Source organism: Tachyglossus aculeatus, chromosome 16 (genome assembly GCF_015852505.1).
Source record: "Tachyglossus aculeatus isolate mTacAcu1 chromosome 16, mTacAcu1.pri, whole genome shotgun sequence".
NCBI classification, from domain to species: domain Eukaryota; kingdom Metazoa; phylum Chordata; class Mammalia; order Monotremata; family Tachyglossidae; genus Tachyglossus; species Tachyglossus aculeatus.
The window spans coordinates 48,754,092-48,979,608 of NC_052081.1; the positions used below are offsets into that span (position 1 = coordinate 48,754,092).

A 225,517-nucleotide genomic window follows, 5' to 3' on the forward strand; every position below is an offset into this window, starting at 1 on the left:
TTTATTTTGTTAGTACGTTTGGTTTTGTTCTCTGCCTCCCCCCTTTTAGACTGTGAGCCCACTGTTGGGTAGGGACTGTCTATGTTGCCAACTTGGACTTCCCAAGCGCTTAGTACAGTGCTCTGCACACAGTAAGCGCTCAATAAATACGATTGATGATGATGATTCAATTAATCGTATTTATTGAGTACTCTTTATTTTTCTTGTACATATCTATTCTATTTATTTTATTTTGTTAGTACGTTTGGTTTTGTTCTCTGCCTCCCCCCTTTTAGACTGTGAGCCCACTGTTGGGTAGGGACTGTCTCTAGATGTTGCCAACTTGGACTTCCCAAGCGCTTAGTCCAGTGCTCTGCACACAGTAAGCGCTCAATAAATACGATTGATGATGATGATGATTCAATTAATCGTATTTATTGAGTACTCTACTTTTCTTGTACATATCTGTTCTATTTATTTTATTTTGTTAGTACGTTTGGTTTTGTTCTCTGCCTCCCCCCTTTTAGACTGTGAGCCCACTGTTGGGTAGGGACTGTCTCTAGATGTTGCCAATTTGTACTTCCCAAGCGCTTAGTACAGTGCTCTGCACATAGTAAACGCTCAATAAATACGATTGATGATGTTGGGTAGGGACTGTCTCTAGATGTTGCCAACTTGGAGTTCCCAAGCGCTTAGTCCAGTGCTCTGCACACAGTAAGCGCTCAATAAATACGATTGATGATGATGATGATTCAATTAATCGTATTTATTGAGTATTCTATTTATTTACTTTTCTTGTACATATCTATTCATTTTATTTTGTTAGTATGTTCGGTTTTGTTCTCTGTCTCCCCCCTTTTAGACTGTGAGCCCACTGTTGGGGAGGGACTGTCTCTATATGTTGCCAACTTGGACTGCCCAAGCGCTTAGTCCAGTGCTCTGCACACAGTAAGCGCTCAATAAATACGATTGATTGATTGATTAATTCCCATTTTACAGATGCGGTAAAGGTCACACAGTGGAGAAGTGGTGGAGCCGGGATTGGAATCCACATCCTCTGACTCCCGAGCCCGGGCTCTTTCCACTAAGCCACGCTGCTTCTGAGCAGCTTCGCTCCCAGCCCTGCAGGGAGGAGAAAATTCCCACTTCCAGAATCCAGGCCAGCTGCTCCCTGCATCGTAGACGAGCAGTGTGGTCTAGTGGAAAGGGAATCAGGTCTGGGAATCGGAAGACCCGGCTTCTAATCCTGCCTCTGGCCTTCCCAGACTGAGCCCCTTCCTTCCTCTCCCCCTCGTCCCCCTCTCCATGCCCCCATCTTACCTCCTTCCCCTCCCCACAGCACCTGTATATATGGATATATGTTTGTACATATTTGTTACTCTATTTTACTTGTACATATCTATTCTATTTATTTTATTTTGTTAGTATGTTTGGTTTTGTTCTCTGTTTCCCCCTTTTAGACTGTGAGCCCACTGTTGGGTAGGGACTGTCTCTATATGTTGCCAATTTGTACTTCCCAAGCGCTTAGTCCAGTGCTCTGCACATAGTAAGCACTCAATAAATACGATTGATGATGATGATATGTATATGTTTGTACATATTTGTTACTCTATTTATTTATTTATTTTACTTGTCCATATCTATTCTATTTATTTTATTTTGTTAGTATGTTTGGTTTTGTTCTCTGTCTCCCCCTTTTAGACTGTGAGCCCACTGTTGCGCAGGGACTGTCTCTATATGTTGCCAATTTGTACTTCCCAAGCGCTTAGTACAGTGCTCTGCACATAGTAAGCGCTCAATAAATACGATTGATGATGATATGTATATATGTTTGTACATATTTGTTACTCTATATTTATTTATTTTACTTGTACATATCTATTCTATTTATTTTATTTTGTATGTTTGGTTTTGTTCTCTGTCTCCCCCCTTTAGACTGTGAGCCCACTGTTGGGTAGGGACCGTCTCTAGATGTTGCCCACTTGTACTTCCCAAGCGCTTAGTCCAGTGCTCTGCACACAGTAAGCGCTCAATAAATACGATTGATGATGCCACCTCTTCACAGCAGCCTGGAGGGGTTCGCTCCCCGCCTTCTCCCTCCGGTTGAGTCACGGCTTCAGGGCTTCAGGCTTGGATCCCACCCTGCTCATGCTTAGTACAGTGCTCTGCACATAGTAAGCGCTCAATAAATACGATTGATGATGATGATGATGACTTCTCTGGGGTCAGAGTGTGGGGCCACCAAAGGGCACGTTCCCCTCCTAGACTGTGAGCCCGCTGTTGGGTAGGGACCGTCTATGTTGCCAACTTGGACTTCCCAAGCGCTTAGTACAGTGCTCTGCACACAGTAAGTGCTCAATAAATCTGATTGAATTGAATGAAACATTCCCGGGCCCACCCCCGGGCTCTGTGCTGGCTCCCCTCCGGAATAGGGACTGCTGCTAGGACAGTGCTTTGCACATAGTAAGCGCTTAATAAATGCCATTATTATTATGATGATGTCCCTATTATGTTTATTATTATATTATTATAATAATATAATATCATCATCAGTCGTATTTATTGAGCGCTTACTGTGTGCAGAGCACTGTACTAAGCGCTTGGGAAGTACAAACTGGCAACATATACAGTCCCTACCCAACAGTGGGCTCACAGTCTAAAAGATAATATTATAATAATATAATATTGTGGCATTAATAGCAGCTGACTCTATATAATAATTACCATTATAATATTATTATCATAACATAAATACTGTTATTACAATACAATAATTATTATTACAATATAAATATATTATATATTATAAATATCATATATTATATTATATATTATATAACATATATTATATCATATTATAATATAAACATTATATTATTGTAAAATAACAATAAAATTATATTATATTATATAACATATTACATTATCATTATATTATTATAATATAAACATATCATTGTAAAATAATAATAAAATTATATAATATATTATAGTATCATTATATTATTATAATATAAATATTATATTATTATAAAATAATAGTAAAATTGTTATGTTATAAAATTATTATTATATAGAGTCAGCTGCTATTAATGCCACGAGTCCACAAGCGTCAGGGGACGGAGCACGAATCCCAGCTCTGCCACGCGTCTGCTGTGTGACCTTGGACACGTCCTTCGCCTTCTCTGTGCCTGTTACCTCGGGTGTAAAGTGAAGATTAAAACTGTGGGGAAATCCGATTACCTTGTATCTACCCCAGCGCTTTCAACAGGGCTTGGCACATAGTAAGAGCTTAATAATATGATTATTAAAGATTTCGCAGGGGAGTTAGGAGGTGTAGGCCCCGGCCTTCTCGCTTACCAAATCCCCTACTTTGACTTTGAAACCCCTCTCCCAAGCCTGGTCCAGTCCGGGGGCTACTGGGTGGCAGCCCCTGCCCCGACCTTTCGGGGCTCAGGGTGGGCACCCTTGGCCCGATTTGGGCACCCGACCACCTTCTGCCCACCTCTGCCTTGCCTGAAACTCCAATCGGGGTCCCGGGGCTCAAGAGGCCCGGCTACTTCTGGATTTCCAGAACCACCCAGTTTGATCCAGTGATAATCCACTACTTTTATCCCAAACGCTTAGTCCAGTGCTCTGCACACAGTAAGCGCTCAATAAATACAATTGATTGATTCAAAGCCCTACTGAGACCTCACCTCCTCCAGGAGGCCTTTCCAGATTGACCCATCCCCCCATCTTACCTCCTTCCCTTCCCCACAGCACCTGTATATGTTTGTACGTACTTATTACTCTATTTATTTATTTTACTTGTACATATCTATTCTATTTATTTTATTTTGTTAGTATGTTTGGTTTTGTTCTCTGTCTCCCCCCTTTTAGACTGTGAGCCCACTGTTGGGGAGGGACCATCTCTAGATGTTGCCCACTTGTACTTCCCAAGCGCTTAGTACAGTGCTCTGCACACAGCGAGCGCTCAATAAATACGATTGATTCAAAGCCCTACTGAGACCTCACCTCCTCCAGGAGGCCTTCCCATCCCCAGACTTCTCCATCCCCCCATCTTACCTCCTTCCCTTCCCCACAGCACCTGTATATGTTTGTACGTACTTATTACTCTATTTATTTATTTTACTTGTACATATCTATTCTATTTATTTCATTTTGTTAGTATGTTTGGTTTTGTTCTCCGTCTCCCCCCTTTTAGACTGTGAGCCCACTGTTGGGGAGGGACCGTCTCTAGATGTTGCCCACTTGGACTTCCCAAGCGCTTAGTACAGTGCTCTGCACACAGTAAGCGCTCAATAAGTACGATTGATTGATTGATTATCCGGCAGCGGGGCCCCACAGGAGGAGACAGAGGTAGTGTGGCCTGGTGGATGGAGCCCAATCCTGGGAGTCGGGACTTGGATTCGAATCCCTGCTCGGCCACTCGTCTGTGTGTGACTTTACCCTCTTAATCCCCACTGAGGGACAAAGAAGGAAAACCCCAGGTGGGAAAGGGACTCTGTCCAACCCCATTTGCTTGTTGTAATAATTGCCGTATTCGTTAAGCGCTGACTATGTGCCACATACTATAGTAAGTGCTGGGGCAGAATCAAGCAAATTGGGTTGGACAGTCCCTGACATAGGGCTCAGTCTTAATCCCCACTTTACAGATGAGGTAACTGAGGCCGGAGAAGCGAATTCCCTTGCCCAGGGTCACAGAGCAGACAAGAGGCAGAGCCAGGATTAGAACCCACGACCTGAGCCCCAGGCCCGTGCTCTATTCACTATGCCATGCTGCTTAGTTCATCAATCGTGTTTACTGAGCACTTACTGTGTGCAGAGCACTGTACTAAGCGCTTGGGAAGTACAAGTTGGCAACATAATTCCACTGCAACACTTCAGTACGGTGCCTGGCACATAGTAAACACATATCGCATTAGGTCCTTCAGCGTGGCTCAGTGGAAAGAGCCCGGACTTTGGAGTCAGAGGTCATGGGTTCAAATTCCGGCTCCGCCAACTGTCAGCTGGGTGACCTCGGGCAAGTCACTTCACTTCTCTGGGCCTCAGTTACCTCATCTGGAAAATGGGGATTAAGACTGTGAACCCCCCGTGGGCCAACCTGATCACCTTGTAACCTCCCCAGCGCTCAGAACAGTGCTTTGCACATAGTAAGCGCTTAATAAATGTTATTATTATTTTAAATGTGTCTCTCCCGACTCCACTTTATTGTACTCGTGGCTCAGTGGAAAGAGCCCGGGCTTTGGAGTCAAGAGGTCGTGGGTTCAAATCCCGGCTCCACCACTTGTCAGCTGGGTGACTTTGGGCAAGTCACTTAACTTCTCTGGGCCTCAGTTCCCCCATCTGTAAAATGGGGATGAAGACTGTGAGCCCCATGTGGGACAACCTGATTACCTTGTATCTACCCCAGCGCTTAGAACAGTGTTTTGCACATAGTAAGCGCTTAACAAACACCAACATTATTAGAGAAGCAGCGTGGCTCAGTGGAAAGAGCACGGGCTTTGGAGTCAGAGGTCATGGGTTCGAATCCCGGCTCCGCCACCTGTCTGCTGTGTGACCTTGGGCAAGTCACTTAACTTCTCTGAGCCTCAGTTACCTCATCTGTAAAATGGGGATTAAGACTGTGAGCCCCACGTGGGACAACCTGATCACTTTGTATCCCCCCAAGCACTTAGAACAGTGCTTTGCACATAGTAAGCGCTTAACAAATGCCAACATTATTATTATTACATTGCAACTATTCTCATCTACTGAATCATCTCCCTCCAAGCCTAAGCTCCATCCTGGTCAACCCAGATACCCCCAACCATGCTCCATTCATTCAGTCGTATTTATTGAGCACTTACTGTGCAGAGCACTGTACTAAGCGCTTGGGAAGTACAAGTTGGCAACATCTAGAGACGGTCCCTACCCAACAGTGGGCTCATTCCAAGCCAGGAGGGGAGGAAGCTGGGCCCAGACTTTGAGCCCACTGTTGGGTAGGGACCGTCTCTATATGTTGCCAACTTGTACTTCCCAAGCGCTTAGTACAGTGCTCCGCCCACAGTAAGCGCTCAATAAATACAATTGATTGATTGATCCCAATCAAATGGGGCCCCACCAAAGGGGGAAGCAGCGTGGCTCAGTGGAACGAGCCCGGCCTTGGGAGTCAGAGGTCATGGGTTCTAATCCCTGCTCCGCCAATTGTCGGCTGGGTGACTTTGGGCAAGTCACTTCACTTCTCTGGGCCTCGGTTCCCTCATCTGTCAAATGGGGAGGAAGACTGTGAGCCCCGAGTGGGACAACCCGATCACCTGTAGAACAGTGCTCCGCACATAGTAAGCGCTTAACAAAATGCCATCGTTATTATCGAACACGGCATCGTTTTCTCTTGCGGACCCGGGCATCCTCACAGTCCCCCCGCCAACACACGGCAATCAATCAATCAATCGTATTTATTGAGCGCTTACTATGTGCAGAGCACTGTACTAAGCGCTTGGGAAGTACAACCCAAGGGGGCAGGAGAAGCAGAGGGTCTTCACCCCGGAGCTGACCGCCGGCCACCCATCCACCCACCAACCCACCTCCCCAGCGGGCACGGGGGTACGGGTTGGCATGGTCAGGACCGGACGACACAGCAGCCCCGTTCCCCGGCCAAGGACGGGGCACCGACCCCGGCCCCTTCCACACCCCCGCTGATGGGCCAGAGAGGTTTAGATGAGACTCCGCTTTAAATTGTTGGAAGTGTTTATACACAGGCATTGGGGTACTGCCAACTGGCATGATTCCAGAGTACAGGCATTGGGGGAGGCGGGAACTCGGGAGAAGGGGCAGGTGAGTGTGGTTTTGGGCACACATGTGACTCTCTGTGGGGCATCAAGGAGGGGCCGGGCTCCACTAACCCACTTCCCCCTCACTGCTGGACAATGCGGCAGCCCGAAGCGCTGGCTCGTGGGGGGCTCTTTGTGCCGACTCCACCCCTGCCATCCACTACGGTTACCCGTGCCCTCGCCCTCTGGCCCAGGGAAGCAAGTGGCACCTCCAGACCAGGGCCCCTCTGAACCCTTCCCTCGACAGCCTTGCCCCCTACCCCGCCCCTCGACTCCCTGCCTGCTCCGTGGCTGGGATCCTGTGTTTCTATCAGAGAATAAGGCACTTCGGGAGCACTTTGGCTGGTTCGGTCTTCGCTAGTCTAGATGGGGAAAGAGCTGGTTAGTTTTTTTCAAGTTAACTGAATGAAGCTGAATTCAGCTTCCAGGCTAGGGGATGGGGGGCGGGCGGGGAGCACGCGGGGTGCCCCAAGGCCACAGGGATCAAGCGTCGGGTGGATGGGTGGAAAAGCCCGGGCACCCAAAACCAAGCACCACGCTGGTCCATCCCATCTGCCCCACGGTCCCCAGGACCAGTGATTAATCGCATTAAGCCCGTCCGTGAAGGACCGGGGCTCTACAAAGCAAGAGGAGTGGCACAGAGGCTGGTGTGGGGGGGGTGCCCGGCCCCTGAGGTCCGGGAGTAGAGATGGGGAGGCCAGCTGGAGGTGGAAGATGGACAGGGCCAGTATACCACGGCCCAGCCATTTGCAAGGGAGGCCACCCCAGCGCGGTTCCCAGGCTGCCCGGGACCTCAGCGGGAACAGGCCGGGTGAGGGTTTGGGGGTCGGGGAGGAGAAGGGCAGAAAAGGCACAAATCTTTTCCTGCCTGGATGTAGACATCCAGGCGGGCCGGGGCCAGGGGTCCTCCGGCAACAGTCGCGGCCCCTGATGCCTCCAGTCGCCCCTATGCAGTTTTAGAGGCCCCGTCCGGGACAGGTCAGCTCCGAAACAGGGAGAAGCAACTGCGGCCTGGGTTTGGGGCATCATCAGCTACATGGCTGCGGGCACGAGAGCGAGGGATCCAAGGGAGCTGGAGACAACTCAAGGGCAGCCCTCGGCCCTGCTCGCCACCCTGCAAGGTGGCTCCGACCCATTTCAGGGCACCCCTTTAGCGGGGCGGAGGGCAAATCGGTCCAGTGACCGACTGGGCAACCCCGAGGCTTGGCGGACGGTGGCAGCGGGGAGGGGGGGAGGGGGCTGAGCGCTCGGCTGCTGTTCAATGGGGCAGCCCATTTGCTTCCCCACCCGGGGAGGCGGACCCCCACCACGGCCTTCTGGGCTTGACGGGTGGCAGAAGAGGAGTCGCCCGCCAGGTGGGCTAAGTGGTGAGTCCCCAGCCGAGCGGGAGGTGGTAGGGATGCTGGGGGTGGGGGTGGGGGGCGGAGGAGGGGCAGGCGCCCCTCAAGGGGCCTCTAGTCGGACCAGTCATCCTCGTCAAACTCGGAAGAGTCGTCCTCCGAGTCGCTGTACTCCACCGCGATGCGGCGCGAGAGGATGGTGGCCACGTCGTTGCCCACGACGTCGCGCTTCTCCTGCTCGCGCAGCTCCTCCACCTTGCGCAGCTGGAAGCCTGGCAGGGAGAGAGGGCCGGGCGGCCGGGCGGGCAGGTGGGCGAGGGGGCTGCTCATCGGGGGCCTCGGGGAGACCCACATCTCTCCTCACGGCCCAGGCTCTCACCCGTGGGTGACGGCTTGCGGACAGGGGCCCCGCCAAGCATCCTGGCATGCAGGATTTCTTGCTCCTATCTCCTTAGGTGGGCGGCCTCCCCCATCAAGATGGCATTTCCTAGAGGGCACACTTTGACAGACTGAAGCTGTGGGCCCGGGTTGGGTGGGGGGCTGGGGTCCCACCAAACACGGCCAAATAGAAAGGACAAGAAGAGCGCTCGCACCGCATCTCAGCAGGGGCGCCTCGTATTAGGCCTCGGGGCCACCCTAGACCCCGGGGGAGCGCAGGCCTGCCAGAGGGGCTCAACTAGGAGAAGCCCAGGCCCTCTGAGGGGGTGAGACAGGAAGGTTTCTGGCCGAGGAGAAGCCGGGAAGGGACTGACCTTGGCGGATGGCGGACAGTAAGTCGCTGCGCGCGTCGCTCACGGGAGGCAGGCTGGACTTCTGCTTCGAGGCGGGCGTGTCCGAGGGGGGCGGCGGGGGCGGCGGCTGACCGTCCGGGCCTCCGAAAGGCGGGGGAGGCGGGCCGGGCGGGGGCGGAGGGGGGGGGGGTGGGGGGGGAGCACCGCCCGCCGGTTGGGAGGCGGGCGGGGGCGGAAGAGACGGATAATCTACCGCCGGGGGTGGCGGCGGAGGAGGGGGTGGAGGAGCGGCAAAGTCAGGGTGGGGCGGGAAGGCCGGGGGGGAGGGCGGCGGAGGGGTGGTTGGGGGGGGCATAGCCGGTGGGCGGCGGCGGGGGCACCCCGCCGGTCGGGGGCGGCGGCGGCGGGGGCGCGAAGCCCGGCCGGGGGCCCGGCGGGGAGCCGAGCGGCGGGGCGGGAGGCGGGTGGCTCGGGCTGACCAGGCTGGACCTCTTGGGGCCCGCGGAGCCGGAACCCCTGCGGTCGTCCACCGGGTAGCTGCCGGGAACAGGCGGGAGGGCGGGGTGGCGGTGAGGGGGAGCCGGGGGATCTCCCGCCCGACCCGCGACTGCACAGGGCCCCAGAGGGGGGGGGGGGGGGGGGCTCCGGGGCCCACAGCCTCCCCACTGGGTCTCCCTCGGAGCGGGCCGGGGCCGAGCCCGCCGCCCGCCTCGGAGGTGGGGGGCCAAGAGCAGGCTCACCTGAACTCCAGGGGCGGGGGCGGCAGCAGGCTGTCATCGGGGAAAGACGGGGACGGCGGGGAGTTGGAGTCGGACGTCGGGGGCAGGGGGTAGCCACCGCCCGTGTCCATGCTGTCGCTGGAGCCGATGCTGCCGTTCTGGTACACCAGGTTGGGCGGGTACCTGCGAGAAGCCCACCGGCTAGGAGCCCGGCCCGCGCCCTGGCGGCCCGAGGAGCCGGCCGCCCCCAGGAATGGCGATGCCCCGCGGGCTGCGTCTTAGGACCCCACCACCCTCCCCGGCATCTGATCAGTAATAATAATCAGGGTACTTGTTAAGCGCCTGCTCCGTTGCAAGCACCGTTCTACGCGCTGGGGTACGTTGGACCCAGTCCCTGTCTCACCCGGGGCTCATACTCTTAATTTCCACTTCACAGATGAGGTAACTGAGGCCTATGGAAGCGACCTGCCCAAGGTCACACGGCGGACAAGTGACGGAGCCGGAATTAGAGGAGAAGCGTGGCTCAGTGGAAGGAGCTCGGGCTTTGGAGTCAGAGGTCACGAGTTCAAATCCCGGCTCCGCCACTTGTCAGCTGGGTGACTTTGGGCAAGTCACTTCACTTCTCTGGGCCTCAGTTACCTCATCTGTAGAATGGGGATTAAGACTGTGAGCCCCACGTGGGACAACCTGATCACCTTGTAACCTCCCCAGCGCTTAGAACAGTGCTTTGCACATAGTAAGCGCTTAATAAATGCCATCATCATCATCATCAATTAGAAGCCACGTCCGTCTCCCAGGTCGAGGATCTATTCACGGAGCCACGCCACCAGGACGCGTGACCGCGCGGTCAGATGGCGGCCCCCTCCGCCCGTCCCTCCCGGGACCCCTCCCCACATCCCCTCGAGCCCGGCGCTCCGCCTACCCCGCCGGCCCCAGCTTCTCTTTGGACTCCACGAACTCCTGCCCCATCTTCAGCTTCTCCCACTCTTCCTTGCGCGTCTTGATCTTCCGCGGGTTCACGTTCCCACGGTTCGGATTGTCCTTCTTCTCTTTCTGGAACGGCAAGGCGGCGGGGGAGCCCATTTACGACGTGCCCGGGACGCCCCGCGGTAGTCCCCCACCGGCCCACCCATCTCCGCCCCTCACCCGGTGCTTTCGCTTCTCTTTCATGATGTCTTTAGTGTCCTGAAGCATCTTCTCCTTCCAGAGATCAAAGAAGTACGACGGGTCCGTGTAGAATTTGAGCGCCTCCTTGCCATCATCCCTGCGGAGAGGAGACGGTCCGTAGTCAGGCGGCGAGCCGCAAACCGCCCCCCAACACGGTACTTGTGCCCTGGGCACGGGGACCCCTGGGCAGAGTGACCCCCTAAAAGCGCCTGGGCCGCACTTCCTCGCCCCCAGCCCCCTAACGAGGCAACCCCTCTGCTTCTCCTACCCGTTGCGGCACCTGTTCAGGGCTCACTATGCGCTAAGCGTTGTGCTAAGCGTCGGGGGTGAGACCATCACTTCGGCCACAGTCCCCGTTCCTCGTCAGGCTCACGGTCTAAGTAGGAATCGCCTTTTTACAGGCAAGGAAACCGAGGCGCGGAGAGGCGGCTTGCCCAAGGTCACGGAGCAGGAGAGCGGCAGGGCTGGGATGAGAAGTCGAGTCTCCTCTGACTGCCAGGACTGGGCTCTTCCGTAATAATCAATCAATCAATCAATCATATTTATTGAGTGCTTACTGTGTGCAGAGCACTGTACTAAGCGCTTGGGAAGTACAAATTGGCAACATATAGAGACGGTCCCTACCCAACAGTGGGCTCACAGTCTAGAAGGGGGAGACAGAGAACAAAACAAAACATATTAACAAAATAAATAGAATAGATATGTGCAAGTAAAATAAATAAATAAATAGAGTAAGAAATACATACAAACATATACATATATACAGGTGCTGTGGGGAAGGGAAGGAAGTAAGACGGGGGGATGGAGAGTGGGAGGAGGGGGAGAGGAAGGAGGGGGCTCAGTCTGGGAAGGCCTCCTGGAGGAGGATCACCATCTTGTAATAATAATGATGATGGCATTTATTAAGCGCTTACTACGTGCAAAGCACTGTTCTAAGCGCTGGGGAGGTTACACTGCTTCGCCCCTACTTCAGGTCTGTCAGAGGCCCCCAGGGGCCCGATGGCTCCTGTCCAAGGGCTTCTGAGGCCCTACGTTTGACCCTTCCCTCAAGGTCAGGGGAAAGGGATTTCTACGGAATAGGGGACAGTAGGAAAACGACTGGATGGCCCTGAGGAGCAGAGAGCTCGCCCAGCCCGGGGGCAACACCAACCATCTCCTTCCCCTCCCCTCCCTACGACGGAGAGTCAGTCGCTGCGCGCATCGCTCACGGGAGGCAGGGAAGTTCGACGACCACGACCACCTGGCACCGTTCGGTGCCAGGAGTCCCTCAAATTGGCCGCGGACCACCCAGTTCTGGATCTATCCTATTTATTTTATTCTGTTAGTATGTTTGGTTTTGTTCTCTGTCTCCCCCTTTTAGACTGTGAGCCCACTGTTGGGTAGGGACTGTCTCTATATGTTGCCAATTTGTACTTCCCAAGCGCTTAGTACAGTGCTCTGCACATAGTAAGCGCTCAATCTATTCTATTTATTTTATTTTGTTAGTATGTTTGGTTTTGTTCTCTGTCTCCCCCTTTTAGACTGTGAGCCCACTGTTGGGTAGGGACTGTCTCTCTATGTTGCCAACTTGTACTTCCCAAGCGCTTAGTACAGTGCTCTGCACATAGTAAGCGCTCAATAAATACAATTGATGATGATGATGATGATGAGGGGTCAGAGGAGCCCAGGGCCCAGGGCGGCGCTTACCTGTACGGGGAGAGGTTGTTGAGGGGCGGAGGGGTGTTGCAGACGTTGTACGTCTCCAAGACCGGCACCGGGAGGGAATTTCGGTCAAAGAGCTTCTGGTCCTGGGCGGTGGAGCTCCGGAAGGCCTTGCGGGTGTTGATGCCCTGGAGTGATACTGGCAGGGGGGGGCAGGAGTCAGACGTGAGCCCTGTGCCCGGCTCGGGCGGCTCCCGAGGAGGCCCTGGCACGCTCTCTACGACGGAGAATCGTGGGGCACCTGCGGCTGAACGGGGATGACCACCCTGCCCAAATCCTCTCCCGACCCCCCGGCAGCTTCCTCACCTTCCTCTTCCTTGGGGTCCAGCTGAGTGACCTTCACCTGTAGACGGTCAACCCTCTCGGCCAGAGAGCTGACCCGGAAGGCGAAGGTGTTGGCCTGGGTGAAGAGCTCCCCGAATATGTCCTCGGCAAACTTGCCTGCCACGAACAAAGGGCCCAGGTGAGGGGCGATCCCATGAGGTGGAGGGTGACGGCGGCTCGCCGACCCAGGGGACCGAGGTGTCCAGGACGCCCAGCAAAGACCAGAAGAGTCAAAGGTTCCCCCACTGCCGCGTGAGAATCGTATGTACTGAGCACTGACTGTGTGCGGAGCACCGTACCAAGCACTGGGAGTGGCCATGGGGCACAGAGGCCCGTCAGCCTGCTGTCCATAATAATACTAATAATGATGGCATTTATTAAGCGCTTACTACGTGCCAAGCACTGTTCTAAGTGCGGGGGAGATTACAAGGCGATCAGGTTGTCCCTCGTGGGGCTCACAGCCTTAATCCCCGTTTTCCAGAGGAGGTAACTGAGGCCCAGAGAAGTTGCGAGCGCAAGGGCTTCCCCGAGGGTGTGAGGGACAGGCCTCAGCGGGGCGAGCTGGCCATCAAGGGGGCTACGAGCCCTTTCCCCCCGTCCTGGTGCCGCACACGGTGGGCAGGTAAGTACCAGGTTCTCTGAGGCACCTCTTCTGGCTGCCATGTTGGGTCTTCCTCCCTATTTTGGCACCTAGATATTCAATTAATCATATTTATCGAGTACTCTATTTTACTTGTACATATCTACTCTATTAATTTTATTTTGTGAATATGTTTGGTTTTGTTCTCTGTCTCCCTCCTTCTAGACTGTGAGCCCACTGTTGGGTAGGGACTGTCTCTATATCATCATCATCATCAATCGTATTTATTGAGCGCTTACTATGTGCAGAGCACTGTACTAAGCGCTTGGGAAGTACAAATTGGCAACACATACAGACAGTCCCTACCCAACAGTGGGCTCCCAGTCTAAAAGTCTATATCATCATCATCATCATCAATCGTATTTATTGAGCGCTTACTGTGTGCAGAGCACCGTACTAAGCGCTTGGGAAGTACAAATTGGCAACATATAGAGACAGTCCCTACCCAACAGTGGGCTCCCAGTCTAAAAGTCTATATCATCATCATCAATCGCATTTATTGAGCGCTTACTATGTGCAGAGCACTGTACTAAGCGCTTGGGAAGTACAAATTGGCAACATATAGAGACAGTCCCTACCCAACAGTGGGCTCCCAGTCTAAAAGTCTACATGTTGCCAACTTGTACTTCCCAAGCGCTTAGTCCAGTGCTCTGCACACAGTAAGCGCTCAATCATCATCAATCGTACTTATTGAGCGCTTACCATGTGCAGAGCACTGTACTAAGCGCTTGGGAAGTACAAATTGGCGACATATAGAGACAGTCCCTACCCAACAGTGGGCTCCCAGTCTTAAAGTCTATATGTTGCCAACCTGTACTTCCCAAGCGCTCTGCACACAGTAAGCGCTCAATAAATACGATTGATTGATTGATTAAGTGACTTGCCCGAAGTCCCACAGCTGACGGTTGGCAGGGCCGGGATCTGAACCCACGAGCTCTGCCTCCAAAGCCCGGGCTCTTTCCACAGAGCCCCGCTGAAGCGTGGCGGGAGGGGAGGGTCGGGAGGCAGGGAGAGAGGGACGGGAAGGGGAAGCGGGAATGGGGCCCCACTCACTGAGGCTGCCCAGCTGGCGGATGACATTGGCCAGGGTGATGTTGGTCACGCACTCCAGCTCGCTGCGCACGCTGGGCAGCGTTTTGCGGCACAGGTGCCGCGGCTCGATGTTCCTCGTGACCAGCGGCATGGTGGCCCGTGGCGGTCGGCGCCGCCGCCCCGCTCCGCGGCCCCGGTCTCGCCGGCTGACGCGCGCTCAGCTCCTCATCTCCGGCCCGCCCGGGGCGGTGGCTTCTGGCTCCCGGGTCTGGGGATGAGAAAGCGGCGGGGCTCAGTGGGAAGAGCCCGGGCTTGGGAGTCGGAGGTCGTGGGTTCGAATCCCGGCTCCGCCACAAGACTGCTGGGTCTGTCTTCACCTCGCCCCCTCCTACCTCACCTCCCTTCTGTCCTTCTCCAGCCCAGCCCGCACCCTCCGCTCCTCCACCGCTAATCTCCTCACTGTACCTCGTTCTCGCCTGTCCCGCCGTCGACCCCCGGCCCACGTCATCCCCCGGGCCTGGAATGCCCCCAATCCCTCTGCCCCTCCGCCAAGCTAGCTCTCTTCCTCCCTTCAAGGCCCTGCTGAAAGCTCACCTCCTCCAGGAGGCCTTCCCAGACTGAGCCCCTTCCCTCCTCTCCCCCTCGTCCCCCTCTCCATCCCCCCATCTTACCTCCTTCCCTTCCCCACAGCACCTGTATATATGTATATATGGTTGTACATATTTATTACTCTATTTATTTATTTTACTTGTACATTTCTATCCTATTTATTTTATTTTGTTGGTATGTTTGGTTCTGTTCTCTGTCTCCCCCTTTTAGACTGTGAGCCCACTGTTGGGTAGGGACTGTCTCTATGTGTTGCCAATTTGTACTTCCCAAGCGCTTAGTACAGTGCTCTGCCCATAGTAAGTGCTCAATAAATACGATTGATTGATTGATTGATTGGGTGACCTTGGGCAAGTCACTTCACTTCTCTGAGCCTCAGTTCCCCCACCTGTGAAAATGGGGATTAAGACTGTGAGCCCCGCGTGGGACAACTTGATCACACTGTATCCCCCCCCCCAGCGCTTAGAACAGTGCTTTGCACATAGTGAGCACTTAACAAATGCCATCATTATAGAAAGAGCTTTCACTGAGGGGGTCATTCACTCAATGGGATTTATTGAGCGCTTACTGTGTGCAGAGCACTGCACTAAGCGCTTGGGAAGTACAAGTTGGCAACATAATTTTAGGACGGTTAGGACGACGGGGAGGTGGAAGTCTCCCCACAGCCCTCAAGGGGCTGGCCAGGCCCCATGGGTTAATAATAATAATAATGGCATTTATTAAGCACTTACTATGTGCAAAGCACTGTTCTAAGCGCTGGATTCCAGGACACGGTCACCAGATACCCCCAGCTGATCCACCTCGAGGCTTGGCTCCTTTCCTGACCTGCCCCGGGACCCCCACAAGCCAGAACAGGTCAGGGGGTGGGAGAGCACTCCGTCGGTCAGACAGTTATATTTATTTAGCGCTTATTGTGTGCCGAGCACTGTACTAAACACTTTGGAGAGTACACCAGAATAATAAACGGACATTCCCCGACCACATGAGCTTACAGTCTAGAAGGGGAGACAGACATTAACGCAATGAAATAAACGACGGATATGGACGTAAAGTGCTGCGGAGCTGGGAGGGGGGACGAATAAAAGGAGCAAGTCAGGGTGGAAGAGAAGCAGCGTGGCTCAGTGGAAAGAGCCCGGGCTTTGGAGTCAGAGGTCACGGGTTCGAATCCCCGCTCCGCCACTTGTCAGCTGGGTGACTTTGGGCAAGTCACTTCACTTCTCTGGGCCTCAGTGACCTCATCTGTAAAACGGGGATGAAGACTGTGAGCCCCCCTTGGGACAACCTGATCACCTTGTAACCTCCCCGGCGCTTAGAACAGTGCTTTGCACATAGTAAGCGCTTAATAAATGCCATTATTATTATTATTTTGCAGGAAGGGGTGAGAGAAGCAGAAAGAATGGCCTCTTGGAGGAGATTGGTAGTTCCCAAATGCTTAGTACAGTGCTCTGCACACACTAAGTGCTCAATAACTACGATTGAATGAATGGAGAAGTGCCTTTAAAACTGCTTTGAAGGGGGAGTCAATCAATCAATTGTATTTATTGAGTGCTTACTGTGTGCAGAGCACTGTACTAAGCGCTTGGGAAGTACAAGTTGGCAACATAAAGAGACGGTCCCTACCCAACAGTGGGCTCACAGTCTAGAAGAGTCACTGTCTGTCAGATTTGAGGGGGGTGGGGGGTCTTGCTCAACCCCAAACGAGGCCCCCCACCCCCAACAGCTCCTTTCCTAAGCCCACTTGCCCCAGGCAGGGCTCCCCAAACCAAGAGGGCAGGGATGAGGAGGAGACAATGGTTCCATAGGGGAAAGGGGAGCTGTTTTCTGAATCAATCAATCGCATTTATTGAGCGCTTACTGTGTGCAGAGCACTGTACTAAGCGCTTGGGAAGTACAAGTGGGCAACATATAGAGACAGTCCCTCCCCAACAGTGGGCTCACAGTCTAAAAGGGGGGAGAAAGAGAACAAAACCAAACATACTAACAAAATAAAATAAATAGATATGTACAAGTAAAATAGAGTAATATGTACAAACATATATACATATATCAATCAATCGTGTTTATTGAGCGCTTACTGTGTGCAGAGCACTGTACTAAGCGCTTGGGAAGTACAAGTGGGCAACATACAGAGACAGTCCCTACCCAACAGTGGGCTCACAGTCTAAAAGGGGGGAAGACAGAGAACAAAACCAAACATACTAACAAAATAAAATAAATAGAATAGATATGTACAAGTAAAATAGAGTAATATGTACAAACATATATACATATATCAATCAATCAATCAATCGTGTTTATTGAGCGCTTACTGTGTGCAGAGCACTGTACTAAGCGCTCGGGAAGTACAAGTGGGCAACATATAGAGACAGTCCCTCCCCAACAGTGGGCTCACAGTCTAAACGGGGGGAAGACAGAGAACAAAACCAAACATACTAACAAAATAAAATAAATAGAATAGATATGTACAAACATATATACATATATCAATCAATCAATCAATCAATCGTGTTTATTGAGCGCTTACTGTGTGCAGAGCACTGTACTAAGCGCTTGGGAAGTACAAGTGGGCAACATCTAGAGACAGTCCCTACCCAACAGTGGGCTCACAGTCTAAAAGGGGGGGAGACAGAGAACAAAACCAAACATACTAACAAAATAAAATAAATAGAATAGATATGTACAAGTAAAATAAATAGAGAGTAATATGTACAAACATATATACATATATACAGGTGCTGTGGGGAAGGGAAGGAGGTAAGATGGGGGGATGGGTCAGTCTGGGAAGGCCTCCTGGAGGAGGTGAGCTCTCAGTAGGGCTTTGAATCAACCAATCAATCGTATTTATTGATCGCTTACTGAGCAGGGCCTGGCGGAAGGAAGGAGGTGGGGGGCGGACAGGGGGTCCGCGCACCACTTGGAGCAGGCTGCCCGATCTGAGAACCCAGCCCGGCCGCTGCGGCAGCCCGGACTCCAATTCCAAGGCGGAGTGACCTCAGTTTCCCAACAGGAAGGATGCAGCCTGCCGGAGCCCAAGGTCGCCTCTCCCGGGCCCCTTCCCGCTGTTCCTCGCCCAGCGGGGAGCTCGGGTCCCTAGCGACCCGGACACCGCGCCCCACCATCCCCACCCGGTCAGCCCCCCCAAAACCTGCTTAGCCCAGGCCAGGGGAGGGCTGGGCGGCGGTGAAAGGAGAGAATCAATCAATCAATCGCATTTATTGAGCGCTTACTATGTGCAGAGCACTGTACTAAGCGCTTGGGAAGTACAAATTGGCATCACATAGAGACAGTCCCTACCCAACAGTGCGCTCACAGTCTAAAAGGGGAGAGAAGAGAGAAGAGCTTAGTACAGTGCTCTGCACATAATAAATACGATTGATGATGAAGAGGGAGGAGGAGAGGCTGTTCGGAGACAGCCGGGACTTCTGCTTCCACTTCCCGATTTTGCTGAGCCTCGCGGGGGTGGGGGAAGGAAGAAAGGAGACCCGCGTTAGCCTTTTCCCTACCCACCGTCCACCCTGGGCCTGTCCCGGCATTGAGAAGCTCCAACGGATACACGCGGGGGACCGCGGGACAACTCCACCACATCATGGAAGACTGTGGAAGACTTTTCGACTGTGAGCCCACTGTTGGGTAGGGACTGTCTCTATATGTTGCCAATTTGTACTTCCCAAGCGCTCAGTACAGTGCTCTGCACATAGTAAGCGCTCAATAAATACGACTGATGATGATCGTGGAAAGCTCCACTTCCCATGCTGGGTGTGGCACAGCACAGCTGTGCACAGTGGACGCGGCCCGTCCATCCCCGCCCCCCTGGGCCCGAAGCGCACAACCGAGAGCGGCCAACAAACTGGGGTGAGCTGCGACTCCATCATCATCATCAATCAGATTTATTGAGCGCTTACCGTGTGCAGAGCACTGTAGTAAGCGCTTGGGAAGTACAAGTTGGCAACATATAGAGGCGGGCCCTACCTAACGGTGGGCTCACGGTCTAAAAGGGGGGAGACAGAGAACAAAACCGAACATACTAACAAAATAAAATAAATAGAATAGATGTGTACAAGTAAAATAGAGTAATAAATATGTACGAACATATATACAGGTGCTGTGGGGAAGGGAAGGAGGTAAGATGGGGGGGGATGGAGAGGGGGACCCCACCCCCCCAAACTGGCCCAGCCCTCAGGGAACCCCCCCTGGGAACGGCGGGAGCAAGTAGCGGAACCGGCAGAGGCGGCCATACTACTGACCAGACTGCCCACTTCAACTCGGCGCTTGAGAAATAAAGGATTAAAAAGGGTCAAGTTCCCTGTCCGTGAGGCGGTTCCACTCTAAAATGGGAGAGGGATAAAAGATGAGTCACAATTAGAGCAGCCCAACACCAGAATAAGCTTCCTATGGGCAGGGTACGTGTCCGCGAATTCTGCTGTATTGTACCATCCCAAGCGCTTAGTACAGTGCTCTGTATGTAGTAAGCGCTCAATAAATATTGACTGACTGAATAGGCATGTAGACAAGAACTCTGAGGACAGGATGTGCCAAGGATGGTAGTAGGGAAGCAGCGTGGCTCAGTGGAAAGAGCCCGGGCTTTGGAGTCCGAGGTCAGGGGTTCAAATCCCGGCTCCGCCACTTGTCAGCTGGGTGGCTTTGGGCAAGTCACTTCACTTCTCTGGGCCTCAGTTCCCTCATCTGGAAAATGGGGATTAAGACTGTGAGCCCCACGTGGGACAACCCGATTACCTTGTAGCTACCCCAGCGCTTAGGACAGTGCTCGGCACATAGTAAGCGCTTAACAAATACCAACATTATTAGTAGTAGTAATAAGAATTGTGGCATTTATTAAGCGCTTACTATGTGCCAGGTGCTGTTCTAAATGGTCGGGTAGATCAGGTTGGACACAGTCCCTGTCCCACACAGAGCTCACTGTCCTAAGCCCCATTTTACAGATTGGGGAACAGAGGCCCAGAGAAGTGAAGTGACTTGCCCAAGGTCACACAGCAGACAAGTGGCAGGGCCAGGATTAGAAGCCAGGTCCTTCTGACTCCCAGGCATGTACTCGATCCATTAGGCCACGCTGCTTCTCAGTATCCATCCATCGATGGCATTTATTTATTTTTTTTAATGGCATTTATTAAGCACTTACTATGTGCAAAGCGCTGGGGAAGTTACAAGGCGATCAGGTTGTCCCTCAGGGGGCTCACAGTCTTAATCCCCATTAAGCAGCGTGGCTCAGTGGAAAGAGCCCGGGCTTTGGAGTCAGAGGTCATGGGTTCAAATCCCGGCTCCGCCAACTGTCAGCTGTGTGACTTTGGGCAAGTCACTTAACTTCTCTGTGCCTCAGTTACCTCATCTGTAAAATGGGGATGAAGACTGTGAGCCCCCCGTGGGACAACCTGATCACCTTGTATCCTCCCCAGCGCTTAGAACAGTGCTTTGCACATAGTAAGCGCTTAATAAATGCCATTATAAAAAAAAAAAAAAAATCCCCAATTTACAGATGAGGTAACTGAGGCCCAGAGAAGTGAAGTGACTTGCCCAAAGTCACACAGCTGACAAGCTGGGTACAGTTGGAGAAGCAGCGTGGCTCATTGGAAAGAGCCCAGGCTTAGGAATCAGAGGTCGTGGGTTCAAATCCCGGCTCCGCCACTTGTCAGCTGTGTGACTTTGGGCAAGTCACTTAACTTCTCTGTGCTTCAGTGACCTCATCTATAAAACGGGGATTAAGACGGTGAGCCCCCCGTGGTACAACCTGATCACACTGTAACCTCCCCAGTGCTTAGAACATAGTACGTGCTTAATAAATGCCATTATTATTAGAGAAGCAGCGTGGCTCAGTGGAAAAGAGCCCGGGCTTTGGAGCCAGAGGTCATGGGTTCAAATCCCGGCTCCGCCACCTGTCAGCTGGGTGACTTTGGGCCAGTCGCATAACTTCTCTGTGCCTCAGTTCCCTCATCTGTAAAATGGGGATTAAGACTGTGAGCCCCCCGTGGGCCAACCTGATCACCTTGTAACCTTCTCAGCGCTTTGCACATAGTAAGCGCTTAATAAATGCCATTATTATTATTAAGTGGCAGAGCCAGGACTTGAACCCATGACCTCTGACTCCAAAGCCCGGGCTCTTTCCACCGAGCCACGCTGCTTCTCTAATTTATTGATCACTTCCTACGTTTGGGGGCCGGCACGGTGTGCGATGGGCGCAGTGCCGCGGCTGACCAGGCCCCCGGCCGAGCCCCCCGCCATGGCAGGCCAGGTACCGTGCCGGGTCTGGAGAGAACTGGGGGCGGAAAGTGATGATCGGAGCTGAAATTCCCATCGGATCTCAACACATTCGACCAGGGGCTACCAGGGGAACAAAATGAAATAAAGGAAACTGAGCAAAAGGGCCTGCTGACCGCGCAGGCCGACACCAGGCTGTTGGCAGGCGTGGGGCAAGCAGCCACAAGCTGTCCGGCAAGAGGACCACCCATTTCCTCCCCCGGACCTCAGAGACCCAGCATTCCCCTCCATCATCATCATCATCGATCGTATTTATTGAGCGCTTACTATGTGCAGAGCACTGGACTAAGCGCTTGGGAAGTCCAAATTGGCAACATATAGAGACAGTCCCTACCCAACAGCGGGCTCACAGTCTAAAAGGGGGAGACAGAGAACAAAACCAGACTAACAAAATAAAATAAATAGGATAGATATGTACAAGTAAAATAAATAGAGTAATAAATCTCCATCATCATCAATCGTATTTATTGAGCGCTTACTATGTGCAGAGCACTGGACTAAGCGCTTGGGAAGTCCAAATTGGCGACATATAGAGACAGTCCCTATCCAACAGTGGGCTCACAGTCTAAAAGGGGGAGACAGAGAACAAAACCTAACAGACTAACAAAATAAAATAAATAGGATAGATATGTACAAGTAAAATAAATAGAGTAATAAATCTCCATCATCATCATCATCAATTGTATTTATTGAGCGCTTACTATGTGCAGAGCACTGGACTAAGCGCTTGGGAAGTCCAAATTGGCAACATATAGAGACAGTCCCTACCCAACAGCGGGCTCACAGTCTAAAAGGGGTAGACAGAGAACAAAACCAGACTAACAAAATAAAATAAATAGGATAGATATGTACAAGTAAAATAAATAGAGTAATAAATCTCCATCATCATCAATCGTATTTATTGAGCACTTACTATGTGCAGAGCACTGGACTAAGCGCTTGGGAAGTCCAAATTGGCGACATATAGAGACAGTCCCTATCCAACAGTGGGCTCACAGTCTAAAAGGGGGAGACAGAGAACAAAACCTAACAGACTAACAAAATAAAATAAATAGGATAGATATGTACAAGTAAAATAAATAGAGTAATAAATCTCCATCATCATCATCATCAATTGTATTTATTGAGCGCTTACTATGTGCAGAGCACTGGACTAAGCGCTTGGGAAGTCCAAATTGGCAACATATACAGACAGTCCCTACCCAACAGTGGGCTCACAGTCTAGAAGGGGGAGACAGAGAACAAAACCAGACTAACAAAATAAAATAAATAGGATAGATATGTACAAGTAAAATAGAGTAATAAATATGTACAAACATATATACATATATACAGGTGCTGTGGGGAAGGGAAGGAGGTAAGAAGGGGGGGATGGAGAGGGGGACGAGGGGGAGAGGAAGGAAGGGGCTCAGTCTGGGAAGGCCTCCTGGAGGAGGTGAGCTCTCAGGCCCCGGTGAGGGGCTGGGTCCCCCGCCCGAGATCACGTCCCGAGCCCTCCTCCTGGTCCCTCAGCGTCCCCCCACTTCAGCGCCTCAGCGTCTAAGATGGAGGGAGAGCAGGTCTCTTGGCCCTATTTTTCGGATGAGGAGAAACTGAGGCTCACAGAGGTGACGCGACCTGTCCCACGACCAGCCGGGGCAGAGCTGGGACTGCCGGACCCCCAGCTCCCCACTCTCCTCCCTGTCTCCATCCTCCTCGCCCCGACTCGGGGGTCGGCAGCCCCGACTGAGGAACCACTGGAGAGGTTGGGGTCTCCTCGGGGGGCCGTAAGAGCCCGGCGCTCGGGATTTCAGGATGCGCGCCCGTGCGGAAGCCGGCCCGGAGCCGGCGGGGGTACGTGGGTGACGGGCGCTAGTTCAAATCTACCTGGAGTCTGCTTGGGCGCGGCATCTCTCCACCTCCCCCCCCCGACAGCTCCCGAGACGGTGGCACGGCCCCCCGGGCACAGTAGGGCCAGGTAATCTCCCTGCCTGGAACCCCACGTTTGGCCGTCATCATCATCATCAATCGTATTTACTGAGCGCTTACTATGTGCGGAGCACTGTACTAAGCGCTTGGGAAGTACAGGTTGGCAACACATAGAGACGGTCCCTACCCAACAGTGGGCTCACAGTCTAAGCCGTCAGACCCCTCCCCCCTCGGCCCTCCCGGACGTGCTGAGACCGTGAGCCCACTGTTGGGTAGGGACTGTCTCTCTATGTTGCCAACTTGTACTTCCCAAGCGCTTAGTCCAGTGCTCTGCACACAGTAAGCGCTCAATAAATACGATTGATGATGATGATGATGATGCTGGGGCATTGGGTCTGTACCCCTTAAACGTTTAATACTCACCCCACCCGCCCGGACCTTCTCTACAGGCCCTTATACACTGCCATTTCCCCTCTAACTGAATTCAATGTCTGTCTGTCCTCTGGACCGTTGAGCTCCTTGAGGGAGGGGATCGTGCCTACCAACTCTCGTCGCGTACTCTCCCGAGTGCTTAGAACAGTGCTCCGCGCGCAAGTGCTCAATAAAAGCCACCGATTGATTGGGGCGAGACCACCTGACCGCCTACAGCCCCTCAACCTCCCCACCCTTCCAGGAGCGGGCGTCCCCTTGGATCAATCAATCAATCGTATTTATTGAGCACTTACTGTGTGCAGAGCACTGTACTAAGCGCTTATGGATGCTCTTGGATGCCACTCCAATACCCCCGGCTGGTCCTCCCAACCTAGGGGGCTCTTTTTTCCAAAACGAACTGTATCATTAAAATTCTTATTAACAAATGAATAACAATGATAATATATGTATATATGTTTGTACATATTTATTACTCTATTTATTTATCTTACTTGTACATATCTATCCTATTTATTTTATTTTGTTAGTATGTTTGGTTTTGTTCTCTGTCTCCCCCTTTTAGACTTGTGAGCCCAATGTTGGGTAGGGACTGTCTCTATGTTGCCAATTTGTACTTCCCAAGCGCTTAGTACAGTGCTCTGCACACGGTAAGCGCTCAATAAATATGATCGATTGATTGATAATAATAATAGTAGTATTTGTTAAACACTTACTAGGTACCAGTCGCTGTACTAAGCGTTGGAGTAGACTTTTAGACTGTGAGCCCACTGTTGGGTAGGGACTGTCTCTATATGTTGCCAATTTGTACTTCCCAAGCGCTTAGTACAGTGCTCTGCACATATAAATACGATTGATGATGATGATGATGGAGTAGGTCCAAACTAATCAGCTTGGACAGCATCCCTGTCCCACCTAGGGCTCACAGTCTTAACCCCCGTTTTACAGATGAGGAAACCGGGGCCCAGAGACGCCAAGCGACTTGCCCAAGGTCGCGCAGCAGACGAGCGACGGAGCCTGAATTAGAACCCAGGTCCCGTGACACCCGGGCCCGCGCTTTTTCCACTAGGCCCAGCTGCCGCTCTTCGAGGTCATCCTCCCACTGTGATCTCCTAAGGCGTCATCCTGCGTGGACCCCAGTCACGAGGGCCCAAGCGGTCCTTAACGGGAGCCGAGATCATCGCCCCGGCCCTCCCCTCCCATCCTCCGCGGCAAGGCACGCGGGGAATACCGGCAAGATAAGCCTTTTTTTAATTATTAAATGTAAATAGCTCATTAAATATAATCCAATTACTTTAATTGTAAAAAAAAAAAGGGGGAAGTAATTACAATATGTACATGTATTCTTGCCTGAGCAGATTTAATATCTTAAATGAATCTTTTCAGCATTAATATTTTAAATTAACCTCTGACTCCGGGAAAGGGGGGGGTGGGGTACGGGTGTCTTTTGTGAGCTGAGCAGTGTTGTCGATTTGTTGCAGTGGCGTCACCCCCTGCCCCCCTCTTTGCCCCCGGCAGCGGTGGACGTGGGCGTGAAACGGCCGCCCAGTTGGCTACTAGTTGGTGAAAGGGCGGCCCCCAAGGAAACCACTTCCCGCACCCTCCAGTCACCCTCACCACAAGCGGAATATTCCTAAACCTTTATCAATAGTATCTGTTAAACGCTATGCGCACTGTACTAAGCGCTGGGGTAGATACAAGGTTGCCAGTTTGGACCCAGTCCCGGACCCACATAGCGTTACTGGTCTTAATGTCCTTTATTTCTCCTGCCCGCCCCCTCCTCTGCAACTATAATAATAATATTTATTAAGCGCTTACTATGTGCAAAGCACCGTTCTAAGCGCTGGGGAGGTTACGAGGTGATCAGGTTGTCCCCCGGGGGGCTCACAGTCTTTATCCCCATTTTACAGTGGAGGTAACTGAGGCCCACAGAAGTGAAGTGACTTGCCCAAAGTCACCCAGCTGACAAGTGGCGGAGCCGGGATTTGAACCCATGACCTTTGACTCCAAAGCCCGGGCTCTTTCCACTGAGCCACGCGGTTTCTCTATGCACTTTGACCCTAACCCCAGCCCCGTAGTCTTATCCGCCCCCATTACCAGTTGATTTTAACACACGCCTCCCCTTCCCAGGCGATTATTGTTGTATTGTTCTTTCCCAAGCGCTTACTACAGTGCTCTGCACATAGTACGCGCTTAGTACAGTACTCTGTACGTAGTAAGTGCTTAATAAATACCACTGATTATCTGTTAGGTGCTTACTATATACCAAGAACTACATGCTAAACCCTGGGGTAGATACAAGATCATTAGGTTGGACACAGTTCCTGTCCCACGTGAGGCTCCCAGAGAAGCGGTGTGGAGTAATGGACAGAGCACAGGCCTGGGGGCCGGAAGGACCTGGGTTCTAATCCTGCCTCCGCCACTTGTTTGCTGTGTGACCCTGGGCAAGTCACTTCGCTGTGTCTCAGTTACCCCATCTGTAAAAATAGGGATTTTAGACTGTGAGCCCACTGTTGGGTAGGGGACTGTCTCTACATGTGGCCAATTTGTACTTCCCAAGCGCTTAGTACAGTGCTCTGCACATAGTAAGCGCTCAATAAATACGATTGATGATGATGAATAGGGATTACGACCGTGAGCCTCACGTCGGACCGGGGCTGCGTCCAACCTGATAACCTGGTATCTACACCAGTGCTTATAACAGTGCTTGGCACGTAGTAAAGATGTGCAGCGTGGCTCAGTGGGAAGAGCACGGGATTTGGAATCAGAGGTCATGGGTTCGAACCCCGGCTCTGCCAACTGTCAGCTGTGTGACTTGGGGCAAGTCACTTCGCTTCTCCGGGCCTCAGTTCCCTCATCTGTAAAATGAGGATGAAGACTGTGAGCCCCCCGTGGGACCACCTGATCACCTTGTAACCTCCCCAGCGCTTAGAACAGTGCTTTGCACATAGTAAGCGCTTAATAATAAATGCCATCATTATGAACAAACACCATCATTATTATTATTCGGAGGGAGAGAAAAGAGTTACTGAGTCCCCATTTTACAGAATCCCCACTCATATCTATTCTATTTATTTTATTTTGTTAGTATGTTTGGTTTTGTTCTCTATCGCCCCCCGTTTGGACTGTGAGCCCACTGTTGGGTAGGGACTGTCTCTATATGTTGCCCACTTGGACTTCCCAAGCGCTTAGTCCAGTGCTCTGCATACAGTAAGCGCTCAATAAATACGATCGATTGATTGATTGCTCTAGTGTCAACCTACTCAGCATACCTCCATCTCATCTAGCTTGCCGTCAAGGCTTTGCCCTCGGCCTCTCTCTGGTGGGGGACCCTCCCCCCCATCACATCCGACGGACCCCTCCCCACTTTCTAAGCCTTATTAAATATCCCATCTTCCCCAAGGGGCCTTCCCAGATTAAGCCCCCCATTTCCCTGACTCCCTCTCCCTTCCGCACGGTCTATGAACCTGGATCTGTCCCCCTTTAAGCGCTTGATATTTACTTCACCCTCACCCCCACACCACTTAAGTCCCTCTCCATGATGTATTTTTATTTCTGTCTCCCTCTGGCCTGTAAGCTCCTTGTGGGCAGGGAACATGTCAACCAACTCTGCCGCATTGTACCCCCCAAAAGCTTTTAGTACAGAACTGTAATTCTACAACTGAGGCCCACAAAAGTGAAACGACTCACCCAAGGTCACACGGCAGGTAGGCGGCGGGACTGGGATTAGAACCCAGGCCCTTTCCCCTAGGACACACGGCTTCAGTTGTCCCCTTTTTGTCACTGGTTGTAAAGACCTCTACGCCTGCTTCCTCCGTTTGAGTGGAAGCTCGCTGTGGGTAGGAGCACATCGCTTCTCTACCTAGGGCGTCCCAGGCAGCTGGCCTGCGGTCGACGTGGGAGGAGGGGGGTCTATGGGGGTACTTCCCAAGCGCTTAGTACAGTGCTCTGCACACAGTAAGCGCTCAATAAATACGATTGATTGATTGAAAGATGAGTTCTGTTTTAGACACGCTGTGTTTGAGGTGCTGGTGGGGCAACCGGCGAGAGACGTCCTGGCGGCGAGAGGATATGGGGGATTACGGGTCAGAAGAGAGGACGGGGCTGGAGAGAGTGATTTGGGAGCCTTTGAGCGAGTGTGGAATCCATCAATCGTATTTACTGAGCGCTTACTGTGTGCAGAGCACCGTACTAAGCGCTTGGGAAGTACAAGTGGGCAACATATAGAGACGGTCCCTACCCAACAGTGGGCTCACAGTCTAAAAGGAATAAGGAGGAAGGGGCCATGGGGGCTGCCCGCAGTCCACGAGGATGACAGGATGAGAAGGAGGGTGGAGGGGAAGCAGTGGGAGAGGAAGGAGGAGGAGAAAAGCCATCATCATCATCATCAATCGTATTTATTGAGCACTTACTATGTGCAGAGCACTGTACTAAGCACTTGGGAAGTACAAGTTGGCAACATCTAGAGACAGTCCCTACCCAACAGTGGGCTCACAGTCTAAAAGGGGGGAGACAGAGAACAAAACCAAACATACTAACAAAATAAAATAAATAGAATAGATATCATCATAATCATCAATTGTATTTATTGAGCGCTTACTATGTGCAGAGCACTGTACTAAGCGCTTGGGAAGTACAAGTTGGCAACATAGAGAGACAGTCCCTACCCAACAGTGGGCTTACAGTCTAAAAGGGGGGAGACAGAGAACAAAACCAAACATACTAACAAAATAAAATAAATAGAATAGATATCATCATCATCATCAATCGTATTTATTGAGCGCTTACTATGTGCAGAGCACTGGACTAAGCGCTTGGGAAGTACAAGTTGGCAACATATAGAGACAATCCCTACCCAACAGTGGGCTCACAGTCTAAAAGGGGGAGACAGAGAACAAAACCATACTAACAAAACAAAATAAATAGGATAGATATGTCCAAGTAAAATAGAGTAACAAATATGTACAAACATATATCCATATATACAGGTGCTGTGGGGAAGGGAAGGAGGTAAGATGGGGGGGTGGAGAGGGGGACGAGGGGGAGAGGAAGGAAGGGGCTCAGTGTGGGAAGGCCTCCTGGAGGAGGTGAGCTCTCAGTAGGGCCTTGAAGGGAGGAAGAGAGCGAGCTTGGCGGATGGATCCCCCTTTTAGACCGTGAGCCCACTGTTGGGTAGGGACTGTCTCTATGTGTTGCCAATTTGTACTTCCCAAGCGCTTAGTACAGTGCTCTGCACATAGTAAGCGCTCAATAAATACGATTGATTGATTGATTGATGGGCAGAGGGAGGGCATTCCAGGCAGGCGAGAACGAGGTACGGTGAGGAAGCCTAGCCCTACTCTGCCCATCTGGAAAATAATTCTCCCCAGTGGACCTCGGGGAGGCCGATGGGGGGTGGAAAAGCCAGGCCGGAGAGACCACGGCCCGGCCCCAGCTCCAGACCCAACTGGCCACAGCCAGCTGGTGAGCGCCCCAGGCAAGCTCCCGCCACATCCCCCTGTTCCCTCCGTGAAGCAGCTGTCCCTGGGGCCACGGGCAGGCCTGGGCAGGCTCACCCCCACAGAAGGCGGGGAGGCGGGGAGGCCGGGGCCCTGCCCCGTGAAAGAGGGGGAGGGAAGGGGCCTCAAGCTCAGCCCCACCAGTTGGCGAGTGCCTTTAGGGACCGACGGAAGGGTCACTCTGGCCTCCCTGGAGCACCGGTGCCCAGCTGTCCGACCACAAGGCCCCAGATCTCGCCTTGGGGGAGAGGCAGAGTTGGGGCGGGGGCTGCCTGGGCCTGGAAGGGGGTGCGGAGGGCGAGCACACTGCATTCCAGCTTCCCTTCTTCCTCCTGACGGAGACTCAGGCCTCCAGCCCCTGCCAGACTTGCCCGACTCTTTGAGGGCTCGGATCGTGCCCGCTAACTCCGCTGCCCACCCCAATGCTTACAGTGCTCGGCACACAGTGAGCGCTCAATACGATTGATTGATTAGTAGCCTGGGAGTCCAAGAACGTGGGCTCTCTCACTTGCCTGCTGCGCGACCGTGGGCAAGCCACTTAACTTCTCTACGCCTCAGCTACCTCATCTGAAAAACGGGGGTGAGGACTGTGGGCCCCACGTGGGACCACCTGATTCCCTCGCCTCCACCCTAGCGCTGAGAACAGTTGCTTGGCACGTAGTAAACGCGTAACAAATACCATCATTATTAATTATCAGTGCTAACACAGTGCTCCGCACTCAGTAGGCACTCGGTGAGCACTGTTGATTTGCTGACTGGCTGGAGTTTAAAAAACTGGCATAGTGGGGAAACCCGGAGGTAATCCCTCCGGCAGAGACGGCACAAGAGGGGGATTTCTTGGAAGCAACAGCTGCTGCCACCTCCCCGACGCCCGCCCAGTTGGAGCAGGTCATCCTCTTGGGCAGGCCCACCGTTTTGGGGGTTCTCTCTGCCCGGGTAGAAGGCCGACGGGACTGGCACAATTCCCTGTTCTCCTTCACCCCTCCCTGAGGAAATCAGGGAATTGGAGCAGGGAGGGGGGCGGGAAGGGGAGCTCAGTGGGGGCCCAGCTCTGAGTCCCAAGTCCCCCGGGCTGGTCAACCTGCAGGCTGGCCCTCCCTCTGCCCAGCCGCCAAGCTCGCTCTCTTCCTCCCTTCAAGGCCCTGCTGAGAGCTCACCTCCTCCAGGAGGCCTTCCCAGACTGAGCCCCTTCCTTCCTCTCCCCCTCGTCCCCCTCTCCATCCCCCCCATCTTACCTCCTTCCCTTCCCCACAGCACCTGTATATATGTATATCAATCAATCAATCGTATTTATTGAGCGCCTACTATGTGCAGAGCACTGTACTAAGCGCTTGGGAAGTACAAATTGGCATCACATAGAGACAGTCCCTACCCAACAGTGGGCTCACAGTCTAAAAGGGGGGAGACAGAGAACAGAACCAAACATACCAACAAAATAAAATAAGTAGGATAGAAAGGTACAAGTAAAATAAATAAATAGAGTAATAAATATGTACAACCATATATACATATATACAGGTGCTGTGGGGAAGGGAAGGAGGTAAGACGGGGGGATGGAGAGGGGGACGAGGGGGAGAGGATATTTGTACATATTTATTACTCTATTTTACTTGTACATACCTATCCTATTTATTTTATTTTGTTAGTATGTTTGGTTTTGTTCTCCGTCTCCCCCTTTTAGACTGTGAGCCCGCTGTTGGGTAGGGACTGTCTCTCTATGTTGCCAATTTGTACTTCCCAAGCGCTTAGTACAGTGCTCTGCACATAGTAAGCGCTCAATAAATACGATTGATGATGATGATGGCCCTCCGATGCCCTGCAAAGGGTCCGCACTGCGGTCGCTCCCCTTTCCTCGGGTCTCTGCTCTTCCCACCTCGCCGTGCAGCTCCAACACGCCCCGGTTTTCCCGGTTCGGCGGTTTTCCCGGTTTGGCGCTCCCCGACCCGGCCCGCCAACCGGGTTGGCTTCCTGTGCCCCGGGGCCCGGCCCCTCCCTGCCTTGCAATGGCAGGAAGCTGGGGGCCTCCATTCCACACCGCGCGGCCTCCCTGCCGAGCTGGGGAAATGGAGTCAGCGTTGGGGGGGGGTTGTGAGCGTCACCCCTTAATAATAATAATGGTGGCATTTATTAAGCGCTTACTATGTGCAAAGCACTGTTCTAAGCGCTGGGGAGGTAACAAGGCGATCAGGTTGTCCCACGGGGCGCTCACAGTCTTCATCCCCATTTGACAGAGGAGGGAACTGAGGCACAGAGAAGTGAAGTGACTTGCCCAAAGTCACACAGCTAAGTGGCGGAGCCGGGATTTGAACCCATGGCCTCTAACTCCAAAGCCCAGGCTCTTTCCACTTGAGCCACGCTGCACCCCTTCTTCAAAGACAATCCCCAGCCCTAGTGTCTTTCCCTCTCAAACTCTATACGTATATATGTTTGTACATATTTATTACTCTATTTATTTATTTATTTTTCTTGTAAATATCTATTCTATTTATTTTATTTTGTTAGTCTGTTTGGTTTGGTTCTCTGTCTCCCCCTTTTAGACTGTGAGCCCACTGTTGGGTAGGGACTGTCTCTAGATGTTGCCCACTTGGACTTCCCAAGCGCTTAGTACAGTGCTCTACACACAGTAAGCGCTCAATAAATACAATTGATGATGATGATGTTGCCAACTTGGACTTCCCTAGCACTTTAGTACAGTGCTCTGCACACAGTAAGCGCTCAATAAATACAATTGATGATGATGATTATTATTTATTTATTTTTCTTGTAAATATCTATTCTATTTATTTTATTTTGTTAGTCTGTTTGGTTTTGTTCTCTGTCTCCCCCTTTTAGACTGTGAGCCCACTGTTGGGTAGGGACTGTCTCTAGATGTTGCCCACTTGGACTTCCCAAGCGCTTAGTACAGTGCTCTGCACACAGTAAGCGCTCAATAAATACGATCGATGATGATGATGATGATGTTGCCAACTTGGACTTCCCAAGCACTTTAGTACAGTGCTCTGCACACAGTAAGCGCTCAATAAATACAATTGATGATGATGATCATGTTGCCAACTTGGACTTCCCAAGCGCTTAGTACAGTGCTCTGCACACAGTAAGCGCTCAATAAATACGATTGATGATGATGATGATGATGTTGCCAACTTGGACTTCCCAAGCACTTTAGTACAGTGCTCTGCACACGGTAAGCGCTCAATAAATACGACTGATGATGATGATGATGTTGCCAACTTGGACTTCCCAAGCACTTTAGTACAGTGCTCTGCACACAGTAAGCGCTCAATAAATACGATTGATGATGATGATGATGCCAACTTGGACTTCCCAAGCACTTTAGTACAGTGCTCTGCACACAGTAAGCGCTCAATAAATACGATTGATGATGATGATGATGATGATGTTGCCAACTTGGACTTCCCAAGCACTTTAGTACAGTGCTCTGCACACAGTAAGCGCTCAATAAATACGATTGATGATGATGTTGCCAACTTGGACTTCCCAGGCACTTAGTCCAGTGCTCTGCACACCGTAAGCGCTCAATAAATACGACTGAATGAATGAATGAATCTCTGCCCGGCTTCCACTGGCACAAACAGGGCGTTGTGGGCGAGCTGGTTTCTACCACTTCCCCACCCCGCCTCCCTGCCGCCGAGGGCCGGTCACTCTGGGGCACCCCAAGGTGGGTGAGGCGGCGATGAGTGAGATCCTCATTCCTCACGGCGGCTGGGAGGGACCCGACAGGCCTTCCAGCCCAAACCCACCCGGGATCAGAATTCCGAATGCCTCCCGATCCGAGGGGAAGGCGTTCCACGGAGCTGCCTAATGCCTTCCTACTGGCCCCTCCCAGACCGAGGACTCCAGATCACGGGCAACCTTCAGCCCAGGCAGGCTCCTCTGTGCCCCCGCCTGTGCCCGCGGGAAGCAGCTGAGTTTGTTCTCCTTTTTATTTTGTGAATACGATGATGATGATGATGGCATTTATTAAGCGCTTACTATGTGCAAAGCACTGTTCTAAGTGCTGGGGAGGTTACAAGGTGATCAGGGAGTCCCACGGGGGGCTCACAGTCTTCATCCCCATTTTACAGATGAGGCCCAGAGAAGTTAAGTGACTTGCCCAAAGTCACACAGCTGACAGTTGTGTGACAGGTGAGAGCTCACCTCCTCCAGGAGGCCTTCCCAGACTGAGCCCCTTCCTTCCTCTCCCCCTCATCCCCCTCTCCATTCCCCCACCTTACCTCCTTCCCTTCCCTACAGCACCTGTATAGATGTATATATGTTTGTACATATTTATTACTCTATTTTACTTGTACATATCTATCCTATTTATTTTATTTTGTTAGTATGTTTGGCTTTGTTCTCTGTCTCCCCCTTTTAGACTGTGAGCCCACTGTTGGGTAGGGACTGTCTCTAGATGTTGCCAATTTGTACTTCCCAAGCGCTTAGCACAGTGCTCTGCACATAGTAAGCGCTCAATAAATACGATTGATGATTAAAAACAAGTCTGTCCTAAGGGGCCACCGGATTTCGTCAGGGGCCATGGGCTCGGGCGCCAAAGACATCCGGAAGGGAACCTCCGTCTCCCAAGCAGGAAGTCTCCCCTTCCTTCCTCCTGGGACTGGCGGCTTCCTTTCCGGGTTTCGGTCTCTCAAGAGTGCCGAGGCCCGGCCGCACTCGGCTGTCCGATGCCTCCCTGGGTCTCTAACCGCCCCCCGCCGCCCCTGGCCCGCCCACGGGTCAATCAATCAATCCATCAATCGTATTTATTGAGCGCTTACTATGTGCCGAGCACCGTACTAAGCGCTTGGGAAGTACAAATTGGCAACAGAGAGAGACAGTCCCTACCCAACAGTGGGCTCACCGTCTAAAAGGGGGAGACAGAGAACAAAACCAAACAGACTAACAAAATAGAATAGATATGCACAAGTTAGAGTAATAAATATGAACAAACATATATACAGGTGCTGTGGGGAAGGGAAGGAGGTAAGATGGGGGGGATGGAGAGGGGGACGAGGGGGAGAGGAAGGAAGGGGCTCAGTCTGGGAAGGCCTCCTGGAGGAGGTGAGCTCTCAGCAGGGCCTTGAAGGGAGGAAGAGAGCTAGCTTGGCGGGTGGGCAGAGGGATTGGGGGCATTCCAGGCCCGGGGGTCGATGGCGGGTCCAGTGTGGTCACTCCAGTTGCCAAGGCCACTCGCCCAGCAACGTGGCTGAGGTGCCCTTCCCCACAATGGACGGCCACAAGCCCCCCCGAAAAACATCCGGACAGGGTGACCCCACCTCAGCCGGGAAGCTAAGCCACACCAGCCGGACCTTCTGCTCTCTCGGGTCTCGGCCCCGCCAACCCGTCGGACAAGCAGATCAACCCGAAACTGAACGGGGCGGAGGCCGCCCCGGAGACACCCAACGGCACCCAATGGTGGCTTGCCGGCTCTGAACCTTACACACCCAGAGGCCCCCCAAGCAGGAAAGGCGGTCACTCCTACAGAAGGAAGCGGGAAGTTCCCGAGAAAATTGCTCCCTTGAGGGAGAGGCAAAGAGTGGTTGATGGTTTTTTATTTTGTTACTATGCTTCGTTTTGTTCTCTGTCTCCCCCTTTTAGACTGTGAGCCCACTGTTGGGTAGGGACTGTCTCTGTATGTTGCCAATTTGGACTTCCCAAGCGCTTAGCACAGTGCTCTGCACATAGTAAGTGCTCAATAAATACGATTGATGATGATGATGATGATGATGATGAGAGACCCCCACCCTGGAACAATTACTGAGGTACAAACTCTATTCTCTGGCTCTTCCAGGCTGAGTCCCACCTGATTAGCTTGTATCTACCCCAGGGCTTAGGACGGTGCTTGACATGTAGTAAGAGCTTAATAAAAATCATTATTATTAATGATATCAGGGGTTCAAATCCCGGCTCCGCCACTTGTCAGCTGTGTGACTTTGGGCAAGTCACTTAACTTCTCTGTGCCCCAGTTACCTCATCTGTAAAATGGGGATTAATCAATCAATCAATCAATTGTATTTGAGCGCTTACTGTGTGCAGAGCACTGTACTAAGCGCTTGGGAAGTACAAGTTGGCAACATCTAGAGACAGTCCCTATCCAACAGTGGGCTCACAGTCTAAAAGGGGGAGACAGAGAACAAAACCAAACATACTAACAAAATAAAATAGAATAGATATGTACAAGTAAAATAAACAGAGTAATAAATATGTACAAACATATATACATGTGCTGTGGGGAAGGGAAGGAGGTAAGATGGGGGGATGGAGTGGGGGCGAGGGGGAGAGGAAGGAAGGGGCTCAGTCTGGGAAGGCCTACTGGAGGAGGTGATTAAGACTGTAAGCCCCACGTGGGACAACCTGTTCACCCTGTATCCTCCTCAGCGTTTAGAACAGTGCTTTGCACATAGTAAGCGCTTAATAAATGCCATTATTATTATTAAGAGGAAAAGGTCTGGGGGGACTGGGAGGGTGGGCTCCCCTCCTCTCCAGCTGTAGGACTGGAACTCAGCCCTCATACAGCTCTATGGATCAACAGTGTAGGCAAGCCACCGTACTGAACGCTGAAGAGAGTATCAGAGAGTTAGTGGCCTTCAAAAGCTCACAATCTAGCAGGGGAGACGAACACAAAAGCATATTAATAAGAAGAGGAAGTGATAAAGTAAAGCAGCGATGAACACAGGTGTTACTCATCTCAGCTGGGTGGGGACTGCATGCCAGTAATAACAATAACTACTGTGGTATTTGTTAAGTGCTTAATGTGTAGCAAGCATTGTGCAAAACACTGGGATAGATCCAGGATAATGAGATGGGTCACAGTCCATACCCTTTAAGCACTTTGATAGCCTAACTTCTAGCCCCCCCCACCCGCTGCTTCTCCTATTCATAATTTATTTTATTATTAACAATAATAATGGCATTTATTAAGCACTTACTATGCGCAAAGCACTATTCTAAGCGCTGGGGAGGTTACAAGGTGATCAGGTTGTCCCACGGGGGAGCTCACAGTCTTAATCCCCATTTTCCAGATGAGCGAACTGAGGCACGGAGAAGTTGGGTGACTTGCCCAAAGTCACACAGCTGGCAATCGGCGGAGCCGGGATTTGAACCCATGACCTCGGACTCCAAAGCCCGGGCTCTTTCCACTGAGCCACGCTGCTTCTCTATAGGCTTTTAATGATTGTCTCCCCCATAGGCTAGGCTGTAGAGTTTACAGTCCTCTAGACTGTACACTCATTGGGGGTGGGGAACGTGTCTTTATTGTTATTATTATTATTATTGTTATAATGTACTCTCCCAGGCGCTTAGTACAGTGCTCTGCACACAGTAAGGGCTCAAATATGACTGAATATTCATATATTCATGTGAATAGAATATTCATATTTCTAGACTGTGAGCCCGCTGTTGGGTAGGGACCGTCTCTATATGTTGCCAACTTGTCATCATCATCAATCGTATTTATTGAGCGCTTACTTTGTGCAGAGCACTGTACTAAGCGCTTGGGAAGTACAAATTGGCAACATATAGAGACAGTCCCTACCCAACAGTGGGCTCACAAGCCCACTGAGCGCTTACTGTGTGCTTCCCAAGCTCTTAGTACAGCGCTCTGCACACAGTAAGCGCTCAATAAATCTGATTGATTGATTAAATCCGATTGAATGAACAGGTTGATGCCCCTTGAGGACAGGGATCATACCTATAATCCTACTGTACTCTCCCAAGTGCTTAGTACAGTGTTCTACATACAAATGCTTAAGAAATACAATTAATTGGAGCTGAGGTGCAGAAAAGTTATAGATGACTTTCCCAAGGTGCCACAACAAGTGGCGAAGCCAGGGTTAGAAATGGGGTGCCACTTTTGGCCAACAAGTCATCAATCGTATTTATTGAGCGCTTATTGTGTGCAGAGCACTGTACTAAGCGCTTGTCCAAGCCTGCTTGATGGTGTCCTGCCAGGCTTGCCCTATGGCACCAAAGCTGCCCCATCCCCCAGGGGCCCAGAGGGAGCAGGGAGAAGGGAAGGGTGTGGACCAGCCTGGGCCTCAATCCCAACACTCATCATCAATCGTATTTATTGAGCGCTTCCTGTGTGCACAGCACTGTACTAAGCGCTTGCACTGGTACAAGCCCATGCAACACTTTACTGTGCAACCTTTATTCATCCCGCACGCCGCAACACTCCACTACATAGCCATGTATGGATTTATATTAATGCCTGTCTCCCCCTCTACACTGTAAACTCACTGTGGGCAGGGAATATATAGAATAATAATAATAATGGTATTTGTTAAGCACTTACTATGTGCCAGACACTGTTGTTGGTGCTGCGGTAGATACAGCTTAATCAGGTTGGATGCAGTCCCTGTCCCACACAAGGCTCACAGTCTTAATCCCCATTTTCTAGACGAGGGAATTGAAGCACAGCAAAGTGACTTGCCCAAAGTCAATCAATCAATCGCATTTATTGAGCGCTTACTGTGTGCAGAGCACTGTACTAAGCGCTTGGGAAGTACAAGTTGGCAACATCTAGAGACAGTCCCTACCCAACAGTGGGCTCACAGTCTAGGAGGGGGAGACAGAGAACAAAACCAAACATATTAACAAAATAAAATAGACTAGATACGTACAAGTAAAATAAATAAATAAATAAATAGATATTTATTTAGAAATAAATAAAAAGTCACAGCAGACAGGAGGCAGAACTGGGATTAGAGTCTGGGTCCTTTTGAGTCCCAGGCCTGTGCTCTATCCATTAGGCCACGCTGCTTCTCAACTATTTATTTATACATATATTTATACATATTTATTCTATTTGTTTTATTTTGTTCATATGTTTGGTTTTGTTGTCTGTCCTCCCCCTTCTAGACTGCGAGCCCGCCGTTGGGTAGGGCTCGTCTCTACGTGTTGCCAACTTGTACTTCCCAAGCGCTCAGTACAGTGCTGTGCACACAGTAAGTGCTCAATAAATCATCATCATCATCAATCGTATTTATTGAGCGCTATGTGCAGAGCACTGTACTAAGCGCTTGGGAAGTGCAAATTGGCAACATATAGAGACAGTCCCTACCCAACAGTGGGCTCAATAAATACGATTGAATGAATGAATGAATGTGTTGCCAACTTGTACTTCCCAAGCGCTTAGTACAGAGCTCTGCACGCAGTAAGTGCTCAATAAATATGATTGAATGAATGAATGAATGAATGAACTAACTCCATTGCACTGTACTTTATTAAGGGCTTAACGCAGTGATCTCTACGCAGTAGGTACAACGGATTGTGCGGCTGGAGAAATCTAGGAAAACTCCCATTCTTCACCTGAGACCTTCCGAGCTTCCATAGGAAGTGGTCCGAGATCCCACTCCGTCTGGGGTCCGGCGGAGGGGTGACCATTAGTGACCATCAGTAGTCACTTTTAGACTGTGAGCCCACTGTTGGGTAGGGACTGTCTCTATATGTTGCCAACTTGGACTTCCCAAGCGCTTAGTACAGTGCTCAATAAATACGATTGATGATGATTATTTTATTTGTACACATCTATTCTATTTATTTTATTTTGTTAGTATGTTTGGTTTTGTTCTCTGTCTCCCCCTTTTAGACTGTGAGCCCACTGTTGGGTAGGGACTGTCTCTATATGTTGCCAACTTGGACTTCCCCAGCGCTTAGTCCAGTGCTCTGCATACAGCAAGCGCTCAATAAATACGATCGATGATGATGATTGATGATGGCCACAGAGCGAGCTAAGGGAGAATGGAGAAGCGTGGGGATACACCCCGTGACTCCCCTCTGTAATCAATCGTATTTATTGAGCGCTTACTGTGTGCAGAGCACTGTACTAAGCGCTGGTCCCCCCTCCATCAGTCCCCAAACCACCTCTGCTCACCTGGATGCAAAGAATCTTTCCATAAATCCCGGCGGGAGGGGCACCCTCTTCAAAGTCCGAAAAAGACCAACAGACCCAAGCTGGTGTGGTCCTGACCCAAGGGGTCATCGGGCCCAGCTGCCGCCACTTGGAGTCTATTGAGCGCTTACTATGTGCAGCACACTGTACTGAGCGCTTGGGAGAGTACAATATAACAATAAGCAGGCACACTCTCTGCTCCCGAGCTTAGAGAAGCAGCGTGGCTCAGTGGAAATAATAAGAATCATCAATCGTATTTATTGAGCGCTTACTATGTGCAGAGCACTGTACTAAGCGCTTGGGAAGTACAAACTGGCAACACACAGAGACAGTCCCTACCCAACAGTGGGCTCACAGTCTAAGAATAATAATGATGGTATTTGTTAAGCGCTTGCTATGTGCAAAGCCCTGTTCTAAGCGCTGGGGAGGTTACAAGGTGATCAGGTTGTCCCTCTGGGGGCTCACAGTCTTAATCCCATTTTACAGATGAGGTAACTGAGGCCCAGAGAAGTGAAGCGACTTGCCCAAAGTCACACAGCTGACAATTGGCGGAGCCGGGGTTTGAACCCATGACCTCTGACTCCAAAGCCCGGGCTCTTTCCACTGAGCCACGCTGCTTCTCCCGGAAAGAGCCCGGGCTTGGAAGTCAGAGGACGTGGGTTCTAATCCCGCCTTCGCCACTTGTCTGCTGCATGACCTTGGGCAAGCCACTTCACTTCTCTGTGCCTCAGTTCCCTCATCTGTAAAGAGGGGATGAAGACTGGGAGCCCCACGTGGGACAAACTTGCATGTCCCTCAGCGCTTAGAACAGTGGTTGGCACATAGTAAGTGCTTAACAAATGCGATCATTATTATTATTTATTAAAATGAGGATTAAGGCTGAGCCCCACGTGGGACAACCTGATTACCTTGCATCTCCCCCAGTGCTTAGAACAGTGCTTGGCATACAGAAAGCGCTTAAACAGCATCATTATTATTACTATATCTATAAGGGGAGATGGATCATCATCAATCGTACTTATTGAGCGCTTACTGTGTGCAGAGCACTGTACTAAGTGCTTGGGAAGTACAAGTTGGCAACATATAGAGACAATCCCTACCCAACAGTGGGCTCACAGTCTAAAAGGGGCTCACAGTCTGTGGCCCTCCTCACAGTCATGAGGAAACCGTGCCCTCGGCAACTCCCTAGGGCCGAGGCCTTCTTCGCTTCCTCTTCCACCCCGGGCACCCTCGCCAACCCCCGGGGGCGGCTTTTGGGGGGCAACTAACCTAGTCCGGTCCTTCTTCCACTCTGCGGCGCTGCTCGGCCTGGGCAACCCCGCCCCTGCCCTCCTCGCTGTGGGCACAGCTCTGGCCCTTGCCCACCCTCCCCATGGGCTCCTCCGTGGGCGATAATAATAATAATAACGGCATTTATTAAACGCTTACTATGTGCAAAGCACTGTTCTAAGCGCTTGGGGAGGTAACACGGTGATCAGGTTGTCCTACGGGGGCTCACAGTCTTCATCCCCATTTTACAGATGAGGTAACTAGGGCACAGAGAAGTGAAGTGACTTGCCCTGAGTCACCCGACAAGTGGCGGAGCCGGGATTTGAACCCACGACCTCTGACTCCCAAGCCTGGGCTCTTTCCACTGAGCCCCGCTGCTTCTTTTAAGGACGGTAGGCCTCGCCCTCCTTCATTCGTTCATTCAATCGTATTTATTGGGCGCTTACTATGTGCCCCGGGTCTCCTTATAGCGCCGTCCCCCATGGGGCTGCCCCTCCACCTCGTGCCTCAATGGGCAGCCTCCCCCTCCCCAGGTCCTGAGCATTTAGCACATTGCTCTGCACATTGTAAGCGCACTCATTCCTTCAATCGTATTTATTGAGCGCTTACTGAGTGCAGAGCACTGTACTAAACGCTTGGGAAGTCCAAGTCGGCAACAGATAGAGACGGTCCCTACCCAACAGTGGGCTCACAGTCTAGAAGGGGGAAACAGACAACAAAACAAAGAGACAGGTGTCAAGTGGTCAGAACAAACAGAATTATGGCTATATGCACGTGGGACAACCTGATCACCTTGTATCCCCCCCCAGTGCTTAGAACAGTGCTTTTTGCACATAGTAAGCGCTTAATAAACACTATCATTATTATTATCATTCACAAAATAAGTAGAATAAATAGAGTAATAAATCTGTACAAGTGCTGTGGGGAGGGGAAGGAGGTAGGGCAGAGGGGAAGGGGAGGAGAGGAAAAAGGGGGCTCAGTCTGGAGGAAGTGAGCTCTCAGTAGGGCTTTACCACTGCCTGATAATAATAATGATGGTACTTGTTAAGCGCTTACTATGTGCAAAGCACTGTTCTAAGCGCTGGATTGATCCGTGTGCCCCCACAGGGCTTCTCCGTGGGGTTAGTCCCCCCTCCGTGTCTCTTGGTGGGGTCGTCCTCGCCATGGGCCACTGTGTGGGCACCCCACCCTCATTCACTCAATCGTATTTATTCATTCATTCAATTAATTCAATCAATCAGTTGTATTTATTGAGCGCTTACTGTGTGCAGAGCACTGTACTAAGCGCTTGGGAAGTCCAAGTTGGCAACATATAGAGACGGTCCCTACCCAACAGCGGGCTCGCAGTCTAGAAGGGGGAGACAGACAACAAAATATATTAATAATAATAATAATAATGACATTTGTTAAGCGCTCACTATGTGCAAAGCACTGTTCTAAGCGCTGGGGAGGATACAAGGTGATCAGGTTGTCCCACGGGGGGCGCACAGTCTTAAACCCCATTTTCCAGATGAGGGAACTGAGGCTCAGAGAAGTGAAGTGACTAGCCGTGGCTCAGTGGAAAGAGCACGGGCTTTGGAGTCAGGGGTCATGGATTCAAATCCCAGCTCCGCCAATTGTAAGCTGTGTGACTTTGGGCAAGTCACTTAACTTCTCTGTGCCTCAGTTGACTCATCTGTAAAATGGGGATTAAAACTATGAGTCCCCTGTGGGGCAACCTGATCACCTTGTAACCTCACCAGTGCTTAGAACAGTGATTTGCACATAGTAAGCACTTAACAAATACCATCATCATCATTACCCAAAGTCCCACAGCTGACAATTGGAGGAGCCGGGACTTGAATCCATGACCTCTGACTCCAAAGCCCGGGCTCTTGTCCACTGAGCCACGCTGCTTCTCTGTTATATTTGCTATATTCTTTGTTATATTCACAAAATAGAGTCAATTTGTACAAATAAAATAAGTAAATAGAGTAATAAATACGTACAGACATATATACAGGTGCTGTGGGGAGGGGAAGGAGGTAAGGCGGGGGGATGGGGAGGAGAGGAAGGAGGAGGGTCAGTCTGGGAAGGCCTCCTGGAGGAGGTGAGGTCTCAGTAGGGCTTTGAATCAATCAATCGTATTCATTGGGCGCTTACTGTGTGCAGAGGACTGTACTAAGCGCTTGGGAAGTAAAGTTGGCAACATATAGAGACAGTCCCCACCCAACAGTGGGCTCGCAGTCTAAAAGGGGGGAGACAGAGAACAAAACCAAACATACTAACAAAATAAAATAAATAGAATAGATATGTACAAGTAAAATAAATAGAGTAATAAGTATGTACAAACATATATACAGGTGCTGTGGGGAAGGGAAGGAGGTAAGATGGGGGGATGGAGAAGGCTGGGGACGGGTCAGTCTGGGAAGGCCTCCTGGAGGAGGTGAGCTCTCAGTAGGGCTTTGAATCAATCAATCGTATTTATTGAGCGCTTACTGTGTGCAGGGCACTGTACTACGCGCTTGGGAAGTACAAGTCGGCAACATATAGAGACAGTCCCTACCCAACAGTGGGCTTACAGTCTAAAAGGGGGGAGACAGAGAACAAAACCAAACATATTCACAGAGTAAAATAAATAGAATAGATATGTACAAGGAAAGTAGAGTGCTCAATAAATACGATTAATTGACTATCTAATTAACTGAATTAGATTAATCTAATTGAATTAGATTAATTGAATATTCCTCCCTTAAAATAGGGAGGAAGACCCAACATGGCAGCCAGAAGAGGTGCCTCAGAGAACCTGGTACTTACCCGCCCACCGTGTGCGGCACCAGGACGGGGGGGAAAGGGCTAGTAGCCCCCTCGACGGCCAACTCGCCCCACTGAGGCCTGTCCCTCACGCCCTCAGGGAAGCCCTCGCGCTCACAACGGCCGCCATTACGCGACTCCTCACCCTCAGGCACCGCCCCGCCCTCCTATTGGCCGGCAGGGGGCCTAGCCCCGCCCCTCACGGGGATTCCCGGACTCTCATTGGCCGCCCTGCCTGCTCGTCAAACACCTTCCACCCCAAAAAAAAAAACGACAAGGGAGGCACCATCCCGGGAACTCCACCCGAGCCACTTCCGCAAATAGAGAAGCAGGGAGAGACCAACTCAAAGAGGGGGGGGACGACGACGAAGAGGGGTGAATTTGCACGTGAAGAGGAAAGGAAGCTCAGCCCCGTCAGGAAGGAAAGAAATATAATAAATTGAAAATGCGTTTGAGGAAAATGTGGAGAAGTGGGTGTTTTTAAGAGACCAGATCGGAGACACTCACTACATCAACACCCCCCACTGTCCGTAGTTGGTTTCGCCTGGACGCGTTGTGGGGGTTGAGGAAGTTGGGTGGGGAAGGAAGAGTCAATCAATAAGGCTGACATTGAGGGTGGAATGGAGTCGGGGCGGGCCGAGAAGGAGAAACTAGGGTCAAAGGCCACAGTGACCATTTGGAAAGGACTTTTCCAGGCCGTGGCCACAGCAGGGAGAAAATGGCTGCTCAGTTCCCCATCTGGGTGGCTGTTTTCTTCAGGGCAATGGCCTCCCCCAACCAGAGCCAAGTTGTCCCCCCATACCCCCAGAAAAATCTGGGCGAGCTTCCAGGGCTGGGCCCCTCCCATTCATTCATTCAATCGTATTTATTGAGCGCCTACTGTGTGCAGAGCACTGTACTAAGCGCTTGGGAAGTACAAGTCGACAACTCACAGAGACAGTCCCTACCCAACAGCAGGCTCACAGTCTAGAAGGGGGAGACAGAGGACAAAACCAAACAGACTGACAAAATAAAATAAATAGATATGTACAAGTAAAATAAATAAATAAATGGAGTAATAAATCATCAGCATCAATCGTATTTATTGAGCGCCTACTGTGCGCAGAGCACTGTACTAAGCGCTTGGGAAGTACAAGTCGACAACTCACGGAGACGGTCCCTACCCAACAGCAGGCTCACAGTCTAGAAGGGGGAGACAGAGGACAAAACCAAACAGACAAAATGAAATAAATAGATATGTACAAGTAAAATAAATAAATAAATAAATGGAGTAATAAATCATCATCATCAATCGTATTTATTGAGCGCCTACTGTGTGCAGAGCACTGTACTAAGCGCTTGGGAAGTACAAGTCGACAACTCACAGAGACGGTCCCTACCCAACAGCAGGCTCACAGTCTAGAAGGGGGAGACAGAGGACAAAACCAAACAGACCGACAAAATAAAATAAATAGATATGTACAAGTAAAATAAACAAATAAATGGAGTAATAAATATGTACAGACATATATACATATTACAGGTGCTGTGGGGAAAGGAAGGAGGTAAGATGGGGGGGATGGAGAGGGGGACGAGGGGGAGAGGAAGAAAGGGGCTCAGTCTGGGAAGGCCTCCTGGAGGAGGTGAGCTCTCAAAAATGCCAAATGACCCTCCGCCTGATTCGAGTCTTTCTTCCTCGTAGCATTTCCTGCCTGCCCGCTCGAAGACCCGTTTCTCTTTAGAGCCCAAACTCCCACCGGGTCAGGCCTGCAACCCGTACTCACTTTTTTGGTGGCGACATAGAAATACCGCTTGTAGGGGAGCACCGCCTTAAATCTGCTCCCACGCCCCCAGAAAAATCTGGGCGAGCCTCCAGGGCTGGGCCCCTCAGATTCATTCATTCAATCGTATTTATTGAGCGCTTACTGTGTGCAGAGCACTGTACTAAGCGTTTGGGAAGTACAAGTCGGCAAACCCCCCCATCTTACCTCCTTCCCTTCCCCACAGCACCTGTATATATGTATATATGTTTGTACATATTTATTACTCTATTTATTTATTTATTTTACTTGTACATATCTATTCTGTTTATTTTATTTTGTTAGTATGTTTGGTTTTGTTCTCTGTCTCCCCCTTTTAGTCTGTGAGCCCACTGTTGGGTAGGGACTGTCTCTACATGTTGCCAATTTGGACTTCCCAAGCGCTTAGTACAGTGCTCTGCACATAGTAAGCGCTCAATAAATACGATTGATGATGGGCAGAGCCAAGGGCAAACGTGGTAACTGCAGTAGAGTGTCTATCATTCATTCATATTTATTGAGCGCTTACTGGGTGCAGAGCCCTCAGATTCATTCATTCAATCGTATTTATTGAGCGCTTACTGTGTGCAGAGCACTGTACTAAGCGCTTGGGAAGTACAAGTCGGCAACATATGGATTGCCCATGGGCAGAGCCAAGGGCAAACATGGTAACTGCAGTAGAGTGTCTATCATTCATTCATATTTATTGAGCGCTTACTGTGTGCAGAGCATTGTACTAAGCGCTTGGGAAGTCCAAGTTGGCAACATATAGAGACGGGCCCTACCCAACAACGGGCTCACAGTCTAGAAGGGGCTGCTCACTCCCTTCTAATTCATTCAATCGTATTGAGCACTTACCGTGTGCAGAACACTGTACTAAGCGCTTGGGAAGTCCAAGTTGGCAACATATAGAGACGGGCCCTACCCAACAACGGGCTCACAGTCTAGAAGGGGCTGCTCTCTCCCTTCTAATTCATTCATGCAATCGTATTGAGCGCTTACCGTGTGCAGACCACTGTACTAAGCACTTGGGAAGTACAAGTTGGCAATATATAGAGATGGACCCTACCCAACAGTGGGCTCACAGTCTAGAAGGGGGAGACCAAGAACAAAACAAAACATATAAACAAAATAAATAAATAGAATAAATATGCACAAATAAATAAATACGGTTGATTGATTGATTGATTGATTGATTATCTCTCCCACCAGGTCCTTGCCAGCCTACCTCTGATTCCAAAGCCCGTACTCTTTCCACTGAGCCACACTGCTTCTCATCTATTTCATCATTCATTCAATCATATTTATTGAGCACTTACTGTGTGCAGAGCACTGTACTAAGCGCTTGGGAACTACAAGTCGGCAACATGTCGGCATCATCACCTACCCCTTGCCTCTGTTCTCCCTCTGACCTGAAACTTCCTCCCCCTTCATGTCCAACAGACCACCACTGTCCCCCCCCCACCTTATTCATTCATTCAATCGTATTTATTGAGCACTTACTGTGTGCAGAGCACTGTACTAAGCGCTTGGGAAGTACAAGTCGGCAACATATAGAAATGGTCCCTACCCAACAACGGGCTCACAGTCTAGAAGGGGGGAGACAGACAACAAAACAAAACATGTAGACAGGTGTCAAAACCATCAGAATAGAATTACAGCTATATGCACATCATTAACAAAATAAATAGAATAGTAAATATGTACAAGTAAAATAAATAGAGTAATAAATCTATACAAATATATACAAGTGCTGTGGGGAGCGGAAGGAGGTAGGGCAGGGGGAAGGATGGGGAGGAGGAGAGGAAAAAGGGGGCTCAGTCCTATTCTATTATTTATTTTATTTTATTAATATGTTTGGTTTTGTTCTCTGTCTCCCCCTTCTAGACTGTGAGCCCACTGTTGGGTAGGGACTGTCTCTATATGTTGCCAACTTGTACTTCCCAAGTGCTTAGTACAGTGCTCTGCACACAGTAAGCGCTCAATAAATACGATTGATTGATTGATTGATTGATTGGGAAGGCCTCCTGAAGGAAGTGAGCTCTCAGTAGGGCTTTGAAGGGAGGAAGAGAGCTAGCTTGGTGGATGTGTGGAGGGAGGGCATTTCGGGCCAGGGGAAGGACGTGGACCAGGGGTCGATGGCGGGACAGATGAGAACGAGGCACAATTATTGAAAGCCCATCTCCTCCAAGAGGCCTTCCCCAACTAACCCCCTAATTTCCCTTATTCCCTCTCCCTTCTGCATTGCCTAACCACTTGGAACTGTTCCTTTTAAGCATTTGATATTCACCCTATCATCAATCGTATTTATTGAGCGCTTACTATGTGCAGAGCACTGAACTAAGCGCTTGGGAAGTACAAATTGGCAACATCTAGAGACAGTCCCTACCCAACAGTGGGCTCACAGTCTAAAAGGGGGAGACAGAGAACAAAACCAAACATACTAACAAAATAAAATAAATAGGATAGATATGTACAAGTAAAATAAATAAATAAATAAATAGAGTAATAAATATGTACAACCATATATACATATATACAGGTGCTGTGGGGAAGGGAAGGAGGTAAGACGGGGGGGGATGGAGAGGTGGACGAGGGGGAGAGGAAGGAAGGGGCTCAGTCTGGGAAGGCCTCCTGGAGGAGGTGAGCTCTCAGCAGGGCCTTGAAGGGAGGAAGAGAGCTAGCTTGGCGGATGGGCAGAGGGAGGGCATTCCAGACCCTACCCTCAACCCCACAACACTAATCATCATCATCAATCGTATTTATTGAGCGCTTACTGTGACTAATACGTATCCCTAATTTATTAGTCTGGGACCGCCCGTTGGGCAGGGAACATGCCTACTAACTCTGCTGCACTATACTCTCCCAAGCTCTTCACACAGCAAACGCTCAATAAATACCGTTGATTAATTGATCCTACCCCACTCCAGATGCCTCCAGGTAGGAAGGTGAGAAGCAGACTGACATAGTGGATAGAGGATGGGCCTGGGAATCAGAAGGACCTGGGTTCTAATCCATGCTAATAATAATAACGGCGTTGTTAAACGCCTTACTATGTGTCAAGCCCTGCTCTAAGCATTGGGGCAGCTACAAGCTAATCAGGTTGGACACAGTCCCTGTCCCCCATGGGGCTCTCAGTCTTAATCCCCATTTTATTGATGAGGTAACTGAGGCACAGAGAAATGAAATGAGTTGCCCAAGGTCACCCAGCAGACAGGTGGGACTGGGTCCAACCTGATTAGCTGTGCCAGCTGGGCCACTTGTCTGCTTTATGACCTTGGACGATGAATTAAGTTGGGAGGCTGGCTTGATGGCTGGAACTCCTTGAACGCTGCTTTCCCTCAGTCATCTTGAGCGAATTAGTTCTCCCTGGGCAGGGAATGGGGATTTGGGGTATTCCCTACTCCTTCAGAGGGGTGTTGCCAGGCCAAGGGTGGGTCCCAGGGATGCTGGCACAAATCCAGGACGTTTTAGAGAACCAGCATGGCCCAGTGGAAAGAATTTGGGCCTGGAAGTCAAAGGACCTGGGTTCTATGCCCGGTTTCCCCACTTCATCATCAATCGTATTTATTGAGTGCTTACTATGTGCAGAGCACTGTACTAAGCGCTTGGGAAGTACAAATTGGCAACATATAGAGACAGTCCCTACCCAACAGTGGGCTCACAGTCTAAAAGACTGTCTGCAGTATGATCTTGGACGAGCCATGTAACTTCTCTGTGCCTCAGTTTCCTCATCTGTAAAATGGGGGTAAATGCCTGTTCTTTCTCCCTTTTAAGCGGTGAGTCCCATGGGACACGAACTGCATCCAACCTGATCATCTCTGTATATATCCCTGTATATATCTGTATATATATCCCTGTATATATATATATATGTTTGTACATATTTATTACTCTATTTATTTATTTATCTTACTTGTACCTATCTATTCTATTTATTTTATTTTGTTAGTATGTTTGGTTTTGTTCTCTGTCTCCCCCTTCTAGACTGTGAGCCCACTGTTGGGTAGGGACTGTCTCTGTATGCTGCCAACTTGTACTTCCCAAGCACTTAGTACAGTGCTCTGCACACAGTAAGCGCTCAATAAATACGATTGATTGATTGATTTCCTCATCTGTAAAATGGGGGTAAATGCCTGTTCTTTCTCCCCTTTAAGCGATAAGTCCCATGGGACACGAACTGCGTCCAACCTGATCATTTCTGTATATATCCCTGTATATATATATATATCTCTGTATATATATCCCTGTATATAAGTTTGTACATATTTATTACTCTTTATTTATTTATCTTACTTGTACATATCTATTCTATTTATTTTATTTTGTTAGTATGTTTGGTTTTGTTCTCTGTCTCCCCCTTCTAGACTGTGAGCCCACCGTTGGGTCGGGACCGTCTCTATATGCTGCCAACTTGTACTTCCCAAGCGCTTAGTACAGTGCTCTGCACACAGTAAGCACTCAATAAATATGATTGATTGATTGATTGATTTACTCATCTGTAAAATGGGGGTAAATGCCTGTTTTTTCTCCCTTTTAAGCGGTGAGTCCCATGGGACACGAACTGCATCCAACCTGGTCATCTCTGTATATATGCCTGTATATATCTGTATACATATATATATATCTGTATAGATATCCCTATATATATGTTTGTATATATTTATTACTCTATTTATCTTACTTGTACATATCTATTCTATTTATTTTATTTTGTTAGTATGTTTGGTTTCGTTCTCTGTCTCCCCCTTCTAGACTGTGTGCCCACCGTTGGGTCGGGACCGTCTCTATATGTTGCCAACTTGTACTTCCCAAGCGCTTAGTACAGTGCTCTGCACACAGTAAGCGCTCAATAAATACGATTGATTGATTTCCTCATCTGTAAAATGGGGGTAAATGCCTGTTCTTTCTCCCTTTTAAGCGGTGAGTCCCATGGGACACGAACTGCGTCCAGCCTGATCATCTCAGTAGAGCGCTTGGCACAGAAAGTGTGCATAAATACGACGATTAAATTATTAAGATTGGTTTTCACGGTCTGAGGGAGGGGGGGACCCACACACAGGATTGGGGGGGGGGGATTCCTTGATCCATCTAGTGACCTGGCCTCCCTCTCTACCCTGGTTGACTCTCCTCCGAAAGGCCAAGAGAAATCCCCAAATCCTTTTATCCCTTGGCTCGCCACGGCCTTCGCGGTTTTCTCCGTTTTCCCTTGCGCTTCTTCCTGCCCGGTGTTCAGCCCCCTTGCTGTTGAAAAGCCCCAGTGACAGGATAGTGTCTCTGGAGGGGACATTTTCCTTCCAGGAGCCAAGCGGGAGTCTCTTCCCGAGGAACAGAAGGGGTTTAACCTTGTCGCCAGGAGAGCGGGAGCTGACCAGAGGTCAGGATGAATAACATCGATGCCGCCAAGGCTGGTTGGGGCCGCTTCTAGGGCTCTTCCCCAGTCACTTCCGAGACAGATCCTGGAGGGGATTTGAACCAGGGTTGTGGATTCCGGCTCAGCTCCATCTCTCCATCCCTCCATCCCTCCGGCAGGCCGAGTCAGCTAACCTCTGGGACCCAGAACCAGGCTCTCAAGCCCCAGACTGATGCAATAGCGGTGATTAGTGCCTTTCACTGGTTCGAGCCAAACTGTGGGTGCGTTTCTTTATCTTCTCTCTGCCAGTTCCCAGAAGCTCTGCAGAAGGGGCACATTTAGCAGGGAAAAAAAAAAAAAAAAGGGAATGAGGCAGTGCGGAGCGAAAGAAAGGAAAAAAAAAAAAGGGAAGGAAACCTCTGTAAGTGGACAAATTCCCTGAATCCGGTTTGATCTGGGAGTCTTCTCCGGGTGAAACAGGGGAGGGGTAGATGAAAAGCAGCGGCTGCTTCCTGCTGGGAGAGCTATTCCTGGGCCTTGCTTCCCGATACCGGCAAGAGGCAAAAAAAAGCTTCTTCTGGTGGCTGCCCTTGTCTCTGAGGGACCTTCAGGGGCCTTTCAAGGGGACGGGTGGTAGTGTGGTTCGGTGGTAGCTATAATAATAATAATAATGGCATTTATTAAGCGCTTACTATGTGCAAAGCACCGTTCTAAGCGCTGGGGAGGTTACAAAGTGAGCAGGTTGTCCCACGGAGTCTCACAGTCCCCGTTTTCCAGATGAGGGAACTGAGGCCCAGAGAAGTGAAGTGACTTGCCCCAAGTCACACAGCCGACAGTTGGCGGAGCTGAAATTTGAACCCATGACCTATAGAGAAGCAGCGCGGCTCAGTGGAAAGAGCCCAGGCTTTGGAGTCGGGCGTTGCGGGTCCAAATCCCGGCTCCGCCACTTGCCAGCTGTGTGACTTTGGGCAAGTCACTTCACTTCTCTGGGCCTCAGTTACCTCATCTGGAAAACGGGGATAAGGGCTGTGAGCCCCATGTGGGGCAAACTGGTCGCCTTGTAACCTCCCCAGCGCTTAGGACAGTGCTTTGCACATAGTAAGTGCTTCATAAATGCCATCATAAAGCGCTTAGTACAGTGCTCTGCACACAGTAAGCGCTCAATAAATACGATTGATGATGATGATGACCTCTGACCTCTGACTAATAATGTTGGTATTTGTTAAGTGCTTACTGTGTGCAAAACACTGTTCTAAGCACTGGGGAGTGTTACAATAATAATAATAATGGTGGCATTTATTAAGCGATTGCTATGTGCAAAGCACCGTTTTAAGCACTGCGGGGGATACAAGGTGATCAGGTTGTCCCACATGGGGCGCACAGTCTTCATCCCCATTTTGCAGCTGAGGGAACTGAGGCACAGAGAGTAATAATAATAATGTTGGTATTTGTTAAGCGCTTACTATGTGCAAAGCACTCTTCTAAGCGCTTGGGGGAGTATCCAAGGTGATCAGGTTGTCCCACATGGGGCTCACAGTCTTCATCCCCATTTTACAGATGAGGGAACTGAGGCCCAGAGAAGTGGAGTGACTTGCCCAAAGTCACACAGCTGACAGTACTGTTTATTTTATGTTGTGAATATGTTTTGTCATCCGTCTCCCCCTTCTAGACTGTGAGCCCATTGTTGGGTAGGGACCGTCTATATGTTGCCGACTTGTACTTCCCAAGCGCTTGGTCCAGTGCTCTGCACACAGTAAGCGCTCAATAAATACGATTGAATGAATGAATGAATGACTCCAAAGCCCGGGCTCTTTCCACTGAGCCACGCTGCTTCTCTATGCATGGGTGGGGTTGGAGTTGCAGGGGTGAGTGGGTGTGGGGGCAATTACTGTGGGGTAAATCAGAGAAGATCTCTCTCTCTCTCTCTTTCTCCCTCTCTCTCTCTTTCATGGCAGGCTGGAGCCTGTTCGTGGGTCCAAAGGAATGCTTTCAGCCCCAACCTCTCTTTCCCTGCCTTTTAAATGTCAGCGACCCACCCCGGCTAGGTGACCGGGTATATCTCCACCATTCCTTTATTCATTCAATCGTATTTATTGAGCGCCTACCGTGTGCGGAGCACTGGACTACGCGCTTGGGAAGTACAAGTCGGCAACAGATAGAGACGGTCCCTACCCACCGACGGGCTCACGGTCTAGAAGGGGGAGACAGACAACAAAACGTGGACAGGCGTCATCAGAATAAATAGAAATAAAGGTAGATGCACGTCATTAACTTTTTATTTATTTATTTATTTTTCTTGTACATATCTATTCTATTTATTTTATTTTGTTGGTATGTTTGGTTTTGTTCTCTGTCTTCCCCTTTCAGACTGTGGGCCCACTGTCGGGTAGGGACTGTCTCTAGATGTTGCCAATTTGTACTTCCCAAGCGCTTAGTACAGTGCTCTGCACATAGTAAGCGCTCAATAAATACGATTGATGATGATGATGAACAAAATAAATAGCATAGTAAATATGTACAAGTAAAGTAAATAGCGTAATAAATCTGCACAAATATATATGCAGGTGTTGTGGGGAGGGGAAGGAGGTAGGGCTAGGGGGATGGGGAGGAGGAGAGGAGAAAGGGGGCTCCGTCTGGGAAGGCCTCCTGGAGGAGGTGAGCTCTCAGTAGGGCTTTGAAGGGAGGAAGCAGGAACAGGGCTTGGGAATTAAATCTCCCAGCCGATTTCCTCCCTTCCTCCCTGGGTCGCTCCTTGTGGGCAGGGTACGCGTCCGTTTATTGTCGTATCGTACTCTCCCAAGCGCTTTGTACAGTGCTCTGCACACAGCAAGCGCTCAATAAAAGCTATTGAATGGGTTTTGTGTGGTATTTGTTAAATGCTTACTTTGTGCGAGGCACTGTACTAAGTGCTAGGGTGGATACAAGATAGGACACAGTCCCTGTCCCACCTGGGGCTCACAGTCAATCCCCATTTTACAGATGAAGGAACTGAGGCACGGAGAAGTTAAGTGACTTGCCCAAGGTCACACAGCAGACAAGTGGCAGAGCCGGGATTAGAATCAATCAATCAATCAATCTTATTTATTGAGCGCTTACTGTGTGCAGAGCACTGGACTAAGCGCTTGGGAGGTACAAGTGGGCAACATATAGAGACAGTCCCTACTCAACAGTGGGCTCACAGTCTAGAAGGGGGAGACAGAGAACAAAACAAAACATATTCACAAAATGAAATAAATAGAATAGATATGTACAAGTAAAATAATAAATAAATAGAGTAATAAGTATGTACAAACATATATACATATATACAGGTGCTGTGGGGAAGGGAAGGAGGTAAGATGGGGGGATGGAGAAGTCTGGGGATGGGTCAGTCCGGGAAGGCCTCCTGGAGGAGGTGAGCTCTCAGTAGGGCTTTGAATCAATCAATCGTATTTATTGAGCGCTTACTGTGTGCAGGGCACTGGACTAAGCGCTTGGGAAGTACAAGTGGGTAACATATAGAGACAGTCCCTACCCAACAGTGGGCTCACAGTCTAGAAGGGGGAGACAGAGAACAAAACCAAACATGGTCACAAAATAAAATAAATAGAATAGATATGTACAAGTAAAATAGAGTACTCAATAAATACGATTGATTGAATATCTAATTAACTGAATTAATTGAATTAGATTAATCTAATTGAATTAGATTAATTGAATATTTCTCCCTCAAAATAGGGAGGAAGACCCAACATGGCAGCCAGAAGAGGTGCCTCAGAGAACCTGGGACTTACCTGCCCACCGGGTGCGGCACCAGGACGGGGGGAAAGGGCTCGTAGCCCCCTCGACGGCCAACTCGCCCCGCTGAGGCCTGTCCCTCACGCCCTCAGGGAAGCCCTCGCGCTCACAACTTCTCTGGGCCTCAGTTACCTCATCTGGAAAATGGGGATTAAGGCTGTGAGCCCCACGAGGGACAACCTGATCACCTTGTAATCTCCCCAGGGAGATTTGGGAGGGAAGCAGGGAGCGGTCTGCAAAACCAGCACCTCAGGGAGGGCCCAAGCCCCCTGCTCCCCAATCTCTCTCCCCAGGGAAACTGGGGCTCGGGTCAGTCCGGCTAGCTCAATCAATCAATCAATCAATCGTATTTATTGAGCGCTTACCGTGTGCAGAGCACTGTACTAAGCACTTGGGAAGTACAAGTTGGCAACAACTTGTTGGCAACAAGCTCAGCAACTTGAGCTTTTTTAGACTTTTAGACTGTGAGCCCAATGTCGGGTAGGGACTGTCTCTAGATGTTGCCAATTTGTACTTCCCAAGCGCTTAGTACAGTGCTCTGCACATAGTAAGCGCTCAATAAATAGGATTGATTGATTGATTGATTGAGCTCCAGTGGACAGGGAACTTCCCCAAGTGCTTAGTACAGTGAGTACTCAATAATACATCATTTCCCCCACTACTCAGCAAAATACCTAATATCACTAATACTAATATTTAAGCACTAACTATGTGCCAGGCGCTATACTAAGTCAGGGGTAGATACAAGAATCAAATCAGACACAGTCTCTGTCCCACATAGGGCTTGCGGTCTTGGTAGGAGAACAGGTATTTCATCCCCATTTTACACCTGAGGAAACCGAGGTACAGAGAAGCGATGTTCCCAAGTTCAAACTGCAGGCGACTGGTAGAGCCGGGATTAGAATCCAGGTCCTCTGACCCCCAGGCTTGTGATCTTTCAAATAGGACCTCAATCAATCAGTCGTATTCATTGAGCACTTACGGTTTGCAGAGCACTGTACTAAATAATAAAATAATAATAATAATAATAATAATAATAATGATGATGATGATGGTATTTGTTCACTCATTCATTCAATTGTATTTATTGAGCGCTTACTGTGTGCAGAGCACTGTACTGAGCTCTTGGGAAGTCCAAGTTGGCAACATATAGAGACGGTCCCTACCCAACAGTGGGCTCACAGTCTAGAAGGGGGAGACAGAGAACAAAACCAAACATGTTAACAAAATAAAATAAATAGAATAAATATGTACAAGTAAAATAAATAGAGTAATAAATACATACAAACATATATACATATATACAGGTGCTGTGGGGAAGGGAAGGAGGTAAGGCAGGGGGATGGAAAGGGGGAGGAGGGGTAGAGGAAGGAGGGGGCTCAGTCAGTTTGTTAAACGCTTACTATGTGCAAAGCACTGTTCTCAGTGCTGGGGGGGATACAAGGTGATCAGGTTGTCCCACGTGGGGCTTACAGTCTCCATTCCCATTTTACAGAGGAGGGAACTGAGGCACAGAGACGTGAAGTGACTTGCCCAAAATCACACAGCTGACAATTGGAGGAGTCGGGATTCGAATCCATGACCTCTGACTCCAAAGCCCGGGCTCTTTCCACTGAGCCACGCTGCTTCTCCAAACGCTTGGGAGAGTACAATATAGCACGTTCCCTGCCACAATGAGCTTACAGTCTAGAGGGGGGAGACAGACATTAATAGAGAAGCTGTGTGGCTCAGCGGAAAGAGCCCAGGCTTTGGAGTCGGGCGTCGTGGGTTCAAATCCCGGCTCCGCCACTTGCCAGCTGTGTGACTTTGGGCAAGTCACTTAACTTCTCTGTGCCTCAGTTACCTCATCCTCCGATAGGCCTTCCCTGACTAGGCACTCATTTCCTCTTCTCCCACTCCCTTCTGCATCGCCCTTGCGCTTGGATTTGCCTCCTTCATTCAACCCTCAATCAATCAATCAATCAATCGTATTTATTGAGCGCTTACTGTGTGCAGAGCACTGTACTAAGCGCTTGGGAAGTACAAGTTGGCAACATATAAAGACAGTCCTTACCCAACAGTGGGCTCACACACCCCTCCCTCAGCCCCATAGCACTTAGGGCACATATCCATGATTTATTTATTTATATTAATAATAATAATAATTATAATGATGGCATTTACAAGCGCTTACTGTGTGCAAAGCACTGTTTTAAGTGCTGGGGAGGTTACAAGGTGACCAGTTTGTCCCACACGGGGCTCACAGTCCTTATCCCCATTTTACAGATGAGGTAACTGAGGCACAGAGAAGTTAAGTGACATGCCCAAGGCCACACAGCAGACAAGTGGAGGATCCGGGATTAGGATCCATGACCTTCTGATTCCCAGGCCCATGCTCTATCCACACCATGCTGCTTCTCTGGGAGCCTCGTGTGGGACAGCTGAGGGAACTGAGGCTCGGAGAATAATAATGACGATGGTATTTGTTGAGCGCTTCCTTTGTGCCAAGGCACCGTACTAAGCGCTGGAGTGGATCCAAGCAAATCAAGTTGGACACGGTCCCTGTTCCACGTGGGGCTCACAGTTTCAATCCCCATTTGACAGATGAGGTAACTGAGGTCCGGAGAATCAATCAATCAATCGTATTTATTGAGCGCTTACTGTGTGCAGAGCACTGTACTAAGTGCTTGGGAAGTCCAAGTTGGCAACATATAGAGACGGTCCCTACCCAACAACGGGCTCACAGTCTAAAAGAAGTAAAGGGACTTGAGAGACTAGAAGTAAAGGGACTAGAGAAGCAGTGTGGCTCAGTGGAAGGGGCCCGGGCTTTGGAGTCAGAGGTCATGGGTTCGAATCCCAGCTCTGCCACGTCTGCTGTGTGACCTTGGGCAAGTCACTTACCTTCTCTGAGCCTCAGTTACCTCATCTGTGAAATGGGGATTAAGACTGTGAGCCCCACATGGGACAACCTCATCACCTTGTATCCCCCCCAGCGCTTAGAACAGTGCTTTGCACATTGGGAAGCAGCGTGGCTCAGTGGAAAAGAGCCCGGGCTTTGGAGTCAGAGGTCATGGGTTCAAACCCCGGCTCTGCCAATTGTCAGCTGTGTGACTTTGGGCAAGTCACTTCACTTCTCTGGGCCTCAGTTCCCTCATCTGGAAAATGGGGATTAAGACTGTGAGCCCCACGTGGGACAACCTGATGACCTTGTAACCTCCCCAGCGCTTAGAACGGTGCTTTGCACATAGTAAGTGCTTAATAAATGCCATTATTATTATTATTATTATAGTAAGAGCTTAACAAATGCCATTATTATTATTATTATTATTATTATAGTAAGAGCTTAACAAATGCCATCATCATTATTATTACTATTATTATTATTATTATTATTGCCCAAGGTCACACAGCAGACAAGCAGCCGAGCCACGATTTGAACCCACGACCTTCTGACACTCCCAGGCCTGTGCTCTATCCACTAAGCCATGCTGAACTGACTTGCCCAAGGTCACACCCCAGCCAAGTGGCAGACCCAGAATTAGAACCCAGATCCTTCCGACTCCCAACCGGTGCTCTAGCCAGTAGGCCACACTGTGGGACAGGAAACCGTGTCCAACCCTCTTGAGAAGCAGCGTGGCTCAGTGCAAAAGAGCCCGGGCTTTGGAGTCCGAGGTCATGGGTTCAAATCCCGGCTCCGCCAGCTGTGTGACTTTGGGCAAGTCACTTCACTTCTCTGGGCCTCAGTTCCCTCATCTGGAAAATGGGGATGCCCCCCGTGGGACAACCTGATCACCTTGTAACCTCCCCTGCGCTTAGAACAGTGCTTTTCAAATGCCATCATCATCATCAACCCTCTTGGTTTGTAATAATAGTAATAATGATGGCATTTGTTAAGCACTTACTATGTGCAAAGCACTGTTCTAAGCGCTGGGGGGGTACAGGGTAATAATAATAATAATGATGGCATTTGTTGAGCGCTTACTATGTGCAAAGTCTTTTAGACTGTGAGCCCACTGTTGGGTAGGGACTGTCTCTATATGTTGCCAATTTGTACTTCCCAAGCGCTTAGTACAGTGCTCTGCACATAGTGAGCGCTCAATAAACACGATTGATGATGATGAAAGCATGTTCTAAGCACTGGGGGGATACAAGGTGATCAAGTTGTCCCACATGGGGCTCACAGTCTTAATCCCCATTTTACAGATGAGGGAACTGAGGCTCAGAGAAGTTAAGTAGCGTGGCTCAGTGGAAAGAGCCCGGGCTCTGGAGTCAGAGGTCATGGGTTCAAATCCCGGCTCTGCCACTTATCAGCTGTGGGACTTTGGGCAAGTCACTTCACCCCTCTGGGCCTCAGTTACCTCATCTGTAAAATGGGGATGAGGACTGTGAGCCCCACGTGGGACAACCTGATCACCTTGTAACCTCCCCAGCGCTTAGAACAGTGCTTTGCACACAGTAAGCACTTAATAAATGCCATCATTATTATTATCATTATTAAGTGACTTGCCCAAGGTCACACAGCAGACATCAGGTTGTCCCACGGAGGGCTCACGCTCTTAATCCCCATTTTCCAGATGAGTGAACTGAGGCCCAGAGAAGTGAAGTGACTTGGCCAAAGTCACCCAGCTGACAATTGGCGGAGCTGGGATTTGAACCCATGACCTCTGACTCCAAAGCCCGGGCTCTTTCCACTGAGCCACGCTGCTTCTCTACCCACCCCGGCGCTTAGTACAGTGCCTGGCGCTTAACGAAAACCCCCAGTAGGATTATTCTCCATTCAAGCATATTTATGGAACGCTTACTGTGTTAAGAGAAGCAGTGTGGCTCAGTGGGAAAGAGCACGGGCTTTGGAGTCAGAGGTCATGGGTTCAAATCCCGGCTCCGCCACTTGTCAGCTGCTTAGTCCAGTGCTCTGCACACAGTAAGCGCTCAATAAATACGATTGATTGATTCAAAGCCCTACTGAGAGCTCACCTCCTCCAGGAGGCCTTCCCAGACTGACCCATCCCCAGCCTTCTCCATCCCCCCATTTTACCTCCTTCCCTTCCCCACAGCACCTGTATATATGTTTGTACATACTTATTATTCTATTTATTGATTTATTTTACTTGTCCATATCTATTCTATTTATTTTATTTTGTTAGTATGTTTGGTTTTGTTCTCTGTCTCCTCCCTTTTAGACTGTGAGCCCGCTGTTGGGTAGGGGCCGTCTCTATATGTTGCCCACTTGTACTTCCCAAGCGCTTAGTACAGTGCTCAGCACACAGTAAGTGCTCAATAAATACGATTGATTGATTGACTTTGGGCAAGTCACTTCACTTCTCTGGGCCTCAGTTCCCTCATCTGTAAAATGGGGATGAAGACTGTGAGCCCCACGTGGGACAACCTCATCACTTTGTATCCCCCCAGCGCTTAGAACAGTGCTTTGCACATAGTAAGTGCTTAATAAATGCCATCACCATCAACAGAGCACTGTACTAGGCGCTGCGGAGAGGACAATGCAAGAGGAGGGGCAGACACGTCAGCTCTTCCACTTCCGGCCTCTCCTCAAGCAGCTGAGGGGGCGTGGCCTGCGGGGCTCCCGCGGCGTCCCATTGGCTGGCGGGCGGGGAGCCGAAGGCGCGCGCAAGGGGGCGTGGCCTGCGGGGCTCCCGCGCTGTCCCATTGGCTGGCGGGTGGGGAGCCGAAGGCGCGCGCTAGGGGGTGGGGCTCGCGCGACGTCCCATTGGCTTGCGGGCGGGGAGCCGAAGGCGCGCGCGAGGGGGCGTGGCCTGCGGGGCTCCCGCGCTGTCCCATTGGCTGGCGGGTGGGGAGCCGAAGGCGCGCGCGAGAGGGCGTGGCCTGAGGGGCTCCCGCGGCATCCCATTGGCTGGAGGGAGGGGAGCCGGCGGCGCGTGCGAGGGGCGTGGCCAGGACGGGGTGCGGTTAGGGGCGTGGCCTGAGGGGCTCCCGCGGCGTCCCATTGGCTGGAGGGCGGGGAGCCGAAGGCGCGCGCGAGGGGGTGGGGCTCGCGCGACGTCCCATTGGCTGGCGAGCGGGGAGCCGACGGCGCGCGCGAGGGGGCGTGGCCTGCGGGGCTCCCGCGGCGTCCCATTGGTTGGCGGGAGGGGAGCCGAAGGCGCGCGCGAGGGGGCGTGGCCTGCGGGGCTCCCGCGGCGTCCCATTGGCTGGAGGGAGGGGAGCCGAAGGCACGCGCGAGGGGGCGTGGCCTACGTGCTCCCGCGGCGTCCCATTGGCTGGCGGGGAGCCGGAGGCGCGCAAGAGGGGCGTGGCCAGAACGGGGGTGGGGTTAGGGGCGTGGCCTGAGGGGCTCCCGCGGCGTCCCATTGGCTGGAGGGCGGGGAGCCGAAGGCGCGCGAGAGGGGGCGTGGCCTGAGGGGCTCCCGCGGCGTCCCATTGGCTGGCGGGGAGCAGGCGGTGCGTGAGAGGGGCGTGGCCCGGATGGGGGCGCGGCCTGCGGGGCTCTTTTGGCGTCCCGTTGGCAGGCGGAGGTGCGCGCGCAGGGGTGGGCACCTCGGCCACTTCCGGTGTCGCGGGGGCACCATGGGAAACATTCAGTCAGTCAGTCATTCAGTCATTCATTCATTCAGTCATTCATTCAGTCATTCATTTAATCATTCATTCAATCGTATTTATTGAGCACTTACTGTGTGCAGAGCACTGTACTAAGCGCTTGGGAAGTCCAAGTTGGCAACATCTAGAGACAGTCTAGAAGGGGGAGACAGACAGCGAAACAAAAACGTATTAACAAAATAAAATAAATACAGTAGTAAATATGTACAAATAAAATAAATAAATTCATTCATTCAATCGTAGTTATTGAGTGCTTACTGTGATCAGAGAGCACTGTACTAAGCGCTTGGGAAACACAAGTTGGCAACCTATAGAGACAGTCCCTACCCAACAGCGGGCTCACAGTCTAGAAAGGGGAGACAGACAACGAAAATAAACATATTAACAAAGTAACATAAATAGGATAAATCTATACAAATGAAATAAATAAATTCATTCATTCAGTCGTAGTTATTGAGCGCTTACTGTGTGCAGAGCACTGTACTAACCGCTTGGGAAGTCCAAGTTGGCAACATATAGAGGCAGTCTAGAAGGGGGAGACAACGGAACAAAATGTTAAAAAAATAAAATAAATAGAATAAATATTGAGCGCTTACTGTGTGCAGAGCACTGGACTAAGCGCTTGGGAAGTACAAGTCGGCAACATATAGAGACGGCCCCTACGCAACAGCGGGCTCGCAGTCTAGAAGGAGGAGGCAGACAACAAAACATATTAACAAAATAAATAGAATAGTAAATATGTACAAGTAAATTAAAACAGTAATCAAGGTGTGATAGGAAAAATGCTCGGATTAACATGGTAGCATTCAGTCAGTCGTATTTATTGAGCACTTACTGTGTGCAGAGCACTGGACTAAGCGCTTGGGAAGTCCAAGTTGGCAACATATTCATTCATTCATTCATTCAATCGTATTTAACAATAATAATAATAATAACGATCGCATTTATTAAGTGCTTACTATGTGCAAAGCACTGTTCTAAGCGCTGGGGAGGTTACAAGGTGATCAGGTTGTCCCACGGGGGGCTCACAGCCTTAATCCCCATTTTACAGATGAGGTAACTGAGGCACAGAGAAGTTACGTGACTTGCCCAAAGTCACACAGCTGACAATTGGCGGAGCCGGGATTTGAACCCATGACCTCTGACTCCAAAGCCCCTGCTATTTCCACTGAGCCACGCTCCTTCTCTATAATGATGTGTATATGTCTATAATTCTATTTATTCTGATGGCACTGACACCTGTTTACTTGTAGTGTTTTGCTGTCTGTCTCCCCCTTGTAGACTGTGACCCCATTGTTGGGTAGGGACTGTATATGTTGCCGAATTGTACTTCCCAAGCGCTTAGTCATTCATTCACTCATTCAATCGTATTTATTGAGCGCTTACTGTGTGCAGAACACTGTACTAAGCGCTTGGGAAGTACAAGTCGGCAACGTATAGAGACGGTCCCTACCCGACAGAGGGATCACAGTCTAGAAGGGGGAGACAGACAACAAAACAAAACCTGTGGACAGGTGTCAATACCATCAGAATAAATAGAAGTAAAACTAGATGCACATCATTAACAAAATAAATAGAATAGTAAATATGTACAAGTAAAATAGAGTAATAAATCTGTACAAACATATATACAGGTGCTGTTGGGAGGGGAAGGAGATATGGCGAGGGGTGGGGGGGATATTCATTCATTCAATCGTATTTATTTATTCATTCATTCAATCGTAGTCCAGTGCTCTGCGCTCAAACAGCGTGGCTCGGTGGAAAGAACACGGGCTTTGGAGTCATTCATTCATTCAATCGTATTTATTGAGCGCTTACTGTGTGCAGAGCACTGTACAAAGCGCTTGGGAAGTCCAAGTTGGCAACATCTAGAGACGGTCCCTACCCAACAGTGGGCTCACACGGAGGTCATTCATCCATTCAATCATATTTATTGAGCGCTTACTGTGTGCGGAGCACTATACTAAGCGCTTGGGAAGTCCAAGTTGGCAACATCTAGAGATGGTCCCTACCCAACAGTGGGCTCACACGGAGGTCATTCATCCATTCAATCAAATTATTGAGCGCTTACTGTGTGCAGAGCACTGTACTAAGCGCTTGGGAAGTCCAAGTTGGCAACATCTAGAGACGGTCCCTACCCAACAGTGGGCTCACACGGAGGTCATTCATCCATTCAATCGTATTTATTGAGCGCTTACTGTGTGCAGAGCACTGTACTAAGCGCTTGGGAAGTCCAAGTTGGCAACATCTAGAGACGGTCCCTACCCAACAATGGGCTCACAGCCTAGAAGGGGGAGACAGACAACAAAACAAAACATATTAACAGAATAAAATAAATACGTGCGAGTAAAACAGAGTAATAAATATGTACAAACGTACATATGTTTGGTCATGGGTCACGACCACGTTTGGTCCGGTCGTGGGTTCGAATCCCCGCTCTGCCAACTGTCAGCTGTGTGGCTTTGGGCAAGTCACCTCACTTCTCTGGGCCCCAGTTCCCTCGTCTGTCAAATGGGGATGAAGATTGTGAGCGGCCCGTGGGACAACCTGATCACCTCGTCACCTCCCCAGCGCGTAGAACAGTGCTTGGCACGGCGTAAGCGCTTAGCAAATGCCATCATCAATAGATACGACTGAATGAATGATGCATTTAACCCCCACCCTTCCTCCTCCTCCTCCTCCTCCGGTGATCCCGGCCGCCTGGCATCTCCAGGCTGGCTCCCGGCGATGCCAGCGCGGGGCAGCGAGCGAGCGCGCCGGTGCCGCTGACATTTACTAATCACAGCTCTCACCCGAGATCCCCACGCTCACCGTCTGGTCTCCATGGAGACACGGCAACCTTTGCCCATTTGTTGATGGCGGGAGCCCAGCAAAGAAGAGCGGCCCCCATCGCCTCCCTTCCCCGGGCCTGGAGGGGCACGCGGGGCCTCCCCTCCCGCTCCACTGAAAGGCCTGCATCATCATCAATCGCATTTATTGAGCGCTCTCTGTGTGCAGAGCACTGGACTAAGCGCTTGGGAAGTCCAAGTTGGCAACATATAGAGGCGGTCCCTACCCAACAGTGGGCTCACAGTCGGGGGAGACGGAGAACAAAACCAAACGTGCTAACAAAATAAAATAAATAGAATAGATACGTACAAGTAAAATAAATAAATAAATAGAGTAATCATCAATCGTATTTATTGAGCGCTTGCTATGTGCAGAGCACTGTACTAAGCGCTTGGGAAGTACAAATTGGCAACATATGGAGACAGTCCCTACCCAACAGTGGGCTCACAGTCTAAAAGTCTAAAAGTCACGGTCTAAAATAAATATGTACAAGCATCTGTACATGTATACAGGTGCTGTGGGGAAGGGAAGGAGGTAAGATGGGGGGATGGAGAGGGGGAGGAGGGGGAGAGGAAGGAAGGGGCTCAATCAATCAATCAATCAATCGTATTTATTGAGCGCTTACTGTGTGCAGAGCACTGTACTAAGCGCTTGGGAAGTACAGGTTGACAACATATAGAGACAGTCCCTACCCAACAGTGGGCTCACAGTCTAAAAGGGGGAGACAGAGACTCACTCACTCACTCCGCTCTTTCACCAAGAACAACGGCTTCTCAGCATTCCATGTTTTTGGGGAAATCAATCCATCAATCATATTTATTGAGCGCTTACTATGTGCAGAGCACTGTACTAAGCGCTTGGAAGGTTAAGGCCCCAAAAGCCGGACTAGCCAGAAGATTTCATTTTATTATTCTGCTCAGATTTATCCTGGGATTCCTTTCCCATCCCAGCCAGGCCCACTCCCTCCCCATCTCCAGTCCAGAGAACAGAAGTATTGGCTTGCAATACGTACACTCGGAGATATTTCAGTATCACTCATTCCCTTGGAAGCTTTCCCAAAAGGTAACAACAAGAAGGGCTTTTTCCTTTCCCTGGAGTTCCAGGCCCAGGGATTGATGGCCCCAATAGTGGGAAAGATCACTGGATCATCATCATCATCATCATCAATCGCATTTATTGAGCGCTTACTATGTGCAGAGCACTGGACTAAGCGCTTGGGAAGTACAAATTGGCAACATATAGAGACAGTCCCTACCCAACAGTGGGCTCACAGTCTAAAAGGGGGAGACAGAGAACAAAACCAAACATACTAACAAAATAAAATAAATAGGATATATATGTACAAGTAAAATAAATAAATAGAGTAATAAATATGTACAACCATATATACATATATACAGGTGCTGTGGGGAAGGGAAGGTGGTAAGATGGGGGGGATGGAGAGGGGGTCGAGGGGGAGAGGAAGGAGGGGGCTCAGTGTGGGAAGGCCTCCTGGAGGAGGTGAGCTCTCAGCAGGGCCTTGAAGGGAGGAATCAATCAATCAATCAATTAATCGTATTTATTGAGCGCTTACTATGTGCAGAGCACTGTACTAAGCACTTGGGAAGTACAAATTGGCAACACATAGAGACAGTCCCTACCCAACAGTGGGCTCACAGTCTAAAAGGGGGAGACAGAGAACAGAACCAAACATACCAACAAAATAAAATAAATAGGATAGATATGTACAAGTAAAATAAATAGAGTAACAAATATGTACAACCATATATACATCTATACAGGTGCTGTGGGGAAGGGAGGGAGGTAAGATGGGGGGGATGGAGAGGGGGACAAGGGGGAGAGGAAGGAAGGGGCTCAGTGTGGGAAGGCCTCCTGGAGGAGGTGAGCTCTCAGCAGGGCCTTGAAGGGAGGAAGAGAGCTAGCTTGGCGGATGGGCAGAGGGATTGGGGGCATTCCAGGCCCGGGGGATGGCAAGTCGGGAGACGGGGTGAATGCCTAGAGGCCCAAGCGCTTCCCACTGCCATCTTCACGCCTGGGAAGGCAGGTGGTGATGGGCACTGGGGGAGGGTGATGTCAGACGGCCTGGCAGACTGCGGATACCTCCCTGCAACACTCCCCTCCTGGGGACGTGGCTGCCGGAGAGCCGGGCTCGGGCAGGCGGGCCCGGCGCACAGGCAACCGACGAGGGTTGGTTCCAGGGAAGCAGGTGGCTCGGCTCCCAGCCCCTTCCCGTCCCATCCTCTTCCCTTCCCACGCCAGGCCGTGCCAAGCGACTCCGCACCAACGCTCCCCCGAGGGCCCGGCCTCCGCTCCGGTCGCCCCTCTTCTGAGCCCACTGTTGGGTAGGGACTGTCCCTATATGTTGCCAATTTGTACTTCCCAAGCGCTTAGTACAGTGCTCTGCCCATAGTAAGCGCTCAATAAATACGATTGATGATGGTGATGCTCTGGCGACTCAATCAATCAATCAATCGCATTTTTTTGGGATTGGGAAAGCGCTTGGGAAGTCCAAGTTTTTTTTTTTTATTTGTTAAGCGCTTGCTATGTGCAAAGCACTGTTCTAAGCGCTGGGGAGGTTACAAGGTGATCAGGTTGTCCCACGGGGCTCACAGTTTTAATCCCCATTTTACAGATGAGGGAACTGAGGCCCAGAGAAGTGAAGTGACTTGGCCAAAGTCACACAGCGGATAGTTGGCGGAGCCGGGATTTGAACCCAAGTTGGCAACATCTAGAGACAGTCCCTACCCAACAGCGGGCTCACAGTCTAGAAGGGGGGGACAGAGAACAAAACCAAACATATTAACAAAATATAATAAATACAATAGGCAAGTACAGGTAAAATAAATACATAAATAGAATAATCAATCAATCGTATTCATTGAGCACTCACTGTGTGCACAGCACTGTACTAAGCGCTTGGGAAGGACAAGTTGGCAACCTATAGAGACGGTCCTCATCATCAATCGTATTTATTGAGCGCTTACTGTGTGCAGAGCACTGTACTAAGCGCTTGGGAAAGACAAGTTGGCAACATCTAGAGACGGTCCCTACCCAACAGTGGGCTCACAGTCTAGAAGGGGGAGACAGAGAACAAAACCAAGCATATTATCAATCAATCAATCAATCAATCATATTTATTGAGCGCTTACTGGGTGCAGAGCACTGTACTAAGCGCTTGGGAAGTACAAGCCCCCTCCTACCCTCACAGTGGACCCAATAGCCAATTGGGAGGGAAAACGCAGGTGTAGCAGACCCCCGGGTTCTGCCCATCCAGCCCTCCTCATCCCACCGACACTCATCCATTCATCCGTTCAACCGTATTTATTGAGCGCTTACTGGGTGCAGAGCACTGGACTAAGCGCCCGGGAGAGGACAACAATAAGCAGACACTTCGGGCCCTGCCGACCACAGATGCTCCTGGGCTCTAGGCCCCGGGCTGGGCTCGGAGCCTGGGCTCTTGCTGATAATAATAATGACGGCATTTGTTAAGCGCTTACTATGTGCCAAGCGCTGTTCTAAGCGCTGGGGGGGAATACAAGGTGATCAGGTTGTCCCACGTGAGGCTCACAGTCTTCATCCCCAATTTACAGATGAGGGAACTGAGGTTCTGAGAAGTGAAGTGACTTGCCCGAGGTCACACAGCAGACATGTGGCGGAGCTGGGATTCGAACCCATGACCTGTGACTCCAAAGCCCGGGCTCTTTCCACTGAGCCATGCTGCTTCTCTATAGGGCAGGTTATATTGTAGTCAGTCGATCGTTTTTATTGAGCGCTTACTGTGTGCAGAGCACTGTATTAAGCGTTTGGGAGAGTACAATATAACAACAGACACCTTCCCTGCCCACAGTGAGCTTACTGTCTAGAGGACTTTGACCTTATTGTTATACCGTACTGTTTATTGTTCTGTGGCCTAGGGTTCCAATCCCGGCTCCACCACATGTCTGCTGTGTGACCTTGGGCAAGTCACTTAACTTCTCTGAGCTTCAGTGACCTCATCTGTAAAATGGGGATTAAGACTGTGAGCCCCCCGTGGGACAACCTGATCACCTTGTATCCCCCCCCCCAGCGCTTAGAACAGTGCTTTGCACGTAGTAAGCGCTTAACAAATGCCATCATTATTATTATTATTAGTGGATAGCGTACAGGCCCCGGGGTCAGAAGGACCTGGGTTCTAATCCTGACTCTGCCACTTGTCTGCTGGGCGAGCTTCGGCAAGTCGCTTCACTTCTCTGTGCCTCGGTTACCTCATCTGTAAAATGGAGATTAAGACGGGGAGCCCCACGTGGGACAGGGACTGTGTCCAACCCGATTTACTTGCAACCACCCCAGTGCTTAATGCAGTGCTTGGGACATAGGAAGTGCTCAACAAATACCACAGTTATTATACTGTACTCTCCCAAGCGCTTAGTACAGTGCTCTGCACACAGTAAGAGCTCAAAAAATGCGATTAACTTACCGACTTTAGGATGGGGTACCTCCAGGAGCTGCTTCAGAGCATGCGAAGCTCTCTTAGCTAGTGTTAGAGACCCCAATTTGCACCAGCTGAGGGTGACTAATTGGGGGAGAGCCCCCACCTGCCATTTCATTCATTCAATCGTATTTATTGAGCGCTTACTGTGTGCAGAGCACTGGACTAAGCGCTTGGGAAGTCCGAGTCGGCAACGTATAGAGACCCAACAGTGGGCTCACGGTCTAGAAGGGGGAGATGGGAGAACAAAACAAAACAGATTAACAAAATAAAATAAGTAGAATAAATATGTACAAGTAAAATAAATAAATAATCAATCAATCGGATTTATTGAGCGCTTACTGTGTGCAGAGCACTGGACTAAGTGCTTGGGAAGTACAAGTCGGCAACATCTAGAGACAGTCCCTACCCAACAGTGGGCTCACAGTCTAAAAGGGGGAGACAGAGAACAAAACCAAACGTACTAACAAAATAAAATAAATAGAATAGATATGGACAAGTAAAATAAATAAATAGAGTAAAAAATATGTACAAACATATATACATATATACAGGTGTTGTGGGGAAGGGAAGGAGGTAAGGCGGGGGGGATGGAGAGGGCCTCTGCCCGCTCCCCAGCCTCCCCACTCCAGCCCGCCACCAAGAGAAGGTCTTGGATTCTAATCCCGTCTCTGCCACTCGCCTGCTGGAAGACCTTGGACAAGTCACTTCACTTCTCTGGGCCTCAGTTACCTCATCTGTAAAATGGGGATGGAGATCGCAAGGCCCAGGTGGGACAGGGACTGTGTTCAACCCAGTTTGCTTGTCTCCAACCCAGTGCTTATTACAGAGCCTGACACATCTGTCTCCCCCTTCTAGACTGTGAGCCCGCTGTTGGGTAGAGACCGTCTCTATGTGTTGCCGACTTGTACTTCCCAAGCGCTTAGTACAGTGCTCTGCACACAGTAAGCGCTCAATAAATACGATTGATTGATTGATCAAATACCACGATGAGAATAATGAGTGGTAGAGAAGAATTAGAGAAGCGGCGTGGCTCAGTGGAAAGAGCCCGGGCTTTGGAGTCAGAGGTCCTGGGTTCGAACCCCGGCTCCGCCCCATGTCCGCTGTGTGACCTTGGGCAAGTCACTTCACTTCTCTGAGCTTCAGGTAACTCATCTGTAAAATGGGGATTAACTGTGAGCCCCCCGTGGGACAGCCTGATCATGTTGTATTCCCCCCAGCGCTTAGAACAGTGTGTTGCACATAGTCAGCGCTTAACAAATGGCATTAAAAAAAAAAAGTGGTGTCATCGGACCAGGGAGATGCCCGGCTGCTCCGCCTAGAAGCAGCAGTCGCCCAGACCAGAGGCCCTGGTGAAACAATGCCAGGAAGAAGAAGGAGATCATGCCCAGTGGGGGCTACATGGGGGGATTCCCCTGGAGAGTCCCCAGAGAGACCACCCTCTCTTCTAGACTGTAAGCCCACTGTTGGGTAGGGACCGCCTCTATAAGTTGCCAACTTGGACTTCCCAAGCGCTTAGTCCAGTGCTCTGCACGCAGTAAGTGCTCAAGAAATACGATTGAATGAATGAATGAATGAATGAACACCCCTCTTATAAGGGATCTGGGGTGTGGGTGGGCAGGGCTCTCAATCAATCAATCAATTGTATTTATTGAGCGCTTACTGTGTGCAGAGCACTGGACTAAGCGCTTGGGAAGTACAAGTTGGCAACATATAGAGACTGTCCCTACCGAACAGTGGGCTCTCCCTGCCGAGGCTGCTGCATCGCCCTGATCTGCTCCCTTCACTCATCCTCCCTCCCAGCCCCACAGCCCATATCAATCAATCAATCAATCGTATTTATTGAGAGCTTTCTGTGTGCAATGCACTGTACTAAGCGCTTGGGAAGTACAAGTGGGCAACATATAGAGACAGTCCCTCCCCAACAGTGGGCTCACAGTCTAGAAGGGGGAGACAGGGAACAAAACCAAACATACTAACAAAATAAAATAAATAGAACAGATATGTACAAGTAAAATAAATAAATAAATAGAGTAATAAATATGTATATATCTGTCACATTCATTTATTTATGTTTATTAATATCTGTCTCCCTCTCTAGACTGTGAGCTTGTCGTGGTCAGGGGATCATCATCATCATCAATCGTATTTATTGAGGGCTTACTATGTGCAGAGCACTGTACTAAGCGCTTGGGAAGTACAAATTGGCAACATATAGAGACAGTCCCTACCCAACAGTGGGCTCACAGATGTCTCTGTTGTTCAGTCAATCAATCGTATTTATTGAGCGCTTACTGTGTTGTTGTAATGCATTCTCCCAGGCGCTTAGTATAGTGCTTTGCACACAGTAAGCGCTCAATACATGCGACTGACTGAATGAATAACCCACAGCCGGGCGGGGACGGCCACCTCTGAAGCTGTCCCCGTTGCAGTGGCCGGCTCCTCCCTGCCCCAACCCCGGGCTCTGGGCCACCGAGGACGGGGGAGGAGGTCACAGAGAGGCTGGGGAGAGGAGGGTGGGAGGACCAGCGCTTAGGATTTCATTCATTCGTTCATTCAATCGTATTTATTGAGCGCTTACTGTGTGCAGAGCGCTGGACTAAGCGCTTGGGAAGTCCAAGTTGGCAACATAGGGGGACGGTCCCTACCCAACAGTGGGCTCACACGGAGGTCATTCATCCATTCAATCGTATTTATTGAGCGCTTACTGTGTGCAGAGCGCCGGACTAAGCGCTTGGGAAGTCCAAGTTGGCAACATATAGGGACGGTCCCTACCCAACAGTGGGCTCACACGGAGGTCATTCATCCATTCAATCGTATTTATTGAGCGCTTACTGTGTGCAGAGCACCGGACTAAGCGCTTGGGAAGTCCAAGTTGGCAACATATAGGGACGGTCCCTACCCAACAGTGGGCTCACACGGAGGTCATTCATCCATTCAATCGTATTTATTGAGCGCTTCCTGTGTGCAGAGCGCCGGACTAAGCGCTCGGGAAGTCCAAGTTGGCAACATCTAGAGACGGTCCCTACCCAACAGTGGGCTCACAGTCTCGAAGGGGGAGACAGACAACAGAACAAAACATATTAACAGAATAAAATAAATAGAATAAATATGTACGAGTAAAATAGAGTGGGCTCCCAGGATCCCAGCCCGGGAGGCCCCACCCAGGACCGCACCAGCCAAGTCCACACGGGCCGGTGGGCGGAAGGGGAGGTCCGGCTTTCCACTCCCTTCCAGGCTCCCTGCCCGTTCCCCGGCCCCCCCACCCCTTCCAGGAGATTCCTTCCTTCCCCTCCCCACTCCATTTAACTCCCAGACAGCACTTCCTTGGCCTCTAGAGCATCTTTCTTCCAGAGCTCAAAGCATTCCCCATCTGTTGTCTCGTTTGCCTTCCCGACATCCCCGGGAGACAGGGAGGGAGGGGAGGGGAGGGGGAGATGAATGTCCCTCATTGTGCCAGGCCCAGAGAGGGTGAGGGATTCGCCCAAGTTCACCCAGCGGGCGGTCCGGCCGGGCCTGGCAGGTCACCGGAGGTCGCCGACGTCCTCCCCCAAAAGTGGGCCGAGGCCTGTGCCCGGCGCTGGGCCTTTCCTGGCTCCCGGATGGAGTGAGTGGCAGTGCCAGGTGGGAATGGGTGGGGGCCGCCGCTGACTCATTCGGCATCCTCTCCTCAGGCATCTCGGGAGAGGAGGGGCAGGCCGAGCAGCGCGGCTCAGTGGAAAGAGCCCGGGCTCGGGAGGCGGAGGTCGCGGGTTCTAATTCCGACCCCGCCGCCTAGCAGCTGGGCGACTTTGGGTGAGTCGCTTCGCTTCCCTGGCCGCCGTTACCTCACCCGTAAAATGGGGCTTGAGACCGTGAGCCCCACGTGGAACAACCTGATTAACCTTGTAGCCGCCCCAGTGCTTAGAACAGTGCTTGGCACATAGTAAGAGCTTAACAAGTACTGTTATTATTACTAGTGGAGTCGAAGCCTGGGGCTTTTCAAGTTTTAACCATGGGCAGCGCTGGCCACCGTCTTCTCTGATTCCCCTTCTAGACTGTGAGCCCACCGTTGGGTAGGGACCGTCTCTATATGTTGCCAACTTGGACTTCCCAAGCGCTTAGGACAGTGCTCTGCACACAGTAAGCGCTCAATAAATACGATTGAATGGATTCCTGGGCCAGGGGCGGGGGTGGACTTGGGGCTATCAGCTTCACACTTGAGGGGTATGAGGAGCCCTCCCCCGACCCGACACACCGCTCCTGAGGAAGAGGAAGGTTTTCCTCTCAGGGCTGCTGGCCGGTCCCGTCCATTCGCCCATCTGTGCGCCCACCCTTCCGTCCGGCCTTCGAAGGGAGTGGCGGTTGCGGGGGGCCGGGGTTAATCATGGGGAAAGTGAGTCCCGGGCCCCACCCCGGGCCCGAGGGACAAGTCTGCTGACTCAGGGACCTGGGCAGGGGCAGGCCGGGATGGGGGCAGACAGAGAGAGCGGGAGGGAGGGAAGAGCAGGAAGTTGAGAGAGACGGAGAGAAAGAGGCAGAAGGGGTTGGAGGGGTGATGGCAGCACCTCGTGGCCCAACTCCTGGAGCCCCAAGCTGGGCTTGGGCATCCTAGGCTATCCAGGATGCCACCTCGATCTCCGCTATCTCGCCGCCGACCTCTCTCACCCACATCCTGCCTCTGGCCTGGAACGCCCTTCTTCCTGGATTCCAGGAATTGCCATTATTATTATTGCCATTATTATTATCCAGCGCTTAGAACAGTGCTTGCACATAGTAAGCGCTTAATAAATGCCATTATTATTATTATTATTCCGCCTGACAATGACTCTCCCCTGCCTTCAAGGCCTTATTGAAGGCCCATCTCCTCCAAGAGGCCTTCCCTGACTAAGCCCTCCTTTCTTCTTCTCCCACTGCGTCGCCCTGACTTGCTCCCTCTATTCATCCCCCCTCCCAGCCCCTCGGCACTTAGGTCCGTGTCTGTAATTTTATTAATAATAATGATAATAATAATGTTGGTATTTGTTAAGTGCTTACTACGTGCCAAGCACTGTTCTAAGCGCTGGCAAGGTAATCAGGTTGTCCCACGTGGGGCTCCCAGCCTTCATCCCCATTTTCCAGATGAGGGAACCGAGGCCCAGAGAAGTTAAGTGACTTGCCCAAGGTCACACAGCTGACAAGTGGTGGAACGGGGATTAGAACCCACGGCCTCCGGCCCCCCAACCCGTGCTCTTTCCACTGAGCCACACTGCTTCTATTGATTTATATTTACTTATTTCAACGGCCGTCTCCCCCTCTAGACCGTAACTTCATTGCGGGCAGGGAACGTGTCTGTTTATTGTTCTATTGTACCCTCCCAAGCGCTTAGTACAGTGCTCCGCTCACAGTGAGAGCTCGATAAATACAACTGAATGAATGAATGAGCCCTGTTGGCCTCCCTACCTCTCGATGCCAGGAGGCCCCAGACCCAAGGCAGCACCTATAAGGACTTCCTTCCTCTCCCCGTCGTCCCCCTCTCCACCCCCCATCTTACCTCCTTCCCTTCCCCACAGCACCTGTATATATGTATATATGTTTGTACATATTTGTTTGTTTATTTATTTATTTATTTTACTTGTACATATCTATTCTATTTATTTTATTTTGTTAGTATGTTCTCTGTCTCCCCCCTTTTAGACTGTGAGCCCACTGTCGGGTAGGACTGTCTCTATATGTTGCCAACTTGTACTTCCCAAGCGCTTAGTCCAGTGCTCTGCACACAGTAAGCGCTCAATAAATACGATTGATGATGATGACTGGGCTGAAGGAGCCAGAAGTCTGGCCCTTGCTCCTTGGGTCTGCATCTTTTGCAGGGGCTGAGAACGCCCTTCTTCCTTCGCTCTGCCAACGGCTCTCTCCCCAACCTGGCCTCCTAGGGCCTGCCGGGGCCGAGTCTCTCCGAGTCACCTTGGCCCAGAAACTTGGTACCAGTTTGAGGTGGACCAAGGGGAGGGGAAGCCCTGGAGGCCCTGTGGCTTAGAGGAAGCCTTTTACTTCCCCCTCTTCTCTACCTCGGAGGCGGGAAGGTGGGACCCAGAGAGGGGAGAGTGTCCCCCCCCCCCCCCCCACCAACCTTCCCCTGGGCCACCCGTTGCTAAATGTCACTGACGGGGAAGCTAAAAATATCTGCTCTTTCTTCCCACTCCCAGAGACCCTGGGGGCAGCTCCATCTTGGTCCTCTTCGGCTGGGCGGAGGAGCAGGACCCATCTCACGCTGCCGGGCTGCCGGGGCCGGGACCCGAGGTGCCGGGGAGGGAGCCACGGGCAAAGCCAGGGCACCGGGACCTTGGTCCCCAGCCACCCCCACATCCCCGCTGTCCTGAAGGACATTCCTGAGTCCGGTCAACCGGTTCCAGCACCTCCCACTCCTGCTCGGGCCCTCCCTCCGTCTAACCCCAGTCCTTCCTGCTGCAGCACGAGGTCTCTTTCCCGTCGGGAGCGCTGCACCTCAGGCGCCTGGGCCTGGTGCGGCCACGACACTCCTCCGGTCGCCCACGCGTCCCAGGCGAGAGGCAGGATGCCGCTGGCTCCCTCAGGCGCCAGCAGAACGAGCGCTTTCTCCCTCATCCTGCGCGCTCCTTCCTCCTCTCCCGGCCTCGAAGCCCCCTCCCCACACCAGGCCCCATCCTCCCCTCAGACCTTCAGATCTCTCTGGCAGCAATTCAGGGGCTCTGGCTGGGCCCACGTCCGTCCACCCTCCCCCCTCCGCCTGGGCCTGGTCTCTCCCCTGACCTCCCTGGGAGGAGGCTGCAGCTGAGACAGCAGATCTAGCCCGGCGGGGTGGCCCCCAGGACCCCTCTCCATCTCCTCGAGCGGAGGACGGTGGCCCCTGCCTTGCACTCCACGCTGCTAATGGGGTCCCCGCTGCCCCCTCCCACGCTGAAGCCTCTCTGCCCTCGTCCTCCGGCTCCAGGGGAGCGTCTCCAAGGCTGCTGGCAGAGGCTCGGCCCTGAAGCAGCAGCCAATCCCTCCCTCCCTCTCCTGAGCCCTTCCCCTCTTTATCTCTGACCTTCAGCTCTCCTGCTGCTTTGTGCCACGCGCTCCCCCTCCGCCACCTCCCCTCCTGGCAAGGGCAGGGTGAGGGCAGTGAACCCCTGCCAGGCCCCTCCTGCCACCCATATGCTCCCCTGATAACTGCCCATGAAGCTGAACACCAGGCCCCAAAGCAGGGCAGTTGAAGCTCGGGGTGTGAGTGGGTTGCGGCAGGCGGGCACAGGGCGACAGCTCTGCCAGCTCCCTCGGATGCAGCCATCTCCGAAGGGGCACTCAACAGACAGACTGCGTCTCTGAGCAGAGACTACGGTCACCTCGTGCCGGGGAGGGAGTGGGCCCATTGTTTCCCGGACACCTTGTGAGTGTGTGCGTCTGTGTGTGCGCGTTGTGGGGAGTTGCGGGCATGCGTGTGCATGTGGGCACCATGTGTGTGCCTGTGGGGGGGCTGCGCTGGCTGCAAGAGTGTGCAATTGTGTGAGCCTGGAGGTCTGTGTCTGTTTGTGCGCGGCTGCGATGAGGGGCGCCTGCCCACGTCCGTCCATGGGCGTGTGCGCCCCTGTCTGCGGGCACGTGTGTTCCGCCATCCCGCCGCCACTGCCTCCTTCGCTGATCCCCTTCCTGCTCTCCCTCCCTCCCTTCCCTGGGTCCCGTCCAGAGCGGTGGAGCCCTGGGCAACCGGCCTAGGCTTCTGCGGTGAGGAGAGCGGCAGGGGCCAGTGAGCCGAAGCCAGCCTCCCCCAAGCCTCCCCACCAGCCTCCTCGCCAACCTCCCGGCTACTCTCCCCACCGGCCTCCCCTCCAGCCTCCACACCAGCCTGCTCATCAGCCAGCCTCCCCATCAACTCCTCGCCCTTTCCCGGCCAACCACGCTTCCAGCCTCCCACCGTGTCCCCCGAGGGACCGAGCTCTGTGCCTCCATTCCCAAAGCCCAGAGGGTTGGGGATAAGGGTGGGAGAGGAGGGGATGGGCATCCTCCCACCACCCCCCTGGCCTCAGCGGAGCCCTCGGAGGGGCGGGAGCCGGAGAGCGAGGAAGGGAGCCGCAGAGACGGAGGCCGCGGTGGCGGCGGCTCCCTGCAAACATGAAGAAGAAGAGCCTTGGTTACACGTAAACACCAGCTGTGTCAAGAGCGAACAGTTTCTTCTAGGTCAACAGACAGCTGTGGGGTTGCCGGGCAACCGCTCAGCTCGGCCTCCCTCCCCCTTACACCCTTTCCCCTCTCACCCCTCTCCCCGTGCCCCTCGCCCAGTCCTCCCTGGCAGCGGCTCCCCTGTGGGCATGGATGAGATGCCAGGTGGGCCCGCGTACGACTCTCGGAGTGAGCCCGGAAGTGGTGTCTTTTTTTAAACGATATTTGTTAAGCGTTTACGATGGGCCAGGCACTGTCCTAAGCGCCGGGGTAGATACAAGCTAATCGGGCCGGCTGCCGTCCCCGCCCCGCAACGGGTGCGCCGTCTCCACCTCCATCTTACAGGTTAGACTGTGAGCCCACTGTTGGGTAGGGACCGTCTCTATATGTTGCCAATTTGTACTTCCCAAGCGCTTAGTACAGTGCTCTGCACATAGTAAGCGCTCAATAAATACGATTGATGATGATGATTAGACTGTGAGCCCACTGTTGGGTAGGGCCCGTCTCTATATGTTGCCAATTTGTACTTCCCAAGCGCTTAGTACAGTGCTCTGCACATAGTAAGCACTCAATAAATACGATTGATGATGATGATGATGATGATGAGGTAACTGAGGCCCGGAGAAGTGAAGGGACTTGCCCGGGGTCACACAGCGGACAAGTTAAGCGCTTAGGTATAGATCTGTAATTGTATTTATTTATATTGATGGTTTTTTTTTATGGTATTTGTTAAGCGCTTACTATGTGCAAAGCACTGTTCTAAGCGCTGGGAGGGGATACAAGGTGATAAGGTTGTCCCATGTTGGGCTCACAGTCTTAATCCCCATTTTACAGATGAGGTAACTGAGGCTCAGAGAAGTTAAGTGACTTGCCCAAGGTCACACAGCAGACATGTGGCAGAGCCGGGATTCGAACCCATGACCTCTGACTCCAAAGCCCGGGCTCTTTCCACTGAGCCACGCTGATGTCTGTTTATTTGTATCGATGTCTGTCTCCCCGCCTCTCGATTGTGAGCTCGTTGTGGGCAGGGATAGAGCACAGGCCCGGGAGTCAGGAGGTCATGGGTTCTAGTCCCAGCTCCGCCACTTGTCCGCTGTGTGACCTCGGGCAAGTCACTTCGCTTCTCTGGGCCTCAGTCACCTCATCTGTAAAATGGGGTTTGAGACCGTGAGCCCCACGTGGGTCAGGGATTGCGTCCGGCTCGATTTGCTTTTCTCCCCTTCAGCCCTCAGTGCCTGACACATAGTAAGCACCCGAAAACCAGAGGGACCCCCGCTCGGGGTCACTGCCATCCACACCGGGCCACCCCCGTGACCCCTGGCCAGGCCTCAGAAAGCCTCCGGGCTACAGCCGGGCTGGGCTGGACCAGGCCAGGCCTCCAAGGAGGGTGGAGAGGAGGGTTTTTTTTACCCCTTTTAGACTGTAAGCCCACTGTTGGGTAGGGACTGTCTCTATATGTTGCCAACTTGCACTTCCCAAGCGCTTAGTCCAGTGCTCTGCACACAGTAAGCGCTCAATAAATACGGTTGATTGATTGATTGATTGAGTTCGTGCCAAGGCGATGCTGACGGTGCCACCCTGCCCGAGACCCCGCTGGAGACCCCGCCTGCCTCCATCCAGCTGGACACGCGGCTTGTGGGAGGGCGGTCTGGAGGCGTCGGGCAGCGACATATCTATTCTATTTATTTTATTTTGTTAGTATGTTTGGTTTCGTTCTCCGTCTCCCCCTTTTAGACTGGGAGCCCACTGTTGGGTAGGGACTGTCTCTACGTGTTGCCAACTCGTACTTCCCAAGCGCTTAGTACAGTGCTCTGCCCATAGTAAGCGCTCAATAAGCACGAGAAGCAGTGTGGCTCAGTGGAAAGAGCACGGGTTTCGAAGTCAAAGGTCAGGGCTTCAAATCTCGGCTCCGCCACCTGTCAGCTGTGTGACTTTGGGCAAGTCACTTAACTTCTCTGTCCCTCAGTTATCTCATCTGTAAAATGGGGATTGAGACTGTGAGCCCCGCGAGGGACAACCTGATCACCTTGTAAACTCCCCAGCGCTTAGAACAGTGCTTTGCATGTAGTAAGCGCTTAATAAATGCTATAAAAAATAAATAAATCGATTGATGATGATGATGATGATGATGAGAGCCACAGTGCCCGCTCCACTGGCCCTGACGGAGAGGTTCCGCTGAATCGGAGGAGAAATCCAGACGAGCGGGGTGTGGGAGCTGAACAGACTCGCTCCCCTCCACCCCTTCCTCACCCGCGCCTCCCATCCCCGGTTCTCCGGCCCCCACCCTCTTGGTGGGTCCTCGGCCTCTCCCGGCCCCGCTGCGGGGGTCCGATGGTCGGTGGGTACCCAGGACTCTTCCTGACAATGGGTCCTCCTCCTCCCCTCTCCCTGGCATCCCTCCTTTCCCGAGGCAGGGTCCCCTCCTCCTCCTCCTCCTCCTCCTCCGGATCCTGCCCCCTCCACCCTCCAGCCTGCTGTGGGAGCCCAGGCTGAGAACAGATTGCGGGCTGGGCCTCGGGGGGTGTTGGGCTTTGGCTGGGGGGAGGAGGGGTGCGTGCACATGGGCGGGCCCGTCTGGGCATATGCCCCCCGCGCCATGTGTGCGTGCATGGCTCTGCGAGACTTTGCATGCGGGTTTGCGTGTCCGTGTGCAAGGGCACACTTGTTTGCGTGCCCAGGCATGGGGGACTGCTTGAAGGCCTAAAAACCGTGTGGGGCGGCGTACGCATCCGTGTGGGAATGGGGGCGTTTACATTCTATAGGTGGGCACGCATCTCTTTGGACGTGATTGTATCTTTGCGTGTCCATCAGAGTGGGTCTGCCCCTTGGGTGTGAACAGCTGGGTGTGTGTGGCTTTGAGTGGGTGTGTTTCATTGTGGGGCTTTCTGTCGCTGTGGATCGGTTTGCGTATGTGACTGCTTGTGAGCGGGTCTTCCCCTGTACTAAGTTAAGCGCTTACTACAGTGCTCTGCACGCAGTAAGTGCTCAATAAATACGATTGATTGATTCCCCTCTGCTGGATCCATCGGTGTCTGTCGGCAATCACTCACGGGCCTGAAGAATTATATAGCGTGGGGCGTTTCTTTGGGTTAGTTGACGGTGGTAATAATAATAAGGATGGCGTTTATCTGTCTCCCCCTCCTAGACTGTGAGCCCACTGTTGAGTAGGGACCGTCTCTATATGTTGCCAACTTGTACTTCCCAAGCGCTTAGTACAGTGCTCTGCACACAGTAAGCGCTCAATAAATACGATTGATGATGATGATGATCTGTCTCCCCCTTCTAGACTGTGAGCCCACTGTTGACTAGGGACCGTCTCTATATGTTGCCAACTTGTACTTCCCGAGTGCTTAGTCCAGTGCTCTGCACACAGTAAGCGCTCAATAAATACGATTGAATGAATGAATTTAGCAGTTACTATGTGCAAAGCGCTGGGGAGGTTACAAAGGTGATCAGGTTGTCCCACGGGGGGCTCACAGTCTTAATCCCCCTTTTCCAGATGAGGGAACTGAGGCCCAGAGAAGTGAAGTGACTTGCCCAAAGTCACACAGCTGACAGTTGGTGGAGGCGGAATTTGAACCCATGACCTCTGACTCCAAAGGCCGGGCTCTTTTCAGTGAATCTCATGTATGTGAGTGTATATATGTGTGTATGTGCTCCTAGGAGGGGTGCAGACTGGGTGGGGCGTCTTCAGAGAAGTGGGGTTGGTGGCTGCGTGTAGAATAAAATAATAATAATAATAATAATAATAATGACATTTGTTAAGTGCTTACTGCATGCCAAGCACTCTTTTAAGCACCAGAGGGTATAAGGTAGTCAGGTTGTCCCATGGGGGGCTCACACTTTTAATCCCCATTTTACAGATGAGGTAACTGAGGCACAAAGAAGTGAAGTGACTTGCCCAAAGTCACCCAGTTGACAAGTGGCGGGGCTGAGATTAGAACCCATGACCTCTGACTCCCAAGCCCGGGCTCTTCTCACTGAGCCACGCTGCTTCTCTAAGGGGAGTGTTGTGACTGAGAGCTCACCTCCTCCAAGGGGCCTTCCCAGACTGAGCCCCCTTTTTCCTCTCCTCCTCCCCATCCCCCCCCACCCTACCTCCTTTCCCTCCCCACAGCACCTGTATATATGTTTGTACAGATTTATTATTCTATTTAGTTTACTTGTACATATATACTATTCTATTTATTTTGTTAATAATGTGTAGTTAGCTTTAATTCTATTTGTTCTGACGACTTGACACCTGTCCACATGTTTTGTCGTCTGACTCCCCCTTCTAGACTGTGAGCCCATTGTCGGGTAGGGACCGTCTCTATCCGTTGCCAACTTGTACTTCCCAAGTGCTTAGTACAGTGCTCTGCACACAGTAAGTGCTCAAGAAATGCGATTGAATGAATGAATGTGTGTGTGCCGCACACGGGGGGCAGATGAGGTAACTGAGGCCCAGAGAAGTGAAGTGACTTGCCCAAAGTCACACAGCTGACAAGTGGCAGGACCGGGATTTGAACTCATGACCTCTGACTCCAAAGCCTGGGCTCTTTCCACTGAGCCACACTACTTCGAATGAATGTATATAGGTTTGTACGTATTTATTACTCTATTTACTTATTTTATTTGTACAAATTTACTCTATTTTATTTTGTTAATATGTTTTGTTGTCTGTCTCCCCCTTCTAGACTGCGAGCCCGCTGTTGGGTAGGGACCGTCTCTAGACGTTGCCGACTTGGACTTCCCAAGCGCTTAGTACAGTGCTCTGCACACAGTCAGCGCTCAATAAATACGATTGAATGAATGAATGAATGAATGAATGTGTGTGTTCCTAGGAGGGGTTGCTGACTGCGTGGGTGGGAGGGGCTTTGGAGAATCAATCAATCAATCAATCATATTTATTGAGCGCTTACTATGTGCAGAGCACTGTACTAAGTGCTTGGGAAGTACAAATTGGCAACATATAGAGACAGTCCCTACCCAACATTGGGCTCACAGTCTAAAAGGGGGAGATAGAGAAAAAAAAAACCAAACATACAAAATAAAATAAATAGAATAGATATGTACAAGTAAAATAAATAAATAAATAAATAGAGTAATAAATGTGTACAAACATATATACATATATACAGGTGCTGTGGGGAAGGGAAGGAGGTAAGATGGGGGGGGAGAAGGTGCTATGTGAGTGTGTGTTTGGAGGAGTGGAGGTGGTGGCTGTGTGAATAATAATAATAATAATAATAATAATGGCATTTGTTAAGTGCTTACTATGTGCAGAGCACTGTTCTAAGCACTGGGGGGGGGATACAAGGTGATCAAGTTGTCCCACGTGGGGCTTACAGTCTTCATCCCCATTTTCCAGATGAGGGAACTGAGGCTCAGAGAAGTGAAGTGACTTCCCCAAGGTCACACAGCAGACGTGTGGCGGAGTCGGGATTCGAACCCATGACCTCTGACTCCAAAGCCCGGGCTCTTTCCACGGAGCCACGCTGCTTCTCTAGGGAGAGCTGTGTAGGTGTGTATGTGTGGGGGGAGTGGGGGGATGCCCTCCGCCCCATCCCGCAGCCATCGCTGGTGGTCACGGCCTGAGGAAGCCTGACACCTGCTCCTTGGGCAGAGAGACCAGGCCAGCAGCTCCTGCTCCCCGAGGCAAGGACAGGGAAGGACAGCGTGGCTCAGTGGAAAGAGCCCGGGCTTTGGAGTCAGAGGTCATGGGTTCAAATCCCGGCTCTGCCGATTGTCAGCTGTATGTGACTTTGGGTAAGTCACTTCTTTGTGCCTTAGTTCCGTCATCTGTAAAATGGGGATTAAGACTGTAAGCCCCACGTGGGACAACCTCATCTCCTTGTGTTCCCCCCAGCGCTTAGAACAGTGCTTTGCACATAGTGAGCGCTTAACAAATACCAACATTATTATTATTGTGCCTCAGTTCCCTCATCTGTGAAATGGGGATTAAGACTGTGAGCCCCCCGTGGGACAAGCTGACCACCTTGTAACCTCCCCAGTGCTTAGAACAGTGCTTTGCACATAGTAAGCACTTAATAAATGCCATTATTATTATTATGCCAACCCCTCTGAGGGACCGGAGGGGAGGGGAGAGAAGGGGAGCCCAGGGCACTGGAAAGGCAGAGGAGAGGAGGCAGAGGAAAAGGGAGAAGAGCAGAGCAGAGGAGGGAGACGGAGGAAAACCCGTCGTTGGGTAGGGGCCATCTCTATACGTTGCCAACTTGTACTTCCCAAGCGCTTAGTCCAGTGCTCAGCGCATCGTAAGCGCTCAACAACTACGACTGAATGAATGAAAAGGGAGGAGAGCAGAGAGAGAGAAACTGGAGGAGAGGAGCGGAGCAGAGGGAGAGGACAAGAGAGGGAGAGGAGCGGCAGGAGCTCTTTGGCCCAGACCCCATTTCCAGCTCTGGCTCGTAAAGGAGACATCCATCATCATCATCATCAATCGTATTTATTGAGCGCTTACTGTGTGCAGAGCACTGGACTAAGCGCTTGGGAAGTACATCCGACAGGCGCCCCCTCCCTCTGGCCCTGGCCCTGGAGTGTAGGGGAGGAGGACTCGGGTTCAGGCCAGGGGAGGAGGGAGTGTGACAGGAAGGCCCAGAGCGGGTCAAGAGCAGGCCAAGGGCAGGCCCAGAGCAGGCTGGCCCAAGGAGGTTTGGGGCATAGGGGTAAACCTAGCCCCAGGGCCAGTCCCCAGCCCCTAATAATAATAATGGCATTTATTAAGCGCTTACTATGTGCAAAGCACTGTTCTAAGCGCTGGGGAGGTTACAAGGTGATCAAGTTGTCCCACGGGGGGCTCACAGTCTTAATCCCCATTTTACAGATGAGGTATCTGAGGCACAGAGAAGTGAAGTGATTTGCCCAAAGTCACCCAGCTGACAATTGGCAGATCCAGGATTCGAACCCCTGACCTCTGACTCCAAAGCCCGTGCTCTTTCCACTGAGCCACGCTGCTTCTCCCTAGACCGTGAGCCCACTGTTGGGCAGGGACCCTCTCTATATGTTGCCAACTTGTACTTCCCAAGCGCTTAGTACAGTGCTCTGCACAAAGTAAGCGCTCAATAAATACAATTGAATGAATGAATGAATGAATAATAATAATGATGGCATTTATTAAGCTCTTGCTATGTGCAAAGCACTGTTCTAAGCGCTGGGGAGGTTACAAGGTGATCAGGTTGTCCCACGTGGGGCTCACAGTCTTCATCCCCATTTTACAGATGAGGTAACTGAGGCCCAGAGAAGTGAAGTGACTTGCCCGAAGTCACCCAGCTGACAATTGGCAGAGCCGGGATTCGAACCCCTAGACCTCTGACTCCAAAGCCACTGAGCCACGCTGCTTCTCCCTAGACTGTGAGCCCACTGTTGGGTAGGGACCGTCTCTACATGTTGCCAACTTGTACTTCCCAAGAGCTTAGTACGGTGCCCTGCACACAGTAAGCGTTCAATAAATACGATTGAATGAATGAATAATAATAATAATGATGGCAGTTACTAAGCTCTTGCTATGTGCAAAGCACTGTTCTAAGCGCTGGGGAGGTTACAAGGTGATCAAGTTGTCCCACGTGGGGCTCACAGTCTTCATCCCCATTTTACAGATGAGGTAACTGAGGCCCAGAGAAGTGAAGTGACTTGCCCGAAGTCACCCAGCTGACAATTGGCAGAGCCGGGATTCGAACCCCTAGACCTCTGACTCCAAAGCCACTGAGCCACACTGCTTCTCCCTAGACTGTGAGCCCACTGTTGGGTACGGACCGTCTCTATATATTGCCAACTTGTACTTCCCAAGCACTTAGTACAGTGCTCTGCACACAGTAAGCGCTCAATAAATACAATTGGCCTTGGGAAAGTTGCTTAAGTTCTCTGTGCTTCACTTACCTCATCTGTAAAAAGGGGATCAAGACTGTGAGCCCCATGTGGGACAGGGACTGTGTCCAAACTGATTACCCCTTATGTATATATGTTTGTACTTATTTATTACTCTATTTATTTATTTTACTTGTACATATCTATTCTATTTATTTTATTTTGTGAGTATGTTTGGTTTTGTTCTCTGTCTCCCCCTTTTAGACTGTGAGCCCGCTGTTGGGTAGGGACTGTCTCTATATGTTGCCAATTTGTACTTCCCAAGCGTTTAGTCCAGTGCTCTGCACATAGTAAGCGCTCAATAAATATGATTGATGATGATGATGATGATGATGATGATTACCTTGTATCTACCCCGGTGCTTAGAAGACTGCTGAACAAATAGCACAATTATTAGTCAGTTCTGGAGGGGAGAGGCAGGGAGCGAGGGCCTGGGGAGCACAGAGGAGAGGCGGGAAGTGCAGGGCGGCACACAGACAATCAATCAATCGTATTTATTGAGCGCTTACTATGTGCAGAGCACTGCAGACGCTGGACAGAGTGGACGGCTGGAACAGATGGACGGACAGACAGGCAGAGAGCAGGGCCACTTAATCAGCCCCTCGTGTTACAGACGACCGAGGGAGTCCTGAAGCCGGCAGCGAGAGGAAACCAGGGGGGAGCAGGTGGGGGGACCACCCTGGCTGTCTGGCCTTTGTAGGGGGTCTGGGAATGGGCAGGGGCTGGACCTGGAGGAGAAGCTGCCACTCTGCCCACTCCCAGGCAGTCCACGGGATGGGCACTCAGCCTGGGGGCCTGCGGCCAAGGAGGCTGTGAAGGGGACTGGGGAAGGGAAAGGAAGCTGGGGGTAGAGGCTGGAGAAGGGAGACTGGGGGTGAAGGCTGGAGAGGGGAGGCTGGGGAAAGGAGACTGGAGAGGAGAGGCTGGGGAGGAAGGCTGGAGAAAGGAGGCTGGGGAAGGGAGGCTGGGGAAAGGAGACTGGAGAGGAAGGCTGGAGAAAGGAGGCTGGGGAAGGGAGAGTGGGGAAAGGAGACTGGAGAGGAGAGGCTGGGGAGGAAGGCTGGAGAAAGGAGGCTGGGGAAGGGAGGCTGGGGAGGGAGGCTGGGGAGGGAGGCTGGAGAAAGGAGGCTGGGGAAGGGATACTGGGGAAAGGAGACTGGAGAGGAGAGGCTGGGGAGGAAGGCTGGAGAAAGAAGGCTGGGGAAGGGAGGCTGGGGAAAGGAGACTGGAGAGGAGAGGCTGGGGAGGAAGGCTGGAGAGGGGAGTCTGGGGAAGGGAGACTGGAGAGGAGAGGCTGGGGAGGAAGGCTGGAGAGGGGAGGCTGGGGAAAGGAAACTGGAGAGGAGAGGCTGGGGAGGAAGGCCGGAGAAAAGAGGCTGGGGAAGGGAGACTGGAGAGGAGAGGCTGGGGAGGAAGGCTGGAGAGGGGAGGCTGGGGAAAGGAAACTGGAGAGGAGAGGCTGGGGAGGAAGGCCGGAGAAAAGAGGCTGGGGAAGGGAGACTGGAGAGGAGAGGCTGGGGAGGAAGGCTGGAGAAAAGAGGCTGGGGAAGGGAGACTGGAGAGGAGAGGCTGGGAAGGAAGGCTGGAGAAAGGAAGCTGGGGAAGGGAGACTGGGGAAAGGAGACTGGAGAGGAGAGGCTGGGGAGGAAGGCCGGAGAAAGGAGGCTGGGGAAGGGAGACTGGAGAAAGGAAACTGGAGAGGAGAGGCTGGGGAGGAAGGCCGGAGAAAAGAGGCTGGGGAAGGGAGACTGGAGAGGAGAGGCTGGGGAGGAAGGCTGGAGAGGGGAGGCTGGGGAAAGGAAACTGGAGAGGAGAGGCTGGGGAGGAAGGCCGGAGAAAAGAGGCTGGGGAAGGGAGACTGGAGAGGAGAGGCTGGGGAGGAAGGCTGGAGAAAAGAGGCTGGGGAAGGGAGACTGGAGAGGAGAGGCTGGGGAGGAAGGCTGGAGAAAGGAAGCTGGGGAAGGGAGACTGGGGAAAGGAGACTGGAGAGGAGAGGCTGGGGAGGAAGGCCGGAGAAAGGAGGCTGGGGAAGGGAGACTGGAGAAGAGAGGCTGGGGAGGGAGGCTGAGGAAGGCTTCTGAAGATTTGGGCAGGTTTTGCCCCTGGGACCTCCCTTGTATGGGGAGAACCAGAATAATGTCTCAGCCCGGCCCCAGCCCCCGGCCCCAACAGGAGGGGTTGCAGTTTCTGGGGTTTGTATATATGTATATATGTACAACATATATTTATTTTATTTGTACATATTTATTCTATTTATTTTATTTTGTTAATACGTTTTGTTTTGATCTCTGTCTCCCCCTTCTAGCCTGTGAGCCCACTGTTGGGTAGGGACCGTCTCTATACGTTGCCAACTTGGACTTCCCAAGCGCTTAGTACAGTGCCCTGCACACAGTAAGCGCTCAATAAATACGGCTGAATGAACGAGTGAACGAATGGCGTTGGAGAGGGCAACCTGGGGGTGTGGGAGTGTGGGGGTCCCAGCCTCCCCACTGCCCCATCTCCAGCTGAACAGACACAAAGAAGAAACCTCAATCAATATATAGGTTTGCTTTTAATATAAAAGTGCCTATGAAAAAAATCACTTCCTAAATACACAAAAGGTCCCCCCCACCCCACCCCGCCATCCCCGTCCAAGCAGAAAGGAGGCCGGGGAAGGGGGCTGGGGAGGAGGCTGGGGAGGGGAGCAGGGCTGCAGAGGGGGGTCCCCCACCCCGGCCGGGGCGGGGGAAGGAGGAGAGGAGGGGGCAGGCCCAGGCCCGGGCCCCAAGGAGAGGCCCCGACGGGGCCTGGCCTCCCACCATGGCCACAGCGCGGAAGGTGAGAAACGGACACACAGATTGGCTTGGTTTTCTTTTTTTTTTTCTTTTTTCTTTTTTCTTTTCACAATCCACAAAGCTGTACATAGACCCAGACCCTGGGAGGCGGGGAGGGGGGTGCGTGTGCTGAGATGGAGGGGGGCAGGGGTAGGACAGAGAAAGCAAGACTGCGGGGACCCCCTCTCCCCCGTCCCCCGCCCCCCGGCACACACGCACCCCGCGTTCAGCCTGGGTGCGTCCCTCTTCCCCCACCTCCCCACCCCCAGATGGGGGGCAAAGGAAGGGGGGTGTCCGGGGAGAAGCTCGCCGGAAACTCCAGGGTGCCCACCCAGCACCCCCCGTGGGGTCCCCCGCCCTCGCCTCCCCGACCACGCAAGAAGTTTTTTTCTTTTTTCTCTTTTTTAATACAAATGTGGATCTTTGGGTGTGTCCTGCGAGAAAAACCAACCCAAGAAGGAGAGTGGAAAAAAGAAAGCCAAAAGCTGGGAACGGAATCGTCCAACCCAACAAAACCATGCAAATTTGCACGTCACAAAACCACAGCAGATGTACAGAATGCAATATACAGTCCACGATTTATAATAAAACATTATATACAATAAATAGGGTATTGTTCATTCTGCCCAACGGCCTGTAAATAAATTTCTCAGTGCACACCGGAGGGAGCGACTCGGACCTCGCGCTGGCTCTCGCCCTCGCCCTCGCTCCCGCTCCGTTTTTTTGTGTTTTTTTTTTTTAAACATTTTTAAAAAGTATTTACAATGCTGGTTTTGTGCAGAACGGGTCTTGTTCGACTTCTGCATGGAGGGGCCGGGCCGGGGCGGCGGGTTGGGGGGTGAGGGGTCTGTCCTCTGCGCTGCTCACCGGTGCCCGGGCAGGCCGGCCCGGCCCCCGGGGGCAGGTCTCCAGGCCACGGGGAGTGGGGAGACGGGCGGACGGCGCTGGTCCTGGGCCGACGGGATGAGGGTGGGGAGCCAGTGGGCCGGTGGGCTCTTTGTTTCTCTGGGGAAGCTGCGGAGGAAACACAAGGCAGGAGTCTTAGCAAAGGCAGGGCTCGGCCTCCGTCTGGATGCCAAAAAGGGTGCTGACGGCTTCAGGGCCCCCGGTTTAGGCTGTTGGGGTAACCCCTGGGGAAACGGAAACTCGGGGGGGAGACTGGGGTAGAGCTGGCCCACCCCATCCACTGGTGAACCCCGCTCTTTGGGGTCCCCCAAGGTCTGCCAACCATCTAACAACCCTGCACGAGGGACCCAGCACGGACCATCCAACACTTCTGCCTCTCCTCTCTCAATCAATCGTATCTATCTATCTATCTATCTATCTATCTATCTATCTATCTATCTATCTATCTATCTATCTCCTCTCTCCATCCCTGCCTCTCCCCAGTGATTCAGCGTGGGCTATTCAACAACCCTAACTCTCCCATCTCCAACCCTGACTCTCCTCAGTGACCCAGCATGGACCATCCAACACTTCTGCCTCTCCCCAGTGATTCAGCATGGGCTATTCAACAACCCTAACTCTCCCATCTCCATCCCTGACTCTCCTCAGTGACCCAGCATGGACCATCCAACACTTTTGCCTCTCCTCTCTCCATCCCTGCCTCTCCCCAGTGATTCAGCGTAGGCTATTCAACAACCCTAACTCTCCCATCTCCATCCCTGACTCTCCTCAGTGACCCAGCATGGACCATCCAACACTTTTGCCTCTCCTCTCTCCATCCCTGCCTCTCCCCAGTGATTCAGCATGGGCAATTCAACAACCCTAACTCTCCCATCTCCATCCCTGACTCTCCTCAGTGACCCAGCATGGACCATCCAACACTTTTGCCTCTCCTCTCTCCATCCCTGCCTCTCCCCAGTGATTCAGCATGGGCTATTCAACAACCCTAACTCTCCCATCTCCATCCCTGACTCTCCTCAGTGACCCAGCATGGACCATCCAACACTTTTGCCTCCTCTCTCCATCCCTGCCTCTCCCCAGTGATTCAGCATGGGCTATTCAACAACCTGAACTCTCCCATCTTCATCCCTGACTCTCCTCAGTGACCCAGCACGGACCATCCAACACTTCTGCCTCTACTCTCTCCATCCCTGCCTCTCCCCAGTGATTCGGCATGGACCATCCAATACCCCTGACTCTCCCCTCTCCAACCCTGACTCTCCTCAGTGACTCAGCACAGACCATCCAACACCCCTGACCCTCCCCTGTCCATCCCTAACTCTCCCCAGGGACTCAGCAGGGACCATCCCACACCCTGACTCTCTCCCCACTCCATTCCTCACTCTCCGAGTGATCCAGAATGGACCATCCAACCCCCTGACTCTCCCCAGTGACCTAGCATGAACCATCCCATAACCCCTGAATCTCCCCTCTCTGTTCCCATCTCCAGCAGAGACTCAACATGGATCCAAACCCTGCGGCTTTGGGGTTCTGTCGGCAACATTCAGGACTTAGTGGTCACTTCTTCATCATGGCAGTGCCAGCCTCAGGGGCTGGTCCAGGGCAGATCTGGCCCCAGGTCAGTACCACTGCAATATCCACCTCCTTGTTACCAGTCAGCATGACCTCAACACCTCCCAGCTGTTCAGCAAAGCGCCCAAAGTGGTGGTTCCAGAGCTCTCCAGGCTCAACGGGCACCGTTCCCTTCGGCTGGGCTGGACATTCCTAATCCTTAGGGCTCTCATCCCCCAGTCCTATTTTCAATCAATCAATTCATGGTGGAGCTCTTCCTGTGTGCAGAACGTTGTACTAAGCGCTTCACACAGTAAGCGCTCAATAAATACGATTGATTGATTGATTGAGCGCTTCCCCCCCACCTTACCTCCTTCCCTTCCCCACAGCACCTGTATATACGTATATACGTTTGTACATATTTATTACTCTATTCATTTATCTTACTTGTACATATCTATTCTGTTTATTTTATTTTGTTAATGTGTTTGGTTTTGTTGTCTGTCTCCCCCTTCTAGACTGTGAGCCCACTGTTGGGTAGGGACTGTCTCTACATGTTGCCAACTTGTATTTCCCAAGCGCCTAGTACAGTGCTCTGCACACAGTAAGCGCTCAATAAATACGACTGATTGATTGATTGATTGATTGATTGGGAGTGGTCCTTGCCTTCCTCCCTGCCTCCTGTCTCTTCCCACTCAAGTCCTTACCTTGCTTTGCAGTCCGGTTCATCTTTCTAAAACAATGTTCTGTCCACACCTCCCCACTCCCCAAAAACTTCCAATGGTTGCCCACCCACCTCCGCATCACACAGAAACTCCTCACCATCGGCTTTAAAGCGCACAATCTCCTTGTCCCATCCTACTTTACCTCACCGATTTTCTACGATAACGAAGCTTCACTAGTGCCAATTTGCTCAGTTGACCCCTTTCCCACATCCTCCTCCTTGCCTGGAATTCTCTCCCGCTCCATCTACAGCAGAGCACCCATCTCCCCAACTTCAAAACCTTATTAAGGTCGCACCTCCTCCAAGAGGCCTTCCTTGATTGATTAAGTCCTCTTTTCCCCGGCTCCTTCTCCCTTCTGGTCATCTATGAACTTGGATCTGTCCCCTTTGGGCATTTTGAATTTGTCCCACCCTCAGCTCCACGGCACCTATGTACATATCTATAAATTATTCCTTTACATTAATGAAAAGCCTGTGAAAAGACTTTTAGACTGTGAGCCCATTGTTGGGTAGGGACTGTCTCTATATGTTGCCAATTTGTACTTCCCAAGCGCTTAGTACAGTGCTCTGCACATAGTAAGCGCTCAATAAATGCGATTGATGATGATGATTAATGTCTGTTTCCCCCTCTAAACCGCAGGCTCCTTGTGAGCAAGGAACGTGTCAACCGCCTCTGTTGCATTATATTATACACGAAGCCACGAAGCAGCGTGGCTCAGTGAAAAGAGCACGGGCTTTGGAGTCAGAGGTCACGGGTTCGAATCCCAACTCCACCACATGTCTGCTGTGTGACCTTGGGCATGTCACTTAACTTCTCTGAGCCTCAGTTACCTCATTTGTAAAATGGGGAAGAAGACTGTGAGCCCCACGTGGGACAACTTGATCACCTTGTATCCCCCCAGCACTTAGAACAGTGCTCTGCACACAGTAAGCGCTTAACAAATGCTATTATTATTATTATTATATTCCCCCAAGCGCTTGACACACAGTAAGTGGTCAATAAGTGTTCAATGATTGCTCTGCACACAGTAAGCACTCAATCGATACCAGTGATCGATTGATTGGGCAGTCAACAAGGACAAAGGATCCATTCCTGCCCCCAACTCTTGGCATCTCCCCAAGCTCTGGGTCCCAGGCCCTGCTGGGAGAGCACCGCGTGCCTACTGAGGACCAATCAATCAGTCGTATTTATTGAGCACTTACTACGTTCAGGGCAATGGATCAATCTATAAGTGGTACTTAATGAGTGCTTACTGAAGGCAGAGCACTCTACTAAGTGCTTGGGAGAGTAATTATTATTATGATACTTGTTAAGCGCTTAGTACAGTGCTCTGCACATAGTAAGCGCTCAATAAATACGATTGATGATGATGATGATGATAAGAGTTGGCAGACACATCCCCTGCCCACATTGAACGTACAGTCTAGAGGACTGTACTAAGCGCTGGGGAGAGTACAGTGTAACTGAGTTAGTAGACACGTTTCCTGCCCACAAGGAAGCTACAGAGAAGCAGCGTGGCTCAGTGGAAAGAGCCCGGGCTTGGGAGTCAGAGGTCATGGGTTCGAATCCCGGCTCTGCCACCTCTGCTGTGTGACCACAGGCAAGTCACTTAACTTCTCTGCGCCTCAGTTACCTCGTCTGTAAAATGGGGATGAAGATTGTGAGCCCCCCGTGGGACAACCTGACCGCCTCGTAACCCCCCCAGTGCTTAGAACAGTGCTTCGCACATAGTAAGGGCTTAACAAATGCCGTCATTATTATTATTTTTACAGTCTGTCATGTCCACCCCATCCCACCCCCGCCTCCCAGACAGCCCGGCTGGGACCCCGAAGGACCCAGACTTTGAGCCCACTGTTGGGTAGGGACCGTCTCTATATGTTGCCAACTTGTACTTCCCAAGCATTTAGCGCTCAATAAATACGATTGATTGATTGATTGATTGACCGACCGAGGCCCGGGCTGGGGAAGAGTGTGGGGATGGTCAATAATAACAATAATGGCATTTATTAAACACTTACTATGTGCAAAGCACTGTTCTAATAAGCCAGTGCAGCCCGGCTCCCCGTTTCCTCTGGTCCCAGACATGGGCCCCGCTCAGCCCACAGGTTGCGGGTCTGTGTGGGGGACACATGTCTTGTGCGGGTGTCTGTGTTTGTGTGTCCGCGTAGGGGAAGGCTGTCGTGCCACCGGCTTCAGGCCCCTTCCCGCAGCGGGGGCCCTTCTCCGCAGAGGAGAATCTCCTCCCCTCATCCCTGCCTCAGATCTCTCCCCTGTGCCCCCAGGCCTCCCGATCCCCCCAGCCCCTCGGCGAGCAGCTGCCCGCCTGTGCCAACAGCTGGTCCTGGGTGGCCCGTCCGGCCCCTTCCCAGAGGCTCCGGGCACGCGCTAATCTGCAGCGAAGGGGAGCGCAAGATGAAGCGATTCTCCAGCCTTACAGAGGGGAGGGGGGGGAAGTGGAAAACGGCAGGGATTCTCTCCATTTTGGAAAAACTCTTACACAAAATGGGGGAACCGGTTGGAGCACTGGTTAGGGAACCAGTTAGGGAACGAACTAGGGAACGAGGAAGGGACGAGGGAAGCCAGGAGTGTGGGCTGCTACCTCACTCACTCATTCGTTCAATCGTACTTACCAAGTCCTTACTGTGCGCAGAGCGAGCTTGGGAAAGTATGATACAGCAATAAGCAGTGACATTCCCTGCCCACACCGAGCTCACGGTCTCGGGGAACGGTTCCTCGCAAGCAGGAGTTGGGAAGGGTGGGATGGGCAGCGGGGTAGAGGGGGGCGGGAAGGGAGGGGAAAATGAGGCCGGGAAGGGTACAGCGATCCAACCCGGTCAGACCTTCAGCTGGGCCGGGCCCGAGGCAGTGTGGCCTAGTGGAAGAAGTATGAGTCTGGGAATCAGGGCACCTGGGTTCTAATTCCAGTACTGCCCCTTGTCCACGTGTGATCTCAGGCCTCGGTTTCCTCAATGGGAAAACGGGGAGTCAATAATAATAATAATAATTATGATGGCATTTATTAAGCGCTTACTATGTGCAAAGTACCGTTCTAAGCGCTGAGGAGGTTACAAGGGAATCAGGTTGTCCCACGGGGGGCTCCCAGTCTTAATCCCCATTTTACAGATGAGGTAACTGAGGCCCAGAGAGGTTAAGTGACTTGCCCAGCATCACACAGCAGACACGTGGCAGAGCCGGGATTCGAACCCCTGACCTCTGACTCCAAAGCCCGGGCTCTTTCCACTGAGCCGTGCTGCTTCTCTGTGGGTCAATGTGGGTCGGGGACTGGGTCTGACCCGATGATCTCGTATCTACCTCAGTGCTTAGCACGTAATAAGCGCTTAACAGATACACTTATTACTGCTGTTATTACAGGAAAGCATCCACTTACCACTTACGTACATATCTTTAAATTATATATTATAAATGACTTACTTATTCATATTACTATCTGTCTCCCCCTCTAGACTCTCAGTGCATTACGGGCAGGGAATGCGTCTGCTAATTCTGCTGGACCGTACTCTCCCAAGCTCTTAGTACAGTGCTCTGCCCACAGTAAGTGCTCAATAAATACCATCGATCGACTGATCCGATGGGTAACCCGGCCGGGTTCCAGGGGAGGAGTCCAAGGAACGGCACTGGTGCGCCGGAGTAGAGTCAGGAAAGCCAGCACTAAAAGTGGAGAGAGTGGGAAGGCCGGTGTGGAGATTGACCAGGCCAAAGACTCGTGCGCCAAGAACTGGTTAAGGAAGAGGAGAGTGGGCAGCCCAGGACCTCACGGGCAGAGGCCTCACAGCTGTTCTCCTTTTTGGCCAAAAAGGTCCCATGTAACCAGACAGGCGGTGAGCGACTCCGGGGAGCGGAGTCTGGCAGTCCAACCGGGAGGAACCGGTTGGAGATTAATAATACTACTAATAATAATGATGATGACAGCATTTATCAAGCGCTTACTATGGGCAAAGCACTGTTCTAAACCCTGGGGAGGTTACAAGGTGATCAGGTTGTCCCACGGGGGGCTCACGGTCTTAATCTTCATTTTACAGACGAGGTAACTGAGGCCCGGAGAAGTGAAGTTTTATTTTGTTAGTATGTTTGGTTTTGTTCTCTGTCTCCCCCTTTTAGACTGCGAGCCCACTGTTGGGTGGGGACTGTCTCTATATGTTGCCAATTTGTACTTCCCAAGCGCTTAGTACAGTGCTCTGCACACAGTAAGCGCTCAATAAATACGATTGATGATGAGGATGATGAAGTGACTTGCCCAGAGTCACACAGCGGACAATCGGCGGAGCCGGGATTTGAACCCCTGACCTCTGACTCCGGAGCCCGGGCTCTTTCCACCGAGCCACGCTGCTTACACTAAGTCGCTGTGGTACCTGAAAATCAGGAGGACCAACGGCAGCCCTCTCTGCTACCCCGGGGTGGGCTGCTTCCCCGCTCCAGCTTAGTTGCTGAACCAGCGGGACCCGGACCGAGACCGGAGATGAGGTGGGGGTCCCCTCCACTCCTCACCTGAGCGGGGGGTGGGGGGGACTCCCTCCGTCAGCAGCAGAGTGGGTGCGAAGAGAGAGGGAGGTTCTCACTCCCAGCTACTTGCAGAAGCCCCGGCTGTTCTAAGAAACTTAATGAATCGGAGATCCCAGTGGTGGTGGTCTTGTATCCGCACCCTTTCTAACCGTCTCCCCGCTGGAGTTCAGCAGAGCGGGCCTGGGACCCGGCACAATCAATCAATCGTATTTATTGAGCGCTTACTGTGTGCAGAGCACTGTACTAAGCGCTCGGGAAGTCCAAGTTGGCAACATATAGAGACGGTCCCTACCCAACAGCGGGCTCACGGTCTAAAAGGTGACAGAGTTGGGGCCGGGGCCAGGCGGGAACGGGGCATTTGGGAGCCCCTCGTGTACGTCCCGGACTGGGCTCGGCTTTCGTCTCGGGCTGATTTTTGGACCCAGCGGTTCTTCGGGGCTATTTCCTTTTCACCTTTTTACTAAGCACCCCCCGCCCCGCCCCACCTGAAAAACGACGGCAGAGACCCTCCCCACCCGGCTGGCCCGAGTCCCCGTTCGCGGAGAAGGCCGGACACCGAACTCAGCGGGTCCGGGAGCGTCAGCCGGCGTCGCGGGCTGCGGGAGAGGCGGGGCCGGGGGTCCCCGGAGAGCCCTGTGCCCCCCTCACTCTCCAGCCACGGAGCCCCCCCACCCAACCCCGCTCTGTGCCCGCCACCAGGCCCACCCTCCACTCACTCTGTATCAAAACCTGGCGGTCCGGGCGGCGCATCCGGCGGCACTACAGGGAGGTGACGGTGAAAGTATCCTCGGGGTGCGGCTGCTCCCCCATGGGCCCCAGGAACCCGCTCTTCTGGGGGCCGGCCAGGCCGGGGTGCCCCTGCCCCGCCGCGGCGAAGCCGGGGTACCGGTATCCGTCCTGGAGCAGCAGCACAGAGTCCCTCGGCACCGGAGACAGGTTCAAGTCACTCATGAGGGGGCAGGCGTAGGCCCCCCGCGGGGGGTGGGCCCGGGCCAGCTCCAGGGGCTCCTTGTCGCACTTGGGCGTGGCCGAGGGGCTGGCCAGGTGGGGGTTGAGGCACGAGGAGTCCACCCGGCCCATGAAGTCGGCCAGCAGGCCGGGGCCCGCCTTGCCCTCGTAGGGAGGGCTGCGGGGGGCCGAGGTGGTGGAGGAGAACCAGTAACTGGTGTTCTTGCAGCTGGGGGAGTCGTAGTGGGGCTGGCTCAGGGGCAGGTCCCGGCAGCTCAGGAGAGCGGGATGGGGCAGGCCGGGCCCCTGCAGGCCCGGCCCCTGCAGGCCCCCGGCCCCCTGCAGCCCGTGCTTCAGGGAGTCACAGGCGGGCAGCTTGGAGGGCCGCAGGTCCTCCTTGAAGGCCAGCGGGGGGGGAGCAGTTGGGGGAGAAGGGTTTCTGCAGGCCGGCCTCGAACACGGCCGGGGGGCCCGGGGTGCCCAGCGGGTGCGGGAGCCCGGCGAAGGCCTTGGCCTCCAGGTCGGCGGGGCCCAGGCCGGGCGAGTCGCAGTGGAAGCCCTGGCCGAAGGTGCCGTCGGACGGCGTGGAGGGGTTCATGGAGTAGGGGCCGGCGAAGTCGCAGGCCTCGCGCTCGCCCAGCCCGAAGGGCCGCGGCTGGGAGGGCAGCGGGGACATGCTGCTGTCGCCGCTGTAGTAGTCCAGGCCCAGGTCCGTGGCCTCGGGGAACAGCGGGTTGACAGGCTGCGGCTTGGGGAGGAACTTGGCCTTGGCCCCGCCGCCCCGCTCCTTCTTGGCGGCCGCGCAGGCGCCCCGGGCCCCCCGGCCCCCCCCGGGGGCCGGCGCTGCGCTTGGACGGGGCGTAGGCGGCGGGCGAGGCCGAAGAGGAGGTGGCGGCGGGGAAACCCAGGTGGGCGGCGGCGGCCGCGGCGGCGGCGGCCGCGGCCGCGGCCGCGTCGAACACGTCGACCTTCTTCCGCCGGCCCCGGCCCGGCTTGCCGCTGCTCTGGAAGAGGACGCTCTGGTTCCAGTTGTAGCCCGGGGCGGCCGAGGCCTCGTTCCAGTCCATCATCAGCTTCTCCAGGCTGGACAGGCTCGACTGGCCCTCGCTGGACGAGGCCTCGCTGTTGGCCCGCCGGTAGCCGCCGGCCGGCTGGCCGAACTGGGTGCTGTCGGAGGACGACTCGGAGAAGGTCTCGGAGGCCGGGGCCTGCTGCTTGGCCTTCTGGGGCGTGTAGTTGGAGATGTCCAGGATGACGTTGGGCTCGCTCAGGTGGCACTCGGGGAAGCCGGGGTTGTACAGCTGCCCGAAGGCCTCGGCGCCCCAGTCCAGCCCGCCGTAGCCCTGCCGGAAAGGCCACTGGGCCGCCGCGCCGGGGAACGGCCGGCAGCTCTCGGGCGAGGGCTGGAAGGCGGCCCCGGGGCCGCCCTTGGGGCCCAGGTAGCCCCCGCCGGGGGAGGCGGTGCTGGCCCGGCTGTCGCAGCGCAGGGGCGTGTGGCCGGCGCCGGGGAAGGGGCCCGGGGCCTCCGAGCCGCCGAAGAAGGCGGCCGCGGCGGCGGCGGCGGCGGCCGCGGCGGCGGCGGCGGCCGAAGAGGAGGAGGACGAGGAGGAGGACGAGGAGGACGAGGCCTTGGCCTGGGGCAGGCCGGGCCCGGCCGGGGCGGCGGAGGCCTGGCCGTAGCCGCCGGCGCTGTGGGCGCTGCTCGGGGAGGCGGGGAGGCTGCTGCCGCTGCCGTAGGCGAAGCTGCAGTCCTTGCTGTTGGCGCAGTCCTGGCCGGCGAACGGCTTCCCCGGGGGGAAGCCCCCGGCGGCGCCCACGCCCGGCCCGGCGCCGTAGCCGCCGAAGGGAGAGGAGTAGCCCCCGGGGGCCGCGTGGGCCGGGGGCGAGCGGGCCACGGCCGAGGGCGGCGCCAGCTTGGGGAAGGCGTCGGCGCCCCGGCAGTCCGGGCCGGCCGGGGTGACCCCGCCGCCGGGGCCGGCGCCCCCGTAGCCCGGGGCCCGGCCGTGGGGGAAGGCCGGACGGCCCGGGGGGACGGTCTGGAAGGCCGGCTCGCCCGCCGCCCCCGCCCCGCCCCCCGGGCCGGCCTTGGCGCCCCGGCCGGGGAAGGCGGCCGGCCCCCGCTGGCCGGCCAGGGCCCCGGGCGGGGCGCCGGCGTAGGCCCCGGCGGCGGCCTTGCGGGACTCGGGGCGCGAGGCCGCCAGGGCCAGGTCCAGCAGGTCGGAGGAGTCGTCCGAGTCGAGCAGGGAGCGGAAGTAGCCCGTGAAGAGGCTGTGGCGCTCGTGGCCCGGGTCGCCCGCGGCGGCCGTCGGGCCGCCGGCGAAGTAGCCGGCCCGGCCCGGCCCGGCGGCCTCCGGCCCCCCCGGCCGGGAAGGCCCGGGCCTCGGCGCCCTGGAAGGCGCCGTGGCGGCCGGCCGGGCCGGCGGGGTGGCCGTGGTGGGGGGCCCAGGCGCCCGCCTTGTCCCCGGGCCAGTCGGCTCCGCCGTCGCCGAAGCCCGGCCCGCCGGGGCCCTGCTCGGGGAAGAGCGCCCCGTTCTTGCGGCCCCGGCGCTTGCGCTTGGGCTTGGCGGCGGCGTCCGGCTCCGCCCGGCCCCTCTTGCGCGGGTGCCCGGGGTCGGCCAGGGCCGCGTGGGCGGCGGCCGGGCCGGGCGCCTTCTTCTTCTTGCCGATGCCCTCGAAGAAGTCGCTGAAGGAGCAGCGGGCGGCCCGGGCGGCGTGGGCCCCGCCCCGCCCGCCGCAGCCCCCGGCCTTGCCCCCGCGCCGCCGGAAGCCCTGCACGCGCTGCAGGAAGTGGGAGATGCTCTGCGTGTCGGGCGCCTGGTGGATGGAGTCGGGCTCGCTGGGCGTCCAGCAGCGGGGCGGGGAGCAGCGGCCCGGGCACTGGCTCTGCCGGTTGAGGAAGGCCAGCTTGGCCAGCACGTCCGAGTAGTCGGCCTTGCTGTCGTTGGCGTCGGCCGCGTAGGAGGGCTGAGGCGAGGCCAGCTTCTGCTTGCGCCTCCGCCGCTTCTTGCCCTCGGCGGGGGCCGGCTCCTTGGGCTTGCCCGGGCCCAGCAGCAGGTTTTTGGGCGGGCGGCCCCGCTTGCGCTTCAGGATGATGGGCATCTCGCCCGGGGGGAACACCACCACCACGTTGCGCCCGTTGTTCTTCATCTTCAGCAGCGGGGTGGGCTCGGCGGCGGCCCGGGCCCCCGGCTCTTTGCCCTCCAGGCTCAGGCTGCTGCTGAGCGAGGACACCTTGTAGGTGGTCTTATTCCGGCGGCCCAGGGACACGGGGATCTTGGCCATCTTGACCACCATCTTGCGCACCCCGCGGCACTTGCCCTTGCGGGTGGGCGGCGGCGGCGGCCCCCCGCGGGGGTCCTCGCCGGGCTCGGGGGCGGGGAGCGGGGGCGGCCGGGCCGGGGCGGGGGCCGGCGGGGCGGGCGCGGCCAGGGGCGGCAGCCGGCCCTCGGCCCCGGCGTCCGCCCTGCGGCCCCGGCCCGCCTTGCGCCGGCGGCACAGGATCTTTGGCTTGTCGCTTCTGCGCAGCGCGTACTTGCGGGGGTCCTCCGGGCCCGGCTCCCCCGGGGGGCAGCCCCCGCCCAGGGCGGGCGGGGGCTCCAGCAGCTTGGGCAGGGCCTCCAGCAGCTGGGGCGCCTGGGGGTCCAGCAGCTGGGAGTCCAGGGAGTCCGGCAGCTGGGCGTTCAGGGCCTGCAGGGCCAGCGCCTCGGCCAGGGGCGGCAGAGCCGGGAGGTCCAGCGCCTCGGCCAGCGGCTCCAGCGCCCGGGGGTCCAGGAAGCGGGGCGGGGCCTCCAGCGCCCGGGGGTCCAGCAGCTCGGGCTCCGGGGATCGGGGTTCCGGGGACAGCAGCTGGGGCTCGGGGCAGGCCAGGGAAGCCAGCTCGCTGAGGATGTCGCTGTCCACCAGCTCCGAGTAGCCCGCCGCGTCCGGCTCAGAGTCCTCGTCGCCGGGCGGCTCCTGCGCCAGGCCGGCGGGGGCCCCCGGGCCGGGCCCCCGCTCGGGCGCCGTCCCCGGCCGCTCCGCCTTGCCGGGCGGCCCCCGCTCCTTGGGGCTGCGGATGCTGCTGGCCAGGCTGGGGGACGAGAAGAAGCTGTATTGGAGGTCGCGGCCCTCCTCGCCGGGGGCCGGGCGGCGGGCCGGGCGGCGGGCCGGGCGGGGGGCCCGGCCGCCGGCCCGCCCGCAGCCCGCCGCAGTCCAGGCGCAGGCCACTGTGCTGCAGGTCGTCCGACAGGCGATTCAGGTCCTTCATGATGTCGATGAGCCGCACCACGGGGAGCAGGGGCCCCTGCCCGTTGTCCCAGCCGGCCCCGGGCGCGGCGCGGTGGGCCGGACCCCGCGACGGCGGCGGCGGCGGTGGCGGTGGCGGCGGGTCCTCTCCCTTGGCGGGCAGGGGCGGGCGGCAGCCGGCGGGGTCCCCGCGGGGCGGCGGGGAGCGGCCCAAGGGAGAGCGGGGGGCCTCGGGGAAGCTGCAGGCGAAGGGCCGGTCGGGCAGCAGGGGCCGGGCCGGGTGCCCGCTGGCGAAGAACTTGGGCTCCCGGAGGTAGTCGGGCGAGCTGCAGACCGTGCTGGACGACACCACCAGCCCCTGGGGCTTCACGCGCATCCTGACCGCCTCCTCCGGGGGCCGCTTGGCCGGACACTTGCTGACATGGGGGTCGGGGAAACCGAGGCTCAGACCTGGCAAACACGGAAGGGGAGAGTCAGCGCCGGGCGGCCGGGTGGGTCCTCCGCCCTCGCCCCCCGCCCCACCGCCAGGAGCCCAATTCCCTGGACCCGGTCAGCCGGTCTGGCTCCTCTGCCCCGCTCCCGCGGGCCTCCAGCTCTCCTCACCCAGTCCCGCTCTCCGGGCCGGGCACCACCGGTGGCAGAGTCTGGGGCCGGATGCCAGGGTGGGGGGCAGAAGGGTGTCCCCCGCGGGACCCTCCCCACTCGCCGCCATCCCCAGGGACCAAAAGACTCAAGGGAACCAGTCAACCAGCCAGATGGCTTCCCATCTGCCTCGCTGTGTGGCGAGGGGGCAGAAGGGGGACGGACGGGGAGAGGGCACGTTTGGGGCACGAGGGGCTGAGGCTCCTAGGGCGTGGGGCTGGGAGGGACCCAGGCTGGCAGTGCTCTGCACATAGTAAGCGCTCAATAAATACGATTGATTGATGGGCAAGGGCGGGCGGGGCTGAGGACTGGAAAGATGGGGCTGGAGGATGCGGGAGGCGGGGGCCGAGGCCTGCGGGATCTGGACTTGGGTTTGGAAAAGCGGGGCCGGAGGGGGTGGAGGATGGGGTGGATTTGGGCAGGGCTGGACTGAGGTCGGTCGGTGTGGCAGGGGCTGGGCTGCCCCCGGGACACTCTGGCCCCCGGCCACGGTCACACTCACCCTCTGCTTGGCTGTTCCGGCTGCTACACTTGAGCTCTCTGTGGGGAAGAGAGAAAGCACTGTCTTTAGTTTCCTTAGCCACCCTGGCCGGGGGTGGCCGGCCCCTCAATCAATCAATCAATCAATCAATCGTATTTATTGAGCGCTTACTGCGTGCAGAGCCCTGTACTAAGCGCTTGGGAAGCCCAAGTTGGCAACATCTAGAGACGGTCCCTACCCAACATTCATTCATTCATTCATTCAATCGTATTTATTGCGCGCTTACTGTGTGCAGAGCCCTGCACTAAGCGCTTGGGAAGTCCAAGTTGGCAACATCTAGAGACGGTCCCTACCCAACAGTGGGCTCACAGTCTAAAAGGGGGAGACAGAGAACAAAACCAAACAGACTAACAAAATAAAATAAATAGAATAGATAGGTACAAGTAAAATAAATAAGTAAATAAAAAGAGTAATGAATATGTACAAACATATATACAGGTGCTGTGGGGAAGGGAAGGAGGTAAGATGGGGGGATGGAGAGGGGGACGAGGGGGAGAGGAAGGAAGGGGCTCAGTCTGGGAAGGCCTCCTGGAGGAGGTGACTTGGGGGGGTCGCGTAACTAGTTAAATGCCAGAGTCTCGTTCGTTATCGGAATTAACCCTCACCAGCCTTACCAGGCTCTTCCTCCCCCAGGCCGGCCCTCTCTCCCAGCTGGCCAGTGGATCGATCGATCTCCGCCAGAGTGGATTGATCGATCTCCGCCAGAGATCTAGGCCCGCGACTGGGGGAGTGAGGTGGTGCCAGGAGGGGAGGGCCCGGGTGATTCTGGATAAGGTTTTCTGATGACTTGGCACCTGTCCACTCGTTTCGTTTTGTCGTCTGTCTCCCCCTTCTAGACTGCGAGCCCGCTGTTGGGTAGGGACCGTCTCTAGATGTTGCCGACTTGGACTTCCCAAGCGCTTAGTACAGTGCTCTGCACACAGTAAGCGCTCAATAAAGATGAGTGAATGAATCAACGCATAAGGAACCTGAGGAAAGTTTCTGGTTCCGTAGCCTGCCTGCCCCTCCGTCCCTGCTTCCCTTGGTTCTAGACTGTGAGCCCACTTTCTAGACTGTGAGCCCACTGTTGGGTAGGGACCGTCTCTAGATGTTGCCAACTTGGACTTCCCAAGCGCTTAGTACAGTGCTCTGCACACAGTAAGCATTCAATAAATACGATTGATTGATTGATTGATTCTGAGGTGCGGTTCAATCAGCCCAGAGGATCGGGTGCCATTGGAAACATTAGAGGCTGAGCGGGGCAGACCTAATAATAACAACAATAATAATGGTATTTGTTAAGTGTTGCACTAAGCGCCGGGGTAGATACAAGCAAATCAGTTGGACACGGTCTCTGTCCCGCATCAATCAAACAGTCAATCAATCACGCTGCTTCTCTGTCCCTCAGTTACCTCATCTGTAAAATGGGGATCAAGACCGTGAGCCCCACATAGGGACAGGGACTGTGTCCAACCTGATTACCTCGTATCTACCCCAATCAATCAATCGTATTTATTGAGCGCTTACTGTGTGCAGAGCACTGTACTAAGCGCTTGGGAAGTACAAGTTGGCAACATATAGAGCCCAACAGTGGGCTCACAGTCTAGAAGGGGGAAACAGAGAACAAAACCAAACATATTAACAGAATAAAATAAATAGAATAGATATGTACAGAGACGGTCCCTATCCAACAGTGGGCTCACAGTCTAGAAGGGGGAAACAGAGAACAAAACCAAACATATTAACAGAATAAAATAAATAGAATAAATAAATAAATAGAGTAATAAATATGTACAATGGGGCTCACGGTCTTAATCCCCATTTTATAGATGAGGTAGCTGAGGCGCAGAGAAGTTAAGTGACTCAACCAAGGCCATACGGTAGACAAGTGGCGGAACCGGGATTAGAACCCATGACCTCCCAACTCCCATGCCATGCTCTACCTGCTACGCCCCACAAGCCCCACACCCAGCTAGCTGGGGCCGCTGACGCCAACCCAATATTGTAAAGACCGTAGCTATACTACCCGTTCCGTATGCTGAGCAGCAGTCAATCAATCAATCAATCAATCGTACTTATTGAGCGCTTACTGTGTGCAGAGCACTGTACTAAGCGCTTGGGAAGCACAAGTTGGCAACATATAGAGACAGTCCCTACCCAACAGTGGGCTCACAGTCTAAAAGGGGGAGACAGAGAACAAAACCGAACATACTAACAAAATAAAATAAATAGAATAGATATGTACAAGTAAAATAAATTAATAAATAGAGTAATAAATATGTACAAACATATATGCATATATACAGGTGCTGTGGGGAAGGGAAGGAGGTAAGATGGGGGGGATGGAGAGGGGGACGAGGGAGCAGCAGTATGGCCTAGTGGAAAGCGCCAGGGCCTGGGCGTCATGGGATCTAGGTTCTACCCTCGGCTTAGCCACCAGCTCTGCTGTGTGACCTTGGGTGAGTCACTTCGGTGATCTGGGCCTCAGTTTCCTCATCTGTAAAATGGGGGTTCAGTCCCTGTTCTTCCTTCCCCTAGGGCTACAAGCCCCATGTGGGATAGGGATTGTGTTCCCTTGGGTTTTCTTGTATCTAGCCCATGCTTAATTACAATGCTTAGCACATAGCACATAAAAAATACCACAATTACGGTTCAAGAGTGTTGTGGTCCCAGGAGGTGTGTGGCTGAGGGGACACTCCAGGGGTGGAGTCAGGGGCCAGTCTGAAGGCGGGTGTCTTCCCCAGTGACTCGCTAATCTCCCAAAGGGAATCACCCAAGCACTGTACTAAGCTCTGGTGCAGATTCAATCAATCAATCAATCGTATTTATTGAGCGCTTACTGTGTGCAGAGCACTGTACTAAGTGCTTGGGAAGTACAAGTTGGCAACATATAGAGACAGTCCCTACCCAGCAGTGGGCTCACAGTCTAAAAACTCAACATTATAGCTTTAATTCTATTTGTTCTGACGATTTGACACCTGTCTACGTGTTTTGTTTTGTTGTCTGTCTCCCCCTTCTAGACCGTGAGCCTGTTGCCGGGTAGGGACCGTCTCTATACGTTGCTGACTTGGACTTCCCAAGCACAGTGCTCTGCACACAGTAAGCGCTCAATAAATACGATTGAATGAATGAATAATCGGGTCCCACATGGAGCTCACAGTCTAAATAGGAGGGAGAACAGGTATCACAACCCCATTTTGCAGATGAGGGAACGGAGACACAGAGAAGTGAAGTAACTTGCCCAAGGTCACACGGTAGGTATGAGGCAGAGTCAGGATTAGAACCCGGGTCCTCTGACTCTCGGGCCCTCTTTCCACTAGGCCGTGCCGCTCCTCACAACGTCCCCGGCAACTGTGGACGCTCACCCCACTACTTCAGCCCACGCTCCCATCACAGGAGAAGCAGCGTGGCTCGGTGGGAACAGCAGGGTTTTTGGAGTCAGGGGTCATGGGTTCAAATCCCGGCTCTGCCAATTGTCAGCTGTGTGACTTTGGGCAGGTCACTTCACTCCTCTGGGCCTCAGTTCCCTCATCGGCAAAATGGGGCTGCGATACTTCTCTTCTCTCAGCTGCCTCATCTGGAAAATGGGGATTAAGACTGTGAGCCCCCCGTGGGACAACCTGATGACCTTGTAACCTCCCCAGCGCTTAGAACAAGCGCTTAATAAATGCCATCATCATTATTATTATTATTATTATCCCTTTTCTCTCTGCCCTCCTGGCTGCAATGATCTTAATGCCTGTTTTCCCCGTTCGACTGCAAGTTCCTTCAGGACGGGGATCGGCTCTTCCGATTCTATCACCCCATCCCGGGCGCCCAGGGTTCTGCACAAAGTAGACGCTCGGTCAATGTGACCGACGGGCGGTTTGATTGACTGGAAGGGAGCTTATCACGGCCTGGAACAGCCCATTTCTGAACACGGTGCCCCCACCCCCACCCCATGGGCACGCAAGAGGTACAACAGATGCCTGCGATGACCATTCCCTAGATCCTCCCCCGGCCCCAGAAGCTCCCCTCAACCCGCTCCTGCTGCCGTGGCACTGATCTCCGCTCAGCTGGTCCTTAAGCCGGCTATCCCTCCGACTGGGAACCAGCTGGGAACCAGGATTAGCTCGGCTCTGGAAGGAGCTGGGACCTGTTGACTTTGAGAGACCCCCCCCCCCCCCCCACGGCCCCCTTCCATCTCTCCCTTCCTCTCCCCCTCCCTTCTCAGCTGCTCCCAACAACAGCCATCTTAAAGTTCGAAATGTCAGTGGGCCAGACCTGCAATTGGAGGAAAATTCCCAGAATCAATCAATCGTATTTATTGAGCGCTTACTATGTGCAGAGCACTGTACTAAGGACTGGAATCCAGGACTGGCCTCCGTCTCCCTGCTTCCAGGATGGAAAATGCCCAGAATCCCGGACTTCACTCCATCTCCCCGCTTCAGCTTCCAGGTCGGCCCTGAGGGCCGACCTGGGTGTGGGGTCATTCTTCTAATCAATCAATCAATCAATCAATCAATCAATCATATTTATTGAGTGCTTACTGGGTGCAGAGCACTGGACTAAGTGCTTGGGAAGTACAAGTTGGCAACATAGAGAGACAGTCCCTACCCAACAGTGGGCTCACAGTCTAAAAGGGGGACACAGAGAACAAAACCAAACATACTAACAAAATAAAATAAATAGAATAGATATGTACAAGTAAAACAAATAAATAAATAAATAGAGTAATAAATATGTACAAACATATATACATATATACAGGTGCTGTGGGGAAGGGAAGGAGGTAAGATGGGGGGATGGAGAGGGGGACGAGGGGGAGGGGGACTGTGAGGGGACTTCTAGACTGTGAGTCCGCCATTGGGTAGGGACTGTCTCTATATGTTGCAAACTTGGACTTCCCAGGCGCTTAGTACAGTGCTCTGCACACAGTAAGCGCTCAATAAATATGACTGAATGGATGAATGACCTCCGTGTGAGCCCACTGTTGGGTAGGGACCGTCTCTAGATGTTGCCAACTTGGACTTCCCAGGCGCTTAGTACAGTGCTCTGCACACAGTAAGCGCTCAATAAATATGGTTGAATGAATTCATTATTCACTGGCTTCTGTGACCCATGACCAAACATATATATGTTTGTACATATTTATTACTCTATTTCACTTGTACATATTTATTCTATTTATTTTATTTTGTTAATATGCTTTGTTTTGTTGTCTGTCTCCCCCTTCTAGACTGTGAGCCCATTGTTGGGTAGGGACCGTCTCTAGATGTTGCCAACTTGGACTTCCCAAGTGCTTAGTACAGTGCTCTGCACACAGTAAGCGCTCAATAAATATGATTGAATGGATGAATGACCTCCGTGTGAGCCCGCTGTTGGGTAGGGACCGTCTCTAGATGTTGCCAACTTGGACTTCCCAGGTGCTTAGTACAGTGCTCTGCACACAGTAAGCGCTCAATAAATATGGTTGAATGAATTCATTATTCACTGGCTTCTGTTTTTCTCCATTGGCTCCTGGGCTCTTTCCTTCTTTTCGCTACGCTACTATACCTTGGGTGGTTTGGGCAGCTGGTCTCCTCCATGAGGGGGAGGTCAAACTTGAGGGCGGGGGAGTCTTCTGCATTGGGGCATTGGTAGTTCAGTGGTGGAATTCTCGCCTCCCACGCGGGAGACCCGGGTTCGATTCCCGCCCAATGCAGGATTTGCATTTTCCCCCCCCCCCCGTCTTACCTCCTTCCCTTCCCCACAGCACCTGTATATATGTATATATGTTTGTACATATTTATTACTCTATTTATTTATTTATTTATTTTACTAGTACATATCTATTTTATTTTGTTAATATGTTCGGTTACTCTATTTATTTATTTATTTTACTTGCACATATCTATTCTATTTAATTTTGTTAATATGCTTGGTTTTGTTCTCTGTCTCCCCCTTCTAGGCTGTGAGCCCACTGTTGGGTAGGGACCGTCTCTATATGTTGCCAACTTGGACTTCCCAAGCGCTTAGTCCGGTGCTCTGCACACAGTAAGCGCTCAATACGATTGATGATGATGATGATGACTGTCTCTATACGTTGCCAACTTGGACTTCCCAAGCGCTTAGTCCAGTGCTCTGCACACAGTGAGCGCTCAAGAAATACGATTGAATGAATGAATGCTCAATAAATACAGCTGACTGACTCTGCTCCCCCCCAGCATTCATTCATTCATTCATTCATTCAATCCCTGCAGGTGCCCGATCAATGGCACCACTTCTGCCCTCAGCCCTGCCCTCAGCCCTGCCCGGCCACCATGGGTAGCTTCCTTCGCCCCAACCCCGGGCCACTCTGGCACCCTGAAAAAGGCTTGGACTGGCCAAGCTCCCCTGGACACTGCTCAGAGCCTGTTCAGTGAGACCGGGTCTTGTTGCATTTAGGGATTTGCAGTATTTCTCCCCAAAAAACTGCAGAGCTTCAACCCTGCGCACTCCCGAGGAGCTCAGGTGGCCAGCGACTCAAAGGACAATCAGCCTGTCCACCGTTCCCCTCACAACCAACCAATCTATCAATCAAGAGTACTGACTGAGCGCTTAAAGAATGCAGGGCACTGTACTGAGCGCCTGAAGACGTGCAACAGAAGCTCAGGCCTGTCCCCAACCCATGAGAAGTTGCGCTCAAACAGGGAGGTAGCCATCCAACTTTTCACAAACCGTGGAAACAGAATCAGTAAGCGCTCAATAAATACGATTGAATGAATGAATGAACGAATCAAAGGAATTTTTATTGAGCGCCTACTGATGTTGAAACACTTTATCAAGCACGTGGGGGAAAGTGCAACAGAAATAAAACACACTGTCACAGCCTTCCAGGAGCCTCCCATCTAATGGGATAGACAGACAAAGGTCATTTCAGATAGTTGGAGTAATCAGTCAATCAGTGATATTTATCGAGCACTTCCTTGTGCAGAGCACTGTACTAAGTGCTTGGGAGAGCACAATACAAAATAATTAGAAGACACGTTCCCTGCCCATAGTGAGCTTGCAATCTAGAGGTAGAGATGGTGCTGTGGGGTTAGGGCTGGGGTGAATATCAAATGTCCAAAGGTCACAGATCCAAGGGCATAATCTGTCTCCCCCTTCTAGATTGTGAGGCCATTGTTGGGTAGAAACTGTCTCTGTATATTGCCAACTTGTTTATCCCAAGTGCTTAGTACAGTGCTCTGCACACACTAAGCACTCAATAAGTACAATTGAATGAATGAATGAATAAATCAGTAACACGTTCAGTTGATCGGCTATCCCCATAGTCACTCTGGCTGCCGAAGATAAGGTAGAAATAAATACAGAGAAGTAGTGCGGCTTAGGGGAAAAAGCCCGGGCTTGGGAGCCTGAGGTTGTGGGTTCTAAACCCGGCTCCGCCACTTGTCAGCTGTGTGACTTTAGGCAAGTCACTTCACTTCTCTGTGGCTCAGTTACCTCGTCTGTAAAACGGGGATTAAGACTGTGAGTCCCTCGTGGGACATCCTGATTACCAACTTGATTTATATTCACTGATTCATTCAATCGTATTCATTCATTCATTCAATCGTATTTATTGAGCGCTTACTGTGTGCAGAGCACTGGACTAAGCACTTGGGAAGTACAAGTTGGCCACATATAGAGACAGTCCCTACCCAACAGCGGGCTCACAGTCTAGAAGGGGGAGACAGACAACGAAACAAAACATATTAACAAAATAAAATAAAGCGAATAGTAAATATGTACAAGTAAAATAAAGAGAGTAATAAATATGTACAAACATGTATACAGGGGCTGTACATCTACGCCAGTGCTTAGAACAGTGAGAAGCAGCGTGGCTCAGTGGAAAGAGCCCGGGCTTTGGAGTCAGAGGTCATGGGTTCAAGTCCCGGCTCCACCACTTGTCAGCTGTGTGACTTTGGGCAAGTCACTTCACTTCTCTGGGCCTCAGTTCCCTCATCTGCAAAATGGGGATGAAGACGGTGAGCCCCCCGTGGGACAACCTGATCACCTTGTAACCTCCCCAGCGCTTAGAACAGTGCTTTGCACATAGTTAAGTGCTTAATAAATGCCATTATTATTATTATTATTGGGTTATAGTAAGTGCTTAATAAACACCATCATTATTATCGTTATTATTACTACATTGGGGGGCGGGGGTGGGGTTCTGTTAGATTGGCACCTTTTCCAGGAAGCCCTCCGTGATGGGTCCCACCCATCTCATCCCTGAGGAAGGACCGTCACTGAGGCTGCCTTTGTTTCTGCTAAAAAACCACCTGGAATTTCCATACATCAACCAATCGGCAAGAGTATTTATTGAGCACCTATGGTGCACAGAGCACCGTGCTACGCACTTCCACGTCACGGGCCGCCGGGGATCTCAAAGCCCTTTACAGACCCTAATTGATCGAACCACACAACCTCCCCGCACTGATAGGAACCAAATAATTTTTACAGCTCCCTCTCAGCCGTCGTCGGCCTCCGGGACACGGAGGGCACAGATAACGGGGAGTCGCGGATGATCCAGAGGACACACGCTAACCATTCCTTTCTACCTCCTTCCTCCCCAAACCTTCCAACGGAGTAAACAGACCCTCCCCTGGAATAAACGCGGAGCGGGCTGGATTTCACCAGGGATGCCCCACCCTGCTTCGACTTCCCAAGCGCTTAGTACAGTGCTCTGCACACAGTAAGCGCTCAATAAATATGATTGAATGAATGGATGAATGCTTCTCTGGAGTTGGTTTCGGGGGGGGAGCAATGAGGAGGAGAGAAAATAGCCTGGGATTCAAGGGGGAGAGAGGTGGGGGATGAGGACGCCGTAGGGAGGAGACAGAAAGGCCGCAGACAATCCACTTCCTGGATAAATAATAACAATAATTACGGAATTTGGTAAGCACTTACTATGTGCCAAGTACTGCTCTAAGCACTGGGGTAGATACAAAGTGTTAGGTTGGACACAGTCCCTGTCCACCTGGGGCTGACAGTCTTAATCCCCATTTTACAGATGAGGGAATCAATCAATCACTCACTCAATCAATCGTATTTATTGAGCGCTTACTGTGTGCAGAGCACTGGACTAAGCGCTTGGGAAGTAGAAGCTGGCAGCATGTAGAGACGGTCCCTACCCAACACTGGGCTCACAGTCTAGAAGGGGGAGACGGAGAACAAAGCAAAACATATTAACAAAATAAAATAAATAGAATAGATATGTACAAGTAAAATAAATACATAAATAGAGTAATAAATATGTACAAACATATATACATATATACAGGTGCTGTGGGGAAGGGAAGGAGGTAAGGCGGGGGGGATTATTATTATTATTACTAGTGTATGCAGAGCATCCCAGAGTTTAGTAGCTTGGCATAATGGATAGAGACGGGCCTGGGGGTCAGAAGGTCACGGGTTCTAATCCTAGCTCCACCACTTGTTTGCTGTGTGGCCTTGGGCAAATCACTCAACTTCTCTGTGCCTCAGTTACCTTATCTGGAAAATGGGGATTGAGACTGCGAGCCCCATGCGGAACGGGGACCAATTTGGTTGTATCCCCTCCAGCGCTTAGTACAGTGCCTGGCACATATTAAGTGCTTAACAAATACCATTTTTATCATTATTATTGTTATTATCATCATTATTATTATTACAGTGCCTGGCCCTTAGTAAGTACTTAACAAATACCATCATCATCATCATTATTATTATTACAGTGCCTGGCACATAGTAAGCGCTTAACAGATTCCACTATTATTATTATTACAGTGCCTGGCACATAGTAAGCGCCTAACAAATATAACTATTATTATTACAGTGCCCGGCACATAGTAAGCTTTTAACAAATACTACTATTATTATTATTACAGTGCCCAGCACATAGTAAGTGCTTAACTAATTCCATTACTATTGTTATTATTACCGTGCCTGGCACATAGTAAGCGCTTAACAGATTCCACTATTACTATTATTATTACAGTGCCTGGCACACAGTAAGAGCTTAACAAATATAACTATTATTATTACAGTGCCCAGCACGTAGTAAGCGCTTAACTAATTCCATTACTATTATTGTTATTACCATGCCTGGCACATAGTAAGCGCTTAACAGATTCCACTATTATTATTATTATTACAGTGCCTGGCACATAGTAAGCGCTTAACAAATAGTACTATTATTATTACAGTGCCTGGCACATGGTAAGTGCTTAAGAAACACCATTAATATTATTATTATTACCATTCCTGGCACATGGTAAGCGCTTAACAGATACCACTACTATTATTATTACAGTACCCAGCACATAGTAAGAGCTTAACAAATACGACTATTATTAGTATTACAGTGCCCAGCACATGGTAAGCACCTAACAAATACCATTATTATTATTATTATTACCATGCCTGGAACATAGTAAGCGCTTAACTAATATGTTATTATTATTAATAGCAGTGGTAGTACCATGCCTGGCACATAGTAAGCGCTTAACAAATACTACTATTATTATTACAGTGCCAGGGACATGGTAAGTGCTTAACAAATACCATTAATATTATTATTATTATTACCACGCCTGGCACATAGTAAGCGCTTAACAGATACCACTACTATTATTATTACAGTGCCTGGCACATGGTAAGCGCTTAACAAATACCATTATTATTATTATTGTTATTACCATGCCTGGCACACAGTAAGCGCTTAACTAATACCATTATTAGTAGTAGTAGTAGTATCGTGCCTGGCACATAGTAAGCGCTTAACAAATACTACTATTATTAGTACAGTGCCTGGGACATGGTAAGCGCTTAACAAATACCATTAATATTATTATTATTGTTATTACCGTGCCATGGTAAGCGCTTAACAGATACCACTACTATTATTATTACAGTGCCCGGCACATAGTAAGTGCTTAACAAATATGACTATTATTATTATTACAGTGCCTGGCATATGGTAAGCACTTAACAAATACCATTATTATTATTATCACCGTGCCTGGCACATAGTACACACTTAACAGATACCACTACCACTACTACTATTATTACAGTGCCCGGCACATAGTAAACGCTTAACAAGTATAACTATTATTATTACAGTGCCCGACACATTGTTTACTACTATTATTATTATTACAGTGCCCAGCACATAGTAAGCGCTTAACAAATTCCACTATTATTATTATTACAGTGCCTGGCACATAGTAAGCGCTTAACAAATACTACTATTATTATTATTAAAGAGCCCAGCACATAATAAGCTCTTAACGAATACCATTATTATTAGTAGTAGTAGTACTACTACTGGCACATAGTAAGCGCTTAACAAAAACTACTATTATTATTACAGTGCCCGGCACATGGTAAGCGCTTAACAAATACCATTAATATTATTATTATTATTATTACCGTGCCTGGCACGTAGTAAGCGCTTAACAGATACCACTACTATTATTATTACAGTGCCCGGCACATAGTAAGCGCTTAACAAATATGACTATTATTATTATTACAGTGCCTGGCACATAGTAAGCGCTTAACAAATACCCTTATTATTATTATTACTGCAGTGCCTGGCACATAGTAAGCGCTTAACAACTAGCACTAGTATAATTATGATTATTGTAAATGCCATTCAAGAAAAACACTGGGGTGAGCCCGCTGTTGGGTAGGGACCGTCTCTATATGTTGCCAACTTGGACTTCCCAAGCGTTTAGTAATAATAATAATAATAATAATAATAATAATAGCATTTGTTAAGCGCTTACTATGTGCAAAGCACTGTTCTAAGTGCTGGTACAGTGCTCTGCACACAGTAAGCGAAGAAGCAGCGTGGCTCAGTGGAAAGAGCCCGGGCTTTGGAGTCAGAGGTCATGGGTTCAAATCCCGGCTCTGCCACTTGTCAGCTGTGTGACTTTGGGCAAGTCATTTGACTTCTCTGTGCCTCAGTTGCCTCATCTGGAAAACGGGCATGAAGACTGTGAGCCTCCCGTGGGACAACCTGATCACCTTGTAACCTCCTCAGCGCTTAGCAAATACCAACATTATTATTATTATTATAATTAGCCACGTGGCTCAGTGGAAAGAGCCCAGGCTTTGGAGTCAGGGATCATGGGTTCAAATCCCGGCTCCGCCACTTGTCAGCTGGGTGACTTTGGGCAAGTCACTTCACTTCTCTGGGCCTCAGTTACCTCATCTGTCAAATGGGGATTAAGACTGTGAGCCCCATATGGGACAACCTGATCACCTTGTAACCTCCCCAGCGCTTAGCAAATACCAATATTATTCAATTCAATCGTATTTATTGAGCGCTAACCGTGTGCAGAGCACTGTACTAAGCACTTGGGAAGTACAAGTTGGCAACATATAGAGACGGTCCCTACCCAACAGTGGGCTCATAATAATATATCATTATTATGGCCTCTGCCACTGGTCTGCTAGGTGATCTTGGGCAAATCACTTTTCTGTGCCTCTCCACAAAATGGGGATTAAGACTGTGAGGCCCTTATGGGACAACCTGATCACCTTCTATCCCCCCAGCGCTTAGAACAGTGCTTTGCACATAGTAAGTGCTTAATAAATGCTATTATTATTATTATTATTAAATACAATTGAATGAATGGTACATGTTTATTCTATTTATTTTATTTTGTTAATATGTTTGGTTCTGTTCTCTGTCTCCCCCTTCTAGACTGAGAGCCCGCTGTTGAGTAGGGACCGTCTCTAGATGTTGCCGACTTGGACTTCCCAAGCGCTTAGTCCAGCGCTCTGCACGCAGTAAACGCTCAATAAATACGATTGAATGAATGAATTACTCTATTTATTTATTTATTTTATTTGTACATATTTATTCTATTTATTTTATTTTGTTAATATGTTTGGTTCTGTTCTCTGCCTCCCCCTTCTAGACTGTTGAGCCCGCTGTTGGGTAGGGACCGTCTCTAGATGTTGCCGACTTGGACTTCCCAAGAGCTTAGTCCAGCGCTCTGCACGCAGTAAGTGCTCAATAAATACGATTGAATGAATGAATTACTCTATTTATTTATTTATTTTATTTGTACATATTTATTCTATTTATTTTATTTTGTTAATATGTTTGGTTCTGTTCTCTGCCTCCCCCTTCTAGACTGTTGAGCCTGCTGTTGGGTAGGGACCGTCTCTAGATGTCGCCGACTTGTACTTCCCAAGAGCTTAGTCCAGCGCTCTGCACGCAGTAAGCGCTCAATAAATACGATTGAATGAATGAATTACTCTATTTATTTTATTTGTACATATTTATTTTATTTCGTTAATATGTTTGGTTCTGTTCTCTGTCTCCCCCTTCTAGACTGTGAGCCCACTGTTGGGTAGGGACCATCTCTATATGTCTATAGGTCCATCATCTCTATATGAATGACGACTGACGATTATTCCGTGGCTCAGCGGGAAGAGCCCGGGCTTTGGAGTCAGAGGTCATGGGTTCGAATCCCAACTCTGCCACATGTCCGCTGTGTGACCTCGGGCAAGCCACCTCACTTCTCTGGGCCTCAGTTCCCTCCTCTGTAAAATGGGGATGAAGACTGTGAGCCCCCCGTGGGACAACCTGATCACCTTGTATCTCCCCCAGTGCTTAGAACAGTGCTCTGTGCATAGTAAGCGCTTAACAGATGCCATCATTATATAAATATGATGGAATGAATGAATGGTGCGGACCACCCTGGGGTCCCCACGGTGGAGTGTCCTTGTGGTGAGTGGCCGCTAGGTGTCTCTGCTGAGCCGCAGAAGCCCCCCCAAGACCCCCGCCCCCCCCCCAAGGACCCCCAGGACCCCCAGGACCCCCCAGTTCCACACAAGCCCCTTTGTGCAGAGGCCCCGGTGACCGGCCTAGGAGCAAACACCTGGCAACCAGGTCTTCCCCCCCTGGGGACCCCCCATCCCCATCCCCCTCCCCACCCAGGCCCCTCCAACCCAGGGGTCCCCAAAGCCCCCCGACTCCTCTCCCGGCCCTATTCACTCACTCATTCATTCATTCAATCGTATTGATTGAGCGCTTACTGTGTGCAGAGCACTGTACTAAGCGCTTGAAAGGTACAATAATAATGATGGCATTTATTAAGCGCTTACCATGTGCAAAGCACTGTCCTAAGCGCCGGGGAGGTTATAAGGTGATCAGGTTGTCCCTCGGGGGGCTCACAGTCTTCATCCCCATTTTACAGATGAGGGAACTGAGGCACAGAGAAGCTAAGTGACTTGCCCAAAGTGGTGGAGCCGGGGTTTGAACCCATGACTTCTGACTCCAAAGCCCGGGCTCCTTCCACTGAGCCACGCTGACTCTCAAGTTGGCAACATCTAGAGACGGTCCCTACCCAACAGTGGGCTCACAGTCTAGAAGGGGGAGTCTAGAAGGGGGCCCTGGGCGGGGGGCTGGGCCCCACCCACCAGGCCTCACCCCCTGGGCTTCGCACCCGGGGGCCTCGAGAGGTGCGAAGTTGTGGCTCTTCATTCATTCCTTCATTCATTCAATCGTATTGATTGAGCGCTTACTGTGTGCAGAGCACTGTACTAAGCGCTTGAAAGGTACAAATTGGCAACATCTAGAGACGGTCCCTACCCAACAGTGGGCTCACAGTCTAGACGGGGGAGTCTAGAAGGGTGCCCTGGGAGGGGGGGGCTGGGCCCCACCCACCAGGCCTCACCCCCTGGGCTTCGCACCCCAGGGCCTTGAGAGGTGCGAAGCTGTGGCTCTTCATTCATTCCTTCCTTCATTCATTCATTCATTCCTTCAATCGTATTTATTGAGCGCTTACTGTGTGCACAGCACTGAGGACTAAGCGCTTGGGAAGTACAAGTTGGCAACATAGAGAGACGGTCCCTACCCAACAGTGGGCTCACAGTCTAGAAGGGCTCACAGTCTAAAAGACTGTGTACTCCTCAGCGCCCAGCTCGGGTCCTCCCTAATTATAAAATAACAATAATAATGGCATTTATTCATTCATTCAATCGTATTTATTGAGCACTTACTGTGTGCACAGCACTGTACTAAGCACTTGGGAAGTACAAGTTGGCAACATAGAGAGACAGTCCCTACCCAACAGTGGGCTCACAGTCTAGAAGGGCTCACAGTCTAGAAGACTGTGCGCTCCTCAGCGCCCAGTTCGGGTCCTCCCTAATAATAAAATAATAATAATAATGGCATTTATTCATTCATTCAATTGTATTTATTGAGCACTTACTGTGTGCAGAGCACTGGACTAAGTGCTTGGGAAGTACAAGTTGGCAACATAGAGAGACGGTCCCTACCCAACAGTGGGCTCACAGTCTAGAAGACTGTGCACTCTCAGCGCCCAGTTCAGGTCCTCCCTAATAATAAAATAATAATAATAATGGCATTTATGCATTCATTCAATTGTATTTATTGAGCGCTTACTGTGTGCAGAGCACTGGGCTAAGCGTTTGGGAAGTACAAGTTGTTAAGCGCTTACTATGTGCAAAGCACTGTTCTGTGGGGAGGTTACAAGGTGATCAGGTTGTCCCACGGGGGGTTCACAGTCCTCATCCCCATTTGACAGATGAGAGAACTGAGGCCCAGGGAATAATAATAATAATAATAATGATGGCATTTATTAAGCGCTTACTATGTGCAAAGCGCTGTTCTAAGCGCTGGGAAGGTTACAAGGTGATCTGGTTGTCCCACGGGGGGGCTCACAGTCCTCATCCCCATTTGACAGATGAGGGAACTGAGGCCCAGGGAATAATAATAATAATAATAATGATAGCATTTATTAAGCGCTTACTATGTGCAAAGCACTGTTCTAAGCGCTGGGGAGGTTACAAGGTGATCAGGTTGTCCCACGGGGGGGCTCACAGTCTTCATCCCCATTTGACAGACGAGGGAACTGAGGCCCAGAGAATAATAATAATAATAATGATGGCATTTATTAAGCACTTACTATGTGCAAAGCACTGTTCTAAGCGCTGGGGAGGTTACAAGGTGATCAGGTTGTCCCATGGGGGGGCTCACAGTCTTCATCCCCATTTGACAGACGAGGGAACTGAGGCCCAGAGAATAATAATAATAATAATAATAATAATAATGGCATTTATTAATCAATCAGTCAATCAATCGTATTTATTGAGCGCTTACTGTGTGCACAGCACTGTACTAAGCGCTTGGGAAGTCCAAGTTGGCAACATCTAGAGACGGTCCCTACCCAACAGTGGGCCCACAGTCTAGAAGGGGGAGACACAGAACAAAACAAAACATATTCACAAAATAAAATAAACAGAATAAATATGTACGAACACAATAAATAGAGTAATAAATCCGTACACACATATATACACATATACAGGTGCTGTGGGGAGGGGAAGGAGGTAAGGCGGGTGGGGGGGATGGGAAGGGGGAGGAGGGAGTTACGCACAAACATATATTCATTCATTCATTCATTCATATATACCTGTATATATGTTTGTACATATTTATTACTCTGTGTATTTATTTATTTATTTTACTTGTACATATCTATTCTATTTATTTTATTTTGTTAGTATGTTTGGTTTTGTTCTCTGTCTCCCCCCTTCTAGACTGTGAGCCCACTGTTGGGTAGGGACTGTCTCTCTATGTTGCCAACTTGGACTTCCCAAGCGCTCAGTACAGTGGTCTGCACGCAGTAAGCGCTCAATAAATACGACTGATTGATGGATTGATTGATTGACTCATTCATTCCATCGTATCCACCTCCTGAGGGGCTCCCCAACTCCTCTCCCCATATCCCCGCGCTCCACTTCTCCCTCACCGGACCTCCAGTTTTCCCTCCTTTTTCCCCTGTTCCCTCTCCCCTCTGGCCCCCATGCGAGTCTCCGCTCTTGAGAACCTTAAACACTCTCCGACTGGGTCGATCTGGGGTTCTTCTCCCACCTCCTGGAGAAGCAGCGGGGCTCAGTGGAAAGAGCCCGGGCTTTGGAGTCAGGGGTCACGGGTTCAAATCCCGGCTCTGCCAACTGTCAGCTGGGTGACTTTGGGCAAGTCACTTCTCTGGGCCTCAGTTTCCTCATCTGGAAAATGGGGATGAAGACTGTGCGCCCCACGTGGGACAACTTGACTACCCTGTATCTACCCCAGCGCTTGGAACAGTGCTTTGCACATAGTAAGCGCTTAATAAATGCCATCATTATTATTATTATATTATTATAATATTATATATTATATATATAATTATTATTATTATAATGGGCTAATTACATATTAGCCCGTGGAAAAAAGCACGGGCTTTGGAGGCAGAGGCCATGGGTTCAAATCCCGGCTCTGTCACTTGTCAGCTGTGTGACTTTGGGCAAGTCACTTCACTTCTCTGTGCCTCAGTTCCCTCATCTGGAAAATGGGGATGAAGACTGTGAGCCCCACGTGGGACAACCTGATTACCCCGTATCTACCCCAGCGCTTGGAACAGTGCTTTGCACATAGTAACCGCCTACTAAATGCCATTATTATTATTATTATATTATATATAATAATATTATTATTATAATGGGCTAATTACATATTAGCCCGTGGAAAAAAGCACGGGCTTTGGAGGCAGGGGCCATGGGTTCAAATCCCGGCTCCGCCACTGGTCAGCTGTGTGACTTCGGGCAAGTCACTTCACTTCTCTGGGGCTCAGTTCCCTCATCCGTCAAATGGGGATGAAGACTGCGAGCCCCACGTGGGACAACCTCATGACCTTGTATCCCCCCCAGCACTTAGAACAGTGCTTTGCACCTAGTAAGCGCTTAATAAATGCCATTATTATTATTATTATTATTATTATTATTATTATTATTATTACCCTCGCCTTCCACAGCCACCCCCTTCCCCCGGTGCTGTGAAGCTGCCAAGGCTGCCACCGCCCTCGGCTGCTGCAGGAAGTGACTTCAGCTCTCTGGCAGGCCGGGCCGGGCACCGCTGTACACTGCTGCGATCTGGGCCACACGGGTGTCTTTTCGACAGCACACACCCGGACAAACACACACATTCAGAGAAGCAGCGTGGCTCAGTGGAAAGAGCCCGGGCTTTGGAGCCAGAGGGCATGGGTTCAAATCCCGGCTCCCCCAACTGTCAGCTGGGTGACTCGGGGCAAGTCACTTCACTTCTCTGGGCCTCAGTACCTCATCTGTATCAATCAATCAATCGTATTTATTGAGCGCTTACTGTGTGCAGGGCACTGGACTAAGCGCTTGTGAAGTACAAGTCGGCAACACATAGAGACAGTCCCGGCAGCAGGCTCAAAGTTTAGAAGGGGGAGACGGAGAACAAAACCAAACATACTAACAAAATAAATAGAATAGATATGTACAAGTAAGATAAATAAATAAATAGAGTAATAAATATGTACAGACGTATATACAGGTGCTGCGGGGAAGGGAAGGAGGTAAGATGGGGGGATGGAGAGGGGGACGAGGGGGAGAGGATTGAAGGGGCTCAGTCTGGAAAAGCCTCCTGTACAATGGGGATTAAGACTATGAGCCCTCCGTGGGACAACCTGATCACCTTGTGACCGCCCCGGCGCTTAGAACAGTGCTTTGCACGTAGTAAGCGCTTAATAAATGCCATTATTATTATTATTATGCATGCAAAGACACACGCTCACACACGGGCAGGCACACTCTCATTCCTTCATTCATTCAATCGTATTCATTGAGCGCTTACTGTGTGCAGAGCACTGGACTAAGCGCTTGGGAAGTCCGAGTCGGCGACACAGAGAGACGGTCCCTACCCAACTACGGGCTCACAGTCTAGGAGGGGGAGACAGAGAACAAAACAAAACATGTGGACACTCTCGTGGTAACGCGCTCACACGTGTCAGCAAATGGCCCCACATGCAGGCACACCCACTCACACTGGGGCAAGATCATACGTGGGCACACATTCACACATGGGCAAACACACGCACAACGGCATGCTCATGCACAACAGATACCCCCCCCCCCGCCACACACACGCACACTCACAGGTGCCCCCTCACTCCTCCGCAGGGCTGAACCCAACCAGAAGCAGTGTGGCCTAGTGGGAAGAACCCAGGTCTGGAGTCAGCAGACTTGGGTTCTCATCCTGTCTCTGCCACTTGCCTGCTGTGTGAATTTGGGCAAATTACTTAACTTCTCTGTGCCTCAGTTTCAATCAATCAATCAATCAATCGTATTTATTGAGCGCTTACTGTGTGCAGAGCACTGGACTAAGCGCTTGGGAAGTACAAGTTGGCAACGTATAGAGACAGTCCCTACCCAACAGTGGGCTCACAGTCTAAAAGGGGGAGACAGAGAACAAAACCAAACATACTAACAAAATAAATAAAATAGATATGTACAAGTAAAATAAATAAATAGAGTAATAAGATGAGTAATAGATGAGTTTCCTCATCTGTAAAATGGGGATGAAATACCTGTTCTCCCTCCTACTTTGACTGTGACCCCCATGTGGGATAGGGACTGTATCCGACCTGATTATATCTACCCTAGCACTCGGCACATACTTGGCACTTAAAAAATACCCCAATTATTATTATTATTATTGAATAAAGATTATAGTCACTTCACATTCCCCAGGAAAGGGCTGGGCCCAGTGATCTGGTGGGGGTAGCCCCAGCCTGGGATCAAGTTAGCCTGAGAAGCAGCGGGGCTCAGTGGAAAGAGTCAGTGGTCATGGGTTCAAATCCCAACTCCGCCAATTGCCAGCTGTGTGGCTTTGGGCAGGTCACTTCACTTCTCTGGGCCTCAGTTACCTCATCTGGAAAATGGGGATTGACTGCGAGCCTCCCGTGGGACAACCTGATCACCCTGTATTCCCCCAGCGCTTAGAACAGTGCTTTGCACATAGTAAGCGCTTAATAAATGCCACCATTATTTTTAGACTGTGAGCCCACTGTTGGGTAGGGACTGTCTCTATATGTTGCCAACTTGTACTTCCCAAGCGCTTAGTACAGTGCTCTGCACACAGTAAGTGCTCAATAAATACGATTGATTGATTGATTGGTTGATTGATTATTATTATTATTAGCTGCCCCGTGGTCCTCCCTGTTTCCCCCACCATCCCCCGGCGGAGCTGACGCAGGGGAATGTCTGATCGGGGGGTAGGGAGGCAAAGCAGTGCTGCCCCAGAGCTGGGGGGGATTTCTTCCCAGCAGGTCCCTCTGCCAAACCCTCCTCCCTGCCCCCCGGGACAGAGGTGCCACTGCTCTGCCCAAGAAGGTACCAGGGGCCGGGTCAGCTGACAGCAGGGGGAAGTGGGTGGGACCGGGAGACTGGAGGGTCGTCCGTGCCATGGCACCGGTGTCACTGCCACCTGCCCGAGCTTGTCCGAACGGCCTGACTCTGCCACCCCAAACGGACCCCAGAGTAGGGTGGCACTGAGTGGGGTGGCCCAGAGCGGGGTAGCAGGGGAGACGCTACTCCCAATACATCTGCTGAGCCGGTCCTACCCCGCTGCACGGCCCCCACGATTCCACCCCAGGACCCCTCACTGCCAACCTGCTGCCCTCACCAGTGTGGGGTCCAGCGGGCCGCCTAGGCCCCTGTTGACCATCTGGCTCTGGTTTCCACAGCAGAGTGACCTCGGCCCCCGGTGCCTCTCTGGCCCTAGATGCCCGTTGCCTTTCTACTGAGGGCAAGGGGAGGGGGCCTCTTCTGGGGAGGGACGCTGCGGAGAGGTACGGCTTGGAGGGGCTAGGCTGGGCATCCGCGGTCCTGCTCGGGGGGCTGCCAGGCCTGAGCCGCCCAAGCGATGTAAGAGCCAGCCTGGCCCGACAGTGGGGACCTCGTCCCGCAGTGGATCCCGGACACAGACGGACGGATGGACGGATGGAAGGTGGTGACCCCTCACACCCTGGCTCCAGGCCCACTCCCCCTCCTCTCCCCAGCTCGCTGACGCGGTCTCCCGGCGCTGCGGGTTTGGCAGGACCGGCGATGGCCGCTTTGAGGTGACTCACAGATGAGAAAGAGGCTCAGAACGCCCCCTCCTCCTCCCCAGGATCTCGGACCCCAGACCCTCCCGCCGCCAGCCCAGCCCCTAGCCGATGGTCCGCCTGGCCTCAGTCTCCCCCATCCCCTTCATTCATTCATTCATTCAATCGTATTTATGGAGCGCTTCCTGTGTGCAGGGCACTGTACTAAGCGCTTGGGAAGTCCGAGTTGGCCACATATAGAGGCGGCCCCTACCCGACCGCGGGCTCACAGTCTAGAGGAACCTTGGGTCTTGGGGTTGGGGAGGGAGGAGAGGAGGGCAGCTGGGCACGCGGGGCGGGGGAGGGGAGCCTAGCTCGATGAGGGCGAGGATGGAGAGTGAGGCAGGGGGGAGAAAGAAGGATGGAGAGCCAGGGAGAGTGAACAAGCGAGCGAGCAACAGAGGGAGAGAGGGAGGGAGGGAGAGGCGGAGATGAGACGCCAGCACAGACACGGGCGGCTCCTGGGGCAGCCAGAAGCCAGCCGTTACCTGGACACGCCGCGGCTCCAACGCGCGCTCACTTTGAAGCTGCTCTCGCCGCCGTCGGCGTCTCTGCTCGCCTGGCGCAATCCCGAGCCCTGGGCCACCTGAAACCTCTCCGCCGGGCGCCTGCTGTTTTCCAAGCCGATGGGCTGGCATGGGAGCGAGTTCCTTCCTGTCAGAGCCAAACACATGCAACACACACTCAACACGCAGACCCAGGCGCGTGAACACAGAAAGGACGGGGCTGGGGAACGACCGGGGACGGACGGACGGAAAGATGGACACCCGGATGGCCGGCGGACCTGAGGATCCGGGCCAATGAAGGGGAGAGGGGGCGGGAGGGGGCCCTTGCAGGGAGGGAGGTGAGCCCGGGAGAGAGGGCCTCCCGACATCAAGTCCCCGGCCCGCTCTGGGTGGGCTCTGGGTCGGCTGCCCGGGTTGGGGGGCGGTGGGCCGGACCCGCTGGCTCCCCTGGGGCGACCCGGGCTGTGGGTGAGTGACTGTGTGTCCCAGCGTGTGCGCCTGAATGCATGTGCACCTGTGTGTGTGTGCCATCTGTGTGTGTAGATAAGAGCCCCGGCCTTCACGCCTGCCCGTATGGCTGCACCGTCTCTGTGTGTAACCGTCTTTGCTGCCCGCCTCCATTTTTTGTTTTCTAATAGCTCACTGGTGGGTGTGGGGAGACAGCGTGGCTGGGCTGGGCTGGGCAGCAGGGGCCCCGAGCTCCGGTCCCGGCTGGCGGGGGGCTGCCTCCCCTTCTGCGGAGGGGCTGGGGGAGCTGCCTCCACCTCTGGGGAGGCTGCTGACCCCGCGGCCTCGGCCTGGCTCATTCCTGGCCTCCCAGTCGGGCTCCTCCTCCGGGTGGCCCTGCTCGGAAGAAGACCAGCGTGACCCCCTAAGCCGCTTCTGGGAGAGGGAGCTCATCCCCCCTTAGACGAGCAGTGGGCTTAGACTGTGAGCCCACTGTTGGGTAGGGACTGTCTCTAGATGTTGCCAATTTGTACTTCCCAAGCGCTTAGTACAGTGCTCTGCACATAGTAAGCGCTCAATAAATACGACTGATGATGATGATCCCCCCGAGTCCCGTCTGTCAGTCTGCCCGTCCGTCCGCCCAAGGGTCCCATACAACTGTCTTTCTGGGCGCCCCCACGGCTCCGTGGACATCATCATTCATTCATTCAATCGTATTTATTGAGCGCTTACTGTGTGCAGAGCACTGTACTAAGCGCTTGGGAAGTACAGGTTGGCAACATTAGCTCTGCCTGCACATGTGTACACAGACGTGCGTGTGTGTGTGCGTGTGTGCGCGCCCATATGCTCGCTCACACCCAATTCTCACTGCATCCCCCCCGCTTGACTTTCAGCATCAGAACCCTGTCCTCTGCGTCTCCGCTCCTCTTGGACAGATGGACTGTGGTGTCTGTGTAGGGAAACCCTTCTGGCGGGGTGTGTTTGTGTGTTTGTGTGTGTGTGTGTGTGTGTGTCTGTCTTCCTGTCGGTGTGTGAGTATCTGCGGGTCTGGGTCTGCGTGCGTGTGCCTGCCTGCGAATCCGTGTGCCCGCGTCTGTGCCCGCGGCCGTCCGTGTGCAGTTGCACGATCCAGACTGATCCCCGTGCCTGGATTAGCGTGACAACTTATCAACAAGGCAGGAAAGGAGAATCCAGATCCGTCAGTCACCGAGTCCACCCCTCCCCTCCCCACTCCGTCCGCCCCCCCCCCCCCCCCCCCAATCCCCTAGCTTCCAGGCTGGCACGGAAACACGGGCAAATGCGCCTCGGGCCCTCGTTGGCCCCACAGGGCCTCCGCCGCGGTTTAGGGTTCCAGCGAAGGGCGGTGTGCGCAGCACAAGGTATGCACACTGGAAAGATGGGCCGGGCCTCCAGAGCATCTGCTAACGCGCCCAGAGCTGGGAGCTGCTGGGAAGGAGAAGCCAAAGAAGCTGAGCTGCGAAGCCAGCCCTCCCGGCAGCCAGCCCACCCGCCCGCCCGCCCCTGGGTCCCCAGCTCCCTCTCCTCCTCCCCACAACACTTCTCTTTCCTCTCTTCTGCTCTCCCCCCATCCGCCCGCCCGCCCCCGGAGACGTGGAGAGACTGGAAAGCAGCCTTCTCCCCAGATCCAGGCCAGGCAGGGTCGGGCCCAGGGCCCGGGCTCCGGTCTCCCTCCACCCTTTCCCACAAGCCCGCTGACCCAAGGCCTCTCTCCCTCCCTGCCGGCCCCGTCCCTCCCTCCGGCCCAGGGTAGCCGAGGATGAGGACTGTCCAGACCCCCCCATCCCCGGCACTGCCCGACGCCCCCCAGTCTCCGGCTGAGGCCCAGGCTGGAGGTCGCTTTCCCTTCTCAAACGCCAGCTGGCCCTGGCAACGGCGGGCAGCTCTGGTTGGCGGGGCTCAGCCCAGGGTGCCCGGGAAGGTGCCCACGGCACCAGGCTGGCGCCCACGTGACAGGGACATCTCTCTCCCCTCAATCTGCCCATTGTCTCTTTCCCTCAGAGGCAGGGCCAGTCTGGAAACGGAGCATCCTTGGCCTCCAGTAGACAACAACTCCCCCACCCCCTCACCCGGCACCTTTCCCTCAGGGATCTCGGGGCCCCTTCACCCCACAGATCTCTGGGGCTGGGCCAAGGGGAGCCAGGAGCCGTCCGGGGGCCACCACTTTCTGGCGTGTGGCCCCTTGGGGGTGACCCGAAGCGGGGCAGAGGATGAGGGAGGGAGAGGAAGGGCCAGGCCTGGCTGTGTTACCCGGAGTGCTCACTTTCACCTCTGCTCAGCCCCAAGCCGTGATCTACCACACGGTTCCTATTAAGAGCTGTGGGGCTTCGCCATTCCTGGGTTGTTGGCCAGGGCATCTTCTTCCTGGTTACAAAACACCAGAAGAGACCACACAAGAGAGAGAGCGAGAGAGAGAGAGAGCACGAGAGAGACAGAGAGAGAGAGAAATGCAGAGGGAGAGAAGCACTGAGAGCCTGAGAGATGAAAGCCCAGGGAGAAGGAGGATGAGGAGGAGGAGGAGGAGGAGGAGGAGGAGCAGGGTGGGGGTTGAGGGAGTGAGGGAAGCAGAGAGGGATATACTTACTGGGGAGATGGCACCAGGAGGCAGAGGAGAGAGGAGACAGGCAGAACCCCACAAAGGTGTGGAGAACTGACTAAGGGAGAGAGAAAGGGGAGAGGAGAGAATGGGGGAAGAAAGAGAGGGAGAAGGAAGAGACGGGGAGAGAGACAGAGCAGGGGAAAAGAGGGAGACAGAGAGGTTGGAGAGAGATGAATGGAGAGTGGGAAAGGAAAAAGGGAGAGAGGGAGAGAGAAAATCAGAGGGAGAAAGGGAGGGAGGGAGGGGGAGAGGAAAAAGGGAGAGAAGAAGAGAGAATGAGGGAGAAAAGGAGAGAGGGAGGGAGGGGGGAGAGGAAAAAGGGAGAGAGAAAATGAGAGGGAGAAAGGGAGAGAGGGAGGGGAGAGGAAAAAGGGAGAGAGGGAGGGAGAAAAGGAGAGAGGGAGGGAGGGGGAGAGGAAAAAGGGAGAGAGGGAGAAAGAATGAGAGAGGGAGACAGAGAGAGAGGGAGGGAGGGGGAGAGGAAAGGGAGAGAATGAGAGCGAGGGAGAGAGAATGAGGGAGAAAAGGAGAGAGGGAGGGAGGGGGAGAGGAGAGAGGGAGAGAGAATGAGAGTGAGACAGGGAGAGAGGGAGGGAGGGGGAGAGGAAAAAGGCAGAGAGTGAGAATGAGAGAGAGAAAGGGAGAGAGATTGAGGGAGAAAAGGAGAGAGGGAGAGAAAAGATGAAAGAGGGAGAAAGAGAGGGAGGGAGAGGGAGAAAGGGGAGAGGAGGGAGAGAGGGAGAGAGAGAGAGAGAAAGGGAGATAGGAGGGGGAGAGGAGAGAGGGAGACAGAATGAGAGAGAGACAGGGAGAGAGGGAAGGAGGAGGGTGAGGAAAAAAGGAGAGAGAGAATGAGAGAGAGAAAGGGAGAGAGAGATTGAGGGAGAAAAGGAGAGAGGGAGAGAAAAGATGAAAGAGGGAGAAAGGGAGAGGGAGGGAGAGGGAGAAAGGGGGAGAGGAGGAAGGGAGAGAGAGAGAAAGGGAGATAGGAGGGAGGAGGAGAGGAGAGAGGGAGAGAGAATGAGAGAGAGACAGGGAGAGAGGGAGGGAGGGGGGAGAGGAAAAAGGGAGAGAGTGAGAATGAGAGAGAGAAAGGGAGAGACAGATTGAGGGAGAAAAGGAGAGAGGGAGAGAAAAGATGAAACGGAGAAAGGGGGAGAGGAGGAAGGGAGAGAGGGAGAGAGAGAAAGGGAGATAGGAGAGAGAGAGGGAGAATGAAAGAGAGATGCAGGAGCTGGGGGACTGGAGCAAGAAGGCACAGGAGATGGCAGGGCGGAGGGGAGGCCGGCGGGCGGGCGGGCGGCGGTGTGAAAGAGATTGCAGTAACCTCGGCTTTCCACCTCCTGACCCCTGGAGCCTTGGAAAGATAACAACCCCAGAATAGTGCTGACTTGCCTTTCAGAAATCCAATATCCTCGCCTGGTGAACTAATCGACTACCTGGACTCACAATACCCACACTGCAAAGGATTAATCCTGCCGCTGAAAATCTTTAATTAGTTTAACAGTTTCAGGCTGCTCCGAGGCAGGGACCCAGACACACGAGCTGCAACAACCCACCCCCCACATAACAGACGCTGCCCCCCTCCACGGTCTCCCCAGATCCTTCCACCCCAAACTGGGGAGCATGTACTGCCCAAGCGCCAACATGTACTTCCCAAGCGCTCAGTACAGTGCTCTGCACACAGTAAGTGCTCAATAAATACGATTGATTGATTGATTGATTGATTGACCTGGACTGCTGGAGGAGCCCAGCTCACCTGCCTGCTTCTCCCCCCACCCCCAAGACCCCCATTTGTTCCCAGGGGCTCCTGCTCTCGCCCCCCACCCCCAGATAATAATAATAATAATAATGATGGCATTTACTAAGCACTTACTATGAGCAAAGCACTGTACGAAGCGCTGGGGAAGTTACAAGGTGATGAGGTTGTCCCACGGGGGGCTCCCAGTCTTCATCCCCATTTTCCAGATGAGGTCACTGAGGCCCAGGGAAGTGAAGTGACTTGCTCAAGGTCACACAGCTAAGTGGCGGAGCGGGGATTTGAACCCATGACCTCTGACTCCAAAGCCCGGGCTCGTTCCACTGAGTTACGTGATTCCACTTCCATCCACGGATCTTGGCCTCCCACCTCCTCCTTCCGTCCCCCCTAAAAAGCTTCAGGTGGACCCCCCCATTTCTCCGTCCCCCGCACCCGGACCCCAGCTCCCCACTGGCCTGGGGGGGATCTGGAGACCCCTCAGAGACATGGGCCAAGTGGAGACACACAAACAGGGCCCCCCACATCCCTCCAGGGGCGGGGGGTGGGCAGCAAAGTCCAGGCCCAGGGCATCCAATAATTGGTTGGGAAGAGGGGGTCACATCACCCCGGAAACGGGAAAGCACTACAACCCGCAAACCCCAGAGTCGGACAACTACACAACAAACCCGTCACCCCACGTAAGCCGGCCAAACAACAAACCCCGCCATCCCATGTGAGCCAGCCACACAGTAACCTGTCATCTCCCAGTGTGAAACAGCCACACAATCCCATCACTCCGCGTGAGCCAGCCACACAACAACACTGTCACCTCCAGTGTGAAACAGCCACACAATAACCCCGTCATCCCGTGTGAGACAGCCACGCAACATCCCTGTTACCTCTAGTGTGAGCCAGCCACGTAATAACCTCATCACCCCATGTGAGGAAGCTACACAACAATCATTTCATGTTCAGTGCGAGCCGGCCACACAACATCCTCATGTGATACAGCCGCACAGTAGCCCCGTCGCCTCGAGTGTGAGGCAGCCACACAATAACCCTGTCACCCCAGGTAAACCAACCACACGGCAACTCTGTCGCCTCCAGTATGAGTCAGCTGCACAACATCTATGGGTGCCAGCCTCACAACAGCCCTGTCACCTTGTGTGACAGCCTCACAACAACCCCTTATCCCATGTATGACAGGTACACAACACCCTACTACCCGATATGAGCCAGGCACACAATGCTTTCACCTCCAGTATGTCAGCTGCACAACATTCCCATGTGAGCCGGCCACAAAGTATCCCCATCACCTCCAACGTGAGTCAGTCACACAACAATCCCATCACCCACTGTGAGCCGGCCACACAACAATCCATTACTCCGTGTGAGCCAGCCATAAAACAACCTTGTCACCTCTAGTGTGAGCCAGACACACAACACCCCCATCACCCCGTGTAAGACAGCCACACAACAAGCCCCCCATAGTAAGCACATCATCCTCCTGCTGATAGTAATAATAATAATAATAATAATAATAATGGTATTTCTTAAGCGCTTACTACGTGCCAAGCACTGTTCTAAGCACTGGGAGAGATACAAGGTAGTCAGGTTGTCCCACATGGGGCTCACAGTCTTCATCCCCATTTTACAGATGAGGCCCAGAGAAGTTAAGTGACTTGCCCAAAGTCACACAGCTGATAAGTGGCGGCGGCAGCATTAGAACCCGCGACCTCTGACTCCCAAGTCCGTGCTCTTTCCACTAAGCCACGCTACTTCTGAGGATGAGACAGCCTCCCCACAACCGGTCACCCCCACAGCCAGTCACCTCCACAACTTGTGCCCCCTTCGTGGGGGCCGGCGCAACAACAACACTCTGACACAATCGATCCAAACTCAACAACTCTGCATGGACCTGTCAACAACAACAATAATAATATAATAGCATTTACTAAGCGCTTCCTGTGTGCAAAGCACTGTTCTTAAGGTTACGAGGTGATCTGGTTGTCCCACAGGGGGCTCCCAGTCTTAATCCCCGTTTTACAGGCGAGGGAACCGAGGCACAGAGAAGTGAAGTGACTTGCCCGAAGTCACACAGCTGACAGTGGGAGAAACTGGGATTTGAACTCATGACCTCTGACTCCAAAGCCCGTCCTCTTTTCCACTGAGCCACGCTGCTTGCCCAGCGACCACGTCCCCTCACCCCCCCCGGAGTAGCCAGCGCCCACCTCAGGGCCCCGGCCCACTTCCCTTAAACCCCCAGATTCACTAATGCCCAAGTGGGGTCCCGGCCTGCCTCCCCTCGTCCCCTGAATTTGCTAGCCACCACCTTGTCCCTCGAACCACCTTGTTCCTTCTCCAGCGCAGCCCGCACCCTCCGCTCCTCCGCCGCTAATCTCCTCACCGGGCCTCGTTCTCGCCCGTCCCGCCATCGACCCCCGGCCCACGTCCTCCCCCGGGCCTGGAATGCCCCCAATCCCTCTGCCCCTCCGCCAAGCTCGCTCTCTTCCTCCCTTCAAGGCCCTACTGAGAGCTCACCTCCTCCAAGAGGCCTTCCCACACTGAGCCCCTTCCTTCCTCTCCCCCTCGTCCCCCTCCCCATCCCCCCCATTTTACCTCCTTCCCTTCCCCACAGCACCTGTACATATGTATATATGTTTGTACATATTTATTACTCTATTTATTTTACTTGCACATATCTATTCTATTTATTTTATTTTGTTAGTATGTTTGGTTTTGTTCTCCGTCTCCCCCTTTTAGACTGTGAGCCCGCTGTTGGGTAGGGACCGTCTCTATATGTTGCCAACTTGTACTTCCCAAGCGCTTAGTACAGTGCTCTGCACACAGTAAGCGCTCAATAAATACGACTGATTGATTGATTGATTGATTGATTGATTGAACTGGGGTCCCTGCCCACCAGGGGAGGGTGGGACAGCGGAGTCTGAGCAGCTCCAGGCAGAGACCCCTCAGAGAAGCAGCGTGGCTCAGTGGGAAGAGCCCGGGCTTTGGAGTCAGAGGTCATGGGTTCGAATCCCGACTCCACCACATGTCTGCTGTGTGACCTTGGGCAAGTCACTTAACTTCTCTGCGCCTCAGTCACCTCATCTGTAAAATGGGGATTAGGACTGTGAGCCCCACGTGGGACAACTTGATCACTTGTATCCCCCAGCGCTTAGAACAGTGCTCTGCACATAGTAAGCGCTTAATAAATGCCATTATTATTATTATTATAAAACTGGCCACTTCCTTTGGGAGCCATCTTCCCGACCCTGACTCTCCCAGTTCAGGGGACAGCTCCACTGGGATGGGGCCCGAGGAGCAGTGGAGGCCCAGGCAGGAGGAGGCCAGTGAGGCCAGTTACTCCCCAATCAATCAATCAACAAATCGTATTTATTGAGCACTCACTGTGTGCAGAGCACTGCACTAAGCGCTTGGGAAGTCCAAGTTGGCAACATCTAGAGACGGCCCCTACCCAACAGCGGGCTCACAGTCTAGAAGGGGGAGACAGAGAACCAAACCAAACATATTAACAAAATAAAATAAATAGAATAGATATGTACAAGTAAAATAAATAAATAGAGTAATAAATACGTACAAACATATACACATATATACAGGTGCTGTGGGGAAGGGAAGGAGGTAAGGCGGGGGGATGGAGAGGAGGTCGAGGGGGCTCAGGGACTGTCTCTATTTGTTGCCAGCTTGTACTTCCCAAGCGCTCAGTACAGTGCTCTGCACACAGTAAGCACTCAATAAATACCATTGATTGATTGATTGTGGGAAGGCCTCCTGGAGGAGGTGAGCTCTCAGTAGGGCCTTGAAGGGAGGAAGAGAGCAAGCTTGGCGGATGTTGGGAGGGAGGGCATTCCAGGCCAGGGGGATGACGTGGGCCCCCAGCCCCCTGACCTTGGTTCCCCATACAGTTTTGCAGGAGAGGTTGGGCTGAGAACCCCCAGCTGGCTGTAATAATAATAAATAATAATAATGATGATAATTGTGGTATTTGTTAAGTGCTTAATATGTGCAAGGCACTGTACTAAGCGCTGGGGTAGACACAAGCTAATCAAGTTCATGTTCCACGTGGGGCTCACAGTCTTAATCCTCATTTTACAGATGAGGCAACTGAGGCACAGAGAAGTTCAATGTCACACAGTAAGCGGACAAGTGGCAGAGCTGGAATTAGAACTCCTGTCCTTCCAACTCCCAGATTCGTGCTCTATCCACTAGACAACGTTGCTCCTCCCCACATTTTAGCCTGTTAGCCCTGTGTGGGACAGAGGCTATGCCCAACCTGATTATATCTACCCCACTGCTCGGCACATAATAAATTCTGCGTACAACAATCACGACCACCACCATTTGTACTTCTCAAGCGCTTAGTACAGTGCTCTGCACACAGCGAGCGCTCAATAAATATGACTGAATGAATGAATAATACTACCACCACTAATAACTGCGAGAGATGCTAATAGAGAAACTAACAGAGAAGCAGCGTGGCTCAGTGGAAAGAACACGGGCTTGGGAGCCAGAGGTTGTGGGTTCTAATCCCAGCTCCGCCACTTTTCATTCATTCATTCATTCAATTGTATTTATTGAGCCCTTACTGTGTGCAGAGCACTGTACTAAGCGCTTGGGAAGTACAAGTTGGCAACATACACTTGTCAGCTGTGTGACTCTGGGCAAGTCACTTAGCTTCTCTGTGCCTCAGTTACCTCATCTGTAAAATGGGGATTAAGACTGTGAGCCCCACGTGGGACAACCTCATCATCATCAATCGTATTTATTGAGCGCTTACTGTGTGCAGAGCACTGTACTAAGCGCTTGGGAAGTACAAGTTGGCAACACAACCTGATCACCTTGTATCCCTCCCAGCGCTTCGAACAGTGCTTTGCACATAGTAAGTGCTTAACAAATGCCATTATTATTAACTGTGGTATTTGTCACGTGCTTATTCTAAGCCAAGCACCATACTAAGCGCTGGGGTAGATACAAGCCAATCGGGTTGGACAACGTCCCTGTTCCATGTGGGGCTCACAGTCAATCAATCAATCAATCAATCGTATTTATTTAGCGCTTACTGTGTGCACAGCACTGTACTAAGCGCTTGGGAAGTAAAAGCTGGCAACATATAGAGACAGTCCCTACCCAACGGTGGGCTCACAGTCTCAATCCTTATTTCACAGATGAGGTCATTGAGGCCCCAAAGAAATACAGCAAGTAACTGGCAGAGTTGGGATTAGTATTGCTACTACTATCACTACTACGGCCATGATTATAATAGTAATATAATAACATCAATAGCAAGAATAATCATAAGCACTGAGTGCGGAGGGAGGAGTCTGAAGACTCAGATGTCCAAGGCACTGCCATGTCCCCTTATCTTACCTCCCTCCCTCCTGCTGTGTGGGTTTGGGCAAATCATTAAACCTCTCAGTCTCAGTCTTCCAGGCTGTAGAATAGGGATAGGATGCCACAGTCCTCCTAGATCTCCTCTCTCAAGCTCTGAGGATGGGAGAGGTCAGACTGGAGACGGGGGAAAGGCTGTATGTACTTCAGGCTGGTTGGTATTATAATAATAGTAATAATTTTGGTACTTGTTAAGAGCTCACTACACGCCAGATACTGTAATAAGCGCTGAGGTAATAATAATAATAATGATAGCATTTATTAAGCGCTTACTATGTGCAAAGCACTGTTCTAAGCGCTGGGGGGTTACAAGGCGATCAGGTTGTCCCACGGGGGGCTCACAGTCTTCATCCCCATTTTCCAGATGAGGGAACTGAGGCCCAGAGAAGTTAAGTGACTTGCCCAAAGTCACACAGCTGACAGTTGGCAGAGCCAGGATTCGAACCCATGACCTCTGACTCCAAAGCCCGGGGTCTTTCCACTGAGTCACACTGGAGGCTAGCGGTGGCTGGAGGCTGTTCTCCTCTGGAGGCCGGTCAGGGGCAGAGGCTGTTTGTGGTCGGAGGCCAACAAGGCTCCAAATGTGTACTCTGGACATTCAATAATTCTGAAAAAACATGTTTCCACGGACTGTCTGGACCCCTCTGGGAGTCGGTCGCCTCAGGCTTCAAGGAGAATGTTCACTAGACCTAGTACTACATTTTCACTGGAAAACGAGTTGCCAGGAGAGGCTAGTGGTGCTGAATTCAGGCTTTGGAGGCCACTCCACCTACGCCATTGCTGACATTTATTTTTCCCAGGAATGAGAGTCACGGTGATCTGAATCGAATCCTTCCTTATTTCTATTAATGGCTGTCTCCCCGTCTAGACTGTAAACTCACCGTGAACTCACTGTGGGCAGGGAACGCGTCTCTTTATTGTTATACTGTACTCTCCCAAGCGCTTAGCCCAGTGCTCCGCACACAGTAAGCGCTCAATAAATACGATTGACTGATTGACTCTGGGTCCCTCCGATCCTACTCTCCTCACTCTCCTGTCGGGGCACCGGGTCTGGCGTAGAGGGGGTGCTCCTCTTGGGATGATTAGAGGGCACCCACCCGCTGGCACGAGTGGGCCGGATGGGGCCGGGGGCTCTGAGCCCTTGGGGTGGGAGGGGTGCTGGCTCGGAATCAATCAATCAATCGTATTTATTGAGCGTTTACTGTGTGCAGAGCACTGTACTAAGCAAGTTGGCAACATATAGAGACAGTCGGAAACGTTGGGAAGGCCCGAGCTGGGAGGATGGGGTGTTTGGGAGGGACGTGGGGGTGGGAGAGGGAACACGGGACTTTGGAGGTCACTGACCTGGGGCATCTATGTCGGGGGCCGTGGTGTGGGGACGTGGGACCCCACCCCTAACCTCAGTCCTCACCCCTACCAGCTCGCAGGCTCTCCGGGGGACCGGGGATGGCAGGCGGGGGGAGACAGGAAAGGGGTGTTGGCGGGAATTGAGGCTGGGGGGGGGTTGTGAAACCAGGCGACAGATGGGCTGCAGAGGCAGCGGTGCTGTGGCCGGCTGGAGCCCGGAGCCGCAGTTCAGCGAGGAGCTAGCAGGGAAATGTCTAATTTTAGCTGCGTCCTCACTGCCAGCTTTGTTCCCCGCCCCAACGGGGATGGGGTGGGGGGAGGCAGCTCCAGGCTCTCCAGCCTAGAATGCTTGGCGAGTCCCCCACTTCACTGATGCCCCCTTAGCCAGGCTGGTGGTTCCCCCTGCCCCTCTGGCCTAGAGTCGGGGTTCACGAGACCCAGGGTGGCAGTGAGCCTCCTCCCGCTCAACCCCACAACGTCTCCCCTCCTTCATTCTCCAGGGCGAGGCGGGCAGGGCTGGGGCTTTAGCTCTTCAGGACCGATGGGGCAGTGAAGGGCCCCTGCATCTGCCAGGAGCCGGGAGGCGGTGGGCCCAGAAAGGGGCGGGATCGGGATGGGGGGGTGGAGGGGAGCAGGAAAGGGGAGCCAGCTCTGCACGCTGGGGGGTGGGGGGAGGGAGAGAGAGAGAAGCAGCATCAGGTGACAGAACCAAGCTATTTCTTCCATCAACATCCTGCCCGCCCTCTCCTCCTGCAGCCTGATCTCAAAGCCCCCAGCCCCAGGGCTGTTCCCTGGTGGGCACGGCACTCCCCCTATACCCCCCAAGACCTTGGCAGGACCTTGGCACTTACCCCCACCGCAGGCCCTCTGGGGAGGAAGGGGCAGAGTAAAAAGTCCCTCCCCCAGCCTTTTTCAGAAACCACCTGGACCAGAGCCAAGGGGCTCACCCGAAGCTGAGATTTACTGCCGGGACCCCTGTCCCGTCCCCCCCACCCCTCCACACCCTCCTGTATCCCGGGAAACCCCAGTGCCGGCAGAGGGCTGCTGGGAACAGGCCGGTGGGCCAGGATAGAGGGGGGTGGGCAGCCCTCTGGGGCCACAGAGCCTGGGCTGTGGGCCAGTGGTCCTCTCCCCAGTTAAAGAATCAGGGTTCTGCCCCCTCCCCTGCTGCCTCAGCGGGGAGAGGTGGGGCAGAGCCCTCCCCTCTCCTCCCAGGGGCCGGCACCTTGGGGAACCTGAAAAGCAGAGGAGCCCAAGGCCTGGGGACGGGAAGCCGCCGGGAGCTGGGGTGGCACAGAGAGTGGCCGGGCTGGCAGCGGGGGGCCCGGACCCCAAGTCAGGGCCCTGGGCCCAGGGGTTTGGTCAGCGGGGCTCCCCCGGCCGTCCCAGAAAGCTTTTCTATTCAAATACGAACCCCAAGTCATTGATGCCTGCGTGTGCCCGCACGTTCCCACATGTGCCCTCGTTTGCCCTGTCAGTCAGGCATCAGTGTGGAGATGCCCATAAATTGCTCCATTAACTCTGCTAACGGAGAAGAGCCCGGCTGCCAAGGGGCAAGGGTCCTGGGGGTCCTGGGCTCCCTCCCGGAGGGGCCCCCTCAGCGGTCCAGTGGGAAGGGAGGTGGGAGGGCCACCTCCCCCAGCCCCAAATCTCTCTTTGGGATCCTGCAGCATGCCCCCGCCCCAACCCCATGGCCATTATCCCCCAGGACCGAGCCCAGGGGTCCTTGAGACACCCCATCAGGGGTTGAGGATGCTGCAGGCCCACGTCATCCCCCGGGCCTGGAATGCCCTCCCTCTGCCCATCCGCCAAGCTAGCTCTCTTCCTCCCTTCAAGGCCCTGCTGAGAGCTCACCTCCTCCAGGAGGCCTTCCCAGACTGAGCCCCTTCTTTCCTCTCCCCCTCGTCCCCCTCTCCATCCCCCCGTCTTACCTCCTTCCCTTCCCCACAGCACCTGTATATATGTATATATGGTTGTACATATTTATTACTCTATTTATTTATTTATTTATTTATTTTACTTGTACATTTCTATCCTACTTATTTTATTTTGTTGGTATGTTTGGTTCTGTTCTCTGTCTCCCCCTTTTAGACTGTGAGCCCACTGTTGGGTAGGGACTGTCTCTGTGTGATGCCAATTTGTACTTCCCAAGCGCTTAGAACAGTGCTCTGCATGTAGTAAGCGCTCAATAAATACGATTGATTGATTGATTGATTGGGGGCTGAGGCAGGTAGCAGGGGTCCCCCCACAGGGACCCTCCAGCCGGGGAGGCGGAGGGTGACCAGAGTCTCTCACTGGCAGGCAACCGTGGGGGGTAGGAAACGCAGGGGCCACGGGGCACCCCTCTCCCTCCCAGGATCCTGTGGCTGCAGTGGGACTCTGGGCTCTGGGGACTCCAGGGGCCTGGGGGCTTCGGAGACGAAAAATCTCGAGAAATCCCAATCCAGCTCCCCGGTGGGGCGTTGTAGTGACCAGTGTAGACCCCACCCCCACCCAATAACCAACCTCTCTCTCAGGGGAGGCTGTGCTGGAGTCATGGGTGGGAGGGCAGCTCCCCCACGCTGACCACGCTGACCTCTGACCTCCATCGCCACTGTTCTCTGACCTCCTGGTTACCGGCTTCAGAGCCGGACTTTTATCTCAGCAGTAGACGACTACGGTGTACTTGGCCAACAACCAAACTGTTGCAAAGTGTAAAGCCCATATTAAGCAGAGAAAGGAAATAATAATAATAACAATAATAATAACAAATTATTACTCTTTATTTAGCGATGCTCCAAGCTCCCCCACCCCCTCCCTCCACCCAAGGCTCAATATAAGGAGGATACTGGATCCCCCACTTTACAGATGGGGAAACCGAGGCCCACAGAGACCCTCTAGTCTCCCAACTCGGCCTGCTGATGCACTGAGCCTGTTCGGGTACCTTTGAACCCCCGATTGTTAAGAGCAGGTCTGGTGCCAACTGGCGTTTACTGGGACTGACCGGGGTGCGGTGAGCTTGGGACACTAAGAAGCTTCACTTTGCCTGCCCCCAGGGAGCTTCCCCTCAAACAAAAGTTTCCATCTGGGCAGAGGCCTGGGCACCCGCAACAGAGTCCAACCCGGCAGTGGTCAGGTCTGGATCACAGATGGTGGGCGGGACTCTCCGTTTCGGGGCGGTCGGGCCTTGGGGTGCTGTAGTCCCAGTATCCTGACCCATCCCTGCACGATAGGCACATACATGCACACACGTGTGTGCCCCCACGCTCTCAGCAGAGCCATGTCTCCTGACCACGCACAGACCCCAGCAGCCCCGTGGCACCCCTGGCATTCCGGACCCACTCCAGACCTCTCCGGGCAGCCATCCCTGGGCCAGCTCCGGGCAGCAGGGTAAGCCGCTCTGGGAAGCAGCACGGCTTAGTGGACGGATCCCGAGCCTGGGAATCAGAAGGACCTGGGTTCTAATCCTGCCACTGCCACTTGTCTGCTGTTTGACCTTGGGCGAATCACTTATTCATTCAATCATATTTTTGGGGCGCTTGCCGTGAACAGAGCTCTGCACCAAGTGTTGGGAGAGTATAACACAACAATAAACAGACATGTTGAGGACCCACAACAGGTTTACACTTCACTTCTCAGTGCCTCAGTTACCTCATAATAATAATAATGATGGTATTTGTTAAGCGCTTACTATGTGCAAAGCACTGTTCTAAGCGCTGGGAAGATACAAGGTGATCAGGTTGTCCCCCTGGGGGCTCCCAGTCTTAATCCCCATTTTACAGATGAGGGAACTGAGGCCCAGAGAAGTAAAGTGACTTGCCCAAAGTCACACAGCTGACAAGTGGCGGAGCCGGGAATTGAACCGATGACCTCTGACTCCAAAGCCCACGCTCTTTCCACTGAGCCACGCTGCTTCTCTAAATCTGTAAAAAGCGGATTAAGACTGGGAGCCCCGTGTCGGACAGAGACTGTGTCCATCCTGATTAGCCTGTGCCTACCCGAGCGCTTAGTACAGTGCCTGGTACACAGTAAGCCCTTAACAAATACCATCCTTATTATTAAATACCAGGGTCCGCAGAATCAATGGTATTAGTTCTGGCTCCACAGATGGATACACTGGGCACAGGGGCAGTGAGGCCCCAGGCTGAGCCCCGGGGGGAAGAGCCAGAGGCTGTTTGTGTGCTGGGAGGGTGGTGAGCTCCGCTAAGGGCTCCGCAGGGATGCTATGTCCAAGGGGCAGGACATAGCCCATGTCCAGGCGGTGGGCGCCTCGGCATCCCCAATCAGGCACAGACATACACATACACACACATACACAAACACACTAACTGACGTGCACACAGTGACAAAGCACTGATACATATGCACACCCAACGCACCTACAACAGCAGGAGGCACACACACACAAAGATCAATCGTATTTATTGAGCGCTTACTATGTGCAGAGCACTGGACTAAGCGCTTGGGAAGTACAAGTCGGCAGCACGTGGAGACAGTCCCTACCCAACAGCGGGCTCACAGTCTAGAAGATTAAGATGGTGAGCCTCACATGGGACAACCTGATCACTCTGTATCACTCTGTATCCTCCCCAGCGCTTAGAACAGCGCTTTGCCCATAGTAAGTGCTTACCAAATACCAAAATGATTATTATTATTAGAATAGAAGAGAAGCAGCGTGGCTCAGCGGAAGGAGCCCGGGCTTTGGAGTCAGAGGTCATGGGTTCGAATCCCAGCTCCACCACAGGTCTGCTGTGTGACCTTGGGCAAGTCACTTAGCTTCCCTGGGCCTCAGTTCCCTCATCTGTAAAAATGGGGATGAAGACTGTGAGCCCCACGTGGGACAACGTGATCACCTTGTATCCCCCCAGCGCTTAGAACAGGGCTTTGCACATAGTAAGCGCTTAACAAATGCCATCATCATCATCATCATCATCCCCAGGGATTGGCATAGCTGGCGGTAGGCCCCTCGGGGGAACTCCAGAAACTGAAGCCTGGATGCCGGGGGAAAGAGGTTGGGGACAGATCATCTGGACCTCAGCAGGGGTCCGCTGTAGGATCGGTGGGGAGCAGGGTGGCGGGGGTGGGGGGCCTCAGCCCCTGAGACAGGCCTGCTACTGCCCCGCCATGCCCTGCAGGAATAGGGCAGGCTCCCTCCGGCCCCGGAGAATTTCCTGTTTGTCCCCTGCCATCGGCATAACCGGACTCGGGGACCCCCGATGTTCTGCTGGTCTCCGGATGCCCCAGCTGCTGTCTTCTCCCTGGGCCAGGTGTGTGTATATGTGGGGCTGGGGTAGCTAGGCCTCCCTCTCGGAACGAGGGGGACTTCGGGAGCCTTCGGGAGCAAGGGGGACTGGGAGCCCTAATTTTGCACGGCGAATCCGGCCCCAAGACCCAAAGAGGCACCGAGCGCGAAGAAGCCGGCAGGCCGTGCCCCTGGCAAACACAGCCACTGGAAACAAGAGGGGGGCCCTGCTCCCATCCCCATCCCTGCCGCCCGAGCTGGAGGACCTGGGAGCCAGGGGGACGGGGAAGGGGGCGGGGGGGCCCCCCCCCTTCTCAGACTCCGCTCTCCCTCCCCCTCGACTAGGCAGCAGCAACTGAGAAAACAGGGAGCAGGAGGCTGGATGGAGTCCAAAAGGACTTAAAGCAACAGCAAGCTGCCTGCAGGGGGAGAGGAGGAATCACAAGCCAAATTAGGCTCTGAGCCCTGAAGAAAATCCATGGAGAGCAGGTGGGGGGAGAAGAGATGGAGAAGAGAGAGTGCGAGAGCCTGAGTGGGGGAGGAGGAGGAGGAGGAGGAGGAGGAGGAGAAGAGAGCAGAGGGAGAGAAAAGAAGTGACAGGGTGAGGGAATGGGGGAGGAGGAGAGAAGGCAGAGGCGAGTGGGGAGTGGGGGGAGAGGAGGAGGTGGGTAGCGAGGAGAAGAGGAGGGAAGAGAGGAGAGCAGGAAGGGAGCACTTCACTAATGGAATGTCTGTCCGGGCACGAGGTCTGCGCTTTTGGCTTAAGTTTCACCTCCGGGCAACTGGCTGAGGGTCGCCGTGAGGAAACGGCTTTAACTTCTCCCATGGCGGCATCGGTGGCTGTTCCCCAAGCCGGGCTGGACAACCGAGCTCCAGCGCCTGGCCAGAGCTGGGCCTCAGAGGCCCTCACCCGCTGCCCCCCTAGCTCCTGGAGCTGGGGAGCAGGGGGTGGAGGGTAGGTCCTCTCTGGGCTCTCTAGGTCTCCCGAGGTAGGACATGAGGCAGGACAGAGAGGCCTCCCCTTCAGCTGGGCCGAATCCCACTTCTCTCTAGGCCTGAGATCCCGACGCCCGGCCACCCCGCTCTCCCTGGCTCCCTGAGACCTCAGCGAGGAGAGAAACTCCTGAGAGAGGAGGGAAGAGGGGAGAGCGAGGAGGAGCGAGAGCCAGAAAGCGAGGGGAGGAGAGGGGAAGGAGGGGATGGACAAGAGAGACGCTGCTGCCACCGCTGCTGCTGCCGCTCAGAAAGCCAGCCACTCTAATCAAGGTTTGGAGAATTCATCCTTCCTCTGCCTCCCTCCTGTTCTCTCCAGGCAATTCTGAGGCAAACCTGGCCCTGCCAGCCCCAGCCTCTTCCCTCGGTGTGCTCTCATGCTTTATTTATTTCACTGCCTCTTTTCCTATTTTTTTTTTTTGTGTGTGTGTGTGTGGTGTTGTTAATGTATGCATGAGTTTTCGGGAGCCAGACAGCCGGCAGCCTGAGAGCTGTCAGGACCCCAGAGGAAGGGGGTGAGGAGAAGAAACCAAAACCAAAAAAGGGGAAGGAAGGGAAGAGGAAAAAGTTTCATCCGTACGCAGACCAGACAACTCCTGGGCCTGGGGTTAGGGGTGGCTCCCTGGGGGGGCGGGAAGAAGTCAGGGAGGAGGGGCAGGGGGTGCGCAGGGGGGTGGAGGGAGACCAGGGCTCCTGCCCCCCGCCAGCACCCACACTTCCCAGTAAGCCCGGGTCCTCGGCCAGTAAGTCCGTCCGCTGGGCACGGCTCCACCCAAGCTGGGCCCGGGATCACTCCACCCCAGAGGCAGACGCGTTCAGGCGGGCCAACGGCAGGTGAGCGGGAGGAGACGGCGGTGGGGCATCCCGAGGAAGGTGCCAGATGCTTGGGTGGCCCCGACGACGGTGCCCGGAAATGCCTTCCTCTCCCAGCTGCGGGTGGGAAGGGGGAAAACACGTCCGCTCCCCCTCTTCCCCCCTACACCGGCCCCCAATCGATCTACACCCTGTATCTCTGGCCCGCTCGCCGGAGTTTAAGGGAATTCAGAATCTGTAATCTTGACACCACACAGGCCTACCCGGGATCCAGTTTCCACAGCAACGGGGGGTCAGAGGGCAGAGAGGGGAGCCCGCTCCTCTAGTCAGAATCCCAATTGTTAAGTCTCCAAATAAACAGCTGAAATGGACAGGAGGGAGGGAGGGAGGTGGGGGGCGGGAGGGAGGGAGGCTGGAGTGGGAGGCTGGCTGGTGGGGGGGGCCGGGAGGAAGAAGGGGGGGGAAGGATGAGGTTTGAAGCAGCTCAGTGTGGCGTTGTCAGCGAGATGTCACTAATTGTCTGCAGGAACAGTGCGCCGGCTTTTAACCGCTTCGGTGCCGGGGCCGCGGCGGCGCTGGGGCTTGGGGAGGGGGCTGGGACCCCCGCCACACACATCCCCGCTCGCCTACTCCCGAGGACTGGGAAGGGGAGCCAGTGGGCGGCCATGGGCCAGGGGAGAGGTCTAGTGAGGCCTATTGCTCCGAGCTGGACGCGGTGGTTTCCCACCCTAAACGGGGGAGACCCTCCTGCTGGGAGTGCCTGGAGATCTGCAGAAGAAGGGGCCCTCCCCTCTGGCTGTGTGTCCACTGCGGTGGCCTGGTCCCCTGGCCGGTGGCCTCCGACTGCTGGAGGGGGACAGAGGAACCACTCGTCTTCTCCCCTCGGGCAGTGAGGCCAATCCCTTCAGCCCTCAGGACCGCATCCTCCCCTCGCCCACTCAGACGCCTGGGTGGAGGGGTGGCCGTCTCTGAGTCCCTCCCCGGAGCCAGCCTGGGCAAGAAGGATAGCAGTGGCTCTCCCCATCCCTGCCTCCTCCAGTCAGGCTTCCCGGACTGGATCTCCCCTGGTTCGGGGCAGAGGCCTGCCCGGCTCACAACCCTGCATCTCTGACCACCCCATAGCTTGGCACAGAGAAGAGCTTAATGAATGCTATGACTGTGATCAGCCTCACTCCATCCCTTCCCCTCTCTACACGACATGACCTCCTGGTCCCCCTGGTCCCCGGCCCCTAAATCCCCCAGGCCGGGAGGCAGCCCTACCCATCTCTTGCCCTCTGCAGCTTTCTGGGGACTACGGTACCTGCGGACTCTGTGGCTTCTCCCCAACCTGGTGAACCGTGGACACACGGTGGAACGTACCCACGTTGTAATTCTGGCCACCGACTGGCGATACAAGTCCCAGGGCACCAGGGAGCATGGCGTATAGACTGTGAGCTCATTGTGGGCAAGAATGTGTCTGTTTGTTGTTATATTGTACTCTCCCAAGTGCTCAGTGCAGTGCGTTGCACACAGTAGGCACTCAATAAACACGACTGAATTGAATATGCTCAACTGCATCCCTGCACTCCCAGATTGCCTGCATCCGTGCCCCCAACATACAGCCCACCTGTGACCCTGCCTCCCCCAGATGCGACACATTTGTCCCCTTGCCCCCAGTGTAGCCTAACTTGCCACCTTGCCCCAATAAAGCCTGCCAGCCTCTGACTCCCTCTCAAAATGCAGCCCATCTACTCCAGCAGACACAGCTCACCTGCCCGCTGAAAGTGAGTCTGAGCCCTTCACTCTTGGGGGTTCAGCTCAGGCCAGGCCCTGGATTCTCCTGTATCACGTATCCTTGCGTGCCCACAGCCAGACACTCAGAGGGCCACGCTGCTAGAGCTGCAGACAGTGGGCACGTCTGCCAACTGCTCTCTTCCCAGGGACCAGAGGTGCCCCAACACAGACCTACCCTCCACCCCCAGCCCCTCCAGCTCCTCGAAGGGGTCACCAATACATGGTTGGGCCAGGGCTCCTCCCTTAACACTGCCCAGTCCCTGAGAAGCCTTGCTCCAACCTGCTGCTTGACCACCCTGCCTCCAGTTCCACCCCCATCCCAGAAAGTGACCCCAGCCCCACGCTCTCTCAGCACAGAGGCTCCTCTCCCCAGGTCACCTTAGTTTTCCACTGCACCAGCGGGGCGGGAAAGACCGGGATGGGGGGTTGCTGACTCGCTCTGCTAGATGCAGGGGACCCAGCCCATGGAACAGGCAGGGAAAAGGGCTCCAAAACTGGGAACCGCAGTTCACTGGTCTGGCTTCTGACTCCCAGATTCCCCTTAGGCCTGGGGTCACGGGGTTGAGCACAAGAAGTTGGGGAAGAGGAGCCAAACCCAAGTCCTCCTGTGGGATCCCTCAGCAGTGGAATGTGTGTTTGCCTCTTGGTGAGAGGGGCCTCTCCGTGGGCGGGGGGTGGGAGATAGCCCCTTTCCCACCCTCTCTGGAACCCGGAGGAACCCTCCTGGCTTTCTCCTGGGAATTCCAGGCTGTTCCAGGATAGGCGTCATCCCAGTGGTCCCTGGCTAGGGTAACTTGAGGGTGGGGGTCCCTCTAGACTGTAAGCTCGTTTTGGGCAGGGAATGTGATCCCTGTTTATTGTTACGGTGTACTCTCCAAAACACTTAGTAGAGTGCTCTGCACGCTGTAAGCACTCAATAAATACGATTGAATGAATGAATTGGGGCGGGGGGCAGGCGCTAACTACTACACCAGTGACTGAGAGGAGCCAGCCCATCCCAAAACCTCCACGCTTCAGAAGGAATACCCAGTTCTCTTGTCTCTCCCTCTAGAGCGTAAGCTCATGGTGGGCAGGGAATCCTGTCTACTGACCCTGTTGTTCTGGATTCTTCCAACCACTTAGTACAGCATCTCTGGATCATCATCGGTAGTATTTATGGAGTGCTTACTAAGCGCTTGGGTGAGTCCTATACAACAGTGCTTTGCACATAGTAAGGGCTTAATAAATGCCATTATTATTATTATTATTCTAAAAGAGTTAGCAGACACGTTCTCTGCCCACTGCAGGCTTACAGTCTGGGGGCGGTGGGGAGACAGACACTAATATAAACATAATTAAATACACTGTAATATAGAATTTAAAGATGTGTACATAAGTGCTGCGGGGTTGAGGGTGGGGTGACTATCAAATGTACAAAGGTCACGGATCCAAGTGTGTACATGATGAAAAAGAAGAAGCATGGCTCAGTGGAAAGAGATCAGAGTCAGAAGTCATGGGTTCGAATTCCGGCTCCGCCACTTTGGGCAAGTCACTTAACTTCTCTGTACCTCAGTTTCCTCATCTGTAAAATGGGGATTAAGGCTGTGAGCCCCGGGTGGGACAACCTGATCACCTCGTATCCCCCCCAGCGCTTAGAACAGTGCTTGGCACACAGTAAGCGCTTAACGAATGCCATCATTATTATTACTACCATTATTAAAAGGGAGAGGGAGACAGGGACGAGATGGCTTAATCTGGGGAGGCCTCTTGGAGGAGATGTAACCGTAATAATGATTTGAAGGTGGGGAGTGTGGGAGTCTGGCATATATGGAGGAGGAGGGAGTTCCAAGCTTACTGCATACAGTAAGTGCTCAGTAAATTCCACTGATTGATTGATTGACGGCAGGGGTGCCTGCTGGTTTTCATTCCCCAAAAGTCACAGCTGCAACCGAAGCTCCTTGTGAGCAGGGAACGTGTCACTTCTCCAGTCTGCAATTTGAGAGTGCCTAGTACAGTGCACCCAGAGGGCATTCACAACTACAACTTCTACTGCTACTAGTAATTGTGCTACCGTCACACAGTTACAGCTCGTCATGCCTCCACGCAGTCAGTCCCTCCGGTGGTTGTAGCACACCCCCAACACACACACAGAGACCACACACACTGAGTGCTCAATGTGTTGATCACCTGACTCTTAAAGTCACAACCTCATGTCCCCTCAGCCAGTCGGTCACCTTAGCAGGGCACCAGGACGGTGGTCCTTCACCGGTGCACTGGGGCCTCGGGGAAGGAGTTACTACAAGGGGGTGGGGGTCAGACTGTACCCCCAAACCATCCCCCCGATCTGACCCCTCTACACCCACCCACGAAGCCTCCCCCAGGTCCCTGGATGCACACCCCAGCATCTGCCCTGGCTCCAGCTCAATTTTCCAGAGAGCCTACAATCCTGGCCCCGAGGGGATCTCAATGGACCACCCAGTCTAACCCCCTGCCTACAGGAGAGTGAATGACCACGGCGCAGGGCCGGGGGGTTAATCTTTTCCTTCGGAACTGCGGGAATGGACACCAGGCCACCTCCCTCCCTAGCTGGCCCCACTGTTCAATCACCCGGATGACTAGGAAGCTGGTCCTCACTTCAATCAATCAATCGTATTTATTGAGCGCTTACTATGTGCATAGCACTGTACTAAGCGCTTGGGAAGTACAAATTGGCAACACATAGAGACAGTCCCTACCCAACAGTGGGCTCACAGTCTAAAAGGGGGAGACAGAGAACAGAACCAAACATACCAACAAAATAAAATAAATAGGATAGAAATGTACAAGTAAAATAAATAAATAAATAAATAAATAAATAAATAGAGTAATAAATATGTACAACCATATATACATATATACAGGTGCTGTGGGGAAGGGAAGGAGGTAAGATGGGGGGATGGAGAGGGGGGCGAGGGGGAGAGGAAGGAAGGGGCTCAGTCTGGGAAGGCCTCCTGGACGAGGTGAGCTCTCAGCAGGGACTTGAAGGGAGGAAGAGAGCTCCCTTATCTCCACCCATCCCTTCCCATGCCATCGATTACGGGATGGGGAGGTGGGGGGGTAGGAATTGGGCACCCCCTCCCCACCTCCCGAAAGCCCATTCCCAACTTGTACCCAGCCCCTTGGCCTTCCATTCCCTAGGCTGGACAGCCCCAACTTTGATCTGGGTCACGGGGAGGGGGAGGCCCTCCTGCTCTCCTGGGGGCAGGGGTGACCTCATCTTTCAAATGCCAGCGATGCCCTGCGGGCACCCCCACCCTCCTACCCAGTCTCTCTCCTGTCTCAGCCCCCGTTCAGACCCCAGCCATCCATCCGTCCAGCCCCGGGCTCCGACCGCACAGAAAAACAGCGCAGACGGCGGCTAGATCTTCCTGCAGGATCCATGGCCCGCTCAGCTTGCTCACTCTGTATGCTCAACCCAGGATCCTCCGCGCTGCCCTTTCCTGTAATCCCATCCCCCTTCCTGGCCAGGCCAGGCCAGGGCAGGGCAGGGCCCAACAGCCCGGGGCCTCTCTGGCTCTCTCCGTCTGCCAAAGCGCTGCTGCGGTGCCGCGTTTCCTGCCCGTTAACCCTTTGTGCTGCTCCTCTTTTCCCACCCAGAACTCTGCCGGCATCCGCTTGGCCTCGGAGAACCTCTCGGGGGGTCAGGCTCCCCAAGGCTGCAGAGCGAGGGCCGCCCACCCTCCCAACCGGGCACGGACGCTCGGCTGGAGCAGCTGAATGTGACCTGGGTTATTTTCGCCAGTGGATCGCGTTGCAACCTCCTTTGGCCGTCGCCCCCTCCCCCTGCCCACCGTCCACAGGCCTCCCTGGCAGTCGCCTCTCGTCACCCGGTGTGGGCCTACAGAACGCCGAACCTCAGACCCCTCGCCTGGACCCCCGTGTCCTAGGGCCCTAAGCGAGAGAGAGGGTGAGAGGCCGTTTTTCAACTTGGGCCGGAATTCGTGTCACAGTCAGGGCTCGGGGGTGACAACCACCTTGGACGTGCCCGCGGCGGGCTCAGACCTGATTTGGGAGCCAGGCGGGGAGGGCGGCAGGAGGAGCGGCGAGAGGGAGGGGCCTGGGGGAAGGGGTGTGACCAGCAAAACCAGATGCCAACTAGCATTTGTGTGACTGAAGCAAAGGGTTTTCCCAAGGGCGCTACCAAAAAGGGGAAACTGAGTTCCAGACAGAGCTGGGTATCAGAGCGAGGCTTCCCCCCAGCCCTGGCTCCTGTCTCCCGAAGGGGTCCGCTGGCCAAGCCCCCCCGGAGGTGGCCTCTCCTGCCCCGCCCTGCCCCAGACCCCCTTGTAGGAATGTGACTTGTCTGGTCGGGGCTGCCTTGGGTCCAGAAATTTAAGCGGCTCTAATGCCCCGGGCGGGTGGCCCCAGCTCACATGTCAGGAGAGGGCTGGGGTGAGGCCCCCGCGCCCCCCTCCCCTCATGGGGTGGCCACGGTTAACCCAATCCATGCCAGCCCCCCACAGCAGGGGGCCGCTGGAAGCGATCTCTGACCTCTGGCCGCACGAGAAGCAGTGCGGCCTACTGGGTAGAGCCCGGGCCCGGGAGTCGGAAGGACCCGGGTTCTAATCCCAGCTTCACCGCTTGTCTGCTGTGTGACCTTGGGCAAGTCACTTAGCCTCTCCGGGCCTCAGTTGCCTCACCCAGAAAATGGGGATTAAGACTGGGAGCCTCCCGTGGGACAGGGGCCGTGTCCAACCCGATTCGCTTGTATTCACCCCAGCGCTTAGTAAAGTGCCTGGCACACAGGAAGTTATCATTAGGGGATGGATGGAGTGGAGACCAGCTGACGGGTGGCACTGCAACCTCCTTTCTGCTTAGCCACCCACCCCCACCGACCTCCGCAGCTCCCCAGATGCCTCCACGCACCCTGTGGCACGTGTGTGTCTAAAGATCGCCGAATGAATTCCCAAGTGTTCACCCCTCAGGCCTCCAGCCCTCTGGACCTCCAGCTCCTCAGCCCCCCATGCCCGGGGCCCTGGATCCCCCAGATTGGGAGGCAGCTGGGCCTCTCTTCCACCCTCTGCAAGTTTCCAGAAACCCAGTGCCCACAAAGCCAGTGACCTCTCCTCTGCCCAGCGAAACGACGACGCACATTGGGCGGCACAGAGTGGAGGCAAGTTCCAGGCCCAGAGCGGGCCGGTGACCCGGCTACCTCTGGGGATGGACCCGAGGGGCCCCACAAGCTTCAACATATCTGGGGTCTCCGCTGGAGCCTGGGAGACCCCGAAACTATTCCTCTCGCCATCACCAGATCCCAGAGAGGGCGAACGGCGGGCACCGGGTGACACACCACGCAATGGCAGCCAACGGGGGCTTGGGATTCAGGACTCTGTGGGCCCGGCCGACCGGGCTGGGGGGTGTGAGAGGGAGCCCTGCAGCGGGAATGGTCCCTGCCGGAAAAAGGCTTCGGAGAGACTTCAAGAAGCAGCCCTAACTCCAAGATCACAGGCAGGATCCTTCCTTCTCCTGGGATTTGGAGGCAGCAGAACACATCTGGTCTCCCAAGTCACATTCCCGACGTGCCCAGCGGGACTCTGGGCAGACACCGGTCCCACCCTGAGGAGTTCCTCTAGACTGTAAGCTCGCTGTGGGCAGGGAATGTGTCTGTTTTATTGTTGTACTCTTCCAAGCGCTTAATATGTGCTCAGCACACAGTAAGCGCTCAATAAATACGATTAACTGCCCGAGCTCCTCAGTCCAGGGGCAGAGTGGGCTGGCTGGGATTGTACAGTCAGTCTCCCCGCCCACGTCAACTCCCACCTTCCTCAGAGTCCCCCGATCTCCCCCACCCCGCCGCCACGGGTGACGTGGACAATGTCGGGGACGAACGAACTGATTCCAGGCCCCCTCGGCCTTCTCCGGGACTCCCTCCCACCCGACCCACCATCCCCGGCGGCCTCGGGGCCGACGGTCAGGAACAGGGCAACCATGAGCCGGCCCGGTCTGGGACGGGGGACCCGGATCGAATTTTCTCCCCCCAAATCTCTGCCTCTCCTTCCTTCCTTCCGTGTGTGAGCGCGGAGAACAGTCTGTGCCGAGTCCTTGTGAAAAACAAACACCACAGGGTTTGCAGGGAGCAGTCTAACCTTGACACAGTTGCAGCAGTCGCTAATGGCAGGCAATATGCCGGTTCTGGGGGGACTGTTGCCGTTGCTAAGATACCGGCGGCCGCGTGCATGGAAATGGGTCAGTAAACCTGTGGAGAGATAGTGTGACACTCGAACCGCTGCAGCTGTTAGAGCCCGGCTCCGGCTCCCACCCTTTCAATATTTATCACTCCCGGCCCTCGGCGGCTTCCTGCTAGCAATTTCTGCGCTCTGGGGCCGAGATGTCGAGCGCGCGGGGAGACGCGGCCTGGGTGGGTCGGCTGGAAGTCATCCCCCTGCGAGGGCGAGGAGAGAGAGGGGAGCGGGCATCGTCGCCCCAGAGCATCCCCTCCCCAAACCTCCGCCGCCACCACCGCGCCAACCCCGGCAGGACGGAACTGGTTCTGGAGGAGATGGAACAGGAAACACGCTCTAATCCCTCGGTGGGGAAAAGGGTTAAAAGGTCAATTTACTGCCGTCCCCTTCCTTAGGCACCGTGGTGAATCTACCCGCCAACCGGAGGAGACACTGCCAGCCCCGGGATAAAAATACCCCTCTCTTCCTCCCCCGCTGCCTCCACCTTCCCCTGCCCACTGACCGCCCGGGATGGAGGGAGGTGGCGGCGGCGGCAGCAGGATGGAGGCGGCGGGATGGAGGTGGCTGGCGGCGGGGGGATGGCGCTGGCCGGATGGAGCGGGTGCTCAGCCAGAGTGGGAGGAAGGAGCCAAGAGGGAAGAGGAGGAGGAGGAGGAGGAGGAGGAAGAGGAGAGCACTCTACCCTCTGACAGCCCCACCCCCCCAACACACACAACCACACACACACACACACCACAGACGCACAGACACACAGCCCAGCCTCCCTCACACTCGCAAAATCCCCTCACACACACTCATACACCACAGCTGCCCCACACTCACATACACCATAGCCCCTGACACACACACACACACACACAAACAGCCCCCTCACACTCACCACAGTCCCCTCACACACACAAACCACAGACCCCGACACTCAAACCATAGCCCGACACTCACAGATACACCACAGCCCCTTCACACACACACACACACACACACACACAAACAGCCCCTCACACTCACCACAGTCCCCTCACACACACACCACAGACCCCGACACTCAAACCATAGCCCGACACTCACACACACCACAGCCCCTTCACACACACACAGCCCCCTTCACACACACGAGAGCCCCTCATACACAAACCATAGCCCCCTTGCACTCACATATACCGCAGCCCCTGACGCCCACATCCCCCCAAAAACAAACATACATACATACACAACAACCCCCTCACACTCACATAACAGCCCCCTTACATTCACCACAGCTCCCTCACACACATTTACACACCACAGCCCATCTCACACCCACACCTTAGGTCCTGACACTCTCACTCACACACACACACACAGCCCACTTACACATATACCGCCCCACAACCCCCTCACACACACAATAACCCCCTTACACACACTCAACACCACAGCTCTCTCACACTCACACACACACCACAACCCCTTTCACAATCACACCACAGCCCCCATCAGCCACCGCTCTCAGACCCAACCTCGTCTCCCTCACCTGTGTCTCCCCACACAGCACAATGTCCCTCACACACTACAGCATGTCTCACTCCCCACGGTGCCCCTCCCACACATACACATACACACCGGTGTATCACTCTCTCACACAAATACCACAGTGGCTCTCACACACTAAACCATCTCACACACCAAAGCATCTCTCCCACACACATTACAGTGTCTCTCTCTCACACGCACACCACAGCCCCTCTCATACACACCAGTGGCTCTCTCACGTACAGCAGGATCTCATCCTCACCAGTATCTCTCACACCAAATAGCACAATATATCTCACACCCAACCACAACATGCCTCCCACATGCACATGACAATGTCTAACACACACACTCACATCCTTATACATGCTGTGTCTTGCATCCAAAATACTAATGTTTCTCTCTCACACACAAACACACGCATACACACGCAGCACCTCAGCATCTGAGATGTGTGTCTCTCACACCTTTCTCACAAATACCAAACCCTTTCTCTCCAACGCAAACCACTGTCCCTCTCTCACATATAACCCATACAATTTGTTACACCTAACCAAAACATCTCTTTCATGGGTAATAATAATTGAGGTATTTGTTAAACGCTTAAAATGTGCCAAGCAATGTACTAAGCACTGGAGTAGATACAAGACAATCCGGTCTCACATGGGGCTCACAGTCTAAGGAGGAGGCAGAACAGATACTGAATCCCCATTTTGCAGATGAGGGAACTGAGGCAAACAGAAATCCATTCAATCGTATTTACTGAGCGCTTACTGTGTGCAGAGCACTGTACTAAGCGCTTGGGAAGTACAAGTTGGCAACACATAGAGACGGCCCCTATCCAACAGCAGTTGTGTGACTTGCCCAAAGGTCACACAGCAGGTATGAGGCAGGGCTCAGTCTAGAACTCGGGTCTTCTGACCCTGAGGCCCGTGATGTTTCCACTAGGTCAGGTTTATACCCAGTATAACAGTGTTTCTCACACACACACACACACACACACACACACACACACACTCTCTCTCTCTCTCTCTCTCTTTCTCTCTCTCTCTCTCTCTCACTCCTTGAATGTCTCTTGTCTTTGTGAGGGAAACAGAATCCCCCTCCCCACTTCGATTTCTGTCTTCCTGAGTCCTCTCTCACATAAACAAGCCTCCCTCACACACCCACAAATACACACCCTCATATAACTGCCCACCTTTATGGACAGAGTCACCCTCTTTGCCCTCTTTACCAATCCACACAAACCCTCAACCCTCTCTGACATTCTCTCTCTGTCACACACGCACCCTCCTCACACTCACACACCTCCAGCCTTTCATACACACACACACACACACCCTCCTCACACTCACACACCTCCAGCCTTTCATACACACACACACACACACACACACACAAAGTGTCTCTCTCTAACTTGCATACAAAAAATACCCCTGAGCACTCAGCTCTCTCAACATGTTCTCACAGACCCACATACAGTCTCCGTCACGTACACACTCCCTTTCTCTGACTTCACCTAGAAATACACACCAAATGCCTGTCTCTCCCCAAGTTCCTCTCCAGTATCTCATCTCTCTCTCTCTCTCTCCCCCTCAAACAGCCGGTACTCCTGGGAGCACTGTGTCTCGGGCACATTCAGCCTCTCCATTTTTCACCCCCCAGGCGCCCCTGAACACCAAATCCATCCACTCTCATCCCTTGTAGAGTGCCATAAAGGGTAGCTCGCTCTCTCTTGCACACACACACACACACACAACCTGCCTGTGTGTGTATGTTTCTCTCTCTCATACAATCTGTCTTGCTCACAAAGCCTTTCAGAGACACCCATTGCACACACAGCCTCTCTCTCTCTCACACACACACACACACACCAGTCTTTCTCTGAAAGTCTGACACACCATTTCTCATTCACATACCTCGACAGTCTCACACATACCCTTGGTCTCCCAAAGAAGCCACCTGCAGTCCCTCCCCCAGGTTGACAGACATACCAGACACACAGACACCCCTCCACTCCTCCTTCCCTCCCTCTCCAAACACCCCCACACCAACACAGACACACGCACACAAACACCCCGATCACGGGCGGCCCGGCCACAAGCTCCAGCCCCCGTCGGCCCTCACGGCTGAGGTCCGGCGCGCGGAAAGGTCTGCCACAGTAAGTGCCAGGGACCCTCTCCCCACCAGGCTTGGGGCCAGGTTGAGGTTGGGGACCTCGATCCCAAGAAGTACAGCCCTGTCACCCAGCAACCGTGAGGCTGTGTTCTCCAGCACACACGGTTGGCACCCGCCTGTCGGGAGGAGGGAGGGGAGGAGATATTTCTGGATGTGTCAAAGGCGACTAGGCAGGCAGCCTGCTCTGCCCGACAGCCTTCAAGCCTTCCCTTTCCCCTTGCCTCAGTTCGAAACAACTTTCACCTCAGAGGAGCTGGGGTCTTCCTGGACTGGCCTGCTGGGCCCGTTGGTCACTCAGGGGCAGCGAAATCCGAGGGCTGAGGAACAGAGGGATGGCAGTGATAGGGACAGAGGTGATCAGAGGCCTGATCCAGCAAATCCTGGTGGGGCAGGGGCAGGGGGAAGAGATAAAGGTGATCAGGGATCTACCCCTGTGAGGCTGGTGGGGGGCTGGGGGCAGAAGCAGGGGTGATTGGGGTCTGGCATAGAGAAGATGAGGCGGGTGGACAGGGTGCAGAGGGGAGGGAGAGACGGTGGTGATAAGGACATGGCTGGTCTGGGGGAGAGACAGAGGTGATCAGAGGTCTGGTCTGGGAAGGCCTGGGGGGGTGTGGGGGGCAGGGGGAGACGCAGAGGTGATCAGGAGCCTAGCCTGGGGAGCCCTGAGTGGGCAAAGGGGGAGAGAGAGAAGTGATCAGAGGCCTGGGGGGGTATGGGGGGCAGGGGAAGCGGAGCGAGGTGATCAGCTGTGTGACTTTGGGCAAGTCACTTAACTTCTCTGTGCCTGCTACCTCATCTGTAAAATGGGGATTAAGACTGTGAGCCCCCCGTGGGGCAACCTGATCGCCTTGTAACCTCCCCAGCGCTTAGAACATGCTTTGCACATAGTAAGCGCTTAATAAATGCCATCATCATTATTATTATTTTTATTATTAGGAGCTTAGCCCGGTGAGCCTGGGGGGACAGAAGGGGAGAGGCAGAGGGGATTGGGGCCTGGACCACGAAGGCTTGGAGAGGCGAAGGGCAGGGGAGAGACACAGAGAGGATGGGAAGCCTGAATTGGAGCCGCAACATGGTCTAGTGGTTAGAGCAGAGGGCTGCCGGTCAGAACGACCTGGTTCTAATCCCAGCTCTGCCACTTGTCTGCTTGCTGTATGACCTCAGGCAAACCACTCCATTTATCTGTACCTCAGTTGCCTCATCTCTGAAATGGGGATTAAGACTGTGAGCCCCATGTGAGATAAGGTCTGTACGTAATAATAATAATAATAATAATAATAATAATAATAATGTTGGTATTTGTTAAGCGCTATGTGCAAAGCACTGTTCTAAGAGCTGGGGAAGGTACAAGGTAATCAGGTTGTCCCACGAGGGGCTCACAGTCTTCATCCCCATTTTCCAGATGAGGGAACTGAGGCCCATAGAAGTGAAATGACTTGCCCAAAGTCACACACTGACAAGTGGCGGAGCCGGGATTTGAACCCACGGACGCTGACTCCAAAGCCCGGGCTCTTTCTACTGAGCCGCGCTGCTTCCCGGTCTTGTATCTATCCCAGAGCTTAGTACAGTGTCTGGCACATAGTAAGCACTTAATAAATGCAAAGCACTGTTCTAAGTGCTGGGGAAGATCAAGGTAATCAGGTTGTCCCACGAGGGGCTCACAGTCTTCATCCCCATTTTCCAGATGAGGGAACAGAGGCCCAGAGAAGTGAAGTGACTTGCCCAAAGTCACACAGCTGACAAGTGGCGGAGCCGGGATTTGAACCCACGGACGCTGACTCCAAAGCCCGGGCTCTTTCTACTGAGCCGCGCTGCTTCCCGGCCTTGTATCTATCCCAGAGCTTAGTACAGTGCCCGGCACATAGTAAGCACTTAATAAATGCCGTTAAAAACGAAAAAATGACAACCAAAGTTCTCGGTGCTACGGTTAGAAAGCCACCCAGCCACCCAGTCTCCACAGCTCTGGGCTCTCAGGATGGTGGCCGGGCCTGTGACAGAAGGGCTGGGGGTTCCTTCGGGGGGAGGAGATCCCTCGGGGGGTCTCCTACTCTCCCCATTGCCTGGCTGGGTATCCCAGTGGTGGGTGCAGTAACTGGGTAAATGGGAAACTGAGGGTGGAGGGGAGTGTGTGCGTGGTGAGTGTGTTGCCTGGCTACCAAGGCTGCCTACCCTGGTCTTTAGGCCCAAACCAAATGAAGATGTGTCTCTGGGTGGCGGGGGGCCAGCGGAGGTGGGGGGCGGGGGGGGGGGAGGAGGTAGGGGGAGGAGGGGGGAGCGGGGCTCAGCTCCCGTCTGCCCAGGGACCAATACGCAGGGCCGTAATTTATGGGTCCTGACCCTGCATCCTGAGGGGGAAGGGGGAAGGATGGGGGGGGGCGGGGGGCTGGCTGCACAGAGAAGGAAATAGCTAATACTTCTACCTAATGGCTCTTGTGTCTGAGCGCCAGCAAACACACACACCCTCCCCCTCCCTGCAGGTGGCTAGAGCAGAACCGTTGATATGGAGACAGAAGGATGCACAGTCTGGCTAAGGTGACATTCGGCAGAGCCCTGAGGAGGGAGGAAGGAGGGAGGGAGGGGGAGATGGAGGGAGAGACGGTGGGAGGGATGGAGGGAGGGACAAAGGCAGGGACAGAGGGAGGGATGGAACGAGGGACGGGGAGCTGGAGGGGCAGGGGGAGAGATGGAGGGAATAGTAATAATAATAATAATGATTATGGTATGTGTTAAGCCCTTATTACGTGCCAAGCACTGTTCTAAATGCTAGGGTGGACCCAAGGTCATCAGGTTGGGGCTCACAGTGTTAATTCCCCTTTGACAGATGAGCTAACTGAGGCACAGAGAAATGAAGTGACTTGCCCAAGGTCACGCAGCAGAGAGAGCGATGGAGGAAGGGATAGAGAGGTGGAGGGATGGACAGATGGGGGAGGGACAGAAGGAGGGTAGGAGGGAGGCAAGGAGGGACAGAGAGGAGGACAGAGGGAGGGACGGGCTGGTCCAGCCAGTGTCCTAGACACCCTTCAGCACGGGGCCAAGCTGGGAGAAGCCTATGTATGGGCTGGGTGGGAGGAGGAGGTGGGGCTGACTTGCCCCGGACCTGCCCCAGGCCTGCCCAGCCCTGCTCCCACTTTGAGGGCTCTTCTCTGAGCAGCTGCAGGGACGTGCGGAGGGGAGGGGAGAGGCGAGGCGGGCCCCTTTTGCCCGCCAGGCCTCTGCCTTGCTCTCCATGACGGGGATCCACGGGCTCTCCTCCTCTTCCGCCTCCTCCTCCCTGGCCTTCTCACCTTTCCCAGCAAGCAGGCGGCCAGCGGGCCAGAGATTGGGAGATCTCACCTATCGAAAGTGCTTAATACAGTGCTCTGCGCACAGTGAGCGCTAAATAAATATGATTGATTTATCTCCCTTTCCTACCCCTGATTCATTCCCCTGACTCCAGTTGGCCCCTCACATCTCTGGGGCTCCTAGCTCACCCAGCCCTGTCTTGCCCATAGCAGAGGACGGAGTTGGCACAGACCAGGCTCTGCCAGCTTCCTGTAGGTGCCCAGTGGGTCCCCTGTAATGGCCCTCCTCACCTGCCCTGCAAGTCAACGCTTCTGGGTCAATCAATCAATCAATCAATCGTATTTACTGAGCGCTTACCGTGTGCAAGGCACTGTACTAAGCGCTTGGGAAGTACAAGTCGGCAACACATAGAGCCAGTCCCTACCCAACAGCGGGCTCACAGTCTAGAAGGGGGAGGCAGAGGACAAAATCAAACATACTGACAAAATAAAATAAATAGAATAGATATGTACAAGATAAATAGAGTAATAAATATGTACAAACATATATACAGGTGCTGTGGGGAAGGGAGGGAGGTCCAACTGTCCATCCACACCCGCTGCCAGCCTGGGGACCCCCAGACCTTCTAACAAACAGCCACCTCTCACTACCCTGCTCCCCCCAACCTCAGCCTCGGTGGTCCCACAGTATTCCTGCCTCTCCCCTCTCCTCCCACCGCCTCCAGTCTCACGAGGGAAATGGAATGTGTCAGTCTCAAATCTCTTCCATTTCTCCCCCCTCTCCCATTGGGATAGGTGGGAGGGAGGTGGAAGTAAGGGGCTCAAGGAGGGAAGGATTGGAGTGGGTGGGAAGGAGGGAGGGAGTCGGGTCAGTTGTCATTTTGCAGGATCTCAAACAGAGCCACCACGTAACAGAAAACACACCTCCTCCCTGGGGGGCAGCCCCCCACCCCCCACCCCCGCCCCCAAATAGGGGGTCTCATTCATTCATTCATTCAATCGTATTTATTGAGCGCTTACTGTGTGCAGAGCACTGGACTAAGCGCTTGGGAAGTACAAGTTGGCAACATATAGAGACGGTCCCTACCCAACAGTGGATTCACAGTCTAGAAAGGGGAGACAGTACAGTGCTCTGCACACAGTAAGCGCTCAATAAATATGACTGATGATGAGACAGAGAACAAAACAAAACATATTAACAAAATAAAATAAATAGAATAAATATGTACAAATAAAATAAACAGAGAGCTCATGTCAGTGAGAGCCCAGGGCTCCCAACAGCCCCCACAGCAGTGGCGGCATCTTCTGAGCCCTTCAGCTTGTTAGTGAGTCTCCTCTGCTCTTCTGTGTCTTCCTGCTTTTTCCCTTTCTCCCTCACCTTCCTCAATCTATTCCCTGGGGTGGGGAGAAATGTGAGTGTGTGTGTGTGTGTGTGCCGCGCGTGTGTATGCTTGTGTCTTTGTGCCACAGGCCTGCACCTGGGTGCATGCTGAATGTGTCTCTGTGAGATTGTGCCTCTGTGCCTGCCTCCCGGGGTATGTGTGGTGCCTCCCTGGGCTGTGTGTGTGTCTCTGTGTCTGCTGTGTTGTGGGTGTACCTCCCTTGACTCTGTGTGTGTGTGCGCGCGTGTGTGTATGCTTGTTTCTTTGTGCCACAGGCCTGCACCTGGGTGCATGCTGAATGTGTCTCTGTGAGATTGTGCCTCTGTGCCTGCCTCCCAGAGTATGTGTGGTGCCTCCCTGGGCTGTGTGTGTGTGTGTGTGTGCGCCTGACTGGGCTGTGTGTGTGTCTCTGTGTCTGCTGTGTTGTGTGTGTACCTTCCTTGACTCTGTGTGTGTGCGTGTGCGCGTATGTGTATGCTTGTGTCTTTGTGCCACAGGCCTGCACCTGGGTGCATGCTGAATGTGTCTCTGAGATTGTGCCTCTGTGCCTGCCTCCCAGAGTATGTGTGGTGACTCCCTGGGCTGTGTGTGTGCCTGTCTGGGTTGTGTGTGTCTCTGTGTCTGCTGTGTTGTGTGTGTACATCCCTTGACTCTGTGTGTGTGTGTGTGTGTGTGTGTGTGTGTGCGTGCACGTATGTGTATGCTTGTGCCTTTGTGCCACAGGCCTGCACCTGGGTGCATGTTGAATGTGTCTCTGTGAGATTGTGCCTCTGTGCCTGCCTCCCGGGGTATGTGTGGTGCCTCCCTGGGCTGTGTGTGTGTCTCTGTGTCTGCTGTGTTGTGTGTGTGTGTGTGTGCACGCGTTATGTGTATGCTTGTGTCTTTGTGCCACAGGCCTGCACCTGGGTGCATGTTGAATGTGTCCCTGTGAGATTGTGCCTCTGTGCCTGCTTCCCGGAGTATGTGTGGTGCCTCCCTGGGCTGTGTGTGTGTGCGCCTGTCTGGGTTGTGTGTGTCTCTGTGTCTGCTGTGTTGCGTGTGTACCTCCCCTGACTCTGTGTGTGGGTGTGTGCGCGTATGTGTATGCTTGTGTCTTTGTGCCACAGGCCTGCACCTGGGTGCATGCTGAATGTGTCTCTGTGAGATTGTGCCTCTGTGCCTGCTTCCCGAGGTATGTGTGGTGCCTCCCTGGGCTGTGTGTGTGTGTGTGCGCCTGTCTGGGTTGTGTGTGTCTGCCGTGTTGTGTGTGTACCTCCCTTGACTCTGTGTGTGTGTGTGTGTGTGTGTGTGTGTGCACGTGTATGTGTATGCTTGTGTCTTTGTGCCACAGGCCTGCACCTGGGTGCATGCTGAATGTGTCTCTGTGAGATTGTGCCTCTGTGCCTGCTTCCCAGGGTATGTGTGGTGCCTCCCTGGGCATGTATGGTGCCTCCCTGGGCTGTGTGTGTGTGTACCTCCCTTGACTGTGTGTGTGTGTGTGTGTGTACCTGTCTGGGCTGTAAGTATGTTTGTGTCAATGGCCTGCCTAGTGGTGTGTGGGGGGGGGGAGTAGGGGTGTGTGTGTGTGTGTGTGTGTGTGTGTGTGTGTGTGTGTGTGTGTGTGTGTGTGTGTGTGTGTGTGTGTGTGTGCGTGCACGTGTGCACACATGAGCCCCTCACCTGCCTCCCACCCTTACCGGCTCCCATCACTTCAAAGGGGCCTCAGCCCAGAGCAGGGAACAGTCAAGTCATGCAAAGATTTAGGGGAGGGGGCAAGGTGGCGATGAGATGAAGGAGACAGCGGGACCACCTGAGTCCGCCCCCCACCCCCCCAGCCTTGGGCTCCCTCCTGCCAGGTGGGGGTGAGACCATCCCTATCTCCTCAGCACCCTAAAACCCCCCCTCCTCGGTCTCTGTTGCCCCCAACAAATCCTGCTGCTGCTGCTGCTGCTGCAGCTGCCCCACGGTCTGCTCTCCGCAGCCCCCCACCCAACATTCCCACCTCCGGGTCTGACTGCTTCCAGCCCCGGACCCGCTCAGTGGGAAGAGCCCGGGCTTTGGAGTCAGGGGTCATGGGTTCAAATCCCGGCTCCGCCAACTGTCGGCTGGGTGACTTTGGGCAAGTCACTTCTCTGGGCCGCAGTGACCCCATCCGGAAAATGGGGATGAAGACTGTGAGCCCCCCATGGGACAACCTGATTGCCTTGTATCCCCCCAGCTCTTAGAACGGTGCTTTGCACATAGTAAGCGCTTAACAAATACCGTTATTATTATTATTATTATTATTATTATTATTATTATTACCTGGCCCCAAGGGTTGTAAGTGGGGGTGGGCTTTCACTCCTCTAAAGCTAACCTTCTCACCTTAAGGAGATCTCCACTATCTCATTGCTGACTTACTCAAATCCCGACAATTGCTCTCCCCTCCTTCAAAGTCTTCTTGAAGGCCCATCTCCTCCAGGAGGCCTTCCCTGACTAAGCCTTCCTTTCCCCTTCTCCCACTCCCTTCTGCGTCACCCTGACTACTTACTCCCTTCATTATTATTATTATTATTATTATTATTATTATTATTATTACCTGGCCCCAAGGGTTGTAAGTTGGGGTGGGCTTTCACTCCTCTAAAGCTAACCTTCTCACCTTAAGGAGATCTCCACTATCTCATTGCTGACTTACTCAAATCCGACAATTGCTCTCCCCTCCTTCAAAGTCTTCTTGAAGGCCCATCTCCTCCAGGAGGCCTTCCCTGACTAAGCCTTCCTTTCCCCTTCTCCCACTCCCTTCTGCGTCACCCTGACTTACTCCCTTCATTATTATTATTATTATTATTATTATTATTATTATTATTATTATTACCTGGCCCCAAGGGTTGTAAGTTGGGGTGGGCTTTCACTCCTCTAAAGCTAACCTTCTCACCTTAAGGAGATCTCCACTATCTCATTGCTGACTTACTCAAATCCGACAATTGCTCTCCCCCTCCTTCAAAGTCTTCTTGAAGGCCCATCTCCTCCAGGAGGCCTTCCCTGACTAAGCCTTCCTTTCCCCTTCTCCCACTCCCTTCTGTGTCACCCTGACTTGCTCCCTTCATTATTATTATTATTATTATTATTATTATTATTATTATTATTATTATTATTATTACCTGGCCCCAAGGGTTGTAAGTTGGGGCGGGCTTTCACTCCTCTAAAGCTAACCTTCTCACCTTAAGGAGATCTCCACTATCTCATTGCTGACTTACTCAAATCCCGACAATTGCTCTCCCCTCCTTCAAAGTCTTCTTGAAGGCCCATCTCCTCCAGGAGGCCTTCCCTGACTAAGCCTTCCTTTCCCCTTCTCCCACTCCCTTCTGCGTCACCCTGACTTGCTCCCTTCATTATTATTATTATTATTATTATTATTATTATTATTATTACCTGGCCCCAAGGGTTGTAAGTTGGGGAGGGCTTTCACTCCTCTAAAGCTAACCTTCTCACCTTAAGGAGATCTCCACTATCTCATTGCTGACTTACTCAAATCCGACAATTGCTCTCCCCTCCTTCAAAGTCTTCTTGAAGGCCCATCTCCTCCAGGAGGCCTTCCCTGACTAAGCCTTCCTTTCCCCTTCTCCCACTCCCTTCGGCGTCACCCTGACTTGCTCCCTTCATTCCTCCTCCCCTCCCAGTCCCACGGCACTTCTGTCCGGATCTGCAATTTATTTAGATTAATGTCTGTCTCCCCCTCTAGACTGTAAGCTCTTTGTGGGCAGGGGACATAGTTGTTTATTGTTATGGTATTCTCCCCAGCGCTTAGTACAGTGCTCTGCTCACAGTAAGCGTTCAATAAATAAGATTGACTGACCAACTAACACCAAGCCACTTCCAGGTGAGACATGGGGGGTGGGGGAGGAGAGAATGGCCCCATCCCGTGCCCATCGTACACCGCTTAATGCCACAGGGAACCATCTTGTCGAAGCCGCGGGACTCAGGTGCCTGGGCCCCCAGTTGGTCACCCCGCATAGATTCCGATTCCTCCTCCCCCTTCTAGACTGGGAGCCCACTGTTGGGTAGGGACCGCCTCTCTATGTTGCCAACTTGGACTTCCCAAGTGCTTAGTACAGAGCTCTGCACACAGTAAGCGCTCAATAAATACGATTGAATGAATGAATGAATGAATGAGCCCACTGTTGGGTAGGGACCGTCTCTATATGTTGCCAACTTGGACTTCCCAAGCGCTTAGTACAGTGCTCTGCACACAGTAAGCGCTCAATTTGTACTTCCCAAGCGCTTGGTACAGTGCTCTGCACACAGTAAGCGCTCAATAAATACGATTGATGATGATGAATAAATACAATTGAATGAATGAATGAATGAATGAGCCCACTGTTGGGTAGGGACCGTCTCTATATGTTGCCAACTTGTACTTCCCAAGTGCTTAGTACAGTGCTCTGCACACAGTAGGCGCTCAATAAATACGGTTGAATGAATGAATGAATGAATGAGCCCACTGGTGGGTAGGGACCGTCTCTATATGTTGCCAACTTGGACTTCCCAAGCGCTTAGTACAGTGCTCTGCACACAGTAAGAGCTCAATAAATACGGTTGAATGAATGAATGAATGAATGAGCCCACTGTTGGGTAGGGACCGTCTCTATATGCTGCCAACTTGGACTTCCCAAGCGCTTAGTACAGTGCTCTGCACACAGTAAGCGCTCAATAAATACAATTGAATGAATGAATGAATGAGCCCACTGTTGGGTAGGGACCGTCTCTATATGTTGCCAACTTGTACTTCCCAAGCGCTTAGTCCAGTGCTCTGCACACAGTAAGCGCTCAATAAATACGACTGAATGAATGAATGAATGAGTCAGTCAGTTAATCGTATTTATTGAGCACTTACTATGTACAGGGCACTGTAAAACGAGTAAAAATAATAAGAATGATGGTATCTGTTAAGCACTTACTATGTGTCAAGGACTGTTCTAAAGCGCCGGGATAGATACAAGACCATCAAGTTGGACACAGTCCCTGTCCCACATGGGGTTCATGATCTTAATCCCCACTTTACAGATGAGGTGACTGAGGTCCAGAGAAGTGACGTGACTTGCCCAAGGATCACCCAGCAGACAAGTGGCCCATGTCCTACCTCTGGCCCAGAAGGCCGTTCCTCCTCAAATTAACTAGACAATCACTCTCCCCGCTTTCAAAGCCCTGCTGAAGGCACACCTCCTCCAAGAAGCCTTCCCAGACTCAGCCCCACTTTTCCTCAACTCCCACTCCCTTCTGCCTCACCCTGACTCGCTCCCTTTGCTCTTCTCCCACTCCCACCCGACAGCACTTATCCATGCATTCATTCATTCAATTGTATTTACTGAGCGCTTACTGGGGGCAGAGCACTGTACTAAGCGCTTGGGAAGTACAAGTCGGTAATCCTCTGCTTGACTCTCCCTCCCGTAGCCAAGACTGGTAGGGTACTGGAAACTCTCCAGTTGCCACCCTGAGAGGGGCAGCTGAAGAACAGAACTATAATTCTATTTATTTATATTGATGCCTGTTTACTTGTACTGATGTACATATCTATTCTATTTATTTTATTTTGTTAGTACGTTTGGTTTGGTTCTCTGTCTCCCCCTTTTATGTGCATATTCATTATTTATTTTGACGTCCGTCTCTCCTCTAGACTGTGAGCTCCTGATGGGCGGGGAATACGTCCACCAACTCCGGAGTGTTGTACTCTCCTGAGTGCTTAGTGCAGTGCTGTGAGCCCACTGTTGGGTAGGGACTGTCTTACCTCCTTCCCTTCCCCACGGCACCTGTATATATGTATATATGTTTGTACATATTTTTTACTCTATTTATTTATTTTATTTGTACATATCTATTCTATTTATTTTATTTTGTTAGTATGTTTGGTTTGGTTCTCCGTCTCCCCCTTTTAGACTGTGAGCCCACTGTTGGGTAGGGACTGTCTCTAGATGTTGCCAATTTGTACTTCCCAAGCGCTTAGTCCAGTGCTCTGCACATAGTAAGCGCTCAATAAATACCATTGATGATGATATGTTGCCAACTTGGACTTCCCAAGCGCTTAGTACAGTGCTCTGCACACAGTAAGCGCTCAATAAATACGATTGATGATGATGATGATATGTTGCCAACTTGGCCTTCCCAAGCGCTTAGTACAGTGCTCTGCACACAGTAAGCGCTCAATAAATACGATTGATTGATTGACTGACTGACTGATTGACTAATGTCTGCCTCCCCACGTCCAAACTGTGAGCCTGTTGCGGGCAGAGACTGTCTCTATTGCTGTACTGTACTTTTCAAGCGCCCAGCCCGGTGCTCCGCACGCACTAAGTGCTCAATAAATACGACCCAATTGACTGAACGAATGAAACTAGAACCCAGGTCCTCCTGACCCTCCTGGGCCCTATCCGTTAGGCCACACCGCTTCCCAAGCGCTCAGTGCAGTGCTCCGCACACAGGAAGCGCTCACTAAATACGACTGAATGAATAGAAAATAGGGATCACATCATGAGAAACAGAAGGGGAGGGAGAGAGGCTCCGGTGGTCCGCCCGCCGCCCGCCTTCTGGTCCAGGGAGAGGAAGGGGCCAGGGCCAGGCCGCCCAGGCGGTGCTCCGGTTCTCGCTGCCGGTCTTCGCCACGCCGCCTCCACGTTTTCCCGCTGACCCTTTGGCTACCTGGCAGCACGGGCTGCCCCCTCCCAGCCCGGCTCCCGGGGGACGGGGCCCAGGCCTGAGCATCTGCAGGCAGCCCTGGCCTGGGACGGGGAAGCTAGAAGCAAACCAGAAGGGCTGGGGGAAGGGGCGTCTGCACCTGGACTCCTCTCTGCTGCCTCAGCTCAGCCCAGGGCCGGGAGGGAGGCGGCGGAGGGGGCAGGAACCGGGTTTGGGGGGCGGCGGGGGGGCTCTGGAGAAGATCCAGACCAGAAAAGCCACGAGGCTGGGAACGAGGGAGGCCGCCCGGGCCGTCCAGCTAGGCCCAACCGCCCTCCCTGGGCTGTCACGGGGCCCGGGGCGGAGGAGCTGCCCCCCTCGCCAACAGACCCCCTTCCTGCGCCGCGGAGATCGGGGGGCAGGAGAAAGGGGGATGATAATAAGGGCATTTATTAAGCCCTTACTAGGTGCAAAACACTGTTCTAAGCGCTGGGGAGGCTGCAAGGTGATCAGGTTGTCCCACAGGGGGCTCACCGTCAATCCCCTTTTTACAGATGAGGTAACTGAGGCCCAGAGAAGTGACTTGCCCAGAGTCACACGGCTGGGGACTGGTGGAGCCGGGATGTGAACCCGTGACCACCGACTCCAAAGCCCGGGCTCTCTCCACCGAGCCACGCTGCTGCTCTTGAATGGTCAGCCAAGGCGGCCAGGCAGGGCGGTCGGGAGGTGCGGAGGAGAAGGCTCTCGCGCTCGGGGACTGTCCGGGTCCTGCTTCCCTCCGCGCGCCCCAACAGGGCTTCAGGACCAGTCAACAGGCGTGAAAGCAGAGCCCCCCCAACACTGCAATCCCCCCAGAACGACCCCCACCTCTAGCAGCCCGCTTTCTCTTCGACTCCCCATGCCCCCCTCCCTGAGGACTCCTGCTCCCACCCCCGCCCCCCGCTCTGTGGTGTGCGCTCCGGCTGCAGGAAATTCCTGGTGCGCTCCATCATGCAGGCGCTGCGCACAACCTTTCCCCTGCCAAGTCTCCCCTAAAGGAGACACATATGCTGGGCACTGAGCGTCGACGTCACGCTCCTCCTCCTTCCTCCTCCTCCTCCACCTCCTCCCTCTCCCTGACACGGGCTTGAATTTGTTTTTATTTTAAACTTAAGTTCTAATCGAGAGAGAAACAGAGGCCCAGAGAGACGTCGAAGCGGGTTGGGGGTGCTGGGGACCGTGGGGCAGAGGGGTCCGGTCTGGGCGGCGGGCGGAGCAGGCCAGGGCAAGGTGCGTGCGTTTGTCGGGGGGCTGGTCACACTGGCCGGGCGGCCCCGTCCTCCCGTCTCCTACCTCCTTCTCCCCTCCGACATCTCTCCCGATCTTATTTTAATTCGCCTCAGACGGGGCTGGAGTGTTATTTTAAGAGAGAGGATATGCACAGACATTGTGTTTTCTGCTTTTTCCTGGCCCCAAGCCAGTCTCTCTGGGCTCTCAGCTACCCACTGTGTTGTAGTCACGTGGGGGAGGGAGGGAGGGAGAGACAGGAGCAGGGAGGGGGTGCAGAGGGGTTGGGGGGAAGAGCCAGCCCCGAACTCCGGGGAGGAGCGTGGAATCCGGCGGTGTGGCTTTCTTCCTCTGTCTGTGTCTGTATTATTAATAGCGGCAGCTCTGTCCCTCTCTCCCTCCCTCCGTGGGATTGCCAGAATCCAATGGGCTTCCTGCCCCTGTGCCCTTTCTCCGGCCTCTACCCCCGCTTCGGGCAGGCAGGGGCCACCGGAGATAGCGTGGAGGGGGCAGGAGGGGAAAGCCGGGGCCCAGATATGGGCAGCTTGCACGGAAAGGGCAGGGGGTGTGAGGAGGAGCCGGGTTCAGATACGGGCAGCTAGTCTGGAGGGGCAAAATGGGGGAGGCCAGATCCAGGCAGTAAGATGGGGGCGAGGCCCGGTTCAGATACGGGCAGCTAGAATAGAGGGGGCGGGGGCACGCGGGGGAGACCGGATTCAGATCGTGGTAGCTACCACGGAAGGGGCAGGTGGGCTGGGGAGAAGGCCAGGTTCGGATACCGGCCCCACTGTTGGGTAGGGACTGTCTCTATATGTTGCCAACTTGTACTTCCCAAGCGCTTAGTACAGTGCTCTGCACACAGTAAGCGCTCAATAAATACGATTGATGAGGATACTGGCAGCTAGCAAGGAGAGGGCAGGGGAGGGAGCCAGCTAGTGCGGAGAAGGCAGGGGGCACGAAGAGGAGACCAGGTTCAGATACCGGCTGCTAGCACGGAGGGGGAAGGGGACATGAGGAGGAGGAGGCCATGTCCGGATACCGGCTGCTAGCATGGCGGGGGACGGGGCGGAGGCCGGGTCCAGATGATTTGGGGGTGGGGGGCAGAGATGGGCAGCTGGCATAGAGGGGGCAGGGGCCATGAGGAGGAAACTGGGTTCAGATACAGTGAGCATGGAGGGGACGGGGGCGTGGGATCCCAGGGCGGCTAATGGACTTCCTTGTCCTTGTCCTCTCTCTCCCCACCCTCGAACTGAAGAAGGTTGAGGGTTGAGAGGGTGGGTGGGGGCCTCTGCAGAACCACTGGGGCTAGGGGGAAGCAGCGGGGATCAATGGAAAGAGCCCGGGGTTTGGAGTCAGAGGTCATGGGTTCAAACCCCGGCTCCGCCAACTGTCAGCTGGGTGACTCGGGGCAAGTCGCTTCACTTCTCTGGCCCTCAGTCCCCTCATCTGTAAAATGGGGATGAAGACTGTGAGCCCCCCGTGGGCCAACCTGATCACCTTGTAACCTCCTCTGTGCTTAGAACAGTGCTTTGCACATAGTAAACGCTTCATAAATGCCATCATTATTATTATTACCCTTTCTGGGTGCCCCCCCCCACCCCGCATACAAAGGATCCAGCTGGGGTTCGACGCAACATCATCATCAGTGGTATTTACTGGGCACTCACTGTGTGCAGCACACTGTACTAAGCGCTTTACTAAGGCCACAGACCCCAGCCTGCGATGCGGGGGACACCGTTGCTTCTCCACCGTGGCCTCGCACCCTCTGTCAACAACACTCTCCCACCTGAGAGTCCCCCTGAAAAACCGCCCAACACACACACACACACACACGAACATGAGCACACATACCCCAGCCGCCCCCGTCCCGGCCACCGACCAGCCTCTATAGCCAAGGAAGAACAGCAGGGGAAAGGGATTGAAGGATCTCTCCTGCTTCTTGGCTTCCACCCTGAGGCCAGACCCAGCTAAACCCTTCTGGGGAAATACCAGAGCCGTCCCCCTCCACCAAGGTCTGCCAGAACTCAGCCATGCCAGGCCGGGAGGGCACAGGGACGGGCGCGGGGACCCAGAGCACTCGGCCTGATCCCGAAGAGGCTTGGGGGCCACGAGCGCCCTGGGCTCCGCGGTTCACCCTCCCCTTCCGTCCCTCCCCCCGCCACCCCCCGAAACCCGGAGCTTTATTTCTGTCTGGGTGACCCCCGTTTCCACAGAAACCAGGCTCGGAAGGCTGGCAGCAGCTGAGCGGGAGGGAGCCGGCTTGCTCCCCCCGCCTGGGTCCAGCTGCCTGCTGAGACTTGGCAAGAGGCGGGTTCCAGAGCCAATGATGGGGCGCGGAGCCGGAGCTGACGTCGGGGGGCTTAGAGCCGGGGGGCACGCAGCCGGAGCTGCGGAGCCATTGTCGGGGGGCAGAGAGCTGGATTGGGGGGGGGTGGAGCCAGAGCTACAGGGTCAGTGACAGGGGACACGGAGCCAGAGCTGATGTCTTGGAGGTGTGGAGTCAACTTGTACTTCCCCAAGCGCTTAGTACAGTGCTCTGCACACAGTAAGCGCTCAATTAATACGATTGAATGAATGAATGAGTCAATCCCAGAGGGGTACGGAGCTGGAGTCGGAGGCGGGCAGAGCTGGGGGCAGAGCCGGCCCCCCCACTTCGGAGGGCAGCCAACACACCAGACCAAGGGCAGCGGATAGGGCTGACCCCACCACCCCAGTCATACCCACTTACTAGCCCGGTGCCCAGAGAGCCCACGTTTGGGGCCTATGTCAGGGTTTCTCAGGTCAGCCAGTGCTCACCTCACCAGAGACCACCCTGACCGGCGCCGCCGCCCACCCCTCACCAAGAGCAAATCCTCAGCGAAGCAGCACCACTTATCTCTCGGGGGGCACCAACGGGGCTCGGGGAATACTCTCCCCCAGCCAGGCGGACGAGCAGGGGCGACACGAGAATTAAGGTGGGTTCGTGTCAAAATGACCTCCGCCATTTGCTGTGTGACCTCGGGCAAGTCACTTATCTTCTCTGTGCCTCAGTTCCCTCATCTGTAAAATGGGGATAAAGACTGTGAGCCCCATGCGGGACAGGGACTGCGTCCAACCTGATTAGCTTCTATCTACCCCAGCGCTAAGAACGGTGCTCGACACATATCATCATCACCATTATTATCACTATGTGCTGCTGAGACCCTATGGCCCACACCCCCGCCTCCATCACGGAGGGTTCACGGGCTGCTGGGACTCTGCGGCCTGCACTCCCGCCTCACGCCCCGCGCACCACGTCTCCCGGCCTAGCTGGAGGTGGTGGGGGGCTTCGTCTTCTGACCGATTCCCCAGGTCTGGACCGTGGGGAGGGAAAGTGGGAAATGCCAATCCCGCTCCCGGTTGGCCACCGGGCGACTTTACAACCCCGCCTTTCCCCCTCCCGGCCGATCCCAGAAGCCAATCTCCACCCGCCACGTCTCCCACGATCCAATCAGGAGACGCTCGGATAGCGGGGAGAAGCCACACTGGGGTGCGGGAGCTCAGGCCAGGGCCCGGGGGGCCGACGGGATGGGCAAAGGCCAAGGGTGGATGTTCCTGTTGGCCGGGCAGACCCACCTCCACCCTACTCCAGAAAAGGCCTGGGGCGGGGTGGGCTTGGGGGGGGCCAAGGCCAGGGGATCAGACAGGGCCCCAATCCGGCCAAGCAGTGGCTTCACGGAAAAGGCGGCTGAAGTCCAGTTTCCCCGCCCCCGCCCCTCCAGCCCAGAGCCAGCCGCTGCCGGAGCCCCGCGGCCCGTGAGAACGGAACGGGAAGGAGAATCCAGGCAGAAGCCCAGAGACGGCTCTCATTGTCCCACGGAGGGAGGGGAAAAGAGCATGAAGCCAACAAAAGCCCCCCCGCCCCAGCCCTCCCCACAGCACTCTGGCCTCCCACTCCTCGTCAACTTCAAAGGCAGAAGGGGAACGGGTGGTGGTGGGGGGCCACAGGGGAGCAGATCCCGAGGCTGGGAGCTGGGGAGGGGGCCGATCCCGAGGCCACCATCTTGCCTCGGCCCCCGCCCCCACCCCTGCCGGTCCAGGCCGGAGAGCAAACACACAAGGAGGCAGCCCCTGAAGCTCCACGCTGGCTGGGTCACTTTCAGGGGCCCCTCGGTCCCCTTCCTCTCCCCGTCCAGCAGCCTCGGATCTTCCCCCACCATAGTTTACTTCCTGAGGGTCGCACCAGGCCAATGGTTGCCAATCCCCCAACCCACCCCAGCTGCCTCTCCGGGCTGGGCCCATCTCCAGTGAAGCACAAAGGTCGGGTGGTGGCCAGGGCCGTGGGCAACCGGGGCATGGCGAGGTCACCTTCCAGGGGCAGGGAATTGAGGGTCGTCCCAACAAGGGTAGAGCCAGGGCCGGTGACGCCCGGGCTGGTGACCCTCGGGGTGGTGGAGTCTGGGTCGATGAAACCCGGGTTTCCCCCTTTTAGACGGTGAGCCCACTGCTGGGTAGGGACTGTCTCTATATGTTGCCAACTTGTACCTCCCAAGCGCTTAGTACAGTGCTCTGCACACAGTAAGCGCTCAATAAATACGATTGATGATGATGATGTTGATGATGGTGGAACCCAGGGGCGAGATATGTTGCCAATCTGTACTTCCCAAGCGCTTAGTACAGTGCTCTGCACATAGTAAGCGCTCAATAAATACGATTGATTGATTGATTGATTGATTGAGATCCCTGAGCAGGCTGGTCCAGCTGCCGAGGCTGCCCAGGCCCACTTTGACCCCTCCCAGCTCCTTCTTCCCTGCTTTATCCACCCTGAGGAGCATATACTGCCCCAGGGGAACTCTCCCCACGCTCGTCCTTAGAGCCAGGGCTGAACTCAAGAGTCTTGGTCCCCCCACACCTAGGCTGCGGTAGCACTTATGTACATATCTGAAATTTATTTATATTACTGTCTGTCTCCCCATCTAGACTGTAACCCCGTTATGGGCAAGGAACGTGTCTGTTCATTGTTGTACTGTACTCTCCCAAGGGCTCAGTACAGTGCTCTGCATTCGGTAAGTGCTCGATGCCAACTTGTTGCCAACTTGTACTTCCCAAGCGCTTAGGACAGTGCTCTGCACACAGTAAGCACTCAATAAATACGATTGATGATGATGATGATAAATACGACTGGCTGACTGACTGACCAACAGACTGTTGGGTCAGGGGGCTTCTCCCACGGGGGCTGCTTCTCCTCTCACTCCCAGCAGGAGCCCACGGCAATTCCCTTCAAGGCCCTACTGAGAGCTCACCACCTCCAGGAGGCCTTCCCAGACTGAGCCCCTTCCTTCCTCTCCCTCTCCTCCCCCTCCCCACAGCACCTGTACATATGTATATATGTTTGCATGCATTTATTACTCTATTTATTTTATTTGTACATATTTATTCTATTTTATTTTGTTAATATGTTTTGTTTTGCTGTCTGTCTCCCCCTTCTAGACTGTGAGCCCACTGTTGGGTAGGGACCGACTCTATATGTTGCCAACCTGGACTTCCCAAGCGCTTAGTACAGTGCTCTGCACACAGTAAGCACTCAATAAATACGATTGAATGAATGAATGAATGAATGAATGAATGAATTGCATCTTCACCTGCCTCAGGCCCCGCTGGCAGCCCCCATCAGGCTCCAGCAACGTGGTGAGAGTCCAGGGGGCTTTTTCTTTTTTTAATGGCATCTGTTAAGGGCGTACTATGTGCCGGGCACTGATCTAAGCACTGGAGTAAATGCAAGAATTGGGTTGAACACGGTCTACGTCCCACGGGGGGCTCACAGTCCTAGTCCCCATTTGACAGATGAGGTAACTGAGGCACAGAGAAGTGAAGTGACTTGCCCAAGATCACACAGCAGACAAGCGGCCGCACCAGGATTAGAACTCAGGTCCTTCTGAATCTCTGGTCTGTGCGCTACCCACTAGGCCACGCTGCTTGTCCCAGGCAGGCTCTCTTTGGGCTGACTTCTGGGTCCCCACGCAGGGCTGGGCCTGGTAGGGGAGAAGGGGTCAGTCTTGACAGGGTGGGAATCCCCGTGCCCCCTTCCAGCCCTGCCAGTAGGGCACGGCCCCACCCCGACCTGAGTGGGCTTGGTTTGCAGCACCAGGGCTCTGCTCTGGCGGGGTCCTGGGCCCCTAGGAGTTAGCCCGCGTGCCCCCCGAGGAGCAGCGGCCGCCCCCGCCTGAGCCCCAGGCCCCGTAAGGCTGCAATCCAAGTTCTCGTGGGGACCACTGAGCCGCTGGGGTATTATGTTTGGCTTGCCCCTGCCTCCTCTCGCCCCACCCCAGAAGAGGCTGCATTTCAGACCAGAGCTGCAGACATACCCGGGACGGACGCACTGCACCTTGGAGGGGAGGGAAGGTTACGGAGCCTTGGAGATGAGTGAGGCGGGAAGTCCCGAGCCCCAGCCCCGGCCCACTGCCTGCCTTCCCCCCAGCCCCCCGCCCATGGCCCGAGCCTCCTGGGGAATTTCCAAGCCACTTGGAGGCCTGTGGCTGGCGCTGGCCAGGTCTGCCCCACTGCTCGGAAAAATGTGAGTACAGGCCCTTCTTCCCCACCGCCGCCGAGTTTGCAGCCAGACAACTGGACACCCTCAAGGGATGGAACAGCAGTGTGGGGTTGGGCTGTACGGCCTCTCTCCCACTCCCCATCCCATCCCCTCTCTCCGCTCTGCTATGCCTCCCTCCCGTTCTCCCTCAGGCCGAGGCCCCCATTTCCTGACCATCCCCAGGCCCCTGCCTCTGTCCATCTCCGCCCCACCCAGCCAGTTCCCCTTATCTCCAGGTCCTTCCCTGGCTTCTCCGGCCCCTTAACCGCTTCCAGCTCCGCCTGACTGTGGAGTCTATGGCCTGGGGGGAGGGGGTTAAGATATTTCCCGCCCACTGGCCAGTCTGTGGTGCTGGAGCCCCCAGCCCAGGCGCAGCTGCAGTCCATCTGGAAGCGAGGCCCAGTTCCTGGGGCTCTCTGGTGAGGCTGAGGTTGGGGGGTTTGGGAGGAGGGTACTCCGACCAAGCCACGTTTCCCCCATTCCCACCCCAGATCCTTTTGCCCTAGGGTACCACGGCTCCCTACAATAAGGAACAGTTTTGGGGGGAAGAGTAAAAGGGGAGCAGCTTGGTCCCAGGCCCTAGACGAACCCGGCCATGTGGCTTGAAGCCCCTTTCAGCCATCTGCCCTGTCCCTCTCTCTGCTGGAGCCTCCGGGCAGCGGCGGTGAGAGGGTGAGGGGAGAGCACCTGGGTTCCTTCTCCGCTGGGGGTACGGGGGCCACTCCCGAGCTGGGCATGTAAGCTCACTGTGGGTTGGGAATGTGTCTGTTTATTGTTATATTGTACACTTCCCAAGCACTTGGTACAGTGCTCTGCACATGGTAAGCGCTCAATAAATATGACTGACTGAATGAATGGATGGATGAATCAAACGGGCGGGCATGGGTGGTCGCCGGACCCTCCCCGCCAGCTGGGGAGGGCCCGAGGAGGTCTAAGCCGCTGGCAAAGGCAGATGGGGCAGGGGCTGGGGGTTTGGAAAAGTGGGGTGAAGGGGGCGTGGCCAGAGAGATGGGTGGGCGGGGGGGTCGGTGGGAAGTGGGCATGGCCAGAGACGTAAGTGGGCGCAGTCAGTGGAAGTGGGCGGAACCGGAGCGACCCAGCGTGGCCGCCACCTCAGTGGTCCGGGCTCCCCGTGCCCCACTTCTCCCCCAGGAAGAAGGAGAAAAGGGAGAAGGAACGGCAGCAAGATACTCGATAGGCGATTACCCACCGTTAATTAATTAAAATAAACAGCAAATTAAATACAGCAAAATTAAAATAGCTCAGGAAATTAATTCCCAGCCATACTCCACCTAGGCAGGTGGGATAGTTAGAGAACTAATTGAAAGCTGGGCCTGGAGGGCCGGTGACGGCAGCCCAGCCTTGTGGCCCCAGTCCCATCCAGTCCCACCATGGACCCTCCTTCCCCAACCCACCCGTCCTTCGCCGGCCATGCAGCTGGAGGGGACCTAGGGAGGGTCTGCGACCAGGATGGAAGGCAGGGAGGCCAAACAGGCGGCACGGGGGGGAAACTGAAAGAGAAAGCGAATCCTACTCCTGAACTTTCTGAGCGCCTGCCCCTCGTGCCCGTTGGCCTAGGGGGTCTCGTTGGTCATGCCCCACGGAGTCCCACAGAGGGCCGGTCCCTGCCCCTGAGGGAGCCCAGCTGGTTCCACTTCTTGGCAGCGGGCGGGCAGCCCTGGGGAGGTGCCGCCCAAGTTTGGGGGCGGATGAGGTTAGGGGCAACCGGAAAGGGGCCGACCTGCTCCTGTCCCGCTCCCCTCCCCTTTCAGGTGGGGGCACTCATGCCCTCCAGCTCCAGCACTCGCAGACCAGACCAAGGTTGGAGAGGGGTCCCTTTTGCCCTCCCAAACCTGGCAGACCTTTAGGCCCCAGGCCCCAGTCACCGTTTGGGGTCCCCCGGCCCTTTCTCAGAGATCACCGAACATGGGAAGGCTCAGTCCCTCTTCACCACGAGGCGGGCGACGGGAGGCATGCTGGAGTCTGACCTATCAGCGCTCCCTCTCCCCAAGGCCCTCAAGGGGCCACTAGCATGGCTGGGCAGGTCTCCCACTTGGGCACCGGACTACCCTAGCCGGGCCCCAGGGTTGAAGGCCACTCGTCCGCTCTCCCCTGGCACCTCACTGCTCTGGGTCAGGGTGAACTTGGAGCCGAGTCCGGCCGCGCCCGGCCCGGTGTCCCTGGGTGGTGCCAGGTGGGCAGGGGCTGTGGGGGTGGAGCAGGGGGGAGCTGGGCCAGCCCCAGCCCTGACAAGCTGGAGGAGGGTCCTCGAGCCCCCCCCCCTGAGCTCCCCTCCAGCCCACATAGACGCTGTGCTGCCCCTGTGCTTCACCTAAATCAATCGTATTTATTGAGCGCTTACTGTGTGCAGAGCTAAGCGCTTGGGAAGTCCAAGTTGGCAACATCTAGAGACGGTCCCTACCCAACAGTGGGCTCACAGTCTAGAAGGGACTGTGGCTCACATAGGGCTCACACTCTTCATCTCCATTTACAGATGAGGGAACCGAGGCCCGGAGAAGCGACTCGCCCAAGGTCACCCAGCCGACAAGTAAATTTAGCCGACGACTAAATCTCCCTTGCCAGCCAGGGTTGGCTACGGGCCCCAGCAGCGGGGGGCACCCGTGGCCGGGCGAGGCGGTGCTGGGTTCCCCCTGCATGGGGCCACGGGAGCCGGCCATCGGGAAGATTTGGGGAGCACAGAGGAGCAGGAGGCTCCTAGCCGGAAGCAGGAGAAGCAGCGTGGTTCAGTGGAAAGATCACGGGCTTTGGAGTCAGAGGTCATGGGTTCGAATCCCGGCTCCGCCACATCTCTGCTGTGTGACCTTGGGCAAGTCACTTAACTTCTCTGAGCCTCAGTTACCTCATCTGTAAAATGGGGGTTAAGACTGTGCGCCTCACGTGGGACAACCTGATCACTTTGTACCCCCCCAGCGCTTAGAACAGTGCTTTGCACATAGTAAGCGCTTAACAAATGCCAACATTATTATTATTATTATTATTAGGAGGCGGCCACGGGAAGGCGTCGGGGGGGACCCAACAAACCACAGGCCCGGCCCAGGCCCCGTATAACCACTTCCCCCCAACGGCTCGGCATCTGCGCTGTGACTCCCGCTCTCACGGCCGGGACCGGTGAGGGGCCGGCCCCGGCTGGCGTCTGTGGTAGGGGGTGGCACGGGAGCCCCGGCCCGCCCGCCCCGGGAGAACCAGTCCCCAGACGGGGCCCGCCTGCAGGACCCAACCGCGCTCCACCCACCCCCACCAGGCCGGAGACGTCAGCTGGAGCCGGATCCGGGACCACAGTGCCAATCCCCAGCTCCATGACTCACGCCTCGGTGCTCCCAGCCCGCGTCGCCCCAGACGTGTCCCAACACAGACAAAGGGTTGCGGGGGGGAGAGGGCACAGCCGCGGTGACAGAGAGCTAGCTGGGACTGGGGGAAGACGCGGAGATGCGGGGGGAAGTGGTGGGGGCAATGACGGGGAAGGGGAGGATGATGGAGCTGAGTGGGGAGGACGGAGGTGGTGGCAGAGCTGGGGGGAGCACGGTACAGATGATGGTAAACTAGACTGTAAACTCCCTCTAGACTGTAAGCTTGTTGTGGGCAGGAATGTGTCCATTTATTGTTGCACTGTACTCTCCCAAAGTGCTCCGCACACGGCAAGCAGTCAATAAATACGACTGATTGATGGTGGAGCTGGAGCAGATGATGGCAGAGCTGGGGTAAGGCAGCTGAGAAGCGGTGTGGCTTGGTGGAAAGAACGTAGGCCTGGGGGGGTCAGGAGACCTGGGTTCTAATCCTGACTCCGCTGCTGGCCAGCTGTGCAGCCTGGAGCAAGAACCTTAACTTCTCTGGGCCTCCGTTTCCTCCGCTGTGAAAATGGGGATGAAATTACCTGTTCTCCCTCCCCTCTAGACTCGGAGCTTCATGTGCCACAGGGACTATATCCAATCTGCTTATCTAATTATCTAGAAACAGCGTGGCCTAGTGGAGAGAGCATGACTCCTAGTGGAGTCAGAGGACCTGGATTCTAATCCCCGCTCTGCCGACTGCTTGCTGCGTGACCTTGGGCAAGTCACTTCGCTTCTCTGTTGCCTCAGTTTCCTTAACCGTAGCATGGCGATTCAATCCTTGTTCTCCCCGCTACTCGGACTGTAAGCCCCATGCGAGACAGAGACTATGTCCGATCTAACTAACCTGTAGGTACCCCAGTGCTTAGAACACTGTTTGACACATAGTAGGTGCTTAACAAATACCATACAAAAGCCACATCAATGCATGGTTCATAGTAAACACTTAAATACCAAAGTCACGATGATGATGGGTTTTAAAGGGGTAATAATAATGGGATTTTAAGTGCTTACTATGCGCCTGGCACTGGGGTAAATACAAGATATTAGGGTTGGTCACAGTCTCTACCCTAGATAGGGCTCACATTGTTGGGTAGGGCCCGTCTCTATATGTCGCCAACTTGTACTTCCCAAGCGCTTAGTACAGTGCTCTGCACACAGTAAGCGCTCAATAAATGCGATTGACTGATTGATTGATCCCCATTTTACAGATGAGAGAACGGAGGCCCAGAAAAGTGAACTGACTTCACAGTCTTAATCCCCATTTTACAGACGAGAGAACGGAGGCCCAGAAAAGTGAATTGACTTCACAGTCTTAATCCCTATTTTACAGATGAGAGAACTGAGGCCCAGAAAAGTGAACTGACTCACCCAAGTTCACACAGCAGACAAGTCACAGAGCTGGGATTAAAACCCCGGGCTTCCTGAGTCCCACGTCCGTGGTCCATCCACTAGGCCACTGCGCTTCTCAGTCCCGGTTGAGGTGCCCCACCACCTCGGCTGCCCCCACCCCGGGGATCCTGACCACCATCCTCCCCCTTCCAGCCGGTGCCAGCTTCCCGAAGGGCGTGAAGGGTGAAGGGCAGGGGCCGGGCTTATAAACTGAGCTCTACGGCCCGCCCTCGGCCAATCTGTCCTCTCCCTGGGGTGGGGGGCTGCCCAGGATGGGTCCCCGGCCTAGCGCCAGGCAGTGCCAGGTGCCTGCGTTTGGCTCATTAGGCTAATGGGCTGGGGTGGGCCGGGCACCCTTGGCTCTCACCTCCGCCGAGACCCCCAAAAGGAGGGGCTGGGAGAGGGGGCTGAGGGATGGGGCTGGACCAAATCCGATCATCCCCTGCTGCACCCCCTTTCCCCCTTCAGCTCCATTTCCACATTGCCCGGGTGGCTCGGCTCGCCTTGGAATGGCCCGGCCTGGTTTGGCTCAGCTCGGCCTGGCTCGCCTCGGCCTTCCCGCCCCACATTCCAGCACACAAGCCCCGGCAGCTGGGCCGGGGAGGGGCCGGGAGAGGCTGGGGAGGAAGGCGGAGGCAGCCCACTCTGCCTGGAGGATTGGTTCCCAAACCTGGTCCCAAAAAAGTTGCTGCTAAATAGCAAAAGTCGGGGGGTCTATGGGGAGCCCTGGGGCCTTAGATCCCCCCCTGCCCCATGGATTGCTTTTTCTGGCCTTTGTTACGAGCTTACTTATGTGCCAGGCACTGTACTAAGCAATGGAGTACATAATAATCATCATCATCATCAATCATATTTATTGAGCGCTTACTATGTGCAGAGCACTGTACTAAGCGCTTGGGAAGTACAAACTGGCAACACATAGAGACAGTCCCTACCCAACAGTGGGCTCACAGTCTAAAAGGGGAGATAATAATAATAATAATGGCATTTATCAAGCGCTTACTTTGTGCAAAGCACCGTTCTCAGCGCTGGGGAGGTTACAAGGTGATCAGGTTGTCCCACCTGGGGCTGTGTCTTAATCCCCGTCTTACAGATGAGGTAACTGAGGCCCAGAGAAGTTAAGTAATAATAATGATGGCATTTATTAAGCGCTTACTATGTGCAGAGCACTGTACTAAGCGCTTGGGAAGTACAAATTGGCAACACATAGAGACAGTCCCTACCCAACAGTGGGCTCACAGTCTAAAAGGGGAGATAATAATAATAATAATGGCATTTATCAAGCGCTTACTTTGTGCAAAGCACCGTTCTCAGCGCTGGGGAGGTTACAAGGTGATCAGGTTGTCCCACCTGGGGCTAAGTCTTAATCCCCGTCCTACAGATGAGGTAACTGAGGCCCAGAGAAGTTAAGTAATAATAATGATGGCATTTATTAAGCGCTTACTATGTGCAGAGCACTGTACTAAGCGCTTGGCAAGTACAAATTGGCAACACATAGAGACAGTCCCTACCCAACAGTGGGCTCACAGTCTAAAAGGGGAGATAATAATAATAATAATGGCATTTATCAAGCGCTTACTTTGTGCAAAGCACCGTTCTCAGCGCTGGGGAGGTTACAAGGTGATCAGGTTGTCCCGCCTGGGGTGAAGTCTTAATCCCCGTCTTACAGATGAGGTAACTGAGGCCCAGAGAAGTTAAGTAATAATAATGACGGCATTTATTAAGCGCTTACTATGTGCAGAGCACTGTACTAAGCGCTTGGCAAGTACAAATTGGCAACACATAGAGACAGTCCCTACCCAACAGTGGGCTCACAGTCTAAAAGGGGAGATAATAATAATAATAATAATAATAATGGCATTTATTAAGCGCTTACTTTGTGCAAAGCACCGTTCTCAGCGCTGGGGAGGTTACAAGGTGATCAGGTTGTCCCACCTGGGGCTAAGTCTTAATCCCCGTCCTACAGATGAGGTAACTGAGGCCCAGAGAAGTTAAGTAATAATAATGACGGCATTTATTAAGCGCTTACTATGTGCACAGCACTGTACTAAGCGCTTGGGAAGTACAAACTGGCAACACATAGAGACAGTCCCTACCCAACAGTGGGCTCACAGTCTAAAAGGGGAGATAATAATAATAATAATGGCATTTATCAAGCGCTTACTTTGTGCAAAGCACTGTTCTCAGCACTGGGGAGGTTACAAGGTGATCAGGTTGTCCCACCTGGGGCTAAGTCTTAATCCCCGTCTTACAGATGAGGTAACTGAGGCCCAGAGAAGTTAAGTAATAATAATGACGGCATTTATTAAGCACTTACTATGTGCAGAGCACTGTACTAAGCGCTTGGGAAGTACAAATTGGCAACACATAGAGACAGTCCCTACCCAACAGTGGGCTCACAGTCTAAAAGGGGAGATAATAATAATAATAATAATGGCATTTATCAAGCGCTTACTTTGTGCAAAGCACTGTTCTCAGCGCTGGGGAGGTTACAAGGTGATCAGGTTGTCCCACCTGGGGCTAAGTCTTAATCCCCGTCTTACAGATGAGGTAACTGAGGCCCAGAGAAGTTAAGTAATAATAATGATGGCATTTATTAAGTGCTTACTATGTGCAGAGCACTGTACTAAGCGCTTGGGAAGTACAAATTGGCAACACATAGAGACAGTCCCTACCCAACAGTGGGCTCACAGTCTAAAAGGGGAGATAATAATAATAATAATAATAATGGCATTTATCAAGCGCTTACTTTGTGCAAAGCACCGTTCTCAGCGCTGGGGAGGTTACAAGGTGATCAGGTTGTCCCACCTGGGGCTAAGTCTTAATCCCCGTCTTACAGATGAGGTAACTGAGGCCCAGAGAAGTTAAGTAATAATAATGACGGCATTTATTAAGCGCTTCCTATGTGCAAAGCATTGTTCTAAGCGCTGGGGAGGTTACAAGGTGATCAGGTTGTCCCACGGGGGGCTCACAGTCTTCACCCCCATTTTACAGATGAGGTCACTGAGGCCCAGAGAAGTGAAGTGACTTGGCCAAAGTCACACAGCTGACAATCGGCGGAGCTGGGATTTGAACCCATGACCTCTGACTCCAAAGCCTGGGCTCCTTCCACTGAGCCACGCTGCTTCCCTAAGTGACTTGCCCAAAGTCACACAGCTGACAACCGGCGGAGCCGGGATTCGAACCCATGACCTCCGACTCCATAGCCCGGGCTCTTTCCACTGAGCCACGCCGCTTCTCTAATGATTACGGTACTTGTTAAGTGCTTACTATGTGCCAACAACTGTTCTAGGCACTGGGCGGATACAAGTTAATTAGGCTGCACACAGTCCTTGTCCCACATGGGGCCTCACGGTCTTAATCCCCATTTTACAGATGAGGTAACTGAGGCTCGGAGGAGTTCATTGATTTGCCCAAGGTCACACAGCAGACATGTGGCGGAGCCGGGATTAAAACCCAGGTTCTGACTCCAGGCCCACGCTTCCTCTACAAGCTAATCAGGTTGGAAATAGTCCCTAGGCCACACGGGGCTCACAGTCTTCACCCCCATTTTACAGATGAGTCGGTCAATCGTATTTATTGGGCGCTTACTGTGTGCAGAGCACTGAACTAAGCGCTTGGAAGAGTACACTATAACAATAAACAGACACATTCCCTGCCCACAACGAGTTTACGGACTAGAGGGGGAGACGGACATGAATATAAATAAATTACAGATATGTACATAAGTGCTGTGGGGCTGGGAGCAGGGTGGATAAAGGGAGCGAGTCAGGGTGACACATAAGGGAATTGAAGAAAAGAAGAAAAGAAAAGAAAGAAGAAAATTGAAGAAAATTATTACTCTATTTATTTATTTATTTATTTATTTTACTTGTACATTTCTATCCTATTTATTTTATTTTGTTGGTATGTTTGGTTCTGTTCTCTGTCTCCCCCTTTTAGACTGTGAGCCCACTGTTGGGTAGGGACTGTCTCTATGTGTTGCCAATTTGTACTTCCCAATCAATCAATCAATCAATCGTATTTATTGAGCGCTTACTATGTGCAGAGCACTGTACTAAGCGCTTGGGAAGTACAAATTGGCAAGCGCTTAGTACAGTGCTCTGCACATAGTAAGCGCTCAATAAATACGATTGATTGATTGATTGATTGATTGATTTTGTTGGTATGTTTGGTTCTGTTCTCTGTCTCCCCCTTTTAGACTGTGAGCCCACTGTTGGGTAGGGACTGTCTCTATGTGTTGCCAATTTGTGCTTCCCAAGCGCTTAGTACAGTGCTCTGCACATAGTAAGCGCTCAATAAATACGATTGATTGATTGATTGATTGAAGAGGGTGGTGACTGAGGCACAGAGAAGTTAAGTGACTTGCCCAAGGTCACACAGCAGACAAGTGGCAGAGTCGGAACGGAATGCAACAGGCCGCACTGCTTCTCAGGACAAGCCTCCTGTCCTGCACTTGCTCTGATTGTCTGGTGCATCTCCTGTCAATCAATTGTATTTATTATTAATAATAATTATTATTATTTATCATATTATATTTTTATATAATAAATATTTGAATAAATTATATATAATAAATTATTTTAACATAATATAATTTTATTATTAGTAATAATAAATGCAATTGATTGACAGGAGATTATTTATTAATAATGAATTATTATTATTATTATTACTAATGGCATTTGTTGAGTGCTTACTACATGCTAGGCACTGTACTAAGTGCAGGGGTGGGTACAAGCAAACTGTGTTGGACACAGTCCCTGTCCCACATGGGGCTCACAGTCTCAATCCCCATTTTACAGATGAGGTAACTGAGGCCCAGAGAAGTGACTTACCCAAGGTCACACAACAGATACATGGCAGATCTGGGATTAGAACCCAGGACCTTCTGACACCCAGTTCCATTCCTTATCCACTAGGCCACGCGGCTTCCTGGATGTGTACGTGTGAGAGTGTGTATGAATGGGTGTACCTGTTGTGTGCATGAGGGTATATGTACAAGTAGAGGAGAGAGTGTATATAAAAGTGTGTTTGTGTGACCAAGAAAAATCTCTGTGTGAGCTTGTGTGTGCATATGTGTGGGAGGGGAAGGTGGAGGGGGGTGTAGAGGGTGAGGCATCTAGTTGTTGGTTTGAAGGGCTGACAGTTCCAGTGGCTGTGCAAGTGGAGAGGAGTAGGGGTGTGTGTGTGTGGTGTGTGGTGTGTGTGTGTGTGTGTGTGTGTGTGTGTGAGAGAGAGAGAGAAAGACTTGGTGTAAGTGTGCGCCTTTGTGTGTATAACTCTCTAGATGTGAATCTGTATTTTTGTGTACACACCGATTTGTATATCCCTTTGGTTATGAGGATACACCCCTGGTTGTGTGGGTACTTGGTGTGTGTGTGTGGACTTGTCTATATGGGCACAGCTCTGTATGTGTACATCTGTGTGTGTACACCTCTGTGTGTGTGTGTGTGTGTGGTGTGTGTGTGCGTGTGTGTGAAAGACTTGGTGTAAGTGTGCACCTTTGTGTGTATAACTCTCTAGATGTGAATCTGTATTTTTGTGTACACACTGATTTGTATATCCCTTTGGTTATGAGGATACACCCCTGGGTGTGTGGGTACTTGGGGTGTGTATGTGTGTGGACTTGTCTATATGGGTACCCCTCTGTATGTGTACACCTCTGTGTGTGTGTGTGAAAGACTTGGTGTAAGTGTGCGCCTTTGTGTGTATGACTCTCTAGATGTGAATCTGTATTTTTGCGTACACACTGATTTGTATGTACCTTTGGTTATGAGTATACACCCCTGGGTGTGTGGGTACTTGGTGTGTGTGTGGACTTGTCTATATGGGTATACCTCTGTATGTGTACATCTGTGTGTGCACACCTCTGTGTGGGTGTGTGTGTGTGTGTGAAAGACTTGGTGTAAGTGTGCACCTTTGTGTATATAACTCTCTAGATGTGAATCTGTATTTTTGTGTACATACCGATTTGTATATCCCTTTGGTTATGAGGATACACCCCTGGGTGTGTGGGTACTTGGTGTGTGTGTGTGTGTGTGTGTGTGTGGACTTGTCTATATGGGTACACCTCTGTGTGTGTACATCTGTGTGTGTACACCTGTGTGCGTATTTGTGTGTGTGGTGTGTGTGGTGTGTGGTGTGTGTGTGGTGTGTGTGGGTGTGAAAGACTTGGTGTAAGTGTGCGCCTTTGTGTGTATAACTCTCTAGATGTGAATCTGTATTTCTGTGTACACAGCGATTTGTATGTACCTTTGGTTATGAGTATACACCCCTGGGTGTGTGGGTACTTGGTGTGTGTGTGTGTGTGGACTTGTCTATATGGGTACCCCTCTGTATGTGTACATCTGTGTGTGCACACCTCTGTGTGTGTGTGTGTGTGTGTGTGTGTGTGTGTGTGAAAGACTTGGTGTAAGTGTGCGCCTTTCTGTGTATAACTCTCTAGATGTGAATCTGTATTTTTGTGTACACACCGATTTGTATATCCCTTTGGTTATGAGGATACACCCCTGGGTGTGTGGGTACTTGGTGTGTGTGTGTGTGGACTTGTCTATATGGGTACACCTCTGTATGTGTACATCTGTGTGTGTACACCTGTGTGCGTGTTTGGGTGTGTGGTGTGTGGTGTGTGTGGTGTGTGATGTGTGTGTGGTGTGTGTGTGTGTGTGAAAGACTTGGTGTAAGTGTGCGCCTTTGTGTGTATAACTCTCTAGACGTGAATCTGTATTTTTGTGTACACACCGATTTGTATGTCCCTTTGGTTATGAGGATACACCCCTGGGTGTGTGGGTACTTGGTGTGTGTGTGCGTGTGTGGACTTGTCTATATGGGTACCCCTCTGTATGTGTACATCTGTGTGTGTACACCTGTGTGCGTGTTTGTGTGTGTGGTGTGTGGTGTGTGTGTGGTGTGGTGTGTGTGTGTGTGTGTGTGTGTGTGTGAAAGACTTGGTGTAAGTGTGCGCCTTTGTGTGTATAACTCTCTAGACGTGAATCTGTATTTTTGTGTACACACCGATTTGCATATCCCTTTGGTTATGAGGATACACCCCTGGGTGTGTGGGTACTTGGTGTGTGTGTGTGGACTTGTCTATATGGGTACACCTCTGTGTGTGTACACGTGTGTGTGTGTGTGTGTGTGTGTGTGTCGGGGAATCTGTCACAGACTGGTGAGCAAGTTAATCTCTGGCTCTGTGACACGTGGAAGAAAATCTCGCTCCCATAATGGAATTCATTCGTCTTCCTGTCCAAAGAGAGAACAAACCCGGCGCTGCGGAGACACCCTCGGGCCTGGGGACTTTCTGCCCGGGGCAACCGGTCCCTCCCCTGTCCACCAGCCCACAGCCCCGGGCACCGGCCCCTCTCCAACCTGCCAAGCCAACCCGGGGGGGCGGGCACCCCACTCAGTCTCCATCCTGCCATCCCCATTCCCGGTGCCCGCACCCGGAGGCTCGGGCTGCTCCGCGGGCAGGCGGGTCCCGGCTCCCCGGGACGGGCACTTGGCTCTGAGGCCGAATGGTGGTCAGCCCCTTCTTGGAAGGCCCGGGCCCCCGCAGGGGGTCTCCTTGCCCCTCTAGCCCAGGAGGGCCGAAAGCCTGCCCAGCGGGCTGTACTGCCAAGGCCCAGGGGTGGCGAGGCGTGGGCAGCCTGAGCGGGGCCGGGGGAGGAGTTGTGGGTTGAGCTTGGCGACGAGGAGTTTTCCATCCCTTGGCAACAGGAATTCCCAACGTCCAGCATCGGCGATTCGGCAGAACACTGCGGGAGGCTCCCCCCCCCCTCAAAGAAGCCCCTGGGTTGGTGCTCCCTAAGCAATCGATCAATCGATCGTATTTATTGAGCGCTTACTATGTGCAGAGCGCTGTACTAAGCGCTTGGGAAGTCCAAGTTGGCAACATATAGAGACAGTCGTCATCATCATCAATCGTATTTACTGAGCGCTTACTATGTGCAGAGCGCTGTACTAAGCGCTTGGGAAGTCCAAGTTGGCAACATATAGAGACAGTCGTCATCATCATCAATCGTATTTACTGAGCGCTTACCATGTGCAGAGCGCTGTACTAAGCGCTTGGGAAGTCCAAGTTGGCAACATATAGAGACAGTCGTCATCATCATCAATCGTATTTACTGAGCGCTTACTATGTGCAGAGCGCTGTACTAAGCGCTTGGGAAGTCCAAGTTGGCAACATATAGAGACAGTCATCATCATCAATCGTATTTACTGAGCGCTTACCATGTGCAGAGCGCTGTACTAAGCGCTTGGGAAGTCCAAGTTGGCAACATATAGAGACAGTCGTCATCATCATCAATCGTATTTACTGAGCGCTTACTATGTGCAGAGCGCTGTACTAAGCGCTTGGGAAGTCCAAGTTGGCAACATATAGAGACAGTCATCATCATCATCATCATCATCAATCGTATTTACTGAGCGCTTGCTATGTGCAGAGCGCTGTACTAAGCGCTTGGGAAGTCCAAGTTGGCAACATATAGAGACAGTCGTCATCATCATCATCATCAATCGTATCTACTGAGCGCTTACTGTGTGCAGAGCGCTGTACTAAGCGCTTGGGAAATCCAAGTTGGCAACATATAGAGACAGTCATCATCATCATCAATCGTATTTACTGAGCGCTTGCTATGTGCAGAGCACTGTACTAAGCGCTTGGGAAGTACAAATAGGCAACACATAGGGACAGTCCCTACCCAACAGTGGGCTCACAGTCTAAAAGGGGGAGACAGAGAACAAAACCAAACATACCAACAAAATAAAATAAATAGGATAGATATGTACAAGTAAAATAAATAAATAGATAGAGTAATAAATATGTACAACCATATATACATATATACAGGTGCTGTGGGGAAGGGAAGGAGGTAAGATGGGGGTAAGTCCCTACCCAACAGTGGGCTCACAGTCTAGAAGGGGGAGACAGAGAACAAAACCAAACATACGAACAAAATAAAATAAACAGAATAGATATGTACAAGATAAATAAATGGAGTAATAAATCCGTACAGACATATATACATATATACAGGTGCTGCGGAGAGGGGAAGGAGGTAAGGCGGGGGGGGATGGGGAGGGGGGCCAGTTGTCAGCTGTGTGACTTTGGGCAAGTCACCCCACTTCTCTGGGCCTCAGTCACCTCATCTGGAAAATGGAGATGAAGACTGTGAGCCCCCCGGGGGACAACTTGATCACCTTGCAACAGGACCGGTGGGTGGGCAAAGGGTCGCCCCAATGCTGACATCCCACCCAAGCCCACCCAGGCTTGCCTAATCCCTGCTGGAGGTACGGCCCAGGAGAGGGGAGAAGGATGGGGAGGGAACCCGGGGGATCAGGCTGTTCGGCATCCCTCAGCCTGGCACGCTCCGGCCCCGGCAACCCTTCCGGACAGAAAGAGACAGCAGGACACTGAGCCCGTTTCGCAGACGGGAGGACTGAGGCCCGGTGCCTGGTATTCTCAGAGAAGCAGCGTGGCTCAGCGGAAAGAGCCCGGGCTTTGGAGTCGGAGGTCATGGGTTCAAATCCCGGCTCCGCCAATTGTCAGCTGGGTGACTTGGGGCAAGGCACTTCACTTCTCTGTGCCCCAGTTTCCTCATCTGGAAAATGGGGATGAAGGCTGTGAGCCCCCGTGGGACAACTTGGTCACCTTGTACCTCATCTCCCTTCTCTCCTTCTCCAGCCCAGCCCGCAGCCTCCGCTCCTCTGCCGCCGCTCACCTCCTCACTGTAGCTCATTCTCACCCGTCCCACCGTCGAACCCGGCCCACGTCCTCCCCCTGGCCTGGAATGCCCCCATTCCCTCTGCCCATCCGCCAACCTAACTCTCTTCCTCCCTTCAAGGCCCTACTGAGAGCTCACCTCCTCCAGGAGGCCTTCCCAGACTGAGCTCCCTTTTTCCTCTCCTCCTCCCCATCCCCCCCCCCACATCCCTGTATATATGTTTGTACAGATTTATTACTCTATTTATTTTACTTGCACATATTTACTATTCTATTTATTTTATTAATGATGTGCATTTAGCTCTAATTCTATTTGTTCTGACGACTTGACACCCGTCCACATGTTTTGTTTCGTTGTCTGTCTCCCCCTTCTAGACTGTGAGCCCCTTGTTGGGTAGGGACCGCCTCTATGTTGCCGACTTTTACTTCCCAGGCGCTTAGTACAGGGCTCTGCACACAGTAGGCGCTCAATAAATATGACTGAATGAATGAATGAATGAATTGTAACCTCCCCAGAGCTTAGAACAGTGCTTTGCACATAGTAAGCGCTTAATAAATGCCATTATTATTATTATTATTATTATTATTATTCTCAGGGGCATCTAGTTCAGGGCAATAGGGAGGAGTCCCGGGCCAAACCCAGGACGGAGTTCAGCTGGTGGCCCCTGGCATTTTGGGGGTGGAACTCCCTCCTTCCAACTCCGGCCCTCCCCAGCAGCGGCTATGATTATAGAGCTTCCTAAGCACCCGCACGGTGCAGTGCGCTGTGCTAAGCACTTCGAAAGTACAAAACGGAAGGGAAGCAGCGTGCCCAGTGGATACAGCTTGGGCCTGAGACTCAGAAGGCCCTGGGTTCTAATCCCAGCTCCACCACTTATCTGCTCTGCACCCTTGGACAGGTCACTTCTCTGCGCCTCGGTTCCCTCATCTGTAAAATGGGGGTTAAGCCTGTGAGGCCCATGTGGGGCAGGGACAGCTTGGGCCTGAGACTCAGAAGGACCTGGGTTCTAATCCCAGATCCACCACTTATCTGCTCTGCACCCTTGGACAGGTCACTTCTCTGCGCCTCGTTTCCCTCATCTGTAAAATGGGGGTTAATCAATCAATCAATCAATCGTATTTATTGAGCGCTTACTCTGTGCAGAGTACTGTACTAAACGCTTGGGAAGTACAAATTGGCAACACATAGAGACAGTCCCGACCCAACAGTGGGCTCACAGTCTAAAAGGGGGAGACAGAGAACAGAACCAAACATACCAACAAAATAAAATAAATAGGATAGAAATGTACAAGTAAAATAAATAATGTGGGGCAGGGACTATGCCTCGTTGTGGGCAGGGAACTGGTCTGTTATATTGTACCCTCCCAAGTGCTTAGTACAGAGCTCTGCACCCAGTGAGTGCTCAATAAATACGACCGACTAGGTTGTATCTACCCCAGCAGTTAGTACAGTGCCTGGCACAGAGTAGGCGCTTGGCAAATGCCATCGAAAAACAAGACAGAGAGGGGAAATGTTCCCTACCATCAAGGGGTTTTCCCTCTGCGGGAAATGTTCCCTCTTTTAGACTGTGGGCCCACTCTTTTAGACTGTGAGCCCACTGTTGGGTAGGGACTCTCTCTATATGTTGCCAATTTGTACTTCCCAAGCGTTTAGTCCAGTGCTCTGCACATAGTAAGCGCTCAATAAATACGATTGATTGATTGCGGGGGGAAGCTGCAGCTCTGGGGAGAGTTCAGAGTGGCCAAAGGGAATGGTGGCGGGGCGGGGGGTGGTCCTCATGACATAGCCAGGGGCCCCCTGAACCCGCGGTCTGTGTGGGCGCAGAGGAGCCGCTGCTGTCACAGCCCGCTAGCGCTGCCGGGGTCACCATGGACACGGGGCGGCTGGAGAGCAGGTTTGGTGAGAGATTAAAAGCGCGGGGGGGTGGAGGGAGAGAGAGGAGAAGTTCCAAGATTTATGAGGCTCATTCTTTTCCCTTAAATTTCCCTTCCCACTCCCCCAGGCTCAGCACAACCCTCGCTCCCCGGACCCCCACCCTGGCTATTTCTGGGCAGGGGCTCAAACAACCGCCAGGCCCCCCCGGTATCCATCGGTGGTCCTTGGGTCCCCCTGGATACTCTTGACTGTGGGGGAAGTGAGGGGGAGGAGGCAGGGAACCCTCATCACATCTCTTCCCTTCCCCACAGCACCTGTATATATGTTTGTACATATTTATTACTCTATTTATTTATTTTATTTGTACATATCTATTCTATTTATTTTATTTTGTTAGTATGTTTGGTTTTGTTCTCTGTCTCCCCCCTTTTAGACTGTGAGCCCACTGTTGGGTAGGGACTGGCTCTAGATGTTGCCAATTTGTACTTCCCAAGCGCTTAGTACAGTGCTCTGCACATAGTAAGCGCTCAATAAATACGATTGATGATGATGATGATCTCCCTCAACACATCGCCCCTGTCCCCATGGCAAAGCGCCCACTGTTGGGTAGGGCCTGTCTCTATATGTTGCCAATTTGTACTTCCCAAGCGCTTAGTACAGTGCTCTGCACATAGTAAGCGCTCAATAAACACGACTGATGATGATGATGATCTCCCTCAACACATCGCCCCTGTCCCCATGGCAAAGCGCCCACTGTTGGGTAGGGCCTGTCTCTATATGTTGCCAATTTGTACTTCCCAAGCGCTTAGTACAGTGCTCTGCACATAGTAAGCGCTCAATAAATACGATTGATGATGATGATGATCTCCCTCAACACATCGCCCCTGTCCCCATGGCAAAGCGCCCGCTGTTGGGTAGGGCCTGTCTCTATATGTTGCCAATTTGTACTTCCCAAGCGCTTAGTACAGTGCTCTGCACACAGTAAGCGCTCAATAAATATGATTGATGATGATGATGATGATCACCCCACTCCTGATGAGCAGGGGTGGCCAGACTGCTTGGCACCTTACATTCAAGGACGCCCAATCCCTTGAGGGAGTATATCCCAGCTCAGTCCCTTGTCCGCTATGTGACCTTGGGCACATCACTTTGCTTCTCTGTGCCTCAGTTTCCTCAACTGTAAAATGGGGCTTAAGACTGTGAGCCCCATGTGGGACAGGGACTGGGTCCAGCCTGATTTGCTTGATTCCATCTCCAGCGCTTAGTACAGTGCCTGAAACACAGTAAGCACTTAACAAATACCAGAATTAATTAATTATAGCCAGGCCTCCTGTCCAAACCACTCAGACACCATCCCCCTTCCCATCCTCCCCTCCTCATCCTTCCCTCCTCCTCCCCTCCCCGCTTCCCCTTCCTCCTTCCCGCCCAAGCATGGACTTCCAGCTGGCTCAGCCCCCTCTGCCCCCTCCCACCTACAGCAGCCGCTCTCTCTGGGGACTCAGTCCCTTTTTTTTTTATGGCATTTGTTAAGCGCTTACTATGTGCAAAGCACTGTTCTAAGCGCTGGGGGGGGATACAGGGTGATCAGGTTGTCCCGCGTTGGGCTCACAGTCAGCATCCCCATTTCACAGATGAGGTAACTGAGGCTCCGAGAAGTTAAGTGACTTGCCCACGGTCACACAGCAGACATGTGGTGGAGCCGGGATTCGAACCCATGACCTCTGACTCCAAAGCCCGTGCTCTTTCCACTGAGCCACACTGCTTCTCATGAAGCAGGGACAGATGCCTTCCCCCCGGACCCCCTCCTCAGAGGAGACCCAGAGTCCCCACCCCCCCAACCTCTCTGCTGGGCCCCCACTTGCCAGACACATACTTGCTGCCAATTTGTACTTCCCAAGCGCTTAGTACAGTGCTCTGCACACAGTAAGCGCTCAATAAATACGATTGAATGAATGAATACTCTGGCTCACCTGTCTGCTGCCCAGCCTGAGGATGCAGGGGGCCGATGGGGTCAGGCTGACAGGGGCAGACTGGGCTCATTCATTCAATTGTATTTATTGAGCGCTTACTGTATGCAGAGCACTGTACTAAGCGCTTGGGAAGTCCAAGCTGGCAACATATAGAGACGGTCCCGACCCAACAGTGGGCTCACAGTCTAAAAGGGGGAGACAGAGAACAAAACAAAACATATTAACAAAATAAAATAAATAGAATAAATATGGACAAATAAAATAGAGTAATAAATCCGTACAAACATATATACATATATACAGGTGCTGTGGGGAGGGGAAGGAGGTAGGGCTGGGGGGATGGGGAGGGGGAGGGCTCAGATATCGGGAACCGGTCTCACTAACCTCCCTCTGCCCTTCGGTAAGTGAGAGAGAGCCAGTCCCCCCTTCTCCAAACAACCGTTCCGCCCCCAAGGGCAGCGGCTGGGGATATTAATTGACCAACACCACTATTTTATTCCATTTTATTTTATTTTATGCCCTCCCTCTGCCCATCCGCCAAGCTAGCTCTCTTCCTCCGTTCAAGGCCCTACTGAGAGTTCACCTCCTCCAGGAGGCCTTCCCAGACTGAGCCCTTTCCTTCCTCTGCCCCTCGTCCCCCTCTCCATCCCCCCATCTTACCTCCTTCCCTTCCCCACAGCACCTGTATAGATGTATATATGTTTGTACATATTTGTTACTCTATTTATTTATTTTACTTGTACATATCTATTCTATTTATTTTTTCTTGTTAGTATGTTTGGTTTTGTTCTCTGTCTCCCCCTTTTAGACTGTGAGCCCACTGTTGGGTAGGGACTGCCTCTATATGTTGCCAAGTTGTACTTCCCAAGCGCTTAGTCCAGTGCTCTGCACACAGTAAGCGCTCAATAAATACGACTGATGATGATGATGATGAGTTGGTCCGGCCAAGGGATGCCAGCCAGAGGGGTGACTTGTCCTGGATAATCAGCCTGTGGGTGAGAAGTGAATCCCTCCATCCTGGCACCACCGCCCACGGGTGGTGGATCTCTGGCTTTGGAGTCAGAGGTCACGGGTTCAAATCCCAGCCCCGCTGTGTGACTTTGGGCAAGTCACTTAACTTCTCTGTGCCTCAGTTACCTCATCTGTAAAATGGGGATTAAAACTGTGAGCCCCCCGTGGGACAACCTGATCACCTTGTAACCTCCCCGGCGCTTAGAACAGTGCTTTGCACATAGTCAGTGCCTAATAAATGCCATCATCATCATCATCATCTGGGGACCAGTGCCCAGGGCCTCAACTAGTGCCACCGCCCAGTGCTACAACCCAGGACCACTATCTAGTATCAATGCCTCGCTATACGTTGCCAACTTCCCAAGCACTTAGTACAGTGCTCCGCACACAGTAAGCGCTCAATAAATACGATTGAATGAATGAAGGAATGCCTAGTGCCATCACCAAACACTACCTCCCACTGCTGATGACCCCTTCCACTACCCAGCGTCCCAGTCCAGTGCCGGTGCCATCTTCAAGAGCCACTGCTCAGTGCCACCACCTAACACAGGTGCCCAACAAAATCTCCCAAAGGCATCACTCAGCACCGCCACCACCCAATGCCAACGCTACCACCCCGGTGTCATAACCCAGCGCCACTCCCCAACACTGCCCTATGATGTGTACTCCCCCAACACTCCAATCCATACTTCAATCTTCTGCCTGGATCGTTTTACTAAAAAACCACCCAGCCCACGTCTCCCCACTCCTCAAGAAACTCTAGTGGTTGCCCATCCACCTCCGCGTCCAAAAGAAACTCCTCATCATCAGCTTTAAGGTACTTAATCAGCTCTCCTTCCCTACCTTACAGCCCGGTCTGCACACTCTGCTCCTCTATGTCGATATCGTCTATTTTGTCACGACACCCTGCCCGTGTCCTTAATCTGTTCTAGCACTCCCTTCCCCTTCATATCTGACAGGTCACCACTCTCCCCACTTTCAAAGCTCTATTAAAATCACATCTCCTCCAAGATGTCTTCCCGGACATTTTCCCCCTTCGCTCTCCCTTTTCCGTCGCCTATGCGTCTGGATCTGCCCCCCTTTAGAATTTGACATTCATCTCACCCCCAGCCCCACAGCACTTAAGGTCCTATGCCTACTCTCCCTTTCTCCCATCAGTAATGCATTTTAATGTCTGTGAAAAGCTAGTGGGCAGTCAATTAATCGATCATCAATGGTATTTACTGAGTGCTTACTGTGGGCAGAGCGCTTTACTAAGTGCCTGAGTATAAAACAACAGAGTTGGTAGACACTTTCCCTGCCTACAATGAATTTACAGTCTAGCGTGATTACCACTCCCCCGCTGTGTGACCTTGGGCAAGTCACTTCATTTCTCCGGGCCTCAATTCCCTCATCTGTAAAATGGGGATTAAGACTATGAGCCCCATGTGGGACAGGGACTGTGTCCAACCTGATTAGCTTGTATCTATTCCAGTGGTTAGTTTGGTGCTTGGCATATAGTAAATGCTTAATATATACCCCCTTTTAAAAATTATTATTACTACCAAACCTACGGGCTCGGTGGAAAGAGCACAGGCTTCGGAGTTAGAAGCCATAAGTTCATATCCCAGCTCTGCCAACTGTCAGCTGTGTGACTTTGGGCAAGTCACTTAACTTCTCTGTGCCTCAGTTACTTCATCTGAAAAATGGGGATTAAGACTGTGAGCCCCCTCTGGGACAACCTGATCACCTTGTAACCTCCCCAGCACTTAGAACAGTGCCTTGCACATAGTAAGTGCTTAATAAATGCCATTATTATTATTATTACTATATTGTTCTGTCCCAGGTGCCTAGAACAGTGCTTGACACCTAGTAAGTCCTCAATATCCTTGATTGATTGACTGATTGAGGGGGAACTCGTGCACGTAGGTAATGTACATGTCCTTTACTGGGCTGCTTCCCTTACCTGTAATTTATTTTAATATTTATTATTATTATTATAATGACATTTGTTATGCACTTACTATGTGCAAAGCACTGTTCTGAGCGCTTGGGTGGCTACAAGGTGATCAGGTTGTCCCACGTGGGGCTCACAGTCTTCATCCCCATTTTACAGATGAGGTAACTGAGGCACAGAGAAGTGAAATGACTTGCCCAAAGTCACAAAGCTGACAAGCGGCGGAGCCGGGATTAGAACCCGTGACCTCTGACTCCCAAGCCCGGGCTCTTTCCACTGAGCCACGCTGCTTCTCTAATATCTGTCACCCCATTAGACTGTATGCCCCTTGAGAGCAGAGATGATGTCTACCAATTCTTCCAAGTGCCTAGTCTTGAGACCTTGTAACCTCTCCAGCCCTTAGAACAGTGCTTTGCACATAGTAAGCACTTAAGAAATGCCATTATTATCATTATTGTAAGTCACTTCACTTCTCCAGGCCTCAGTTAGCTCATCTGTAAAATGGGGATGAAGACTGCGAGCTCCCCGTGAGACAACCTGATCTCCTTGTAACCTCTCCAGCGCTTAGAACAGTGCTTTGCACATAGTAAGCGCTTAATACTCATCCCCCTCTCCATCCCCATCTTACCTCCTTCCCTTCCCCACAGCACCTGTATATATGTATACATGTTTGTACATATTTATTACTCTATTTTACTTGTACATATCCTATTTATTTTATTTTGTTAATATGTTTGGTTTTGTTCTCTGTCTCCCCCTTCTAGACTGTGAGCCCACTGTTGGGTAAGGACTGTCTCTATATGTTGCCAACTTGGACTTCCCAAGCGCTTAGTACAGTGCTCTGCACACAGTAAGCGCTCAATAAATACGATTGATTAATTAATTGTCTAGTGTTCTGCACAAAGTAAACACTCACTAAGAGAAGCACCGTGGCTCCGTGGAAAGAGCACGGGTTTTGGAATCAGAGGTCATGGGTTCAAACCCCGGCTCTGCCACTTGTCAGCTGGGTGACTTTGGGCAAGTCACTTGACTTCTCCGGGCCTCAGTGACCTCATCTGTCAAATGGGGATTAAGACTGTGAGCCCCCCAACCGTGGGACAACCTGATCACCTTGTAACCTCCCCAGCGCTTAGAACAGTGCTTTGCACATAGTAAGCGCTTAATAAATGCCATTATTATTATTATTAAGTACCAATGGATTGGCTGGTAAGGCGGGGAGGGGAGGAGGGCGCTACTCTGGTAGCCTCAGACCTGACTGCCCACCTGGGAGGGAACCCAGCCACCAGCTCTGGGGCAGATGGGTGGCACGGCCACCTAGGCCTGGTCCTAAGCCGGATCCTGGCAAAGGGGAAGCATGGGCAAGGCCCCCCCTCCTGTCTTTTGGCATTGTTGCCCCCCACCCCGAGGCCAGGACCACCCTGACAGGAGGAGGGGCAACACCAGAATCAGACAGAAGCCCTGGGCAGGGATGGGGTGAGAGGAGAAGGGAGCGGCCAGAGATTCATTCATTCATTCAATCGTATTTACTGAGCACCTACTGTGTGCAGAGCCCTGTACTAAGCACTTGGGAAGTCCAAGTTGGCAACATATGGAGACGGCCCCTACCCAACAGCGGGCTCACAGTCTAGAAGATGCGGGGGCAAGGCGGGAGCAGGATGTTCAAATCCCGGCTCCGCCACTTGACAGCTGTGTGACTTTGGGCAAGTCACTTCACTTCTCTGGGCCTCAGTTCCCTCATCTGTAAAAATGAGGGCTCCCCATGGGACACCCTGATCACCTCGTAACCTCCCCAGCGCTTAGAACAGTGCTTTGCACATGGTAAGCGCTTAATAAATGCTATCATTATTATTATCTGGGCAGAGCAGGGGTGGCGGGTGGCTGGCAGGGGGTGTAAGAGGGGTGGTGGGCAGCCGGGTGGCAAGGCGGGGGTAGAGCAGGAATGGTGGGCATTTGGCAGGGCAGGGGTAGAGCAGGAGTGGCAGGCGGGCAGCAGGACGGGGGCAGAGCAGGCGGCAGGGTGCCTGCTCTCAATCTTCTGGCAGGATTCAGGCTGTTAGGCAAGTGGGCCAGGAGGTCTGAAAGAGCAATCAGCTTTAACCACCAGGGCTGCCGACAAACCCCGGGGAAGAGACCAATCTCCCGGCAGCCGGGGGAGGGAAGGCTGCACAGCCGGCTAGCTAGGGACAGCAGGGAGGCGGCAGGCTGGGCCTTGGGTAGGGCAGAGCAGTGGTTGGGGGGAAGGGAAGGGGGTCCAGAGAGGAGAGGGCCCGCGGAAGCCAGCGGGTAGGTCCCCTGGGCTCGTGACCTTGTTAGCCCCTTCCCCATCACCTCCCGCAGGGCTGCCCTGGAGAAAGGCCCCGGCCTGGGTCTCGGCTGCTCACTAATGGCTCCTCGTTATTGAGGTGGGCCCAGCACCCCCAAAGTGGCTGTGGGCCCTGGGGAAAGATCGTGGGCCGCAGACGCTTAGGGCCGGGAGGGTCTCCGGCAGCCGCCCGGGCCCAGGTTGGGCAGGTAGCTGGATGATGCGAAGGCCCCCCCTGTAGCCTGGGACACACACAGCCCTCAGCGCCCCTTCCTCTGGCCCCACAGAGACAGAGGGCTGAGACCCCCCGGACCCAGGACTGTCACAGCACCTATCGGCCACACTACCTGTCCGCCCTCTAGATTGTAAGCTCGCCGTGGGCAGGGGATGTTTCTGTTGTACACTCCCGAGGGCTTAGTAAGTGCTCAGTAAGTATGATTGACTGACTGCCACCCACACTGCCAACGTGCCACCCACACTGCCTGTCACCTTCCTCGATGACCCGGCACCCCCCTCCATCGCTAACCACCTGCTCTGCCCGTTCCGGCCCGCTGCGGTGGGCAGGGGAGCTGAGGTGCCCCCACGAGCACCTGGGAAGGACGGGAGCCTGAGAAGGAAAATGTGCCTAGAGGCAAGAGTTCAGACTGAGGTTCCACGGATCTATAAAGCCGGGAACCGGGAGATGTTCAGATGACAGGTCCAAAAGCCCCCTACGCCACTAAGCACGCCCCCCCTCCCCGCCATTTCCACCGGGACCCCCAACCCCAGACACAGGCACCTCAGGCTGCAGCTCAGGCGCACAGCTTGCAGCGTTGCCATGGCAACCTCCAGTTGCTAACTACCTGTCTAAACATTAACAAGCCCCCCCCACCCCCCAGCCTCCAGCCCTGGCCTGGCAGAGGGGGCAAGGCTGGGGTCAGTGGCTTGGGGCAAGGCCCAAAGAGGAGAAGCACAGGACGAGGGACCGGTGCCCTGCTGTGAAAGGGGATGGGGAAGAGGGAGGGAGAAAGGGAGGGGGAGAATTCAGTGCTTCTCCCCTTTCCCCTCCCCAACCTCAGGTTCCCCCACCCCTGCCACACCCTGGCAACCGTGTGGATAAACGGGCCCAGGCCCGGCCAACAAGCAGTAGCTCCAAAGAGGTGATGTTTCTTATTTTGCCCCCATTGGCCAAACAGGCTGCCTGCCGGCCCAGGAAGGGTTGAGCCCTCTCTGGGACCGGGACCCTCAGGTTCCCTCGCTCCCCCTGAAGATCTCCAAGCGGCTCCCTGGCTCCTCCGGCCACCCAGAGAGGGCTAGCTCCGTCCCTGAGGTCACACAGCAAAGCAAAACAATGAGGCTCCCGCCTCCAGCCACCTCACCGCGCTAGACCCTGGCAGGCCCGGTGCCCAGGAGCCAACGGCGGGACTCTGGGCTCCTGGCGCGTGGCACGGACGCTGGTACCTTCAGCAGCTGCAAGGTGACCGCGGTCCAGCCTGCTCCCCTCTCCCCGCCCCCGGTGTGCAGTGGGGCTGAGATGCCTTCGATCGGAGCGTCTGCAGGTCCCAGCCAGCCCGGCCTCTGCTGCATTATTTATAAAACGGAGGAACTCAGGACCGGGCAACAGCTGCGCTGCGCTGGCCGCCCCCCGGTGCCAAGGGGCCAGAGGGCATGGGTCACTCGGGAGTTGGGGGGGAAGGGCAGGGTAAGAGAAGACAATCCGGGGGGGACACACTGATCCGACCTGTGCTTCTCTAGCTGAAAATCCCTGGATGCTACTGAGGCCCCTCTTCTGAGGGAGGCAGTGCCAGCTCCCTCTCCACGCCAGAGCCCCCCACCCCCTAACCCCAGGCCAGGCAGGGCCAGGGAATGGGGCAAGGGGGTTTCTTCCCCGTTCCCCCTCCCTCGCCCACCCCCTCTTTTTCCCAGAGATTCCAGCCTCGGCGGAGCCGGGAGGGCGGAGGGGCTGCTGCCGCTGCCGTTAGGATTAATTCTGCATGACTGCCCAGCTCCACGGGGGTGGCTCAGACCCTCAGGCCTGCAGCAATCTTTAAAATTCCTGCAGCCCAACCTGGCCCTTCCTCCCTGCAGTGCTCCTGATGCCACTGCTGCAGCCCAGGACTGCGCCAGGCCAGGTGCCCGTAGCCCACGGGCAGATGCGGGCAAACATCCTGGGAGCTCTGCCCTCTGCAGTCCTCCCCCCCTGCTGCCCCCCTGACTCTCCGGCTTCACCCACCCCCAAGGGCACCCAGCTGGCACGAGGGTGCGCTGGGCACGCGGCAGGGGTGCCCCCTGCCAGGCCATCTCTGCGGGCACCCCAGCCACGCCTCCTTCCCTTGCTTGCTGGATCCTTCCCAGCTGGGGCCCAGCTTGGGGCCAGCTGTGTCAGCAACGTTCCCCCTACTCCGCTCCCTTTCCCCCGCCCTCCCTGGGGAGGGCATGGGTGCCAACCGCCAGTCCGGTGGGAGCTGAAGGAGCAGGTGTGTGCAGGCAGGCGTGCCAACCGTGGGCCTGGGCACTACTGGCCAGGGAGCCGTGGGTGGGTGGACGGATCAGGACTGAGCAGGCCCGAGGGCCCGATTTGGTCCCTGCCCTTCACCCTGGATGGGGCTGGCGGGGCTGTCCCTCACCCCTGACCAAGCTGGTCAGCGCAGAAAGGAGGGGGGCTATGAGCCTCACGTGGGGCAGAGATTATTGTCTATCTACCTCAGCGCTTAGTACAGTGCTCGGCATGTGCTCAGAGGGGCAGCATGGTCTGGCGAAAAGACCAGGGATCTTAGAGGGCGGAGACCTAGGTTCTGGACCCAGCTCTGTGGCTGACCAGCTGGGTGACCTAGTCCAAGTTTTTTGACCTCTCTGGGCCTAGAGCTATAAAATCGGAATGCCTGTCAACCTACGCATCAAGCAAAAACTCCTCACTCCGGGCTTCCAGGCTGTCCATCACCTCGCCCCCTCCTACCTCACCTTCTGTCCTTCTCCAGCCCAGCCCGCACCCTCCGCTCCTCTGCCGCTAACCTCCTCACTGTACCTCGTTCTCGCCCGTCCCGCCATCGACCCCCAGCCCACGTCCTCCCCCGGGCCCGGAATGTCCTCCCTCCGAAACATCCGCCAAGCTAGTTCTCTTCCTCCCTTCAAAGCCCTACAGAGAGCTCACCTCCTCCAAGAGGCCTTCCCAAACTGAGTCCCCTTTTCCCTCTCCTCCTCCCCATCCCCCCAGCCCTACCTCCTTCCCCTCCCCACAGCACCTGTATATATGTTTGTACAGATTTATCACTCTATTTATTTTACTTGTACATATTTCCTATTCTATTTATTTTGCTAATGATGTGCCTTTAACTTTAATTCTATTTGTTCTGATGACTTGACACCTGTCCACATGTTTTGTTTGGTTGTCTGTCTCCCCCTTCTAGACCGTGAGCCCGTTGTTGGGTAGGGATTGTCTCTATGTGTTGCCAACTTGTACTTCCCAAGCGCTTAGTACAGTGCTCTGCACACAGTAAGCGCTCAATAAATACGACTGAATGAATGAAATGCCACAATTATCATTATTACTGAGGCAATGTGGCTTAATGAAAACAGTATGTATGGGCTTGTGAGTCAGAGGAATTGAGGTCTAATTCTGGCTTCACCACTTGCCTGCACTGTGACCTTACTCAAGTCGCTTCACTTCTCTGTGCCTCAGTTTCCTCATTTGAAAAACAGGGATTCAATCCTACTCCCCCCTATTTAGACTGTGATTCCCATGTGGGACAGGGACTGTATCCAACCTGATGCACATTATCCACCCCAGGTCTTACTGTGGTTCTTGGAACATAGTAAGAAGTTAGAGAAGCAGCGTGGCTCAGTGGCAAGAGCCCGGGCTTGGGAGTCAGAGGTCATGGGTTCCAATCCCGACTCCGCCACTTGTCAGCTGTGTGACTTTGGGCAAGTCACTTAACTTCTCTGGGCCTTAGTTCTCTCATCTGTAAAATGGGGATGAAGATCACCTTGTATCTTCCCCAGTGCTTAGAACTGTGCTTTGCACATAGTAAGCGCTTAATAAATGTCATCATTATTATTATTCATTCATTCATTCAATCGTAATTATTGAGCGCTTACTATGTGCAGACCACTGTACTAAGCGCTTGGGAAGTACAAGTTGGCAACATATAGAGACGGTCCCTACCCAACAGCGGGCTCACAGTCTAGAAGGGGGAGACAGAGAACAGAACAAAGCATATTAACAAAATAAAATAGAATAAATGTGTACAAGTAAAATAGAGTAATAAATATGTACAGGTGCTGTGGGGAGGGGAAGGAGGTAAGGTGGGGGGATGGGGAAGAGGGGGAGAGGAAGGAGGGGGCTGAGTCTGGGAAGGCCTCCTGGAGGAGGTGAGCTCTCAGTAGGGCTTCGAAGGGAGGAAGAGAGCTAGCTTGGCGGATGTGCGGAGGGAGGGCATTCCAGGCCCGGGGGATGACGTGGGCCGGGGGTCGACGGCGGGACGGGTGAGAACGAGGTACGGTGAGGAGATTAGCAGCAGAGGAGCGGAAGGTGCGGGTTGGGCTGGAGAAGGACAGAAGGGAGGTGAGGTAGGAGGGGGCGAGGGGATGGACAGCCTTGAAGCCCAGGGTGAGGAGTTTATGCCTGATTATAGCCAGGGCTTCAGGTACCATAACTGTTATTGTTATTAGTATTCTGCAGGACAATGGATGAACCAAAGCCCCAGGGGAGAGGAGGGGAGTGATGGGAAGGGCAGAATTACAGACAATTACTCTCTCCCATTTCAAATCCTCACTGAAAGCACATCTCCTCCAAGAGGCCTTCCCTGACTAAGCCCTCCTTTCCTCTTCTCCCACTCACTTCTGCGTCGCCCTGACTTGCTCCCTGGATTCATCCCCGCTCTCATCCCCACAGCACTTACGTCCATATCTGTAATTTATTTATTTCTATTAGTGTCCGTCTCCCCCTCTGGACTGTAAACTCGCTGTAGGCGTGGAATGTGTCCGTTTATTGCCGTACTCTCCCCAGCGCACAGCACAGTGCTCTGAACAAAGTAAGCGTTCAATAAACTGGCTGACTGATTGACTGACTGACGGTATTTCAAAACCCACCAGGGGATGAGTCCGGCCCACGCTTCTACCAAGACAGGAAGGCTCAGTTTCTTGGTCGCCCTGCCCCCACTCCCCTCCCTTCCCCTCTGCTCCTTCACTCATTCAATCGTATTTATTGAGCGCTTACTGCGTGCAGAGCACTGGACTAAGCGCTTGGGATGCAACAATATAACAATGAACAGACACGTTCCCTGCCCACAACGAGCTTACCGTCTAGAGGGGGGAAGCAGACATTAATAGAAGTAAATAAATTACAGTTATGTACCTTCCACTCTCCTCCCTCCCCTTCTCCCTATCAAGTGGGGGGCGGGGGGTCCTCCATCCAAACTCCACTCTCCAGAGAGGCCGGGGCATTGCTCTCACAGAGCTTCCGGGGCCCGAAAGCATGGACGGAACCAAGCAATAGAAGCCACTTGGTAGTTTAAGGCCCCCAATGGCATCTCTCCCACCCTGACTGGGGGCTCACTCCATCCCCTCTCCTTCCGATGGGACCAAGGGCAGACTGGGGAGCGGAGGGGTCTCCTCAAGCCCAGACCAGTTGGCCCTGCCCAGGTCAATCGTCTGCTTGGCCTCTCGAGGTAAAACCCTCATAATAATAATAATAATGATGGCATTTATTAAGCGCTTACTATGTGCAAAGCACCGTTCTAAGCGCTGGGGAGGTTACAAGGTGATCAGGTTGTCCCACTTCATCCCCATTTTACGGATGAGGGAGCTGAGGCGGAGAAGTTAAGTGACTTGCCCAAAGTCACACGGCTGACAATTGGCGGAGCCGGGTTTTGAACCCATGACCTCGGACTCCAAAGCCCGTGCTCCTTCCACTGAGCCACGCTCTCTTCCCACCGTGCCAAGGCTCTCCGGCTTCCTCCCCGCACCCTCTCTCCACATGTGAGAAAAGCCACAGCCCCATCCGCTCGGTCCCCAGCCCCGCCCCTGATGCCAAGCTCTGCCCCTCGCCCCCCCCAGCACCACCCTCGGTGCCCCTCTCCCTCGGTCCCCAGTTCCACCCCTTGGCACCCCAGTCTCTGGGTGCCCACCCCCGCCTCGGTGCCCACTGCCGACTCCCGCCCGTCTACGACCTCCCGCTCCTGCAGAGGGGCAAAGCCCCATCCCAGATGCTTGTGGGGCCACACGGATTAAATCACTTCTATCTTCCCTTCGCAGCACTGGCTGGGAGGCGGGTCTTTTGCATCCCTAATTAGGGGGGGAACAGATGGCGGAGGTTCCGTTTAAAGTAATGTATCCATTAAAATAACCTTCGCTGTCGGGAATTTCACTCCACGGGGCTGTGGGAGGGGGCTCGCCCCTCTCAGTAGTTCAAGCTTCGGCCCAGAGTCGTGGTGGGAGGGGGCGATTGACCCCTGGCTTTCTTGGGGCATTCGACCCCCATCTATCCGGAAGAGGGGGACTCCTTTGGCCAACTGGCCCATGAAGAATCTTCTACTCCATCCCTGACTCCCTCCATCAGCCAGCCTCCAATCTCCTCTACCTCTGCTCTGGGCTATCTACAGAGCGAGCACACTGCAACCGGCTAACACCAGGGCTCAGAGGGCCAAATAACAGTGACGGAATGGGCTGAGCGCCTTCTGAGAGCTCAGCAGTGTGGCCTAGTGTGTAGAGCACAGGCCTGGGGGTCGGAAAGTCCTGGGTTCTAGTCCCGCTCCACCACTTGTTTGCTGTGGGACCTTGGGCAAGTCGTTTGATAACAATACTGATGGTATCTGTTAAGCGCTTACTATGTGACAGGCTCTGTGCTTCAGTTACCTCATCTATAAAATGGGGATTAAAGATGTGAGCCCCTCGTGGGACAACCTGATCAACTTGTATCCTCCCCAGCGCTCAGAGCAGTGCTTTGCACATAGTAAGTGCTTAATAAATGCCATTATTATTATTATTTATCTGTAAAATGGGAATTAAGACTGAGCCCCTTGTGGGACACGGACTATGTCCGATCTGATTAGCTTGTAGCTTTCCCAGCGCTTAGTACAATGCCTGGCACATAGTAAGCATTTAAAAAATACCACAATTATTATGTACTATACTAAATGCTTGCAAAGGACCATCTCTCAGTCGCTTCTCCATCGCTCTGACCTGCTCCCTTCACTCTTCCCCCTCTCCCAGCCCCCAAGCACTTAAGCACATATCTGTCATTTTATTTATCCCTTGGCTCTTCCCCCTTGCTGGCCCCAAAGCACTTATGTACATATCTGTAATTTTATTTATTTGTAGTGGTGTCCGTCTCCCCCGTTCTGGACCGTGAGCTCGTTGCGGGCAGGGAATGTCACTGTTCAATGTTGTACGGTACTTTCCCAAGTCCTTAGTACAGTGCTCTGCACCCTGTAAGCCCTCAATAAATTTGATTAAATGGATGGATGAATGAGTAAACGAATGACCAACGCCGTACCCTGACAGAAAAGCCCGGGGACCCTCTACTTTCTCCCCCTGACCCGATGCTCCCCATCTGGGCCCTGGGCAACAGAAGCGTCAGCCCGCTACGAGCTTATGCCTGCCCTGGACTCCAGCTCCATCATGTCCAGGGGCCCTTTCTTGGAATTCAGAGGAGAGACAGTGGGAATTCCCAGGGAAGGGGGAAGTGGTATTGGGACGGGGGAGAGGAAGGGAGGGGTGCTCAGAGAGGAGAGCGCTCTCAAAGTAGGGGCCCGGTGGCGGGGAGGAACCAACAGACAGAAAGAACCAGCACACATGAGAAACTGCAAGCTTTGTGTGCAAGTGTGTTTGTGTGTACGTGTGCGCATACTATAGAATGAGGTTGGAATGTGACTGGACTGGAGTCGAGTGTGTTGGAGCATATGGCAGGTTGGTGTGTGTGTGTGCGAGTGTGTCAGCAAGAGGGTCGGTCCGGGTGTGTGTGAGGGAATTTAGCTGGGGAAGCATGGAGGGGAAGAAGCAGCGTGGCTCAATGGAAAGAGCCCGGGCTTTGGAGTCAGAGGTCATGGCTTCGAATCCCGGCTCCTCCACATGTCTGCTGTGTGACCTTGGGCAAGTCACTTATCTTCTCTGAGCCTCAGTTACCTCATCTGGAAAATGGGGATTAAGACTGTGAGCCCCACGTGGGACATCCTGATCCCCTTGTATCCCCCCCGCCAGAGCTTAGAACACAGTAAGCGCTTAACAAATGCCATTATTATATTATTATTAAGAAAGAGAGGCAGTGCCTGTAGGGGTGGGAGGCAGTGTTTGAGTGAGGTGGGAGAAATTCCCCCATTTCTCACCTCCCACCAGAGCAGGAAGCTGCCATCAGCCTTTGCCCCAGGACAGGCAGGGGAAGGGGGAGGGGGAAGGTGGTGTTTATGGTTTTCCAAGAGAGAGAGGTGGGGAGAGAGGAGCTGCTCACAGGGAGGGGCGGAGGCACCCCCAGCCCTTGGCCCTGAGCTAGGGGTGAGGGGCCGGGCCCATCTGTCTCTGTCGCTGCCCAGGGCCCGGAGCCGCCCCCTCCCCCTGAGCCCAGCAGGCTGCGGGCAGGCGGCTAGGCTCAGGGGGAGGGGATGGAGGAAAGGCCCGAAGCCTGGCGGGCAGGCGGGCAGGCAGGCAGGGAGGGGGGCCGGATTCCAGCCCACCCATCTGCCTTCAAATATTCAGTGCGGGCCAGAGCAGGAGCAAGAGTCGGAGCCCGAGCCCGAGCCAAGCTGGGCAGGGCTGGGCCGGGAGCCGGAGCAGGGCCCGGCCTGGGCTGACCGCCGGACAGGGAGCCGGACAGGGACCCGGGCAGGCCTGGGAGCAGGGCTGGGGTGGGTGCTGTTGTTGCTGAAGCAGCAGCGATTGCCTTCAGAGCACGCCTGCGTTTGAAGCATCAGAGAGCTGAGAGGAGCAGAGGTGGGGAGAGCAGAGTGGAGGGGGCTCCCCCTACCCTCCCCCCATCCTCAGCCCGCCGCCGCCGCCTCCCAACTGCCCGGCAATGGGGGGGTTACCAGGCCCTGAAACAAGGCCTTGTGAATTGTTCTCATCTCCTTGCAAACTGCTGACGCCAGCCAGCCCCGGCGGGGGACAGGGGGGCCCGCGGGGTTGGCGGGCAGGCAGGCTGAGCTGGGCGGCCCACGGCATGGCCAAATGAGCCGGACCTGGGGTTGGGGTCTTGGGGGGAAAGGGGGGCTGCATTCAGGCATTGCCCTTTGGTTCAGTTACTGCGATGCCCCAGGCCCCTCTATGGAGACCACCAACCTCCCACCCCCAGAGACAAGTCGCAGTTGGCAAGCAGGGACTTGCGATCCAAGTTTTACTGGTCCTTGAACTGTGCTCTGTGGGGTGACTGGGTTAGTGTGCATACGTTTGGGTGTGACCGTCAGTGTTTGTGCACGCCCGGGTGGGTCTGTGTGAACGGACAATACGCCGGGGCGTGGTTGTGTGAGTGCATGCACACCTGGGCATGACTGCGAATGCGTGTGCACACTAGGCATGATGGCCAGTGTTCATACACCTGGGTGTGCAACACAATCGGGTGTGTCTGTGTGAGTACGCATGCATACCTGAGCATGATGATGAGTGTACAGGTACTGGGGTATGCCGTGGGTGTGCAACACACCTGGGCACGACTAACCGCACGCTCATCTGGGTGTGGCTCTGTACCCACCTGGATGTGACTGTGACTAAAAATAATGATAAATAATGATGGCATTTGTTAAGCGCTTACTATGTGCAAAGCACTGTTCTAAGCGCTGGGGGAGGATACAAGGTGATCACATTGTCCCCTGTGGGACTCCCAGTCTTAATCCCGATTTTACAGATGAGGTAACTGAGGCTCGGAGAAGTTAAGTGACTTGCCCAAGGTCACACAACAGACAGGTGGGGGAGCCGGGATTAGAACTCATGACCTCTGACTCCCAAGCCTGTGCTCTTTCCACTGACCCACACTGCTTCTCCACTAACTAGACTGTGAACCCGTTGTTGGGTAGGGACCGTCTCTATATGTTGCCGACTTGTACTTCCCAAGCGCTGAGTACAGCGCTCTGCACACAATAAGCGCTCATTAAATACGACTGAATGAACGAATGAGTGTGTAGGCACCTGTGCAATTGTGCATGCACACCTGGGCATGTCTGTATGTGTTCACACCTGGGTGTGGCTGTGTGAGTGTGCCCACACATGGGAGTGAGTTTGCCTTCCAGTGTCACTGCCTGAGTGGGAGAGCATACCTGGATGTACCTGTGTGTACCTGCATCTAGGTGTGTTTGGGATGTCTCTGGTGGGGGGGTGGGACGAGGGCAGTATGACGTGTGTGCCTGGGGACATGTGTTTTTGCCACTGGAAGCAACTGTTTCTGCGCATGCTCATGTGACTCTCCCAGGTACATGAGTTTGGGAGGAGATGGGGCAGGGCCCCTTGGGCTCCCCCCCAAGCCCCTGCACGGAGCCCCCTGCTCCATCTTCCATCTCCTTCTTCTCCCTTCCCTCCCAACAAGCCCCAGGGCTCCTCCCTTCCCCCCCAAGCCTGCCAGCCTCTTCCTGTGCGGCTGGCCCTGCCCCTCCCCCAGGGGCCCGGCCCTGGCCTGCCCCACTCAGAGCCACCCTCCTTGTCTGGCTCCCTGCCTCCACTCCCCCACCCCCCAAACCCCTGCCCACCCCCTCCGGGGTCCCCACCCAGCTGCGGCTTTGGATACACCCCCCCCCAACCAGGGCCAGCCGCTCCGCTCCCTCCCTAGCTGGCAGCTCTGGGTGGGGCCCTTACCCTCCTCGGCTTTGGGGTCCAGTCTCCTCCCTTTCCCTGGCACCCACCCTCTCCACCCCCGCCCCTCAGAGGGACAGAAAAATCTGAACTGGGACGGGTGTGCGTGACGGGGGGGTGCCTGCTTACGCACTACAGGATGCGTGCCGATGAGTGGATTTGCATGCATGGCTCTGCATGCATGTGTACCCCATGGAGGTCTAGGGGCAAGTGGGTTTGTATGAACGGGTGTGTGTTAAGCGTGGGATTGTGTGGCACTGCGAGAGGAGGCGGCGGCGCTATGTGATGCCCTGCTCAGTCATATCACTATATGACTATAGTGTTTCCTGGCTCTTAACCCGATGGAAAAACCAAACCTGTTAGAGGTAGAGCCTGTGTCAGGGCACATGTGTTCACATGTGGGTACCCGGGTCTCTGCATCCCCTGTCTCGGCCTCCTGGGCTGAGCCCGCTGTGGCTGGCGAGGGTCTCTGGCTGTGCCCTTGGCTCGAGGCTCAGGCACCCGGAGAGGGGAGGGGGGCAGGAATGAGGGGTCCCCTGCCTCTTGTCCACCGGCTTGGCATGTGGGTGCCGGGGCGGGTTTAGCTGTGTGCGTGTAAGCCCTGGGTGAGTGCACGTGTGTGGTCCTCCATCCTCCTGCAGAGTTGGGGGGCTCTGTTTCCTCCCTGCCCCCAACACGCCTCCCCCTCAGTCTCCCACACCCTCCTTTGAAAGTCGCCGGGCTTCCAAGGGCCCAGGCCGTGGCCAGAGCAGACAGTTTCTAGAAGCTTCCGTGGCAACTGGTCTGGGAGGCGGGAGAGGCCGCCAGCTGGGGAGCTGCCCGGCTCCTCGGCCCGCCTTGCTGGGCGCCCCCCCACCCCGCCCCACCAAACGTGCCCCTGGGCTGGCGGGGTCTCCCTGGACACCAGAGCCGGGGCCTGAAGCTGCTGGGTACGAGGCCCGGGAGTGCGGCTCGGTGCAAGGACGATGTTGCAGGGGAAGATCAGTGGTCCTGGAGGTGATGTGCGGTGGGGGGGGAAGCTCTCACTTGGCTGTCCTTCTCCGTCCCCTCAAAGACCTGCGGCAGCCCCCTCCCCCCAGTCCAGCCAAGCCCCACAGCCTGCTGGAGCTGGGATGGGGCGGGTGGGCCTGGCGCGCTCCCTGGCAGCGCCTGCAGGATCGGAGGAGCAGTAGGACCCCGAGGAGAAGGCGGGCGGGGAGCCATGCAGCCGGGGGAGGAACCGGCGGCTTCCTGTCAGCTGGGGCCGGGGTCCCCCCTCCCCTGCTCGGCCCACGCCACAGCCCCGGGGAACCCCCCCTCCACACACACCCCGCAGGCCCGGCTCACAGACAGGGCCGTGCCCAGACCGGCAGCCTGCCCGCTGCAGCCTGGTGCTGCTCAGGGGTGCCCCGGAGACCCCCTGGCCCTGCCCTGGGAAGGATGCCCCCCTGGGCCATCCCAGAGGGGTCTCTGTCTTGACGGGGGCTGCACAGAACTTGCAGGAACCGGGATCTGGTCACCCTCCTAGACACCCACCCTCGCGGTTAGGGATGGACCATCCCACACCCCTTGACTCTCCCCGGGTGACCCGGCACTGACCATCCAACACCCTGACTCTCCCCTCTCTACCCCTGACTCTCCCCCAGTGACCCAGCACAAACCATCCAACACCCTGACTCTCCCCAGAGATGCAGCATGGCCCCTCCAACACCCCTGACTCTCCCCCAGTGACACAGCACAGATAATCCAACACCTCCGGCTCTCCTTTCTCCATCCCTGACTTTCCCCCCTGCACCCGTGACCCAGCACAGACCATCCAACAGCCCTGACGCTCCCCCAGTGACACAGCACAGATAATCCAACACCTCTGGCTCTCTTTTCTCCATCCCTGACGCTCCCCCAGTGACCCAGGACGGACCATCCAACACCCCTGACTCTCCCCCAGTGACCCTCCAATACCCCTGACTCTCCCCCAGTGATGCAGCATGGACTATCCACCACCCCTGATTCTCCCCCCGACTCTCCCCCAGTGTCCCAGCACATACCATCCAACACCTGACTTCCCCTCTCCATTCCTGAAACTCTCCCAATTCATTCAGAGAAGCAGCGTGGCTCACTGGAAAGACCATGGGCTTTGGAGTCAGAGGTCATGGGTTCAAATCCCGGCTCCGCCAATTGTCAGCTGTGTGACTTTGGGCGAGTCACTTCACTTCTCTGGGCCTCAGTTCCCTCATCTGTAAAATGGGGATGAAGACTGTGAGCCCCAAGTGGGACAACCTGATCACCTTGTATCCCCCGCAGCACGTAGAACAGTGCTTTGCACATAATAAGTGCTTAACAAATGCCATTATTATTATTATTATTCATTCAATAGCATTTATTGAGTGCTTACTGTGTGCAGAGCACTGTACTAAGCGCTTAATGACCAATGACCCAGCATGGACCGTTCAACCCCCTTGATTGTTTCCAGTTATCCAACACAGACCATCCAGCACCCTTGACTCTCCCGGAGTGGCCCAGCGTGAACCATCCGGCACCCCTCACTCTCCCCTCTCCAACCCTGATTCTCCAGAGCAGCCCAGCTTGGACAATCCAACACTTCTGATTCTCCCCAGTGGCCCAGCACAGACCATCCAACACCACACTGGGGGTTAGGGATGGACCATCCAAAACCCCTGACTCTCACCTCTCCATCCCTGATTCTCCAGAGTAACCAGCACAGACCATCCAACACCCCGATTCTCCCCAGTGACCCAGCACAGACCATTCCACACCACGCTAAGTGGGGGCATGGACCATCCAACACCGCTAATTCTCCCCCCTCCATCCCTGACTCTCCTCCTGTGTCTCAGCACGAACCATCCTACATCTGACTTCCTCTCTTCAACTCTGACTCTCCCCCAGTGACCCAACCTGGACCATCCAACACCCCTAACTCTCCCCTTTCCATCCCTGACTCTTCCCGTGACCCAGTTCGTACCATCCAAAACCCCTGACTCTTCCCCCGAACATCACCTCCCCTCTTCCTTGCTATTCCGCAACTGGTTCCTGCCAATCCCCGGCTTGCATCCCCGGGCACTGCCCCTTCGGAGGCCACCTCTCCCACTGGGCCTCAGGCCCTTCCTGCCCCACCCTGGCTGGGCCCTAGGGAAGAGAAGTTGTTTGGTTGAGGGACGGCTGGGGGTACCGGGAACTCTTGTTCCTAGGCAAGGCTCAGGCCTCAATCCAGACCCAACCTGCCTTGCCAATGTCTGAGCCTCTGAGGGCAATCCCCCTGGAGGAAATGCCAGAGCCTTGGTGGCCTTGCTTCTCAGATGCCCCCTCCCCTGGGGTAAAGGGTACAGGAGTGTTGGAGTACCAGCTCCAACGGGGCTGGCACAGTTGAGGGCTCTGCAGGGGAGGCTGCTCCCTCTTGTCTTCTGGGCTAGGTTGGTTCACCTCTCTGGGTCAGGGTGGCCCAGGGGGGTCCCTCGAGCCCCAATCTCAGCAGCAGTGGCGGAGGATCCCAGAAAGCTCCCAGCTGGGGCTGGGTCTCTCCAACTCCCTGCCCGCTCTCACCGCCCCACTCGCCAACGGGATATGAAACACTGCAGGAGAAGCAGCCAGTCATCATCAATTCCCCAAGAGGTGCCAGGCATCGCCAGCCCGGCACTGCCTCAGAGCCGAGGGATACTGGCTGATTGCCTCTCCCGTCCCCAGTCCCGGCCCCAACCAGCGATCAACCTGGCCCCCAGCACCTCAGCCTCTGTCCCGTTGCAGAGACAGCGGGCACCCCACGAAAGATTCATCTCCCTAGGGAGCCAGCATCCTTTCCCCAATTTTTCTGCATCCAATTTTCTCCCCCTCGCCAGCCAAAGGCCTGGAATGAGTTGCTCAGCTCAGATGCCCGGTCTAAACAATCAATCAATCGCATTTATCTAGCGCTTACTGTGTGCAGAGCACTGTACTAAGCGCTTGGGAAGTACAAGTTGGCAACATATAGAGACGGTCCCTACCCAACAGTGGGCTCACAGTCTAGAAGACTGTCTAGAAGCTGTCTAGAAACAACTGTCTTGGCTCCTTCCAAGACCCCCCAACCAGAATTCATTCATTCAATCTTCATTCGATCGTCTTAACACTTGCCGTGTGCAAAGCACTGTGCTAAGTGCTTGGGGGAGTACAACAACAACAGAAGCCCCTCTAGCATCTGCCCAGTAGCGCTCAGTGGCCAGGCTCCCCAGAGGATCCAGTTAAACTCTTGCTCCAGCCCCACGGCCCTGACCCCCCAATTCACTGCATGCGACCCCAAGGTCCAGCTTCCCAGGCCTTCTTCACCGGCCCCATTCTACAGGGAGAGAAACTGAGGTTCTGGGGCGGGGGGGGGGGGCAGGCGGATGCATGGCCGGTCCTTGGGCAGATTGGTTTCTGATGGCAGCAGAACAACAGGATGCCCCGAGGGATCAAACCTGAAGGTGGGATAGCGAAATCCAACCCTGACAGGAGCAGCAGGGAGAATCCTGGCTCCACCACTTTGTCTGCTATGTGACTTTGGGCAAGCCACTTCACTACTCTCTGGCTCAGGTACCTCATCTGTAAAATGGGGATTAAGACTGTGAACCCCGTGAGGGACAGGGACTGTGTCCAACCTGATTACCTTGTATCTATCCCAGCGCTTAGAACAGTGCTCGACACATAGTAAGCACTTAATGAATAGCATCATTCATTCATTCAGTCCATCGTATTTATTGAACGCTTACTGTGTGCAGAGCACTGTACTAAGCGCTTGGGAAGTACAAGTTGACAACATATAGAGACGGTCCCTACCCAACAACGGGCTCACAGTCATTGTTATTATAATTATTTTGGGGAGAGACAGAGCTGGTACTGGGGGTTCGGAGCACCCCCCCACCCCCAGGCTCTGCCCACACACAGAGCCCACTCCTTGTCCGAAACCCTCAGGCCCTACTGCCCAGTCACCCTCCCTGTTGGATTTCTGGTGAAGTTGTGCTTCCCTCTCTGCCCGCCTGATTCCCATGGCCAGTCCATCCCCCTCCTTCTTCTTCTCCCCCTCCTTCCTCTTCCCCCAGGCTGGCTCTGGCTGGCTCTCCCTCCCCCGCTCTTGCCTGCCTGAGTCACTCCCTTCTCCCCAGGGCCCAGCTGAGCCCACCTGGTCCCTGCTCTCCCTGCCATAGCGGGGGTCTTTCTGGCCGTGCCCCCTCCCACAAGCCATGTGGCCAGCTCCCCCTCCCACTGCCCACAGGCCGGCCTGTCCGTCGCCACCCATGCTGAGCCAGTCTCCTTGGCCGGCGGCAGTGGTGGCCAGTGACTCTGGGGGCTCTGCCCTTCCCGGGCTGTAGCTGTTAGGCACTGACTGTGCTCTCGATGGGCGCTGGGCACTAAGGCCACTGCCCCAGGGGCCCGGAGGGGCTCCAGTGCCAGTCCTGGATCCACCTTTTCCCATGCCACCACCACCACGGGAGATCCTCGTCTGCCTGCCTGTCTGTTTGCTTGTCTGCCTACCTGCTGGGTAGTCTTCCTGTCTCTCTGCCTGTCAGTCTGCCTGTCTCAGCCTGCCTGCCTGTTAGTCTTCCCATCTCTCTGCCTGCCTGTCAGTCTGCCTGTCCCTTGTCCGCCTGTCTGCCTTTTTCCCTTCCTGCCTCTCTGCCTGCTTGTCAGTCTACCCGCCTCTCTGTCCGTCTCCCCGCTTTCCCATTTGTTTGTCTTCCTGCCAGTCCGTTCTGCCCCCCTGTCTGTCTGTCAGTCTGCCCTCCTGCCTGCCTCCTGCTCCCTCTTTCTGTTCCAGACCGGACCGGGCCCCCAGCTGAGTCGTCCTGGCTCCGGGCCCCAAGCACACAGCCTCTGTAGTTCACTCCCCCCAAACCCCCTTTCCTGTGTCACCCACCTGCTCCGTTCTCCCCCGCCAACCCCCGCTGAGGTTCACTCCCTTCCTCTAACCACCGGGTTTAGGGGCATCTGACTGTATCCTTCCCTCTCACCCCCATGCCTCCATCTGCCTGTGCCCCCTCCCCCAGTCCCAGTGTATACCGCCACCCCCTTCCCCTTGCCAATCCGCCAGGCTGTCTCCCTGGAGGACCAATTTCCTGGCATGTCACAGTGACATCCCCCCACTCCCAGCCTCTCTGCAGTGTCAGCCCCCGGCCCGCCTGGGGGGAACCCGAGTAGGGGGAAAGAGGGGGCAGAGAGAGAGGCCGGGCTCCCTTTCCCCCACCCCTGCATGCCACAGACCCCCCTCCTCCGCCCACTGATGACTCAGACGTCGGAACCCGGGCAGGACCTGGATCTGCCCCATGCTCTCCCTCGGGGGCCAACAGCCCTTCACACCTGCTCGGCTGGGCTGGGAGGGGAGGGTCATGGGCAGAGCGGGGAGCTGACTGCAGTTCTAGGGTGCCAGGGGCAAACCGGGGAGGCCCGAGCATCCCCTCGGGGACCGGGCCTGGTTGACCCCGCTTGCAGCAGGACAAGCAGACCCCCCCACCCCACCCCACCAGCCGGGGAGGTGATTGGCTCTTATAAGCCCCTTCCTCTCCCCCTTCCCCCACCTGCCTCTAAACTAGCCATCAGGGCTGGGGATACAGGAACTCCCTCCTTGCCTCGGCTCCCTGGGGGGCTCTCAGTTGAGCCCAGGATGGAGCCAAGCCGACTGGGGGGAGGTCCCCCAAGTCCCAAATGCCCCATCTCAGTTCTGCCCCCGCCCCCTCCCCACCTGCTCAGCCAGAGGGCTGGGGCCAGGGCCAGGGCAAGGGTGGAGCGGAGCCCGGGGACTGAAAGATCAAGGTCCTGCCCTCCCTGGGCCCAGTTCCCGGGCCCCCGGATGGGGACAGGCAGACCCCCCCCCATGCAGTTCCCACCCACCTGGGCGACTCCGTGCCCCCCACCTTCCCGGACAGACCAGCCCTGGCCACCGGCTCTTGGACTGCACTCTGGTCTCCTGACTCCAGGCTCTATGGCGAAGCCGGGTCACCCCCGGGGAGAGGAAGATCCTTCTACCTCAGCCTTGCCGCTCCCCGTCTATCGCGTTAAAAACTCACAGCGGGCAACTTAAACATGTCACGTTTGTTTCCCTCTGTATCACCTCAAAAGTAATTGCATTAAAAATGGATTCTACTGTGGAAAATAGATATTGACACTCGGGTCAGGCGTAGGGGCACAGGAAGGGCAGGGCAGGTCGCTAGGTGGGGGTCCCAAAGGTGAAGGGCAAGTGAGGTCAGGAGGAATAATAATAATAATAATAATAACGATGACGGCATTCGTTAAGTGCTTACAATGCATCACTCAGTGCTCTAAGCGCTGGGGTAAATACAAACTAATCAGGTTGGCCACAGTCCCTGTCCCACGGGGGGCTCACAGTCTTAATCCCCATTTGACAGATGAGGGAACTGAGGCGCGGAGAAGTGAAGTGACTCGCCCAAGGTCACAGAGTAGCCAAGCGGCAGAGCTGGGATTAGAACCCGGATTCTTCTGAGTCCCAGGCCTGTGCTCCATTCAACCGTATTTACTGAGCGCTTACTGTGTGCAGAGCACTGTACTAAGCTCTTGGGAAGTACAAGTTGGCAACCTATAGAGACGGTCCCTACCCAACAGAAGGCTCACAGTCTAGGGCCATCCCGGGCCCAGCCCCGGCACTGGGAGCAGGGGTGAGCGAGGCCAAGGAAGAAATAGGGAAGGTTGGCAGGGAGGCCCCCCCCCCAGATTGGGCATTACCCGAGGCACTGGGCCTCCGGGGAAGCTCTGCCCTCTGGACTGGACACTGTCCGTGGCACTGGGCCTCCAGAGCAACAGCTTGACTTCTGCCATTTGAGGGCAGGTAACTCCTGCAGGATGTGGAGTGGTGGCTACTGGCCAGAACAGACGAGTGGGTAGGCTCGCCCTCCCCTCTCTTCCCATGCTGCCTGGAAGAAAGGGTGGGATCAGGGACCAGATCCCGCACTCACCCCCAGCCCCCAAAGCGCCTACTGAGTTTCCTTTCCAGTAGCCGGAAACAAACAGACATCTTGGCAGAGGCCGAGCTCGCCGAGCCCGCCGGCGAGGGACGGCCCGTGCTGGCCACCGAACCCCGGGCCGGGGAGCCAGAGAATTCACCGCCTCGCCTCAGGCTCCCCACCCCCATTAGGCCAACACGCATTCACCCACGCGTACCCCACGTGCTACGGCGGCAGCAACCTGGCCACAATGGACAACAGCCCCCTTCGCCTGCGGACGACGCTCTCCAAGGCGGGTCACCAGCTGGCCCCCAGTGATCGCCACCACTTCTCCGGGACCGAGGATCCTTCAGCCGGCAGCGGCGCCCCTCCTCCCCGCCTGGCACATAGAGCGGACCCCTGGGGAGAGGCCTGGCGGAGCCCTGGGCCCAGGAGGAGGGTGGTGAACGGGCACGGATCGCCTTTCCATCACCAGAGTCCCCGGGAGGGGCGGGAAGCCGCTCGGGGGGACCCGGGCCTCAGCAGCCTCCGTCCGGCCTCAACTCCACAGCTTGGGGCCCTGAGAGTCCAGGTCGGAGTGGGCACGCGGGGCCTCCTACCCCCCTACCTCAAGCCTTTCCTGGAGCCGGCGGCCCTGCCCGCCTCGGGGCCTGGCACGGCTCCCGTTGGGGAGCGGGGAGGGCGACGAACCTCGCAGTCTGTTGTGCTGTTACCCCTTCCCCACCCCTGGCCGGGCTCCTCCCTGGCATCCGCTGCCGGTAACCGCCTCCCTGCCCCTGCCCCACCGGTGCCCGCTCGCTGTGCGCCTGGGGGTGGCCAGGGCCACCTCTCCCAGCCTCCAGCCGGCTCAGAAATTCCTGCCCATTTCCTCCCTCTCTCCCCCCACCCGGGCTGATGGGGTGGGGAGGAGGTGGGAATGGGGGGGGGCCTGTTGTCTATGCGCCTCCCCAACGCCTTGGGCAAACTTTACCCAGGGGGTCAATGTGGGTCAGATTGGTGGGGGGCCTCAGGGCTCCTTCCCTCCATCCTGGCCAGCCCCCTGCTGTCCTCCCCAACAGGAAATCACCCTCCCCAAGTCCCCCCCACCAGCCTCAGCCGGGGAAGGTGTGAACTGGGGGGGGGGGGGAGGGTTTTTCATGGAGAAAGGCTCTTCCTTCCGGACCCCGGCCTGACAGCTGCCTGTCACCCGGCGTCCTCAACACAGCCCCGGGGAGTCCAGCACACACGGGGCCTGTCCTGCGCACCGGCTCCCCGCCCGTCCCCGGTGGGGGGATTCATCCCAAGTGCGGCACCTCGCCCCGCTCCCCCCGTCCCAAATCTCCCCGGGGAGACTCCCCCCTGTCCCCCCAGCCCCGTGACTCCGTCGCCGGTTGAACTTTACGGTTTGGGGAGGGGGGGAGAGGCCATTCCGCCGCCCCCTCCTTTCCTTTCCGCGCGGCGCTGGGAAAATCCCGCGGCCCCCCCGCCCCCCGGGGCCTGGCCAAGCCGCCCCCCGCGGCCCCGGGGGCGGAGGGGGCGGCAGGAAATGGGAAAAACGGCCCCCCGCCCCGCGCCGAGCCCCTCCACCAAAACAAAGGAGGCTTCGACGGGGCGGCCGGGCCCGGGCCAGGCCCGAGGGCACGACCGGGGGGCAGGACCGGCCGTCGGGGCTGCAGCAAGTTGGCAGCCGGAGCTGGGCACCGGGCACTCCGGGGGTGGGGGGCACGGGAGACCCGGGGCATGGCACAAAAGAGCCGGGGCGGCCTTAGGCAGGGGGTAGGGGGTCGGCGGACAGGAGGAGCGGGGCGGGAAGCCCCTCGACTCACCCGGCTGCGGCCCGCTGGGTCCCCGGCAGGCTGTCCGTGTCGGGCCGGGGGGTGGGCCGGCCGGGCCCTGGCTGGGGGGGACAGGCACCGGCCTTTCAGCGGCGCCCGCGGCCTGCCCTGACAGCATTTTCCTCCCTCCGCTCCCCTTCTCCTTCGGGCACTCGGCTGGACATGTCGCCCCCCGCCCTCCTTCCCTCTCTCTAGTCCTGTGCCGCACACACACACACACTCACTCACTCACACACCACACACCACACACACAAAGCCCCCCCCTCCCCCTTTTCCAGAAACTGCAAGCCGGGGAGAAATCTCCCACCCCTCTTCCCTGCCGGGTGGGAAAGGGAAACGAGGCCAGGGGGAGCCCAGCCTGGCTGGGTGGCGGGGCCGGTGGGTTTCTCCTTCTTTGCCCCCCACCCGCCAATACACACACACACACACACACACACACTCACTCACCACACACACACATACACACAAAGCCCCCCCCCTCCCCCTTTTCCAGAAACTGCAAGCCTGGGAGAAATCTCCCACCCCTCTTCCCTGCTGGGTGGGAAAGGGAAACGAGGCCAGAGGGAGCCCAGCCTGGCTGGTGGGTTTCTCCTTCTTTGCCCCCCACCCTCCAAAACAAACACACACACACACACACACACACACACACACACCTCTTTCCCCCCACCCCTCCCACTCCCACCCTCTCCCCCAGCCCACCTCCTCCTCTTGTCTTGCCTTTTGGTGTGGCTTTTGTGGGGCTGGAGCTGCCTGTCTCTGGGCGTCTGTCTGGGTGTGTGAGTCCGGCCCGGCTCCCTCCCTTTCCTTCTCCCTGTCTAGCTCGCTCAGCCTCCTTCTCCTTCTCCTCCTCCTCCTCCTCCTCCTCTTCTTCTTCTGGGGCTGCTGCTGCTGCTGCTGCTTCTGCTGCCGCTGCCCCTGCTGTCTGCGAGCTGTGCCTCCCAGCATCCGGAACCCCAGGGACACCCGCCCGCGGAGCACGCCGGGACTTGTAGTTCGGCAGCCGAATAATAATGATAATAATAATAAATAATAATAATTGGCATTTGTTAAGCGCTTACTGTGTGCAAAGCACTGTTCTAAGCGCTGGGGAGGATGCAGGGTGATCAGGTTGTCCCACCTGGGGCTCACAGTCTTAATCCCCATTTTACAGGTGAGGGCACTGAGGCCCAGAGAAGTGAAGTGACTTGCCCAAGATCACACAGCAGACATGTGGCGGAGTCGGGATTCGAACCCATGACCTCTGACTCCAAAGCCCGGGCTCTTTCCACTGAGCCACGCTGCTTCTCTGAATCCTCCTCCTCCTCCTCCTCCCCCTTCTGCCTCCTCTTCCCCCTCCTCTTCCTCCTCCCCCTCCTCCGCCTCCTCCTCCTCCTCCTCCTCCTCCTCCTCCTCCTCCTCCTCCTCCTCTTTGTTAAGCGCTTACTATGTGCAAGGCACTGGGGAGGTTACAAGGTGATCAGATGGTCCCCCGGGGGGCTCACAGTTTTAATAATAATAATAATGATAACAATAATGGCATTTGTTAAGCACTTACTATGTGCAAAGCACTGTTCTAAGCTCTGGGGGGATACAATGGGATCAAGTTGTCCCACATGGGGCTGACAGTCTTAATCCCCATTTTACGGATGAGGTCACTGAGGCCCAGAGAAGTGAAGTGACTTGCCCAAGATCACACAGCAGACATGTGGCGGAGTCGGGATTCGAACCCATGACCTCTGACTCCAAAGCCCAGGCTCTTTCCACTGAGCCATGCTGCTTCTCAAGGTGATGATGGTAATGATGGCATTTGTTAAGGGCTTACTATGTGCAAGGCACTGGGGAGGTTACAAGGTGATCAGATGGTCCCCCGGGGGGCTCACAGTTTTAATAATAATAATAATAATAATAATAATGGCATTTATTAAGCGCTTACTATGTGCAAAGCACTGTTCTAAGCCTGGGGAGGTTACAAGGTGATCAGGTTGTCCCACAGGGGGCTCACGGTCTTCATCCCCATTTTACAGATGAGGGAACTGAGGCACAGAGAAGTTAAGTGACTTGCCCAAAGTCACACAGCTGACAAGTAGCGGAGCCGGGATTTGAACCCATGACCTCTGACTCCAAAGCCCGGGCTCTTTCCACTGAGCCACACTGCTTCTCATCATCATCATCACCCTAATGATGGCATTTGTTAAGCTCTAACTATGTGCCAAGCACTGTTCTGAGTGCTGGGGAGGTTACTAGGTGATCAGGTTGTCCCACGGGTGGCTCACAGTCTTCATCCCCATTTTACAGATGAGGGAACTGAGGCCCAGAGAAGTGAAATGACTTGCCCAAAGTCACACAGCTGACAGTTGGAGGAGTGGGATTTGAACCCATGACCTCTGACTCCAAAGCCTGGGCTCTTGCCACTGAGCTACACTGCATCATCATCCTCATCCTAATGATGGCATTTGTTAAGCACTTACTCTGTGCCAAGCACTGTTCTAAGCGCTGGAGGGGGGGTACAAGGTGATCTGGTTGTCCAACGTGGGGCTCACAGTCTTCATCCCCATTTTACAGATGAGGTCATTGAGGCTCAGGGAAGTTAACTGATTTGCCCAAGGTCACACAGCAGACAAGTGGCAGAGCCAGGATTAGAACCCGTGAGCTGATCATGATAATGATGGCATTTGTTAAACGCTTACTATGTGCGAAGCACTGTTCTAAGCACTGGGGGGGGGGGTACAAGGCGATCAGGTTGTCCCATATGGGGCTCACAGCCTTAATCCCCATTTTACAGATGAGGTAACTGAGGCACAGAGAAGTTAAGTGACTTGACCTCTGACTCCCAAGCCCGGGCTCTTTCCATTTAGCCACGCTGCTTCTCGTCATAATCACCATCATCATTATTTGTTAAGCGCTTATTATGTACTAAGCGCTGGAATGATGGCACTTGTTAAGCGCTTACTATGTGCCAAGCAGTGTTCTAAGCGCTGGGGTAAATACAAGGTGATCGGGCTGTCCCATGGGGGGCTCACAGTCTTCATCCCCGCTTTCCGGATGAGGTAAATGAGGCCCAGAGAAGTGGAGCCACTTGCCCAAAGTCACACAGCTGACAAGTGGCGGAGCCGGGATTAGAACCCACGACCTCTGACTCCCAAGACCCTGCTCCTCCCCCTAAGCCAGTCTGCTTCTCAACTCAGGCTTCCCGCCCCCGATCCCCCGGTCCCAGGTCCAGTATGGGTCGGAGCAGCGGAGGGGGGGGCTTGGCGACATCAGCAGTGTCCCCCACCTTCCCATCTGGCAAATAAATAAATCAATGATGGTATTTGTTAAGCGCTTACTATCTGCCACGCACTGTACTAAGCACCGGGGCGGATACAAGCAAATCGAGTTGGACGCGGCCTCTGTCCCATGTGGGGCTCACAGCCTCAATCCCCATTTTACAGATGAGGGAACTGAGGCACAGAGAAGTGAAAGTGACTTGCCCAAGGTCACACAGCAGACAAATAGCAGAACCGGGATTAGAACTAATAACCTGCTGATTCCCAAGCCCCTGCTCTATCCACTTCACCATGCTGCCTCCCCAGCATGGATTCCAGAGAGGCAGCGTGGCTCAGGGGAAAGAGCATGGACTTTGGAGTCAGAGGTCATGGGTTCAAATCTCAACTCTGCCACTTAGCTGTGTGACTTTGGGCAAGTCATTTAACTTCTCTGTGCCGCAGTTACCTGATCTGGAAAATGGGGATTAAGACTGTGAGCCCCAACTGGGACAACCTGATCACCTTGTACCCCCCCAGCGCTTAGAACAGTGCTTTGCACATAGTAAGCGCTTAACAAATACCATTGTTATTATTATTATTATTATTCCCTGTTGTGAGAGATGCGGGGGAGGCACTGAAGCGGGGCCAGGGCCCTTTCCATGGTTTGGGGGTGCAGCCTGAGCCCCTTCCTTCCTCTCCCCCTTGCCCCCCTCTCCATCCCCCCCATCTTACCTCCTTCCCTTCCCCACTGCACCTGTATATATGTATATATGTTTGTACATATTTATTACCCTATTTATTTATTTATTTATTTTACTTGTACATATCTATTCTATTTATTTTATTTTGTTAGTATGTTTGGTTTTGTTCTCTGTCTCCCCCTTTTAGACTGTGAGCCCACTGTTGGGTAGGGACTGTCTATGTTGCCAATTTGTACTTCCCAATCGCTTAGTACAGTGCTCTGCACATAGCAAGCGCTCAATAAATACGATTGATGATGATGATGATCTTAGTGAAACAACGTGGCCTAATGGAAAGTGCCCAGGGCCTGAGAGTCAGAGGACCTGAGTTCCAATCTCGCCTCATACCTGCTGCGTGACCTTGCGTGAGTCACTCAACTTCTTTGCCCCTCCGTTCCCGCATCTGTAAAATGGGGATTCACTACCTGTCCTCCCGCCTACTCAGACTGTGGGCTCCTCGGGGGACCTGATTAACTCGCGTCTGCCCCAGTGCTCGGCACATAAGACGCTCTGAACAAATACCGCAATTAATATTATTATTATCCTCCTCCCGCGGTCCCAGGATGGCACCCCTTCCTCCACGGACCACGGCGGTGTTCCTGTTGTCATCCCTTTGCTGGTTTTGTGATTAGGAATCTTCCTCCCCTATCGGGGGCAGGGGCAGGGTAGAGGACGGAGGATTATTCCTTCCCATCCGGGGACTTCATACCTGGATAGAGCCCAAGGAGCCTGAAGCTGGATAATAGAAATCCACAGATAATCCCTGATGCTCCCTAGGGCCAGCCGGGATCCTCAGCCTTCTCCCAACAGGCCGTGAGTCAGAGCAGGTTCCGGAGGACAACAGGGTCGGATCCCCTCCTGCCCCGGCCTCCTGGGCGGAGGGGGAGGATGCCAACCTGCCTCCGGATAGCAGCGGGAGGGAAGGAAGCCCCCCCATCCCCGGTAATATGGTCCCCCAGATAATGGAGAGCTGGCTAGACTCCCACTCTGCAGCGAAGGAGGAGTAGTGACTGAGTATCTTCTGAGAACCCATGAGATGCGATGCGTCGTACCACGTGTTTGGGAAAGTTCAAAACAAAGAAATGACCCGATCCCTGTCCACAGGGACTTCCACTCTAACGAGGGAGAAGGGAGTGAGTAGGTGTTGGAAACACTGACAAGGAAGCTGAAGGGGATTGCTGGAAGTATGGGGCTCAGCCCCCTGGATCCCCCTCCCCAGCCCCACAAGGAGGATATAGAAGCAGCTTGGATCAGTGGAAAGAGCCTGGAGGTCACGGGTTTGAATCCCGGCTCTGCCACTTGTCAGCTGTGTGACCCTGGGCAAGCCACTTAACTCCTCTGTGCCTCAGTTCCCTCAACTGGAAAATGGGAATGAAGACTGTGAGCCCCACGTGGGACATCCTGATCACCTTATATCCCCCCCAGTGCTTAGAACAGTGCTCTGCACATAGTAAGCACTTAACAAATACTATCATTATTATATAAGGGGGGGAAGTGGGAAGCCTGAAGACAGCGCTAGAAGTCCTGATTTGGGGGTCACCTGTGGGTCCCTTGGCTCCTGTCTCAGCCTGAGCCTGTGTGTCTGTTCGTTATCGTCATCATCTTCATTATCATCAACAGAGCTTACCGAGCACTTCCGGTGCGCAGAGCACTGTACTGGGTGTCTGGAGGCATACAGTAAAAGCAGAACACACTGCCTCTGCCCTCAAGGAGCTAACATCTAATGAACGAGACAGGTAGGCACAAATAATAAACATGTAACGAGAACCAGGGGGAAAACATAGATACAGCTGGTATAGCCGCATTTGCCCATGTCGGTCCACTTTTGTGCCTGTTTATGCTTGCCCAAGGCTCTCTGCCATGCACGGGCCCGTAGGGTCATAGGTTCTAATCCTAACTCCGCCACTTGTCTGCTGCGTGACCTTGGGCAAGTCACTTCACTTCTCTGTCCAATTACCTCATCTGGAAAATGGGGATTGAGGCTATAAGCCCCACCTGGGACAGGGATTGTGTCCACCCTGATTTGCCTGCATCCACCCCGGCGCTTAATACAGCGCCTGGCAACAAAGTAATTGCTCAACAAATACCACAGTTTTTATTATTATTATGCCTTGTCAGTGACTGCGTTCTTGGCTCTATGTCTGTCCATTTCCGCCCCACCTCCCGCCCCAGATGCTCTCCAGAAGAGCCCAGCCACGTCCAGATGTTGGCAGCCAGGTTCCCTACCCCCCCGGTCAGCCTGGGGGTTGATCCGGGTGCAGTGCCAGGGCTCAGACACCAAATGGAAAAGGAAGGAGGGATGGAAAGGGAGATGGGGCATTCCTAAGGGGCAGGGGCAACGTGCTGCCTTGTCAGCTTGCCACTCTTCCTCCTCTCCCAACGCTCAGCCCTCTCTCTCACCCAGATCCTGGGGATCAGGGGCGAGGGACACGACTCCCTGAGCATCGACGCCCAGCCCACCCCGGGGATCCCACCGACATTTGAGGAGAGCGGGGAGGGGAGAGGGCACCCTCAGCCCCTGGGCCCTCGTGTCCGATCGCCCCGGCCCATCAGGAGCAGAATAGGTTTCAGGTTCAAAGATTTATTAATTTAATCCAAAGCATTAAAAGGTCATGTATTAATCAAAGAGATGCTTGAAGCTGTCAAAGTCCTTTGTCAGGCTTGAAGTGCGGCTCTATAGTTATCATAAAATATATATCAGTCTGGCTCGCGGCCTCAGCCGGCAGGGGAACAAAATCTGAACTACTGCTATGTCCAAGGGGAAGGGCCAAATTGTACTTCCCAAGCGCTTAGTACAGTGCTCTGCACACAGTAAGCGCTCAATAAATACGATTGATGATGATGATGAAGGGGCTGGGGGCGGGGAGCAGGGCAGGGGCACCCACCTAGGTGGGCTCCATCCCCCTTATTCAGCCACTTAAGAGACCACTTAACTCCACTGCTGGTGGTGCCTGCCATGCCCTTGGGGTGACTTGGCACCCAAAATCTTCCCAGAAGGTGAGGCAGACAGACCCCCATCTTCATCATCATCATTAGCATCATCACCTTTCATGATCATACCTTTCTTTGCAAAATGATTTTATTTTTCCAAAGCGCTTTCACATCAGTGGTCTCAGTCAGTCAGCCGTATTTATTGAGCTCTAACTGTGTGCAGAGCACTACACTAGGCACTTGGGAGAGTACAAGAGACCCTGTACATATTTACTATTCTATTTATTTTGTTCATGATGTGCATGTAGCTTTAATTCCATTTGTTCTGACGATTTTGACACCTGTCTATATGTTTTGTTTTGCTGTCTGTCTCCCCCTTCCAGACTGTGAGCCTGTTGTTGGGTAGGGACCGTCTCTATATGTTGCTGACTTGTACTTCCCAAGCGCTTAGTACAGTGCTCTGCACACAGTAAGTGCTCAGTAAATACGATTGAATGAGTGAATGAATGAATGAACAATCTAGCCGACGCATTCCCTGCCCACAGCGAGTTTACCGTCTAGAGGGGGAGACAGACCTTACCCTCAGCACATCCCTAGGAGGAAGAGGCAGCTAGTACAGTGCCTGTCACATAGTAAGCACTTAACAAATACCATAATTAATTATCCCCATTTTACAGATGAGGAAACAGACCCACAGAGGTTAAGCGACTTGCCCTAGCTTAGAGCAGGCCAGGGCAGAGCCGGGTCAGGGCAGCTGAGGGCCTGTATATATGTTGGTACAGATTGATTACTCTATTTATTTTATTTGTACATATTTACTATTCTATTTATTTTGTTAATGATGTGCATTTAGCTTTAATTCTTTTTGTTCTGATGTCTTGACACCTGTCCCCATGTTTTGTTGTGTTGTCTATCTCCCCCTTCTAGACTGTGAGCCCGTTGTGGGGTAGGGACCGTCTCTATATGTTGCCGACTTGTACTTCCCAAGCTCTTAGTACAGTGCTCTGCACACAGTAAGTGCTCAATAAATACGATTGAATGAATGTCGGGTGAAGTGCTTAGGGTTCATACCAAAGTATGACACAGTCCCCGCCAGTGAGGAGCTTCCATTCTAACGGGGAAGACATTCTGACATTAACTGAGGACTCGGCAATGACTTTAAGCACCTCATGGGCAGAGAATGTATGTTTTGTTTCTATTGTTCTCCCCCAAGGCTTTGCACTCAGTAAGCGCACAGTAAATGCGCCATATTGGTTAATGAAAAAGGGGAAAGAGTGCCGTGAGAGAGAGAGAGGGCGTGAGAGGGATGGAGTCAGTGGCTGAGACCCAAGGAAAGGACTACCATTTTCAGGGCATCTTCCTGGCTCCTCCTTCCCTTCTACCGCTCCCTCTGGAAGGATGAGGCCAAAGCCAAGGCCCCCAGCTCTCCCGGTGGACAGTGGGTCACATCCGAGCCAATCGGTAGAACCGGGGTAATAACGACCGTGGTGTTTGTTAAGCACTTACCGTGTACCAGGCACTGTACTAAGCACTGGGGCAGATACGAGGTGATCAGGTTGGACACAGTCCCTGTCCCACATGGAGCTCACCACCTTAATCCCCATTTTACAGATGAGGAAACTGAGGCACAGAGAAGTGAAGTGTCTTGCCCAAGGTCACGCAGCAGAGAAGATGCAGAGCCAGGCTTAGAGCCCAGGTCCTTCTGGCTCCCGGGCCTGGGCTCTATCCACTAAGCCACCACGCTGCTTCTTCTGGGAGGACCAAGGGAGAAAACCAATCCCCTGGAGTGGAGCCTCCAGGGAGAAGAATGACCTGGACCTCGGGGGCACACTCTGGTCCCCTTAGGCTCCCCATCTAGTCCTCTGCCCTGATCCTGCCGGACCACCTCTCCCAGGGAGGGGTACCCACACTTGCCTTCCGGCCCCTGCGGACAACGGGTGGAGCAGATTTTCTCAAGGCCCAATCACGGGGGGACGAGGGAGAGGTAGAGGAGCCAGTATTTCCTGTTCCAAACCTCAGAACGCACCCCCGGGAAGGGGAGAGCTTGAAACCACCTCCAAGGGGGGACCTTTATTGGGGAGGTCCTTTAAAGACCAGGACTCGGGCAGAGCCGGAAGCCATCCAGCCTGGGCCCAGATGCCAGGGCTGAATTCGAAGCCGGTGGAGGCCCTGATGGCCCTGGGTGGGACCTGATTCAATGGGCAGAGACCCCCTACCCTCCTCTTTTCCTCCTCCAGTTCCTGCCACTGCTCTGGAGGTTGGAGGGGGGGGGCAACCCAAGGCACCAGCTCAAGGCCTGCTGCCCCTGCTCAGACCCCTTTCCCATCTTCCCCATCAGCGCTTAGAACAGTGCTTTGCACATAGTAAGCGCTTAATAAATGCCATTATTATTATTATTATTATTATTATTATCTATTTGGCAGGGAGCGGTGGGTTTCTCCCTCCCGCATAAATGCCCGGACAGGGGCTTGGGCGCCGGTCTGTGCTGCCACCTAGCGGCAGTTTGCCCCGTCCCCCCTCGGACCGGGCCTCTCAACAATCCCCACTCCCAGTTGGGGAAACTGAGGCAGCCTCGGCCTCCCGGGCTCCAGGAGGACCGGCTTGGGCCCCGGGCACTGCCCTACTTAGGGGAGGGGACTTCACATCGGGTCCCCCCCCAGATCCAGAGCAGGGCAGACCCCTTCTTCTTTTGGTTCTGTTTTTATGGCATCTGCTATGCCCTTACTATATGTCAGGCCCCGCACTAAGCACTGGGGTAGATACAAGCTAGCCAGGCTGGGCACAGTCCCCGTCCTACATAGGACTCACAGTCGTAACCCCCATTTTACAGATGAGGTAACAGAGGCACAGAGAAGTGGAGTGATTTGCCCAGGGTCACCCAGCAGACGAGTGGCGGGGCTGGAATTAGAACCCTGGTCCTTCTGATTTGCAGGCCCAGGCTCTAGGAACCAGGCCAGTCCTTCCCCCTTCTCTTGGGGCTGGCGAGCCCCTCCCTCCAGTTCTGGCTCCAGCCCAGTGGCTGGCCTGGACTCCCTCCTCCCACCTCCAGAGAGGACCAGCAACAACTAGGGCGTTCTACCCGGGGCCCTGC

The 225,517-nt window shown here is 53.7% G+C and overlaps 2 protein-coding genes and 1 non-coding gene across 3 annotated transcripts; 1 reads left to right on the forward strand and 2 right to left on the reverse strand.

Annotated features, from left to right (window-relative positions):
* Positions 1 to 8,204: 8,204 nt before the first annotated feature.
* On the reverse strand, positions 8,205 to 43,236 carry WASF2 (WASP family member 2). The gene is given in 10 exon segments (XM_038758417.1): positions 8,205 to 8,406; positions 8,887 to 9,205; positions 9,207 to 9,402; positions 9,606 to 9,767; positions 10,507 to 10,637; positions 10,731 to 10,848; positions 12,438 to 12,591; positions 12,759 to 12,893; positions 14,470 to 14,716; positions 43,114 to 43,236. Coding segments are annotated over 9 exon segments (1,503 nt in total). The 5' UTR covers positions 14,600 to 14,716; positions 43,114 to 43,236; the 3' UTR covers positions 8,205 to 8,248.
* Positions 43,237 to 87,045: 43,809 nt separating this feature from the next.
* AHDC1 (AT-hook DNA binding motif containing 1) lies at positions 87,046 to 216,375 on the reverse strand. The gene is given in 10 exon segments (XM_038758350.1): positions 87,046 to 87,696; positions 95,102 to 95,735; positions 95,737 to 96,163; positions 96,165 to 96,876; positions 96,958 to 97,684; positions 97,686 to 99,436; positions 99,480 to 100,007; positions 100,702 to 100,739; positions 122,147 to 122,312; positions 216,231 to 216,375. Coding segments are annotated over 6 exon segments (4,662 nt in total). The 5' UTR covers positions 99,934 to 100,007; positions 100,702 to 100,739; positions 122,147 to 122,312; positions 216,231 to 216,375; the 3' UTR covers positions 87,046 to 87,696; positions 95,102 to 95,144.
* TRNAG-CCC lies at positions 106,332 to 106,402 on the forward strand. Its single transcript has one exon. It is a non-coding gene; the product is annotated as a tRNA-Gly (tRNA).
* Positions 216,376 to 225,517: the final 9,142 nt, after the last annotated feature.